The 288358-nt window shown below is 35.8% G+C and overlaps 6 protein-coding genes and 3 long non-coding RNA genes across 20 annotated transcripts in view; 3 read left to right on the forward strand and 6 right to left on the reverse strand.

Annotated features, from left to right (window-relative positions):
• Positions 1–10206: 10206 nt before the first annotated feature.
• On the reverse strand, positions 10207–24875 carry LOC121422526. The gene is made up of 6 exons (XM_041617660.1): positions 24712–24875; positions 17639–17709; positions 17043–17112; positions 15277–15499; positions 14418–14590; positions 10207–11942 (listed from the first exon to the last, which is right to left on the reverse strand). Exons 1-6 carry the CDS (start codon positions 24772–24774, stop codon positions 10806–10808), a joined length of 1737 nt encoding a protein of 578 aa, XP_041473594.1. The 5' UTR covers positions 24775–24875; the 3' UTR covers positions 10207–10805.
• An 8609-nt stretch (positions 24876–33484) lies between these two features.
• LOC121422198 (brain-specific angiogenesis inhibitor 1-associated protein 2-like protein 1) lies at positions 33485–81523 on the forward strand. 3 transcript variants are annotated; one of them, XM_041617094.1, is made up of 16 exons: positions 33485–33700; positions 35685–35760; positions 38290–38376; positions 43426–43487; positions 44085–44201; positions 44951–45106; positions 55928–56014; positions 59433–59528; positions 60643–60765; positions 67329–67686; positions 68870–69015; positions 69639–69778; positions 70330–70723; positions 71917–72005; positions 72464–72559; positions 76792–81523. In XM_041617094.1, the coding sequence occupies exons 1-16, from the start codon at positions 33653–33655 to the stop codon at positions 76796–76798; spliced, it is 2082 nt and encodes a 693-aa protein (XP_041473028.1). In that variant the 5' UTR covers positions 33485–33652; the 3' UTR covers positions 76799–81523. The 3 variants fall into 3 exon arrangements, with proteins under 3 accessions (XP_041473028.1, XP_041473030.1, XP_041473029.1); XM_041617095.1 differs by having other exon boundaries at positions 33487–33700; positions 70333–70723; XM_041617096.1 differs by lacking the exon at positions 76792–81523 and having other exon boundaries at positions 33486–33700; positions 70333–70723; positions 72464–72563.
• A 2371-nt stretch (positions 81524–83894) lies between these two features.
• LOC121423050 lies at positions 83895–104940 on the forward strand. Its single transcript, XM_041618326.1, has 12 exons — positions 83895–84191; positions 92027–92160; positions 92527–92704; positions 93166–93455; positions 95219–95364; positions 95964–96135; positions 96792–96908; positions 97864–98136; positions 98633–99010; positions 100420–100604; positions 102795–102963; positions 103719–104940. The coding sequence occupies exons 2-12, from the start codon at positions 92070–92072 to the stop codon at positions 103940–103942; spliced, it is 2223 nt and encodes a 740-aa protein (XP_041474260.1). The 5' UTR covers positions 83895–84191; positions 92027–92069; the 3' UTR covers positions 103943–104940.
• A 7180-nt stretch (positions 104941–112120) lies between these two features.
• On the reverse strand, positions 112121–161660 carry LOC121422786 (fibropellin-1-like). 10 transcript variants are annotated; one of them, XM_041617975.1, is made up of 38 exons: positions 161282–161658; positions 154366–154503; positions 153482–153802; positions 152870–152983; positions 151946–152059; positions 151051–151164; positions 150043–150156; positions 149061–149177; positions 148044–148157; positions 145769–145882; positions 145178–145291; positions 143716–143829; positions 142632–142745; positions 140537–140650; positions 140168–140281; positions 139495–139608; positions 139262–139375; positions 138717–138830; positions 137187–137300; positions 136563–136676; positions 135233–135346; positions 134608–134721; positions 131567–131680; positions 131179–131292; positions 130687–130800; positions 130173–130286; positions 129735–129848; positions 129134–129247; positions 127844–127957; positions 122723–122833; positions 119808–119921; positions 118821–118934; positions 118319–118432; positions 115493–115615; positions 114884–114997; positions 114138–114266; positions 113617–113812; positions 112121–112192 (listed from the first exon to the last, which is right to left on the reverse strand). In XM_041617975.1, exons 1-38 carry the CDS (start codon positions 161358–161360, stop codon positions 112132–112134), a joined length of 4581 nt encoding a protein of 1526 aa, XP_041473909.1. In that variant the 5' UTR covers positions 161361–161658; the 3' UTR covers positions 112121–112131. The 10 variants fall into 10 exon arrangements, with proteins under 10 accessions (XP_041473909.1, XP_041473915.1, XP_041473910.1 ...); XM_041617981.1 differs by lacking the exon at positions 118319–118432 and having other exon boundaries at positions 161282–161660; XM_041617976.1 differs by lacking the exon at positions 122723–122833 and having other exon boundaries at positions 161282–161659.
• A 15145-nt stretch (positions 161661–176805) lies between these two features.
• On the reverse strand, positions 176806–214487 carry LOC121422517 (fibropellin-1-like). The gene is given in 43 exon segments (XM_041617642.1): positions 176806–179051; positions 180160–180273; positions 181163–181276; positions 181734–181847; positions 182362–182475; positions 183358–183471; positions 183931–184044; positions 184159–184272; positions 184787–184900; positions 185781–185894; positions 186354–186467; positions 186587–186700; positions 187216–187329; positions 188212–188325; positions 189779–189892; positions 190338–190451; positions 190571–190684; positions 191465–191578; positions 192468–192581; positions 193052–193165; positions 193287–193400; positions 196139–196252; positions 196372–196485; positions 197147–197239; positions 197242–197259; positions 197874–197987; positions 198461–198574; positions 198694–198807; positions 199470–199583; positions 200407–200520; positions 200993–201106; positions 202576–202689; positions 203162–203275; positions 203395–203508; positions 204170–204283; positions 205130–205243; positions 205716–205829; positions 205951–206064; positions 208870–208983; positions 209851–209964; positions 210412–210525; positions 212209–212322; positions 214103–214487. Coding segments are annotated over 43 exon segments (4779 nt in total). The 5' UTR covers positions 214182–214487; the 3' UTR covers positions 176806–178908.
• A 4749-nt stretch (positions 214488–219236) lies between these two features.
• On the forward strand, positions 219237–220141 carry LOC121422968. The gene is made up of 2 exons (XR_005971216.1): positions 219237–219754; positions 219890–220141. It is a non-coding gene; the product is annotated as an uncharacterized LOC121422968 (long non-coding RNA).
• An 8519-nt stretch (positions 220142–228660) lies between these two features.
• On the reverse strand, positions 228661–252308 carry LOC121423089 (mitochondrial dicarboxylate carrier-like). The gene is made up of 10 exons (XM_041618373.1): positions 252000–252308; positions 243466–243767; positions 242487–242606; positions 241396–241513; positions 237302–237392; positions 235655–235698; positions 234673–234743; positions 233402–233494; positions 230672–230752; positions 228661–229364 (listed from the first exon to the last, which is right to left on the reverse strand). The coding sequence occupies exons 2-10, from the start codon at positions 243700–243702 to the stop codon at positions 229194–229196; spliced, it is 1026 nt and encodes a 341-aa protein (XP_041474307.1). The 5' UTR covers positions 243703–243767; positions 252000–252308; the 3' UTR covers positions 228661–229193.
• Positions 252309–270219: 17911 nt separating this feature from the next.
• On the reverse strand, positions 270220–274556 carry LOC121422370. Its single transcript, XR_005971155.1, has 2 exons — positions 274208–274556; positions 270220–270938 (listed from the first exon to the last, which is right to left on the reverse strand). It is a non-coding gene; the product is annotated as an uncharacterized LOC121422370 (long non-coding RNA).
• Positions 274557–287249: 12693 nt separating this feature from the next.
• Positions 287250–288358, reverse strand: part of LOC121423263 — a 10570-nt gene continuing 9461 nt past the window's right edge. The window contains exon 2 of the long non-coding RNA XR_005971252.1: positions 287250–287595. This is a non-coding gene — a long non-coding RNA (uncharacterized LOC121423263). The remainder of the gene's footprint in view (positions 287596–288358) is intronic.

A 288358-nucleotide genomic window follows, 5' to 3' on the forward strand; every position in this document is an offset into this window, starting at 1 on the left:
TAGAGATATTTCGGCCCTTTCGATATTTTCATTCACGCCTTGAATGATTTATTCATGTCTTTTTATTTATTTATTCCAAGAAGTTAATTTCGATTCCATCACTGCAATCGAGATTTACGACTTGTATACAAAAAATAGAAACATCCACGCCAACATGAATACAAAGAGGTTAACAGATGATAAAAATAGATGATGCCAGAATGTTCACTCATCGCGCTGCTTCTCTGAAATTTCATTTAGTTTTGATGATTTTACATTAATGTAAAATTTTCGCCGAACCTTGTAAAGAAAAATGAAAAAATGATAAATAGATCAAGGAGAGGAAACTCTATAAGTTTCATAACAAATGGTTTAATAAAGAATATCAATATGGAAATAATGAATGAATGAGTGAGTGATTGAGTGAGTGAATACATGATATTAAAACAAAATTGAATTGAATAAATGAATGAATTATTGTATGCATTAAAGAATGGATTAATAAATTAATTGAATTTCAATGAGTGAACGAATTAATTGATATTTTTTTGTAAAAATAGATATAGAGGTTGAAATAAAGAAAGGGAGAGAGAGGCGGAGAAATTGAGAATGGGAGAGAGGAATGGGGTGAAGGAGGGAGAGACAGAGAAGGGGAGATGAAATAATGGATGAGCATGTGCTAAGAAGAAAAAAAAGAAGAGATATTGAATTTCACATACCATTGAACTCGATACCCCGATATTAAAAGTCAAGCACATATCCAGGGACACCGCATGTGAAATCGTTATCGATCGTTGATTTCAGAGGCCCCCTTGGCATGCTTGGCGGGGCTGCACATGATCAACCAATGTCGAATTCCAGGTGCAAAAGAGTGAACCAGCGCTTTTGCTTCTCCTTTTCAGGAGCCCCCCCCCCCCCCCGCCTCCGTTGCTCTTATAATTTTTTTTACTGGGGTTTCAACAATTGTTCCTGCAATATATAAAAATACGGGATTTTTAAAGGAAATTCCTGTATTTTATGAAGAGAGTGTAGACTGATCGAATGTGTACACAACTCGCATTGTTCTTATGACATATATCTGATCATATTAATCATATACGCCCCGCCTGTCGCAGATATAGGCATATTAGTTTAAAAAAGAAAGTTCTGTTTATGATGCAGCAATTACAAGTTTTATGGCATTAACCCCCTGCAAACTGAATTTAAAATATGAATAACAATTATCTTATCATACCTATCGTAGGTATAATTTTTTCGTTATTTATAAAGAGTTTGTTTGCAAAAGGGATTAGGTCCACTTTGGACCATTTCGAGAAAATTATGATTTTTATTCTCACTTATTGCAATATTCTTATGAGAAACTAAATTCTCATGATATACTACCTTTTAATGTGAACATAAAATTGGGTATAAAAGAAATCTACATGTCTTCATATTTTCTTAAAAATTCTTTTCCCAAAAAAAATCTTTGTGAACCTAACCCCTTTTGAACAAAAAAATTTTTCTTTGCCATTTTTGTTCACTTTTTAATGGGAAGTTCAACGTTTCTTTGGGATCACGTTATGAGCTACTAAAAGTCTATACATTGAGATAAAAGAAAAATAAAATTGGATGAATAATGGATCTAACCTCTTTTGCATGATCTGAGCTCTTCATATTGTTCGAAATTGTCAAATATATTCATTTTAGGATATTTTTTGTTGAAGCACTGCAGTGAGATAAGTATGGAGAAGTAGCAGGTGATCAGAAAAAAGGATATGCCTATATAAGTTTATAACACGAACAACAATGAGTGCTTGATTATGATATCAATTAAGGAATTTAAATTATTATTGAGTAAGACTTCAAATACCGCCAAGAGTGATCACATAACTTGACTTCGTCATCAGACATGGGTAAGTATGGTTTTGGTTTCGGATTTATTTCCGCATTTCATGATAATAATATATATATATTATAATGATTCAATCATGTATGCCTATTCATAAAGAGCCCTGCAATTATGAATAAATTAAAGTACTAGTATTTACAATGAACCAGGAAATATCCAGTTTTTTTTATAGATATTGCTGTTATTTTATACAAGTTATACATCAACACAAGGAAAGACCGTTAAGATTATTTGCAAGAGTGGGTCCAGGGTTTCATAAAGTATCGGGGCACAGAACGGGGCAATTTATTGGAAATCGTCTTAAATAAGAAAGAAAGAAAGAGAGAGAGAGAGAGAAAGAAAGAGAGAGAGAGAAAGAAAGAAAAATAGGATTTCCACTACGAAAAACGGGCGAATTTGCCTTAAAAAAAGAAAGATTCGAAATATATTTTTGACAAAGGCATACACAAAAGGTCATGTTGTGACGTGGAAAAGGAGAGTGGTAATTCTCAGAAATGGGAAGACAAAATTCCAATTTTGCTCAATAACGGGGGAGGCAGCACCTGCCCATGCATTCATCCCCTTGTCCCACTGATAACCCTTTGCGCGCTGATGTTGCAATTTTGCACATTCGTACAATTAAATTCAACAATCGTAATAATTGGTATTCTCCCCAACCATCAAATTAGATAAGCTAATAAAAGGCAATAGTTATTGGATGACATCTATATAATAATAACAAGTAGCAATGGTGCAATATGGATATCTTGAATTAAAGAACAAGACATAGACACAATTGTCATTATCACCCAAAATTAATTCAGCGTTCAAATAACCCCTATATCCTGTATATTAAATATTTGGCATGATGGGGAGGAAAAGCCTGCGTAATCGTTGACTGAAAGTTCAAAAGTAAACATTAGCGCAAAAAAAAATAATTACCACGCATACACATAAAAAGAACCATTAATAATAAGGATATCTTATGGTAATTAATTATTTTCACGCCAATGTAGGATTTACCCATTGATTTCAAATAATGGTGATGATGGAAACGAGGAGATAGTTATTAGTAATATTATTTCCGCTTGAAGCATCTCTATCATTTGACAGCGCGCGTGGGGGGGGGTATAATTTATTTTATAGTTCATGGCAGCTTCTCATTTTTCCAACTCTCTCCATTTCCCTTTTTTTCCTCCCTTCCCGTTTCTTCGTATTTATCCCCCACATTTCTTTTTGTATCACTTGAAAAAAAAATGCCCCGTGAATTCATGTCAGCGTGCCCCTGTGGATATAAATTAAAGGATTTTGTTCCGTTATAATGTCAAGTCTATAATAATTACCATGGTGTAACATCCAAACCCCCTTGTAATATCCCCTTCAAATGAGTTCTGTCTTGAATAATTACACACATAACGATTAAACTTGATTGCGTTAAAGACTCACCTGTGAACATGTTGAATATAGTAACGAAAGAGGAAAAAGTATGATAATGGCTAACAAAATAAGCGAATAATAATTTCTTATACACTAACATGTGGATATCATTATGTTCATTTCAAAGATGCCCCAAAAAACTCTTTATTTTCTCGTTTTCGTCTTTTAAAAAGATGTTTCGTATACAACAGTGGATTTTATAAGTGCAGTACAGTTTTTCGTCAATTTGTTAGCGAGTAAAGAGAGTGATCCCAATGGGTTATTAGAATTCAAATTGGTTATTAGGCAAGCTTTGATATAGACGCTTTCGTCAGATATTCAAGGAAATCTAATTGAAATTTACGATAATCGATCCTTGTTAGGAGAAACGAGATTGTCATTCATTGTGCATGATTGTGTTCGGAGGCAGTGGCGTACCTAGCATTTTTCACAGGGGGGGGGGGCAAATTCGAAATTTGTCCGCCCGAAAATTGGACAAGCAAAAACGAAATAAATAAAAAAAGGTCATCAAGCTCGTCAGGGGGGGGGCAGTCTTTGGAGGGAGTCTCGTCCACAAAAGAAGAAGAAGAAAAAAAATCCACATTGTATCTGCAATACAACGACGGTCGATGAGAAAAAATGTGATCATATTATTCCAATCGATGAAGAATGCAAATATCAGAAGGTTGCATGCGCACATCTTTCACTTAAAATAGTTTGATTATGAAGTGCATACTGATTGTATTATGCAATACATAGTGATTAAACGAACAGTGGCTACAGGGAAATGGGAGACGGGAATGGGGATTCGGAAGGAGTGACAGAGGGGTGGGGATGAGAGACGAAAAGACAGAGACAGAGATAGAAAGAGACAGAAATAGAAAGAGGGGGGGACCACTATTTAGAAAATCAAAGCGACGCACAGAAAATATTCCCAAAGAAGATATAAAAGGAGCATTATTTGACTCATATAGGGCCTGCGCATATAGGACCGGAATTAGGCTTATTTTTATAATGAAATATGAAACTTCAAGGCGATAACTTAAAACTGAAGTATCATGGAAAATTAGATATCATATCGTATGCCGGCCAGAAGTTTATAGAGTTTAAGAAATTCGGTAAGAAATATACCAAAAATAAACATGCAAGCAAATGTTTCTTCGAAAAGGGAGTAAAAATATGAAATTAATACACGTTTTAGACCGGAATACCTTTTGAACGAATACTTTCAAAGTAAGAAAAAAAAGAGAAGTTCGAAGGAATAAATCGCCTGCCTCACTGCGTTTGTTTCAAAATTAATTGGGGATGGTGATCATAGTTTGAAAAGGGGTTCCCAGTTTGATTTGATTTGATGCGATTTGATTTCAGCATTTTTCCAATAGAAATTATTAACAAACATAATGTACAACATAAAAAAAGTTGTGATACATTTCTTTTTACAAAAATAAATACATATAATAAATCATTGTCAAAAATATTAGTTTGCAATATTATAAGTTGTACTTTGTTGAGTAGACAAAAAAATGCTGGAGACCGCTACCATAAGCAGTGCTTGACTAGGGTAGCGGCCTCAAACGTAATAGCGAAATAAAAAAGAAAACGAAGTCAAATATAAATCGGGCATTGACTTAAGTATAAAATCATAAACAGATATTATTAATACGATATTTACATGCAAGGACCTTGTATGTCTGACAACATTATTTGCACAGTTCACGTGTTTGCATTTCATGATGAACTTTGTTTTATAGAAAGATAATTATTAAGTCATCGCTCGTTAAATGCACATTCATTTTTCTTTAAAGTGGATCTATAAATGATCGTTATGCATGTCACATCTGGTGTCATTACTCGGTGGTTAAATTGCCCATAAACATTTGGCAATTTCTCTTTATTGATTTGAAGACAAGCGACGTTAATCGTGCGGAACAGTTTGTCGGCAAAACTCCTAATAATAATCAAAGGAGTCTGTGCCCAAGGGAGAGCTATTATATGGAAAAGCACAGACATACGGTCGTAACACCCAGACCATTTTCATGTTTCATGATATTATGATGAGGTATAAATCATTGTCATAAATAAGTCTGCAAAATCTGTATGTTGTTGCAATAATTATGTAGGTCAATGACTTTGAAATGATTGAGAAATAGGCTTCAGGAAACAGAGACAAACAACGTTTATCTTTTTTTTTTTTAAAGAATGATTCAGTAATTCAGGGGCAGTGCCAGAATTTTTCGATGGGGGGGGGAGACAGGGGGTGAAAGACTGCCTAAATGTGGCGACATGATATATGAATTGAATGATAGGAGTATAAAAATGTATGAAAGACGTATAAAAAAGTATGAAAAAGGGCACAGAACACGTTCGTGAGGGGCACTTTTCTTGGGTAAAAATGGCCACTGATTCAAGAAAGGGCATTAACAAGAAGGCAAGGGACACTTGTTCACACATAATACGGGTCCTTCTCAGGTGAAAGGGGGCACATTTCACGTTCGTGAGGGGGAAGGGGGGGGTGGCATTTTTCTTGCGTTAAAAGGCACTTTTTCAGTGCTTCAAAAAGTGAAGGGGCACTGTGCCCCCCCCCCAGTATCGCCGCCCCTGAGTGACGCCCCTTGAGTGATCTGGTTTGCAAAATGGAGATCATGTTAAACTTTCTTTTATTTTTATTTCAAAGCGGCACACAGCATGATCCCAATTAAAAAGAAATGGATGAATTATTGCTTGCTCTACTATACCAGAGTTTTATGAATAATTGTTTGTATTCTCTCTCTATTGGCAACATTAACGATTAGACACAATTACATAATTATATGGAAAGCTAGAATACTAATCCATATCTTGCAATGTACAGGGGCGGACCTGCATATGATTTCATTATGGAAGTTTTATGGGAGCACAGGAAGTTTGATTTCTACAGACCTTCCTGACAAGTCTGCACAAAAAAGGGGAAGAGATTCCTCACTCTTAAGTTTTTAAGTAGGCGGGTTCTCCGGATGGGGGGGGGGGGGACATGCCTAGTACGTGATGTATGGTGATCATGAAGCCAAACATGCAGTAAATCGTTCTATATCCCTCTGCTGAATTCAAAGGAATAATTATGGCAATCCGTGCACGCCAGTGAAGAAAAATGAACGTTCTCCCAGCAACTTATATTGATTTGGCTCCAATACTCGGGCTATCTATTATTCTAATTACTCCCCTGATGGGGATATTGGTGGATGTCATTCAATTATTCATGAACATGCATCGTGTCAGTAAGGTCAGGAGAATAGAGAGATATCATGTTTCATCTTGGATTATAATGAAAATAACAAGTGATTTTGTGATAGAAGGTGACAGAGAAAGAGAGAGAGAAGGGGGGGGAGTTGCTGGGAGGAAGAGAATGATAAAAGGGCGGGGGGTTCGACATGTTCAGTTAATGTTCAAGGGGACTCTATGGCCTGTATTCTGAAGTCAGGTTAAACTTAAGACCATGGTCTAACTCTGTGCTAAAATTATGGGAAGCCAAAAGTGTCAAAATTTTTTTCAAAAGTTGTATGAGTCTTATGTTTACTGTGCTCTTTCCTGATTCATCGATTGTGAAGATAATCATCTATTTATGCTTCCTAGACAATTATGAATGATTTGAGAGCCAAATGAGATGAAATATGATATCTTTTCTGTCGTGATTTATGTAACAATTGGCTATCCATACTTAAACCACAACTTTAAACCTGAGTTTAAGTTAAGCCCGACTTCAGAATACGGGCCTATATGACCATCTGATCTTATTTGTATAACCTTTCTCTCAAGGGCAGGGGCCACAGACCCGGGATATGGATGAATTTATTATCATCATTATATTATTGTTATTGTCATTAATCTTATGCAGCATTATAAATTGTAATTGATAATGGAATGGCATTTTCAGGCATTGATATCGCCAGTCACCAATTTTCATGTTGAACATTTATTGACTGGGCATTTAATTTCAAATTCGAGAGAATTGGTATTGACGATAATACATGTATGTCTCTTACCCTGTCCCTGAATCAAAATAAGCGATATTACATGGTTTCCTTCCACGCCTTTAAACCAAAGGCCTCGGAGATTTCGTGTACATTGGCGTAGATGGCGTACTTCCAGAATGACTGAAATATCACATTAATTTGTTTCTCCCAAATAAATTATAGACACGCGAGCTCCCCTATTTCTTTTTTGAACAATTTTGACCTCTCACCTTTTCCTTCCCACTCTGTCTGCCTGTCCACCTGTCTCTGATTCTTTCACTCCCTTCTTTCAACCCATCCCACAATTCTCCCACACTCTGACTGTCATGTAGTCTATCACTTTCATTCTGCCTGCCTCTCACCATCTCATCCCCACCTCTTCCTCTTTATCCCTCTCTCAAAGAATGCACCTTTAACCGGGCATGTTGGCTCATTGGTAGAGCGTCCGCCTCACGAATGGGAGGTCGTGGGTTCGATCCCCGGCCGAGTCATACCAAAGACTTATAAAAATGGGACCTTCTGCCTTCTTGCTTGGCGCTTAGCATGTAGACTGGAGAAGGGTAATAATAACGAATTATGTTAGGCAGGGCCCGCTGGAAGAGCAGTCTTACGATTGAAGTGGCTACCCTGGGTAAATAAAGCATTAATATCATTATCATTTATAGCAACGACTTAACTTCATAACTACACAGATTCTTCATGTATCTTTCTTCTCTTCATCATATAGATCATCTGTCTCAGTATATTTACCAGAAAATGCCTGGAGTATTTATAAAGAGCCAAGTGTGACTCCAAACTGCACTCCCCACTCCATGTGGAATATTAAACACTACCGCATTAGTCAAATAATGCATGGGTATGGAAAATTTTACCTATATATGTTCATCAGTGAGATGGCATGTTGAATATTATCTGAAGTGTGCATTGGTGCTAGAAATACAGCGTTTAGTCAAACTTACCACTGTTGAATATTATCTGAAGTGTGCATTGGTGCTAGAAATACAGCGTTTAGTCAAACTTACCACTCTTTGGAAAAAAAGGAATGCCATCACAATAACCACTTATTAAGAACATTATGAATAAAAAAATATTTATTACTTAGTATCTATGTACCATCTAGTCCATTATTCATGAAAACATACATTTATTGTCCTAAATTATATTTCACGAATGAATTCATCGAATATTTCTACAACTACATGTTCTTCATGTACCACCATAAGTAGTATAGTTACCCTTCCATCCTAAAAGGAAAAAAATAAAATCACACTAATGAGAAATATATATGGGGTATTGTTATTGCTCTTGTTTACTATGAAGGTATCTTTGGTGATAAACAAAAAATAAAACAAAAAAAATTACATAACAATCACAGTCTACAAGAACAAACAAAGAAACACCTAAAACTAAAAAAATAATAAGGGCAAATGTATAAATTCATCCCGATTAGTTTTGTGATCACATATCCCTCTGCAACTTTGTCAAAATAGGATTTTTTTTTAATTGAACGTGGGCCCACATTATTAGATGTTTACAATGTAATTCATTATCAATGAAAATCAACCAGCAATATCCATTTGTACATGTGAATAAAAGAAGATAAAATTATGTTGAACCAATGACGGGCGACTCCACAAATGCAAATCTTTCCATTATCAACATTTTTTAGAGTCTGTGTGACTGTTTTGTACATTTCCTTCCTTTTTACCTGTACCATAATGCAATGACCAGGTGGGTGTATCATAAAGCTGTTTGTGAGTTACAAGTGACTTTACGAAAGACTAGTAATTCATTCTCGAGGTAAATGGCATACACCAGATTTACATTGATATGGACTTAGTTCATCAGAAAGGGTTACCAGTCACATGTAAAAGTCACTTGTTAGTTTTATGATCACAAGCTTTGCGATTCTAAGCTTGTTAGAATTTGACTCTGGAGGAAGGAAACAAAATCATATCTGAAGCAAGAATCCTATACTTTTGACTCTTAGCAAATTTATTGCCCTTCCTCCTTAAAGGGATGCTCTGGGCTGAAGATATTTATATCTCAATAAGTAAAGTAAAATTCACAGAGCAAAGTGCTGAAATTTTGATCAAAATCGGATAACAAATAATGTTAATGAATTTTAAAGATTTGCATTATTCTGGTGAAACAGTTCTAGGCATGTCTTCATGAATATTCATTAGGTGGGCTGATGTCATATCCCTAAATGTTCTTTTGTATTTTATTATATGAAATTAATTTAATTCAAAAAATTACTATCAAAAACTAAAACGATTGAATTGACAACTGATTAGGTGCATTAGTTATTTCCTGCTGCAACTTATTTCATCACAATGAAAACACATCATTTACACATGCATGAACAAATGAAACAATTATGATTTCATGTAATAAAGAAAAAGGAAAGTGGGGATGTGACATCATCAGCCCACCTAAGGTATATTCATAAAGACATGCCTAGTCAGCCTAGAACTGTTTCACCGGAATAATGCAGATCTTTGAAATTCAGTAACTATATTATTTGTTATCCAATTTTGAAATTTTCAGCATTTTGCTCTGTGAATTTTACTCTATTTATTTAAATATAAATATCTTCAGCCCGAAGTATCCCTTTAAGAATCTTGGATATGACCCTGATACAAACTATTAAACATGACTACAAACAGAAATTATGTTGTAACACAAAATTAAGAGGGTGATATTGCAAATGACAATTAATACGATAAGGAATTTATTCCACACTTGGAAACTTTACTCTTGTAAAAGGGTTTCAATTGTAATGTTAATACTGAAAATAAGCTTTTACTCTTGCTTACGTAATGAAGCATACAAATATTAAAACAAGGTAATTAATTTTTCATACCTGACGGGTTCATAGGACCTGGGGCCCGTTGCAGAAAGAGTTGCGATCAATCGCAACTCTGAAAGTCATGCGCGACTTGATTTTCAACCAATCAACAGCATGCATTTGGGACTTGCGATTGATCTTTTTTTACTTGCGTTTAAATGCAACTCTTTCTGCACCAGACCCCAGAGCTGCCTGAAAGTATTTTGCAATGAATTGCATATTTCACATAACAATTATGACTGGATAAATGTCAGCCTTGTAAACAAAGTGTTTATTTAACAACAATCCTGATTGTCTATTCCCATTTGCAACTTAATACTGCATTTGTGTGTCTTCAGGAGACCACTGGGGGTGAGTCAATAAACAAAAATAAATTCGACATGTACATTGACCTACAGACCCTTTAAATTTTCATTCAACTGTTACTGGATACCTCCCAGGACATGTTTGACAAAACATCACTCAAGTCCAAAAGTTATTTCTTTCATGGACAAAAAATACATGCATAGTTGATCCTTGAATATATGAATATGCATCTGAATGATCAAACTCTCGAATAATTAAACTGCTTTATAGGAACTCAAGTACTCAACTCTAGCAAAGACCAGAAGAAAAGACCACCGGTTTCTAGATTAGAACCAAAACATCTTCTAGTTGATTACAAATAAACACCCGTCAAAGATTGATGTCAGGATACGGACTAATCATCAAAATGGTAGGGATCATCAGAGGGATCGACAGGGATTTTCTTCAGTTCTACAACTGCTCTCTTGTTATCTAGAGACAACCTTCTCATGGTTTCAGGTGAACCCCTAACCCTGCTTTCCAAAGGAGAAGAAGACTTGGTAGTCTCCAATATAGAAGGCTTGCTCCTCAATTCACTTGTAATGGTGGTCTTTGATTCTGTAAATGTCCTAGGGCTAGAGTCGGCTAACGTTTTAGGTTTTTCCTGTTCAGCACTAAGCCTGCTTTTCATTTCCAAGGGTACCTTGCTCTTCAAGTCGGAAGATAGTATACCCCATGAGCTGGAAGTATCACTTGATGGTCCAGTGACATCTAGGACTGGTTTGGACTTGGTGTAGTCTGTACTAGATCGCATCTTAATATCAAACATTGATTTATTCTGGAGAGCCGATGCAAGAACAGTCCTCTCCTCGCCTTTGCTCTTGAGTTCCATCATGGCTGGGTTTCTGAGCTCAAATGAACCAGGTCTTGCACCAACAAGCTCCTTGATGCTTAGGTCCATCGAAGGTCTCAAAGGAGCTTCTGGTAACATCTTAGGAGCTGCATGACTCAAGATGGTTGGCGAGGCAGATTTGCGACCCGTTGCGATCTCCAGAATGGCAGGTCCTTTGTAGCTTGGTTGAGGTGACCTAGAAAATGGTCTGACATCTGTTTTCATGAAGAGATCCCTGAGCTGTTGCTTGCCATCAGTTTCTGCTTTGCTCACATTGGGTACTTGTTCTTGAGAGTCCAAGCTGGGAAATCCAAACAATCTAGCTTTGTCAAAGAGCTTACTCTTGTCAATCTTCTCCAAGCAAATCTTAGGCTCCTCAGCCATGCCTTGAGGATCATTGAACTCAAACTCATCCTTCTCCACATCAATTGTTTGATCTTCACTGGTGTGGGATGTCTTCAAGGTTATCTTTTCCTCTCGGAAATCTTTCGGTTTCCAGTCTTTCTCCTGGCCCATCTTCACAACATCAATCATCTCGGAATCACCATCATGTCCGTTATCCCTCGATGCTTTCTTCTTATCATTTCCAGCTCCCTTAGCGTACTTCTTGACCGCCTTGTCATACCGATCTTTCTCCTTCTCATACATCAGATAGTAATGCTAAAAAGTAACGGACAAACAAAAAGCAATATTTGCAGATTACGAATTATACATGATAGTCTTGCAACAATTTTCTTGCTTCTCAAATCAAGTCTACCAACTGAAGCCTGTGACCGAATAATCAATATTGGCTCCTTCAGAGAGATGACCTCTTGAGACCAGATTCAATAGCACGTGATGATGATTTGGAAGGAAACAAATTACATCATCCTAACAAGAATGTCCACTATGTATCCATAGGGGACTACTCTGTATAAAAATGGGCCCACTTAGAAAGGCTGGACCGTCTTTTGTTTCTATCTACCTATCCATTTATCTTTTTTATCAATCTATACATCGACAGGTTTCACTTGTAGATCTATCTATCTCTCTATCTTTCTATAAAGCTTTCTATCTATCCATCTATTGTCCATCCGTCTATTTATCTATCCATCTATCTAATCTAATCTATCTATCTATCCATCCATCCATCCATCCATCCATCCATCTAATCTAATCTAATCTATCTATCTATCTTTCTATCTATAATAATATTAATATATACAGTGTATCAAACAATTATTTGTACACCTTTCAAATTGTTACTTCAAAGCAAATTAAATAAAAAGTACTGAAAATTAGACCCAAAAAAGTGACTGCATTGTAGAATATACATGTACCTTTTGAACCTAAGTGAATTTTCCCATAATTATTTCATAATTATACCTTTTTTCATAAAAATATTAATTTTCACCCCCAAACAATTATTTGTACACTTTCCATTTAGAGCCCATTTTCCCTGTTTACAGATCTTAAATTCTAATAAAAGAATGGTTTATCATACAAAGGGGATTAATCTGCCTATTGTTAGAGAGCAGGAATGTCTCCTGGGGTTCCTCGCACATCAAAAGGTCGAAAACTCTTGTATTTTACCATTCAACCCTGGTTAATCCTTATTGATACAGAAACATGCCTGAAATAGCAACATCTTTTGAAGTTATTGTGTACAACTGATTTTCTTTTCCATGGCAGTCCTTTCTATTCCCTCCTGTAGTATCTGTGACCATTTACTACAGTCATTATAAGGGTCAGTTGTAGTTTTTGAACATGGCTAAGACCTGTGAAGTACCAAGAGCCTTGAGGGAAAGGGTTGTGAAATTCCACAAAGATGGAGTTTCTGTACGTAAGATAGCAAGAAGACTTGATATGAAGCATACAACAGTGCAGTATATCATCCAAAAATTCAAGAAGACAGGTAGTGTTGAAAATAAGAAGGGAAGAGGAAGAAAGAGAGCGACATCTTCAAGGACGGACAGGTACATCAAAGAGGTTGTGATGAGAGACCGGAAGTTGTCTGCCAAGCAACTTGTCAAGCAGGTGGAAGCAAGTACAGGCACCAAGGTTTCCACCCAAACAATCAGGAACAGACTGACAGAACGTGGACTGCATGGTAGGATTCCTCGTAAGAAGCCATTCATCAGTCAGAAGAACAAGATGAAACGCCTGAACTTCGCCAGGGAGCATATTGACAAGCCTGCTAGATTCTGGAAAACGGTGCTTTGGTCTGACGAGTCCAAGTTTAATATGTTCGGTTCAGATGGTCGTCAGCGAGTTTGGCGTACTTCGAAGGAGGCATACAGCCCTAAGTGCTTGAAACCAACTGTCAAGCATGGAGGTGGAAACGTGTTGGTGTGGGGTTGTATGGCTTCTGCTGGCGTAGGCAACCTCTACTTCATTGAGGGAATCATGAATGCTGACCTGTATAAGAGCATCCTTTCACAACAGATGATGCCATCTGCTGCCAAACTGCTTGGACGCCATTTTATTTTCCAACATGATAATGATCCTAAGCACACGGCGAAAGTTGTGACAGCATTTCTGGCCAAGAAGAAGGTATCTGTGCTCAAATGGCCAGCGCAGAGTCCGGATTTGAATCCAATAGAGCATCTCTGGGATGAAATGGAGAGAAATCGCCCATCGACTCCCCCCAGCAACAAAGAAGACCTGAAAGCCACGCTTCAGCAAGCATGGAGCAGCCTGGATCCTGCGGTATGTGAGAAACTGGTTGATAGTATGCCCAGGAGACTGCGTGCCGTTATTGACGCCAAAGGAGGACCCACTAAGTACTAGAAAGAGACTTTAAGTAGAAAAGAACTCAAAGTGTACAAATAATTGTTTTTCCTTAAAAAATCACATTTTGGGGAAAAATTCTAAAAGTAATAAGAATTGTATGTTTTTACTTTGCTTTGAACAAAGAGGATACATCATTTGTCAAATGTTATCAGTTAATAAATTTATGTTTTCAGTGAAAACTATTTTATCCTTGTTTGAATCGTTGTTTTATGGGTGTACAAATAATTGTTTGATACACTGTATATCTATCTACATGTATCTATCTATCTACATGTATCTATCTATCTACATGTTTCTATCTATCTATCTATCTATCTATCTGATAATCTATCATTATTTTCATTCTTTTATGTATCATGTTACCTTCTTTTCCTCTTCACTCAGGAACTTCCATTGTTTAGCCAGCTGTCTGGTGAGGTCCTGGTGGCTAAGGTCAGCAGAGTAGATGCCATTGCCCTCGCCATCCTGTACCTTCTGTCTCTCCTGTTGGCAGTACATCAGGAAGGCATTGGCTGGCTTCTTGGGTGCATTTGGATCTGTCAGGAAAATCAGGAGAATGATCAAGACAAGTACAAGCACAAAACATTTATACAATAATGGCATCTCTCTCTCTATTGCTCTCTCTTTTCCTTTCACCCTCCCATCCTAGGACCTTACAATACATGTATTTCTCAACTTCTGAAAATTCTTTCTCTCTTCTTCTGCATCCTACATATCACTTCCTGAATAGCTCCATTCTCGGCACAATTTTTGTACAAATAACTACAACTTAACAGAGCCCAATCCATGAAAACTAACCTCTATCTCTTGGAATCAGAAAGAAAACAAATCACATCTTATGATCCCCTTGCATAGCACAGAAAATCACAAGCTGCATTGTGCTATTAAAGCAAGTGATTATTATTATGAGGTGGTATTAATTTGAATAAAAATTAGATACATAAATGGTATTTATTGTGATAAAAATTCAATTAGCAGCCAAAGGCTTAATTACATGAATTTGTACAGAGTAAAATTTCAGTAAACAAACAAGCAAAACAGCAACAACAAAAAAATTATACTATTGGAAAGGGGATACAAAAGGAAATGTATACAGAGGGAAAAGTAATGGCTAAAGGAGGAATGGGGAAAGATAAGCTCTTAAACTTTTTGTCATCATGGCTCCCATCATGATTAATGTCATTATGACCATAATCATTATGATCATCATTGTGAACAATACCTTTTTCTCTCTCCGGCTTGTTGACATCTCTTGATCGCTTCTTCCTGCCTGGCTTGCCCTGAACTGCAGGGGTCTGAGGTGTGTCCTTCAGGGAGAGTGTCTCCTCACCTTTGGTAGGTCCTCCTTGACTGAATGGGCTGAAGACTGCAGCATTCTCTGCCATAGCTGGCCCACTAGACGATGGGCTTTCTGCTGCCCCTATCATTGCACCAGGCAGCTCGTCCTGTAGAGTTAAATGTCAATGACGCGGTCAAGGTCAAACTTGACATATAAACAATACAGTCTTTTACAACTCAAGTTCCAACCAAAACAAGCTGATTTAGCACTTGTCACAGTCCAAATTGTCCTTTTAACAATTATGTCAGGGACAGCTAGGTCTTTGCTTCAAAGATTTCATAGTAAGAGCTGTATATTTAAATCATGGATACCTTTGCAGCAGTAGGCTAATGAAGAATGAGCAGGCTACCAAGGAATTAATGCACATACCTTGTGTTCAGACATTTATTTACAGCACAAATATCAATATCACATTGATTCGTATCAAGTCCAGATGAAATTCCAAATAAAAGTCATAATATAACCGGTGTGTTGGCTCAGTTGGTAGAGCCTCCGTCTCACAACCGGGAGGTCAGGGGTTCAAACCCCGGCCGCATCAGACCAAAAGACGTTAAAATATGGGAGTTGCTGCTACCCTGTTTAGCGTTCAACGATTAAAGGGATAGAGCCTCGTCGATCTGGCGCTGCACAGCGGCTGCCGGGTCCACAATCAATTGGGCAAAGCAAATTTTCGAAGTATTTCATTTCATGTCTATTTTGAACAAAAAAAATGGATAATGTACCCTATTTCTTATTCCTATTCCTAGTGGAATTTAATTGTTTTTAGGTTAAACTCCTACATTGAAATAATATCCCCCCACACAGATATACAAGGAAGCAGACAGACTATACAGTGCATCCCACAAAAAAGGAATTATTGATTATGTTTATACCATAAATTTGATACCTATAATCAGAGAGGAATCTCATCTTTACTTTGAGACCAACAGCTCAGCAAATTATTCACGCATGGCAGATTGCATACAATATATATTGAATCATATCAGAAATGATTTGCGCAGAAACTCACATGTGAATCTGAATCCACTCTCATTTAAGGGATCAGAGAGAGAAACTTGATAAAGAATACAAAAGAAATGCTTATGACCCAGTCGTCGAATAAGCACAGTCTTCTTATCATGAATCAATCTTGTTAAATTTTCCTGCGCAAATTGGTTTTGACACTAAAATTTCAAACTCGTCTTGCTCAGTAATGCGTGAAGTGTTTGTCTCATGATAGATATCAAAATAAAGAGGAACAATTGAATTATATGATGATGTAAGTGAAATATCAGAATTCATTTGCATTTGAAGAAAAAAGATATGTAATCCCGGTTTCCTTTTTTACTGGGACGCACTGTATAATAATCTACACGCCCCCCCCCATCGAAGTACATGTACATAAACCATCATTCACCACAATATATACTTTTTTCAAATCATTTTCTTTTGTTCATTGATTGCTTTGTTCAATGTTTTGTTGTTTTACTACAAACTCATAAGGGACATTGGGATGACTATCGGGCAAGGAAATACAATTTTTTCCTCACAAAATAGGCACATATGAGGGTGGATTGGTACTTTTTGCAAAGGTGAGTGGTGACAAGTAAGAAGAAATTAGGTCATGCTGTATTGTTCTCGTTAAGAACAACACAAAAGAAATGTTTTACCTCAAGAGGGACAGTCAGGTCACTCTTCTTGAATTCATCTCCAAGCTCTGTCAGCTTTTTGGCAAGGCCCCTGAAAATATAATTACAGAATAAGAGAACAATGCCTAATGAATTACATATTCAGGCTGCAAATTCAAACCAGTCCCACCTTCATCAAAGAAAAAAGGGAAGGCAAATGACTGAATCTACAAACAAGATACAGGGAACAAATGTCCTTTTTCTTCTAGATCTGCATCAATACATCTCTGAACTTTTTATGACAAGTGCCCCTTTTTTATACTTTTTTTCCATTTGGCAATTAAATATCTACCTTGAGAATGATTTTTTTTCCTTGTTCTTGTCTTTTTTGTGATGAAAATGCATCTTTTTTAGTATTTTACTACTGATCCTCTTGTGTGTGTGTGTGTTGGGGGGGGGGGCATTGAAAATATCTCCATCTACATTTAAGACTTTTAAGTTACATTCTTCCCCTCCTCATTTACGAAATAAAAAACACCCCTCCTCATGACTATGGTCACATACAAATACCACAATGCCAAGCATCCAACAATTTATCTAAAGACTTAATAGAAATAGATAATATCTTAGCAACTTACCTCCTTTCTCTTGAAAGCTTGTGAATGTATTTCTTAACATGGAAAAGTCTGTTCAGAACTCGCTCATTGCTCTGAAAAAACAACAACAAAAAACACAGCATTATTATTCCTGTAGGTGTAACAATAAATACTAGATCTAGAATTAAATATATTTATGATTTGTCTTTTATTATATAAGTGGTTAATATCTTATCAATTCAACAGTGTGCACAAAATCTGTTAACTTCAGCATAGTTTTGTAGGGTCCTCAATTGCTGTTGGAGAGTGACAAATGAAAGCTTAACTTGCAATCTTGTTTTTAGAACAAAATACCTTGAAAAACATTAGCCTTGGGCAAAGAAAAAAAAACCCTGACACGTCACAATATCCCCAATTTAAGGAAAAATTATGTCATGAACACACATGACCTAAAAGAGTATCTTCTCCCAATGGGGGTTTTAATGTCAACCCCCTATAATGTGTTGACCATTGCACATTATTTTGACAATGAGATTTCTAAATCACAGTAGGTGCAGCAATGTTCAGGGATGACTCAAACCTTGTTTCCAACAATAAAAAAATAAGCATAAACCCCCTTTAGTATTTAATTTTGATATTCTCTATTATAAAATACAGAAGAAAATTGTGAGTGATGCCATTGTTTTCCACACCTATAAAATCTTAAATGTCATAACTTTTGTACATTAAATTTTAATAAAATTTCGGCTTTTTAAAAAATATGCTTGACTGATTTTTAATTCTATTTTATTCAAATCAGCAATTTTTTTTTAGAAGATTTCTTACATAAATGAAAATTATATTATTTTAAAAATGAGTAGAAATTAAGTTGAAGAAGAACCCCCCCCCCCCGATCAGGGCCCCGAGAGAAAGGCAAATAAAATATTGTAAAAAACAAAAACAAAGAGAGCTAGAAATGGATTTAAATAGGTGGATGTGAAAATCAAAACGAGTTCGAAAAAAAAGAAGAAAAGCACAAAGGTACAATAAATGAGCCTAAAAAAGGGACAAGACAACTCTGATGCAAATACTTATAGCATTGAACAGCAACAATTCTTTGTATTAAGATCGTGGTGCAGTGAACCTGCGGTGCAGCAGTTCGGTGCTGTACTGGAAGCCAGCAAAGTGAAGAAACATGGCGCGCTAGTAGAAAATTTTACGTTGTAAGAGCGCGTTTGATTGGCTAATTCCGCTCAGTAGGGGAGTGGCCTAAAGGGAGTTAATTGAGCGCTAATAGAGTTTTCAGAATACGAATTTGGAGGTCCATTAGCACTCCATTAAATGGGTAACTAATGAGGATATTTAAGTGGAAACTTTACAAGACTTTTCAGAATACCCCCCCCCCCCCCCGACCTGGCAACAACATCTAATTTTAAGAAGTCATGAAAGTCAATCTTATTCTTAATTTTAATCACACAAAAGCATGGTTTAACCTTAGCACTTGGTGCAGTGAACAGATACACATGAGGTATAAATTTTATATTAATTGTTAATGTACATTGCCATTTTGTTAAAGGACATGTCCACTTGATTTGAATAAAAAGAGAAAAATTTAACAAGCATAGCACTGAAAATTTCATCAATATCGGATGTAAAATAAGAAAGTTATGACCCCGGTGGGGTCACTCAATATGACTTGGGACCGCATGACCGTTACCAAAATCGCGGGAAAAGGGGTCAATTTCACAGAACGTCCGCGGACAGAACATTCCTCGAAGTAGTGAAATTAGGGGTGCTCACCGTCCTCGATCTTATGGAAATAGGGGTCAGGAAAAAGGGGAGAACGATTACGGGAAGCAAAATCTGTCGCCAAGTCACCAGCCGCAGAGGGCACGCGCATCATCCTCTGTATCTTTATATGGACAACTCTACATTTATTTTTACAAAGAATTCTACTTTTCTTATTTTTCAAGAAAAATAAAGTTCTTTTGGATTATTGTATCAGTATGACATGGCTCTTGGTCATCTTTAAGGACTGAGCACTCTGACGCCTGTGTTGCAATTTCCTCTGAGGAAAGGGTGTAAATGCCCTGTCCTTGAAATACGGTAAATAGGGGTAAATTTGCGAAATGGGCAAAAGTGTCCTTACAATCTTATAATTAGGGGTGTTTCAAGGTACCATTTTACCGCAATTTTGTCCTTGTTTTGCGTGAAAATAGGGGGTAAATTTCACAAAATGTCCTTGAAATTGACTGCAATAGGGGGTCACTTGCATTTGTGGCAACGGTCATACGTGTCCCCCTCTGTGGCTCAGTGACCCCACCGGGGTTATGACATTTTAAAGTTTCGCTTCATTTCACAAAACAGTAAAATGTGCACATTTCGGTCGGCAGGTATGCAAATGAGGGAACTGATGACATCACTCACTATTTCTTTTGTATCTTATTACATGAAATATGAAATATTTTGATTTTCTTGTCATTGTCATGTGAAATGAAGTTTCATTCCTCCCTGAACACGTGGAATTCCTTTATTTTAACATTTTGTGCTTCAGGCATGTCAGGCAAGGAGGTCCTAATCATCAGATTCGTAAAAATTGAAATATTGTATAATTCAAACAATAGAAAACAAAAGAAATAGTGAGTCATCATTTTTCTGAGATGAACTTGACCTTTAACTATCTGACTGAACAGGCAACAGTAAGTTAATAACTAACATTACATACAACGTCACTGTACTATAGTATAGGCCCACTCCTAGTACCAATGAGGTCCAAACATTACATGTATGGACCTCATAGGCGACATCAGTGGAATTGCGGGGTTAGGAATCTTTGAGTACAGGATATTTCGATATTATTTCACAAGTACGCTCTCTATTTCTTTTTTTGGCCAATATTATAATTAAGGATCGTAAATTCATTGTAAGCAACAAAAATAAAATGAAAGATATTAAGGGAAACTTACATTTTGACGACTTTTTCCTGATTTTCTTGGCAGTTGCTCTTCACTTCTGACTCGCGATCGAAGCTGTTATGCAGATCACGTGATACGCTTTCTCGTCAGGTGATCGGTTGGTTATTCTTTTCGCCAGACGTTGATAATGATATATTTCATAACGCTAGCATTCATCGCAAATTCAGGTGAAAGCGATTGGAGTTAACAGCGCAAGCTTTAAATTTTTCAAAAAATAAAGTTTAATTTATTGCATAAGTTTTGCGCCGGACATGAAGGATCATTTGGTCCCATATTGGCGTAATGCATAACAATGGGGGGGGGGGGGGTGTCCCTACCACTTCAACGACTATAGCCAGAAATTATGATTTTTTTTTTCTCTCCTAGCTTTTTTAACCAAAATACCCCCCCCCCAAAAAAAAAGGGAACTAGTGTTAAAGAGAAAGAGAATTATGATAGAGGAACACAAAATACTTTATTTTTTCAGCTTTTATTTATTCGACTTATAATCCCATAATCAAATATTAAATGGGGCTTCCACAGTTTTTTAAGCCCGGGGGCCACTTACATGAGTGGATACCATATGCGCGACCAAAAAAAAATCTTTTTCACTATAGGGCACGTTACGTACGTAACGTGATAAGGGTGTCAAAAACACAAAAATAATGAAAAAGGGGTATATCTATTTCGCTAGGAAAATTACGTGTTTAGGGTCGAATTTGAGGGGATGATAAAACAAGATTAAAATGTTTTATAAAGGATGTCCTTGTTTTCCCCAACACCTCGTGTTTAGAGTCCAATTTGCGCAAGGTGTAGAAGCTAGGTGGGGTCGTACTAAGCCAATTAAAGGTAAAAAAGCCGAAGACCGAAGGACCCGTAACAATAAACATTCCTGTACTTGTGCATTTCAGGGAATATTTAAAGAGTATCGTTTTGTTTCCAATTCTTGTCAAGGGTACGGTACACGTCAATACTTGTTAAGGGGTGCATTTTCAGAATCAGGAAATTACGTGTTTAGGGTGCTTTTTGAGACCCCATGATCGCGCATGGTATCGATCCACTCGTGAATGGAAGTGGCCCCCGGCTTTTAAAGTCAATTCATAAAAATATTCCTCCTCGGGATTTGAGCTTTCTTTCATGAAATATCAATCTTTTCGTGATTACCAAAAATACTTAAAATGTCATTTTTTAAAATCTTTGTATAAAGCTTTAGCTCATGCGTTGCGCCTGCAATATTTTAATGTTGAGATACAACTTTATGCTTTTAATGAATTCCTAAAAACACTAAATTCTCAGATCATTTGTCGCAATCGAATGATTGGAAATGAATGATTAATAAGTTTCATGAATAATGTTTAAAATGCGTCTCTCTATATAAGTTTTGAATATTTAAAAAAAAATGTCAGCTCGTGCTTTTTGCTCGCAATATTTTGATTAGTAAGAAGTTCTTGTATATGCGAGTTTGATAGATAAATAAATAGAGAGAGAGGGGGAGGGTCCCTCAGCTACTTGTCCTCGCTTATTCCAGTTTTTTTTATTATGCTCGTACGTGTTGTGAGGTTTTCAAAGTCTTCTTTTTCTCACCCTTTTTATTGTCTCGGAGCTTCCCTCTATTTCTTTGCTACGATGTATAGCCCTTCTTACTTGTTTCAATTCTTTTATGTTCTCATTTCACTGAAAACATAATTATTAAACTGACGTAGAAGACTTTACAACAAAATTTTGATATTGTTTTTTCTTGTTTGTTTGGCTTTCTTTTTTCTTCTCCTCATTTCTTTTTTTTTTCTTCTTAGTTTCCTTTTCCTTATTTTCTCTTATTTCATTTCATGAGGCATCCGCCAACTTATATACAACAACAAACATATTTAGAGGCCGATATCCAGTGAGGGGGCGTGGTGGTATGCCCCTCTAAAAAAGGAGGAAAATAGAAAGGAAAAAAAGAAGGGAAGGGGAAAAAATAAGAAAAAAAGAAAGACGATGATGGCAATGATGATGATGATGAAAATTATCTTGGTGAAGATGATAGTGGTGGTGATGGTGGCGGTGATGATGATAATGATGGTGGTAGTGGTGATGAAGATGAGAATGAAGTTGGTGACGATGCTATGATGATGATGACGAGATGTAATTTTGTTAAGTTGTCTTAAAAAAAATAATAGTGCACAGGCGAAATCATTTAAAGTTTATTATGAAAATAGCAGAAAAAAATAATTTGAAAAATTGTACCGTTGCGTATCCAGTGGAAAATCCATCCCCCACCAAAAAAGAAAAAAAAGTGAGATTTTGTTTTGTTATTTGTGACGGCGTAGGTCTATGCGAGCAGCTATGGGATGGGAAAAAAGGTAAATGAAATGTCAAGAAATACATGATGACTTTTATTGTACATTCAGTATATCAGTAGATAACTTCATACTCTTTCCAAAAAAGAAAAAAGTCGGTATATTATGGACCATTAAACATGGGCAGTTGCTCTGTATATATTATGCAACTGCTCGTGTGTAGCGGTAAGTTATTCACTGATCTACATAATTCATGCGGCGCACGGCGCGTGCGCAATGTTTAATAATTATTGCTGTGAACACAATGAATGTCATCAAAAACATAATCTCACAGATCAAATAATGCCAGCTCGACGCGCAAAATCAGAAAAAATATATATTTTCTGCCCTGATAATTTGGTAACCTTATAACCTAACCCAATTTCTAAGTATTTTAAACATAAACAGGATAACTACAGACAATGATTTAAATTAACTTTATATTCTTTCGCGAAAATGAATATGAAGGACAGCTTTTTGATAAAGAACACAGTTTTAGAGTGTTAGAGCGCGATTTATACCTACAACCGCTAAATCCTGTCACTGTCGGTATGAAGCAGTGATTCCATCAGCTTACGGCAATAATTTTTGCAACACGGGCGCCAGTCCGAGAAACAGACAGGCATTTGCCCAAACGGACAACATCTCAACCTCTGCTCATTTCTTTTTGCACGGGCACATAAATCTCGACGTAACCCATCACATTTCTCCCTATTTTCTCCTCCCTTTTATTTTCCATTAATTTTTCTTTCGTTCACTTTTTTCTGTCTTCTTTCCCCAATTTTTTTTACCCATCACATTTCTCCCTATTTTCTCTTCCCTTTTATTTTCCATTAATTTTTCTTTCTTTCACTTTTTTCTGTCCTCTTTTCCGCTTCTATTTTTGTTCTCGTCTCACCGCTTTTCCTCATCCCCCAGCCTCCGACGCCCGTGCAGATTCGCAAACAATATCAAGAGTATGTCTACTTGCAAGGGCGGAAATCTCTCCCCAAAGGTAGGGGGACCAGGGGCTGGAAAATTTGACAAACAAACAAAAAAAAGAAGGTTTATCACCCCCTAAAGAAGGTCATCTTAACCAAAAGAAATTTGACAAGCAAACAAGCAAAAAAAGGGGGGCATCCCAAAAGTAAGATCGTCTCTTCCAAATGTTTTATTTCGATTTTGAATGAAATGACCAAAAATAGTAGGGGGATATTTCATAATGTGCCCCCTACTATTTTGGGTGAGGGGTACATGTCCCCCGGCCCTGGGATTTGCGCCCATGTGGGTGGGGGTGTTGCGCCTCCCTATCGGGATCATATCACAGCGAGTATACACTCTTCCATATGGAAGAGTGTTTACTCTCTGTGATTTCGATCTCACACATATGAAAAAAAATAGAACAGCTAAGCCTTGATCACAGGCCAAAATGCCTAACGATTTCTCCGCGGCATTAACAACTCTCGTAAGGGGCGCTCCATTTATAAATAGAGTTGCATGAACAGCTGTCTATGGCGACAGAATCGTAGGCAGAATTGTTGCCAGAAGCGTGGGAATTTGGCAGAAAATTCAAGAAAAGAACCGGTGAGTACCGATTTAAGAGTAATTATATATTCATTAACGTTTATTGAATCATAAGAATAAAGATTTTTTACGGAAAGAAAGCTTAGTTCTAAGCTAGGGCTGCCCAAATGCGCGTGAGTGGAGTCCCAGTTTCTTAACACGGGTAAGTATTGCGGTGTCGCCTAGACTGCTAGAGTGGTATAGGCCTAACACATTCGAATCGACACAAGGCTTGACCCGACTTCACTTCAGTCCCACATGCTCGCAAATAAGCAGGGACATTTCAACAGCTGCTAATTGTTCATAAATGTTTGTTTCTCACCATTTCCAATGAATCACACTTCCTTTTGAGCGATATATACCTCCTCTTGTACGTCTCCTGCATTATTTTGGCAATGTTTCTAGGGCACAAATGGCAGATCTTGACTTCAAAATTTAGCAAACCATGAAAACAGCAAACCTTATTTTGTCGAGACGTCGCGATTGTTTCGTTGTAAAGAAAATGGCATGCAAGATTGGTCACTTTGCAAAATTCCCCGGGTTAATTTCGTAGCCTAGAAATTAGTTCGGTACACACGTGTATGGAAATGTTATGATTTCATGGAGTCCTATAATAACATGTCGAAAAGGAAACTGTCATCATCAGTCCATCTTTTAAAAATATCGCTGTTTTCACAAAAAAAATGTTGCTAGAATTTCAAATTCAATAACTTTGTTATTTGTTACCCGGCCCCATTTCGATGAAAATTTTCAACATTCTACCTGCTATACAGTGCGTATCAAAAAAAGTTTACACTTTGAAAAATCCCTGGGAATTAAAAAATATACAACATGTGGGTAATTTGTTCACATGAAATCTTGGGTTTGGGTCTCATCTATCCAATGAAAGTCAAAAATTTGACAGAATGGTACATTTGAATGAGAACTGTCCGTTTTTGTAAAGCTCGCAGAAATCTGTTTGCGCATAAATGCTCGTTTTCACGCTGTGTCAAGGGAAAGGGCAAAATCAAACTTACCCTGCACAACATTTCTCATACATTTCCCTTGCACTTTTAGTCAACTGAAATAAAACGGATATATTCAAGCATTTTGTAGCTATTTTGCCACCTAAATTGAAATTTCAGCACTTAGTAAGCACAACCTTCACCCTTTTTGTGCCAGCTGCGGATCTGAGGACATAACTGAATCTGAACAAAAGTTTATATGAGACATCTTCAGCATTTTTTCACTATGTTTTTATCATTTAAAGTGGGTTTACAATTATTTTTTTTATTTAATATTGTTCTCCACACCTTTTCCATGCTTGAAAATGATTAACAAAATCAAGCATAAGCCATCAGTGTAAATCACAGCTTAGTGTAAAGCAAATATCGTCACGATGGCCTCGGTGCGTTGGGGAGTGGGATGGGGCGCAATGCACTCTTCGAAGAGTTCGGGCAAGTAAACAAGTTAAAAAAGGGTAAAAGCTAACTTCAAATCCATTTTACTAGCTGAATTCCATGTGTTCTTCATGATTATCGTCTAATTTTATTCGCTTAACTATTTCAAAGTTCTGCGCAAATATTTTTTCACTGACTTTTCAAAAGTGTTGCTCACTCAAGCGGAAATATTTTTCGACAGTTATATCGTCATTTGCTTAAATCGATCTGTACCAATGTTAAAACGTGGAAAAATTTGCGGGATATGATAAATGTATGATTTTACACGATTTTTTCTAAGTGTAAACTTTTTTTTCTTTTTTTTTGATACGCACTGTATAGTGAATTTTCTACACTTTTATCTCGATCTTATTCCCGGATATTATTTTCAGATGCTACCCATACCCCCCCCCCCCAGTTGTTCCAATGTCTGTTACATTAAAAATTACCTCCAGGAATTTGGAACTTTGGGTTTAGATTTGCTTTCTTTTTAGTTTCGCTATGAAAAGATGCACGATGAACAGTGAATTATCTGTAGATAGGCGGGGCCGGGGTCACAACAAAGGCAATTAACATGCGCGGTTCTATAGACTAAAAAACAAACAAACAAATAAAAACAGTGAGAGTGCTTCAGCTGGGGGCTTGAGAATTTTTCGACGTTGGTTTATTTAATAGTATAGAAATTGCCTTTTGAGGGCAGCATAGGTAGGGCTACCCCCCCCCCCCCCCTACCCGTCAAAAAAATCACCTGACATCACAATATCCCCAATTTAAGGAAAAATTGTGTCATGAACACACATGACGTAAAAGAGAATCTTCTCCCAATGGGGGTTTTAATGTCAACCCCTATGATGCGTTAACCATGGATAGAAATTTCGAATTGAAAAAATATAATGAACTTCTAATCTGCAACATATGAAATTTCCGAATGATACTCATCATGAAGATAATCTGCAAAGAACATGAATCGTGCCCATTATGGGGCGATCACTCCATGTATGTTGGACAATCCGGACAAACACAGTCGACAATGATCGATTTGCTCCCCAATAAGTTTAACGACTTGAAAAAAAATCATAGTAGGTCTATTCATTGCAAAAAATACACTGTTGGTCATAAAGGTGGAATAAAATATTTTTGAATAAAAGTCAACAGTTTTGTTGGTATTTGAAAGGCTACGCGTAGACAAAATGGTAATTGAGTGATTACATAATGTTTCCCCATTACACAGGTGACATTATAACATGAGAAATTTGGATTACGTAATAAATTCTTTTGTTGTAGACTATAAAAGCCTATGCATGTGATATTCTATCCCTTTCCCTAATTTGGCACTGTGTATAAGAAGGTTGCATTTTTTCGAGTTCCTTGTACCGTTTGAAATAAAAATCGGTAGAGACGTTCCCTGGACTATGCCTGGCAGGGTGACCAGACGTCCCGTATTTCCCGGGATTGTCCCGTATTTTGCTTCTTTGTCCCGGCGTCCCGACAAACCCTTCCCGGGACGCCTATTTGTCCCGTATTTCAGAATATTGAACAAAATGTATTTAAAAGTGACGAATTTTCATCAAAATAGCCAACAGATGACGAAGCTGAGACAACAATAAAATCGATAAACTTTTGCAAGTTTTGCGGTGATTTTCTTGCTAACCCATGCAATACTTCGCAAAAGAACTGGCCTCCTGCCATCGTGTGACATGCTACTATAGCTAGGCATGTAGGATCGGAGCAGATTCTCTCCACCAAACATACCAAAATAATCACAAAATCGGCGGGACTATGTATAATTATATTATAGGTTCTCAGATTACTAATTTGGAGATCGGAGATTGGTAATCGGAGGAACAAGTTATTGAGATTTCATAACTAGATCTAGTTGTTTCAGCTTTCGTTTTGAGTCTTTTTGTGTATGATGCCGCGATGTTTCATCTAATTTTCAAGTAAAAAAAAATCACTTTGAAATTTTTATTCGTTTCTAAAATATGTTTTTTTTGATATATTTGAAAAACACCAAATATCATCATGAGTTTTGTTAGATGATTGGATTTTTTTTTGCTTGAAGTTTAAACTTTTTCTCTTTCTTTCTTTTCTATCCTTCCTGCTTGCCACTATAGCGTAGCTACGGGGGGGGGGGCAGTCTGCCCCCCCCCCTGACGAGCCACAACCCATGCAAAGGACGTATCCCTGCCCCCCCCTGACGAGCTTGAAAGACCCTTTTTGCCCCCTGACGAGCTTGAAGACCTTTATTGCCCCCTGACGATCCCTGATCCTTTCTCTCTCTGCGTTCATTTTTCTTTCCTCCTTTTCCTTACCCGTCTTTATCAAATTTCCCTTTGTTTTATTTCATTCATTCTTTAAAAAAAACTTTTTTCTCGCCCTCACTTCCTTTCCTTTTAATTCTTTCTCTTCTTCCATTATGTTTTCATTCCCTCCTCATTTCACTCTTCCTCCCTCTCTTTCCTCATTTCTTTCATTCTTTATTTTATTTTCCCTTCTAATTATTTCCCTTATTCGTTCTCTCCCTCCCTCCCTTAATTCCTTCCTTCCCTCATCCCTTACTGTTTTCTTTCTTTCTTTGTTTCTTTCTTTCTTTCAAAGAATGGAGGAAACATTTTTCTTTCCTTCATTCTTTCTTTCCTCTTCCTTTTTCTTACTTTCTTTTTTTTTCTTTCTCTCCTTATTTTGTCTTTCACACATGTAATTTTCTTCCAATCCTTTCTTTTTCTTTCTTTCTGTAATCAATTCAAAGAATGACGGAAACTTTTTTCTCTATACTTTATTCTTTTTTCTTTTTTTTATTATGTTTTTCCTTCATTTTCCCCTTATTTTTTTCTTTATTTCTTCTCAATTCATCTCTTTTCTTTCGTCTCTTCTTTCTCTCCTTCATTCTTCCGTTCACCCTCCCTTCCAATTCTTTATAATTTTTCACAGGTGTAACACTGTAGGCTACTGTGTAGCCTTCTTTGTTTATCTTTTGTGTTGATTGTCCCGTATTTCATTTTGTGAAATCTGGTCACCCTGATGCCTGGTCCAACGGCAACAGCAACACGCGAGAGAGTGGTAGCATGCGACACGAGGGCTACAAGCAGACTGATATCGCAGAAGTCCTAGGGATATCACAGAGTAAGATCCTGAAACGACAACGTGAGGAGGGGAATGTGCGGCCACGGAAATCTCCAGGACGTCCGACCCCAATTAAGAAGAGATGATCGCCAACTGTTGAATTTCAGCCGCAGAAACCGGAAATTGGCCACGAGCCGTCTTCGTCGATTGTGGAGGAGGTATCATGGGATCAACGTTTCCCGGTCAACCGTTAATCGCAGATTGCTCCAACATGGTTACCGAGCACGACGGTTTACCAATTGTCCACGCCTGTCTGTTCGCCACAGAGTAGCTCGTCTTCTTTGGGCTAGGGAGCACAGAAGGCTTCATCCAGGACATTGGCAACATGTGGTCTTCACGGACGAGTGCCGGTTCATCCTTGACCGAAAGGATGGGAGACGAGTTCGTCGATTAGCCGGGGAAATCCTTCGCGATGAATGTATCCACGAGACGATCGACTCAAGGCGGAGGCGGCTCAGTGATGATATGGGCCGGCGTCCATTATGGAGGGAAAATGCCACTGGTGGTTCCGGACGGAAACGTCAACGCCGCCGCCTACAGGGATATCTTGGATTTCCACTGTCTTCCATATGCAAGACGAGCGTATGGGCACAATTTCCGACTGCAGGATGACAACGCTAGACCGCACAGGGCCGCTGCAGTAAGGGAATTCCTGGAGGCAGAGGGCGTCGTATGTTGCCATGGCCAGCTTGTTCGCCGGATATGAACCCCATAGAGCATGCATGGTATGCCCTAGGCCGAGCCATCATTGACAGAGAGGTCATTCCTCAAAATCTGCAGGAGTTGGCAGATGCTCTGAGGGAAGAATGGGACGCTATGCCTGTTGACGTCATCAACAATTAAGCTTGTGGACAGCATGCCACGACGTCTGCATTCGCTGGTTCGTGCCAGGGGTGGACATACCCGATACTAGCGACTGAGTAAGAACAATGACTCAAGTTTGATGCAAATTTGTCCATGAAATCACAAAAAAGAAATCATCTGGAAAACTGAGAGAGATTGAAAATAAATATTCATGATCCTTTAATTTACTGTATATTGTCGTCATTGTTGTTCTATGCTCATGACATCCATCGCTTAGGACATAAACTTGTAAAATATCACTGTCAAACGTGTGTAAAAGGCAGAATAATAAAGTAAAGTGGTTATCATGCACCATAAATGCCATATTCAATTCATGTTGTAATAATTACGCTGTGAAAATTTGGTGAAAAAAAATATTCCACCTTTATATATATATGACCAACAGTGTATTTGAAAAAAAAACCCTTGATACTTGAAATCAATCTATCACTAAACATAAATTTTGGACGCTCTTAAAATAATATGCAAAATTTCTATGTTAAAAGTTGGTATACGCAGACCTTGCCAAATCATTTTGAATATTTTTTTTCACCCCTTCCACCCTTCCCCCTCATCTGAAACATGTATTGACATCATGACTCTCGGCTATATACATATACATACATTTTTAAATAATTTTAGCCTTGGCCAAGGAAAATGAAGCTATACCGAACCGTTTTTGTGTAAAAAAAATCATAATCATAAAGGATGAGAATAAATCAATTAAATGGGTTTTTACGAAAAATAGACAAGCCTATGTAAAGTTGAAACTTGATTGTGTTGTTGTTGGGTGAAGTAGGAGTGTAAATTTTGGGCAGAAAAAATTGCCAGGCATTTAATATTGCATTGCAGCTGATTATTGACTTGCTGTACTCTCATTTTAAGAGAGCATTAACATGATTAATGTATTCAACATTTTGCGAGGGGGTGTGTAGCGACCGAGCGAGAAAATGTTCAAAGTTGAATAGTAAAAACTTTAATTGTAGAGCATTGACGACATTAATAGAATACTGCATTACTCGGCCCTCATTCCACAGAGGGGAGACCTTTGAAGGACCTATAAAAGACACACAAAAATGGCAAGGTCTTACAGCAGACTCCAAGATCACTTTTGTGTAATCTCTGTGGAATGGCTCACAAAGGAACAAGGACCATATTCCTGAAAGGCCACTGAAAGACTGTTTTGAACCTCTAAAAATTTAGGAGATCACAGATACCACGAAGACCACTAAAAGATCCACCAGGAATCATAAAAGACTTCAGAGATCTTTGACTGTTAATCATCATCAACATCGTCTTCACGGACATTTCAACTCGTTACAGTGACTCTTAGTATTCATCGTGCTTCAACATCAATTTCATCATCGCCATCATTGTGAACTTTAATTTAAGGAATCTTCGCCAACCAACTTGGGTTTTATCTGGATTTAATGCAGGACTACCATAACTTTGGATTGCATATCTAACTCTTCAACCCTCTTCAAGAGATGTAAGATCATTATTCATTTTTGTTTTGTTTAGTGTATATATAAAAAAATCAAATTTAAAACTAAATTTCATTGGCATTTTTTTCAGTATCGTAACAAATAATTTTTGGGGCTTGTCCGGGAAACCAAATCAAATTTGCTAGAAAAGCCAACTTAAAACCAAAACCAATTTTTCGGGATACGAAACCCAATTTGAGACGAAATCCAATTTGAATTGAAAACACTTGAAATTTTTGGAAAGTTCTAGGATATACTGTACTGTTTTATTACTTTATTGTATTTCTGTATATTCCATCATGGCAGCATTTGATGTTGAAGAATTTCTTGCAATGACATAATTGTCATATGAACTCACTGAAAAGGGATGATTTTGATAGCAGCTGTGATCACTTGGGTGTATCTCTAGTCCCAGGTTTGAAGAAGGCAGAGATAATTGACTTGTTAGCTAGTCACATGACAGGGGCGGATCCAGCTTTCGCCAATAGGGGGGGGGGGGGGGGCGAAATATATTTTTCTCGATTGGCCGCTACAATCTGGCTTTTTTGTTGTTGGTTTTTCAGGGGGTAGTCCTAACTAGAGACTGAAGTTTTAAGTATATGTTAGTTTTTATTGCTATAAAAAATATAAGGTATCTCATGTGGTCTTAACATATAATGCGAGCGCGAAGCGCGAGCTAAAAATCTTTGATATTTTATGTCCTTAGAACTGAAGATTCAGAGCAGTTTTTATAATCATGAACAAAGGTAAGTATCCAACTAAACAATGCGAGCGCGAAGCGCGAGCCGAAATTTTATCATATAGTAACGTGAAAAGTGACTCAATTAGGACCGTTTTTAGTGATTAATGGAGAGGATACAAGTATCACCAATTAAATAATGAGAGTGCGAAGCGCGAGTTCAAAATTTCTGATATTCCGACCTGAAAAAAATGAACAGTCTAAGCGCGTTTTTATTTAAATAAACAAGCTGTGTGTCTCAAACAATTAAATGAGAGCGCGAAGCATGAGCTTAATTTTTTTTATATACAGACATGATAAAGGAGCATTTTGACAAATTTTGGTAAGAATTTCCAAAGAGCATAGGTTTCTCACAAATCAAACGATGTGAGCGCGCAGCGCGAGCTGAACATTTTGATAATATACACATTAACAGTTTGTGTAAATCAAACAAAATAATGAAAGCTTGATGTGCGAACTAAAAAATGTGTGCAAATTGATATCAGAACTGGATATTGGTTATATATTGGTGTCATAATAACCTTCTTGAATGGGATTCATTTCACAGGCAATGCGAGCGCGAAGCGCGAGCGAGAATTTTTATATAAAGTCTATTTTCCAATTCTTCCCCTCACCTTTTTTTTGTTTCCTTTCGAGGTCGGGCCGGTCGTTACGAGGCTGTAAATTACACATCATGGGTAAAATACCTCTTTCTTACTTTTCTTTCTGTTTTTCGTAGTTTCTATCAACGTAAAGAGTACACTTTTTCTGCAGGTTGTCAAAAAATAGGGGGGGGGGGGCGGCTCGGCCCCCTCCTGGATCCGCGCCTGCATGAAGCTTACAGAGGAGTCTGAAACTTCTGTCATTATTTCAGATGATGCTCAGATTCAACTGGCAAAATTTGAAATGGAAATGAAAATGAAAGAGAGTGTTGAGAAAGAGAAAATCAAAGAAAACCTTGAAAAGGAAAGAATCGGAGAAAACATTAAAATGGAGAAAATGAGATTGGGGTACCAGTTAAAGTTGAAAGAAATGGAGTAAGCTCATGCATACTAACTCTATTAAAGATAAATCTCCCCAAGGTTTTTGTTGCATTATCGTAACAGTTAGGGTGAAAACTTTTTTTTTTTGCTTGTCAAAATTTACAGTCCTTAGTCCCCCTAACTTTGGAGACAGATTTCCGCCCATGAAAAAGTCATAGTGGTAGAAGTACTTATGGAGTAAAAAGTTCCCAAACGCGTATGTGTGTGTGTATTTTAGTTTTGTCAGACGAGTATCAATCAGATCACGTCTGGGACCGACCTTTAACGTCACCATCTGAAAGACGTGACCAGGACTCGAACCTCTGCATCAATATGTAACTTCCCCACATCTTGGATTACAGGCGCACGCCACTACGCCATTCTTGTCTCGCTTTAAATACCACCCTCCCTCCGGCCCCGACGTGTTACAACATCATGACAGCGGTGAACAGTCTTTGGGTGTTATGCTCTTTGCTTCCCGGAAATGCGTAGCAAGCTTGAGCACCCAATTCGACCGAAGATCTCCGCACGGGTACCGGTACCTCGTAAACAAAGGTACCAATGTAGCGGCATCCTTTGGTAGCTAGCGAGCGGCGCAAGCACGGATCGGAAGGAATAATCTTTATTTTGTTGCGGATAAATCACCTCTATCAATATGGCGACGGGAGATCAACTTCATAGAATGACGGAAAATGTCTACAGGGTAACAATTTATGATTTATTTGAGATGTATGTTTAAAAGTACCGGTAGATTGCATGGGTCTATTTTGAAGCCGCAGTCTTACTCTTTATAGCTCAGAGCGGGGCACAAGTGTTACCCCGCTGCGCTGGGCTGGACTCTGCAAGGTGTGGCAGAGCAGGTGGTGTCCGTGTGTCTCTGTTGTTGTTTGCAATCAATGAATGGCAGTCACGTTATTAGGCTCGCTTGAGCTTGATGGGGCATGAGTCTCCTCATACAGTCCCGTCCAAACTGTTTGTTTTCATATTTTGTTTCATGTTTTTTTCATGTTTTGTTTCAATATTTGATTTAGATTTTAATAATTTTCTCTGTAATTTGTAACTGTAAGTATCAGAGATGCCAAGTTCAAAGACCAGCTATGCGTGAGATTTTCTGTGGATCTGAGTGAGATCACAGACATTGTATAGCGTGAGACAGAGATTTGAGGGGATGAACAAGAGTCCAAAATGCTTGAGCCTCACGCATAATGCGTGAGACTTGGTAGCTCTGAAGTATCCACCTGACCTCGCCTCTGACTCTGTGCAAAATTATCCAGGGGCAGGTAGATATACTATTCATGCTATTACAGGTAGTCTACTACATCCTGAAAAAGGTTTTGGAGGGTTCAGTAGGGTTCAGTTTTTAATGCTATTTAAAAAAAAGCTTATTTACTCTTGATGTTCGGCATAGTGCATATCCAGTTATTGTTGTGAATTTCAGGTGTAGACCAGGGAGAAGATGATTTTGTGATTATCTTTTTAATTCTTTTTGTCACCTACAACCCTGGCCTGTTTTTTTACATCATGAACATACTTAGTGTATATGTAGATTGTATTTATTTTTTGTATAATAAGTTTTAAAATCTAAAGTATGCTTATGAAGTAAAAATAAAATAAAAATCAGGGTTTTCAGTCCATTAAACAAAAGCAATTTCAAGAGGGAGACATAGATCTGAGACATGTTGGACTTGGAATAAAAAATGGAAAGGCTGTTTTTACAGCGATGTTGAGAATGCTTCAAGTATTCTCACTATGAGTAAAAACTAAATCCAAAACATTGGCTCAGATGTTCATTTCTAGTTTAAATGGAATACTAAATGTACTGTACCTGTATGTAAGATAGTTCTACAGACCATGTATAAACTCATGAGTGCTTTCAACCATTGCATAGCATCCCTTATTTCATTTTATGTACAAGGAAATATAAATTAAATGCAACAACCAGCTTTAAAATATAGAGTTACTATTGTTCCAAATATAATATTTTTCTAGAAATGTCGAATTAACATCCATCAATAATAGACTTTTGGTTTGAAATATTTTATTAACTCATACCGTTAGAATTTTCTGGTATGAAAATGGGGTTTTCTTTTTAAATCTAGAAATGATACCCAGTTGCTTTTGTTGCTGGTACCCTCTGAAATTGAGATTTTTTTTCCCTTCGAAATTTTGAAGAGAGTACCTACACTAAATCAAATTCTATCTTGTAATAAATCTTGCCATTGACAAGATTTTGATTTGGCAACTCTTTCAGGGCTTTCCTTTACTGGAAATCTATTTATGAATGATATTCCTATCTTAATATGTGTACAGTACTCAGACCGAAATGAATGTGAATTGAATTATAAAAGAAAGGTTAAATGAGCAAATTGTAAATTGAAAGGAGGATCAAAAATGAAATGATGCTAGACTGGATCTCTATCTACATTCCACTTTCATTAATTTAGCTGTTGCCCTGTTTCTGATTTTATCACTTTATTTAATATGGAATCTATTACCTACAGTATATTCTTAGGAAAAGCAGCATGCAGTCATATCCAAGTACTGTACATGTACACTGCAGTCCTGTATAATTCACATTTTCTTTGCCAAAACTACAAGTTCATGTAGTTTTGGGATTTGTGTTAATTCACAAAGTACAATGCAAAGTTATTGTTGAGTTTTAAAAATGTGTTTCTTTGTATTTACAGCATACAATAGAGGGATTTAATCCCGAGTTGAGGAATCTAGTCACTCTTGGCAGAGCTTATGAGAAGGCATTGCAAAGTAAGTAAATATGCACCAAACAATGAGTTGTTGCTCAGCCCCCCTTTATACACTAAAATACAATTTCAACTATTAAAGAAGGGTTATTTGATGGTAGCAGTTCAATTATCAAAACTTTCAATAACAGATTTAGATTTGAGTCTTTTTTGGGTGGCTTTAATATGATGTTGTTAATTGACCATAGACCCTGTTTCAGTACACTTGTTATCTCTGATAAAGTCCCTATGGGAGGCTAAATATGTATGCCATTCAACATGATTTTATTTATTTATTTATTTATTTATTTATTCGCCCAGTATTTATTTCATTTATTTATTTATTTATTTATCTATTTATTTTTATCAATTCATTTATTTAGTACTTGTTTAATTATTTATTTTATTTGTTTTTTATTTATTTATTTGTTTATTTATTATTATTATTATTATTATTTTTTTTTTTTGGGGGGGGGTGTATCATCATCTCCCTTTTAATGTCTTAAAGTAGAGCTCTACATATGTAGCCAACCTCTTGTGAAAAGTGTCACTCTTTCTTTTTGGAGTTCTTTTTTTGTCAAGAATTCTAAGGAAGTTTACATACTTTCTGCACTCCCTCATAATGCATGATAGTTGACCTGGAACAGTCCTGATAAGGGGGCACTGTTTGTATGTAAATCTTGTTACTGAAATCATTCACTTTAGTTGGCTGATAGTAAACTTGCTATATATTTCAACAAGACTTTATGAATTTGGGACTTGGATTGTAATGTATTTCAGGAGTGATGTGCCATAGTTTTTTTTAGTAGCATTTTTTTTCAAGAGAAGATGGTTTGTAGCTAAACAATACTATGGGTACATGCTGGTATTGTGCAATGTTTGATCATACATCCCTTTAGATCCTATTGACCACCAATACATCTTGGCTATTAACCACAGCCCTTGTAATCAATGTGAAAAAAAAGTTTGGGTAACAGGAAACTTGGTAGGAAGTGGAAATTGGAAAAGCAGCTATGTTTTCCTCCTCCTCTGGTATCTCATTATTTCCTGCTCACTCTGTGTGTGTGTGTTTGTATTTGTGTGTGTGTGGATACAGGTCCATGTCCTATACTAAGGTTTAGGAATAAGAGAGCAGTGTTCACACAAGATTATAGTTTGGAACGTTTTACCATAACAGGAATTATAGCTGAAAAATACACTGAAAAGTTTATCGGGGGGGGGGGGGGGATAACATTAGGACTGAACCATATTTCCCCAATATTTTGTTGAGTGGCTATAAATTATAGAGTATGTTTAATAGCCAACTCTTACTTGTATGTTTTTGTACATTGTATAATTTTTTCTATTTAAGTCTCCTCAAACTCATTTATATACACTTTGTATCATATCGCCACAATATAAATTTGCGAAATAATTCATGAGGATTCTCGTTGACAACAAGAACATGTTGTTAAGTCTGCTTTTTCTCATTTTCCTTTTCTAATCCAACCAACTCAATTTCAGGGTGAACTGTGAAATATGTATGTTTTGTGGGCCACATGTTGGAACAATAAATCAATTTGAATTCAACCCCTTTTGCACTGTACAGTGGATATTTCCTTTGAAAAAAAATGAAATGAACATTTCAAAGTAATATTACTTTTGCCAAAGTTACAACCATTTTTAAGTGAGGTGTAATTTCCTGTTAAACTACTTAAAAGGAATCTTTCAAACTTTTATGTTTGTACATGTACAATGTTGTTTTATTACACACTCTTTTTATCTTCAAATCTGTTAAATATTTAATAAGTACATGTATAATCAGTATTAGAAATTGTACAACTCTTATAAACTCTAATTTGACTCCATCTACATTAGGTCGTATGAACCTCGCTTCAATCAAAACCACAGATAAGAGAAAACAAATAGAGGTTCAAGTGCCTGGATTGATGAAATGGTACTGAATTGATATGATGTGGGTAAACAACTGGAGTGCTGAATACTTGAACTGAAATCAAAGCAATACATTTTTTTTCAATGTAATATAATGTCAACATTTATCAAAGTACAAAATATCATACCAAGCTACTTGATATTCCAGAATGGGGTGTTTGATTGTTTATGAATAATACAGGAATTATTTTTTCGTGATGCAGTTTAGTCTCAACCTACATTTAAAAAAAAAATTATAATCAGATTATTTTCACAATAACTTCTTGTAAAAGTTCAGGGACCTGTTACATGCATACATTGCTTGTTATAATAACAAATGGAAATGTCTATAATAAGCTCACTATCAGCCAATCAAATTGATTTATTTCTGTAGCTTGTTATAACAAGTTTTACGAAACGGGCCCCAGATCATTGATTCATTATTTATCATAAACTGTTGAAGTCAATCTCAGGCTGATCGTCACGACTTATTTATTACATTACAAACTGTAATCTAGAAGATTCACTCACAAACTTATTAATACATGTATATCATGTTCATCATAAAGCTGCATTATAATGAATTGTTGTTTATTATAATAGGTCATGAAGTTTTGTTGTTCATATTTTTTTCATGTTTCAGGTGTATCACAAGCTGCAAAGGATTATTTCAATGCTATAGTTGCTGTTGGTGAACTCGCTAGTGAGACAAAAGACTCCAGACAACTGGGTAAGTTATGAATGGAGACTTGTTTTTGAGGTGGGTTCAAGCGAAAGTGGTTTTCAAAACCACTTTACGTAAATTGGTCTTGTTGCTATGTGACCACTCATGGTGGGGTCACATTGATTATTCACGCAAAATTTGAAACTGGAGTGTAGACATTCTACGCACAGTGTGTGGAGTACCGTGCCAAACAGGATCGCTCCTGGAATGAACGGTTGGGTTGTGTCCTCCTTCATGTAATCTTGAACTACATGTAGTTTAACGAGGCAAAGCAATCTTGAAAACCACATCGTGAGGTGGTTTTCCAAACTGGTTTGAAAAATCTCTTCTAAAGACTTTTTTTGAGTGATCCCATCATTACACACTAGAGTGTAGTTTCTACTTTTAACAGGTTTCCATGAAACTAGTTTTAGGACTGTCATTAGAACTTGATTCCAAGAGTGAATATCAATATTGCATGTGTTAAAAGAAATGTCAAAGCTCTGTATGTACTGTATACAAATTACAATGTTGTTTTCCAGATCTTGTTTATCCTATTCAAATATTTTTCAATGGAAACGTAATATTACAGTCTTACATTTTAATGTACAGGGCCCTGTTGCATAAAACATTTAGTTACCATATTGGTAACTTTCAATTTGCCACTTGTAACTTTGATTGGCTGTTGATCAGCATTCCCATGGTAGTTACCATTGGATGGCAAAGTTAACATTTAACTTTTATGCAACAGGGCACAGGACTGTGTTCTGGAAATTTGAGGGGTAGGCCTAGATGTAAATTATTATTTGTTAAGTGACCACAGCCCTGTTGATGGTTACTTTTTAAAAATGATGCAATGTGGCATTGGCACATTAGTGCTGGGGCCCGTTGCAGAAAGACTTGCGTTTAAACGCAAGCCAAAAATTCAATCTCAAGTTCCATATGCGCTGTGTTGATTGGTTGAAAATCAAGTTGCGCGTGATTTTTAGAGTTGCGCATGATTTTTAGAGTTGCGCATGATTTTTAGAGTTGCGAATGATTTTTAGAGTTGCGATTGATTGCGACTCTTTCTGCGACGGGCCCCAGAACTCATTGTATTCAAAATAAAGGTAAATGTAAGCCCCAGTAGTTCTTGGACCGTACAGTCTTGATTGATTGAGTTTAAATGTCTGATGAGATGAATGCCAGCGCAATATATGAATATATCATAATCCCATGCACAGGGCATGAACTCTTCTCTCACATATTTCTCTTTCAGAATTGATTGTTTAAACACATGATGGAATCATTCCCTGCATACATGTACATGTAAATGCAGGCATTGCCTTTGCTTTACAATACATTGTCTTGTTGAATGCGTACAATCTAGGGTTCAAAATATAGGCCTACATTATTTGTACAAGTACATTGATTGAGCACTGCATTCTTATGATTTTACTAAAGTTTAATTATTTCATATCAAGTGGTGAATGAGGACAGATCTATAAATGAGAATGTTGTCAGAAGTGAGCATACCCAAGGTTGTTTTGCCAGGCTGTTGGCTTTTTACCTATTGCATAAAAGCGGACAGTGTTGTTGAAACTAGATAAATTTCATGTCAGTGTATGGGAATTTTATTTGTAACATGACACATGGGGAAAAGAAAGGAATTCAAATGAGACGTAATGATAGTATGAATTTAATAGTGAGAATTGTGCACTGTTCAATTTAATACAAAGCAAGATTATGCCTCTTACTCTTTGATAGATTTTTATATAATCTGTCCACAATACTTGTGGTGAACTGTTTTATATTCTGAACATTCTTTAAAAACAATCTTTGTTTGTGATAGAAATGATTTTTTTTCCCTCAATAATTTTGAGGAAATGAATGAATGGATTTTTGTAGATTTATTGTAATCATCATGTCTTACGGAACTTATGTGCAGGGGTGTGGGAGTTCAGCTTCTTCGCTGATTTCAGCTATTTTTGCTTTTTAGTTTCAGTTTAATTTTATCTTTAAAAATAATTTTGATCTCTTTTTGCCACACTTTCCTTCTTTCCCCAAAGGTTTTTTTGTGATCACTTCATACACCCCTGTAGTTTGTACAAACTAAAATGATGAAATGAACATTCTTGAATTACAAATAAAATCATCAGGTGAGGTAAATGGGTACTGGCAGGAAGTAATTGCTCAAAAAGCTGTGAGCACTATAATATTGGTAGACTAAAATAGGCACGGTACGTGTATTAGGAGTGCCTTTATCACCTTTAAAAGGTGAACGTGCACTATACAAATCATATTATTATTTTAATTTTTTATTACATACAAAGACATTAACATGGGATATCATTAGGGCGACCTGTGAACTCAAATGCAATCTAATGAGCTGTAGGCCTATCTACTTTCAGGACTCGACATTAGCAGTGGTCCGGTGGCCCGATGAAACCAAAAATGAGAGTCGGGCCACCAAAATTGTGTAAATGCCAACAATTAGTGGCCCTGTTGGGCTACCAATTTTTTTTTTAATTTGTTTTCTATTGTCTTAGGGCCATTGAATTTGCTTTGCGGACTACCAGAAATATAAAATTGATGAAAAAAGTTAGTGTGGAGCCTTGAATGATGTTTTTTGACAAAGGTGGGAACTACTACTCAACTGTTCAAATGGCATGCTAGGCTTTTACCTGTGGCAATTGCTAGGTTGTGCTATTGTCATTTTGCCATACCTGTGTTTTCATGGCTTGATTGAAAGTGAAAGTCACAGGTCAAGTCAACACAATAAAGGTAGAAAGTTAACTTTTCTTTGATGTTCCTTTGAGGGATAGGGACATGGGGAGCTGGGGAGAATTATATTCCTTAAAGTACATGTACATTGAACATGTATGTGTGTACTTCTCTTTTAATTGTTGACTTGCCAGGCTCACCTTTAGGAGAGGAAATAAAAATGCTGGGGGTGAACTCTAGCAATCCCCCTATTTGCCCAAAACAGACCCCCCAAAATTTTTTTTGGTTTACCGACATTAGGCCTACATGTACAATAGGGCCAACATGAACTCGCTCCCATGAAAGGAAATATTTTCTTTTTATTCGGAGAGAACAGAAAGTGCTCCATTTCTTAAGGCAAGCCAAAGTTTAGCAGAAGAGGACACAACAGAATCTAGAATGGAAAAGAGTGGTTGCTGGAGGCAGGTGGGTGGGGGGGGGGGGGAGGGGACATCCCAACTAATGAATTTGTTTGTGATATTGACATATTTAGTATTCTACAGTACCTCCATGGGTTTTACTGCTTTTGTCATTCCATTGTCAGGAGCAAGGAGGGGGAAACATGTTGCCTAGTCTTCAGTCAGTTTTTGCTATTAGTGGAAGTGTTGACAACCCTTTGTACATTGTATGTAGCCAGACTTGTTATGGCGCCGTCACATTTCACCTACTGTGGAGTAAAATACAGCTGTTTTAACATTTTTTTTGTACCAGCTACCTATTGGTGGTTTGAATAAAAATGAGTGAAAACGGCTGTTTTCGACTCCTCGTGTGACCAACGTCGGATAAATATGACTGCAGCAATATGCTTGATTAAAATTGCTTATTAAAGGACTACGGAATTTCAACTTTAAAACTTTATACCATTTCCAATCAAAGATTTTAGTCAGCAAAAACCTACCCGACTATAAAAATTTCTTACCATTTAATGGTTATATTTTATAAATCTAATCTGTTTTGAATTATAAATGCTGTAAATCTCTTAGCCATAATATAATAAAAAAGAAAGAGTTTGAGATTTTAAAAATCAATGTGATCAAGATTTCGACGCAAGATTTACGGCACAGAATACAAAAGCATTGTACTGTTGATTACAATACTTTTTGTAGTTCAACATTATTTTTCAACACTCAATACTGGTTATTAAAAAACCTTGTTCAAATATAGTATAGTGGTGTATTAAGTTTACCAAAGCTACAAAGAAATCATTTCAAGTTTTATAGACTAGCGATGGGCCTACAAGTGCATGCTACTGTGTACATTGAAGATCCCAAAGAAAGAAACATTCTGGAGGATTGAGAAACGAGCTGTGCTAGCAAACAGGAAACTACCCTTTCCTCGAGCTCCTCGCATTGAGGGGAAACCTGGCCAGTCCCCCTTCTTCAAATATGTGCTGAGAGAGAACAAGGGGGTCCTGACTCATTAGCTTATCCAGACACAGGATATTTCCAAAGGGGTTCCAGAGTTTGACAGACAGACTTGCATATTCGTAATGGAACAACGGTACATGTATAATATACGTATGCATGTACACTGTTGAAGTAGTGCATCATGAAATTAATAAACAGAAAAAAAAATGCAGAGCTATTACATACTGCATAAAGAATCGATAATATCCAAGATAGTTCAAACCAAAAAAGAAGAAAATTTAAGGAGAGAGCTTACTGTGAGAAGGGTACCAAATAGGAAGAGAAAAAAAAATGATTAAAATACTGAAATAGAAAATGGGAGTTCACGCTGAGGGAAAGAAGTTTACCTTTAAATGGTTATCCCTGTCACTGCAAGATACATATTTCTGATTTTGCACATTTCCTTCTTGGAAATTACAAGTAAAAAAGGAAACACCATGCTATCTACGATGATGCAGAGGTTTTGAAAGTAAATGCATTTCTTTTAAAGAGGACCTAGAAAGGGAAACATGTACATGTATGTAAAAGCAATCATAAAGCTTGCAAGTTCTTTTCAGTTAAAGAAATGAAATATGATTAACAGATCAACTGCAAACGACTTTAATCAGTGCCCTATGAATAAAACTTGTATTCAAGTTATGAAAAACACCACCACCAACAACAACAAAATTGCTGAAAGGTTGTGGCCATACAAAAGTCCTATGTATGTGTTGCTGTGTAAGTACTACGAAAGAGACTCGCACCCCCAAAAATAAACACACTCACACTTCTGGTATTTTGGGTGATCCAAAAGTCAATACAGCCCATACTAATTTTTAGATGCATTTTATATTATAATCAACATTTTAGACTACAGTATTTCTTCCACAATCGGATCACACAGTTGGAACTTTAAGTTTATCTTACTTTTTCTTTTTAATCTCTGCAGGTCAGTCACTACTTCAGATAGCAGAAACCTACAGGCAAATAGAAACTGAAAGAGAAATCACAGTAAGTACACAAGAAGAATAACAACCAGGGTGTTTACATTTTTATTGATATGGAGAAGAATCATGTTGTGTGTATCTCAAAGCTGTGCTTTATCAATGCTGAACTTTAATAGGAATGGTAGTGTATACACGTTTATCTGCTCTACATTAGGTTAATCAGATTGATGTTGTCTAGCTAGTTATATGAAATGTATTTTTTTAAAGATATGTTTGCAATTTTAAAGCTAGGGTTCAGTGTTAGCAAGTATAACTAAATAAATTTACATATTATGTAATTTCAACTACTTGTATTAAAGAAATTGAATAATAAAAAGATAATTCATTTTCAAGTGCTTGTAAAAATTTGCCCAATAAAACTTATAAAAGAATTAATCTTAATTAATCTTCACTTCATAGAAATGAAGTGAAATTGGAGCTACATGTATGATATGGTCAAAACAGTATTTTATTATGCCTACCATGCATGGATCTAAGTAGGCCTTTGAGTTTGACCCATCTTTTTTATACATGCGAAAATAGTCCCTTTGAACAATTATGACCTTTCTTCCCTGCCCCTTGTGCCGACTAAAGTCTATATCTTCTGTTTCTAATTATCTAGGTGCATGCATTGAGGAAAGAGCTTCTGCATCCATTAGAAGGCAAACTAGAGCAGGAATGGAAGAATGTCCTTCAGGTTCAGAAAACATACCTATCAGAAAACAAAGCTAAATCAGAGGTGAGTACTTCATGTTGGTGAGATCACCATTATGGCTAGCCAATAAAGCTAGGTTGCTTTTGTCTCTGCCTTTATAAGTCTGATGAAATGTGAAACATCAGCAATGCATCTAATGTGGAAAAATATGCACTATGGTCTTACGCTAATTCTTGTTTTTTTTTATTGATGAATATGTGCAGGCATGTTTTCATGACACAAATAACGCAGGAATCCTAGTCGATTAAAATACAACAAGAACCATTAACGACAGACTAAAGTGTATAGACAGTGTCTACTTTGCATTCCCTCTTCTAAGTCTTCTGCATTAGGCGTATTGCAGAAGTTGTGCTTTTGTAGCAGCAGACTCATCAAGGCAAAGACAAAAGCTGCAGCCTCTTCGTAGATTATAGACTACATGTACATTATGACAAGATGACACAACTATCATTGGACAGTGTCTCTGTGTACATAGAAGTTCTGACTCTTCTCAAAATTCATTTGGTAAAATCTGTTGGAACTTGCCTAAATAAGTTGGTGATTGGTAATTGTAATATTTTGTTTGTATGTAATAAAGTAATTTTTTTTGTACAAGCTTTGCCTTCTTTAAATGTGTGTACATTATCAAAGGATGTTCCTGTGCTAGATGACCTTCTGTTTTTGTTGGTGTTCATAGGGATCCATAGATCTAGACATACATTCATCTCATATTGATAATTACGTATTGTCATCAATTTCATAGCACTTAATTGACCCCTTTTACTTTTTTCTAGGCTGTTGAAAAGTGTCGCTCTGAGGTGAAGAAACTTCAGAAGAAGACACAAAAGAACCACAGTGAAAAATACATAGAGAAAGAACAGAGGACGGCCGAAGAGCTTCAACTCCTGACCAAACAACTTCACAATTTCAGATCTAATGGACTGAGAGAGGTTAGAATATGTTATCATGCACTATACTGGGTTTAATATGTCCACAACAAATACACTAAATTATCATCTAAACATGTATAGAGTGTTTTAGCGATACATTAAAAGTGCACATTTTGGTCTGCATCAATAATTGCTCATGCGGTATCAGATTGTATCCCTGAACAGGACCGAAATCTGACGAATTTCCCATAGACTCCTGTACAAAATTTGCAGTTGAATGTGAGACTATTCAACAGTCTAGTGCGTATGCGCGAATGCGTGAAATATACAACATGTACAACAATGAAAGCAATGCGATGCACAGCATAGAGCACAATCACGCTTAATGCTGTCATTATGAACTACATGTAAGTCGCATGTCAACGACAAAATTTGATCCTGACTTGATGTTCCATAATAGTGATATTACTTGTTAAATCTAATTTCCCCCTCTTTTTTTTTGGGGGGGGGGGATTGGATAGGTGATATAATGATATTGGATTTTTTTCATGAAATACTTGTAATATTCTACTCATTAGGGCCAATATTCCACTCATCTGCAATTCATGGAATATTTGTCCAAACTCTTGGAATATTTCTGGTATTCCATTCTGAGCCATCCCATATAATATAATTATCCCGAATGCAGTTTGTGTCACTGCGATAATTTAGTATTTTTTAGGTCATATACTGAGTACCTGTTGTAGTACAGTGTTGGTGCATTTTAAGAGTGTGCTTTATCTAAATAGTATGGCGTTAGATCTAGCGCATGGTATTCTCTATTAAAAAAATTGTCTTCTTTCTTGAAAAATCAAGCCTATATTCACCCTTTATGCTCATACATATATATATTTACATGTATCAAAGACACAATTCTATTCAAATACATAAACTGTACACTTCGGTATGTGCCTTGCCATGTCAAATGAAAATCACACATTATAATATCTATTCCATTTTCCCAAGTCATTCCCCAAAGCATCTACATGTAGCAGTGACTCAAATAATGTCCCAAAAGCAGAATACTATTGTAGTATTACATGTACTTTTATTAATTTTAACTTGTACACTCTAAGTTGTGATTATTCAACAACAACAATAGGAAGAAATATAGAGGAGTAACTCGATACTGTGTAATGTAACCAGGAAAGTATAAAAGAGGAATGTGTACCAGCTTTATAGTGGAGAAAATATAAAAACATGTGAAGTGTTTCCTTTTTTCCCTAAAGATCCTTTCAGGACAAGGTTCAGGATTTATTTTTAAAGTTGAAGATTGGCAACCATGATATTTTCCTTTGTTCACATGTTTTTGGCAGAAAATAAGAATATTGTTGTTTGAAAAAAAGAGGAAAGATTACTAATGGAACAAAATGATTGAAAGATTGTTGATGGATAGAAAGTATGTGGAACAGACCTCTTTCCTCAGAGCAAGAACTTATTGACCAAAACTATAAGCTGGGCAAAGATGTGGTCCAATCAGGTCTAAGCCTAAATTTCAAGGACCCACATACATGTACATGCCTACGTGTTGGGTTCAACAGGTATTTCAATAGCCACATTAATTTTTTATTACTTTTTTAATACCACTGCATGTATGACACATTTGGACTGTTCAAAGCTTAATAATGCAAGTGACTTTGCATTGGGTAGATTTTTGCTGGACAAAAAAAAATTAGAGTAAAATGGGAAAGGGTCAAGTATTACTTGCTTGCAGAGCTTTTTTTACTCCTACATGTATAAGCCAGTTCGTAGTTCCTTTCTGCGCATGATCAAAAGATTCTACGTATGATCAGAGGAAGGTCATTTGTACAAAAGTGATATGGTGGTTTAAAATCTAATGAGATAAGCACCAACTTTGATGTCTTGATTATTCATATATTATTTTGAATTGTGGTTTTCATTTACATCCACAAAAACAATGTGTCCGCGACTGGTATTTCGCAGTTTGCCAAGTACATTGTGCAACATGCTATGATATGCATTCAAAAGTAGGAATGCAACAAATACCTTCATAAAGTGTTCATTGGTGTGCTATTCTAGTCACCTGGTCTATTTAATTTCTTCATCCTGCTATGTAAGGCAAGCTTACGTAATATCTTGCTTTGAAATCTGCCTAACATAATGAAAGAAATGAAAGGTCATTTGACCAAAATTGTCCATGAAGTAACTACGAACTGGTCTATTACCTCTTTCTATGTACAGCCTTATAGGCCTGGAAATCCCTCTGGCAAATTCAAACTATCTTGGGACAGGGGAGGGGGAAGTTGTATTAAAGGCTACTCTTGATTTGTAGGTTCATGACCTCGTTAATTGGTAGTTAATCTGGCTTCTACAGAAGCGTGAGACAGGATTAGCAAGATTACACTCAATTAAAAACAGGTAGCCCTGAAATACGTTATAAAACCCCCCATGATCATGACTAATTTCTGCAGAAACTGGGTACCTTGTTTGTACTATGCAATCCCTTGTGCATATGCTTTTATACTCGTGCTTGTTGAACTTATCATAGTTGACTGAAAGTGAAATATCTGTGGGAAGTTATTCTGCGGAGAAGCTACATGTATGATGTGTTAGAGGCTCTAACACATTTATAGCTTTATAGAGCACACTATGGAGAAGATATATTGCAACATCAAATAGTAAATTACTTTTCCCAGTTTTCATACATGCACCTGTCTCATTTTATTGTACTGTAATTAAGTTTTATACTCAGTTTCCGAAAGTGGTCTGTCATGAACACTTTTTTTTAAATGTTGTATTGTAACTATTAAACAACAAGTAGGGACCAAAAAATGCAACTAATCTTTGTACTGTACATGTATGTGGAATATGAAAGCATACATGTACATTTTAAGGCTATGTTTTGAAGAATTTCTTCAGATAATCTGACCCGGGACCCGTTGCATAAAACTTACCCAGTATGCCATAAAAAATGGCTAAAAATTACACATTATTATGGCAAAAGTTTTATGCAACGGGTCCCAGGACAGCCTCATTTTTGCGAGACATTACTGATCCCCCCAATTCGTTCTAAAAGATTTGGTACTGGTTTGACCGAAACATGTTTGTAATTGTGATACTGATATTTACACTCATGATTGTATTGAATATCCATGTTCAGATGAAAGAATGGTCGCACAAAATTTTGCAAAACTTTTTCATGAAACAAAGTGAACATTTTGCAGTTGGTGAAGAGCAAAAAAGCAGTGCACAGAGCAGAAAAGTGTGAATAATTATGCACATCCAATATATTGCATTCTTGGAAAGTCCTATGTTTTGGTATGTTTCCTCTTCACAAAATATTTAGCAACATTTTTTTTTGTTTTATATAGCTTCATTTTCCTTTTCCAAATACATGCTGCTGCTGACTTCACAATGTAGTTGTACAATTATGATAAATGCAGCACTGGTTTAATTGATCAGGGGCTATCAAAGGCCATGGCCATGAATGTCTTTTTTGGGGGGCCTCAACGGCCCTCTCATTGGCTTTGGTGTTTTTTGGGGGGTGTTTTTTGTTTTCATTTTTCTATTTGTGCTGCAATATAGGGCATACATCTGTGCATAGAAATGGCCCAATAGAAAAGTGCCCTTTTCTGCAAAAAAAAAATCAAAATTTGAGGCATAAACATGAACAGAAATACAAAGTTATTAGTTAATAATAATAATAATAATAATTAGACCATTTATATAGCGCAGTCACTATATAAATATACTCTACTGCGCTGTAGTGAGACAGAGCTCCCAACAATGCTACTGCTCAAACAAATTAAACAATTATGCATATAATACAATTAACCAAAAACTTCTGAAAAAAGATGGGTCTTCAATAAATGTTTGAAGATGGTAACAGTTGGTGCTTTTCGTATTTCCAGGGGTAATTTGTTCCAAAGCTTTGGAGCAGCACAACTGAAAGCACGATCCCCAAGAGTTACTTTTGTTCTCAAGTGAGGTAGCTTTAGAAGCAGCTTATCCTGTGTACTTCGTAAGTTATGTGCATATGAATGTGACCTAAATGATATTAATTCAGACAAGTAATTCGGAGCTTGACCATTCAGTGCTTTGTAAACAAGCAAAAGTATCTTAAATGTAATTCTCTGCCTTATTGGCAACCAATGTAATTGAATCAGAACAGGTGTAATATGGGAAAACTTTGAGGAACCGGATACAAGTCTTGCACATGCATTCTGAACATGCTGCAGCTTGTTGATTTGCGAGTCTGGTAAACCAAACAATAATCCATTACAATAATCAAGCCTACTGCTAATAAATGCCTGGATAAGGGTTTCTGCGCTTTTCTGGTCCAAGTATCTACGAATATGGCGTAAGTTGTATAACATATAAAAAGATGATCTACTAATGTGAATGCACAGGCAATGGGTTCAAATAATATTTCCCTGGTCTGAATGTACCATTAATGTATTGTCAACACGGACCATGGAGATATAGACCTTTGTTGGAGGAAGTTGGCTATCTCTGCTCTGCCCACAAGTGATAATGATAGACTTCCCTATGATAATTTCAAGGTACCCTTTCATCAGAAATCCCAATAGTTTTTGCCAATGCATGGACATGTATATAAAGTACATGTAGTTTGACCCATTTGATGGTTCCAGTTTTATATAGATCTGTAGTTAAATAAATGGGCAATTGTTTGAGCATCGTGTACATTATAAATGAGGGTGTACTCTTTTCAAGAGGATATTTTTTATGAGTATGTGGAAAGGGGATTGATTTTAAATTATTAGGATTTGTCATACTCATACATGATATGTGATTCATGGCCATACACAACAGGGTCACTGCAGATGGTACTTGTTTTCCTCTTCCCATCCCCCCACAAATTTTGTAATCTTAAATTTTTTAAATGGTGCAAATGATCACAAAATTCACCCAAAGTGTGCACAAAATCATTTGATTTATTTAAGAAAATGAAAAAGCACCCCGATGAGAAATTCATTCACTTGCAAATTTCTTCAAAAAAATCTTTACTCTTCTTGCTTCCACCCCACCCTTTGCCCGGAACAAAATTTCTGTGTAGGGCCATGATAGTCTTCTGAAGAGTCATCAAAGATGCAAAGTCAGCCATATGATCAGTCACAATGAGTAGGTTCTAATGATGTAGCCTCTAGATCTATATGCAGGGCACGATACTGGCACTGGTCCGACGGTCCCAGACCAGTAAAAATGGCTGTCGGGCCAGCAGTTTTTCAGAAATAGCCAGATTTACTGGCCCGACATGACTAGTAAAATATATATTAAACTGATACAAATTATATTTTCTCTTTTGTAAATTATAAAACTGGCTCTGGCATCTTCAAAAATGGCTCCCGAAAATTGAATTATGAATCATGTGGAGGGCAATAAAACCAATTAAAGATATTGTTTAACTTTGTGAGCAGCCGATTTAAAAAATTCTCAAACCAAGATGAAACATGTGTACAAGTGCATGTATTAGAACTAATAAACCCTGAAAACAACCATTATTGAGAAAGAAAAGCTAAAACTACAAGGCAAACACCGATTTTGTAAATAGGCGTCTTATAGACGCCTACATGTAAATAGTACACATAAGTGTATGGGATGAAATTAAGATGGTGTTTCTGGTCACTATATATTTCAATTTTTGAAGCGCTAAATAATTATTTTTGAACGCAATTTTTTCTGGGCTTCATTTTTGTAACATATCACAGACACACGTGACAAGTGTGACCTTCTAGCTCAGATATTTTTAAAAGTCAAACTATTAAATGTTAACCAATCACTTTAAAGCCTCTTTTTATATTTTTCTTTATTTTGCGGGACCAGTAAATTTTCGGTTTGGACCAGTAAAAAATGGAAATATTGGGGATCCAGTCCGACATGAACAGCTTGGACCAGTAAAAAAGAGGTTTAGTGTGGAGCCCTTCTATATGTCAATAGACAAAGAACATAGAATTTGATGATGACTGAGAGTATCTATAATAATGTAAGAGGAAAATCTTAATTATCTGGAACACTAAAATTGAATGTTAGACTATTATTCTTGCTGTCATTTAAACAAGAATGGTTTGCCTTTAAATAGCCTTGAGCTCTAGTTAGTGTGTAATCATTTATTTTGCCCTACATGTATATGAACTCATTATTTAGGTTGAATGATACCATCATCGGGACTGTTAAAAGCTCAACAATAGGAAGATTAAATCAATAAATGAGTATTTATTTGCACATCTCTTTTAGCTGGTGATAAGATTTGAATAGCATCGATCATAAAATGTTATTAAGTTCTGTGAACTTTACACTTGTCAAGGTGAAAAAGTGCATTCAGGTTATCTTTACATGATTTTTTGGACTTAAAGTAACACATTAATCATTAAGCATGCTCAGAAAACAGCTCAAAATTAGTTTAGCACTACTGGTACGTGACCATGTAAGTCCACGTATTTATAATTTTTACCAATCCTTTTTTAGCTATTAAAACATTTTTGGTCTTTTTAAAGTACCAAGTCAGGAATTAATATACAGAAATCAATCTGTATTTCAAATTTGTTTCTTGATTTGCCTATGTATTTATTTTTAGCAGACCTATATTTTTAGTAATATCCGGTGTGCTAAATCTCAATTTGTACATTTAAAAAAGAATATTATTTTTTTCATGACAAGCCTTGTTTTTCGGGATTCCAAATGATTGAGGGATCAAAAAAAAAATATTCTAAAAGCAGTTCATGTCTCAAATGGGAAAAAAATATATGCATTAATAACGAATCATTAATCCACCAAGAAAAATGGTAAAAAGATGATCTTTTTTTCCCTTTTCACTGACTGATGATTTTTGTTTTGTGTTATTGAGGCAGGCAATGCATAATACATAATACATAATGAACAGTAGATATTTTTTTAGACAGCAGTGCAGTATGTGATTATAGTTTATACCAGGTCTTTATATTTTCTCATTCAAGGAAATATGTAATAGTACCTGCATCAGTGATGTAGAATTATTTTTAGAATGTTATAAGATCTTTTTCTCAGTTCCTCTATGAACAGCCAAGAAAACAGAAGTATTTTACCTAAAACCATTATAGCAAAGGGAATTGTGTTTTTTGTTCATAAAATGTAGATTAGAAAGTTGGCATTAATTAATGATTATGATTTATGTCTGTAGATTACAAAATTTCTGATTTTATAATATCCAATCAAATTTGAAAGTGCTTATAGGGCCAAAAAGTTAGATGAAAACATGACAAAGAGATGGCGCTATAGAGAGGGAGATTAAAAAAAAAGCTGAATGAATAAATAATTCAAAATGAATGAATGAATAAATGAATGAATGAATGAATGAATAAATAAATGAATGTTTGATTGATTGATTGATTGAATGAATGAATGAATAAACAAATAAATAAATAAGTACATAGTGAATAGATAGATAGATAGATGAATAAATAGGTAAAAAAGATTCAGTGGCCACCACACTTCAGCAAGATCGGAATATATTAGATGATACTCATCACGTTATTACATGTAGTCCTTTACATGTACCTTTTAGGCAGGCTGGAAGGACAAAATAAAATGTGCCACTTTGCTGAATAAAATCCTTTCAGATTAGGCTTCCAAGTCTAGTTAAAAATCAGAAGAGTCAATGTCCATGGTGCCATTGATAGTTGACCAAATGTCAACAAACTCCAATCATGTTAAAATTTAATATGTATGTCTGATCAAGGATTTGGAATTAAACCATTGTGACTGGTTCAAGAATGATAGGAAGGATATTCCAGGTAGTTCAGTTTCACTGTTCTGCTTTGTAGAAGGATATACAGGTTACTTGACTATATGTTGTGACCTACCATAACCTTTAAAGGGGAAGTTCACCCTGACAAAAAGTTTAATATAAAAATAGCAGAAAAAATACTGAAAAATATTGCCGAAGTTTTGAGAAAAATTCATCAAATAATTTAAGAGTTATTAGAATTTCAACGATGTGATTTGTGACGTCATATGTGAGCAGCATTCCTACATAGTGAATGGTAAAAAATCAATGAAATGTCATTTTGTCAGAAAATTGAAAATGTTTTTCACTGTACCTTTTGTATATATAGACAAATCATTTCACACTCGATCATGAATAGAAAACAAAATTAAGTCATCAGGAACCATACAAAATTTGAAATCAAACTACGTTTGATCCATCGTGAGACAACTGGTTAATTCTACTACTCAATTCATGCATTTTATATTACATAACAAATGGGGCAGCTGCTCGTTTATGACGTCACAAATCCAAAACTTTGAACTTTAATAACTTTCTTACTCTTTAACGAATTTTTTTTAAACCTTCACCAATATTTTTTGCTATTTTTTCTGCTATTTTTACAACAAAGTTTTCTGCACCCCTGTACCCTCTGGTTTTAAGCTTTTAAATCAGAATAGAATTTGTTTCATTGTCATGATGATATTCATTTGTTTTTATCCAGGAATTCAGATTTGAAATGTAGGGATTTTTGTTTCTAAAGTTCATTTGATTTAATATGCATTGAATGAATTGTATTGTTCAATTACCATGTACAGTGTACATGTACATTTTATTACCACCCAGGTAAAATGCAAACAAAAAATATGAAAGAAGAAAGTAACAAACCAGGTCGGAGGGCATTTTAGCCCATGGTACCCCCCCCCCCCAGTATTACAGTAGGCCTAAGCTGCAAAATGTCTCAGTTTTGGTATAACATCCCCCCAAAGTGTTAGTCACTATAAATCTGCAGTTTAATCTTTGTTCCTACAGGCGTTGCTAGCTTACAATCACGAGTGTTCTAATTACCTCCTTTAATGAAAAGTAAAAACATTACAGAGAGAGGTAATGTTCACTATGTAGACACATACTTTATTGTTGAAAGTAAAGCTTTATATTCCCTATACATACTCTTTATATTGAGTTCATACTCCTATGAAATATTAATGCTGGTACCCGCTGTTTACATGATGTAATTGCCACTTGTGTTGCTTTATTTTACTCTAAGAAGTTACCGCATACATTCGTAATTCCGAAGCTTCGTTATTCCGAAGATTTGTTATTCCGAAGGTTCGTAATTCCGAGGGTTTGTTAGTTCAAAAACGAAATGAGGTTCGTGATTCCGAAGGTTCGTTAGTCCGAAAACAAAGTGAGGTTTGTAATTCCGAAGGTTTGTTAATCCAAAAACGAAATGAGGTTCGTAATTCCGAAGGTTTGTTAGTCCGAAAACGAAATGATTAAGGAACCTTATTTCGTTTTGGACTAATGAACCTTCGGAACAACGAACCTTATTTTTTTTCCGATTAATGAACCTTCGGAACAACGAACCTTATTTCGTTTTCAAATTAGCGAACCTCCGGAACATCGAAACTTATTTCTTTTTCGGATTATCGAACCTTCGGAATAACGCCACAAATGTTGGGATTAACGAACATAGAGGTTTAGGCAATTTACGTGTTTCGGAATTACGAAGTGTAACCAAAATTACGTAGAAAACACATGTACATAGATTGTTAGCAGTAGTACATCAACATGTACCTACATGATACCCCTTTCATAAACCCAATTATGCGGCTAATAGCAGCATAATTTGGTCGTAAAATTGGAGGAGGACCAGAGTTATCCGCATTATTTTGATGCTGCTATTATCCGCATAATAGCAGCATCGGGACAAGATTTTGAGTTTATGAACGCTTTTCCAAATAATGCAGATAATTGCCATGGTGCGGTCACAAGGTCACCCTTTTCAACACAACCGCATCGGAGGGGGCGTGTCCAGTTGTCATGACGATTATCCGCCTTTTTCAGGACGGGCGCTCGTAAAAATAATGCCGCTTATTTTCGGAGTTTGTGAACGCAATTTTTATTGAATTATCCGCATTACTCTTAGGCGGCTAATTGGAGGATGGGTTTATGAAAAGGGTATACATGTAAATGTATATTTTTTTTCTCAAGAAAAAAAAATCTATTAACGTAATTGTCGTACATTGGTAGTTGTTATACCTGTGACATTCCGAAAACTTGAGGACAGGAACAGTATGTACCTGCACAACCCAGTCTTCTCAAGGTCAATGCTCTATTACTGCTTCCAGACAGGCCACTAATAATGCTGGTAGATTTGTGTGGAGGTACATGCATGTCTTGATACCAATGACAAATTGTCTGTGTATTGTGTGCGGTATGAATTTTTTTTTTAAAGGACAAGTCCATCCAAACACAAAATTTATTTGAGTAAAAGAGGAAAAATCATAGATGTAAAAATACAAAATTACTACGTAATATTTCATAAAAATTTGATGAAATATAATAAAGTCATGACATTTTAACTTAATTAATTTCATATTACATGTTTGTATTCTCATCTTGGTTGGCATGCAAATGAGGGGACTGATGACCTCTGCCACTCACTGCTTATTTTGTATTTTACATGTGATATACATTTAGTCATGTTTTAATTTTCTCATTGTCATACATGTATGTGAAACATATGTTTAATTCCTCCCTGAATATTTGGAATTACCATTGTTTCAGCATTTGGTGGTTCAGTCAAGTTAAATCTGAAGAAATTGAAGTACTGGTATTAAAAAGAAGCAAACAATAAAAAAAGAAATTATGAGTTAGTGATATCATCGACTCTCACTGGAAAGAGTTGAAAACTGTTTTGGGAAAAGTAATAAAGCAGAACTTATCATAACTTTCTTATTTTACATTCGAATTTGATGAATTTTCAGCGTTATGCTGGTTTGCTTTTCCTCTATTGATTCAAATCAACATTTTCTTTGGATGAACCTTTAATAATGCTTACACTATAAAACATGAAGTATAATATCCATTTCTCCTTTCTTTATCTCCCCTTGCAGGCATGGACAGAGGAGAGAAGACGATACTGTTACCTTGTCGATAGGTATTGTTCACTCATCAAAAACAATGCTGCTTTCTTCAGCAAGGTGGGGTGGTGGTCTACTAAACATTTCTTCTTATCTTCTATTAAGCACCATTGGTTTCTGTGTTAATATATGCTTCAATCTTGTAATACATGTAGTTAGCACTCATTTGGTTCTGGAAAGATGCAGTGTACATCTATGAAAAATTTAGCCGAACAGGTGCCATTTTAAGACGTTTTTTTTTATTAAGTGCTATAAAACCACTAATATATCACAATGAGCACAGCACAATTACATGTAGCCATAACTATTTTATGAGCCCTTTTGAAAATGGTTCTAAAATGGCTGAAAGACAGCTTAAAGCTGATCTCTTTGGTTTTCTTCATGAAGAGCTTTCCAAAGCATCATGAAAAATGAGTTTCAAATCAGGAACCTGAATATTGCAGAAATACCACAAATTGTTTTCTTCTGATACATAGTAGTTGCATGGAGAAAATATAGTTGCCTTTGATTTCAGTAATTCTTCAATGGTCTGGCCCACTGCACCCTTCCTTGTAAGTTTTCTGCTCTGACGATATCATTGAAATACTTGGTTTGATTAGCTGAGAAGCACTGGTCAGTCTCTAATTATTATTAGATTAACTGCCAGAGAATAACTCTTCAGCACTTAAAAAACTTTCACCAAATGAACTACACGTATGCTTCGTTTCAGTCTTAAAAGCTAAAATTATTACATTTTGATAGTCCAGCACCATTTTGCTTCCATTGTTTACACCATTTGAAAACTGGCTCTTCATAAAAAAATTGAAAGACAAAACAATATAACTTTGTCCATATCTAAAATGCTATTTATTGCAGGCTTTCATTATTTCAATAGCAAATCCTTTCAGTAGAATAGTGGAATATTAGGGATTTCTTCCTCGTTTTTTGTATCATGATAAAAATTAACCTAGCTTCTAAAAGATAAACATTACATACCATCTAGTTCTACTTTCATTGTAGATTTGAATTCCATAGATTTTAAATTTTTTAACTCATTTCCTATGTAAATATTCATGGTAATACAGTAGTAACAGTACATGCAATCACACATTATAATGGTAATTGGTATACCGTTTTATATTTTTCTCTCTAACAACATCTAATATCTGATATATTTTTATCTTTTTTTCTAAATGTTTCCTTCTGTAGAACCCTTTAGATATTCTATTTCCATTTCATATTGCAATTTGTTTTATCGATTGAATGAATTTAGCCACATGAATTCCAATATAATCCAATTCTTACAACAATGGATTGTTGATATTGTTTATAATAATAATAATAATATAGGATATTTATATTGCGCACATTTCCACCTTGTTAGGTGCTCAAGGCGCATTTATGGCTGCATTTTGGGGGAGTAGATGCAAGTAGGCAATCAGAAATATGATGAATATGGAATTCTAATCCTACATAACACATTTGTATGAGGAAGTCGTATAAGGGCAAAAGTCGCTATCTTGGTAATTGAAACCACAGAGAGATCAAAGTTGCAAAAGATTCTTGCCAGATACTGTTGGTGATGTACAAAACAATTCAAACCAAAATACTTCAAACCCGATTTTTTGTATAAGATTGGATACACTCTCTTTCTCTATCTATACATCTAAGAAAGAATGGTGAAAATGATTTATGAACTCCTGCATCATTTTTATAAGATACCGATGCATACATGATATTCAACGTGCATATGCAAGTAGTAAGTGCCATTTTCTCATTTGCTGTGGCAAAAGTGCATGCGTGTGTTACAGACAGCAGGGTACAGTTGGATCGCAAGGTGTGCGGTGTCGAGGCTTATGACTTCTCTGCAATTCATCTCCCTAGCTCACTCAGTCGCAGACCAGTCGGGTCGTAAGGTGTGCGGTGGCCTTTAAACATGTGTATAACAATGTATATCAGCCATTGATTCACTTACATTCTTGTTTTTCTTAACACTTTAACTTTTAATACTTGAAGTGAATTATCATCACCTTCTCGGCAATACATTGATGAATGTTATTGTTTTGCTTTTATCTGTGGGGGGATGGTATTTTTTTCAAAACTAATTTAAGCAAGGGAGCGTATCTATCCCAACAGAAGCTAAATGCATTTAAAAGAATTGCAGGATCTCATGGTCTTAAAAGAAATGGGATTTTTTTTCTGGGGGGGGCATCTCCCGTATTTACCCCAACCACAACCGCCGGGTTTCAGTTTCATTCTACAGGTAACAGGTTCCAGAATGAAATCATTTATTTACTCTAATGAAAGCAGGTTGCTATGAATCTTAAAAGTACCTAGATCTAAATTGTCTTGTTCAATGATGAATGAGATAATAATGGTCTACACAGTTTGGATGTTTAATCTATAAGGGATGTTTAAAGAGGAAATATAGCACACAAAAATACTGGTAGGTGAAAACCCTTGGATAGGCTTTTGCCATTTAAAATGATATGTTATCCCTGAAATAATAAATTAAACAGTAGTTAAATACTCTATGTACTATTTTGTAGATGATAATATATCTTCCAAGATAAGCACTTCAGTTTTGAAGTCTGATACCAACTATGATTGAAGTGTTGAATCTGAATGTCAGTAAACAGATTTGATATTCTTTTTAGTTCCGTGTATGAAATGAACTCTCGGATACTCCAGGAAGAATTGTTCAGAGATTGTGTATTTCAACATTTTGGACATTAAATCTATGGCAATTTATCTACTAGAATCAATCTTCAAATATTTTCCCTCATTCATGTCCTATTTCTCTTTCTTTATTTTTCTGTCTGTTTATCTGGTATTGCCCTCCCCTTCTTCCTCTCTTCCTCTCACTATTTTTGTCTTCCAATATATTTGACTATGCTCACATAGCTGCCAAGTAGTACTGATTTTCCGTATTTAGTACTGAAAAATAAGAAGAATACTGATGGTTTCACGCAAAATACTGATTTCCTCGCCAAAATGCTGCTTTTCAGCTTTAAAAATACTGAAATGTTCTTGTTCAGGTTGGCAGCTCTGCTCATCTTACTCCTTGCTGAATTCCCTTCTCACCATTTTTGTTTATCTCTCTCTCTTTCTCCTTTTTTCTTCCATATCTTGTTCCCCTTTTCACTCCTCATGACTCCTTTCTCTTATCTTTGCACATGTATTTCGTGCCCCTACCTCCTATATTGCTCCTGCTCGTTCTCTTTATTAAAAAAAACCGAACACAACTTCTGTCTGTCTGCCAATCTTTAGCCATACATGTATCTTCCTCTTTCTCCTTCTCTCTTATTTTTTCTGTCTATCCATCTTTTTTGTTTATGTACCTCCTTTTGATATATATTTGATAAGTGATTTGTCTCATTTTTTCTGCCTGTGTCCCTGCTCGTCTTAAAAAAATATATTTCCCCCTCTCCCTCTCTACCTTTGTCTTTTTCCTCTGTCTTTTAAATGTCTTTTTATGTCTCTTCATGTCTGTCTTCAGGCTCAGAGTGTTCTTCATCATCGCCTTCCCAAGTGGAATGAGTCATGTGACAAGTCAGACAAGCTGCCTGAAGAATGTGAAGATATCCTCAGCTTTGTGAGTAACAGAATATACATATGTACCTTTTGTGTACCTCCATACATGTTCATGTATATATATCCCATTAACAAAAAAAACCTTAATAGCCTTGTTATGTTGTTGGTTGGTCATAAAGGTCTATAGTTCAGTTCAATCTACAGGGACAATAATATGTGCTAAACTGTGTGTACATACAATGGTTCAAAAGTTTTTGCAAATATATGCAGCACTAAAGTCATAACTATCTTTATGAAATTGTTTTCATATCATCCATATGTAAATATGTGTTTATCTGTTATTTCCTTGAAAGGGGGTAAACAAAAGTTAGAATGACTCCTCTGCCATTTTGTTGATTTTGTCTTTCTTTTGTGTTTGAATGTTCTTGGTCTGTCCTGTGGTATTGCTCCAGTCCTGTAGAGACACCCATTGAAATAGAACTATTATGTTGCAGGCACACCAACAAAACCAACTCCAAACTCAAAGGACAAGTCCACCCCAACAAAGAGTTTATTCAAATGAAAAGAGGAAAATCCAACAAATATAACACTGAAAATTTCATCAAAATTGGATGTAAAATAAGAAAGTTATGGCATTTTAAAATTTCGCTTAATTTCACAAAATTATATGCACATCCAGGCTGGTATGCAAATGAGGAGACTATGACGTCATCCACTCACTAATTTTATTTTATTATATAAAATGCGAAATATTCTAATTTTCCCCTCATTGTCAAGTGATACAACTATTAATTCCTCCCTGAACATGTGGAATTAGCATTGTTTAATATTATATGGTTCTGTCAATTTGGTTCTTATTGTCAAATCTATGAAAAAATGAAATTTTGTATAATTCAAACAATAAAAAATGAAACAGTGAGTGATGGACATCATCGACTGTCTCGCCTAGTTGTGCATATCACTTTTTTGGGAAAAATAAGCGAAACTTTAAAATGTTATAACTTTTTTATTTTACATCCGATTTTGATGAAATTTTCAGCATTATGCTAGTTTGACTTTTCTCTATTCAAGTCTGCATTTTTCTGGGGTGGACTTGACCTTTAACAATGGTGTGGCATTGAAAATAACATTGACAGGCCCATCTTTGTCATTGACTTCCTTCATCTACTTAATAGGATTTCTCAGGTCCTCTAGAGACGCCCCTTCAGGTAGAGCTGAGGAACTCCAGAAGACTCTATGAACGCAATATCATGCTTGCCCAGAACGAAGAGAGGACTAAGAAATCACCACAACATGAGGTATGATACATAAACTGAAACTCCAATATTTTCTTTAATTCTTTGTTTGAAATATCCTTGTACTTTATTCATTCGTTATCAACGAGGAGTTCTTGTAGAGCAGTGGTTGTAAAGGTTAATTTCCCAGAAGCCAGCCTTAATCTTAACTGGTTATTACCAGCTCTTCTGAGAATGTTTGCTTTACTTGTAGACATTTTTCTTTTTTTACTTTTTTCTATGAATGATTCTTTTTCAATTTTTTAATATTAAATAATAATCTTTGTAGGTTTTATTTGATTCTCTGCTTGGTAGGTTGACCCATGTTAGGTATTGTTTACGTTTACACAGTTGTAGATCAAACAAAAGAAGAGATTGTTTTAACTGCATGTACAATGTAAAGTCCTTGGTTTGAAATTTACATTTTAAACTGTCCTTAGAACAAGGCAAAAATGAGGACAAAACTCGGAGCTGTTTTGTTTCTTTTGTATTGTTTGTTGTTTGATTTTTTTTGGGGGGAGGGGGGGGGGGGTTGGCAGCACCTTATAGGGCTCTTAGTCCTGACTGGCCTCCACTCTGTGGGCCTACATTTTATAGCAAATGTTGCATTTTACAATGAAGATGGATAACTAGCAAGACAAGTTTAATAAGGAATCTCCCCATAAAATTGATAAATTATGCAGTATATTATATACTGTACTATCTGTCAATACAATCATACCGATGCTATATTTTACATGTTTTATTAACCTGTAGTTGTATATCAGGTCTAAAGACGATTTTAATGTCACAAACACAATCGAATGTGCGAGAACATGAAATATTAACGAAGATAACAACGGAGCAATGAAAATGAATTAAATCCACTCTCTAATCACTGAGCATTACTTACATGTACCTCTGCAGAAAGAGAAGGAAACATATGAATTTTTTTTTTTACTGTTCCTTTAAAGATGTAATGCTTCTTCACATTCCAAAACATCCTACATGTATATCATATTCATTGTGCATGGCTGATACCCTTGTATCCATCATTAATGTTAGTTTAAGCAATGACTACCATATATATATCAGAAATAGACTGCCCAGACTTTAACCTTGGCTACATCAGATAAGAACAGGTGTGTTGCCAAGGCCTACTCATGTAGTACTGCTTTAGAGACTCACAAGAACGGGACATTAGAGGGGCAATACATGTATGTGCAATGTCACCCAGTGGCGGACCGTGACCCGGAGGAGACAAAGCATTGGAGGGGCACAGCATTATTCACAAACAATACAGTGCCCCTCCAATCATTTGTCTCCTTCGGGTCACGGTCTGCCACTGATGTCACCCCATCTCCTACTCTTTATTTTCTTTACGTACAGCTAATGCACAGTTTTAGATTTAAATGTACTGTAGATTTTTTAAAACATGAATGCTGCAAAATTGTTGCGATATGAAGTATAATGTCAAATGTTTGTTGCTGAGAGTTCTGTTATAAATTATTCACACTACAACACTCCCCTCTCCCAATTGTCTTTAGATCATGGGAGAGGGGTGAACAAGGGGCGCAAGTGCCCTTCCCCACATTCTGCTAGTTATATTCTCTAATGGTCAATTTTATATGGGGAAAAAGCAAGGGGGATGCCATAAATTTCATTTAAAACATAACCCACTCTCTATGAAAAGGTCCTTTATTCATGTACATTTGATTGCCATACATTGTACTATTATTTACGCTTGGAATTACATTTCACCCAATTTATGACATAGAGAAGCGACTTTTTTAAAAAACTGTTATATGGTGATTTGAAATCTTTTCATCAGGTCAGGTTCATTTCATTATTAAACATGTGAAAAGCAATTTATTTTCTTTTTACCGAATTACGGTCATGCTTGAATGATTCTGAACAAAATACTGCAACAACAAAGAAAGTTCATTGAACAAAAATGAATGATTCTTGTAAATAACTTGTGAGGGTTTGCGAAACCCTGATCTCATCCATCATGTATTCTCCAACATCGAGTTGTGATTTTGTAATGGTCTCGCTAAAATCTTCATTTTAGATCTGATCCCTCCCTTGTGTGAAATTTTACATGTAGCATTGGATCATCCATAGTAACGCTTTGATGATCTCATTACTACTACCCCCTTTTGTTCAGGTTATAATACAGTGTCAAAAACAAATAATTGGCAAAAGATTTAATCTTAAAGGGGGAATCCAACCCAAATGAAAACATGTGTTTATAGGACAAAGGAAAATCAGACAAGTTGATAGGTGAAAGTTTGAACAGCATCGGCCAAAGAATAAGAAAGTTATGAATTTTTAAAAGTTGTAAAAATTGGTAATCACTTCACCCATGGAGACTTCAAATTGGGTCAGGGTGCATATTTGATAACATTTATGACAAAGGCTGGATTCTCCTTTAAATATGGTAAGAGTCAAACAATGTAGTAATAAATTAAAGTGAACGAAAAAATATAGATGTTTGATTATGAGTTGCTGGACTTTAGGCATATAATTCAAAATGTAAGAAAAAATAACCATTGGAGCAGCATTTGGTTGCTTTCAATACACACATGAAAAAGTATATCTTTCATTGAAGCTGAGCTGACTAATATATTTTTATCACCGAATTTGAAGATGTTGGTTTCATAAAGGGTTTCAGATCCACTAGAAATGACATCTGACTGATCCCTCATGTAAATTCTCAACACTTAATTATTTGTGATTCATTGTCTTTTGAAACTTACAATGAAATCACTACAATCCAAGGCTACACTCTCGAAGTACTTGTTAGACTAAGGATGCGTTCATGTGATTTCTTAAAACGTGTTACTCAAGCTTTGTATTAAAAGTTCAGTATGACTAACGTTGGAGTATCACCTAACATCCAAATTTTACAAAAGTGTACTTTACTGTAATTTCTTTAACCATTGATTTTGTGTGAAAATTAGAATTTTAGATTTTAAATCAAGCTTATAGTAGATTAGCCCCCTCATGTAGGAGCGTATAGTTCTCTTAAAAAAGGGTCTTTTGAATCCTTATCTTGCATGCTTTATTTTGCACCAGAAAGCTATAGACTTATTATTTATTGTTAGTTTCACCCAATCCCATGCTTGAGAATGGTAAAATACCATAAGGAAAAGAAATATGCAGTTATACTCATTCTGGATCCCGACCAAAGTGCCCCAAATTTTATTTTGGTCAGGATTGAAACCAAAATAAGATTTTGTGTAAAATTTAATTTCAAGGACATACCTATTCATATTGGGAAATGCGAATAGTGATGATTCTCAATGGGACTTTACCAAAATTTTAAGATAATTTCAAGCTCAAACACAAATCATGGTAATTGCTGGAGAGCATTCAGTTGATCTTTCACCAACGCTGATTTCTCAAGACATTCCAGTGAATGCTCTACTGTGCAGTTTAATACAGGAAGTAGGCCTATTGGTCAACTGGAAGCGTATGCACTGCATCTTCCAAAATGAAAAAAAGGTTAGGATGTCATAGAATCCTTGAGATTTCCATTGCATTCAAATGATATTCAACGTCTATATGCAACTTCGTCAGCATTTTGTGTTGTGAGTTTTGGAAGATGTCACGAATGATGAAAATCAGTTTGATCTATCCATGTTTTGAAGTTATCGTGATTAAACGATGAAAAATAGTCACCTGAACACAACCTCGGAATGACATTAGCGATAACTAGCTTTGATTATGTGGTTTCCACAGCGATGAGTCACTTATCAGAGGCATGTTAAGGCAAGGTCTTTTATTCTGACAACCAGCTCGTCAAGATTATTTACTTCTGACGTTGATTGCCGTTAAATATACATACACCACCTCCATTTCTCATTATACTTGCTTGATGAAATCAAGATTCGTCATGCATGGACTGTTTAACTGGTCTAGACAAACGGGAGTTGAGATAAGCGCACCCATGAAACATTGAGCCATAAACCTGCGAAGGACATAAAAACTTTATTTTGCCTCAAAGATCTTTCATCCTCAGAGAATTTACTGGGATAATTGATCTGTGAAAGACATTGCGCTCATTGAGACAGGAAGCCATCTTTGACCAGGTCACATGTGCCTTTAATCGAGGATGACCCTAAACTGTCACTGTAGGGATGTTACAGAATATCCAGAGAACTGCTGAGAAGATTTCATTTGTTATATTTTGAGAAACTTCCATGCACATACAGGCCTAAACTTTACTAGAAATTTGAAGCATTTCAAAACACTTGACATTTAACTTTCTTGGCATTACAGTGCCCTTTTGACTTTTAAACACTTAAAAAAAATCTATTAATTGATATATTCATTAAAATAACAAGCAACCTTTGAGAGTTTTTAGAATAATAATAATATAATACTAGCAAATTTTTATAAAGCGCTTTTCCCAGAATGGACCAAAGTGCTTTACAGCATATTATTACCCCGGTCATTGGATTCATTTCAATCAAGCACGAAAAGTGCACAATTTCCACTCCCTGGGGAGCATTCCTTGCATTCGTCGCAGCCACATTATGGAGCTGGCAAAATCAAACATACAATATCTTTTGCATCCTACCGACTAGAAGCAAGGGGTGTAGAGAGAGTTTCCCCCCTCTAATTAATTAGGAGATCCTTATTAAGCCTATTGCCACAGGTGTTTCTCATACGCAGGCCTACAATGGTCTGCATCCTCCTTGTTGAGAGTGGGTGGGAAATATGGATAGAGAAAGGAGGAGGGGAGAAGGAGGAGGGGTGGAGGAGGAGAAGGAGGGGAGGAGGGGGAGGGGAGGAGAAGGAGGAGGGGGAGGGGAGGATGGGGGAGGGGAGGAGGGGGAGGGGAGGATGGGGGAGGGGAGGAGGGGGAGGGGAGGAGGGGGAGGGGAGGAGGGAGAGGGGAGGAGGAGGGGGATAAGGAGGAGGGGGAGAAGGAAGGGGAGGAGGGGGGCAGGAGGGGTGGAGGGGAGGAGGGGGAGGGGGAGAAGCCGGAGGAGGGGGGGAGAAGGAGGAGGGGGAGGGGAGAATGGGGGAGGGGAGGAGGGGGAGGGGAGGAGGGAGAGGGGAGGAGGAGGGGGATAAGGAGGAGGGGGAGAAGGAAGGGGAGAAGGAGGGGGGCAGGAGGGGTGGAGGGGTGGAGGGGAGGAGGGGGAGGGGGAGAAGCCGGAGGAGGGGGGGAGAAGAAGGAGGAGGGGAGAAGGAGGAGGGGGGGGGGAGGGTGAGGGAAGAGCAGATGAGGGGAGGGAAAAGGGGTGTGGCTTGCTGTGGAGGGAGGGATTGAGAATAGTGACTGGGAGAGGAGTTGACAGAGAGGGAAGGAGTGGGGGGGGGGGGGGGAGAAAGAAATTTTAGGAATGGAGGAAGGAAAGTTGGACATTTGAGACAGGATGAAGGGAATCAAGGCAGCCAAAATGAGTTGGCCTTACTAGAAAACTTTTAGTTTTATCAGGACTTGGGAATATTACTGTATGAAAGACATGCATTCAATATAAAGGTGACACATAATTGATTCAGCTGTATGAAGAAAATGAAAACAAAAATTCTATTCCCCACCTAAGTGCCAACATAAGTTTTTACTTCCTTGATGGATAATGTAGCATTTTTTGAATGGTACCTTGTTGATGTTTCTAGGACCACTCATCTTTTAGCAGCATTGTTTTCAAGAAAAGAATTGTGCAAAATTGCACTTGGTTCACTTGCGTTTTTTACACAGTGGACGCAACGAACAATGAAAAATGGAAGGAATACAAGAACATAAATATAAAGAATATCCCCTTTTAATTGTCACATAATACAAGTTTTTGTTTTATCAAATCAGCTTCAACCCTTTGTACTTGTGTTTGATTAAATGTGTTTGATGCCCTTTAAAAAAGTAATGTTGACAAAGCAAACAAATTTATTGAATTGTTATTTGTTATACAATTATTGAAATTGGGGTACAACAAATTAAAAATCACATATTAGTTAGGAAATCTACAAAAGTCAAGACTGGCTTTATTGTGCAGTCACACCAATAGGATGACTCTGTACTGTTGGATGGTACAGTATGAAACTGGTGTGACCGGACAATCGATTAAGTACCCCGCCCCTTCATTTAATCAATTGAATGTTTCATCTCTTTTATCATGTTGTAATAAAAACAGGTTGAGACTCTCACTGGTGACAATTAAATCAGTATCAATTAACTTAATTTATCAAACAAATGAACCTGATTGCACCACACTCGGCAGTAGAAAGACAAGGGTTTTCATGGAGAGCTTTTTTTTATTGCTACAGTAGTCTACTTTCTTTAATTTATCTTGTGTCTAATTATTCAAGCAAAATGAGGGTAATTTGTCAGGATAATTGTCACTGCTCCATGACATTTACACATAAAGAAAATGTTAATGATTCCAGTGAGGCTGTTGTGTTGTAGTGGTTCTGAACCACACCTGTTAAATCATAGTTGTGGGTTTAGATGAAACCAATTAGATTAAATTGGATCAATCTATCAGTTCACATTCATATCTCACATTGAATTATATAATTCTACTACAGGTATATTCACATTATTATTGAATATTATTTGTGAAACTTGATTTATTAATTTGTTTTTCTTCTGACAGCCCACCTCTCCCAAAACCCCCAATGAATCTGACCGCCCCCTCTCGGTGGATGTCGAGCCGCCGCAGCAGCCACCCCCTCCCAGCAGCACGGGCGTGACCTCCAGCTACAGCGCCACCCTCCCCAACATCAAGAAACTAGGGAGCAGCACGCACCCCTCGGTCCATCAGCTACCCCCCTTCCAGACCAACCAGCAGCAGCAGATGATACCCCCTATGACCCAGCCAACAACACCGTCACCACCGCAGCAACCGCCTCAGCAACAACAACAACCGCTCCAGCAACCGCCTCAGACGCAAGTGCCGCCAAATCTCGCTGGGAGGCATTCCAAGTCGGTCAAGTCGCCTCATCATCTCCATGGTAACAGGCTTTTAGTAACTACAATTTGCTCTTACTGACAATGACAGGTTGAAACCCTTTATTCGTTTGATTGACTAACAAATGAAGTTAGACTCTTGAATGTGTACTGAAGGAATATTAACTGTCAAAGTGCCTACATGTATTTGTAATTTTCATGGGTGAATGAAGCAGTTTGATTAAGAAGGCTTGTGTGTTTACATTTAATACATGTACTGCTTGCAAATGTGTTACTAAACATGGACAAATAAATGAACAATCGGTGGTGAAATATTCACTCTTTAGTATGAAATTGCATTGTGTGTTTCTCTTTCTATCATTAGTAATGGAGAAAAAAGTTATTCAGGGAAAATATATGCAGAGGACAAATGGAAGGAGAGCATGAATATTGCTCAATAGAATCACCACTTTCTCATTGAGTTTCTGCTTGGCCGATCAAGCCTTCAAATTATTCATTACTTTTTTTTTAAACTCTGAAATAAATACAATGGAATGAAGGTTGACATTCCCTTTGATGGATGGATTGTTTGCTATGCCAGTGTGGATTGAAGTGTTTCATTGATTCATAAGATCTTCTTCAGTCCTCCATTTTTTTAGGCCCCCCTCCCTGATAAGGTATTGATTGAAATTGTAAACCAGTACACATAATGACAGAATTCAAAAGCCGAATCAGAGAAGAAAATTTAAGAAGCTCTGTATTTGATATAATGTATGTACAAGATGGTTTAATGTGTGATTTTGTGAATAGCATTTTGAACTATATATACTGATACATAAAATATACATGTACATGTACCACAAGCGTTATATCATTTTCAGGGACAACTACTTAAAAAACAATAATTTGTGTTAGATTTTACACTCACACTGCCCCTTCATTGTGAAATGAGAATTGTCAAAATATTCTTGCTTTTTTTGCAAATATTTAGTGCAAATTGGCTTGTCATTGACATGCAATTGTTTTATCAAAATAGTTAGTAAAAAGGGTTTATTGTAGAAATACATGTTCATGTGTTTATCACTGCTTTGCAGATTTGCTCATTTTTATTTCGTTTTAGGATAAATAAAACCTATTGCGGTATGCATGTGTTTAGTTTTGATTAATTTTACTTGAGACTGATGTACTTCATATTTCAAGTTATCATCGGGTATTCATATCACAATTTTTTCTCCAATTTTCCATCAGCCATTTCTCAGACAATGCCTCGTCAGACATTCATGCGTCGGGTATCGGAGGCTGGTGACATGATGGAGAATGAGCAGAAGATGCCTCGCGTTCAGGCCGTCTACACTCACTCCGCAACGGGAGAGAATCAACTTGCTTTCAGTGAGGTATGTATTATTCATCCATAGGGTTCCTTGCCGCCAGGTCTGTGGCATTCGGTGTATATCCATATTATACTACCATCACAACAACCAGCATGAAATCCAAACTATCATCACCATCTGGAGCACTATCATCATCACCATTGCCTTCATCATCATTGCTAGTATTAAGCAATTTTAAATTCCTTTCATTTTAAATGTGCATGAGAAAGAAAGAAAAAATATGGTTTCAAAATAAAAATAAGCATAAAGTACATAAAATTACACATGGCATGGAAAAAATAGATTTCATTGGCCTTTTAGTCTTTGTGAAATGCACAAAACTTTGTGGATTTCACAAGGAATAAAGGCCAATCAAATTCAAATCCCAGAAAATCACCATCATCTTCATTATTATCATTACCACCACCATCCAGTATCACCATTGTTGTCATGTCATCTCCGCTATTATTATCCACCTCCCTGCCACCACCGCTTTCCTCCTAATCAGCACCATCGCAAGCATCATGACCACCATCACCACTACCACAGCTCCCATCACCATCACCACCATCATCATATTTATCTTCAGCCATCCTCTTCCTGCTCTTCCTCTTCAATTAACCAGTCTTATTTTATCCATCTTTCAGGGGGATATCATTGGCTTGGTCGGTCCTAAGAACAATGGCTGGTTCTATGGACACAACTACAGGACTAGGAGGAATGGCTGGTTCCCAATCACCTACACACAACCTCTGGCTGATATTGTACCCAAGACTAATGGAACAAGGTGTGATAGGATTAATAGTACATTCCATGTTGTTAGTCCTGGAGACATTTATTATCGAAATTTGTCAGATCTGGAAACTTATCTTGGTTTTGATTGGCTCAGAAGCGCAGAAGTCTGACTATTACTTTGCTAACTCTCGGGTACAGTGAGCTTGTCAGATAAAATAACAGACAAAGGCTTTCATGAAATATTCAGCGAAACCTGAATGAGTTCATTGAACTGGTCTTTTGCATTCTTTTTATCATTTACTGAATTTAAACCTCAATTCATTGTCAAGCTGTTTTTGAAGCATTTTTAAAAGTAAAATCATAATTTTTTAGGCCTAAACATGACATATTTATAAATCTTGTTTTAGAAGGATTTTGATATTGCTAATTATTTCGAAAAAAAAATAGGACCGATCCTACAGGAACTACAAAATAGTCAGTACATGTACATGTAACCCATCGACAACTGTAATAGGTAGTCCCTGTACAAAGTCTATAGGAATTGCAAGAATCAGTAGTCAGTAGCATTAATCATTGAAATGTTTATTTATTTATCTTTTTTAGCAGTAACATTTTGAACACCAAGCCTGTAGCAGCCAGTATGGACAACTTGCAATCCGTGGGGAACGACTACCCCACCCCGGACTACTCCGGTCCTGGTAGCCCGGTCACGGCCGCATCAACCCTGTCCCTCCCACAGGTGGGCATCGCCATACCCTCCACCCTCTCTACTCCGCCCACCTACACCAACCCCTCTGCGTCCGCCTCCAACAACAACGGGGTGGAGAACGGCGGGGTGAAACCCTCGGGGTTGCTGATGACCGCGCCCGTCGGGGTGGTGGAGGGAGAGGAGAGGAACAACATCCAGAATCAGCAACAGCAGCAGCAGCAACAACAGACCGGGAACTCAACCTTCAACACCGCTGTGCCAACTACAAAGCAGTCTGCTTCCATCCAGGTACAAAGTCTTGTAACATACATACCTGCCGATCGTCCCTATTTAAAGGTCAAGTCCACCCCAGCAAAATGTTGATTTGAATAAATAGAGGAAAATCAAACTACATGTAGCATAGCACTGAAAATTTCATCAAAATTGGATGTAAAATAAGAAAGTTATGGCATTTTAAAGTTTTCGCTTATTTTTCGCAAAACAGTGATATGCACAACTCAGTGACATGCAAATGAGACAGTCGATGATGTCCATCACTCACCATTTCTTTTGTTTTTTTAATTTCTTTTATTTGAATTATACTGAAAATTGGAATATTTCATATATCATATAATAAAATACAAAAGAAATAGTGAGTGAGTGATGTTATCAGTCTCTTCATTTGCATACCGACAAGGATGTGAATTTAACTGTTTTGTGAAATTAAGCGAACCTTTGAAATGTCATAACTTTCTTTAAATATTTTACATCCGATTTTGATGAAATTTTCAGTGTTATGCTTGGTGGATTTTTCTGTTTTTATTCGAATCATCTTTTTGTTGGGGTGGACTTGTCCTTAGGGACAATCCCGTTGATGCAATTAAGAAAAAAAAATGAATGCATGAATGAATGTATAGGAGACTCTGCAATGTCCATACTTTTAGCCTCTGTCCTCCTATGTCCTACTAATGTCTGTTTCAGAGTTTGTATGAATGCTGTATACCTGTAGGCATGCCACTTGAGTACATGTACAGTATAATCATGCTGTTACAGGCTTGATACTTGGATCTCCAAATTTTCACAGTCTATCAGTATCAGTAAGCCTGCTACCAAAGCAGAGCTGCCAAGTAGTACGGATTTTCAGTATTTAGTACTGAAAAATAAGAAGAATACGGATGGTTTCATGCAAAATACTGATTTCTAAAGTTTTCCGTTTTATTTGTTGTCTTATGGTATTTCATTGAAAATACCGATGTCATCATCAAAATACTGATTTTCAACTTTGAAAATACTGAAATGTTCTTTTTCAGGTTGGCAGCTCTGCCAAAGGCTCAAATTCTTATGTCTCTAATCCAACATGTTTGCTGTTATCTCCTATATGTAAATGTTATGATTAGATAATAGTAAGCTTGTGCCTACATGTTGACATTTGAATTCTCAAAGCTTACAAATCCTTGCTTGTGTATTTTATATATATATATCTTTTCTTTTGTTGACAATAGCCTGATGTGCAGCTTTCTCAAATTCAACTCTCTGTGCCTGATGAAAACACCAATGTGCCCTCACCAAACAATGGAGATCAGGGAGAAAGGTAACGATTCAAATTTGACAACTTTTACTGATCCACTAAACAACAGCTTCTTCTATGTATGTCTGTAGCTGTGTTTATCATTTTGAAAAGCGTACTGTACCCATGCCAAGCCTACCAGCTGATGCATTAAACAGTACATGTAAGACTAGTCTTTCTCTAGTTTCTACCTTGAAAATTTGTATGAAACATTTGAACCTTGCAGTTATTGATTGGCATGGCTTCAGCAGTGACCCTTTTTCTTGGCATTTTCAGGGTGGTACAGGTATGAGTATGCAGAATTGGAAGACATTTTTGCCTCTTTTTCAGAAGTCAGTCTTTTGATTTCTTTCTTGCACGTGCAGTACATGGAAACAGTGTATTCTTAAGCCTTTTTCAAAAGGCAGGGATCAAGTATAACTCGTTCCACTTTTAATATTATTACTATGAAATTGATTTTTTTGTTAATTCCTCCTGTCCAGCAATCCTTTCACCAAGATTCAGCTCCGAAAGACGGTTACAAACGATAGATCAGCTCCTATCATTCCAAGAGATTATCAGCTGGGAGAATTCGCACGGTAGGTTGACAGTTACATCTTATTAAGGTCTTACTTTCAATCATCGTGACTTATTTCCTTCTTTTTTTTCCAAGATATTAGATGATATAAACATATGATATAAAATTCTGATACTTTTCACAGCAACACATACCAATGTTAAAAATGTATGCTCTCAATGATCATGACTTATTTCTTTTTTTTTTAGAGAGAGAGAGATGAGATGATATGATTTAATTTGATATGAAATTCTGATATGTTTCACAGTCACACAGTGATAAAGGTTAAAAATGATATAATTACAATGATCATGACTTGTTTTTATCTAAGAGATGAGGTGATATAATTTAATTTGACATAAAATTATACTTTTTAATGGCTTCATTCATTTTGAAAGAAAATGAAGTATGAAAATTGAATCTAATTATACCCCTGCACAAAAGTCAATAAGGAAAAGTGAGACATTTATTCCTTTATAAATGTTTTTCAAATTGAGAAATATCAAGTGGAATGCCAAGAATTGTATTTCAAATGACAGTATATCATCTCATCTCTTTGAAAAATTAGACATGTAACATGATCATTGCATCATTGCAAGTTACTCTTCAATGATTACAGAAAGGTCTGAAAATATGCAGTATTGCACTTATTCATAATCACTCATGCAGGACTGATCACAATGTACAAGTAGGGGAGAAACAGATACTCTACTTTTGTCTTATGATGTGCAATTTATGAAATTTTATGATAGCTAAATAGAATGTTTGTATTTCCATTCCAGCTTTGTTTACATTTACCTTCTCTTTGTACAATGTTGGTAATCCAGAGTGTTCAGTTGATTCCTATAGATATTGTATATGCCAATAAGGTATATCTTTAAGCCAATTTGACACAGCAGCTTTCGACAGCATCAGATCATGAACTTATTTGCTCGTGTAGTTCTTGCTTCTCTGATCTAAATCCATACCATAATGCCCCCCACAACAACAACAACAAATCATCTATATGGAATTTATGTATTGTGTGGTGCCTATTGTCAATTTCACCAAATTATGTGTATTTTCATATGACTTGCCCACCACCGTATATCGTAATATACTCATTCAAAAACAACATTTTAGTAAAAACTTTTTGTAGGCTGATATTGGAGAACCTCCTGTCTATAAACACCACACATTTGGTTTCCCGGTACAGTTCCCTCCTCCCTCCATTGAAACATGTATTGCAGGATCCTGTTAAAAGCATCCTGGTTGCCCATAAAGAAATTTGTTGGTCCTCGGATAATCTTCATACTCTGGTCTCACTATATTTGGATTTTCCCTTTCCATTCCATCTAACTTTGTACAACTATCACTCACATTCATTGTGTTACCATTCTGTTACATTTCTATTTCCATTTCCAAGCCCCATTTGGAACTCTTCCAGAATACTTTGATCCTCTTTCATATTTTTTTTTTCGAGCAAGCTTCCCACTTTATCCAAGTTGAGCTTAGATTATTTCCTCTTACTGGATATTGACAAGGCAACGATGAAAGACTTTGATCCATGTACTTTTTGTGTATCAAACCAAGGGAGAAATAGTCTGCATAAAGTGCAGCCCGGAGTCTTGATTTATTTCAGATTATGCGTTTGAATAGGGACTGGCTGGTATTGGGTTCTTTGCTGCTGTTCACACAATACCTAAATCTGAAAATATGGAATGGTACTAATATCAATCGCGAACAATAGGAACATGGATGATTAGTAACTTAAGAATTTAAAGAAAGAAGATCCACTTATTTTTCGTATCTAATCTTTATTGATTATATGAAATCAAGCTCCAAATCCACTCTGTAGAGTGCTCGAGCCCCATAAGTTATGAATTAAATTTGAAGATTTTAAGGAGAGTTTGAAGGACTCGGTGGAGATCACCGGGCAGGCTACTCCACATAAAAGGGGATGCTAGATGAAACAAATGTACGTGTATAGCGCTTAATTAAGTTCTGTGATTTCTGAATATTACCAGGGAACAGCAACAGAAATGTTTTCCAGTGATCACATAATAGCAATGATCAATTAAGTGCATCGTTCATATTTTGCTCAACAGATTGACTGTACTCTATATTCTGAACTATTCTTTTAATTTTACAATTGAACAGAAACTTTTGTAGTGGACCCAAAGGTGTTACAATGATGATGATGATGAATGTTTATTGAATAGTGCATATGGTCAGAATTACATTTATATATTAGCTGAATTCCTTGCTACAACTTTCATATTGTTTTTTTTTTCTTCAGAGTGGTAGTGCTCCAATGTTTATCTCTTGCAAGCAGACATGCAGAAAACTAATTATGAGTCCATGTGACAGAGTTGATTGAAATAATTTATCGTAACTGTTAAGTTTACTCAAACCGTACATTACTTTTATTCTGTTCAGCTTTTTAGTGCATTTAAAAACAGAAAACAGTCATAATAATTAGTATTTTTTTATAATGTTGACTGTATACATACTACAATGAATCAATGCACTTTCATTAAAAAAAATAAAGATTGAATTGTATTTAGACTTTAAAAACCCATTTGTTTCACATTTTGTTTCCTGTATAACACTTAAAAAATATATGTGTATTAATGTACATCACTCCTTTAACTCATGCACGCTTGCACACAAATTCTGGACCTTAGCCCAGCAGATGATAATTCAAAATGTGATGAAGATTCTCAGCCTAGCCTGGATCTAGGAGCAATAAATTCACATCAACAGAAAGCTTGTAAACTTGGAGAAGTAGATAGATCTCTGTCTTTTTATTCATAATAGCCAGGTCTGCCTTTCTGTTTTGTTGTGATATACATATAAATAGACATGTATACATGTTTGTAGCCTGAATGTGTTAACAACATGTATAAAGTCATATTTTGTTATTTGGAAATGGGGTTATTCGTAATCCACTCTATTCATTGTCTTAATAAAATATGCAAGCGTATGATTTAAGTGATGATTAAATTTTTTCTCTTGATTATAAAAAAGACAATTTGCCTATTTGAGCATACCATGAATTGTTTGATGCTTTGTTCTGTCCATGGTCATACCAATGCATATACATGTATGTAATTTTTTTTTTTTTACATTATTTCTCCTGTTGCGAATGTTTTAGTTTGATTATCCCCGCATAGGCAGCAGAAACGGGGGGGGGGGGGGGGGGGGGGACGTTTCCCCCCTAAATTTGAGGAGGGGGGGTCCCCCCTAAATTTGTTGTTGATGACCTTTTTTTTTTTTTTTTTTTTTTCTTGCTTGTCAAAAATTTTTTGGTTGTCCCCTCCTAAAATTTTGGGCTTCCGCCGCCAATGATCCCCGGAATAAAGTCAGGGACAAAATCCCCTATTACTATATGTTCATTTTGTAAGTTGTAATATTCTCTTCCAGTGTTTTAATGGTTATTCATATGATCACTAACATTGGCCATTTATGCCCAACCCCGGCTTATTATTTTGTTTAATAGTTATTAATCTGTGAGTTAAATACTAATTCTGTATGCTCAACACAGCTTTGTGACTTATGCATGTAATCATAGTTGTAATAACATGCTTGTGCTTGAAAAATTGTTTTTGTACAATGTGTGAAGTAGTTCTATATGCATTTTACACAAATATATAGATCAAACAAATCAAAGATTATCATGTTGTTTTATATGTATTCATAGGCTTGTACATGTATTTTTAAGTGCAGTGTGTTACATGAAACTGCAGTGTAAATCAAACTGCATGTTCATGTATGGCCTAAATCTTTGGTTGAACAATGAATTGCCAAGTCTCTTGCTTCACTTTTTATCAGTGAATTTGGCCCTAAATCATGTATTCAAAATCTGTAGGGAAATAATCAACCATGACTTTATTAAATAAAACTCCATGTACAGGTCCTTAAATTCACATTGCTAGCAATGTTATTTCTTATTTGTCTATTACCCTGTACATGTACGTGCCTTCCTGCACAAAGGCCGTTAGCGCGCACTGTATGTCACCTTCCCCTAGAAAGGCCCTTGGCACGCACTGTTCTCTGCACGCTAATGGCCTTTCTGTGGGAGGTGACGTGCAGTGCGCGCTAACGGCCTTTGTGCGGGAAGGCGACATGCAGTGCGTGCTAACGGCCTTTGTGCGAAAGGTGACGATGACATGTATATAAAGTATCTGACTTCCTGCTTGTAGTGTTATACTGTATTAAAGTAAGATGGTAAAGTGTAATTTTCTTTCCTTCTCTCTCATCTTTTTCCTGCAGACACTAAAGCTATTTGACCATAATCCAGGATGATCCAACTCATGTCAAGGACAACACTCATCAAAAACTGCAAATTGATTCCATTCTCATTAAGAATGATGCATGCACAGTACACCAAACTGTGGTTACTATGCATGCATGGAACATCATTCCAGACTACCTTGTTGCCATGACAGGCAGACCTCTCACACGGACTTCATGGAGGAAGGTCATAGTATGCTATTCCCATCGGGATTGCTGACAACCAGAGGAGCAGAATCTACACCTGGGGGTGTTTCCCAAAGATCTGAGTACAACTTTAAGTCATGCGTAGGGCTGACGTGCACATGATATGTAATGGGCAATCTCATGATTGATAAGTAGTAACACGCGTCCTCTTTAGCATCATGAGTTTTCCAATGCGGTTATGCCTTTCACATAGCACGCAACTTTAAATTTAGGTGCGAATCTTATGTCATACTTAACTCTTTGTAAAAACACCACCAGATCACTGAGAGTGAATGCTTTTAGAGCTGAAGAGGAGATTAAATTAGATTTGAAAAAAGCAGAATTGATTTATAGAGGCTGAGGACTGATTTTATGAAGGTGTTCTCAAGTTGAACAGTGCGTTTATAATTAATTAGTGGTGTTGCTTATTGCTGAAAGAGTTGCAATCATTTACAACTCTGAAGATCAAATGCAACTTGATTAATAACAAATCACAAGTGCGTATTTGAGACCTTTGATTGAATTCGATTTGTGTTCAAATCTACTCTTTTATAATTGGCTGCATGTCATGAAATGTATTGGAATAATTACAACTGGTTCACAAAAGTCTAAGGCCAGTTTTCACAAGCAAAGGAAAACTGAATCAGCTGTGATTCATTTGTAGCCAAATTTGACATGCATAACTACAGTGATGTTCCATTTGTCCAAAATTTTGGTAATCAAACTTTTACAACTCACTTTTCGTTGAAAATGGGCCTTTTTTTTCAACATGAAGTCCTGGATAGGAGCAAAATGAAAATTTGAAATGTACAAAATCAGCAAATTGATTTTAAGATGACGTGGATAAATTATACGCTTTACGGATGTTGATAAAACTTTGATAATTGAAGTACATGTAATCCTTAATTTGAACATGTGTATGACCAAGTTATTATGTCACTCCTCAGAAAAAAAATTTGTGCTATCATAAGACAATGAGTCTTTAATATATTATGCAACTCAACAAATTAATATATGTGCCTAGGTATTGCCTTTTGTCAAATTGCAATATTTTATGAACAAAAAAGAAAATATAGTATCCTTTGTAATCTTATAGAGTAAGTATTACATGTATTTTGCAGAACAAAAAAGTCTTTATGTAAAATAATGATAATGAAAACATGTATACATGTAGGCCTACATGTACATGTAGATTTTTTTCATGTTGCATGTGTAAATAGTGTAAAGCTACTTGCAATATAGCCGTAATTGTCAGATATTATGCATTTTGCTGTCATGTAAATAAGATATAATGGCACCATCACATAATATTTCTTTTCTGTTCTATGTACATTTTTGATGGTATGCTAGTAAGGATTTTCATATCATAGAAATAATGATGTTTATTTTATTACCATACATGTATTTAAGTTTATATGTTATCGTAACCCATTCGGGACAATTTACCACTTTTTGTGGCTTGGATACAAGTTTTGCTGCCGAATTACAAAAAAATCACTCTCTTTAACAGAAGAAACGATAATACCGAACACATATTTTGGGGCCATTACTTTTCTTCATGGGTAAAAAAAATGACTGAAAATTATGTCTAAATTCCTTCAACGGGCAATGTGGTGAATCCTTAAAATCACTGTTTTCAGAAATTTATTTGCTTTGTAACTTAGACAAAACTGATCTACCAATAACAAATTGCATTTGATTGCCCTTCAATTAGATTATGAAAAAGAAAATGAGGTTTTATATCTGATCATGGATGCTTCTTTGCCTCGTCTAAACGCCTTTAGTTTATTGCTCCATAACTTCAAACATGGCGTACTTAGAAAAGTGGGTGGGGGGTTATAGAGTTGTGGTGCTGATGTTATGTGCACATTATATAAAGGGAACTATCTATTCATAAGCCTTCCGGGTGCCTTCAGACAGCACGCACTCTATACTACGTGGAGCATACAAATTTTGATTTTGTAAATAAATACACCTGTGCTCAAAGCAGTAATAATAGTTAACAGTGGTGCCTGTTTCACAAAGAGTTACAACTATTGTAACTTTGCCACTATGGCAACTACCATGGAAACTTTGATTATGATTGGTTGCTGAGCTCTGTTACCATGGTGTATGTAGTTGTCATAATGGGAAAGTTACATCATTTGTAAGTGTTTTATGAAACAGGCCCCAGGGCCTGTATAACAATAGTTAGTGATTGATTTTACTGATTTTTATGATTGATTGCATTGATAATCATGTGCAAACCACTCGTACAACTTGGTTGTACAATCAATTTCTATGCTTTATGTTATGAGGCCCTTATGCAAGTTAGTACAGTGTGTAAGTAAGTGCATTATCCAGTGTCTTCCATTAAACAGATATACAAGGTAGCTTTATCAACTCAAGGATGAAAATTTTTGAAAGCCATTATTTGTTGACATGGTAGTTCTGAAACGCGACAGATTTGATCTTTTCTTCAGGAAGATATTACAATTCATGAAAAACAGGAGTTGACATTTCTTCTTTTTTTTTACTTCAACCAGGGAAGTGGGAGTCAGACTTCCATGCCTTAACACCAATTCACATTTTTCTAGGATATTTTAACAAGGCAATTAATTTAGCACCAATGTATGCAGTTGTAATAGCGGAGCTAAACGGCTGTAAGAGCTCTTATTTGTAATCTTCATGTATATTCAGGTTGAAGCATTATATTGCTGGTCACTGCAAAGCAATCTTACGTTTTGATAATGACCATTGAACCAGGTAAAATATCTAATGATCTGTCTTTTATATCTTAAGTAAACAATTCAATTATTGTTGGATCCTAGGTAGAGTTATATGAATAATAGATCTATATGACTAGACATCACAAATAATGCTGAAATCGATATTATTAAATGATGATTTGTGTAATAATGATTGCAATTATGATACGGATAATGGAAATTATGGTTGAAATAATAAGAAACAATGCTGGTGAAATCCATTTCAGTCATAATGGAAGTTATGTTGAAGATATGCACAGCAACTACATCTATTGATCTCAATACTTGCTTTTCACTGCACTGCACATCACAGGCCTGTGTATGTTTGTCTAGACTTTCGCAGGACGAAAGTAACAGAGCTCAAGTTGTGACTAAAAAGACTGATATAATACACTTGTTGTGTTTGATAAATAGTGTAGTCATTAATGGGAGGTGCTTCTAAATGACAGCTCTCTTTAAATACTCAGACATCATCGATCATTTCAATATATGATAGATAATTTCTTAAAAGGATGGGGTTATTATCAAAGTTAATGTTATATTTGTCGATGAAAGGCTACTGTCTTGAAAGTTTAATTAAAATTCTTTTCACTGAGCATCGCTGTAGAAAAGACTGCAACTTATTACAATATATATATACATGTACATGTATATACATTTATAGTGCTTTCATAACATGATGCAGTATGTACAATAATATTTTTCATAATTTTCGTGAAATTTTTTGATTTTTGTAAGTTGTGAAGTTATGAACAATATATAAGTAAATAAGTTGATATTGGCAGTAATTAAGAGTGCACAAAAAGTATTTTTACATGTTTCTTTAGTAAGCAGAGAGATAACTTATTTGAAATATGAGTTGCATGCAACTTTTAAATGAGGAATCAACTTGTTTTTATCTTTTGGCGGCGGGGGACTTTTTAAGCTGCAATATTTAGAGGAAAATGTTCAAAGTAAAATATTGAGTTATTTGCAAATGTTATTGCATGAGCAATTAACTTTTTTAACTTTTGGTTGCAGGGAAGATTTTTTTAAAGGGCAATGTTTAAATGTTATGACTGTTCTTTCAGGTCAGATACTGTTTTGACAACATTTATAACAATACTCAACTTCATGAAAGTTCATCTGTGTTGGTAAAAGATAACGGTTTTGTTGAACTTTGGTTCACAACAAAAGTTCAACAAAATCGCAATACTCAACTTGTTTTAGCTTAGAGTTTCAGGGGGATGGGGTTAACCTGTAATGTCATTTTATGTTTTAAAGTATGTGCTTTGAAAACCTCAACATTGTATGTTTTACTCAATAGTATGCCTAAAGACTGTAATATTTATAGACAATACCATTTCAAGTTTTCTAATAACGGTGCTTTGAAAACCTCAACGATATATGTTTTTACTCTATAGTATGCCTATTTCTCTGCATTTCTTTCTTTGATTTAAGTGTATATTTGATAGACCAATATTATGTGCACGTTGTAATGATTTGTAAATAGGTTTCATGCATCGAATATTGATTAATATTATACATGTATAATGAATATTGATGATGTTTGTATTTGTATCAGAGCGAATGAAGATCAAAGCAAATCGTATATTTTGAGAATATAAAAATAATGATCTATAGCCCCAAAATGCGAATTATGGTAGAAAACACTAAAAAAGCTGTTTATTATAAACTCATGTTGTGCATTATTAGTACATTGTATTTCACCAGTTAACTTGTATGGTTAACCATTGCAAAAAAGTAATACTGAATAAATACACTGTACCAAGTTCTCATATTGCAAGTCCCATGAGGCAGCTTATTGTTACTTGTGTCAATGTTCAGGTTGAAGGTGAAAAAGGAACAAGAATTAAATACTAGAATGTGATGTAATTTTTGGATTAGAATGGAGGGCGGGGGTTACCTCGTTGTTTTAAAAAACAAAACTGTATTTTTTTCCTGATACGAAATTCAAACAAGTTTGAACTATATAAGATACCATAACCCAGTTAGATAAAGCTTAGCCATTGATCATGGAATTGATTTTTATGATTGATCACACACAATAATCAATGAAATCAATCATAGTATTCTGTGTAAAGATCATTTTGCCAACTTATATGTTACATGGCCCGGTTCGCAATTCATTCTGTGCAATGGCAGTGAAAGGTCATTTGCATCAACCGTCAAGGTTGTGTGAACATTCACTGGCATAAGCATTTGAGATTTATTGACTATTCATATATTCCTTTTAAAAATATTTTTTCTCATCATATCCAATAATTGAGCTGAAGAGTAACGGCTTGTTCATTGTCACTGGTATTTGACAGTAGCCGAAAAAAGTCAATGTGCTATGAAAAAGCAAACAATACAACAATATCCAAATATGATTACTGACATACTATTCTAGTCACCTGGTACATGTACACAGTAAAAAAAAATTACACAACGCTGTTTACTATATGAACCTTACAGTAATTGTTCAAACAGTTTAAACAACTGTTTAAATCTTAAGCAACAAAGTTTAATTTTCAATATCTAATTGTCAATAAATTAAACATGATTGTTTAAACGGTTAAACAAATACCGTAAGGTTCATATAGTAAACAGCTTTGTATAAAATCTTAAACAGCGTTTTTACTGTGTATATGCCATGTATTTTTTCTCAGAATTCGAATACCTGAGGATGTTATGTTGGGAAACCGTTATTTGAAAGAGTTTTTGCTTAGCCTGATGAAAAATTGGAATGGTCGTTGAAGCAAAGTTGATCATGAACGAACTGTGAATCAGCATGTTTGGCGCAAGTGTTCCTTCCCTTCACTCGTTGACTATTGAAGATCTTTGTGAAAATCTCATTGATCTACAAAGTCATGTTTGATGTTGTTTGAAGGTTTGCATGGTGGCATGTACAATCGCTGATGTGGTTTACGGTACACCATGTGGAGTGTTATAGAAACAGTGGATAGAAGAAGAGAAGAAATTGATAGGCGAGAAAGTGGAGATTTCAGAGGAGAGTATTCTTTCTTATGCCAGCATCTCCTCATCAGCTCTACTACTCGAGCTGTTCTCAACACATCAATTCCTTCTGGTTTACAGTCCTTTTCAGGACTACTTTCAAGAAAGAATACTCTACTCTCAAATCTCCACTTTCCCGCTTATCCGTTTCTTATCTTCTATCCACTGTTTCTATAACACTCCACATCAGCGAAAGCCATGTTTGAGTGAGGGCAAACTACATGTATGTCACTTTTCAAAGTCACAGGAGCTATGTGTTATATATGTTATACTAACATCATAATTGATATTCTTTTATTACTTTGATTTGGAAGTATTCTCACCCATGCATTACTAGATCAATTAAATTTTCATACAGAAGTTAGTCTATGATTACTTTGAAAGGTCTAACTTGCATTCGATCTGGATAGAATTGATGGGGGGGGGGGGTAGAGATGATTAAATCATGTATTTATTTATTTAGTCATCCATTTATTTATTTCATTTATGTATTGATTTATTTGTATATTTATTTATTTATTCATTTTATTAATTGTTATTTTTTAATGTTATTTTATTTTGTGGGAGGAACCTTTTGCCGTTAACAAAAATAAGTTGAGGAGTCTCGTCTCTCTTTAACTCTATCTCTCTTTATGGGGGTATAGGGCTACTCTTTCCCCATAAAAAGTGCTGATACATCATATGAGTTAATTTTACATGTTATTATTCCCATTCTTTTCAAGCCCCCTTTCAACCTTTTTCTCTTCACTCTGAAAACTCGAATGTTAAATCAACATTTGGAAGGTTGGAGGAGTGACAACCTTTTTTAAATGTTACATCCAACCTTGTATAAAGCTAAATCCAACATTTTAAATGTTGGGTAGAATCATTTAAAGTGGTAAATGTAACATTTAGAAAATGTTGTCACTCCTCCAACCTTTCAAATGTTAAGTTAACATTTCTTGTTTTTAGAGTGTTCCCCCTATTATTTCGAGTCGGATCATCTTTTTCTCTTCCATACACCCTGTCTCCCATGCCTCTCTTGTCTTCCCATCCTTATCCTTAATTTCACCTCGGTACTGCGCCACAGTTTTCCCCTTTCTTCTTCTTTCAGGTTTCTCTCTTTCCCTTTTCTCACAGTTGATGTTGTGCGAAACAGCGAGGGTCAGAGAAGTCAAGTGATATATCGCACACTACCTCCTGCTGCACCATCACTGCCCTCCAAAATGAGACCCTGCCATGCGATTGCCAGACACCAATTATTAGTCCATTCTAGTCAAGCCGCCGGTGAAGACGCACCATTTCTCACCGCGTCAAGCCAAGTCGTCAACGAAATCCTCGTCGGTGGAGCACTTCTTGGTATCTGTTTCCCTCAGTCTGGAGCAGCTGTAGATATCACCGACGGAGTGCGGATGACCTGTCCGTTGTTTGCATGGTTTTCCTCCGAAAGAAGTAACATTGTATAGTGGGGTATGTATTCCGTTCCTTTAAATATTATATTAGATGTTGATATGATTGCGGATGTTGGATTGTTCATCATCACCCCCCCCCCCCCACTACCACCACCTCTTTCATTACGAGATGAAGATGAGATTTGGAAGGAGACAAAGGTAATTGTGGTAGTGTACAAAGGTAGTTGTGGTGGTAGTGTTGGTGGTGGCGGTGGTGGTGATGATGATGATGGTGATGATGATATTGTGGTGTCCGTGATGGTCGTGGGGTTAAATGAGAAAATGACGAAGGTGAAGATTGACATGACGATAATGGTGAAGATCTAGATGACGATGATGGTGAAGATCTAGACGATGATGATGGTGATGATTTAGATGACGATGATGGTGATGATTTAGATGACGATGATGATGAAGATCTAGATGACGATGATGGTGAAGATATTAAGCTGATGATGATGGTGAAGATTTAGATGACGATGATGAAGATTTAGATGACGATGATGATGAGGATTTAGATGACGATGATGGTGAAGATTTAGATGACGATGATGGTGAAGATTTAGATGACGATGATGGTGAAGATTTAGATGACGATGATGGTGAAGATTTAGATGACGATGATGGTGAAGATTTAGATGACGATAATGATAGTGATGACTTTGATGACGATGATGGTTAAGATTTAAATGACGATATTGATGGTGAAGATTTAGATGACGATGATGGTGAAGATAATAATAATAATAATATACGTGATTTGTAATGCGCTCTATCCACTCGGCAGAGTGTCCAAGGCGCAGCCGGCAGATGACGATGATGATGAAGATTAGATGACGATAATTTATTTGGAATATTCTTGTGATGTGATGTTATGTTAGGTGTCAGGTGTATTAGGTTAGCCTGGGATAAGTGATATCGGTGTTTCTTGAAAACATTCATGTTTATGATGTTGATGCTCCCTTTAGAAGAAATGTGCCTAGTTTTTTTTACTTTTCCTAGGTTCTCTTCTTATAATTGGGTCAGGTGAGAAATGTGCCGATCTGTCAATTTGAACATTCATATTGACTTTAAATTGTTCCTGTTGACACAAAACGAACATGACATGAGGCCGTGTCGTGATCCATAATGCGACTATAATCATGCCAATGATCGATTTGGGTGTATGAAGTACTCCGAATCACAATATATTAAGTTCATCTTGCTCCGCAGAGCTAGATAATCGAAGTATATCCGATGAATTTTAAGAGCGTGAAGTGTGGACAAATTCTCCTAATCAAATTAGCTTTGTAAAAACCTATTGTGTCCTTTAAGAGGGCGAGGAAAGCTTTATCCGATATGATAATCACAAACATTAAATTTATGCACCCAGATATTGTCGAAATCCGATCGATGAATTTGATCCTTCAATATCGCAAAATGAACAAGTCGTGTTAAAATCTTAAATTGTATAATGCATTAGTGCATTGGCGTGATTATACAATGCAAAAGTTCATAATTTTATTTTAGATTAATGGAATCTAACTTAATCTAGTATGTTAAAATTATTTTTATAGCTTGATTATGATTTTTTTTTGCAAAAAAAGATATTTGAATTCTTTTTACTTATTACTCTCCTATTTTTCAACTCGAGCGGCGCTTCATTGGAGACAGTCAGGGCGAGTGTCCTTATGATTTTCCAACTGGTGAAGGGGAGAAAGAGAGGTGGGACGTGTGATTTTATGATTTCCCCACTTATTCGATTGAGAAATACAACAACAACAACACCTAAAACGTCTTGCCAAGCATCCCCATCGTATCAGAGCACACTGGCACCGCCCATGAGTACTATAATGTATCGTACATGAAATGTTTTCTGATTTACAAAGTCACCTAGCGTTCAGCGTGAATAGCGAAATATGGACGAAATATGAAGAAACGGAATACCCACAATAATTTCAGTCACGACGTCTCAACTTTGACAATTTCGCCCACTTTTCAAATAGTAACTTGGTCACTGTCCTGAATACCAAAACGTTCGCCCCCGCCTCCTAAAATACCTCCATGTTCAGTATTGTTCACCAACAACTTCACGCCCCCTAAACGTAAGTCGCGAAGAAGGCGAAATGATAAAAGTTGAATATCCCAAGAACAAGAAGCAAAACATCAGATGCTTTCGTTTACCCATACTCATATTTCTAAGGGAATACATTGCTTGTGTATATATATTTTTTTCATACAGAGCTTTTTATTCCAACTTTCAAAGTGTCAAAGTTAAATATTAAAAACTTAACGTAAAGAAAATGTGTCAATTGATCACATTTTGGCTAGAATATTTTCGAATAGAAAACTGGTAATGTACCATTTTGACGTTTTGAGTATTGAATTATTATGTTCTTAAGTTTGATGTGCCCTGAAATTATTCACTTGTAAAGTGTACAATGGATAGAGTTTCAAAAGAAAAAAAAAACGGTTTGTGAACAACAATATAACAGCATAGAAAAATCTAACTTTGTCGGCGCATCCAACGGAACAAAATAACGTGTTTTTCTGAAAATTGGATCAAACCTTGATAAAAAGGTTCCTCATTGTAATACATGGATTTTTTTTTAGGTTGATGGGTTTAAAAAATACTCATCTTACTAGGAGGGTTTGGACCGTTTCTTAATAATGTTATATGCCTTGCTTCTTTCTTTAAAAAATCAAATGGATTGACTTTTAAGATTTCAAAATGTTCTTGATATATGCAAAAAGCTATATTATTGGATGAATGCACACAAACAGAAGGTTAAACAAACTAACCCAGTACTGACCTACAAATTCAAAGTAGGTCAAAATTTGATATTCTTCCAAAGAAAGTTTAAGGTTCTCCACACGCTAAAGCCCCCTGTTTTTTCGTTTGAAAAGTGACCCAATTTCATTATTTCTATTGCTGGGAAATCGTAAAAAAGACTCCAACTCTAATTTGGTTCCATTTGAATCTGACCTAAATTGAATTCACAGTCGATACCTTCCCCCGATTCTTCGAAGTTTGAGCATGTTGTAGGTCTATCGTTTCAGATACGCTCCCTAAATTTGTAGTACTAATGTCATCTCTCGCTAGCAATCTCATTCCTATTAGCAAGAATTGAAATAAAGATGGATTCGGGCAAGTGCTGAACTTCCCAAGCTCGTGATTCTCGCTCGCATCATTTACTTAATGAGATGAATATCCTACAAAGAGTCCTAAAATTGCAATTTTTATGTCAATACAGGCCTATATACATGCATAAAAATGTCAATTCGTACTTGCGTTCCGAATTGTTATTCATTAAAAGATACATGATTTAACCATAATCATAACCAATTCAATTCTTAAGAACAGTATTCAAAATGTCCCTTTACGGGTCATTGCATAATCTCTGCTTGCGCTTCGCGCTTGCACTAACTTTTAATAGTTAGATATGTCACGCACCATGATCATGATCATGAATAAATGCTTAGAGCGCTCCTTTTCCAGGTCTTTGTTATAAAAAAAAAATACCCCGAGCTTTGCACTTGCACTATTTGTTAAGGTGAGACAGATGCAGATCCTGATTATTATACAGAGGCTCAAGCGTCAGCTATCAAATTGTTTAAAAACCCTGATTTTACAGAAAAATAAAAGAAGAATTGCAGAAATCAATAACAGAATCATTCTGTAAATTCATAAAACATGAATTTTTCTGCAATTTAACAGAACAGATCTGTTTAAAAAGGGGAAACATTTTCAAGTTCCAAACACCAAATACCAATTTCCTGTAATTTCACATCATATAATGTAGGATTACGCAATCTGGTAAGATTGCAGGTGATCTCGAGACTCTGCAGTTGCAGGAACTTCTTTTATTTTAAGGATGAATTTTCTAACAGTGCTGACCCGTCTCCAGATCAGTATATTGTTTAGTCAGAAGGTCTAAGCACCTTGTATATGTTTTATCAAATGTGCTTATGGTGTCTCACAGCTCTTATGTCTAGTTTATAACGGTGCAATATAAGATCTAAATAGTCAGGACTTCAAATAGAATTGTCGGAAATTTCTTGTTATCTGGATATACGAATGTAGAATTCGAGAATGAAACTAATCTCGATAAGGAAATCTCACAGGTGGTTAGGGGTAAAATATGATCATGATACTTCGAAAACAAAACTTTCTTTGAAAAGATTTCTAACATCTGGGATATCATTCAACATGTTAAAGGAAGTTTTGTGTTATCACAAATGTACTATCGGACTTGAACATGGTAATTTCCTTTATTTTCTATAGGAACAAGTTCATTATCATTCTTGCATTCTTTTACCTCGTATCAAATAAGATGATGAAAATAACAATGATGACACATTAAGTGACTTTTATCGGACAGAGTTATGAAAATCCTAGCCGAAATACCATGATGTGTTCAGTAAATGTTCTTCTTGTCGATTTTGCTAAGCCCGTACATAACTCTTGATCGCAATTCACCGTCTGGAAAGAATGTTTTATAAGTACAACTTTGAGTGGATTTGGCATTGACCTTTCTTTCTTCGAACATCTTCTTTATGCCCTTCAGTTTGACTCGGGGTTAATCAAATCAGCTAACGACCTGGTAGGTTAGAACTTAACAAACGATGAAGTAAATGATGACTTCTACAGCGGGATTCCTTAAGTCACATGACAGCTGGTAACGAGAGAACTTGATAACACTTGCATCATACATCGCAGAAACATCATGGTTTAATAGAGACAAAGAACTTTTTATATAAACATGAGCATAAAAGCATTGTTAACAACGTATCACTTTATATTTTGACACATGAGAGGTGTTTTAGCCCCTTGGAGTAATTTAGCGCCTTTCACACGGTGAAAAAAAAAATCGTGTACAACCGATACAGAATCACGAACGCTAATCACAATCACAAATTCAGTTCTACTCAAGTGGTGAATTAAAGTTTCACTCGAATTACGGTACGAATTTTCGTGTGAAAGGTCCGATGATTATAAAGTCGAATTACATGTACAAACATCATTACAATGACGATTTAGGGTTCGGGATCCACGGGCCGATTGCACGAAAGGGTCTTTGCAAGGACCGTCTTTCGTGTCGCCCATTTTTTATGATGCGCCATGTAAAACGCATTTTAAATAAATCATCTGCAAACATATTTTATTCGTCCGTTAAAATGAACAAAATGTTTGTTTATAAAATTATGTGATATATCATGAAATTGTATAAAATTTGATTCGAAAGCAAGCTAACGAATCTTATTTTTTATCATAAATTTCAGAAAAACCCCGCTTATAGCGTATCATAAAAGATGGGCGACACGAAAGACGGTCCTTGGAAAGACCCTTTCGTGCAATCGGCCCCACGTGTGAAAAGGCCCTTAGGAGATCCGTTAACATGTTTTCATTTTTTTTAGATTAGTAAAAAAGAACAGAACTCACTTTCACATTTCAACAATTAGTTTGATCTTTGGGACAAACTATATAATGATTTTAAGAAAGTGCAATCTACAATGTATATGAAATAAACGCCTTTCATGCATAATTAAATGCAATGATCATACTATTTGGTAGTTATCCAACAGCCCCCTGAGAATCTTCGAGAAAGAATTTGATATCTTGAAATGCATGAAGCAAACAAATCCTCAATTTTAGATATGTGTTCTCTATAGTAAAATCTATGACATAGATATCATAATGTGTTAAATCAGTAGGCCTATATAAGACACAAGCATCAATGTTTTCATCATTTTCATATTTGACAAGAGCATCGTCCGTTGCGCAGTGTATAAGTGAGCAGTGTACGCGCAGCGGGGATTCACATGCATGTTGTGATTTGAATTTCTGCCCTAGAAATATAGTATTATGCATATTTCGGACATAGTATGTTTGTGAAATTAAATTCTGGAAACTTCGAAAAGACTTTTCACTTGTCTTCATTTTCCATCGTAGCAAGGGAGAGAGGAAGGGGATAGGAAGACTTCAATTTTAAAGAATTTCTAATCGTCGGTAATTCTTCCAGGTTCCAGGTGTTCACACCCCCTTATTTTTTTTTTATACCCAACCCCCCCCCCTTGAATTCAACCCCTAAAAAAAATCCTTACGAAACGATCTTCAATTTGTGTTGAATACCTTTTTTTGCTTGTCAACATTTTATTCAGCTTGAACCCCGCCCCTTCCAAAAAATAAATGAGTAGGCATGAAAGATGCATGAATGAAAATATAAAAGAAATTAGATTATTAAATACAAACACAACCCCACCAAATTATCAAATATGCATTCGTTAACATAAGCTTCATCTGAAGGGCAACACATGCATATTGATATATATTTTGCGTTACTCGCACTTTTTATTTACATGAGATCCCGATGATATCTTCAGTACCTTGTTTCTTTTATTTTCTCCATTTATTGAAGTAAACTCCACATTTTGGTGGAAATTTGTCGGGAGTATTCTTTTCATGAATTTGAAAAAAAATAAGAAGACATCGTTGCTAATATTTCCGACAATTTATAGAGAAGTGTAGATTGAGCATTCGAGTGTAGCAATTGTGGCAGAACATGCTAACATACCTTCACACCTATTTGGATTTTGGGATTAGTCTAGGTTATATTTTTATGATTTTTACCAAATAAAAAGATAAATTTTGGGGTTATTTGTGATATTTCTTTTGGTATTCCATAATGGTCAACATCATGGTCAAGGATCGCTTTGACGTAGTTCCTGGTAATTGTTATGATTTAGAATATTGAGATCATGAGAATGTCGGTTATAGTTTAGAATATATGAACTTAAAAAATCACAAATCTAATAATTTCTTCGGAAAACATTGATATTCCAGATATCAAGCAGAGTGATATGGTATTGGATGTCAAAGATTCACCTGATGTTTCTGTTTTGACCAAATCAAACAAAAATAAGAATGACAGATTTATATTACCCCACCCAATGATTTCAAATTCTTTAAGTAGTCATCATGTTATGGTCCTGTTTGTCTTATTTACAATCGCAGAAGGGAGGCTGGCTCCTGGATCACATACAAACCTAAAATTTTGACCTTACTTGGACGCAGCGGCATATACGAGTGTGTGTGGGAAGGATGGTGTGTTGAGTGTGTGTGTGTGTGTCTATCTGGTGGAGGAGAATGTGTGTTCGTGTGCGTACGCGCGTGTGGAGGAAGGGGGCGAGGGTTGGAGTGGGTCACACTTCGAAAGTAATCGACATAATTCTAGTAGATTACAATCATGAATACTCAATGAATGAATTAATATAACTATTATTATTTTTTATCATATTTTATCATTTAGCTAAGATCCAATGCAATAGTCATGCGGGTGATGGGTGATAAACAGTACGACTGAAACATATTAATCCTTTGCTTCATTGCATCCTGCCTGCTTTTTCAACCTTCCATGCTTTTCGAAATATCAGTGATTAATTCGAATTCAATTTATTAATATTATACAAGATCATATAAATGAAAATTTATTGCAATAAAAGTAAAACGTTGGGCCGGGTCTTGTATTCATGTATGACGATGAACCCGTTAAAATGAGATGAAGTCTGTATGTGGTCTTTATGCAACCACGCCAAAGGTTAGAAACATGGTGTGATTTCATGATTCTGACCTATTACTATATGGGTCACAGCGGTGTTACCATATCAACTTGGTTATTTTATCTGCCCCCCCCCACCCTGCAGCAAGAGTGCCGATCAAAATCAAAAACTCTAAAATGGCCAAGCCTCATTAGAAGCGCATATTTGGGACTCAGTATTCATATTTTATACTCCTTGCATTGCAAATATCTACCATCTAGATAAGATCATTAATACACAGATTGAACAACAACCGAATCATAAATTCTTTGGTAGATTCCAGTGAACACGACTCCATCTGGCTAAGGAAGGATTCGTCATGATGCTCTTTCAGGCAAGCCTTTCAGCGTTTGTCTTTCTGTTCATCTCCTTTCATGAGTCAAGGGCTGTACGACGAGGACCGTACCAAGGTAAGGGTCATCATGACGACAAAGGTACTGAAGATAATGTTGTTGGTGCTACTGGTGATAATGATAGTGAATTATGTTGATGATTATGAATATGATGAGGTTGATGATAATGATGTTGGCGCTAATGGTGATGATGATTGAGATGTTGATGGTGATTAAGAAGATGATGATGACGATGATGATGATGTTGATGATTATTACGACGACGATGAAGATTATGATGATGGCATTGTTGATGAGGATGATGGTTAAGCTTACCAAAGTTTCTTATCATAGTTATCTATCTAAACTGTGATCATAATGATAGATTGTAATGTTTCGGTATCAATTTCCCCATCACCATCTTTTTTATCTTCACCACCACAGAAACATCGGCATGCGGATACCAACGAGTAGAACTTGGCCCACGGTTGTCCATCACTGGAGGCGAAGAAGCCCAACCTGGAGAATGGCCGTGGCAAGTGGCTCTAATGTACGATGACTCTTTCCTATGTGGTGGACAGTTGATCAAAGAGGACTGGGTCTTGACTGCAGCCCATTGTGTGTAAGTTGCCTCCGAGGGATAATTCAAGAGTTACTTCCAACATGTCCAAGTAACTTTCGATTGTTCGTAATGAAGTTAACTATTTAGAAAGCCGACTAGATACTTGATCCAGGGCATCTATTCACTCGGAAAACTGATGACCCTCTGGTTGTCACCGTAATGGTGCAAGTTCGTACAAGAGTCAACAATCGTGGACCTACTATAGAGACTACTGGGAGATAAACCCTCATTGAGTATAGTCCTATAGCCATTCTTTGCCACATATATATATTTAGAAGTATATCTTAATCATATTTCAAAGTGAAATATTGAAGTCCTATGACTCCTATGAAATTACTGGAATGCTGAATGTCAATAGTTTTAAAATCATAAATCAGGCTAAAAGGTATGCCCTCTCCGATCGATAAACTTGTATAATATCATTTCTTAATCACTTACTTTTATCATCATTACTCCCGAAGCACCCATCTGAACCACCCAACAGGGCATACTATTATGATGGGTAGTATACATCTCAACAGCTTTGCCGAAGAGGAACACACCCAGATCAGGCGCGTCCGTGACATGTATCCACACCCTCGATACTCGACCCTGATCAGCGACTTCGATCTCCTACTCTTGCATCTGGAGGAGCCATTCGAGATGACGGACTACGTCACCACCATCTGCCTGGCCAGGGCAGGCATGGGACATCTCTACGAGACTGGAACACCCATGTGGGTCACCGGGTGGGGAGCTAAAGAAGATATGGGTAAGAACCAAATTCTTGTGCACCCCTTAATTCAGAGGGGCGCGTGTAGACGCAAGTTCGGAAGCAGTTTACGGAATGTTTTCGAACGCAATCTTTAAGAAACGTCGGGTTGCAATCATTATTAGTATATGTTTTCTTTAATATTTGTAATTTATTTGTGTTTGTTCTTGTTTGCAATAGGATCAAGATAGGATAATGGCATCAACGAAAATAAATTAATGATACGTCGAATTTGCGTCATTATCTAAGAATTACAGAAAAGGGTTCTCGATATGCCGTTAGATTGTGAACAAAAAATCATGAACAATGACGTAAACCTTGTCATAAACGCAGTGTGTGGTGAAATGATATTGGCATTGCCATCAACTTACTATAGAAGTGAACCCTGTTAAATCTTCAATCTCCAATGGAATATTTGGCGTTCACAGCAAGGACCACTTTTCTCCCTCTTTGAGACCTGCGTGGTCCTATTGGAATTGTCTTCCCACCAAGACCTTTTCCACGAAGCGACGATAGGCCTGCCGAGTTTAGGACATATTGAATCACGTGAGCCAATCAAATAATTTTAGGGGGGACACAGTCTGGCAATCACCCAGGAATGTGTCACCTGTTTTGTTTGGCTTAAAAGTAAACACATTGTCAAGTCATAGGTTGTAGAGTCACTGCCCTTTGACGGTAGATGATAGGTTCAAATCCCGCTGGTTCCCAAGATTTTCTTTCTGACTTGAGTGATAGTCAGAAATGTCTTTAGATTATTCGAACTTCCAGCGAGCCGTCACAATTCCAGTCAACAGAGTATATCATTTATATCAAGTGGCCATATTGAGCCTTAGAATAGATACACAAAAGGCAACCTTTCTTTATATTCGTATTTTGTCACTCAATTTAGCTGGAGAAAAGTAGGCATATTTGTGTGTTGGGGGGGGGGTGGGTGTAATTCAAAGGAATCTTGCATAGTTACAAGGCCGGAAGATGTCCCTTCTCTTTCTCACCATGTTCTTCTTTCATACTTTTTTCCTTCGTATCTTTCTTTATCTTCAATTTGGTTTATTTTACCCCCTTTTTCGTTTGAAACCCAAAAGAAAGGGAGCCGCAGTTCTCTCATGCAGCATGTTCTCTGGTTGGATGAGGATCGATTTTCTGAGACGATCTTCTAATTTTTTATCCATTTGCTTTCTGCAGTGTTCTGTTGCAACATAATTTATATCATACCCCACCCCCTCTTAAGAAAAACACGGATTACTCGATTCATGAAGCTCTCATGTCTGCCCGAGAATAATTTGAAAAAAAGTTCTCAAATCGTACATTCCTTACCCATTTTAAAATCCGACTAGACTCCGTGTTTTTCTTTGTTGTTCTGTTGTTGTTGCGTTGGTTCTTTGAGGAAAACAAGATTGTGGTGCTACCCATATGTATCTTGCTTGAAAAAAAAACGTTATATGTTGGGATCATCATACTAACTGCAGTGGCATTTCCATTATTCTCCTATCCACAGCTATCCCGTCCCTAAATCGTAAAGTCCTTTATATTGAGTTCATTTATGAATGTTCAGCTATTTCGTCAACTGTTTTACATCGGTAGACCTCAAAGGGAAAATGCACCATCCTAACTTTTCAAAAACATCTTGGCGCACCTACCCACTTCGCCACTATCATGCGAAGAAAGAGTTTTTTCGCGAAAATAATTTTGTATTTGCTGACGTAATCTTTGACAGTTCTTATCTAGTAAACTAAATATATCTTTCTTTTAAACTTATGAAACAGGTTCGCTTCCTCAGACCTTGCATGAAGTCCAGATACCCATGACAGACCACGAGCAATGCCGGGTCATGTACATAGGTGAGGACGAAATTACGGAAAATATGATCTGTGCAACACCTGAACAAGGCGGGGGTAAAGGCCCATGTGGGGTAAGTGTAAAGTTCCTGTACAAAATAACGCCTTGTAACTACAGCAAAGGTGTCAAATTTGAAATGACAATTATAAATGATAGTAATTAAGTATATACTGTTAGTATTTTCCTAAATTTTACCATTTTCTTCATCATCACAATATACATTTATGTACAGTATAACGTCATCATCATCATCATCATCATCATCATCATCATCGTCATCATCGTCATCAGCATCATCATCACCATTATCATCATCGTCGTCGTCATCATCATCATCGTCATCATCATCAACATCACCATCATCATCATACATCAACATCAATATCATCATCACTAGCATCATTACCGTCCACACTCCAACACCAGTCACCACTATTATGAAAATTGAGAATAAAGAAATTGTAGATACTGTTAATATACATCGTTGGACTGTTCGTTAGCTGTAATGATCTATGTTTTCTCCACAGGTCCAGTCAACAGTTCCAAAGCCTTAGTTCCGATTGGTTAAAGTCAATTTTGATAGGTTAAGAGTTTTCTTTGATCTTGATTATTTCTTCAACTAGGTCGTAACAATCATTCATAATATTGTCCTAATTCTTATGTAACTTTCAGGGAGACAGCGGAGGACCCCTGGTGACAAAGGTCGGTGACCAGTGGTGGTTGGCAGGAACAGTATTGGGAGGAAACGGATGCGGAAGTCCATTATTTCCGAATGTTTTTCAGAATGTCAGCCAGTTTCAGCAGTGGATCGAACCCATTTTCAGTAATCGCCTCCCTGAAAGCCGTGAGTTCCGTTTTGCACCTCGTCAGGAAATCGCAAGATAGCGGAAGATAAATGCCACCGCACATCTTACGATAGGTCGACGATCTGAGAGTTTTAAAAAATCGCGTTTTTAATATATACGCTTTAAAGAAATTTAAACACATAGATTTTTTTTTACATTTTGAAGTTCAGTAAAGAATGTAAAAGTTTGCTGTTAAAAGATTTTATTCTACTCACAACCTTCCCTAAGATTACCACGAGGTCGTTTTAAACCTTCAAAGAAAATTGCAATGGTCCTAAAGTTGATCTTCGATGTTAAACGACGATTTAGAAATTCATGACAATATGACGTTCATGTTAGATTGTTCGTATCAAATGTTGTAACGTTTTATTCCAAGTTGGGAAGCAATTAATCAACCACTGCACATGCGCCTTGTGCGGATTTATTCTTGCTGGATAAAAGTGTGTGCGTACTCTCCACTCCCTGTGGATTATTGCCTTGTCGTGTTTACCACATGCATGCCAGAGATATTCCAGTTAAACGTAATATTGTTTGGGCCTATGGGCAAACCTCTTCGTTTAAATTTCCATCCATTTGAACTATCAAGCGATTGATTGACTGATAGATTAATCATCATTCAGTTATTGCTCATTGTTTCTTCCATTGTCACATTCAGAAACAACGCGTTGTGGAGACGATGAGTTCAGTTGTAAGGAAGGATGGTGTATCGAATACTGGAGAAGATGTAACGTACGTGAAGACTGTTTGCTTTCCACTGATGAACTTTACTGTGGTATGTACCTACAACTCTATGTGTGCGTAATGCAGTCAGGGATTTAAAGATTTCAGGGTTTGTTGTACATAATTTCATAACATAATCACAATGAAGCAGAATCAGTAGCGTAGTATTAACAAAAATACAGTTAATTTCACAAATGATCAAATGATTTTGAAGAAAGTGAGTGTGAAGTCCTTAAGAAAATTGTCGTTTACATGAAGACCCCTGGGAATAAAATATCAGTTTGTATATCTTATCATTTTATTCCTGAGAATTCAAAAAGCCTTTATTTCATAACAAATGAAAAAAAAAGAAAATTAAATGAAAATCCATAATTTATTGTTCGAAATAGACATAAAATGAAATACTCCGAAAATTTGCGTTGCCCAATTGATCGTGGGCCCGGCAGCCAATGTGCAGCGCCAGATCGACGAGGTTCTATCCCTTTAATCGTTGAACGCCAAACAGGGTAGCAGCAACTCCCGCCTTTTAACGTCTTTTAGTCTGACGCAGCCGGGGTTTGAACCCCCGACATCCCGGTTGTGAGCCAACACACCGGTATGAAATGAAGAAGAAGAAAAAAAAAACGAATCCAATTCTTGAAATGGGCCTAAATGGAAAATATGTGCATAAATAGCAGTTCCCTATACGCAGTTGACATGGTGCATTTCATAGAATTCTATAGACAGCTTAGATAGTCCCCCACTAAGCTTGGGAGGAATGGGGATCAATTAACATATTAATTATTGGTGGCTTAGCTTGCTCCCATAACATGCCCCATCCCCATAGAGTTTTATTCTAGGTAGATAATTTTTTTTCATTTGTTTCACAAACTGAATCAATCCTTAAGCCAAAATGCGATAAACATCTTCATCTTGTTGACATCGTACAAATCTGTACCATTCGCCATTTTTTTAAACCAATTTCCCGTTATATTCCATCTCTGTAAACCTAATTTCTTTTGCATTAGATCATGAACTCAAGCTGTTTGATGTCCATTTTCACCGTCGGCTCAGCTACAAGAGCATCATCAGGAACTACACCGTTCCAAGTTCTGTCGAGTGTGGCAAGGAGTGCGTCAGGACACGTAGGCCGATGAAATGCGGCGCTTTCGACACCACTCGTGGGCCGAACAACACTCGGATCTGTTCGCTCGGTGTCGAAGCATACTCGATTCGGGAAATCACCAGGGAAGAAGCGGAAGAGAGCGGTGTTGCCCACTTCACCTACCGGTTTTATCCAGGTAATTCTGGTACCATGTTATACTGTTCCTCCTGGCGTTCAATCCTGAGCAGACCGGCAATATGAACTCTCAAATCCCAACACATCTACCAAGTACGACCCACATATAAATACGTGGTGATATCTTTGGAAACTTTTGACAATTTTGAAAACGCAATCCCATCTCATCGATTTAGATGTACTTCAAATAGCACACTAGACCTACATTGACTCAATTTAACTTTCCTATACTAAAAACACATGCGTAAACGACTCTGGCGTAAAAATGTAATCAAATTAATAACATTTGGTCTACTTGTTTTGTCTGCGCAACATAATTCTATCCCCGTATTCCATGAACACTCACAGATGTTTGTAAGTCACATTTAGGTCCAGTATTTAAAACACGGCTTGCAGTTTATTGCAGCGTAACAACTGATTGCTGGTCTGCTCCTTGTAACAGAAAGTCAACCAATTCTTGATTTGTGACCAACTGTTTTTGTTTTGGCCTGATACAGAGGTCGGAGGGGATACCATAACGAGCCACATCGGGCTTCTCATTTCTCCTACATCGACCCGCAATTCCGACCAACTAAAATTCGTTTGGAACCTCAACCTTGATGCGCCCAACTCCAATACCATCGTCTTCACAGTTCAAAGCGTGAAGTCGTGGACAGAGGACTGCTCCAAACTTGGAAAGAGGGGCATGCTGATCGTGAAACCCGGTGGAAAGAAGCGAAAGAAGAATCGACGAGGGGAAGAACCTGATAGCATCAACGCGTGTCTGTCAGAGATCTCAAAAGGAGACGTCTTGCGATTCCACAGTCTCAAGGCGAAAGTTGTCTTTTACACAACCCATCTTCGTAAATATGCAATTACTCTCGAGTATACAACAGGTAATAATGCCATTATGTTCTTGTTCATTAAATTTCATGCGTATATTTTGAGCATTTTATTCCATTTAAGACGAGATAGATCCTAGGTCTGACCGGTGATTGAAGATCTCTTAGAAACCCTCCAAATATTGGTTTCCTTTGAGACTAGCGAGAGCCGTTCTGCCTTGGGATCGAAGAAGGGAAATGGGTTAATAGCGCCTCCAATTGAAAAGGGAAACACGCTATTTTACATCACTTGCAGGTGCCGCGGGACGATTTTCAAAGTGGAGGGGGAGGGGAAGGGGCCGAGCAAAAAGTTGGGGGGGGGGGATGGGCTGACCATGCAAAAAATCACAATCATATGGGTTTTTTACGTTTTTGTACACGGTTTTGGAAAAAAAATAGGGGGGGGGGTTGAAGCCCCTCCAGCCCCCGCTTCCGCGACCCCTGACTCGGATAAACTATGCTCTATCCTGAACATGCTGATTGAAATATAATAGCTTATACTATGTGTTACTCATACAAGAATTCGACAAAAGCCATGGCAATATTTTCGACACGTTCCCGTCGAATATATTCATTTGTGTTATGGAAATTTACACAGCCAGAGCAAAAAACAAACGGAAGCTGTCACAATGGACTTTGCTGGGAGGGAAAACTCTAGCAAGAACCCGTTTCTAAAATTTCTCGTAAGTCTATGAAAACTTGCAAGTTGGTCATAATTATACATGCAGACGGGTTTAATTGGACTTTTGGTTAAGGTTTATGTTATAAATAAGATCTTTTCCATTTTTTATCACCATTGAAAATCTTGATAGGCCCACAATATACAAGATTTGAGATCAAGCGATACGTCCATTCTATTATCTTGAAAGGTCAAGTCCACCTCTAAAAAAGTTGATTTGAATGAAAAGATACAAATCAAACAAACATTAACCGGATGTGAAATAAGAAAGGTATGACATTTTAAAGTTTCGCTCATCTTTCAAAATACATTTATATTCGTTACGCATGACAATGAGGGGGGGGGGGGGGAATTAGAATATTTCATATTACACGTAATGAAATACAAAACAAACAGTGAGTGGATGATGTCATCAGTCTCCTCATTTGATGTACCGATCTCGATGTGAATATATTTATTTTTTTAATTAAGTGAAATTTTAAAATGTCATAACTTCATTTTACATCCGATGATGAGAATATGTTCTGCTTGTCGGTTTTTTCCCTTTTTATTTTTTTTTGTTGTGGTGGACTAGTCCTTTAATTCATAAGTATGTTACGATACTGTACTGTAAGCTTTAGCAGTTATAATTATTTCAAACTAATCTCTTTTTCTTGATGTTATGATTTCATTTCAACTGATGTTCAATACCTCTTAACAAAGAAGTATTGATATTTATCCGATGGTATCATACTTTGTTTCTCAGAATTCAACTGCACCAAGACTTTCACGTCCCCTGGGACCCTGAAATCACCGAAGTATCCCGAGAAATACCCGCCAAACCTGGAGTGCAAATGGCTCTACAGAGCAAGGCCTGGTAACGTCATCAATTTTGCTGTGCGCGATTTCATGGTCGAAAAGGTGCCTGACTGTGAGTTCGACTACCTGAAGGTAAGGGCAATATTTATCGACGGTTCATGATCTTATCAGGATTTATTTATTTATTTGTTTATGTATTTATTTATGTATTTATGTATTTATGTATTCATTTATTTATTCATTACCAGAGCATCTGTTACACGATTTGGACTTCAAGAAATAAATTCGTGCCAAGTTTGCATTTTCGGAATTTACCACACCTCCGGGTGTTTCATAAAGATGGTCGTAAAGTCATGTAGATGGTCTACCCAGGATATATCACTTAAGGTGGTGTCACACCTTGGCGTTTTAGAGAGCGTATGCCCGACGTATCAAAATTTCTCTAAAACGTCGGCATACGCCGAACTTTGATTTTTTTTCAACTCTGGGCGTATACTTAGCGTATTCATAACGAGTTGGACGTATACATAACGTATTAGTAACTTATATCGAACGCTTCGTTAACTTATAAGTAACGTATTCCAACGAATGCTTAGCGTATTGCTGGCGTACACAACTTATGCCCTACGATAGCCTAACTTACGCATAGCGCGCGGCAGCGTATCGCTGACGAACACGTGTCATAGCCTATAAAAAGGCTGCCCTCGACTATTCAAATCATAACCGCACGATACATCACCGTATCAACACCACCGCCATGCCGAAGAAAACTCCTGTGAACCCCACCTTTGTATACCCATTCCTATAAACGTTGTCAATACGCCATATACGGTAGCTGTAAGTTATAAACACGTTCAGTAAGTTTTGTGGTCGTCCGGAGCACGTCTTCATACGTCAATATACGTTGGAGTTAAGTTACACATACGTTCAAAGCACGTTACTCATAGGTTAGAAGTAAGTTTTAGGGTACGCTGGACATTATCTCGACGTACATCGACTTATGAGTAACTTACGAGTAACGTGTGTCAACATGTATCAACGATCGCGTAACTTGCCTACAACTTATGACCCGCGTATGCGGGACGTATGAGCCATACGCTGGCATACGTTGGAAAATTTTGTGCTTGCACAAAATTTTTCAACGACCTCGCCGTATGACGACGTATACCAGCGTGTTTTAGCGTACTCTTAACGTATGCAAAACTTACCCGTAACGTATTCGACGTACGCCAGTGTATTCGCCAAATTCCTCATACGTCGGGCATACGCTGTCTAAAACGCCAAGGTGTGACAGCGCCTTAAGTTAGGCTATCGTAGGGCATAAGTTGTGTACGCCAGCAATACGCTAAGCATTCGTTGGAATACGTTACTTATAAGTTAACGAAGCGTTCGATATAAGTTACTAATACGTTATGTGTACGTCCAACTCGTTATGAATACGCTAAGTATACGCCCAGAGTTGAAAAAAAACCCAACAAAGTTCAGCGTATGCCGACGTTTTAGAGAAATTTTGATAGGTCGGGCATACGCTGTCTAAAACGCCAAGGTGTGACAGCGCCTTTAGCACAAGAAAGGTCCCCAGTCGTGCATTAGGTCTAAGTCATTCGTAACTTACGAACATTTTTTTGGAAACACCAACCTGGTTTGAATGCAACACAACCACGTCGGGAAAAGATTTGAATCCATGGTTTTGGGCGAATTAAGAGATATGAGCTAAAATCACTCTACTCTGAATACAGGAAACAGTAGCGGACCGTGACCCGGAAGAGACAAAGCATTGGGGGCATGAGGGGGGCACTGCATTGTCTGTGAACAATGCTGTGCCCCCCAATGCTTTGTCTCCTCCGTGTCACGGTCCGCCACTGACAGGAAACACACGGAAAAGGAACAAAACTGGGGAGAAGGAGTCTTAAAGAGTGTTCTTGGTAATAAATATACCTTTTCCTCATTGATATAAAAATAAAGAAATGAAACGGTTTCAACTACGGTCCTATCAAAATGTACTTAGACTCCCCCTCTATTCACAGGTGAGTCACATTCAGTTCTTGTTTCCAACGGCAGGCACCCACAATCAAAATAATGACATTATATAAAATAGTATTATATGAGCAGACCTTCCTCCGGTGCCAATGTCAGAGAGCAATGAGGACAGAATACGAAATTCGTCCGGCTTCCTTTTGAAATGTACTGATGCCATCTACGTGACACTGACTGCCAGTAAAGGAATAGCCGTGCAGTTATCCACCACGGTCTCTCACTCTCGTGAGTCGTCTAAACCTTTGTTATACTGTATAACCTGTTCTTCGTTTTTTTTCTGTCTAGATATACGATGGGAATACGACAGCAGCTCGTAATTTAACCAGTCAACTATGTGGCTATACGTGGGGAGAGGATACAATAACCTCATCTAGCAATGAGATGCTCATTGTTTTCGTCGCTGATTCAGAGGTGGTGAAGACTGGTTTCCATGCAATAGTCACCTTCCAATCTAGTAAGGAGTTTAGGCCATATCTACTTCTATATTAAATTGGCAGTTTTCTTTTAATGAAAAGGATAAAGAGACTAAAAAAGGGTCCTTCAAAATTGGTTGGATGGGGTGTCGTGAGAGTTTAAAAGGGTCTCAATGTTCATGGTGTACTTTCCATTGTGATTTGGCAGTGTGGATTCCTGACACTTGCTATTTAGTTTGGCCTGGCATAAAATTGCATTGTGGCTTAGTTGAGGAGCGCCCGCCTATTTAACGAGAAGGTGCCGGTGGGATCAAAGAACTTGCTATAACATTTTATAATTTACCCCCCCCCCCGATTATGTTTTCTATCTTTAAATCAAGTTGAGATCATTTAAGGTTTTAAAATTGACTTAAAGACTTTCATTTATCGATATTTACGATGACTTTCTTTGTTTCAGCATTTAAGGAAAAGAAAAGAAAATCACTCCTAGCATTATTATATATAGCGAAACTCCATGAGAAGTGCAGTTGCTTTGCTAAAATATTTTTCCTTTAACTTACCGTTTCATGTCTTTGAAAATCTTTATCTTCGGCTCTTATAAAAACAGATGTTCGATTGTTAAGATTATTCAAGCATGTAAAGTATTATACTTTGATCTATGTCTTAAATGGTTATCAACTTGTCTTTCCGAAATGAATTATCTTTGATTGAATAGAATCGACCTGAATGAATGAGTTACCAATACCATAATTTTGAGTATAATTTGATCTGGAATCTAAATTCATATTTTCTTTAGGATCAAGACGGCGATCTCAAAGATTGACGGCGGCCGATACCATCGAGTCTTCAGCCAAGGATTCGGACTTCATGACTTATTTCCATTGGGGGACAGCTGGAGTTGCATTTGTTGCAATCACCATACTAAGCATTGCATGTTACATGCTGAAGAAGCGCCTGAATGCAGCAAACGCTCTCGTTCGTAACTTCAAAAGGAACAACGTCATCTTCGATTCTCACTGAGCCAGAGGCTAATAATTCATACAAATGGACTCACTTAAAATATGGTTCAAGTGCCTCTTATGCTTTACAACGGAGCTCTGAACACCACACCTATTTTAAAATAAGAGTACTTAAATAACCACAATTGTGAGAAAAGTCAACCAGGAAAGTAATGATTAATGTATTCCATAATTGCAAGACTTTCATTTTATTCATTATGTGATAAACCGGAGTATGAAGGAAAATTAAACAAGTTTTTAGTATAGATCATACAATAATACGCTTCCGATGTTGAGTAATTAAACCAAATGTCGAGTATTATATACTTGCCATTAGCCTCGTTTATCTTTCAAATATCTTTTAGGTTTTAGGTTTGGGCATGGATTTTCGTTCTTCTGAACGCACTATTGGTGATTTTATTCTTGAATGACCGAATCCAAAATATAAAATGTCTGCCCAAACAGCGAATATATTAACTCAAAGAGTTTAATTTGTTGTACATAACTTTTACACATTTTGTAAATTTTGTATATTATTCATAATACATATAATATCATTTATACGTTCATTTTGAATCTGACCTTCTTAGAGAACCAATGATGGTCTACAGTAGTTACGATTCGTCTTCTAACAAAGTCACTTTTCAAAAGTAGTTTGATTTTAAGAAATAGCGAAATCGTTTTAGATTCAAAATTGTCATTCTCCTGACGTCATAGTGCACAAGTTGTTTATTATCTTTTTGATCTTTATTTCATGACTGCGTTGTTTGCTAATAAAAAGCATAAAAAATAGCGATTGTTTTTTTAACAAGATACAAAATCTTTTTCAACCATCCAATGAACCGAGGAATATGGTCAAATATTAAGTTTAACATTGAATATTATTTCATAACATACAATTTATAGGATAGATTTTTAACAAGCACTTGATAATTAGTTCAGTTCTCAAATTGCTTTATAGAAATTAAGGTGTGCATGGTGTTTTGTAACTTTAGAAATATACATTTCCCAAATGGTTAACGATTGACCTGAGGAAGTCTTTTTGTTTTCATGACTAAAAAGGGTTAATAAACGTAAATACGAATTACCGAAGTACATAAATTAGGCAGTGGGCGGGATGGAGGGTAGAGATGGAAAAAAGCGGGGAAATTGGAGAAAGAACGGCAAGAGAGACAAGCGGCGGGGGAAATGGGAGACAGGCCGCACAGAAACGGTGTTAGCCTATACAGCACTAACAATAAGCCCAGTCACATCTTTCGGATTGTTGAATTAAAATATTTATTTCAAACTGTAAGTAATGCATTGTTGAACCATTAGGCATCGCTGTAACAGGGCCTCTGCTTGTGCGTTGTTAGCGCTAACAACGTTTCTGTGCGGTCAGTACCTGCATAGTGTTCAGGTGGTTGGTAGTGTGTGGAGATACAGGGGGATACAAGGCCGGGAAGATGTTAACGTTTGCAATTGAACATTGAAATGGGACGCAAGACAGCAGAGTAGGAGGAGGGGAGGGGGTGTGACGGCCAGGTGGACGGGGTGTGATTATATTAAACACCAATCCTAGAAAGAGGGACAGGGAGAAACTACTAACACAATCCGGTATTACTATACTGTCTGTTAGACATCTCTTTGAACTCCAGCAGGCGTCTCCCCGATCAATCACGCACGCTCTTTTAATTGGAACACCATATAGTCGATTTGACATTTTCCGAACCTAGAAATGTTCTTTCCGATGAAGTTTTTTTCTTGATTCGTGTTCCTATGGGGTCCTAGAACAAATTCAGCTTGGTTGCCAAAAGTTGCCGTTTGGGCAATTTTGCTAATTTGCATAAATCCAAAATGGCCGCCAGATGCCATCTTGAAAACCTAACTTTTGAACCCCTGTCCACAAAATGATGGGTAATGACTTGTTTTGGGGGTTTAGAGATGTGTAGAACCGATTTCTGTAATCATTTTTGCAATATAAGGTCATCTTCAGGTCAAATCCAAGATGGCCGCCAGATGCCATCTTGAAAAATTGACTTTTGTTCCCCTTGCCCCAAAATGACCAGTAATACCTCTATTTAGGGGTTTTGGGGGGTGTAGAATCCATTTCTGCTTTCTATTTTGCAATATAATGTCATCTTCAGGTCAAATCCAAGATGGCCGCCATCTTGAAATATCAATTGTTGAACCCTTTGCCCCAAAACATGAATAATAACTCTATTCATGAGTCATTTGGTATGTTGATTCAATTCATGCAGTTATTTTGCACAAAGGATAATCTTCAGATCAAATCCAAGATGGCCGCCGACCGCCATCTTGAAAAATTACTGTCCGAGGCTTATACGTGTTAGAACTAATGTAAAGGGATTTCAGTAAGAATACTGAATCTTTTTTTTAATAATTCTCAAGTTCAAGGTCAAGGTGAAGTTACATCATAGATGTCAGATTTCAACATTTATTGCTCAACTTAGAATGAATCCTCTTTAGGTTTGGGCTATGGTCCATTTCGAGTGTATTTTTATTTTTTTAAGGTCCATCCATACTAGTCTCTAGAGCAAATTTTTACAGATGAAGGAGGATGGCGCTGAGACACGTTTATATAGAGATGCTATCCTAGCCTTCCTCCTAGGCCTTTGGTCTGCCAATTTAGCATTCCGTTTATTTTCTGACGTCTTTACCCCTGTACTTAGTAGCTCTCCATAGAATGGCGACTATCATCTACACCTTCATAAGTGTTAGTGTCTATGCCGGCAAGTTTTATGTCACGTTTGCAGGGGTCTTTATAACGGAGGTGTGATCTACCGATGGGGTGAGATCAATCACACAGCTCACCTTACCTTGGCGAATCCAAGAAGGGATTCGCCAAGGTTTCATGCGGCAAACATGCCCCAACCACCTGAGGTGCCTTTGACTAAGGAGCGAGAATAAGCTTTTCAGCAGGTACGCTGAAGGGCCTCTGTATCTTTCACTTTGTCCTGCCATTTAACGTGCATGATACGTCCGAGGCAGCTGACATGGAAGGTGTTTAGCCACTTTTCTTGGTCGGCGTAAGTTTTCCAGGACTTACTTCCGTGCAGGAGCTTGGCCATGACTGTGACAGATTTTACAATCCTGATGCTTATATGCTGGTCCTCTGAAAGGGGGCAAGAGACATATAGTCGGTCCAAGGTAGGTGAGGAGTCCACCACAACCAGACAAGTGTGTGCTGTTGATATACACATCTGGAGGACAGTCGGTGTCTTGAGTTTATCAGGATTTCTGACTGTCTCACAGAATGATGGATGATCCAAACCCTTTACATGCACAGGACAGGCAGCTGTTATGTATATTCCTCTTGAGAGGCAGGGGCGACATCGTTTCTGTAAAACATTTCACGAATGAGAACAATCCTGACCGTGGAACAGTCTTGGGGGAGCCTATCTTCTGCAGGAGGCCAAAGAGTGCACTCCTGCTGACCAAGTCAATGGCTCTTGTCAGGAGGAAAATTCCAATAATAATGGATAAAGGAAGTTAATAAGTTAACTAATTTTTTGACAAAAAATTAAGGAGAAATCATTTTTCAATTCATATATTACTTTAAAGTCATTTCACTGGAAAAGTATGGTTGCACAGAAATAAAAAAAGGATCAAAACTCCCGAAATCATAGGCCAAACCTTGAATGGTTTCATTCTAAAGTAAGCGGTTGATGTCAAAACCTATCAACCATCTGACCATCTTGGACATGACTTGACCTCGAACTAAAAATTGAGTGATTAAAAGAAATGAATCATTCTCACTGAAATCCCCTTACATGAGCTCCAATACATAACAACAACCTTATTAGGGAGAGCACTTCTTCAAGGTTCAATAGTCTCGGAAGTAGTTTTTTTTTCTTAATATGGCGTTTAGTGATGGCGTTTAGTGGTCATGTTGGATTATTTTGACCTGGAGATGATCCTATATTGCAAAATTATTAACAGAAATGGAATCAACATACCAAATAACTCACGAAAAGAGGGATTATTCATGATTCTGGGACAAAAACTTGAGAATTAATAAAAGAAATGAGTATTCTTATTGATATCCCTTTACATTAGTTCTAACACGAATAAGCCTCCGAAAGTAATTTTTCAAGATGGCGGGTGGCGGCCATCTTGGATTTGATCTGAAGATTATCCATTATGCAAAATTACAGCATGAATTGAATCAACATACCAAATGACTTACGAATAGAGTTATTATTCATGATTATGGGGCAAAGAGTTCAAAAGTTGATATTTCAAGATGGCGTCATATGGCGGCCATCTTGGATTTGACCTGAAGATAACATTATATTGAAAAATAGAAAGCAGAAAGAGATTCTGCACACCCCAAAACCCCTAAAACGAGTTATTACTCATCATTTTGTGGACAGGGGTTCAAAAGTTAGGTTTTCAAGATGACATCTGGCGGCCATTTTGGATTTATGCAAATTAGCAAAATTGCCCAAACGGCAACTTTTGGCAACCAAGCTGAATTTGTTCTAGGACCCCATAGGAACACGAATCAGGAAAAAAACTTCATCGGAAAGAACATTTCTAGGTTGGTGTATTGAGCCTATGAGACTGTCAAATCGACTAACATAAGACGCATGCACACACACCTTTACGTACGTCATCATCCCTCTCTTATTCTGTTAATTCTTGTCTCATATGAAATTTTATTTCTGTTTGTATCTTCATTTAAACTGTCCGAAAGCATTCATCATAAACAATATCATGAATATAGTAATGATGTGAAAATAGAGATCTCGAATAGACAAATTGCAAAGAAATGATTATTAAATTATGATCTTTACTCATCGAGAATAAAAAAATGTTTTACATCTTCTCTTATGTCGAAGAATAGTTCTATTAATGATGGTATGATAAAGACATTTTGTATAACTTCCTATCTAAAAATCTATTTCTAGGGTCAATAGTAATTCCATCTACCCGAATACCTAGAACTGCACATGCTTATTTCTGTGATGTAGACTTTGACTCAGAATAGCGTCAGAAGGGAGTCAACACTGTTACGAATAAAAAAGACCCAATTTCGAGTAATCATCACTCAGTACCAAATAAGAATATGTTCTAGGTTCAGTTGCATTATTCATACTTTTTTAACAAAATGTATGAACTAAGTTAAACATGTTTCTGGGTATAAAAAGCTGTCACCAATGGCCAAAAATAAACTGGCTTATTGAAACAAAACATGCATTACAATAGAAAATTCACCATTAAAACCTTCATCACATGCAAAATGTACTTTATAATTACATGAAAAAAAATGTTTTACATGTTAACGTTTAAGAGTTATTCATGAATGGTATTCACATTCATAATGAGGTACCAAACATATATTGAATATTGCAATGTTTCATATATAGGCTTTTGGAAAAGATTTTGAATTAATCATTTTTCCATCGACCTTGAAACTTCAAAAAATCTACTGCCAATTCAATTTGTTCATTACTGGAAAGTAAAAAAATCCTACACCTCAGATATTACAATCCATTAATTGAATGTTTTTGTTCCTAACTAAATACATTATTATCTATTCATAAAATAATGATGATCAAAAAGTGCTCGATATGGAGTATCTACGAACCGTTAAGCCTGGCACACATACACGATCTGCTGCTATCCGAATGTCAGAGAAACTGTAATAGCATTTAAAATGAACATTCGAACTTATAAAATCTTATCGATCAAAGTTCCGAACATTGGTATGGTGTACAAATAATTAATGTTTATGAATGCAATGGACAGAATAGTTCATGAGGTGAAAATGAAGTGTTCCATTCAACGAGGCGCAACAGAGCTGAAGGGATCGTTCATTTCATGTTTCAATTCATGAAGTATTTTGTCCATTGCACGAATGAAAAGAGCATTCTTTGAGACCTAAATATAGATTATATGAATTTTTTACATTTCGATGAAAAAATATGGTCATGCAGTTCAAGCTCGGTCCGTTGATTATCGCGTACATACAACATGCTCGCTGCAAACACAACTTAGCCCGCATTCTGAAGTCGGGTTTATCTTAAACTCAGGTTAAAGTTGTCAGTGGTTTAAGTATGGGTAGCAAATTGTTTAAAGGACAAGTCCACCCCAACAAAAACTTGATTTGAATAAAAAGAGAAAAATTCAACAAGCATAACACTGAAAATTTCATCAAAATCGGATGTAAAATAAGAAAGTTATGGCATTTTAAAGTTTCGCTTATTTTCAACAAAATAGTTATATGAACGAGCCAGTTACATCCAAATGAGAGTTGATGACATCACTCACTCACTATTTCTTTTGTAATTTATTATATGAAATATTTTCATTTTCTCGTCATTGTCACGTGGAATGAAGTTTCATTCCTCCCTGAACACATGGAATTCCATTATTTTAACATTTTGTGCTTCAGGCAAGGAGGTCCTAATCGTCAAATTCGTAAAAATTGAAAATATTGTATAATTCAAACAATAAAAAACAAAAGAAATAGTGAGTGAGTGACATCATCAACTCTCTCATTTGGATGTAACTGGCTCGTTCATATAACTATTTTGTTGAAAATAAGCGAAACTTTGAAATGTCATGACCTTCTTATTTTACACCCGATTTTGATGAAATTTTCAGAATTGTGCTTGTCTGATTTTTCTATATTGATTCAAATCAACATTTTTTCTGGGGTGGACTTGACCTTTAATCACTAACAGTAGAGATATATTTCAGCTCATTTGGCTCTCTATTCATTCATTATTGTCTGGGAAGTATAAATAGATGATTGCCTTTAACATCATTGAATCGGAAAGAGCACAGGAAACATAAGAAACGTTCAAACAATAAAAAACAAAAGAAATAGTGAGTGAGTGACATCATCAACTCTCTCATTTGGATGTAACTGGCTCGTTCATATAAGTATTTTGATGAAAATAAGCGAAACTTTGAAATGTCATGACCTTCTTATTTTACACCCGATTTTGATGAAATTTTCAGAATTGTGCTTGTCTGATTTTTCTATATTGATTCAAATCAACATCAAACAATAAAAAACAAAAGAAATAGTGAGTGAGTGACATCATCAACTCTCTCATTTGGATGTAACTGGCTCGTTCATATAAGTATTTTGATGAAAATAAGCGAAACTTTGAAATGTCATGACCTTCTTATTTTACACCCGATTTTGATGAAATTTTCAGAATTGTGCTTGTCTGATTTTTCTATATTGATTCAAATCAACATTTTTTCTGGGGTGGACTTGACCTTTAATCACTAACAGTAGAGATATATTTCAGCTCATTTGGCTCTCTATTCATTCATTATTGTCTGGGAAGTATAAATAGATGATTGCCTTTAACATCATTGAATCGGAAAGAGCACAGGAAACATAAGAAACGTACAACTTAATACACAAAATTGACACTTTTTGCTTCCCATAATTTTAGCACACAGTTAGTTCATGGTCTGTATTAAGCCTGACTTCAGAATACAGGCCAGGTGGTTTTATTTGTGGTGCCTGCAGTCTCGGTGCGCGCGTGCAATGGACAAAATCGTATGGATCCAAAATTTCATGGTTGATGACGTCATTGTAAAACGGACTGAATGATCGATATCAAACAACAAATCAAATGACAAGGATTTATATAGGTGTCATATAAATACTTATATCGAATCTCCAGTCTATTTCTACCCTGCCTCCCTGTAGAAATAAAAACAATTTAAATTGCAAAATCGGCTGCGGCTCAAACTCGATTAGGATTGAACTCTGACAAGTCTTGCATCAAAGCAATGATATAATGTTTCTTCTTGGAACGTTCATGTTAACTGCAAATTGTCATTTGTTTAAAAAATGCATCTTAAGCTTTCTGTTGCACATTTGGTAATCTCTTGTTTTCAAACAAATAAGCACCTCATACATCGAAAACAAAATGAACACACTGGGATGTTGGGCGGAAGTTAACTACAGTAGAAAAAAACCTAAATTCATGAATTTCCTTTTAAATACCTTCTCTTAATAAAATATACAGTTAAAAAATCCCTTTATTTTCTTTTAAGTAGTGAAAAGGTGAGGTAATAAAAATGAGTTGAAAGAAAGGAAGGGGAAAGAAGAAGAAAGATGAGTATGGAAGAAATATTCCTACAACATTCTAAACTATCCTTAATTTTCTCATATAATATACATTTTAGCACGTAAAAGATTTTAGTACATCAAGCATGTTTTCCGGAGAGAATGGGTTAAGGTTGCCTCGCCGGTGCCAAACTCTGTTTATATCTCGTCCATCTATCAAGCCCAGTTCTGAAATTGAAGAGAAATATATTGGAAAATTGTTTTATGTTTAGTTCTCACGACGCAAGAGTAATATTCATAGCAGGAAGCTTATATCCCCCATATGACCAGGTATTCATCTTTTTATGCCAAAACCATGTAGAAAAAGTGATCAGGGGCCCGTAACAAAAAGCTTAGCAATGATCGTAGAACATTTTCTACCATTGATTGCATTGACTACAATGTACAATCAATCTTGAAAATCAAGCGCACGATCAATCACCAACCTTTGTGTTACGAGACCCAGATGACAAAATTCAATGGTCAGGAGAGCATTTTATCAACATGTCAGTCGGATCTGACAACCTTCTTTGATTTTAACTGGCTGTGAAGCACTGTTAATATGGTAAGATTTGGATAAAACGGGACCTGTAGGATGAAACGTCCGACAAGCCCTTTCTTGTTATTTCAATACATTGCAGAAAGCTGACCAGATGAGTTGATCTCAGATGTCAGCATGCCTACATCATTTATATAATCAAATGAAAAGATCTTCGATCTCATCTTATCGCCTCTTCTACAGCATGTAGACATGGTATACATGGCGAGATCCATGTCTAGTCATTTTGTTCACTCATCTTTCGTCAACAGAAATACAGACAACACTATTCAAGATATTACCTGGTGGGTGTTTCATAAAGCTGTTCGTTAGATAAGAACGACTGGCTATCCTTTCTTTTGGTAAATAGTATACACCATAGGCGATGGTTTAGCGCGTAAGGATCACCAGTCGTTCTTAAAGTCACTCTTAACTTACGAACAGCTTTATGAAACGGCCCCCCAGGCCCCTTAACATAATACTCAGCGATGCATTGTGGACCTAATTCTTAAGAATGATTACACCAATACAATCAATCGTATATACACACACAAACCCTCACACACAACTTCGCACATGCACCTACACACACATATATATTTATATCTATATCAGCCACATGATTTATCATAAAGCTTTATGTTACGCGACCCTGATCATATACTTTAACAGTAAAGACATGACGAGATACGGAATCTATACACGTGATCATCTCTTCTAGGAAATTGTGACGGGATCCAAGATTCTAGCCGTCTGGTCATCTCTGCACATGCAGGATCTTGAACGACACACACACACACACACACACACAATGAGAAGGAGAAGGTGCTTATAATTGTAGAAATTAAAACGTTATAAAAAAATACCCACGGATTATCATTATCATCATCATCATTACCATATCGTTATCATCAAAATCATCATTATCATCATCGACATCATGAACATTAAAATCATCATAATCATCGTCGACATCATCATTACCATCGTCATCATCATCATCATCATTAACACGTCACCAAACAAGTAATGGGGATAAAATCGGTTGTCTATACACGCCAACTGCAATACTTACTTGAATGATTTTTTAATCCCTCTGCAACTATCTGCTTTCTTAACCGAGGTCCAGGTCGTATAAAGTATCTCCTCCTCACACAGTCGACACTGGCCAGTCCAGGCCGTGGTCCTCTCACCTCCTGCATGGTCTACCGTAAAACCGAAGGAAGGCAGCTGACATTGGATAGATGAGTACCCTATGAGTATTCCATTGGCTGGAGGACAAAGGAACCGTGCAGAGAGGTCATGAAATAGAAGTTGAGTTATTATCACTGGAAATCATGAAATACATGTATGTGTTGAATCGAACATACTATCATGAGAGGGATACACACATATAGATGTTTTTTGTTGTCGTTAAAAACAAAACCAAACACATTTCGCGTTTCATAAGGCATTTGGTACATAGAAATGACGTCTCTTCGTTCTTTACAAATATGTTATTAACCCAGAGAGAGAGAGAGGGGGGGGGGGTAGAGATAGAGAGGTGGAAGATAGCATGGACCTATAGGTCCATGAAGAGAGCAAGGAGATACTCACGCCAACTGTTGATAGAACCCTCGATATCTGCAACGTATTCACCAAGGAGTAACCCGGATGTTGTCTGGGTTATGTTGACATAATCGTTACACTCATTGTACCAGATGCCTGAGATGTTACAATACCCAACTGAAATATAGCAAAAAGGGGTGCAAATCAGGCGCAAATCTTAATAAAGTCATGGGCTTTCATAACAAAAACCTTGCGATCACGGGCCTGATTGTCTCAGTGTTTTTTTCACAACATATGTATTATTATTTTTGTTCCTTTGCAACGGATACAAATATTTATGTCTATATATGGTATACAATTTGTTTTTGTTTGACGGAAGTGAAATAAATAAATTTGATATTTTTCTTGACTGAAAAGATTGATGTGTGCATTTATAGTATAACTCATCTTATGTTTACCTGAGGTGTCATAAGGTTTCATGATGTTGATGTTAAGAAAGTATTGGGGTTTTACGCGTGTTTTAAGTGAAATAAAGTCAAGTGTAAAGGGGATGATTTCGTATGGAAAAAAATTACTAAATCTATTTATGCTTAGAAACAATGAACATAATGAACTGCACACGATATAATCCAAATTCTGTGAAATTAAGTGAAATATCCTGTGGGTGATCAATAAATGCATTAAATATGGCGTCATCTAACACCAACAGCATAACCGCATTACTTCAACAACTTAATCTGTAACATGATGCGTATCAGTTCCGGCGAGATGTAGTGTAACATTGAAAGTTTTACCTATTCTGCAGTTGATACCGGTGTACCCCGGTCTGCAATCACAGTGGTATGAATTAACACCATCCACGCAAGTGCCTCCATTTTGACAGGGTAAACTACTACATTCGTTGATTTCTGCAAGAAAAAAAAACATTAAAAATACCTTTGTCGCACTATAAAGGCACGTAAAAGAATTAGATTTTCTTGTTAGTATACTAATATATAATCTAAATAATTTAATTATGTACTTGCATGAGTAGTACCGGGATGTTATTATACTAGAAGAGATGAGCCCCATCACATGTTTGACATGTTATGGGATAAAGTGTGTTTATGAAGCCAAGCTTTTCATGCGCACGATCGAGAGAGAAAAATATTGAGAAAATCTATGAAAAATAAGACAGTGACAACCCGGAATACCAATTTTGCCACATCTTTGAGGGAAGATAAAATGGCTAGATAAGAGAGCAATTATATTAGAGAAATTAAAATGGAAATAAAGAAAAAAAAGGAGAATAAATGAATAATAACAAAATGAATAGATGCATGAATAAATAAATCAATATAAAAAAGGAATGAATAAATTGATAAACAGACACTATATTCCATAAAAAATCCATATGCACTTACCAAATTCACATCGATTTCCAACATATCCCGCAGGGCAAGTGCAGATGTATTCCATAGATCCCGGTACCAGGCCCAGACAGGTTCCTCCATTCAAGCATGACCATGACGTACAGACATTAGAAACTACGCACAGTGACAAGAAAAAAAATGACATAAAGCAAGAGCGGTGTCAGGATGTTATTATCAGGGGTAGGACCACCTTAAAGCGACATCATTTTTTTAATGACTGGTGTAGATTAAGACGTAAATTTTTAAAAAAATTCTCTCCTTCCTCCCTTCTCTTTTCACTTTTCTCTTTCCTTATTGGAGACCTTAAATTACACATGGCCGCCACTAAATGGTTCTACAAAATGAATACCAATTCTTTTAGAAGTTTTACTGAATATCAAAGTATGTTAAATAAAACGGAGTGTCTTTCACTCATTTGGGACTGACCGAAATGAAGAAAAAAATCTTAGGTACCTCCCATGCTTAATGTAAAAACACACTTTTGCCTGAAATCACTATCAATTCAGAAAAAAAAATCATACAGTTCTGGCCTCCATGGTCTCTCTTTATGGAAGCAGGAGACCGTCAAAAACACGGATATACGTCGTGTCGTAATTCAATTTACTACACGACGTAAATAATTACGTAGTGTAGCAATTCGAATTACTACACGACGTAAATAATTACGTAGTGTAGTAATTCGAATTACTACACGACGTAATTCCGAATTACTGCCCAACGATTTAATGTCATGACGTTAAATGAATTAGTGTCGCTACATCAAATAATTAAGGTCGTGTAGTAATTCGAATTACTACACGACGTAAATAATTACGTAGTGTAGTAATTCCAATTACTACACTACCTAAATAATTACGTCGTGTAGTAAATAATTACTACACGACGTAATTCCGAATTACTGCTCAACGATTTAACGTCATGACGTTAAATGAATTAGTGTAGTGACGTTAAATCAACCAATGAGACCGTTCGTTATATGAGCGCAATGCGAAGAGCTGAGACTACAGAGTATTGTACAGGAACGTACCGGCAGGAAGTTAGTTGGATGTTCGACATTTGATATTCAAACTGTGAAGTTGGTTTGATATTCAGGTTCGATATTCAAACGCCTGTGAAGCTGGACCAACATTCGATATTCAAATATATTCAGGGGTTTTGAAAGCTAAGGGGTTTTACAGGTGCAGCACGTCTCGGGCAACCATAACAACACTGGCGTGCCCAAGAACGAGGACAATTAGGGGACAAACGTCAGTGAATAAAAGGGCAAGAATTTTTTTTTCGAGGGGCCCCCAGGGATACCCCGACGGCCTAGCCGGGGTAACACGTATCTTAACTTGTAGAAATCGACTCGGGCAACCATATAAACACTAGTTTGACCTGGTGCATGCACATTTAGGGGGCTCAAATTAACAAAATTAAAGGAATAAAGGGCTATTTATCGCATTTTGTTTATTTTTTTTCCAAGGGGCCCCCAGGAATATCCCGACGGTCTATCCGGGGTAACCACCTACCCTAACTTGTAGAACTTGACTCGGTTACCCGGTGCATGCACATTAACGGGGGGCTAAAATTAACAAAACGGAATATTTCAAGCATGGGGAACCACGTTCCTGACTAATCTCTTGGTGCCGCCAGTGGATAGAGTAAAACAAACAAGGAAAGAGAGAATACATAATAGGAGAGAGAGAAGCGAAAGGGGGAGATTGGAAAAAAGGAGGGGGAACGGGAGAGAAAGAGAAGGGAGAACGGAGGGGTCATCATTGTATGAACATGATGTTTTATGATTGTGCCCCGAGCATTAGGGCGAAGCTCAATGCGTGATAAGAACAAAAAGAGGGGGCACACAATGGCGCATGCAGCAAAAATTTGCTTCGTAATAAGTCTCGAGCCAGCGAGAAAAAAAAACACCTTTAACTTTGAGATTGATTTTGACATGGTATGCATAAAATAACGTATCTTTCATCTTTCTTTCCTTTCTTTCCTTTTATCATTTCCTATTGTTCTCGGTTGTAGAACATTTTTTTTTTGGGGGGGGCAGTACTATGCGGATCGGGTCCGTGGCAATATTGGTCCAGCTTCACAGGCGTTTGAATATCGAACCTGAATATCAAACCAACTTCACAGCGGAATATCAAATGTCGAACATCCAACTAACTTCCTGCCGGTACGTTCCTGTACAATACTCTGTAGTCTCAGCTCTTCGCATTGCGCTCATATAACGAACGGTCTCATTGGTTGATTTAACGTCACTACACTAATTCATTTAACGTCATGACGTTAAATCGTTGAGCAGTAATTCGGAATTACGTCGTGTAGTAATTATTTACTACACGACGTAATTATTTAGGTAGTGTAGTAATTGGAATTACTACACTACGTAATTATTTACGTCGTGTAGTAATTCGAATTACTACACGACCTTAATTATTTGATGTAGCGACACAAATTCATTTAACGTCATGACATTAAATCGTTGGGCAGTAATTCGGAATAACGTCGTGTAGTAATTCGAATTACTACACTACGTAATTATTTACGTCGTGTAGTAATTCGAATTGCTACACTACGTAATTATTTACGTCGTGTAGTAAATTGAATTACGACACGACGTATATCCGTGTTTTTGACGGTCTCCAGCTTGCATACATGGTCTCTCTTTATAGAATTTCACTTTCCCCTAGGTTTATCCCTTTTCCACTTTTTTTTGGTTTGTTTTATGACTTAATATCACAGGACGCTATACAGTAGACAAACACGTACCACGTCCTTTAATTTATCGCACGAATCAACCAAACTAGGAACTGCCATATTAATTACCTGAAGCACAATTGTTGCCGTAGTATCCCTGCAAGCATCTACACTGGAAGCCATTGACTCCGTCCTCGCATGTACCCCCATTAAGACACGGATTACTTTCGCATTCATTTAAATCTGCACATAAATCATTTTCCAAAACCGGTGATTATTCAGGTTTTTTTTCTCCAAATATATGGAACGTATCTTCATGTTACAAAATATTACCCTTTGCCTTGAAGAGTATATTATTTTTTTATTTTATCTCCTAAATAAAATAACGTTCAGGAGAAAGAAATATGAATAGCCAGGATCATGAGGATAATGAAAAAATGATACTACCATGAATGCATCTATGACTTACAAGTGCGATTAATGAAACAGATAAATGCAGTAACCTCTAATTAACATTTTATTCGAAGATTAATGTACTTCGGCACTGCCGGTAAGTTAAATACTCATGTAGGATACCGTTTTCTTTGCATTATGCATGTCCGTTTTCCAAAGTTATTGAGAGCATTCTCACCTGAATTGCATTCCATTCCAGTATAACCAGACGGACATTCACAGCTATATCTATTGATTTCATCAAAGCAGGTTCCGCCATTTTGACATGGGTTGGATGCACACTCATCGACATCTGTGATGGATTAATAACATTTCAAGCGTATACAAAGAGATATAAAAGAGGCTTGAAGTGTCGAAATCAACACAATCTATAGCCTATGGCCCGTATTCTGAAGTCAGGTTTAACTTAAACTCAGGTATAAAGTTGTTGTACAAGTATGGATAGCCAATTGCTACATAAATCACTAACAGTATCATATTTCAGCTCATTTGGCTCTCAAATCATCCATAATTATCTACGAAGTATGAATAGATGACTGTCTACAGCATCGATGAATCAGGAAAGAGCACAGCAAACATAAGAAACATACAACTAAAACTTTTTTGACTTCCCATAATTATTTTTTCAGAGAGTTAGACCATGGTCTGACTTCAGAATACGGGCCTTTGAGTTTATCTCAGCAATTTGTCATTAAAATAGTTGTATGATATTGACAGGCCTCAAGCATTGTTAAGAAATACTCAAAGATGAATGTAACTTATATTAAGCTTTTTAATGCGGTGTTATAAGATACGTAGCTTCCTAGGGTAATTAATAAAAATGGTAAGAGTGATATGATATTATTAAAAAAAAGTTCTTATTTGCCTGAAAGAATTCAGGCCATTGTTGTTCTAACTCGTAGTTTCCTATTACATTACTGTCATTTGTTTACTTTTCTATGTTTCTTTAAAGTGAAATTGCTAATAATAATAATGATAATAATGATAACATTTGTAGGGCGCTTAATACTAATGTTTCTAATCAGTCTATCAATTAAATTACCAGGGAAAATATATATTTTTTATTTTCCCTGGTAAATTTAAGAAACAAACGAAGTGCAACTAAGATGTGCACCTCCATTGACCAACACACAATTTGATCTATGAATGCTGTATCCCTGATTACCTTCTTCACACGTTGTTCCTGTAAATCCTAGTGCGCATGTGCAAGTAAATCCTCCAATCCCATCCGTACACGTAGCTCCATTCAAGCACGGGTTGTGAGAACATTCGTCTATATCTTGAAAAAATAAATTCGCTTCATTACAGTATCCGTCTTTGCCAATCATATTAAAACCTCTTCGGCTACATAGTACAATACTTGTATGTAATCGCCAGACATGTATGATGATATCAATATCTTAACCACTAACTTAAGTAGACTAGCTAAGTTACTGGTTGAGATATTGATATCATCATTCATAAGAATAAAATGATGACATGAAAAATGATCAGTAAGATAAAACGTTCTAATAACTGATTTTCATTTGCAGAAAATTCTTTGTACCACAGAAGACAAAGCCTGAAACAAACTTAGTAAAGGATTAAAACTTGATGATGATGATCCACATCATTTCTATTGCGCCATATTTCTGTTATAAACATTCATAGGCTCATCCAATTAGGTTAATTACAAATCTGCAGAAATAAGTGGGTTTTGAGAGACTATTTGAAGAGTTTAATGTTGTCAATTTCACGGAATGAAGAAGGAAGTTCCAGAGACGTAGAGCAATAGATGAAAAGGCACGGTCTCCATATCCCTAGTGTGTGAAGGGTACATGAAGAGTGACACCAGTACCAGAAGAGCGCAAGCCATGACGTAGACGGTGCTGTTCTATTAGGGAAGTCACAAAACCTGGAGCTAAACAATGGACAGATTTGAAAGTTAGGAGAAGAATGTTAAATTCGATCCTGTACTTAATTGGTAACCAGTGCAACTCCGCAAAAACAAAGGTGATGTGGTCGTAGCAGCAGCAGCATTTAGTACGCTCAGGAGTATGTTCAGCATAATGGAAGGAAGACCAGCCAGCAGACTGTTACAGAAGTCAATCTTACAGGTGATCAAGGAATGAATTAGGCATTCTGCTGCAGATATGTATATGTCTATATGGTAGTATGCCACTTGGCATATCTTGGGAATATGCTTGTCCATCTTAATACACTAGTCGAAGCAGGCACCCAGATTACGGACATTCTCTGAAGGAGGGACGGACACACTGCGAACTTGAAGGTTTTGTGGGGCAATCTTGTTTCGCATATGTGGTGAATAAAAGACTAGATATTCAGCCTTTTAATGATTCAGCTTCTCAAAATTAATTACCATCCATGACCGGATATCTGCCAGGCAGTTAGTTAGACGAGAAATATCAACATTACCAGTCAACATTGGATTATTGTTGCTGGACTATGTTGAACCGACGTTGGAAACGTTGTTGGTCTGACGATGCATTCGCGTGCACTTCTATCAATGCAACATTGCCTGCCAACGTTGAGACAACGTTGGTCCCACGCTGTATTGTTACCTGGGAACTTTAATCCTTGCAACTCCTTAGGTAAGATCAGTTTAAAGGAACTCAAAAGAGTTTGATTGGAAAGTGGTTTAGCAGACTTTCACACAAAGGCAAGTTTTCTAGAGAATGCCTACACCTCCACTCCCGCGATGCTTCTGGGGAAATGTAGCGGTCTGTAACCAGCAGGAGTTATCCTAGAAGCAGTAACAGGCTCATGTGATCTTTGATCAAATCTGAGTTATTACTTGCTGACCAGCAATTAATCAGTCCAAGTTTAAACCTAGCAAGCTCAGAATCAGAATTACATATAACTGATGGTTCAGTCAAAGCTATTTTCTTTCCGCCCCTGCATCCTCTGTGACCATGTCGGCGTCTATGTATTCCCAATTTCCTGATCATTCCATGAGAAGAACAAAACAATTTCCGCTGGAGGGATCCCATCTATTTCCATATTTACTCCAGTTCATTTGCACTATACCTAATACAAGGCATAACACAGAAGGGCAAATTTCATTCAGTCACAGTGCTTTTGTAGTGGAGGTGCTAACACAACAGACTACTTGTAGCAACACACAATAGCATTCTTAAAACATCCCATTGTATCCACTTCGAACTTGACTGTTCATGCATTGCAAACATCAGAAGGCACTGAACTCAATCAAATACATTACATGAACAAGGACATGTGGGACATGGGAGAAATGCTGGAATGACAGCAACTGAAATCTGAAGAATCTGGTTTCCAAACTTCCTGGCAGTAGAGTTTCCAAAACAAGTTGAAAAAGGTCCTCCACTGTCCATGTACCAGTCCAGATGAATCACTCAAAACTCACATATACAACATGATAGTGCAAATACAACAAATATGATAGAGCAAAAAACAGGGGTCGCCACATAAGGCGCATACAACTTCACAAATGAAATTAAGCCTACCAATGCAATCCTCAACCTATTCTTAAACCTTAGATATCACGATTACGTACAGTTCCGAATACATGTATAGCTACCTATTGGTGCCCCAGTAGTAATATCAGGAGCCCCTTATTTAATATATCTTATAACGTTTATTCACTATTGTCGTTTTTTCAATTCAATTCAATTTCAATTCAATTTTATTTATTTCACTTCCATCAAACAAAAAAATATTGTATACCATATATATAAAAATAAGTATTTGTATCCATTGCAAAGAAACAAAAATAATAATACACATGTTGTGAAAAAAACTTACACGATTTGGGCAACACATTGGAGGTTTTAAATAAGTATACTATTTTTCAATAGAAATTAAATTAAGATGGAAATGGAGGGACCCACTAAAAAGCAATGCTTGTACAATGTGGGCTCCTCAAAAATAGAGGTACCCCATATGTTAATTTTATCCATTCAATGTAATATGCAATGCAAAATGGTCCATTATGTAGTTTGTTAGGACGCATTTTAAGACAAAATATAATTTCCATCTTTTAGCAAAGGCTGTAGCTGCTGAATTCATGTTATATAAAGATGAACCATTGAGCTATTAGCTTACTTGATTCACAATTCGGCCCACCGAAGCCATTCAGGCAATCACATCGATATCCATTGATTTCATCAGTGCAAGCTCCATTCTCACAAGGATTACTGGCGCATTCGTCAATATCTGAAAAGGTGAAGCAATGTTGTAATATATGTCTTTTCTCGTACTTTGCATATTGCTGGACTTTTTTTCATAGTATTTTCATTCTTGATGTAACACAAATCATATTTTTCATAATTTATCTTTCTAAACTTGTAATTTATTTCAGGAGGATTTTGATCTTATTACGTAGTAGTCTATTTATTATTACTTACAAAACAATGATTATATTGATGTATGGAAACGGTTAATCATAGTGATAGAACCTTCAGAACATGTCTGTGTACCTTACAAACATGTAACAAATGTATATCTGACATACTTCCATTTCATGATATTTCTGATAATGAGTTTATTGATGTATTTTTTTCCTCTCAAGAACCAAGAAACAGTGAACAATTTAATGCATTAACTTCTTTAAGTAATAATGTACATGTACAGGTTGTAAATAGTGAAAGTGACTCAAATATTGCCAATTCTTGCCATACAAATGATAATGAATTTATTACTGATTCAGTTAACAAATGTGAATATTATTTAGAGGATGAATTTATTAACAAAATCGGAAAGTCAAATGTAAATAACTGCTTTAGCTTTATCCACTTTAATTCAAGGAGCCTTAGTAAAAACTTTGATTACATTAGTGCATATTTAGATAATCTTGATTTCACATTTACAATATATGGTTTTTCAGAAACATGGATTAATATTAATACCCCCATTCTATTTACTAAATGTAGTTATACATTCATTCATTCTGATCGTCAATCTGGAAGAGGTGGTGGTGTTGGCATGTTAATATTGAACTCTATTCATTATAAAGTCAGATATGACATCATGCCCAAATCGAATGATTATGAATCAATTTTCATTGAAATAAATCATAACAAACACAAACCAGTTATAGTTGGTGCAGTTTATAGAAAACCAACATCTAATATTAAATCGTTTACTGATATATTGGATGATTCACTCTCAAGGCTTTTAAACGAAAATAAATTGACTTATATCATGGGTGACTTCAATATTGATCATTTGAAAATACTCCAAAATAATGTTAGTGATTTCACAAACATGATATTTTCTCATTCTTTTTTACCCCTTATTGATCAACCTACAAGGGTTACCAAAATCTCTGCATCATTAATTGATAATATTTATACCAATAATATATGTGCATCTATAACTCCTGGGATTCTTTATTGTGATGCTACTGATCACTTTCCAATATTTCAAGTAACATATCACACAAATTTTCCAAAGCTTGATTCTTTTACTTATCGCAAAATAAATGATGACACATTACAAGCTTTAAAGGATGATCTAGTAAATACAAATTGGAATAATATCTTACAAAATGATCATGTTGATGATGCTTATAATATTTTCAGTGACACTCTTAAAACTATTTATGACAAAAATTTGATAAGGACAGTAAAAAAAACTCACAATAGGTGTAAAAAGCCTTGGTTAACGATGGAATTAGTCAAACTAATACGTAAAAAACATAGGTTATACAAAAAATATTGCAAAAATCCTATTATAGCAAACAAAAAATCACATAGAAATACACGCAATATAGTAAACAAATTATTGCGGAAGGCTCGAAAAGATTATTATTATAACAAATTTCTAGTTAACAAAAATAACCTTAAGAATACCTGGAACATTATAAAAGACTTGATAGGAAATAAGAATACAACTTTACCAACGTATATGATTGTAAATGGTGACAAAATTGAAGATAATAGAGCTATTGCAAATTCCTTTAATGATTTATTTGTGAACCTTGGTAAAAAATTACCGATTGAGGATAATTCTTTTGATTTTGAACAATACATGTTGCACAAAATACCTGAGAGATCACTCTTTTTAAAACCTGTTGATGAAAATGAAGTGTTAAACATTGTTAAATCTCTCAAATCCTCGAGTTCGTCTGGTATTGATGATTTAAATGGCAAAGTCATTAAAGCTATTATTTATACTATTGTAACTCCTATCACTTATATTTTAAATTTATCTATTACATCGGGAATAGTTCCATCTAAATTAAAAGTTGCTAAAGTTGTTCCGATTCATAAAAAAATGACAAACATGATATCTCAAACTACCGTCCTATTTCAATATTGCCCTTTTTCTCCAAGATATTAGAAAAAGTTGTTTATACCCGTATTTATGATTACTTGTGTATAAACGATATTATCAGTCCATGTCAATATGGTTTTCAAAAGAATATTTCAACTGAAATGGCTCTAATTGACTTACATGATACAATTATTTCTTCTTTAAATAAAAAATTACATACGATTGGAATCTTTGTAGACTTATCTAAAGCCTTTGACTCAATAGACCACGATATTTTAATAAAAAAGTTATATATGTATGGGATCCGTGGTGTTCCCTTACTATGGTTAAAAAATTATCTTTCAGATAGATTACAATATGTATCTTTCAATAAAACACTTTCTGACCCACTCCCCATTTGTTGCGGTATTCCTCAAGGCTCAATCCTTGGCCCGCTTCTCTATATTATCTATGTTAATGATTTCTGTTATTGTTCTAATGTTTTTAAGTTCATATTATTTGCTGACGATACTACTTTGTTAATATCTCATAAAAATATTGTTGAATTATCCAATATAATATCAACTGAACTCAATAATGTTAGTAAATGGTTTGACAACAACAGGTTAGTTATCAATGTTGAGAAGTCTAATCATATATATTTCCATAATAAACAAAAAGCTTTACCCAATGAATTGAATGAAAATTTTACAGTAAGATTAAAACAATCAGTTTTAAACAGACTTGACGTGGTCCAGTTTTTAGGTTGCACCATCGACCAACATGTTACTTGGATACATCATATACAATCTATCTCATGTAAAATTTCTAAAATCACTGGCATTCTTAGTAAATTACGTCATATTTTACCCCAAACTATTATGAAATTATTATATAATACTCTTATCCTCCCCCACTTAACTTATTGCAATAGTGTTTGGGGCAATACTTATAAATCACGTCTACAGGGCATCTATAAATTACAAAAGAGAGTCTTAAGAATATGTACCCATGCAGAATTTAGAGCCCCATCAAAACCCATTTTTATATCTCTAAACGTTTTGAACATATACCAACTCAATAAATATTGCACAATGATTTTGATGTTTAAATATCATAAACAAATCCTTCCACGTGCATTGAATAACATGTTTTCTCTTAATAGCAGTATTCACTCTTATAATACAAGAAGTTCTTCTAAATTCCATGTTGGTAAAGTCAATAAAGAGTTCATGTTACAATCCATACGGTACTCAGGCCCATCTTTCTGGAACTCCCTTCCCTCATCCATTCTTGTTTCCCCTTCTCCAAATGTATTCAAACGAAGACTCAAATTATATCTTTTATCTCATGATATGAATTATTGATAATTTGACCAAATTCCTTGCATTGTATTTTGTGTTGTATTTGTATTTGAATGTATTTATTTATGTCTCTTAATGTATTTCAATTTTCTTCTCATTTTCCTTTCTAAAACATGTTTTGATTCTTCAATTCTATGACTTTCTCTCGTTGGATTACTGCCTCGACAAAAACTTAATGTTTTTTTTTGCAGTATTCCTCAATTCCATCCTTTTCTTGATATCTCTGTATCACTTTATTTATGATGGTGGGCCCCAAGTCTGCGCACCTAACAATTTGAGTTAAGATTTAACATGAATTTCTTCTTATTTCACAAAATCTTTCAGTTGATAATGTTCCTTACATTATAATGAGTTAGTGTACCAAATATCTCATAAAAAATGTGAAAGAAATATATGATTTTCTTGGAAAAAACCTCGGGCAGTCATTTTCAAATTGAAAAAAAAATGGTACCCCATGTCTGCGCACTCATTCACTTTGCACACGATTCGGGGATTTTGATGAGAAAGGCTGCATTTTGAGGCTGTCACATGAAATGCCCTGAATTCATTATTTTTCCACCATTTTGAGTCGGATTTTTTAATGAATACCTGTCTATGTATTGCATGTGTAAAGTTCGTGTTCGTTGCGTATCTTCTTTTACTTGAATATCGCAGATACGCGGGTGCGCAGACTTGGGAGACCGCGCAGACATGGGGGAACTGACCATAACATAAGCATGTTTACATGTATATCTTTATAATGTTTTTTTGTTTGTTTTACAATCTGTTATGCTTACATGCATTTATCTGTATATATTTTTTATTGGAATTGAAAAAAAACGAATTGAATTGAAATTGAATTAAAAGAGAATAAAAACGGATTAATTGTGACAGTCTGAATGAACAAGAATCATCATCCGATACTTGAATACCTTATGGAATATATATTTTTTCAGGGTCTCAGGGGAAGAGAACACCACATGACATACTGTATATTATCAACCAAAAGACAAAGATTTTTTAAATTAAGCATTAGGATAATGGCCAAGGGGTACTACTTTACACTTTAGATATCTAAAACGAAAATAGAAAATGGGATCTTTGTATGGGATCTTCCACGACATTGTCACTTTTCAAGATTACAACCGGAAGCCCCGTTTCCTAAAGACCAGGGGGGTGTTTCACAAAGATTTAAGTATGACTTAGGTCGCACTTAAATCTCGACGCGTACATGATATGCAACGCGCAATCTTATTGATCAATACGCAGTAGTGCGCGTCATCTTGGCATGATCTGACCAATGGTGTCATGCCTTTTATACTGCGCGCAACTAGACATTTAAGTGCGACTCTAAGTCATACTTAAGTCTTTGTGAAACACGCCCCTGTTGCAATAACACACGTAACATCAGTCAATCAGATTGAAGAATTCACTTACCTTTATAACTGTTTTAGTTTTATATGATAACAAGTATATTATATGGAGTCCACACATATGGAAACAAATATGATATTCCTATTTAACTACAGTCCGTCTGGTTTGAGTTGGCTTTGTAAGTGTGACAACCAAATTAGGTAAATTCACAAGCAAATAAGGTGATATAATGAATGAAATTTGTTCTACTCACTTGAAGCGCATTGTGATCCGGTATATCCTGGTAAGCAATCACAGCTGTAACCGTTGATTTCATCCTGGCAGGTTGCTCCGTTATGACAGGGGTTACTCCCACACTCGTTTATATCTGAATAAAATTGATATACATTTTTAGTTTAAATCACTCTCAACATGTGAAATGAAAAATATAAAGCAAGTTGATATTTTCTCAAGACTGCAGCTTTTAATGGAGTAATAATTTGTTTAGCGTTAGTACATTGTTTAACTTCCTTTTCTTGCATTATGCTACACAGGTTTGGCAAATTCCCTATGCTACCGTGGTAATTACAGGTGGTTGCCATTCCAGTGCCCCCTTGCGTAAAAGTTATCATTATGGTAACTTTGCCATCCAAAGGTAACTTTCATGGAAACCTCGATTCTGAATGGCTGATGAGCATTGCTCCCAGTTATCACTGGATGGTTGAATACTATAGTAGTGACTTTTATGCGGCCCCAATTGGGAAAAGCCCAATAAAAGATATATGGGGTTAATCCTGAAATCTTTTCCCCCCTTCTTCAAGTTCCTCATAACAGCATTCAGACAAAATAACAAGAAGCGTTTCACTTTGGATATCTTCAACAATGTACTTTATATTCATCCGCAGAAGTAGCGTTGGTTATTGCACTGGCATTGTTTGAACATGCTCGTATTTTACCATCACAGAAGAATTCACTCATTTATATACTCTTTTTAGTCGCATTCTTTGCTCTCCTTGAAATCCACAGTTGCATCTCAAGATTGATAATAATAATAATGATAATAATAATAATAATAATAATGACAATAATAATAATGATAATAATAATAAAAATGATAATAATAAAATAATAATAATAATGATGATACTAATAATATAAACAATAACAATAAAATGACAATGATAATTATGATAATAATTACTTGGTTTAAAGAGGGCTTTTTGCCAAACTATTCGAAACGCAACTATCAACACCTTTAACTCGACATGCTTGAGTTCCAACTTCATCAGCATCGCTCAGTGCATTCAAGTATTTTATCCTAACGGGTATCCATGTACCCCATCCGGGTCAAATCATGCAATACAATGTGGATATGTTTTCTTGCTGAAGAAAATCAAGCCATGACCGAGATCTGAACCCGAAAACCTCTGTTTCAAAGTCCAAAGATCAATCGACTAACCACAGTCTTTCACAGAAATAAGGCAAAATTGCAAATTTAGTGATAAAAAACTAAAATCTGATATTCCAAATAATAGTAAATTGTTGCCACAAGTTTTATATATACCTTCTGCACATGTTATTCCTGTAAACCCTAATGCGCATGTGCAAGTAAATCCTCCTATTCCATCCGTACACGAAGCTCCATTAGAACAGGGGTCCTGAGCACATTCATCTATATCTGAAAGATATATATTTTTTATCAATGAGCTCCTTTGGTCAACCAGTAGTTCCTTTCTGTTGTACGAATATATTAATATTATCTTGTTTTTCAGTTGATAATTAGATTATCTATGAAGAATCAATGATTTATATAAACAACCAAAATAATTAATGAGTGTGATATCAATATAATATAAATTCCTAAGACATTACAGCTAATCCAACATAACCATTATCATTATTTACGACTTCAGGAATCGCAAGTGTAGATTGGAAATGGGGTTGTTAGGAATTCAAGGTATTCATGTTGAGGTTTCAACAGTGGACCCAACGGAAAGATGTAACTTCACAATTTTTATTTAGCGAGTTTTCATCTTTTTTAATGCGAAGATCCATTGCTTATATGAATTTGATTAAATACTGACTATATGCTGTTAATAAAAAAAAAGATTTGTGGCATTTTGTGTTCAATTCACTGACGATGTAGACCATTTTTTTTTACTTACTTGATTGACAATTAGATCCGTTGAAGCCAATGGGGCAGTCACATCGATATCCATTGATTAAGTCTGTGCAAATGCCTCCATTTTGACAAGGGTTACTGCCGCATTCATTGATGTCTGAAAAGTGTAGGAACAGAGAAAGGTGAATAAACCCCGATTTAAAAGGTCGAAAAAACCCAGCAAAGCCACCCAAAGCCACAACACAGTACACTACGCACACACATGCACTTCGCGCACGTGTATGACCAGATCAAACCGTTGGCCAGATCAAACCGTAGGTCATGACCGTGGACATGTTATACAATCTAAATTCACGTCTGTTTCATATGTCATGTCAAGAATAACACGTAACATAGCAGCATATTGATAACATCAGGCAGCACAAACAAAAACAATTACATATGCAATCTGCTGTAATCGTCGTATTTTCGAAGGTCTTACTTGATGCACAATGCGATCCAGTGTAACCAGCTACACAATCACAGCTGTAACCATTGACTTCATCCATACAGGTCGCTCCGTTTTGACAAGGAGTACTTGAACACTCGTCGATATCTGAAATAGATGGCGAACTGGAATTTAACACTGTTTTCCATGGAGCTATAATAGCTCTATGGACTTTCTAGCTCTTGATAGACAGACCAGTCACGCAAGGCATCACAACAATATAATGAACTCTAACCCCCCTTAAAAACTATGAGGTCATTTCAAGCCATCAGGTCTATAAAAGGTTTCGAAAGCGTGACTGAGACAAGGACATATTACGTAAAATTAAAATGTGAATTCGATATTACGTATGATCGCTTCAAAGCACGGTGTGGATGAGTTTTCTCATCTTCTTAATGGGCTTATTCCTCATTTCAATTACATTATTGATATATTCATGTTTTGGTAAATATTTCTGGTGTTTTCTTTAATTTACAGTCTATCCGATTATACCAAATTCATAACTTACTAAATTGGCAATTAGATCCGTTGAAGCCATTAAGGCAGTCACATCGATATTCATTGATTAAGTCTATGCAAATGCCACCATTTTGACAAGGGTTGCTGCCGCATTCATTGATATCTGAAAAAAGTGGGAACATAGAAAGGGGTATAGAAACCCGATTAAACATATTCTAATAAATGAGATTACACAATTAAAAAGTTTTCCAGTCAAGGTAAATAAAAACTACAAAATAAAATACAGGAAAAAAGGGTCAAACAAATCAGGCAAACCGACCCCACACACAACACAATCCTCTATACGAGCTATTCTTATGATAATATCAAGCACCGCAAAAGTAAAATATACTTGCAGTCTGCTGTAAATGTTGTCTTCATACCATCGGGCCTATAAAATGGTTCCTTGGTGTGACTGTGAATGTGGATAAATTATGTGAAATCATCAATAAAATATCTCTAATAGATATGACTTGATGACAAATCTGGTTAAATTACTTACTTGATGCGCAATGTGAACCAGTATAACCAGCTATACAATCACAGCTGTAACCATTGACTTCATCCATACAGGTCGCTCCGTTTTGACAGGGGGTACTTGCACATTCGTTGATATCTGAAATAGATGATGAATGGGATCTTAACATTACTTTTTATCTCTTGCTGGACAGACAGGTTGCACAAGGAATCACACCAATGAAATATACTCTAATACAAAAACGCTATTTCAAATTTCTTGCCATCGGGTCTATAAAAACGGTTTGGATAATTGACTGAGACAAGGGTTTTAATTAATGTAAATTTAATTTAATTTATGTAAAGTTAATTTATGTAAAATTAAAATGGGAATTCGATGTTTCGTATGATCTGCTGCAAAGTTTTGTTCTTACTTGATGCGCATTGTGATCCGGTATAGCCTGCTGCACAATCACAGGTGTATCCATTGATTCCATCCTGACAGGTAGCTCCGTTTTGACAGGGGGTACTCCCACACTCGTTTATATCTAAAGAAATTTAAATTAGATGATACATTGAGTTCTACACAGTCTCAGAGGGAAAAAAGTGAAGAAAAAAATGATATTCTTCAATAGTAATTTTGTAGAAATTGCTGGGGGGTGGTGCAATGTAAACCTTGTCCTTTGTATTACACAATGATAATATGATGCAACATTTATATATTCTTTACTCAATTTGTTGATTTAACCTGGCATGTACTACGACATACATACGACATTTTACCCCCAAACGCACCGTATTTCTTACTTAGCATTGGTGCACTTAGGGCAAAGTGCAATATTTGTAGAGTATCAAAATTTGGTGACGGAAATAAGCATCAGGGCATCTCTGGAAACGCGTCTACGTAGTCGTTGGCATAACAGAGTGTTTCAATTGTAGAACGATAATATGGCAGGGCCTAATAGATAATGGTAGTGCTGCAATCAACGCAAATCCGTACTCTCTCCCCATCAGGAAACTTTAATGGGATCCTTAAGTCTTCTTGACATAATTCAGACAAAATATCATGTAATCTTGAAGAAATACGAAACGATGCCGTACTCAAAATTGTTCGACCAGAGGTGTATCATTTGTTGTTGCACTGGCATTTGAGCATGCTCGCCAGAGGCGTCGATCCAGGGGGGGGGGGCAAGGGGGCGATCGTCCCACCAATTAGAATATTGGGGTGGAAAGCAAATCGTTTTGCCCCAAATGATTCTGTGCAAAAAAATTGTATTGTTACAAAAAATAATCAGCAAATTAACCAAACATGATATAAAATTTGTTTTTACGTCTATACAGCGCGTCCCAAAAAATATGTCCCTCTGATATGCGGCTTAATTACTTCCAAAAATAAAAATTATTCTCAATGAAATGTATGGATATAGGAAGCCCATCTCATGTCCTAACTTCTATAAAAATTTCATTGGTCTTGCTTCAGTGGTTTTGAATACACAGCCTATTATGTAACAGTGGTTCTTTTCAACCCATTCCAAGTTTATATGCATGCAACACTGCTTTGTGTTCTGCACTTTCTTGCATATCAACCACCTTTGACCATTCTGACCAAGGAGATTTCACCTCTATCTCCTTGTTCTGACCAAGGAATTCCCTCATCGGACCAGGAAATCTCCATGATCTAACCAGGCTCATCAAATCACAACCTTGAAGGGCAAAAACAGTATTGACAGTTCATTTCATGTTTGATAAACGGGAGATGCACAATGATTGAGACAACGGGTCATGTCTGTTTCATGCATAATTCCAACAATACTGCATTTTTGTTTTCATTACTTTTTTTTAGTTAATTAGCTACTGAGGTCAAGTTCAATAATGCAGTGTAACTTTTTAAAAGAAAAAAGTCAAAATTTTCTTTGGTATAGTTCCTTTTTGGAAAGGGTGATTAACTTGTTGATTCCCCCTTTTTCAGCTTATTGTACTCATCCATCATTCACATTTTCTTTCAAGTTGGTGCACTGATTCCCCTTATCAATCATCAAACAAACTTAATTCTTTTATGTTTCTTGTCCTTGTGAACATGCTCAAGTTTATGATTTGATGAGCCTAGATATGATTAGGGAATTATCCATGCTCAGATCCTGGATGTAAGAATGGGGGTTAACATGCCATAGACAATGAAGAAATGCATCAATGCTGCAAACTTGGAATGAGCTAAAATGCACCACTGTTACGTAACAGAGTGTGTATTCAAAACCGCTGAAGCGCGACCAATGAAATTTTCATAAAGGTTAGAACATGAAATGAGCTTTCTACTCATGAACATTTATTTGAGAATCCTACCACATTTTAGAATTAATTCAGTCCTATGTCAGAGGGACATTTTTTTGGGACGCGCTGTAGTAAAGTTCAAAATCAAGATTTCTCCGCGCGGGAAACGATTCAATCTATCATTGCAACTTTTGTTAAGATAGGCTCTACATTTGCGCAGGAATCTCAGAATATAGGCATGGAATTCATTTCTGCTAATGAGTAAAAAAAAAGTGAAAACCCATTTTTCCATAGGCGGATCAAGATGAGTTATAGATATCTCTAAATTAATTCTAACAAACTAATTTAAAAGATATTTGCGCTCGCATTGATTGTAAAACATATATTAATCCATGCATCCCATTCGTATTTACAAAAGTAAAGTGCTTAAAATGTCCACTTTTTAGACTTCAATATCAATAAATTTCGCGCTCTCAAAGGGCTTATAAGATTAATAAATAGGACAATAATATATCCACGAATTCCTTATAATCAAATTGTCCTTTTTCTTAGATTGAAATATCGACAAGTTTTATCTCCAGCTTAGGAAGAGGAATATAAAGATGGACATCATTTTCATATATGAGGACATTATGTCTTTAAAATATCCCGCTCCTAAATCTAAATAAAACTAATGATGTATCAGCTCGCGCTCGCACAATTTATTCATTGCGATCCATATCCACTTCACAATTCCCCAACACACTACTTAAAAAAATGCATGAATTTCCCTTCTTCAGATCCGAGTATATATTTTTTAAGTTCGCGCTTCGCGCTCAAATTATTGACTTTCATAATATATAAGAAATGAATTTAGAATGCCTAGAATCCAGATCGCATTATTAATATAAGAAGGGCCCCAATTACTCATCCTTTTCATGATGTGTAAAGTATTTATGGAGTTTCCAATTTTTAAGTCTGTCAATTTTTCCAGCTCGTGCTTCGTGCTCGCATCAGTTATTCAGATATCTACCTATCTTGTAAATGATTATAAAAAGTGCATAGAATTTCCAGGGATTTTTTTGCAGTCTTTAACATGTCCCTTTTCAGGCCCAGAACGTATATTTAAAAAAAATCATGCTCGCGCTTCACGTTCGCAGGAATACAGATCTCACATCCAATGCATCAAAATTCGAAAACTAAAACGAAGGTAAAAATATCTTATTACCTACTGCACATGTTATTCCCGTAAATCCTGGAGCGCACGAGCAGGTGAATCCTCCAATCCCATCCGTACACGTAGCTCCATTTAAACAAGGGCCCTGAGCACATTCGTCTATATCTGAACAAATGAAAAGAGATTACTTACATTTTACATGTACTTATCAAAAAACTTTCTTTTGCCTGATTTTTTCCCTTCTCTCTCTAGTATATACTGTGGTCATCTTCATCCTTTCAGTTGATAATTACATTCATTTGGTAATTATTGAAGAATTTATGAACTCCTCATATACTATTACAGCATGTCATGATGTAAAAATATAATAACATTACTTTCTACGAAATCATAGCAAATCCCACAAATATATACAAATACAACACTCGCAATAGTAAATTGCGGGAATTAACAGGAAACATAGAGTTGCAAGACGGTTTTTATTCAAGGTTAAAATATTAAACCCTAATGGTAAGATATAACTTCACATTTCTTATACAATGTGTTTTCATCTGTTTACACAACATTCATAGCTTAATGAGCTAGACCATGGTTCCATTCATTCATGTTTTAGAAAGGATTTGTGGAGGTTTCTTTTTTTAAATTCACTGTCTACTCGATTAGGTTTCTTACTTACTTGATTGACAATTAGATCCGTTGAAGCCAATGGGGCAGTCACATTGATATCCATTGACTTCATCTGTGCATAAGCCGCCATTTTGACAAGGGTTGCTGCCACACTCATTAATGTCTGGAAAAGGTTTGGACATACATGAAAGAAAAAAAAAACACGCCATAAAACCTGTTTTAAGATATTGCAAAACCTGGCTTAAGATATTTATTTAAAAAAATAGGATATTACAAAATAATAATCTTATTTGATAACGTTCTACGATGAGGTAAAATGAATAAAATCTCCAAAAACGTTTGAAAAATAATAATCTATAATTGCAATATCGTAGAATTGGGGAGTGCTGCAATGTTTTCTTCGTATTTTTATTACGCAATGGTATAATATAATACTACATTAATTTATTCTTAGTAATTTGGTTGATTAAACCTGGCGTGTACTATGACATGCATACAATATCTAATGCAAAATTTACCACCCCCCAAAAAAGGCTATATTTCCTTCTTAGCGTTGGTTCGCTTTTGGGAAAATTGCAATATGTTCACAGTGCCAAAATTTAGTGTCGGAAATAAACATCAGTACATCTTTGGCAACCCATCCATGTAGTCGTTGGCATAACGGAGTGTTTGAATTGTAGGACGATAATAAGGCAGGGCCTATAACTGACAATGGTAGAGCTGCAATCAACGCGAATCCATACTCTCTCCGCATCAGGAACTTCGACGGGCTCCTTAAAATTCTTTATATTGAAATTTAGACAAAATATATCCTAAACTTGCTATACAAAACGATGTGCTACCAAAATATCATTTGAGCATGCTCGCATAACTTTTCATTTTTTCTCAATTAACCATCTTCCAAGAATACAAACATATATAGCTCCCTGTTATCCGACATATCACCCTTTACTTGTCGCTTCCTAAACTTTCTTGAATGCAAAGGTTGAATCTATGAAGTGTCACAGAACCAATGCGAATATAGAAAAGGCATTTTTGAAAGATGGAATATAATATCTAACACTCAATACTTCAACATTCGAGATTTGAAACAATAGTAAAGAAATGTCTCAATGTCTATGCACTCTTGAAAATATTGGTTAAAATTGCTCCATAAGGGTGATTATGTGCCCAACCGACATTGGGCATTGGAGGGGGGCATTTTTATTTATCCAACGTGATGAAAATTATAAAGTGATTGCTGCTTATTATTTTTTTTTACCTTATCGGACAATATGCTCCCGCATTGGGTAAAATATTGCTCCAAATTGGTTGGACACACATTCAATTACTCTCATGGGGGTAAAAATTTTACCCAATATTCTTTACAGTGTACTTACCTGTTGAACATGTTGTTCCTGTAAACCCTGGTGCGCATGTGCAAGTAAATTCTCCAATCCCATCCGTACACGTAGCTCCATTAAAACAAGGGTCCTGAGCACATTCGTCTATATCTGAACAAATGTAAAGAGATTACTTACATTTTACATGTACTTATCAAAAAACTTTCTTTTGTCTGATTTTTTTTCCTTTCTCTCTCTAGTATATACTGTGGTCATCTTTTCAGTTGATAATTACATTCATTTGGTAATTATTGAAGAATTTATGAACTCCTCAGATACTATTACAGAATGGCACGATGTAAAAACTAACATAACATTATTTTCTACGAAATCATAGCAAATCCAACAAATATATACAAATACAAAACTCGCAATAGTAAATTGCGGAAATTAACAGGAAACATATAGAGTTGCAAGACGGTTTTTCTTCAAGGTTAAAATATTGAACCCTAATGGTAAGATGTAACTTCACATTTCTTATACAATGTGTTTTCATCTTTTTACACAACATTCATAGTTTAATGAGCTAGACCATGGTTCCATTCATTCATGTTTTAGAAAGGATTTGTGGAAGTTTCTTTTTTTTAATTCACTGTCTACTCGATTAGGTTTCTTACTTACTTGATTGACAATTAGATCCGTTGAAGCCAATGGGGCAGTCACATTGATATCCATTGACTTCATCTGTGCATAAGCCGCCATTTTGACAAGGGTTGTTGCCACACTCATTAATGTCTGGAAAAGGTTTGGACATAAATAAAAGAATTTAAAAAAAAATACGTTATAAAACCTGTTTTAAGATATTGCAAAACCTGGCTTAAGATATTTATGAAATAAATAGGATATTACAAAATAATAATAATAATAATTAGACTTATATTGCGCCAAATCCTCTCTGTAGAGTGCTCAAGGCGCTTTATAGAAAATTATAAAAGAAATTTTAGAAGAAATTAAGAAGAATTGAACAGAAATGTTTTGAGGTAATTTTTGAAAGTTTCAGAAGTCAAGCACTGTTTGATGTTGTGAGAGAGACTATTCCATAGCTTAGAGGATGAGTAAACAAATGATCTTATTCGGTAACATTCTACGATGAGGTAAAATGAATAAAATCTCCAAAAACATTTGAAAGATAATAATCTATAATTGCAATATCGTAGAATTGGGGGAGTGCTGCAATGTTTTCTTCGTATTTTTATTACGCAATGGTAATATGATACTACATTAATTTATTCTTAGTAATTTGGTTAATTAAACCTTGTGTGTACTATGACATGCATACAATATCTAATGCAAAATTTACCCCCCCCCCCCGAAAAAAGTGCTATATTTCCTTCTTAGCGTTGGTTCGCTTTTGGGAAAATTGCAATATGTTCACAGTGCCAAAATTTAGTGTCGGAAATAAACATCAGTACATCTTTGGCAACCCATCCATGTAGTCGTGGGCATAACAGAGTGTTTCAATGGTAGGACGATAATAAGGCCAATGGTAGAGCTGCAATCAACGCGGATCCATACTCTCTCCGCATCAGAAATTTCGATGGGCTCCTTAAAGTTCTTCATAATGAAATTCAGACAAATTATCTCCTAAACTTGCAAGAATACGATACGATGTGCTGCTAAAAATATAATTTGAGCATGCTCGCATAACTTTTCATTTTTTCTCAATTAACCATCTTCCAAGAATACAAACATATATAGCTCCCTGTTATCCGACATATCACCCTTTACTTGTCGCTTCCTAAACTTTCTTGAATGCAAAGGTTGAATCTATGTAGTGTCACAGAACCAATGCGAATATAGAAAAGGCATTGTTGAAAGATGGAATATAATATCTAACACTCAATACTTCAAAATTCGAGATCTGAAACGATAGTAAAGAAATGTCTCAATGTCTATGCACTCTTGAAAATATTGGATAAAAATGCTCCATAAGGGTGATTATGTGCCCAACCGACATTGGGCATGGGGGGGGGGGTCATTTTTTATTTAACCAACGTGATGAAAATTCTAAAGTAATTGCAGCTTTTTTTTAAACCTCATTGGACAATATGCTTCCCGCATTGGGTAAAATATTGCTCCTGATTGATTGGACACATAATTACTTTCATGGTGGTAAAAATATTGTCCAATATTATTTTACAGTGTACTTACCTATTGAACATGTTGCTCCTGTAAACCCTGATAAACAAATACAAGTGAATCCTCCAATCCCGTCCGTACACGTAGCTCCATTGAAACACGGGTCTTGGGCACATTCGTCTATATCTGAAAAAACCCAGCTTACTTATCAATGATTCTTCATTGTTTTGTTTCTTCCCCTCTCTTGAATATATTGTGGTTATTTTTTCTTTTAGCTGATGATTACATTTACTTGGCAATTATTAAAGATTTTAAGAACTCTTTAAATAATTAAAGGAATTCATGATTGAGAAGCTGACATAACATTACTAAGAAATTAAAACCAATCCCACAAATATATACCAATTCAAGAACAACAATAGTACATTGGTAACTGAAATGTTGGAGTTGTACAAATGCCGCCATTTTGACAAGGGTTACTGCCGCATTCATTGATGTCTGAAAAGAGTGGGAACATAGAAAGGGGTATAAAAATGAATATATTTATGTGTAGGAAAGGATTTTCGAAGTTTTCTTCAATTCACTGTCTACCCGATTATACCGAATCTATAACTTACTTGATTGACAATTAGTTCCGTTGAATCCATTGAGGCAGTCACATCGATATCCATTGATTTCATCTATGCAAATGCCACCATTTTGACAAGGGTTACTGCCGCATTCATTGATGTCTGAAAAGAGTGGGAACATAGAAAGGGGTATAAAAATGAATATAGTTATGTGTAGGAAATGATTTTCGAAGTTTTCTTCAATTCACTGTCTACCCGATTATACCGAATCTATAACTTACTTGATTGACAATTAGTTCCGTTGAATCCATTGAGGCAGTCACATCGATATCCATTGATTTCATCTATGCAAATGCCACCATTTTGACAAGGGTTACTGCCGCATTCATTGATGTCTGAAAAGAGTGGGAACATAGAAAGGGGTATAAAAACCCGATTAAACTTATTGTAATAAATGCGGAAATTATTTTTAAAAAGTCAAAGTTGATTAATAAAAGTAGAATACAAGAAATACAGGTCAAATAAACAAGAAAACCGACCCACACCCACAACACACACAAATCAAACTTTACGAACTGTTCTACCATATGTCAAGATCATGGCAATATTACACAAACTAAATTCATGTCTGCTAGATATGTAATGTCACAGTGAACATTAAACTTAGTACAAAAATATCAAGCATCGCAAAAGTAAAACATAGTTGCAATCTGCTGTAATTGTTTAATGTAAAAACGCTGTTTAAAATTTTAAGCACGTTGTTTAAGCCCTTCACTCAAACAACTATTGTTTAAAAACTTTTTAACAACTTTATTTTTTTTAAAGACTGTTTTAACTTTTTAAATAAGTTATTTAAACCGTTTTCATAATTAAAAAAATGTTTGAATAACTTGTCATAGTGACAGGCTTAAACAACATCTTTTTTTTACTGTGTTGTCTTTGCAAAGCTCTTACTTGATGCGCAATGTGATCCAGTGTAACCAGCTACACAATTACAGATGTAACCATTGACTTCATCCATACAGGTCGCACCATTTTGACAGGGGTTACTCCCACACTCGTCGATATCTGGAATAGATGACGAATTCTAACTTAACATTGTCTTTCTAGCTCTTGACAGACAGACAGGACTGTAAGTCACGCAAGGAATTAAAACGATGTAAATGACTCAGATGAAAACTATTTGATTATTTCGAATTTCATACCATCGGGCCTATAAAATGGTTCCTTGGTGTGACTGTGAATGTGGATAAATTATGTGAAATCATCAATAAAATATCTCTAATAGATATGACTTGATGACAAATTTGGTTAAATTCTTACTTGATAGGCATTGTAATCCGGTATAACCAGCTACACAAACACAGGTGAAACCATCGACTCCATCCACACAGGTCGCTCCGTTTTGACAGGGGGTACTTGCACATTCGTTGATATCTGGGGAAATCAAAATTTGTTTTTTTCCCAAGTAGTCTCGGAAACTACTTTTTCTTCAAAAATAATGTTTGTAGAGTTTATTTGAGGAGTGGTGGAAAATTATATAACTTCTTCTTTTGTATAACACAATGATGATATCTTGCTTCATTTATTGTGTGCAGTCTTGACTCGTTCCGGGGATTAACATCCAACACAAAAGTTCAATACAAAAATCTAATCTTGCTATAGATTTTGACATGTTATTCAAAAGCATATATTATATTTCATTGCCTTTTTATTTTCTTTCATTTCTTCTTAAAACTTCTTAGATCCAAGATCCCAAGCCCGACATCTGTACGCTAACAGGGAACAAGGGAGTAGTCCTTAAGACAGAAGTTTTGATTATATATCAGCTCTATTTCTGCGAAAATACTAGGTACTACGTTCACATACTAGAATAATAATGCAAGCGCGAAGCGCAAGTTTATTTTGTTGTTATTTCCTAAAAATAAGACAATTTGATGACTCTTGTTTTTTTTGTATTATTTCGAATTTTTCCACTATCTTAGATTTCAGTTCTCATTTCAATTGTACAATGGTCACTTATTTTACATAATGAACCGGGATAAAGAATACTAACTAATCCGTTATCATGTGTCCCTACAATATTACCATCATGATAATGATAATAATGCACTCCCTCCTTATCAACGTGATCGTATTATACTTGTCACATGATTTGTATGGTTCATCATAAATATTACGATATTCGACCGCAAATAATAACAAAATGGGGGATAACACAGGCCATACTAAAACATAAATCTTTAGGGGGCATATTCTCAATATCCCCGTGATCTTCATAAAATTCTTTATAACACCATTCCTACAAAATGGTAGCTAATTTTGCAAGATCACGAGATAATACGCTATTGAAAACCTTAACAAAATGCACTTAAAGGGGAATCCAACCCAAATAAAAACTTGTTTTTATAAGGAAAAGAAAAATCAGACAAGTTGATAGCTAAAAGTTAGAACAATATTGGACAAACAACAAGAAAGCTAAAATTTTTTAAAAGTTGTAAATATTGGTAATCACTATACCCATGGAGACTTCAAATTGGCCACATATGGGATGTCATAGTGATGTAAGGCAAGGACTACTCTTCCATGTACTCCAATGCATATTATGGCTAAATTATCATTTTTCCCAAAAGTTTTATTTCAAATTATATTTTTCTGTCATGAGGACATAAAACAATATACTACCTGGGTTATATTTAGATTACAGCCCCAGGGTAATGGGCACTTGGGAGAAAACCACAAATCCCTGATAATAAAGTACATGGCCTATGGGAAAGTTGTCCTTGCCCCTTGTCATAATTTACTTACCCAGTTGCCAATTTGAAATCTACATAGTATTAGTGATCTCAATTTTAAAACAGCAATAACTTTCTTATTGCTTGTCCGATTTCTTTCAAACTTTCACCATCCTGTTTAATTTATTTTTCTCCTTCCCAACACACCATTTTATGGCCAAGGCTGGATTCCCCTTTAATGCTCGTCCACAGACGCATCGTAAGCTTGCAACAACTTTCATCATCTTATTTACCGTCTTCTAAGAATGTAAATATAAAAACCTCCCTCATTCCACCCTTCACTTGTCGCATCTTTAACGCTCTTTAAAGCATTAGTTGCATTTAAGTAGTATCAATGGGTAAATCTACCAACTGCACATGTTATTCCTGTAAACCCTGGTGCGCATGTGCATGAAAATCCTCCAATCCCATCCGCACACGTAGCTCCATTAAAACATTAAGATGGTGAATGGGAACTTAACATTGTCTTTCCAGCTCTTCATAGACAGACAATTCACGCAAAAAAAGACCTAAAAGCGGTTTTCTTGGGGTGACTGCAAATGTGGATACATTATGTGAAATCAAGCATGAATTACATATCTATAGTAGATGTGACTTGATGCCAAATTTGGTTAAATTCTTACTTGATAGACATTGTAATCCGGTATAACCAGCTACACAAACACAGGTGAAACCATTAACTCCATCCACACAGGTCGCTCCGTTTCGACAGGGGGTACTCGCACATTCGTTGATATCTGGGGAAATCAAAATTTGATTTTTTTTTTGCCTAGTAGTCTCGGAAACTACTTTTTCTTTAAAAGTAATATTTGTAGAATTTGTTTGTGGAGTGGTGGAAAATTATATAACTTCTTCTTTTGTATAACACAATGTCGATATTTTGCTTCATTTATTGTGTGCAGTCTTGACTCGTTCCGGGGATTAACATCAAATGTCTATGTCCTGTTTAGTGTCGGTACGGTTTCGTGAAAAGGGCAATGTTTTGACTGCACAAAAGCATGGGCGTCGATCAGTTATCATGGTTGGGGGTGACTGACACAATTTTTTCTCTCTGTGAAGGTTTTTTCTTTTTCAGTTTACTTTAGAGGAAGGGGGTGTAATTAAATTTTTAGGGGACAGACACTTCGTAAATGTCGAAATAACAAAATAAATGAGCGTGAGCGAGGTGAGCAAAGAAATGTTTAGACATTTTTAATACACAAATCTAATTTTGTTATAGACTTTGACATGCTATTCAAAAGCATATATTATATTTCACCGATTTTTTATTTCCTTTCTTTTCTCCTTCTTAAGACTTCTTAGATCCATGGCCTAAAGGGGAAGAAGGGAGTAGTACTTAAAATATTTATAATCATATAATAGCTCTATTTCTACGACAAGGACAGGCACTACGAAAATATACTAGATCAATATTGCAAGCGCGAAGCGCAATTTGATCTTTATCAATTTCGTAAAAATAACACAATTTGAGGACTCTTGTCGGTTTCGTTGTTATTTCGAAATTTCCACTCGTTTTAAATTTCAGTTCTCGTTTGAGTTGTACAATCGCCATGGACATGTTATAAAAACTAGAATCACGTCTGCTAGATATGTAATATCAATAGCAACATATAACATAAATGAATTTATATAATAACAATATCAGGCATCCCCAAAATAGAACATAGATTCAAGCTGCTGTAATCGTTGTATTTGTGAAGGTCTTACTTGATGTGCAATGTGATCCAGTGTAACCAGCTACACAATCACAGGTGTAACCATTGACTCCATCCCTACAGGTCCCTCCATTTTGACAGGGGGTACTTGCACATTCGTTAATATCTGAAATAGATTATAAATGTGAAATTAGCATTGATTTTTTAGCTCTTGTTAGATAGAATATTAATGATAGCAGACACATCAACGAACTTGTTAAAATTACATTCAGTTGGGTATCTAAAACTGTTTTCGATGGCGTGACTGCGACAATGGATACATTATCTAAATACAATGTGAATTAGATATATCTGATGTATATGATCCCCTGCAAAGTTTTGTTCTTATGTGAAGCGCATTGTGATCCGGTATAGCCTGCTGCACAATCACAGGTGTATCCATTGATTCCATCCTGACAGGTAGCTCCGTTTTGACAGTGGTTACTCCCACACTGTTTATATCTTAAGAAATTGAAAGTAGATGAGACAATCAGTTCTGCAAAGTCTCTGAGAAAAATAAGTTCAAAAATATTTTCTTTAATTGCATTTTTTAAAGATTTTTGTTGAGTATGGTGCAGTGGTTAATTTTTTGTTTTGTATTGCAAAATGGTAATACGGTGTTATACTTATGTATTCGTGATTAATTTGTTTAATTAAAGCTGGCATGAACATTACTGTGACATGAATACGACACTAAATGCAAATATTTTTACCCCACAATGGATTAAGTACCGTATTTCCTCCTTCGCATTGGTGCGCTTTGTGGGTAAATGCAATATTTTAACAGTGCAAACATTTTGAGACGGACATGAACATCAGGGCCTCGTCTTGCAAAGAGTTACGATTGATCCGATCAATCGTAACTATGGAAAGACAGCAATATCAACATATAAAATGCATATTTGTTCAAAATATTTTATAGAATTAATGTATATTCATACATTCACTGTTTCACTTTATAATTTAGCATGCTTCTTTTTGTTTTCAATGGACACTGAGCAAATTTCAAAAAGAAAAAGTAATGACGTTGATGGATTTCTATATACTTGATTGGATCAATCAAAACTCTTTTTAAGACGGGACGCAGGACATCTTTGAAGACCCATCTATGTTGTCGTGGACACAACAAGTTGTTTTCATTGTAGGACTATAAAAAAGGCAGGGCCTTTTAGATGATTGTAGAGCTGCGATCAACGCCAATCCAATCTCATCCAGTCTTGAAAGAATAAAAAAAGACAACGATGCGCTACTAAAAATGTTCGGCCAAAGACGCATTTTTGGTTGTTGAAGTCGTATTTGAGCATGTTCGCGTCACTTTTTATGATTCGTCCCAATTTACTATTTTCCAAGAATATAGCTATAAGAACTCCTTCACTTATCGCATCCTAAAATGTCAAAGTTGTAATTACGAAATATCTCACACCAAAAAATCGAAATCTAATACGAGAGTAAAATGTCTCAATGTCTATACTTACCTACTGAACATGTTGTTCCTGTAAATCCTGGTGCACACGAGCAAGTGAATCCTCCAATCCCATCCGTACACGTAGCTCCATTAAAACAAGGGTCCTGAGCACATTCGTCTATATCTGAAAAAATGAAATGACTTACTTATCAATGATTCTTCTTTGCTTGGGTTTTTCTTCCTCTCTCTTGTATATACTGTGGTAATCTTCCTTCTTTCAGCAAATAATTGCATTTATTTAGCAATTATTAAATAACCTACATGAACTCTAAAAATAATCAACATAGTTCATGATTGAGAAACAATAATTCCATACAAATCTTAAAACTGCAGTGATTTAGTAACAGAAGTTTTGGAGTTGCATCAAATTAATCGCAATACTTACTTCGAGGTTATGATATTGAACCAAATTGGTAAGATACGACTTCACAGTTGTTTTTCAAACTTCGTTCAAATCCCCCCCCCCCCCCACGTCGCTCAATGGTCTACTCCATGGTTTCCATTACAAGCTCAATATATCCCTCCACTGGTTTTGGAAAAAGTTTGAGGCATTTTTTTTGTAATTCAATGTCTATCCAGTTATAAAAATGTTTCCGCTTACTTGATTGACAATCAGATCCGTTGAAGCCATTGAGGCAGTCACATCGATATCCATTGATTTCATCTATGCAAGTGCCACCATTTTGACAAGGGTTACTGCTACACTCGTTAATGTCTGAAAAGAGTTTGGACATACAAAAATATAAAAAAAAACGGTGCAAAATATTAATACTATTAAGGATATTACAAACTGATAAACTTATTTGACAACATTCTAATTTGGAAAATAGAATCTTCAAAGTAGAACAAGGGAAATTAAAGTAAAAAAAAAGAAAAGAAACCTACACACCTCGTTACCACACACACACACAAACACATTAAATTAGGATAGATTAAACTGAACCAATTTTGCCCTTTATTATAATCATTGACGTGCTTTAAATGTCAAAATTAATATTACTTTATGAAATATCAGACATTGCCAAAAAAGTAACGAACGAAATATATATGCAATCTGCTGCAATCGTTTTATTTTCGGAGGTCTCACTTAATGTGCAATGTGAACCATTGTAACCAGCTACACAATCACAGATGTAACCATTGACTTCATCGAGACAGGTCGCACCATTTTGACAGGGGGTACTCGCACATTCGTCGATGTCTAAGATAGATGACAAGTGAGATTTCCATAATTACCAGTTACAACGTTTCATGAAAGGACGTGTTGAACGTTTTCTCTAACAAGTCTTTTTTGATCCGACAGTTGCTATACAGGTAGTAACAGTGCCTCTCAGCCAATCAGAATCAGGGAAAATTTTCAGTTCTGACAACTTGTCAGACAAAAATGTTGATGAAACGCTCCCCGGGTGTCACACTGACCAATAAACTAGACAAATCAGAGCTATTTTGGTTATTTAAAATCATTCTGGGAGGTCCGTTTTAAGAGCTGTTTCGTAGTTCTGACGGCCACATTGTTATGACTACGTGAAAAAGCAAAGAGATGAAATATCTTTTGATTGTATGAATTGCTTTACGATAAAGTTAATAGGGAGATCCGCACTGAGACGCAGAACGCTTTCTAGCACATAGAAATTGTATTACCATTAGCATCCAAGGCGTTATGTCGAAAATTTGTGAATTTAAAGCAACAGAGCCGCCCTGGACCTTGGACAAACGACAAATTTGTAATATTTTGTCATCTCCAAAACTTACGACGAAACTACTTTTCCGGTTCGCAAATTGTTCGACAAAGTCATCCCAACTGTCCATTAGGATTTGATTTGCATTCCAAATACTTTATTCTCTTCTTGAATTTGTACAGTGTCGCGGTGCAGAACTCTTCTACTGCGTTCTTACTGGGTCTGCATTGTGACCCAGTGTAATCTACTGCGTAATCACAACTGTAAGCGTTGATTTGATCCACACATGTGGCGCCATTGTCATAGAGGCTACTGTCACATTTATTAACATATAGAACTAAGAGAAGATCGTTTTATGTCTGGTCTTTGGCTTTTCATTTAGTCAAGATTCTCAATATATCGATTACATCATTAAATTAACTGCTCTTACTACAAATGCTTCGTATTCAAAAACAGAACGGGGTAGTCATGTTCTTGGTCACCATATAACAACTTGGCAGCTCCACGAAAAAGTTAAAATACATAGCAAATCCCCTAAAGGATAACATTAATGATAACCTTACCATACCATACGGATCAGAACAAGCTTATATTTTCTCATGATCGCAACCACCATTGATCCCTAAGAAAATTGAACCAGTATTGAAATAGTATCAGTAATTTTGATAACTAATCTATGGTGGCTTATGGGGCGATACCCTTGGTGAAAAATTAAAGGGACAAAATAGAGCAAACGTATCTTTTCTTTAAGTTTGAAATTACCAATATCTTCTTTTGGAATGGTACACGTTAATGGTACTAGATTACACGTAATGGAATATTTTGTTAGGAAAAATTTATTCTTATTTGTTAAAGTTGTTATCGCATTTTCTCAGTTCCGAGGTTGCCTGAAGCAGCCGAAGGAATTTCTATGGTTCAAATTGACGGGACAATGCAATTTGATAGCCCAAAAGATTAAGCTATAAGGCAATTAAGCTATATGGCAATTACTTATTAATTTCTTTCGACTATTTTTGAGCCTGGATTTCAACAAATTACTACATATTCCCCATGAAATAATTGACAGACTGGCTTGAATAATAAGCAATTATTGGTAAGACGTATCGAGTGTCGAATCTTTTAATGTAGCGCAATTTCATCCCTTGCTAGCCCGTGTTACTTTTCTTCGATTCTTTATTACGACTTTGAAACTCTTACTTGATTGACAAGTTGTTCCGTTGAAACCCGATGGGCAATCACATGTAAATCTGTTGATCTCATTCGAACATGCTCCTCCGTTTCGACAAGGGTTGCTTGCGCATTCATTGATATCTGAAATTAAGATTTTAATAATTTAGACATTCATCGCTTCCTGATAATTCAGATATCACATTTAGAGTTTGCACATATCACAAGAGAAAAAAATCATAGCTGTGATGGATTTTACAATTCTCATCACAGCTCATTATGATTAAAAAAAAGAACATCCATGACCATTCTTACCTCTGTGCCGCTGCCATCACAAGTATCATTACACTGCCATGATCACCCATCCCATAGGAACGGTTACCTCTATATATAACTTCAGATTGGGTTATGAGGCTCAATCCACTTCTTGATAAAAAAAAGAAGTAACCCTTATTCCGTAAAAAAAATCGAATAAAATCTTTATCAATCAATTTATAAATCAATTGAGTAAACAGTGGAAACCAAGAGGAATATTGAAAAGTTTGGTTATGATACTCTCTGCACCTGTTTTTCTGAGTACCTATCCCAGTTCGGACTTACTAGTGTACAGGCACTAACTGCTTCGAAACAGTAAAAGAACAACTGGGGTCTGTTACAAAATCAGGTGACAATCAACCACGACGTCGGAAATATGTATAAATCCATCTTAACTTGATTTTTATCATACATGAGGGCATAGGGACTTTGGTTGTTGTATCGAAAACAACTGATTATGAATTGTGAGAACAGTGGAAATATTTCCAGTATGTACACCAAAACAAATGATCGCAATAGAGTTTAACATACAAACATTTCCTGCTCACAGCTTAAACCTAGGTTCCTTTGCCATAATGTTGTCTTAATAAAGCCATGATAAATCACTAAGACAAAGTGCGCAATAGCATTCCCGAATATTGACTCGATTGGCTGATTATGCAGTTGGTTTGTGCTGCATTTAGGATGTTCCATTCAGTTTTGAATGATTTCCCGCCTGATAATCGTACGTACCTTCCCGACAGGTTGGTCCGGTAAAACCAGGAGCACAGGTACACATGTAGGTGTTCAGATTGCCTTCCGTGCACGTTCCTCCATTTCTACAAGGTTCGCTCGCACATTCTGGGATATCTGATAGATCAAACAGATTAAACACACTCTTCAATTTCTTAGCAATCACAAAGTGATTTCGATCAATAATCAACTAAACCGTCCAAGTGTCAGCAGGAACAAATGATTGCGATAGAAGATGACAATCTATACAGCCGTTAGCACAGCTTTCTGTCAGTAGCCGGGTATTTTCTTTTCAATCAATAATAATACACGCCCCTCTTGTACTTTCCTGTGTTGCTCATATTCAGCACAATCGGCTTTGAACCTAGTTTCCACCATTTGACAACATTGGGCTTATCGCAACACAAGGCCAAAATATATTTGGTATAACAAAATACTCGCTGTAGAGAAGTTCGATTCGAAATCTTTGACTGCTGCAACAACTCAATTTTCGTTTTAAATTTGCAAAGCTGGCATCCTCATTGCCCAATTAACACCAGGTCGTAAGTTTCGGACCAGATTTTCATAGTGTGTTCATTACTAATTTGAATCATTTTAATTCTGCAGTAAAGGGTGTTAACCAATGAAATGAAATGAGAAGAAAATTTTAAAAGGAGTCGGCCAATTAAGCTATTATCTTTGTCACGAAATTTTAACCAGAAAAAAATCACCTGTCATTCTAAAATATATCGGTGAATTTGGAAAAAAAAACATGGTTAAAAATAACATGTACTAAACTTCTCTTTTTTCCTGATTAGTTTTCTCTTTTCGTCCCCACGTCTTACTGAGCCAAATGTTTCACACCCAAAGGGAGGCGCCACTGTAATGCAGCTGGGACGACCTCTCCCCTTTGAGGGTTGAAAAAATGAATAATACGGTGATATATTATAAAGGGAAAATTGAGGGACGAAAATGAAAGAAATTATAATAATAAGATACTTACCAGTGTCACATCTGGTTCCCGTCAAACCAAGATCACATATGCATTTAAATTGGTTAACCAAATCTCTGCATCGACCACCGGGCGTACACGGATTGGACGCGCATTCATCGATATCTGCGACGAATAGGGAATAAATGGGAAATCGATTAACACAATGGAACCCAAAGCCTTATCAGAACAACAACCACTTTGACAAACTTCTTTATCAATTACCAGTATCCTTGCTTAATCGAAAACTCATCACCAGCATGAGTAAAAGCATTTTCATAGGCCTATTTTCACCATGAATACCTTCTTGTATCATAATACTACCATAATGCAACCAATATCAAATATTTTAGTATCATTTTGATTCAACCATGATGCCTTCCTCTGAGTGAGCATACGGACAGAATCCTGTTTATATAATTTTATGATGTATGATATTAATTTCTATACTATTTAAATCGAACAGAATTGTCTTATTGTAACTAAATCTAAAATACGAGGCTCGCTTACTTTTTTTCAATGTACACTATATATAAGAAATACAAATTAAGAGATTCATAATCCTGATAATGTGAAACACGTACAATGATATCTCTTATTTGATTATAGTCCAAGTTATAGTAAACAATTGATAAGACGCAGTGATCTGATTGATTCATCAAGGAGGTAAATAAGAACAGTGTGTGGACATTTAGAATTATTATCGCCTATTCCTTTTACATCAAAGTCATTTTCATTTTCATGCACTTGGTGTGCACCAGATACTAGAGTTTCTGATTAATATTTTGAAGCGCCCTTGAAAGAAACTTAATGATTATTCGAACGGTTTGCACTAGAAATAGTTAGCTTTTTTTCCTGAACAGTTATTGTGTATATTTTCGACAATATTATTTTATGTACTCTAGAAAATATATTTGTAACTATTATTTTTCATTATTTTCATTTTTTGTGTCACTATCTCAATCCCCATCATTTTAATTGCCATCATCGTCGTCATCATCGCCATCATCTTGGTCTTACCTACTTCGCACTCCGTCCCGGTGTAGCCTGGTGCGCATGAGCAAGAATATCCACCAATCCCGTCATGACACGTAGAACCATGTTGACAGGGGTTCGGTGTACATTCATCTATATCTGAATATCACGAATATACAATAACCATAACCTTTCCATAATAACGTACAGTCGAGTTACACTAACAACATAATATCAGGTAATTTTAGGTTTTTATACATGTATTCATATACTTCAATGCACCATAGATAAGTTATTGAAAAAAAAAACGATTTGCATTATTTCATCTTAGCATCAACTCATTACGTCAGACGTCTAGGTTATATATATCATAATATCAATGATTTTTCCCCACACGTTGGGTTTAGTTAGACCAGTGTATTTTTAGTGTAAATTACTTATGATACATGGATAACATCCAAGAAAACTTAAACATGTTAAAAGCCTTTAATATTAAATTTATCTACAGGTTATTCTTGTAAAACTCTTTCGGACAAGATGGTCTATTTGCAAATAAAGTCTTAACTAATGATGTAAATCAACAAACTGTCTATAGATCTAAAAATGTTGAATATCATTATATGATGTTATGATGATAGACATAAAAAGGCTTTGTTTGAGAGAAAAAAATCACTAATAAAAGGGGAATGTTTTATTTTATTTGTTCTATTTTATCATTTTTGGTTCTTCAACGTTAGCATTTGTGAGAAAAAAGAAACAATCGAGAGTATTGTATTATACGAATAAGATACACGGATATCGGGAAAGTGGGGTTTGTATTAAGCTCGTCGAAAATTAAATGTCAAAGTGACATACAGTACTTCACATTTATTAATGCATGTAGAAACACATGAGCGGCAAGATGAAGATCATGAATTTTGAAGATGATGTTTCGTCTTACTTGTTTCGCAGAAGGTGCCAGTGAATCCAGTTGTACAATTACAGATAAATCCATTGACCATGTCCTGACAGATCCCAACAAGGTTACAAGATACTCCTGCACAATCGTCGATATCTATCATTATAGGTTAATAAACAGAAGTAATCAGAGTCATATGCATATGTAGTTAAAAAAAAAAAATTGGCACACAATGGTAGAGAGAAATCATTTTTTTTAATGTAGGTAAATATGTGTGTCTTATTTCTGTGATAGAATCGGATATATAAATTTTCATTGAATGATCGCTTTTATCATTAGACTATTAAAGGGTTATGCTAACCACTTGTAGAGGGGAGGTTAAAAGTCAAGGTTACCAGCTTGTCTAGCTTGGCTCCTAGCTGACCAGGCCTTTGGGGATGACAACCCTAGCTTGCAACCGTACGGGATGGGAATGGAGAAACCCCATTTCAGTCCAAGGTATAAGTGGCTTCGGCCCCTGGCTATATTTGGTTGGGGTTTACTGTCCATTTCATCTCATTACTATTGTCATATTTATTTAGTTTTTGTTTGTTATGTGGCAGTCATGGGCCACTTTTCATCATTTTATTATGGCAACATCAGGCCCAAAGTGCAATCTAAAAGAAAAACAAACAAACAAACAAATAGATCTGTGATGCAGCAAAAATGGCTTCAACGGACATAGACCTTCCCTATTCTACAACACGCCATTCAATCTTCTCATGTACACTCTTCTGTTTCATGATCATTCGTGGAAGGGAGTGATTATTGATAGTGTAATTATAATATTGATTCAATTTTAAATACATTTTATGGGCATTCTAAACCCCGACAGGTGATTCGGAATTCTGTCTTGCCTTTGAAACGAACCTTCATTATTTATAAAAAAAAAATCATATATTTATAACCACACCCTAAATATATTACCTGTAGTACAGTTTCTGTCGGTCCAACCATCTGCACATGAACATTCATAGTCATAAACTAAATCGGTGCACGTTCCATTATTGTTACATGGGTCGTCTTGACAATCGTCTGTATCTAGATATATTAAAAAGAAGACAGAGCAATAGAAAAATTGGCTATTAAAATAGCATTGACTTTACTAATACATCTTTAAAAGGTTAAGGTTGTCATGGACGTTCAACATTTGGGTTCGATTATACTGTGTTATCATAAGCTGTCAATTTTAGCAAAGGCCTGGAAATACATAATAATAATTATTCTTATTATTGTGATGATTATGATGAAGACGATGACGACGATGATGATGAGGGCGATGGGGGTGATAATGATACTGATAAAGATGATGATAATCACCATGACGGTGTTAATGAAGATGGTGACAATTACAACGGTGGCAAAGAGGATTGTGGTTGTTGTGGTGATTATGATGGTGACGATGAATTAAGATGTTAATGAAGATGAAAGGGATGATGGTATTCAATGATGAGATCTATGATGATGATAGAAAAAGCGAATAATAAAATTATCAACAACCATGATAACAGTCATCATGACCATGTTAATGGTACGAACCTGCTTCATATGTGATGTTGAATCCCCTGAACGTTGTATCTCGATCCGATATAAATGAGATCCATGCTTGATCAGAGTTTACGGTGACAAATTCTCCAGACGAATTTAAACGAGTTCCTTCTAAAAGAACACTTGGCCCTTTTCCAATGGTGACCGTGTCTGTATTTTCAGTGGCAATGTCATTTACGTAGAACGTGATGCCAAGAGCACCAAGGATCCTGATTAGATAATAGCACTCTTGATTCGGTGGGTAGTCAGCGGGATACGACGGGCTCAAGATTTCGCCGGTAGCCGAGGAAAACGTTTGACCACAAGACGATTCTGGAAGATCAAAAGGAGAAACACGAACATCTTATACAAAGTCATTACTGACGGGTGGCCAGTCAGTCACTGGCTGATTATAGTCGTGGCAGTAATTTAACAGCAGTTCTCCCACTGATAGCCAGAATTAAACTGATATTGTCGGTAAAACAATATATTCCACAATACCCTACGGAAACTAATTTTCGAAGTAGTCCCCCACCCCCCTCACCTTCCCTCTCTCACCCAAATCCTTACTCCATCTCCTTCTTTCTTTCTTTCTTTCTTTCTCTCACATTTATTCAAACAGGGGTATTGTTGGTATAAATTTCCTTCTCAAACAACCTACATCCCATCTATCTATCTATCTATCTGTGTTTTCCTAATCTCTCTGTACACAGGTAAATCGCCATGTAGTATATGAAGTTTACACTAGTTGTTCAACAGCTTAAACAAGTGTTTAGAATCTAAAGTAATATCGGGTTATTTTTCTTTACATTAAATCTTCAATAGTTAGGCATGTAAATCAATAATACAGCGTTTTACTATGTATATTGATGACAAATTACAGATAGGCAACTCACGATATGTCTCGTTGCATGTAGTTCCGTGATAGAAGGTAGTAGTGTCTCCTCTGGTAACGAAGGTACATAGACAAAGGAACCGACCCCCTCCAGACACGCATGTAGAAGGAGAAACACAAGGACCGCTATCACAAGGATCTAAATATTGATAGGATAAAAGATAAAAGTACATTTTTATTAGGCATACCCGTGCTTGTGAATGCAGGTAATAGTACTAGGGAGCATGTCATAAAAGTACTTGTCGGAAGTTTTATCAAACAAGATTTCTTCATCCGATATTTACCCTTATAACTTTGTTTCTCTGCCAATCAAATCCAAGGAAAGTTGTCAGATTCGCCGAAATTCGCCGAACTCTTTCGCCAGGATCAAGAGAATTCAAGTCGAGAGCTTACACAGATCTGGTTCCAACCAAGCTTGAATACGCCTCAGAGGCATGGAATCCCTACACCTTGACTGCTATCAGAAACCTTGAGCAAGTGCAAAGAACAGCAGCTCGGTTTGTTGCCAATAACTATGGGTGGTCTACGTCATCTTCACACCTGTTGTCTGCTCACGGATGGGACACACTACATTATCGGCAACTCCTGGACCAATGCTCTCAGCTTTTCAACATTCACCACAGACTGATCAACATGCCAATGCCAGCTATAGTTACTCCGGGTACATATCTTTCAAGGAAAGACCATTTATTGAAATTTGCTAGGCCAAAATTGTCAGTTGATTCCTACAAATACTCCTTCTACCCAAGAAAAATCCGAATATGGAACCATCTGCCTGGCAAAGTTGTATACAAAACAGGTCTACCAGCATTCAAAGAGGCTGCGCTTCCCATTATTAGAAACCTGCAGCCTCCAACCGGATCTCTCGTTCTTTAAGATGTATCCAGGTTTTTACTTGCACAACGCATGCACTTTCCTTTTATTGTAAAATAGAGATCTTCACTATGGCACGAATCTTTCACGACATATTGCATATTTCATTCCAGTTTAGCTCTTGAAGCAGCAAGAGGAATTATCTCATCAAGTATCAAGGTCAGGGGTGTGTTTTCATGTAAAGGATTGTCGGACGTTTTATCCGCCAAGTCCAGTGTTTTCCGACAAATGTCTTCATAAAGATGCTTCTTAGACAATCAAAAGCAAGGATGATTGTCAGATTTGACGACTTGTCGGGTGACATGTTGATAAAACGCGTCCCTGGTCAGCAAAGGTGAGAACTGCAGGTATGATGATAAGGAATCATAAAACTCTGCTGATGGCGGCCCAATCAAAGCAAATGTCGGGGTGTGGTTGTCGGGTTGTTGAAGGTGCTGATGGTGACGTATTGCTCGTGAAGGTGCATGGAGTTGATCAATATTGATGATGATTGTGATGATGGTGATGATGATGATGACAGTGATGATGATTGTGATGATGATGATGACGATGATGATTGTGAATGTGGTGGTTGTGGTGATGATAATGATGATGAAGATGATCAGAAGCAGGAGTGAAGTTACAAAGATCACGGCTAGGATGACTAAGAAGATAGTTTGGGCATCATATCTGCTTACTTGCTGCTTGTGGCTCGAATGTAATGATATATTACCACCGCGACGCAAAACAAATACTAGAACATAGCAATGTGTTGAAAATGCTAACCAAATCACAGTGAAAAGATGGAAGGTCTTTGTCGAAAATGGGTGAACTGGATCTGCAGTTTCATCAAACGTTTCACCCAAACCTGAAAATGATGCTGGTGCTGGGATTGACGTACCTAGGTGTTGAACTAGTGATCATGTAATCGTGGTATTGGTATGTATTCATAAACCCATATATTCTTTGTTGGAGTTTGGTTTAGATATCCTGATCAATGCTCCAATACCTAGGAGCCAGTGGGCGTGTCGTGGTCCAGTGGTTCTGACTCTCGCCTTTCAAACATTGGGGCGTGGGTTCGAATCCTAGCAAAGGCTTGTTTTCCTTCAGCAAGAAATTTATCCACACTATGCAGCACTCGACCCAGGTGAGGTAAATTGGTACCGGTAGGAAGTAATTCCTCAAAAAGCTGTGCGCACCAGAATCGCTTGAGCACCTAGCAAGAGGGATACGTGCGCTATACAAATCATATATTATTTTATTTATTATTTACACAAAAATACAACTCCAACAGTCATATATTCCTGGGAATTAGCGCTGCTGACGCACTCCCCAAGATTTTTTTTCGGGAGGGGTGGTGCCAAGCTATAATGTAGAAATCTGGACCGAATCGGATTCATGTGGGAGCTAAAAACCTTCTCATTTGGAAAAGAAAAGCTTTTTTTGCTTGCTTGCTACTTTTTAAAAAACAAAACCATCCTCAGTTTGAAATAAATTGTGCAGTAAACAAATGAGGGAGACGGTGATGACATACTCGTTCAATTTATTTTATATTTCACTACATAAAAACTAATTCATTCAATAGACCTTTTTCCATCGATACCCGCCTTCTTTCACCAGTTAAAAAAACAATGAAAATTTCACCTCGTTTCATCCACAAAATCCACAAAATGTTCGAAATGCCAAGCCGTGGAGTTTGTATTAGTGTTACAAGTGTAGGTCTAGTGGTGACCTTAAAGATGAACACAAAGGGGTGAGGGCAAGGGCATTTAAGAAAGGGCTTTTATGTTCCTGCTATCATAAAATCCCCAAAGTTTTTTGTTATTGGCAGTTTCACAGAACAAAAGGGTTTGTTTGAGTCAGTGGCGGTACAAGGTGAGCTCGGCAAGAAGGGGAGGGCCCTAGTTAGAACCTTACTTGAACCAACCTAGTTCTTAAATACGATTTTCACGATATCCATGGATTTTATTTTTTCTTGCCACCCCATATTCATTTGCCTCCACTCATCCCCTATGGCTGTTCGCATAAATTTGTTGCAGGGGGGGGGGCTGCTGACACGTAAACTTTTTCGAAAAAATGGAAAAGGGAAGGAGCGAAACGACCATGCTTGTCATTGGGTGGCTTTGACATTTCGTGAAGTGAAATTAAGGAATTCGTGCATATCTCTGGTGAATTTGTGAAAAATTTCAGTAATAAAATGTACATTTCCAAAATTTCTGGGGGACAACTGCCCCCTGTTGCGTACGGTCAATGCCCCCCCCCCCCTTCCTGGTCACCAAAGTCCTGGTGTTACGAGTGATTAGAGTCCGAGAGAGGAATGAGTAAGCTAAAAAGCTGAATTTTGGCATGGGGGTCGTTGGGAGATATAGCATTAATGATACCCCTGATCATTTGAAGGATCTGTAAGTTCCGCGGGAGTATTATGAAAGTCCAGTCAGAAGGATTTCGAAACTTGTACGGTATTATTTGAAATTTATTAACATGATAGATATCTCACCAAATGAATAATACGAGGCCGAAGTGAAAGTTTTGATATATTGAGCTGCAAATGTGTATTTGACACAATTCTCCTAAAACACATCTCAATGAATAAAAAAGGCAAGCGCAAAACGCGAGCTGAAGCAATAGTTAGGTTTAATGACCTGAAAGCATTGCAAGATATCAAGATGTTGTAGCCGAGAGTGCATGGAAGGCTGTCATTTCAGCTTCCCTAAAATACCTGTTACCTATATTCCAATGATATGATTGTTGTTATATGGTCTTAAAGTGTGGGTGCATACCTTCAACTCATTACGTTTACTCGTTTACTTCCGGTGTGTATGAAATCTAGCAAACCCTTTTTTTAATCACTTGTACATACCTCATGCTGTCAAAATATACAAAGTTAAACTTTATCACCAGAAATCAAAGATCGTTGTTACACGACCGTGAACACCGCAAGTATCGTTTTCTTTCAAGCTCGGGTGATATTGAATCAATTCCGCCCACTTCAATCCCATGACGAAAGCACTGCATATCCATTTTTTTTCAATTATAGCCCTGAATTGTTTGTCGATGTATGATGCACCACTCTAAATAACTCTAGAAGAAAATTTGTTAACACACCTGTTGTTTAATATGTTTACAAATCACTAACATGAATGACACTTTTGTTTTTATTCAGGATGATATTAGATGATCGATTCATGTCCATTTAACAAAGACGTCTAGATGTCTATAGTGGAAACTAATTAACAAGCGATCGCATTTTTAGATTTTGAAATTTACAGGTCAAATTTAGATCAGCAGAATTATAATTATTTGCAAAAATTGTGATTCATTCTTGGGAACTAATATAAAAATGCAAATGACTGCAAGCGTTCTGTGCTGCAAAGACTCATAAAGGGGTATAAGCACAACGTAATGGATGAACAGTGATAGCAATTAAAAACTATAATTCAAGTCAAACAATTATTCATTTACTCTAAGTGAAAGTTCATAAAAATCTTTTTACCAATAATTTTCTCGTCTTAGAAGACTATTTGCATTTGTGTATTTTTTAACGAAATCTATACTGGAGGAAGATTTATTCTGTTTTATAAAATATCTACCCCGCGATTTATATGATGATATACTTTATACTACATTGTAGGTTAGACTTATTTCTTTTTCAAATCACAACAAGTGGAATGCTTCTGGCTGTCTCACCTGCATCACGCGATTCAACATAGCAGCAGTGCTAACTTTGAAAACTACTATAACTCGCAAAAGTTGTTCAGTGATAATTGGTTACTCTTATTTCCACGTTTAATGAACTAGACCAATACACTTTACAGAGATAGGATGGTAATTCAACAAATACCCCCCATGTGGCCAAAGCTCATTGACCTCACATGACCTTTGACCTTGATCATGTGACCTGAAACTTGCACAGGATATTCAGTGATACTTGATTACTCTTATGTCCAAGTTTCAAAAGTCAGATCAATAAACTTGCAAAGTTATGATGGTAATTCAAAAGATGCCCCCATTATGGCCAAAGTTCATTGACCTTTGACCTTGGTCATGTGACTTAAAATGCGCACAGGATGTTCAGTGATACTTGATTACTCTTATGTCCAAGTTTTATGAACTAGACCAACATACTTTTAAAGTTATGATGGTAATTCAACAAATACCCCCAATTCGGCCAAAGTTCATTGACCCTAAATGACCTTTGACCTTAATCACGTGACCTGAAACTTGCACAGGATGTTCAGCGATACTTGATTACTATTATGTCCAAGTTTCATGAATCAGATCTAAAAACCTTTAAAGTTTTGATTGTAATTCAACCGATACCCCCAAATCGGCCAAAGTTCATTGACCCTAAATGACCTTTGACCTCAATCATGTGACGTGAAACTCATGCAGGATGTTTGGCGATACTTGATTAACCTTATGTCTAAGTTTAATGAACTAGGTCCATATATTTCCTAGGTTATGATGACATTTCAAAAACTTAACCTCAGGTTAAGATTTTGATGTTGATTCCCCCAACATGGTCTAAGTTCATTGACCCTAAATGACCTTTGACCTTAATCATGTGACATGAAACTCTAATAAGATGTTCAGTAATACTCGATTAACCTTATGGCCAAGTTTCATGAGCTAGGTCCATATACTTTCTAAGTTATGACGTCATTTCAAAAACTTTGATGTTGACGCCGCCGTCGCCGTCGGAAAAGCGGCGCCTATAGTCTCACTCTGCTATGCAGGTGAGACAAAAACACATCAAGATAACTTCCTCTTTTGAGTATTCAGTGTCTCATGTCACTAAATTTGTGTTGGTTTTCTGGAGAGAAAAATCACTCTGTATATTCAGGGCATCCCAAATATATCAATTTTCTGTCCAATCGTAATGTTAACGTCCAAATTCCACTTTTTGGAAACCTTCACACCCCTTCACAACAAATGGCATTTTTAGGTTCTTATTTTCCAATTTATATTCAATCTTTATCGTGAAATTCATGGATATTCGTTTTGCCTGCATGTCCACAAAATATACATGATTATATTGCACACATGAATTAAATTGAAGCTTGATTGAAAATGAGGAAGAATTGATTGTTATTGGCATATATAAAAATGTTAAAACAAATACATAAATGCAATTAGAATTCAGTTCACAGTTAAAATTGAATTTCATTGACTATTTACATGAATTATTATTTTTGTAAAATGTATTTTTATTTAACTTCATATTATATTTGAGGTATTATTAAATCAATGGTTAATGTTTCAGGTCAGATACTAGATCTTATTATTGTTTGGAGTAATAATAATAGTTCCCATTAATTCAATTGCACCAAGGACATGGTTTTGAATACCCTACTGATTGGATAAAATCCTCTCTTACTGGCTATTGATACTTTGTGCCCTTCTGGATTTTCTCCATAGAATTGGCTTATATTTGGAATAATAATACTGTCAACATTTGCTCTGAATTTTTTCGAATATGAGTAATCTATGTTTGAGGCCAGTGGGATATTTGAGTCTGCACTTTCAAAAAAAAGTTCTAGAGTAAAGGGGTTTCCTAAAAATGAAAAGGGAAGGGATACTTCTGTCATCTAATTTATTTTCGATGCCACCCCTCATACCAATCAATCAATATCATACTAAGAAAATTATTTAGTGGGTGTACATACTGATCAGTCATTTTACAAAACCAAATAGGCAAGAGGATGACCCCCCCCAAAAAAAAAATAATAATGAACAAAAAATAAACAAATAAATAAAAAATGAATGAATAAAATAAATAAAAATAAATAAATATATAAAATGAAATAAAGTAAGATAAAACAAATAAACAAAATGAAAAAGAAAAAAGAAATACATGTAAATAAAATAAAATAAGGCATATAAAATAGATTTTGAAAGATATTGAAAAATGAAATAAAACAGAATGAATGAGAAAAAAACAATGCAACTTCGATTGCTCTCAGGTACTTTTCATGATTTGTTTACGTCCAAACAGTTATTCAACTAGATAATGTCTTGAGTAAGTGTTATGGCTATCTACAGGTAAATACCAAAATACTACTCACCTTGTGCTGTTACGGCAGAAAACAGGAACAGAAATATACATAATCCACAAGCAGTATTCAAAACATTGTCAGAGGCCATCGCAATCGGAAACAGTCAAAGGGGCTTCTTTCAGACTACTTTATTCCTTTCTATATCTCCATGCTGGTCTTAATCTCATTTTCGAACTGGCTTTGGCAATCTATTAAGAAAAGACAAAACTAGATCAAGGAACGATAATTCTACTCGCACTCTCAAAATCAATCCATAGTTCACGATCAGATACACAGACAGACACACCAAACCCCAATATTAAAAGGCTCCATTCATGCGAGTAATGCATTGTGCCGTTGTGGTGGGGCTTTGAATGGGCTGGGGCGAGATGTGCAAACGTAAAAGGGATGAAAAAATGTTGACATTTGATATATAATACAGAAAATATTCGGCCATTTACAATGGGAGATAGGAGAAAATGCGATCAAATCTATTTGTATTACGAGCTGTGGTTTGAAATTAGGTACAACTACATGTACAACTGAAACTGATTGTCAGTATTTTACCGCCCTGATCAAGCTTTAGCATTAGTATCCTAACGCTTCCATTAGATCCTGTCATTCTTCAACATTAAAAAAAAGAAGAAAAGGCTTGTTTATCTCCATTGCATATTAAAGAACAATCGCCAAGTGAAAGCATGCATTGCCACTTAAGATCGTCTTACCGGCATGTCCAGTTGCGCACTTATTGGTTGGGCTTTTATTATATATATGTGTGTGTGTGTGTGTGCGTATATAAATTAACGAATCTTCCCTGAAGAAGGTAGATATCTACCGAAAATTTGGAGAGTGAATAAAAGAACTTAATTGTTGGCATTGCAAAAACTGCATTACTCGTGAATTTGTTTCGCATTTCTGAGATGTATATATATATATATATATATATATATATATATATATACATATATACAAAAATTAATAAGATAAAAGAAAATGAAAAATAAACGAAATTGACGTCCAGGAAAAATATAGAAGACGAAAGAAAGAATAAAAAGAGAAGGGTGAAATGTAATATTATTTTCTGTCGAAATGTCAAAATTTTTGTTCGCTCGCAACTTCTTATAAATTTTGCCCAATACAATATCTGGCATCCTCATTTGATTCTATCACAAGCAGATCTATTCTAACATTGTCAAAAAATTTGTTTTTGGTATAATTGCTACACAATGAACATTCTTTAGCATTTGTTTTCTATGTCGGAATAGTTTCTTTCAGTTATTATATTGATCTGATCTGGAAAAACAAGTTGTTACATGATAAGAAAATAAATCCATGTTGGCCTACCCCCTCTCCTATTTTCATGTTGAAAAAAAAAATAGTTTGCTGTATTTATTTCTGATATTCAAGTATTCCCACTCATTCGCTTGCTTACAATCGGAAAAAATATCAATAAGTGAAAAAAAAGGAAGAAGTAATCACCAACGCGAAACGCGAAAAGTGCCGAAATTTTCAATTGTTGAAAATTGAAAAGCCGATATATGACGTTTGTTTTGCCATTCAGAAAAGAGAAATGAAGTGGAAAACGAATTTTGGGAGATAGAGAGAGAGAGAGAGAGAGAGGGGGGGGGGAGATTCGCAGGGGATTGTTCGACTGATATGAGAGGACATACTATTCGATTGTTATTGGCCATGACTCGTATGAGGGCATTCGAGGGTACCAAAAGTGCAGCAAAGATAATGGTTTATTTGATAAGTGTATGCGAATGCATGCGCTACATTTCCTTTTCTAGTTTGGCTTATACCCCGACTACATTATAAAACTATTATCATGTGGGCATATTATAAACGTCACATTTAAACATTGATTTTACCCATTGACTTCATGTTACTATAATAACCCTTCAATCGCCACCTAAGAGAAACGGAATAAATTTGGCTAGTGGAGAAATGTGGCCTTTGAATACATTTGCTACTCGAGTGATTGATTAATATCACATATAAAAAATATTGGAATAATGGGCCATGCAATACGACAATATTTTATATCACGTATATCACGGTTTCTTTTTTATTAATCAAGAAAAAGCATAGTTTAGATACATTTGGCAACAAAAATCAAATAAAAATTGAAGGTCATCGATTGTGCTTCATATCTGAATGTAAACTTCGCACGCAAGAGTGTAATCATAATTGAATTGTTGGCATTAGTGGGAATAACAATCGTTGTGCAGTCGGTTTTTTTTTTCTTTGGAGTAACTACGGAACGAAGATTTAAGATTCGATTGAACGAGTTAAGGAGTTAAGTGGGTATGACAATAAATATGGAGACTCTTGGGCTGTGAAGCATGTTAAAGAGCAAACATAATCAATTTTCAAAGTTTTCTTGACTGGCATAACATTATTCAGTAATTTAAATGATCATGGTGGATGCATTTTTGATTATGTTTAGCCGATACTATTAATTATACTACACCTACCATCCCCTTGTCAGATGATACATGATTTTATACAACTCCAAAGAATGTTCTGTACATAATCTGATTGGTCCAAATCGGATCACATGATATTCAGCAAATTGCACTATGGCATCCCAAATGTACTATCCTGCACTCTGAGGTCAGAGTGCAGGGTAGTACTAGGTCTGGAATTATCTAGAATTTAGATCAAGTACCATGAATACATACATTATTTGTATAATTATCCATTCCCTGTCTTTCATTTCTGTTATTTCCTTTCTTTTGTTTCTTTTTCACTTTCTTTCCCATTTTCTTACTATTCTTCTTTCATTCTATCTTTCATTTTCCCTTTCCTTCACTCTATTGTATTTCCCACCCCCTCTCTTTCTTTCTCCAGTGATGTCCCCCCACCCCCTGTCAGTCTAAAAGACTGCTTGGGAACTGCAATAAACATATCACAGACACAATAAATACATGTACGTACTTAACCATTAATGTACTTTTATTGTTTATACAATAAAAACTCTTTATGACACAATACATTGAATTGAACATAAGTTCATAATCATACTTCATAAAATGTATGCGTATATGATATTTACATCACTCATGTTACAATAATAAACAGCACCAAAATTGAATTATTTGTTAATAATATTCATGATTGTACAACGCCTACTTAGCTAGTTGTACGCGATCAAATGGGAGGCTGAACGTCACACATTCGTACCGTTGCACACACAAGACGTACCATCCAAAATGTACCATTGCACGGCTTTAGGAGGTGACGTCACAATGCGATTTCATTGAATAAGGTGACAATGCGCGTACAGCCCGCTGGCTAAATGGGCAATGCTGTCCAAGATCATGTGCGCTTGTGGGCCCGGCTTGTGGGATTTTGCTTTTTGCTTTCAATATTTTTGCTCCCTTTTCATAGATTACTGGAGGGAAAAACTCTTGTTTTTTTTCATATTTTCGGTAGATTCCGAGGCGTTGTACAACACTAATAGCGAATATTCTTATTCGTGCAATGGTGCGAGATTTCGCATTCGGTGAAAGAAAGAAACGCTCTATTCAACTCGGCTAACGCCTCGTTGAATAGAGCAACTTTCTTTCACCTCATGCGAAATCTCGCACCATCGCACTCATGCCTATTCGCTATTTGTATACTAATAAACAATGATTTCAAAAGATAACAAGATGATAAGTCATCCATTTCAAGGTACAATCATATAGTTTCCATGATGTTTAGAGTAAAAGGATTAAAAAATCTCAAAGATCTTTGTCCTTTGCACAAAAGTAATAATAGAACAATTTGATTTCTAGAAATATACAATAAAAAGGTATTTCGCCTAACAATAGGAGAAACATGCTAAATTTCGAAGAAAACCAAACCTAAATCCCCAGTACCATTGAGTTTGGAGCTAACAATGGTAGTATTAAGTAGATTTAGATTTATTTATTTCCGTTCAATATTTATTTCAAAATACAATCAAAGTAACAATACATATTCAATATAATATATAATTCATACAAATCAATGACATTTCGTAACAAATGTTGAATATAAATTAAACAAAACTACAATTTGTTGCAGTAATTTTATCAATGAAAAGAAACAAGAAATGACTTGCCAAGAAAAGCAAAAGCTGTAAAGAAGGCAAGCCCCTAAACTTAGTTTCAATACTAATAGTATCCCTAAATCAGACCCCAAAGTAGCCAATCTGGAATAAAATTATTGGAAATGTTTTTTTGACTGATTTGAGTAGGTATGGGTGTCAACATTTACCAAAAAAAGTTAGGATGAATACGGGTTGGGGAAAGTGCTTTTTTTCAAGGTCAAAGGTCAATGACCTTTTCATATATACTGCATAATGGTATCTCTGAGATGGAAAGGTGCAGGTTGGTGATAATGGTGTCAAAATGCACAAATTCTTACCAGAATATCAAATAAAATGAAATTAAGTACCCAGAATGCACATTCACCGATAAAATTCAAGGTCAAAGCCTTTCAAAGGTCAATGACCTTTTTTACATTATATACCATACTGCATAATGGTATCTCTGAGATGATAAGGTACAGGCTGGCGATCATGGTGTCAAAATGTACAGATTCTTACAAGAAGATAAAATAGAATGAATTCAAGTACTTAGAATTGACATTCACCAATGAAATTTAAGGTCAACGGTTTTAAAAGGTCAATGACCTTTTTACATTATATATACCATACTGTATAATGGTATCTCTGGGATGAACAGGCCCAGGTTGGTGATCATGGTGTCAAAATGCACAGATTCTGACCAGAAGACCAAATGAAATAAAATTAAGTACCCAGAATGCACATTCACCCATAAAATTTAAGGCCAAAGGTCAATGACCTTTTATACATTATATACCATATTATATAATGGTATCTCTAAGATAAAACGGCGAAGGTTGGTGTTCTTGGTGTCAAAATACACAGATTCTTCCAGGAAGATTAAATAAAATAAAATTAAGCATCAAGAATTTACACATTCACCTTTAAAATTCAAGGACAAAGGTCAATGTCCTTTTTAACATGAGATAATGATAATGGTATCTCTGAGATAAAACATCACAGGTTCGTAATCTTGGTGCCACAATGCAAAGATTTGCACCAGTAGATTAAACAACAACAAAATCAGTATGCAGAATATTGTTTCACACTTGAATTCCAAGTTCAGATGAAATAATATATATATATGTATATATATATTATATATATATATAAATGTCTGTGTGAAGCTATACATGTACAACAGCTTTGGCAACTCTTTTATTTTAAATATTGTGTAAAGAAATGGATGAAGAGAACAATGGTACATATAATATTTGTGTGTATAATCTGTATGAAATATAAAATAACAAAACATTTATCCTATGTGTTCATATTTGTGATAATGTAAATAAAGATGGCTAATTTGTAATGAAAACATGGAGGTTTCATAATTTCAGTCTGAAGTAAGGTCATGGAGAATGTATTTAGCGGTCAGAGGTCAATGAACTCTTTCCAAAATATCAGTGGAAATTGTTTTAAAAAGGTGATAACCAAATAACACTTCTTCATATACTGCGATGCATTTCCAAAAGCAATGAAAAAAAAATGAAATGGATTATACAATTTGAAATTTGATGCATCATAATATCTAAATTAAGGTTGTCGTGTCTTTTTCTCTCCAAGCGATAGTCCATTCATCTTATTAGCTTAATCTTCTGAAAATGGATAGGATAGGTCTAAATCTCATGTCACATCTTGCATCATCTGAGAGCATTTCCAAACAGCAGAGGGATGACGATGAAGATGAAATGAAGGCCATCATTAGAGCTGCAGCTTTTGTCATAGTAAATGGCATGTATCTCAACTTTAACAAAGATGAATTCCCGTATTATTATTAATTACCTCTCATTGCGAGCTGCCAGAATCTCTTGAGATGCTAATTCTGCATGGCAATCTGCTATCTAGCTGCCGTAGATCACCCATGATGCTATTTCTACTAGGTATCAGTTTGTACAAGGATCATGTATTTGGTCCAGAACAACTGATTGTTATCATGCATAGTAATGAAATTCAAAAGGAGATAATAGCTTACAAGTACACATCCATTGACCTAACAACACTCCTACAGCACCACTTCCAGTTCTTGAGGATCAAGCTGTGCAACATATCAGTAATAATATAGATCCTGGTATGTTATTTTCCCTTGACAGAACATTAGGCTTTCATTGAATGGGCCAGATCAAAGTCCTGAAAATGTCAGAAGGTTTCCAAGAGTTTGATTACTCTTTGCTGAAGTTGAGACACTTAACTTCATTTACTATGACAAAACCTGCCGCTCTAATGATTGCCTTATTTCAATTCTTCATCATTGTCCCTGGCTATATGAAAATGTTCTTGGATGATGCCTATCTTTTCCATTTACAGATTAAGTTATAGTATATAGTATTGATTGTAGCATTTGAGGTTAGTGAAATATTGCTACAGAGAAATTAGTACCTTGATTTAGATTTATAAAATGCATATCTAAATGCTGCTACTTTAGACAACTTCACCATTTCAAATTATATCATACATGATTTTTTTTTACACTTTTGGCAATGCATTAGTACAGTTTATAAAACGGGTTCAAGGATGTAGCCAATGGTGAGTGCGTATTCAAGTCACGTGTTCATGCTTTAATTATGCGCAACCTTCCAGTCGTGCATTTTTCGTGCAGCACTGTGCATTTTTTGTGCAGCACTGTGCATATTTTGTGCAGCATTAGTTCCAATAGCACGTAAAAACTGATACGCGTTCAGTAAGGCTGGCTAGGATTTTGATGCGCTTACTTGCTTACAGTCTTGTGATCTCTTTGTCTGTGCGATCGTACACAAGTTGGAGGGATTTGAACAAGATTTCCATGAAAAATTCATTTTGCCGACCCGTTTTATAAAACAATTAATGCACATTTTAAGATTCGTGATGTTAGTGACGATGCGAGCAACTCTCGGGCATTCACAATATTATGCAAAAGCACTCGGCGCAAGCGCCTCTTGCTTTCGCATAATTGTAAATACCCTCGAGTGTGCTGCATCGTCATAACACACTCATAAATGTGCATTAATTGTATAATATATTAAAGAGTGATATTTGATTTCAATTTCACCTCGAACTTGTATTTTGACATCATCATTGATCCAGGAATCAACTATTAAACTTCTGTTCATTTTCCACGCAGGTGAGTCTTTTTCCCATCAAAATCACTATATACCTACATGCCACAATCAAGTTATTGATCTATTTACTTAAATTTCCAGCAGTTTTTGACATAGTTCATTGGCCTCTAACCCCTAAATATATTTTTCATGGCCATTATTTATCCTTATTTCAAAGTGAAATTATTAAACATCCAAGTTTTCATTGCAAATAGCTATCTTTCATTCTATTATTCACAAAAATGTGAATATAATGGATTAATTTCTTTTTTGGGGGGAATTATAAATGGATATATCAATATTTATTAACTTTTGACCTTTGACATTGGATATCAAAGGTGAAGGATAATTCTTTAATATTATTTTGTGCCTTTTTATCTTCTAGCAAAAATTGCTTTTTGACACCAAAATCACCAACATGCAGCGTTTTATCTCAGAGATACCATTATACGATATATAACCTATGTAAAAAGGTCATTGACCTTTGACCTTGAACTTTATGGATTAATATGCATTCTGGGTACTTAACTTTCTGTAAGAAACTCTGCATTTTGACACCAAGATCACTAACCTGCGCCTTTTCATCTCAGAGATACCATTATACCGTATTTGGTATATAATTTAAAAAAGGTCATTGACCTTTGAAAGGTTTGACCTTGAATTTCATTGGTGAATGAGCATTGTATGTACTTGATTTGATTTTATTTGATCTTCTTGTAAGAATCCGTGCATTTTGACACCAAGATCATCAACCTGCGCCTTTTCATCTCAGAGATACCATTATATCGTATATGGTATATAATGTAAAAAAGGTCAATGACCTTTGAAAGGCTTTGACCTTGAATTTCATTGGTGAATGAGCATTCTGGGTACTTAATTTCATTTTATTAGATATTGTGGTAAGAATTTGTGCATTTTGACACCCTTATCACCAACCTGCGCCTTTCCAGAGATACCATTATACAGTATATATGAAAACGTCATTGACCTTTGACCTTGAAAAAAAGCACTTTCCCCAACCCGTATTCCTCCTAACTTTTTGGGGTAAATGTTGACACCCATACATACTCAAAACAGTCAAAAACCCATTTCCAATAATTTTATGCCAGATGGTTACTAATTACGGGATACTATAATTATAAACAAACTATATATACAACTATATACAAAAATCGAGACGGACGCAGAAGACAAACTTAAAACAAGTAATCCACAAATATCAAAATAAAACGAATAAGCGACACAAAATAAGAGAAAGTAGTTCAAATAATAATAATTACAGTGGAACACACACAAAAAAGTACTTACAAAAGTAAACGCATTAGCCCGTATTTTGAAGTCAGGTTTAACTCACACCATGGTCTAACTCGGTGCTAAAATTATGGGGATAAGGAAAATCCAAGATGGCGCCCAAAATGGCTGCCGTAGGCTAAAAACCTACAACTCATCTATTACTTAGTTAAGTGGCATTAATTCTATTTTATTATTAATTAATTAATTATTATTAATTATATTTTTTATTCTAATTCTATTCAGTGATTTTAGGGTGTCTAGACCATGGTTCCAATGGTCAAATAATACATTGAGACAAGTTTCAAGGACAGTCAGTGGTCCAGTATGTTAACAAATCCAGGATGGCTTCAAAATGTAGTAAAAATGCGGTTGCTACTTAAAACAAGTGGAATGCCTCTGGCCGTCTCACCTGCATCACGCAGTTCAATATAGCAGCAGTGCTGACTTTGAAAACTTCTCTAACTCGCACAAGATGTTCAGTGATACATGGTTACTCTTATGTCCACTTTTTATGAACTAGACCAATAAACTTCCAGAGATATGATGGTTATTCAACAAAAAAACCCAACATGGCCAAAGTTCATTGACCTTACATAACCTTTGACCTTGACCATGTGACCTGAAACTCGCACAGGATGTTCAGTGGTACTTGATTACTCTTATGTACAAGTTTCATGAATCAGATCCATAAACTTTCAAAGTTATGATGGTAATTCAACAGATACACCCAATTCGGCCAAAGTTCATTGACCTTTGACCTTGGTCATGTGACCTGAAATGCGCACAGGATGTTCAGTGATACTTGATTACTCTAATGTCCAAGTTTAACAGACTAGACCAATAAACTTTCAAAGTTATGATGGTAATTCAACAGATACCCCCGATTCGGCCAAAGTTCATTGACCCTAAAATGACCTTTGACCTTAATCATGAGACCTGAAACTTGCACAAAATGTTCAGTGATGCTTGATTACTATTATGTTTAAGTTTCATGAATCAGATCCATAAGCTTTCAAAGTTATGATGGGAATTCAACAGATACCCCCAATTCGGCCAAAGTTCATTGACCCTATGACCTTTGACCTTGGTCATGTGAAGGTCTTGGTCATGTGACGTGAAACTCATGCACGATGTTTAGTGATACTTGATTAACCGTATGTCCAATTTTCATGAACTAGGTCCATATATTTTCTAAGTTATGATGACATTTCAAAAACTTAACCTCAGGTTAAGATTTTGATGTTGATTCCTCCAACATGGTCTAAGTTCATTGACCCTAAATGACCTTTAACCTTGGTCATGTGACATGAAACTCTAATAGAATGTTTAGTAATACCTGATTAACCTTATGGCTAAGTTTCATGAACTAGGTCCATATACTTTCCAAGTTATGATGTCATTTCAAAAACTTAAACTCAGGTTAAGATTTGATGTTGACGCCGCCGCCGCCGTCGCCGCCACCGGAAAAGCGGCGCCTTTAGTCTCACTCTGCTATGCAGGTGAGAAAAAAAACCAACATTGTTTTTTCAGGTGCAATTTGTTCCGCGTAAGGGTACATTTTGTCGTATTTTGACCCATCTAATAAGAGAATAATAAATTTAACATGTACTAATAGAGATTTGTGCCACAACTACCCCTCTATAGTTAAACTACCACTCAAACCAGGGTTTAGTTCAAACCCAAGTTCAGAATACGGGCCATTGTAAGTGTTTTCTCACTTTTTAATTTCTAAATGTACTTAGAAAAAAAAATGAAGAAAACAAAATTAAATGGAACTTTCTAAGTACATTTGGAATTAAAAAGTGAGAAAACGTACTACGAACTCAATGGGAGTTAGAAAAAATACAAACTTAGTTTAAAGAGTGCCATCTGTAACCTTTGCCTTGAGGAAAAAATACTTCATTTTTACGAACAAACATACACTCAACAAAAGATCAGGGGCCCCTTGCAGAAAGAGTTGCCATCAATCGCAACTCTAAAAAAAAATCATGCGCAACTTGATTTTCAACCAATCAGCATCGCGCATTTGGGACTTGGGATTGATTTTTTGGTTTGCGTTTAAACGCAACTCTTTCTGCAACGGGCCCCTGAGCTCATTACGAAATGCAGGCACTCAGGACCATTTCCAATTAACTCCGAAAAACGAACCGCAGCACGCCATATAAGAAGAAAGTCATCACTTGGACAACAGACCCTCTGAAGATCGCTTATATCTACTTGGTATGGGATAGGTTGATGTGTTCAAAAGTGCTCAATGCCGGGACAGAGCAATATAAAAACCCCTAAAAAAGTTTATATGATTCCATGCTTAATGTTATGATCACGAAGGTATTTATATATATTTTTAGATTTAGATTTATTTATTTCTGTTCAACATTTTTTTCAAAATACAATCAAAGTAACAATACATATTCAATATAATAGATAATACAGACAAATCAATGACATTTCGTAACAAATGTTTAATATAAATTAATCAAAACTACAATTTGTTGCAGTAATTTTATCAATGAAAAGAAACAAGAAATGAACGGTATTTAACTCTATTCAACTGAATAATATCAAAACCTTATTTTCATTTTATAATGAGCCTTTGGAATAACAAACCTCATTTTGCTTTTGGGATAGACCAACTTTTGGAACATTGAACCTACCGAGTATTTAAAACAAGCAACAGAACTGTTGCCGGAAGAGAATAAGGAATTGGGTGTATTGATATGTGATCATTACAATCAGTTGCTCAAATCGCAATGTATTTTGAAGGTTAATGTTTGCAGCTACTCACACGACAGTGAACACATGTTTGATCAGCCTGTCTGCATGACTGCATGCATTCAACAGGAATACTTCAACTCATTTTCTCTCTGCACATCGAATGCATTGCCGAGATCCACATGTATTTGATCCCTTTGAAATGAGCTAAACTGACAATATTCTAGTTAATATTTTACATGAAAATATGATCACGAAATATTGCTAGTTGATTGCAACCACTCTGATTACAATACAAATAACTGTTACAAACATAAATTTTCTCTAACTATTGAACAACAGCAAATATCATATGATCAAAAGATATATGAAATCTATGTTTTACAACTACTCACATACTAAATGTGACACGGTAGTAGTTGGATTAATTGAAAATAAAAATGAATTGGATTACAGGGAAACTATGGCTATGTTCGAAAATTGGTGTAAAGGAAAACTCAAAGACAAAAGAATTGCCTTCGACTTCAGACTAATTTTAGACCTACTGATAGACATGTAATTATCAATCATGATATTGTTGATAACGTTGAATGTCATATATACCTAGCAACGTGAAACCGACAGGAAACTGTCATGGGATGCGAAGTCAAAATGCACTTTGACCAAATGCAACCAACGGTTATATTTCGTCCGAAAGTTAAAGTACTTCCAAGATATAATTCTGTTTCTTCTATTTTTACAGTCGATCTTCTAGAGATTATCACTTCTGACCAAATAATCTGGTTTATTAATGCAAAACAGAGATAAACAGAAGGTTAGAAGACTTGCTAAATAAAGCAAGCCAGCCAGCAAAATAATAAATAACGCTGTTGACCTAGATGGAACGTGTAAAGAAAGTGACTTTCGAAGGCTCTCCGTTATGTCTGATCAAACACATTCCCTGAGTAGTCGGAAAATTCAACGGAGAAGCAGACGAAAACTGAAATCTGTGAAAGCAAGAACCACTTTCCGCGTTAATTCGTTCCTCCCATTTTCCATAAGTCTAGAAGAGCATGCCTAAGCAGTAAAATAATATATAGAGATATTGTTCATTATGTGTTCTAGGCAGAACAAAAGAAAACTTAAGTAGTAAATAACTTTACATTTCACATAACTAGCTCCTCTTTTTTATAACAGAATAAATGTATAATTGAGAAAATAACAGCCACGTGAATGCGACTTCATATGAAATTACAAAATATATATTGTTCGTATATACAACAGTTCAATGTTGTTTATTAAATGTCAGAATAAATCAGTAAATGAGGAAAGTAATGCATAATATACTGCACACAGTTGTCATACAATAAATAAATGAATAGATTACTGAATGAATAAATAAATAAATGTATATATCAATGAATAAATAAATGAATATAATTATAAATATTATACAGATATTGACTAATGGGGTGTGTAATATAAACATTCTTTGGACCGCCGAATTTATATTTTCCCGAGGGGTTATATTTTCCCGAAGCGCAGCGCAGAGGGAAAATATGATCACGAGGGAAAATAGTAATCCTTTAGGTGGTCCAAAGATTGTTATTTTTACACATCCCATCAGTCAATATCTGTTATATTAGATAGCCTCTAATGATGAAGATAAAGTTAGGCCTAACGATGCGTGCAGCATGTTTATGATATTCACAGTGATTGATTGAACTGGTATAGATCTAACGTTAGATCTTGATCTAAGTAACGTTAGTCTAACGCAGTGAATGACCCTTTTCTATTCAAATCAACTTTGTTTAGGCCTAGCCCTAGATCTAAATCCAAGTTCGAGCCCAAACCAGGTCCAGGACCCAAGGCAGGCCGATAATGCACGGTAACATCTAATCCACAAGAGGGCGCCATACACGTAGAAAAATATATTCATGGACCGGTTGGTCAATAAATTCATCGAAGGTGGACCGGCTGGGAAAATACATTGATTTTGATTATATCACGTGACACGTTATGGACTAATCGCGCTTGGCTACCTGTCTTGGCTATCTAATATAACAATGTATAACTATGCAAGCAGTGTCGGTGACTATTTCATAAATATACATGTATTCTTTTATTCTGTATAAAGATCCATGATGTGTAATGTTTGCTTGAATTTTACTATGATTATATTTTTTTCGTGAATTTGTTTGCACAGCGAGAATTGACAAGTGCATACATTTATCAGTTTTAACGGACATTAAAAAATTAAATGAAATATTACTGTTTGCTGGGGTCTGTTACATGTATTTTCTTTGTTGACTCACATTGCACTAGCCTGGTTTGCCATTCATTAACCTTGTTGTTTTCAAGACATCAGCTGGTTGTGTTTATACTGTGGAACAGGTGGGAAAAAAGAATAATTTTAGGTAATACCAAAGGGTGGGTTTGTAAAAAAATCAATTACATTTCCTAAAAAATATCATGTCAATATTACTTAAATTGCATGTTTTTTTTCAATAAAAAATATATGTGAACTTCTCTAAGCTTCAATGAAATTGCCAGAATCACATGCTCATGAAATCAGGTGATCTGCACAGGCCTTGTCAGGTGACCTGTAACATACCAATGGGAACATCTCAATTACATTGCGTACACTTGTATATCAAGTACAGAGAATTATGTGTTTTCTTTTGAGAAACCTGAATAAGAATACATTGTAAACAGTTTCAGAGAAAGATGTGTATTGGACAGAGATTGTGTATGAAACAAAATACATGAGCCACTATATGCATACTATAGAATTTGTGAAAGAAATGATGACTTGATGAAATGACCACTTTCTATTTCCACATATTTTCTTCACTTAACGTTCTGAACACAACCCCTCTTATTAAAATGGACTTACTGCCATGGTGCTTGCAGTAAATGGGATGCTTTATTGTCATTGAAGTACCCAGTCTGCAGCAAAAACTGTCTGCACTGATCATAAAGCGCCACCTGGAAAAGAAATTTTATAATATGCTACACGATTTTACTCTCGCAAGAAGGTGATGTTACACTGTTTAAGAAATCATTTTAATCCCCCCAAAAAGGGTTCGTGTATGACATTGATCTAATAAACAAGTTGTTTATTTTAACACTACATGTATGCAACTTACACCCGAATGGTTACACCCTTGAGGTCGGCTATCCGTATATGGTCTGCTCGACATTTGGTTTATAGTCACTTGCTTTAGTACTTGGTCAATTTTTTTCTGACAATAAAAAAAATATTTGAAAAAGTCAAACCATCGAACCATTGCCTTACTACTAGAGAGAAGAAGGGAGTGTTGTGATCAAATTGCTATTGGTTAAAAGTCGAATTTTATTCCCCAACGTGACTGGTTTGTTAAAACAATAACAGGTACATGAACCTGGAACCTGACGCATAACGTTTATTATTCCAACTTTGAAATTCGATGGTAACCGTAAATACCTTGGCAACAACTAATCGAAATAAAAGAGTCCATGAAAGATTCAACTGGATTGGCAAAATTTTCACCCAAATCATCCAAAATTCACCATTTCAAAATTTCAATTCCAAATACCTCTGCAAACTCCAGTTTACCATTTTACAAAAAAAAACATTCTAAATTAATACATACTTCTATACCATTTTCTTCCCTATCATTTACATGTACTTTTACCATCATTTACGTCATATAAAAACCTAACATCAAGTAAGGATCCTGTACTGATCCATCATCCATACACACACATACACACACCAGCACACACAGAAAATCGACTGTCAATATCCGACATCAGTCAAGGACTAAAAAATGCAATATCAATCTGAAGTTCTCCCTATTTACAAACAAATCAGTATTCAAATCGCTGAACTATTTGTCCATCATAAATATATCACATTGAGCGTTCATTCTTTCATCAGACATTTGTGCATGACCTCAACATCAAACTAAAGCTGTTATTATGAGTATAAGTCACCAGAGTCGACCGTATCCACTGTCGACTTGAATTCGGTATACTCTTGGCGACAATTGGTCAATCGTGGGGTCCTCCGGTCATGTCGGTAACTTTTAGCTACATGGACACAAAAAGGGGAATCGCGTCCCACCTCGGTATCATCTGAAAATTAAAAATAAAGCAATAATATTTTTACAATGTATTCTAAAACAATCTATATGTTCAATTGTAAAAAGCAATAGTTCAATTATATAAATCCCGTAATATCAAACTTCTCTGACTTTCTATCATTATTACAAACTATTAGGTTTGGCTCCCAACTGCAACTTTTCCAAATTTAAATAAATCCAGGAAATTGTATGTAGATTTTCCACAAACTATTAAAATATATCTTACATCACATTATCTTTATCATGCAATATTTGTTTTTTTTGCTAAGTAGGGTGAAAAGTCATTTTTACACTTACCGGCGACGTCAGCAAACAGGCTCTGAAATGTTATACAAACTGTTTTCTGACTTCATGCAGGCAGGTAGTAATGTTTAGCAACGCAATCAGGAAAGCAGCTCTGAAGAAAAAAACTCTACTTGGCTCGAGTACAGGGTTAAATTATTTGGCTAATAAAGGAAAATAAACTGGGATAAAATGCATTTTCAATGTCACATTTTACTCCCCCTTTTGGGGAAATGCATATTACACTTCTTTTATTCATTTACGATTAACTTACAATCTACCTAAAATCTACTTAAAAGATCTGCTCCTACATTATCGCTACACAAGTTCGAAACACTTGCTGGGCCTAGAGGCTAGCTTTGCAGCTCGTAGTCTACTGGGTAGCTCATTGTGTGTCGCAATGTGTCAGGGTCCTGAGAACGATTCTTTTGTTACTGGGGGCGCAAAAGAAAATAAAAATATAGAAAACAAGGGGTTTCACTACAAATTGGACTAGTTGTTGGATAATTTGTAATGAGAAATTTGAAAAGCAAAAAGAAATAACCTTGAACCTTGAAGAATAACCCCTTCCGCAGCTACAAAACAATCCCTGGATAGAAAGAAAGAAAAAATAAGGTTTCACTGAAAATGAAGGTCGTTTTGGTTACATTTTCTCAATTTTTACACATCTTCCAGGATACCTGGGGATATTTCCTGTGGAGAAAAATAAACGCAGCATCCCCATGACAATTTATTGCTGGTTGTTTCGGCATCTCCAGCACCCCCGCTTCCCAGGGACATGCAATGTGTTATTCCCAAGTGATTGAGTAGGTCAAGATGTCGTCTTTATAGTTCACAGCTCCATAAAGTCCGTTTACAAGTTTCCTCGTCATTCGACTGAAGGAGGTAGAGCGTTTACTAATCCAAACGGCATGACTGTAAACTGAAAGAAACCATCGGTTGTGAGAAAGGCAGTTAGTGGTTTTGATTCTGGTGACATAGGTATTGATTTGTCAGTCTCCTTTAATATATAATATATTTTTCTGAAGTGTTTTGCATGGGCAACTTTAGTGAACAACCTATCCTGATTTGGGGCATAGGCTCTGCGTCAAACGATGTGAGTTTGTTGAGTTTCCTGAAATCGACAAAAAACAACAACAACAACAAACGATTAGTTCCATCAAGTCCGTTTCATCATTCGACTAAAGGAGGTAGGTGTGTTTACTTATCCAAACGGCATGACTGTAAACTGAAAGAAACCATCGGTTGTGAGAAAAGCAGTTAGTGGTTTTGATTCTGGTGACATAGGTATTGATTTGTCAGTCTCCTTTAATATATAATATATTTTTCTGAAGTGTTTTGCATGGGCAATTTTAGTGAACAACCTATCCTGATTTGGGGCATTGGCTCTGCGTCAAACGATGTGAGTTTGTTGAGTTTCCTAAAATCGACAAAACAACAACAACAATCGATTAGTTCCATCGGACGTTTTGACAAGTACAAAAAGCAAACTGACTCCCTACCGGTTCAATAATTTCCATAGACAACATTGTCTTTACTTCCTCTCTGACCGTGTCCCTATTAGAATATGGAATGTGGTTAGGTTTACTTTTTAGTTTAGTCATTATCTTTCAGCAAGATGCTGTACTTTTAGCCTAATGCGGTGCATCCAGGTAGATCTGATAAGACATCTTGGTAGTAGTTAAGGAATTCATCGATTTGTTCTTTCTGCGGAAAAGAAAGGTCTGAGCTAATTGTGACATCATCAAGTGATTCCCTAGCCTGAAACGGAAATAGCTGTAAGAGAGGTGTGTTTGTTAATTGTGGTTTTGTGTCATCTTCGGTGTCGTCATCCTAGTATTCGATGAGAGTACAAGCCGTCTGACTCTCAGTATCTGAAAGAGAAGATGTGTAAATTCTATCATGATAATTTTTGAGAAGGTTGATATGGAATACCTTTGATTTACCATTTGTTCATATTTCTTCTTCAATGTGTATTTATCTTCTTGTACAAACATTCATTGGTTAATGGGCTACTTAATGATGGAGTTCAATTGTGTCCTAGATATGTTCATGTTTTGGAAAGGATTTGTGGTGTTTTCTTTAATTCACTTTCTATCTAATTATATCGAATTGTAACTCACTTGATTGACAATTAGATCCATTGAAGGCTAGGGGGCACTCACATCGATATCCATTAATTTCATCTATGCAAATGCTGCCATTTTGACAAGGGTTGCTGTCACATTCATTGATGTCTGAAAAGAGTTTAAAAAACTGCTTTGAAGCATGTTTAAGATATTGTAAAAAATGGCTTAAGGTATTCATAAAAAATGATATTACAAACTAATAATTTTATTTGAAAACATTCTTTGTTAAGTTAATTAAATCTATAAAGTGTAGAATAAAGGAAAGAAAAGTCAAATAATGCAAAGAGTGGGAACATAGAAAGGGGTATAACATTCAATACGTTCATGTTAAGGAAAGGATGATTGACAATTAGATTCACTGAAACCTATGAGGCAGTCACATCGATATCAATTGATTTCATCTGTGCACAAGCCACCATTCTGACAAGGGTAACTCTCACATTCATTGATGTCTGAAAAAAGTGGGAACATAGTCATAGAACAACAACAATATCAGCAACAAAACGCTAAAAACATGTTGTACGATAATGTAAAACTTGGCTTCAGATATTCATACAAATGAGGATATTCAAACAATCTATGTTAAGGTAAATAAATCTACAAAGTAGACTAAAGAAAAAAAAAAGTCAATCAAAACAATTATTCATCACTAACGCACAAACATAAAACAATATTGATGAATCAAACTGCTAGATTTGTCCTAGATCATGGTGATGGACGATATTTTATAACTATAATACCTATGTTAGATGAGTGATTTAAAAAAAAAAATCAACATCACTGTTATGACATAAATGCATGATATCAGACATTGAAACAAATAGAAATAAATAGTTGAATGAAATATGGATGCAATCGTTATGTATTGAAGGTCTTACCGTGATTCGCGATTTGATTTATTTATTTTGATTGTTTTACAATCAGGATGTCAAATTATTACACATTCCCGATCTTTTGATAGACTGGCTACATATTTGAATTCAAATTCCAGTAGCATAACATGAAGTTGGCTTATTCCATAACTTTGATTCAAATAAGATATTTGAAACTATTTTTACAAAACCCATTTTGTCATAATGTTTTCTTCACGGAGTTTTCACACTGTTTAAACATATTCGTACTTAATGAAGAATCCACTTTTGAATCAAGTTCGGAACTTTCTCTAAAACTGACGATATCTCTTTAAGTATGATATTCTTCAAAGTTTTCCTCTTACTTATTATGCACTGTGATCCGCTATATCCTGGTAAGCAATCACAGGTGTATCCATTAATTCCATCCTGACAAGTAGCTCCGTTTTGACAGGGGTTAGTCACACACTCATTCATATCTAAAAAAAAAATAAAAAAAACCTAGAATTTCTTTTTTGACATTTCGTTTGAAATAGTGTAGGATAAAAACAAATAGAAAAAAATAATATGTTCTTTAATTGGAATTTCTTAGAATCTCACATTGGAGTGCTGCAATGAATTCTTCGTATTTTTAAATTACATAATAGTAATGATATTACATTCAATTTAGTCCTACTAATTTGGTTTATCAAACCAGGCGTGTACTATGACATGCATGCAATATCTAATGCACAATTTTACCCTAAAAACGTGTAATATTATCTTCTTAGCGTTGGTTTACTTTGGAAAAATTGCAATATATTCACAGTGTCAAAATTGGTGACGGTAATAAGCATCAATACATATTTGGCAACCCATCTCAATGTATGTAGTCGTCTGCACAACATGGTGTTGTATAATAGTAAGAATATAATAGGTCAGGACCTAATAAATAATGGTAGAACTGCAACCAACGCAAATCCATACTTTCTTCCTGGGTTCCTTAAAAGTCCTCTTGACATAAGTCAGACAAAATGTCACCTAACCTTGCAATAGTACAAAAAAGATGCCGTACCCAAAATTGATCGACCAGAGGTGTATCATTGGTTGTTGCACTGGTATTTTAGCGTGCTCGTATCATTGCTCATCTTTGCCTCGTTTATCATTTTCCAAGAATATATAAAATCAAATGCTCCCTAATGTCGATACATCATAATATTTTCTTTCTTTAGGCTTCTTAAGCGCTCTTGAAAGCAAAATTTTCATATCACAGAAACAATGTGAATCTACCCAAGGCAGTGGTGTAAGACGGAATACAGATCTCAGACCCAATACATCAAACTTCGAAAACTAGAACGAAAGTAAAAATATCATGATGTCTATACTTACCTACTGCACATTTTATTCCTGTAAATCCTGGTGCGCACAAGCAGGTGAATCCTCCAATCCCATCCGTACACGTAGCTCCATTCAAACAAGGGTCCTCAGCACATTCGTCTATATCTGAAAAATAAAAACATTACTTACTTCTCAATGCTTTTCTTTGGTCTGCATAATTTTGTTCTTCTCTCTAGTACATATTGTGGTTATCTTCCTCTTTTCAGTTGGTGATTACATTCATTTGGTAATTACTGAGGAATTAATGAACTCCTCATATACAATTAATGTAATTCATAATGGAAAAATGACATTACATTCTAAGAAATCATAGCCAATCCCACAAATATTACATACAAATTTAACAACCTTAACAGGAAATTTTGGGTTGTAAAATGGAATCTAGTCAAGGTTAGAATATTGAACCATTTGCACATTTCTTATACAATGTGTTTTCATCTGAAAAAAAATCGTTTAAACCATAACGGGCTAGTCCATGATTCCAATTAAATTGTTTTTGAAAAACTTTGTGGTATTTTCTTTAATTCAAAGTCTATTCGATTATACCGAAGTTAAGGCTTACTTGATTGACAATTAGATCCATTGAAACCTATGGGGCAGTCACATCGATACCCATTGATTTCATCTATGCAAATGCCACCATTTTTACAAGGGTTGGTGCCACATTCATTGATATCTGAAAAGAATGGGAACATAATAATAGAACAACAACAATATCAACAACAAAACGCTATAAAACATGTTGTACGATAATGTAAAACCTGGCTTCAGATATTCATACAAATGAGGATATTACAAAATAATACTTTTATTCAAACAATCTATGTTCAGGTGAATAAATCTACAAAGTAGAATAAAGAAAAAAAAGTCAATCAAAACAATTATTCATCACTAACGCACAAACATAAAACAATATTGATGAATCAAACTGCTAGATTTGTCCTAGATCATGGTCATGGACGTGATTTTAAAACTATAATACCTATGTTAGATGAGTGATTTAAAAAAATCAACATCACTGTTATGACATAAATGCATGATATCAGACGTTGAAACAAATAGAAATGAATAGTTGAATGAAATATGGATGCAATCGTTATGTATTGAAGGTCTTACGTGATTCACGATGGTACATTATGGTATTTTCTTCAATTCAATGTCTATTAGATTATATCGAATTTAAGGCTTACTTGATGGACAATTAGTTCCGTTGAAGCCATTGAGGCAGTCACATCGATATCCATTAATTTCATCTGTGCAAATGCCACCATTTTGACAAGGGTTACTCTCACATTCATTGATATCTGAAAAGAGTGGGAACATAGAAAGGGGTATAATAATGAATATATTCATGTTTAGGAAAGGATTTTCGATTTTTTTGTTCGATTCACTGTCTAGAATTTCTTAGAATCTCACATTGGAGTGCTGCAATGAATTCTTCGTATTTTTAAATTACATAATGGTAATGATATTACATTCAATTTAGTCCTACTAATTTGGTTTATCAAACCAGGCGTGTACTATGACATGCATGCAATTTCTAATGCACAATTTTACCCTAAAAACGTGTGATATTTCCTTCTGAGTGTTGGTTTATTTTGGGGGAAATTGCAATATATTCACAGTGCCAAAAATTGGTGACAGTAATAAGCATCAATACATATTTGGCAACCAATCTCAATGTATGTAGTCGTCGGCACAACATGCTGTTGAATAATAGTAAGAATATAATAGGTCAGGACCTAATAAATAATGGTAGAACTGCAACCAACGCAAATCCATACTTTCTTCCTGGGTTCCTTAAAAGTCTTCTTGACATAAGTCAGACAAAATGTCACCTAACCTTGCAATAGTACAAAAAAGATGCCGTACCCAAAATTGATCGACCAGAGATGTATCATTGGTTGTTGCACTGGTATTTTAGCGTGCTCGTATCATCGTTCATCTTTGCCTCGTTTATCATTTTCCAAGAATATATAAAATCAAATGCTCCCTAATGTCGATACATCATAATATTTTCTTTCTTTAGGTTTCTTAAGCGTTCTTGAAAGCCAAATTTTCATATCACAGAAACAATGTGAATCTACCCAAGGCAGTGGTGTAAGACGGAATACAGATCTCAGACCCAATACATCAAACTTCGAAAACTAGAACGAAAGTAAAAATATCATGATGTCTATACTTACCTACTGCACATTTTATTCCTGTAAATCCTGGTGCGCACAAGCAGGTGAATCCTCCAATCCCATCCGTACACGTAGCTCCATTCAAACAAGGGTCCTCAGCACATTCGTCTATATCTGAAAAATAAAAACATTACTTACTTCTCAATGCTTTTCTTTGGTCTGCATAATTTTGTTCTTCTCTCTAGTACATATTGTGGTTATCTTCCTCTTTTCAGTTGGTGATTACATTCATTTGGTAATTACTGAGGAATTAATGAGCTCCTCATATACAATTAAAGTAATTCATAATGGAAACAATGACATTACATTCTAAGAAATCATAGCCAATCCCACAAATATTACATACAAATTTAACAACCTTAACAGGAAATTTTGGGTTGTAAAATGGAATCTAGTCAAGGTTAGAATATTGAACCATTTGCACATTTCTTATACAATGTGTTTTCATCTGAAAAAAAAATCGTTTAAACCATAACGGGCTAGTCCATGATTCCAATTAAATTGTTTTTGAAAAACTTTGTGGTATTTTCTTTAATTCAAAGTCTATTCGATTATACCGAAGTTAAGGCTTACTTGATTGACAATTAGATCCATTGAAACCTATGGGGCAGTCACATCGATACCCATTGATTTCATCTATGCAAATGCCACCATTTTTACAAGGGTTGGTGCCACATTCATTGATATCTGAAAAGAATGGGAACATAGAAAGGGGTATAACATTCAATGTTTAGGAAAGGATTTTCGATATTTTTAAAAAAAAATCACTGTCTACCCGATTATACCTAATCTATAACTTACTTGATTCACAATTAGATCCATTGAAACCTATGGGGCAGTCACATCGATATCCATTGATTTCATCTGTGCACAAGCCGCCATTCTGACAAGGGTTACTCTCACATTCATTGATGTCTGAAAAGAGTGGGAACATAATAATAGTACAACAACAATATCAACAACAAAACGCTATAAAACATGTTGTACGATAATGTAAAACCTGGCTTCAGATATTCATACAAATGAGGATATTACAAAATAATACTTTTATTCAAACAATCTATGTTCAGGTAAATAAATCTACAAAGTAGAATAAAGAAAAAAAGTCAATCAAAACAATTATTCATCACTTACGCACAAACATAAAACAATATTGATGAATCAAACTGCTAGATTTGTCCTAGATTATGGTCATGGACGTGATTTTAAAACTATAATACCTATGTTAGATGGGTGATTTAAAAAAAATCAACATCACTGTTATGACATAAATGCATGATATCAGACGTTGAAACAAATAGAAATAAATAGTTGAATGAAATATGGATGCAATCGTTATGTATTGAAGGTCTTACGTGATTCACGATGGTACTTTATGGTATTTTCTTCAATTCAATGTCTATTAGATTATACCGACTTTAAGGCTTACTTGATGGACAATTAGTTCCCTTGAAGCCATTGAGGCAGTCACATCGATATCCATTAATTTCATCTGTGCAAATGCCACCATTTTGACAAGGGTTACTCTCACATTCATTGATATCTGAAAAGAGTGGGAACATAGAAAGGGGTATAATAATGAATATATTCATGTTTAGGAAAGGATTTTCGATTTTTTTGTTCGATTCACTGTCTAGAATTTCTTAGAATCTCACATTGGAGTGCTGCAATGAATTCTTCGTATTTTTAAATTACATAATGGAAATGATATTACATTCAATTTAGTCCTACTAATTTGGTTTATCAAACCAGGCGTGTACTATGACATGCATGCAATATCTAATGCACAATTTTACCCTAAAAACGTGTAATATTATCTTCTTAGCGTTGGTTTACTTTGGAAAAATTGCAATATATTCACAGTGTCAAAATTGGTGACGGTAATAAGCATCAATACATATTTGGCAACCCATCTCAATGTATGTAGTCGTCGGCACAACATGGTGTTGTATAATAGTAAGAAGATAATAGGTCAGGACCTAATAAATAAGGGTAGAACTGCAACGAACGCAAATCCATACTTTCTTCCTGGGTTCCTTAAAAGTCCTCTTGACATAAGTCAGACAAAATGTCACCTAACCTTGCAATAGTACAAAAAAGATGCCGTACCCAAAATTGATCGACCAGAGGTGTATCATTGGTTGTTGCACTGGTATTTTAGCGTGCTCGTATCATCGTTCATCTTTGCCTCGTTTATCATTTTCCAAGAATATATAAAATCAAATGCTCCCTAATGTCGATACATCATAATATTTTCTTTCTTTAGGTTTCTTAAGCGTTCTTGAAAGCCAAATTTTCATATCACAGAAACAATGTGAATCTACCCAAGGCAGTGGTGTAAGACGGAATACAGATCTCAGACCCTATACATCAAACTTTGAAAACTAGAACGAAAGTAAAAATATCATGATGTCTATACTCACCTACTGCACATTTTATTCCTGTAAATCCTGGTGCGCACAAGCAGGTGAATCCTCCAATCCCATCCGTACACGTAGCTCCATTCAAACAAGGGTCCTCAGCACATTCGTCTATATCTGAAAAATAAAAACATTACTTACTTCTCAATGCTTTTCTTTGGTCTGCATAATTTTGTTCTTCTCTCTAGTACATATTGTGGTTATCTTCCTCTTTTCAGTTGGTGATTACATTCATTTGGTAATTACTGAGGAATTAATGAGCTCCTCATATACAATTAAAGTAATTCATAATGGAAAAAATGACATTACATTCTAAGAAATCATAGCCAATCCCACAAATATTACATACAAATTTAACAACCTTAACAGGAAATTTTGGGTTGTAAAATGGAATCTAGTCAAGGTTAGAATATTGAACCATTTGCACATTTCTTATACAATGTGTTTTCATCTGAAAAAAAAATCGTTTAAACCATAACGGGCTAGTCCATGATTCCAATTAAATTGTTTTTGAAAAACTTTGTGGTATTTTCTTTAATTCAAAGTCTATTCGATTATACCGAAGTTAAGGCTTACTTGATTGACAATTAGATCCATTGAAACCTATGGGGCAGTCACATCGATACCCATTGATTTCATCTATGCAAATGCCACCATTTTTACAAGGGTTGGTGCCACATTCATTGATATCTGAAAAGAATGGGAACATAGAAAGGGGTATAACATTCAATACGTTCATGTTTAGGAAAGGATTTTCGATATTTTTAAAAATTCACTGTCTGCCCGATTATACCTAATCTATAACTTACTTGATTCACAATTAGATCCATTAAAACCTATGGGGCAGTCACATCGATATCCATTGATTTCATCAATGCACAAGCCGCCATTCTGACAAGGGTTACTCTCACATTCATTGATGTCTGAAAAGAGTGGGAACATAATAATAGTACAACAACAATATCAACAACAAAACGCTATAAAACATGTTGTACGATAATGTAAAACCTGGCTTCAGATATTCATACAAATGAGGATATTACAAAATAATACTTTTATTCAAACAATCTATGTTCAGGTAAATAAATCTACAAAGTAGAATAAAGAAAAAAAGTCAATCAAAACAATTATTCATCACTTACGCACAAACATAAAACAATATTGATGAATCAAACTGCTAGATTTGTCCTAGATTATGGTCATGGACGTGATTTTAAAACTATAATACCTATGTTAGATGGGTGATTTAAAAAAAAATCAACATCACTGTTATGACATAAATGCATGATATCAGACGTTGAAACAAATAGAAATAAATAGTTGAATGAAATATGGATGCAATCGTTATGTATTGAAGGTCTTACGTGATTCACGATGGTACTTTATGGTATTTTCTTCAATTCAATGTCTATTAGATTATACCGACTTTAAGGCTTACTTGATGGACAATTAGTTCCGTTGAAGCCATTGAGGCAGTCACATCGATATCCATTAATTTCATCTGTGCAAATGCCACCATTTTGACAAGGGTTACTCTCACATTCATTGATATCTGAAAAGAGTGGGAACATAGAAAGGGGTATAAAAAGGAATATATTCATGTTTAGGAAAGGATTTTCGATTTTTTGTTCAATTCACTGTCTAGAATTTCTTAGAACTCTCACATTGGAGTGCTGCAATGAATTCTTCGTATTTTTGAATTACATAATGGTAATGATATTACATTCAATTTAGTCCTACTAATTTGGTTTATCAAACCAGGCGTGTACTATGACATGCATGCAATTTCTAATGCACAATTTTACCCTAAAAACGTGTGATATTTCCTTCTGAGTGTTGGTTTATTTTGGGGGAAATTGCAATATATTCACAGTGCCAAAAATTGGTGACAGTAATAAGCATCAATACATATTTGGCAACCCATCTCAATGTATGTAGTCGTCGGCACAACATGGTGTTGTATAATAGTAAGAAGATAATAGGTCAGGACCTAATAAATGAGGGTAGAACTGCAACGAACGCAAATCCATACTTTCTTCCTGGGTTCCTTAAAAGTCCTCTTGACATAAGTCAGACAAAATGTCCCCTAACCTTGCAATAATACAAAAAAGATGCCGTACCCAAAATTGATCGACCAGAGGTGTATCATTGGTTGTTGCACTGGTATTTTAGCGTGCTCGTATCATCGTTCATCTTTGCCTCGTTTATCATTTTCCAAGAATATATAAAATCAAATGCTCCCTAATGTCGATACATCATAATATTTTCTTTCTTTAGGTTTCTTAAGCGTTCTTGAAAGCCAAATTTTCATATCACAGAAACAATGTGAATCTACCCAAGGCAGTGGTGTAAGACGGAATACAGATCTCAGACCCTATACATCAAACTTCAAAAACTAGAACGAAAGTAAAAATATCATGATGTCTATACTTACCTACTGCACATTTTATTCCTGTAAATCCTGGTGCGCACAAGCAGGTGAATCCTCCAATCCCATCCGTACACGTAGCTCCATTCAAACAAGGGTCCTCAGCACATTCGTCTATATCTGAAAAATAAAAACATTACTTACTTCTCAATGCTTTTCTTTGGTCTGCATAATTTTGTTCTTCTCTCTAGTACATATTGTGGTTATCTTCCTCTTTTCAGTTGGTGATTACATTCATTTGGTAATTACTGAGGAATTAATGAACTCCTCATATACAATTAAAGTAATTCATAATGGAAAAAATGACATTACATTCTAAGAAATCATAGCCAATCCCACAAATATTACATACAAATTTAACAACCTTAACAGGAAATTTTGGGTTGTAAAATGGAATCTAGTCAAGGTTAGAATATTGAACCATTTGCACATTTCTTATACAATGTGTTTTCATCTGAAAAAATCGTTTAAACCATGACGGGCTAGTCCATGATTCCAATTAAATTGTTTTTGAATAACTTTGTGGTATTTTCTTCAATTCAATGTCTATTAGATTATACCGAATTTAAGGCTTATTTGATGGACAATTAGTTCCGTTGAAGCCATTGAGGCAGTCACATCGATATCCATTAATTTCATCTGTGCAAATGCCACCATTTTGACAAGGGTTACTCTCACATTCATTGATATCTGAAAAGAGTGGGAACATAGAAAGGGGTATAAAAAGGAATATATTCATGTTTAGGAAAGGATTTTCGATTTTTTGTTCAATTCACTGTCTAGAATTTCTTAGAACCCTCACATTGGAGTGCTGCAATGAATTCTTCGTATTTTTGAATTACATAATGGTAATGATATTACATTCAATTTAGTCCTACTAATTTGGTTTATCAAACCAGGCGTGTACTATGACATGCATGCAATTTCTAATGCACAATTTTACCCTAAAAACGTGTGATATTTCCTTCTGAGTGTTGGTTTATTTTGGGGGGAAATTGCAATATATTCACAGTGCCAAAAATTGGTGACAGTAATAAGCATCAATACATATTTGGCAACCCATCTCAATGTATGTAGTCGTCGGCACAACATGGTGTTGTATAATAGTAAGAAGATAATAGGTCAGGACCTAATAAATAAGGGTAGAACTGCAACGAACGCAAATCCATACTTTCTTCCTGGGTTCCTTAAAAGTCCTCTTGACATAAGTCAGACAAAATGTCACCTAACCTTGCAATAGTACAAAAAAGATGCCGTACCCAAAATTGATCGACCAGAGGTGTATCATTGGTTGTTGCACTGGTATTTTAGCGTGCTCGTATCATCGTTCATCTTTGCCTCGTTTATCATTTTCCAAGAATATATAAAATCAAATGCTCCCTAATGTCGATACATCATAATATTTTCTTTCTTTAGGTTTCTTAAGCGTTCTTGAAAGCCAAATTTTCATATCACAGAAACAATGTGAATCTACCCAAGGCAGTGGTGTAAGACGGAATACAGATCTCAGACCCAATACATCAAACTTCGAAAACTAGAACGAAAGTAAAAATATCATGATGTCTATACTTACCTACTGCACATTTTATTCCTGTAAATCCTGGTGCGCACAAGCAGGTGAATCCTCCAATCCCATCCGTACACGTAGCTCCATTCAAACAAGGGTCCTCAGCACATTCGTCTATATCTGAAAAATAAAAACATTACTTACTTCTCAATGCTTTTCTTTGGTCTGCATAATTTTGTTCTTCTCTCTAGTACATATTGTGGTTATCTTCCTCTTTTCAGTTGGTGATTACATTCATTTGGTAATTACTGAGGAATTAATGAGCTCCTCATATACAATTAAAGTAATTCATAATGGAAAAAATGACATTACATTCTAAGAAATCATAGCCAATCCCACAAATATTACATACAAATTTAACAACCTTAACAGGAAATTTTGGGTTGTAAAATGGAATCTAGTCAAGGTTAGAATATTGAACCATTTGCAATGTGTTTTCATCTGAAAAAAAATCGTTTAAACCATAACGGGCTAGTCCATGATTCCAATTAAATTGTTTTTGAAAAACTTTGTGGTATTTTCTTTAATTCAAAGTCTATTCGATTATACCGAAGTTAAGGCTTACTTGATTGACAATTAGATCCATTGAAACCTATGGGGCAGTCACATCGATACCCATTGATTTCATCTATGCAAATGCCACCATTTTTACAAGGGTTGGTGCCACATTCATTGATATCTGAAAAGAATGGGAACATAGAAAGGGGTATAACATTCAATACGTTCATGTTTAGGAAAGGATTTTCGATATTTTTAAAAATTCACTGTCTGCCCGATTATACCTAATCTATAACTTACTTGATTGACAATTAGATCCATTGAAACCTATGGGGCAGTCATATCGATATCCATTGATTTCATCTGTGCACAAGCCGCCATTCTGACAAGGGTTACTCTGACATTCATTGATGTCTGGAAAGAGTGGGAACATAATAATAGAACAACAACAATATCAACAAAACGCTATAAAACATGTTGTACGATAATGTAAAACCTGGCTTCAGATATTCATACAAATGAGGATATTACAAAATAATACTTTTATTCAAACAATCTGTGTTCAGCTAAATAAATCTACAAAGTAGAATAAAGAAAAAAAAAGTCAATCAAAACAATTATTCATCACTAACGCAAAAACATAAAACAATATTGATGAATCAAACTGCTAGATTTGTCCTAGATCATGGTCATGGACGGGATTTTAAAACTATAATACCTATGTTTGATGAGTGATTTAAAAAAAAAACAACATCACTGTTATGACATAAATGCATGATATCAGACGTTGAAACAAATAGAAATAAATAGTTGAATAAAATATGGATGCAATCGTTATGTATTTGAAGGTCTTACGTGATTCGCGATTTGATTTATTTATTTTGATTGTTTTACAATCAGGATGTCAAATTATTACACATTCCCGATCTTTTGATAGACTGGCTACATATTTGAATTCAAATTCCAGTGGCATAAAATGAAGTTGGCTTATTCCATAACTTTGATTCAAATAACATATTTGAAACTATTTTTACAAAACCCATTTTGTCATAATGCTTTCTTCACGGAGTTTTCACACTGTTTAAACATATTCGTACTTGATGAAGAATCCACTTTTGAATCAAGTTCGGAACTTTCTCTAAAACTGACGATATCTCTTTAAGTATATGATATTCTTCAAAGTTTTCCTCTCACTTATTATGCATCGTGATCCGTTATATCCTGGTAAGCAATCACAGGTGTATCCATTGATTCCATCCTGACAAGTAGCTCCGTTTTGACAGGGGATACTCACACACTCATTCATGTCTAAAAAAAAGAACAAAAATAGAAAAGAACAAAGAAAAGGAATAGATTAGACATTTTTTTAAATAGTCTAGGATAAAAACAAATAGAAAAAAATATGTTCTTTAATTGGGATTTCGTAGAAACTCTCGTTGGAGTGCTGCAACGTATTCTTCGTAATTTTTTAATTACATAATGGTAATGATATTAATTGATTCCTACTAATTTGGTTTATCAAACCTGGTGTGTACTATTACATGCCTACACTATCTAATGCACAATTTTACCCTCAAAACGTGTAATATTATCTTCTTAGCGTTGGTTCGCTTTGGAAAAATTGCAATATATTCACAGTGCCACAAATTGGTGATGGTAATAAGCATCAATACATATTTGGCAACCCATCTACATGTATGTAGTTGTCGGAAAAGCATGGTGTTGCAATATTGTAAAGATAATAGGTCAGGGCCTAACAAATAATGGTAGAGCTGCAACCAACGCAAATCCATACTTTCTCACCGGGTTCCTTAATAGTCTTCTTGACATAAGTCAGACAAAATGTCACCCAACCTTGCAATAGTACAAAAAAGATCCCGTACTCAAAATTGATCGACCAGAGATGCATCATTGGTTGTTGCACTGGCATTTGAGCATGCTGGTATCATTGCTCATCTTTGCCTCGTTTATCATTTTCCAAGAATATATAAAATCAAATGCTCCCTAATGTCGATACATCATAATATTTTCTTTCTTTAGGTTTCTTAAGCGTTCTTGAAAGCCAAATTTTCATATCACAGAAACAATGTGAATCTACCCAAGGCAGTGGTGTAAGACGGAATACAGATCTCAGACCCAATACATCAAACTTCGAAAACTAGAACGAAAGTAAAAATATCATGATGTCTATACTTACCTACTGCACATTTTATTCCTGTAAATCCTGGTGCGCACAAGCAGGTGAATCCTCCAATCCCATCCGTACACGTAGCTCCATTCAAACAAGGGTCCTCAGCACATTCGTCTATATCTGAAAAATAAAAACATTACTTACTTCTCAATGCTTTTCTTTGGTCTGCATAATTTTGTTCTTCTCTCTAGTACATATTGTGGTTATCTTCCTCTTTTCAGTTGGTGATTACATTCATTTGGTAATTACTGAGGAATTAATGAGCTCCTCATATACAATTAATGTAATTCATAATGGAAAAAATGACATTACATTCTAAGAAATCATAGCCAATCCCACAAATAGTACATACAAATTTAACAACCTTAACAGGGAATTGGTATCAGGAAACTTTGGGCCGTAACAAGGAATTTAGTCAAGGTTCAAATATTTAACCATTTTCACATTTCTTATACAATTTGTTTTCAACTGAAAAAATCGTTCAAAGGAAAATGGGCTAGTCCATGATTCCAATTATCACGTTTTTGAAAAACTCGGTGGTATTTTCTTTAATTCAATGTCTATTCGATAATGCCCAATTCATAACTTACTTGATTCGCAATTAGATCCGTTGAAGCCATGGAGACAGTCACATCGATATCCATTGATTAGGTCTATGCAAATACCACCATTTCGACAGGGGTTGCTGCCGCATTCATTGATATCTAAAAAAAGTGGGAACATAGAAAGGCGTATAAAATTCAATACGTTCATGTTAAGGAAAGCATTTTCGATATTTTTTTCAAAATTCACGGTCTACCCGATTATACCGAATCTATAACTTACTTGATTGACAATTAGATTCACTGAAACCTATGGGGCAGTCACATCGATATCCATTGATTTCATCTGTGCACAAGCCACCATTCTGACAAGGGTTACTGCCACATTCATTGATGTCTGAAAAGAGTGGGAACATAGTCATAGAACAACAATGATATCAACAACAAAACGTTATAAAACATATTGTACGATAATGGAAAACCTGGCTTCAGATATTCATACAAATGAGGATATTACAAAATAATAGTTTAATTTAATAACAATCTATGTTGATTTAAATACATCTACAAAGTAGAATAAAGGAAAGAAAAGTCAAACAAAACAATTATTCATCACTTACGCACAAACAAAAAACAATATTGATGAATCAAACTGCTTTATTTGTCCTAGATCATGGTCATGGACGTGATCTTAAAACTAAATAATACCTATGTTAAATGAGTAATTAAAAAAATTAACATCACTGTAATGACATAAAATAATGCATGATATCAGACATTGCAAGAAAAAAATAAATGAAAAAAAGGTGCAATCCGATGTAACTGTTTTGAATGTGAAAGTCTAACGTGATTCGCGATTCAATTTATTTATTTTAATTATTTTAGAATTAGGATCAAACTATTACATATTACCAAACTTTTGACAGACTGGCTCGAATACTAAGAAATTGGCAAGACATTAATATGGGGATCAAATATTTGAATGTGGCGTAATTCGTGCACTTGCCACCCAATGCTACTTTTCTTCGACTTTCCATCACCACTTTGTACCCGATGGACAATGACACGTAAATCTGTTAACCATATCTATACAAAATCCTCCATTTTGACAAGGGCTGCTTGCACATTAGTTTATATCTGAAATTAAGATTGTAACAAGTTAAAAATTGTTGTTGTCTGATATTTTAGATGCCAGATTGAGACTTCGCACATACCACAGATGACAAAACTCATTATTATGGACCCCTACGAAAAAAGTGTTTGCTGATAGGGTCAGCAAGAGTGCTAAATAAATATCTTTAAAAAAATACCACTGCGCTGCCGCCACCACCACCACTGTCATCATTACCAGAATCCACATGTGAAAGGAAAACCACATATTTAAATTCAAATTTTGATATTACAAAATGAAGAAGGCTTATTCCATAACTTTTATTCAAGTAAGATATTTGAAACCATTTATACTAAAAACTTTCTGTCATAATGTTTTCTTCACGTAGTTTTCAAACTGTTTATACCTGTTCGTATTTAATTAAGTATGCACTTTTGTATCAGGTTTGGAGCTTTCTTATAACGGACGATATCTCTTTATTTATATGATATTCTTCAAAGATTTCCTCTTACTTATTACGCATTGTGATCCGGTATATCCTGGTAAGCAGTCACAGGTGTATTCATTGATTCCATCCTGACAGGTAGCTCCGTTTTGACAGGGGTTACTTCCACACTCATTCGTATCTAAAAAAAAATGTATATATTAGACATTTCGTTTTACATAGTCTATATAGCACAAAACATTATAAGAAAAATATATTTTCTTTAATTCCAATTTCGTTGAAACTCTCGTTAGAACGATGCAATGTTTTCTTCGTACTTTTTTTTTATTACACAATGGTAATATGATATTACATTTAAATTGTTCTTACAAATTTGGTTGATTAAACCTGGCGTAATAATTTTTAATTTTGGACAATTGCAATATATTCTCAGTGCCAAAATCTGGTGACAAAATAAACATCAAGACATCTTTGTGAACCCATCTATGTAGTCGTCGGCACAGCATGGTGTCGCAATTTAGAAAGATAATAGGTCAGGGCCTAATAAATAATGGTAGAGCTGAAACCAATGCAAATATTGAACACTTTTTCTGCATCAGGAAAACTTAAATGGGTACCTTTAAAGTCTTCTTGACGTAAGTCATAAAAAATGTCACCCAACCTTGCAATAGTACAAAAAAGATGCCGTACCCAAAATTGATCGACCAGAGGTGTATCATTGGTTGTTGCACTTGCATTTGAGCATGCTCTTATCATTGCTCATCTTTGCCTCGTTTATCATATTCCAAGAATATAAAATATCAAATGTTGTTAAATTCTAATCTTCTCTCTACGTATCTTAAAAGTTCTTAAAAGCCAAACTTGTATATCACAGAATCAATTTATGTGAATCTACTAACGACAGTGGTGTAAAACGAAATACAGATCTCAAACCACATGCATCAAAATTTGAAAACTAAAACGAAAGTAAACAAATATTCTAATGTCTATACTTACCTACTGCACATGTTATTCCTGTAAATCCTGGTGCACACGAGCAGGTGAATCCTCCAATCCCATCCGTACACGTAGCTCCATTAAAACAAGGGTCCTGAGCACATTCGTCTATATCTGAAAAATAAAAAAGATTACATACCCAATTGCTTTCTTTGGTCTGTATAAGTTTGTTCCTCTCTCTAGTACATATTGTGGTTATTTTCCTCTTTCTCAGTTGCTAATTACATTCATTTGGTAATTACTGAGGAATTAATGAACTCCTCATATACAATTAAAGTAATTCATAATGGAAAAATGACATTACATTCTAAGAAATCATAGCCAATCCCACAAATATTACATACAAATTCAACAACCTTAACAGGGAATTGGTATCAGGAAACTTTGGGCTGTAACAAGGAATTTAGTCAAGGTTCAAATATTTAACCATTTTCACATTTCTTATACAATGTATTTTCATCTGAAAAAAATCGTTCAAAGGAAAATGGGCTAGTCCATGATTCCAATTATCACGTTTTTGAAAAACTTAGTGATATTTTCTTTAATTCAATGTCTATTCGATTATACCGAATTTAAAGCTTACTTGATTGACAATTAGTTCCGTTGAAGCCATTGAGGCAGTCACATCGATATCCATTGATTTCATCTGTGCAAATGCCACCATTTTGACAAGGGTTACTCTCACATTCATTGATATCTGAAAAGAGTGGGAACATAGGAAGGGGTATAAAAATGAATATATTTATGTTTAGGAAAGGATTTTCGATTTTTTCTTCAATTCACTGTCTACCCCATTATACCGAATCTATAACTTACTTGATTGACAATAAGATTCACTGAAACCTATGGGGCAGTCACATCGATATCCATTGATTAAGTCTGTGCAAATGCCGCCATTCTGACAAGGGTTACTGCCACATTCATTGATGTCTGAAAAGAGTTTAAAAAAAAGCGATGTGATGCATGTCCTGGTTTAAGATATTTATAGAAAAAATGATATTACAAATAATAATTTCATTTTATAACATTATTTGTTAAGGTAACTAAAGTCTATAAAGTAGAATAAAGGGAAAAAAGTCAAATATAAAACAATTATTAATCACACGCGCAAGAACACACCCTATATTGATAAATCAAACTTTACCGGTTTTGTCCTTGATCATGGTCAGGGACGTTATTTTAAAACTAAATCTGGGCTAGGTTAGGTGTGATGTCAAAAATTAACATCACATTTATGACCTAAATGCATGATATCAGACATGTCAAAATATTAACAATTAACGAACTCTGCACTGCCGCCACCACCACCATCATCATCAGAATCACCATGTGAAAGGATAACCACATATTCAAATTCATATTTTGATATCACAACATGAAGATGGCTATTCCATAACTTTTATTCAAGTAAGATATTTGAAACCGTTTATACGAAAAACTTTCTGTCATAATGCTTTCTTCACGTACTTTTCAAACTGTTTATACATGTTCGTATTTAATTAAGTATGCACTTTTGTATCAGGTTCGGAGTTTTCTTAAAACGGACGATATCTCTTTATGTATATGATATTCTTCAAAGTTTTCCTCTTACTTATTACGCATCGTGATCCGGTATATCCTGGTAAGCAGTCACAGGTGTATTCATTGATTCCATCCTGACAGGTAGCTCCGTTTTCACAGGGGTACTTGCACACTCATTCATATCTAAAAAAATATATAAATATTAGACATTTTGTTTTACATAGTCTATATAGGACAAAATATTATAAGATAAATGTATATTCTTTAATTGCAATTTCGTTGAAACTCTCGTTGGAACGATGCAATGTTTTCTTCGTCCTTTTTTTTTATTACACAATGGTAATATGATATTACATTTAAATTGTTCTTACTAATTTTGTTGATTAAACACCTTATCTGCATCAGAAAACTTAAAAAATTTCCGCATCAGAAAACGTAAATGGGTACCTTTAAAGTCTTCTTGACGTAAGTTTGACAAAATATTTCCTTCTCTTGAAATAGTTCAAAAAGATGTCGTACTCAAAATTGATCGACCAGAGATGTATCATTGGTTGTTGTTCTGGCAATTGATCATGATCTTCTTCCAAGAAGATACAAAAATCAAATGTTGTCAAATTCTAATCTTCTCTCTACGCATCTTAAGAATTCTTAAGATGCCAAACTTGCATATCGCAGAAACAATTTATGTGAATCTACCAACGACAGTGGAGTAAGACGAAATACAGATCTCACACCAAATACATCAAAATTTGAAAATTAAAACGAAAGTAAACAAATATCCTATTGTCTAAACTTACCTACTGCACATGTTATTCCTGTAAATCCTGGAGCACACGAGCAAGTGAATCCTCCAATCCCATCCGTACACGTAGCTCCATTAAAACAAGGGTCCTTAGCACATTCGTCTATATCTGAAAAATAAAAAAGATTACATACCCAATTGCTTTCTTTGGTCTGCATAAGTTTGTACCTCTCTCTAGTACATATTGTGGTTATCTTCCTCCTTTCAGCTGATAATTACATTCATTTGGTAATTATTGAAGAATTAAATAACTTCTCATATACAATTGAAGTAATTTATAATGAAAAAATGACATTACATTCTAAGAAATCATAGCCAATTCCATAAATACTACATACAAATTCAACAACCTTAATAGTGAATTGGTAACAGGAAATTTTGAGCTGTAAAATGATGTTGAATTGAGGTTATAACATTGAACAATTTTCACGTTTCTTATACAATGTGTTTTCATTTTTAAAAAACAAACATTCAAAGCATAATGGGCTAGTCCATGATTCCAATTTTCCCGTTTTTTGAAAAAACTTTGTGGTATTTTCTTTAATTCAATGTCTATTCGATTATACCGAATTTAAAGCTTACTTGATTGACAATTAGTTCCGTTGAAGCCATTGAGGCAGTCACATCGATATCCATTGATTTCATCTGTGCAAATGCCACCATTTTGACAAGGGTTACTCTCACATTCATTGATATCTGAAAAGAGTGGGAACATAGGAAGGGGTATAAAAATGAATATATTTATGTTTAGGAAAGGATTTTCGATTTTTTCTTCAATTCACTGTCTACCCCATTATACCGAATCTATAACTTACTTGATTGACAATAAGATTCACTGAAACCTATGGGGCAGTCACATCGATATCCATTGATTAAGTCTGTGCAAATGCCGCCATTCTGACAAGGGTTACTGCCACATTCATTGATGTCTGAAAAGAGTTTAAAAAAAGCGATTTGATGCATGTCCTGGTTTAATATATTTATAGAAAAAATGATATTACAAATAATAATTTCATTTTATAACATTATTTGTTAAGGTAACTAAAGTCTATGAAGTAGAATAAAGGGAAAAAAGTCAAATATAAAACAATTATTAATCACACGCGCAAGAACACACCCTATATTGATAAATCAAACTTTACCGGTTTTGTCCTTGATCATGGTCAGGGACGTTATTCTAAAACTAATTCTGGGCTAGGTTAGGTGTGTGATGTCAAAAATTAACATCACATTTATGACCTAAATGCATGATATCAGACATGTCAAAATATTAACAATTAACGAACTCTGCACTGCCGCCACCACCACCATCATCATCAGAATCACCATGTGAAAGGATAACCACATATTCAAATTCATATTTTGATATCACAACATGAAGATGGCTATTCCATAACTTTTATTCTAGTAAGATATTTGAAACCGTTTATACGAAAAACTTTCTGTCATAATGCTTTCTTCACGTACTTTTCAAACTGTTTATACATGTTCGTATTTAATTAAGTATGCACTTTTGTATCAGGTTCGGAGTTTTCTTAAAACGGACGATATCTCTTTATGTATATGATATTCTTCAAAGTTTTCCTCTTACTTATTACGCATTGTGATCCGGTATATCCTGGTAAGCAGTCACATGTGTATTCATTGATTCCATCCTGACAGGTAGCTCCGTTTTGACAGGGGTTACTTGCACACTCATTCATATCTAAAAAATATATAAATATTAGACATTTCGTTTTACATAGTCTATATAGGACAAAATATTATAAGAAAAATGTATTTTCTTTAATTGCAATTTCGTTGAAACTCTCGTTGGAACGATGCAATGTTTTCTTCGTACTTTTTTTTTATTACACAATGGTAATATGATATTACATTTAAATTGTTCTTACAAATTTGGTTGATTAAACCTGGCGTGTACCATGACATGAATAGAATATCTTATGCAAAATTTTACTCCCAAAGTGCCATATAATATTTAGCGTTGGTTTGCTTTTGGAAAATTGCAATATATTCACAGTGCCAAAATTTGGTTACGAATATAAACATCAAGACATCTTTGGGAACCCATCTATGTAGTCGTCGGCACAGCATGGTGTTGCAATTGTAGGAAGATAATAGGGCAGGGCCTAATGAATAATGGTAGAGCTGCAATCAACGCAAATAAACACCTTATCTGCATCAGAAAACTTAAATGGGTACCTTTAAAGTCTTCTTGACGTAAGTTTGACAAAATATTTCCTTCTCTTGAAATAGTTCAAAAAGATGTGATCATGCTCGTATCATCATTCATCTTTGCATCGTTTATCATTTTCCAAGAATATACAAAAATCAAATGTTGTCAAATTCTAATCTTCTCTCTACGCATCTTAAGAATTCTTAAGATGCCAAACTTGCATATCGCAGAAACAATTTATGTGAATCTACCAACGACAGTGGAGTAAGACGAAATACAGATCTCACACCAAATACATCAAAATTTGAAAATTAAAACGAAAGTAAACAAATATCCTAATGTCTAAACTTACCTACTGCACATGTTATTCCTGTAAATCCTGGAGCACACGAGCAAGTGAATCCTCCAATCCCATCCGTACACGTAGCTCCATTAAAACAAGGGTCCTTAGCACATTCGTCTATATCTGAAAAATAAAAAAGATTACATACCCAATTGCTTTCTTTGGTCTGCATAAGTTTGTACCTCTCTCTAGTACATATTGTGGTTATCTTCCTCCTTTCAGCTGATAATTACATTCATTTGGTAATTATTGAAGAATTAAATAACTTCTCATATACAATTAAAGTAATTCATAATGAAAAAATGACATTACATTCTAAGAAATCATAGCCAATTCCATAAATACTACATACAAATTCAACAACCTTAATAGTGAATTGGTAACCGGAAATTTTGAGCTGTAAAATGATGTTGAATTGAGGTTATAACATTGAACAATTTTCACGTTTCTTATACAATGTGTTTTCATTTTTAAAAAACAAACAGTCAAAGCATAATGGGCTAGTCCATGATTCCAATTTCCCGTTTTTTGAAAAAACTTTGTGGTATTTTCTTTAATTCAATGTCTATTCGATTATACCGAATTTAAAGCTTACTTGATTGACAATTAGTTCCGTTGAAGCCATTGAGGCAGTCACATCGATATCCATTGATTTCATCTGTGCAAATGCCACCATTTTGACAAGGGTTACTCTCACATTCATTGATATCTGAAAAGAGTGGGAACATAGGAAGGGGTATAAAAATGAATATATTTATGTTTAGGAAAGGATTTTCGATTTTTTCTTCAATTCACTGTCTACCCCATTATACCGAATCTATAACTTACTTGATTGACAATAAGATTCACTGAAACCTATGGGGCAGTCACATCGATATCCATTGATTAAGTCTGTGCAAATGCCGCCATTCTGACAAGGGTTACTGCCACATTCATTGATGTCTGAAAAGAGTTTAAAAAAAGCGATTTGATGCATGTCCTGGTTTAAGATATTTATAGAAAAAATGATATTACAAATAATAATTTCATTTTATAACATTATTTGTTAAGGTAACTAAAGTCTATGAAGTAGAATAAAGGGAAAAAAAGTCAAATATAAAACAATTATTAATCACACGCGCAAGAACACACCCTATATTGATAAATCAAACTTTACCGGTTTTGTCCTTGATCATGGTCAGGGACGTTATTCTAAAACTAATTCTGGGCTAGGTTAGGTGTGTGATGTCAAAAATTAACATCACTTTTATGACCTAAATGCATGATATCAGACATGACAAAATATTAACAATTAACGAACTCTGCACTGCCGCCACCACCACCATCATCATCAGAATCACCATGTGAAAGGATAACCACATATTCAAATTCATATTTTGATATCACAACATGAAGATGGCTATTCCATAACTTTTATTCAAGTAAGATATTTGAAACCGTTTATACGAAAAACTTTCTGTCATAATGCTTTCTTCACGTACTTTTCAAACTGTTTATACATGTTCGTATTTAATTAAGTATGCACTTTTGTATCAGGTTTGGAGCTTTCTTAAAACGGACGATATCTCTTGATGTATATGATATTCTTCAAAGTTTTCCTCTTACTTATTACGCATTGTGATCCGGTATACCCAGGTAAGCAGTCACAGGTGTATCCATTGATTCCATCCTGACAGGTACCTCCGTTTTTTTTTACTAATTTGGTTAATTAAACCTGGCGTGTACCATGACATGAAGAGAATATCTTATGCAAAATTTACCCCCAAAGTGCCATATAATATTCAGCGTTGGTTTGATTTTGGAAAATTGCAATATATTCACAGTGCCAAAATATGGTGACGAATAGAAATATCAAGACATCTTTGGGAACCCATCTATGTAGTCGTCGGCACAGCATGGTGTTGCAATTGTAGGAAGATAATAGGGCAGGGCCTGATAAATAATGGTAGAGCTGAAATCAACGCAAATAAACACCTTATCTGCATCAGAAAACTTAAAAAATTTCCGCATCAGAAAACGTAAATGGGTACCTTTAAAGTCTTCTTGACGTAAGTTTGACAAAATATTTCCTTCTCTTGAAATAGTTCAAAAAGATGTCGTACTCAAAATTGATCGACCAGAGATGTATCATTGGTTATTAAAACCAAAGTAAACAAATATCCTAATGTCTATACTTACCTACTGCACATGTTATTCCTGTAAATCCTGGAGCACACGAGCAAGTGAATCCTCCAATCCCATCCGTACACGTAGCTCCATTAAAACAAGGGTCATGAGCACATTCGTCTATATCTGAAAAATAAAAAGATTACATACCCAATTGCTTTCTTTGGTCTGCATAAGTTTGTACCTCTCTCTAGTACATATTGTGGTTATCTTCCTCCTTTCAGCTGATAATTACATTCATTTGGTAATTATTGAAGAATTAAATAACTTCTCATATACAATTAAAGTAATTCATAATGAAAAAATGACATTACATTCTAAGAAATCATAGCCAATTCCATAAATACTACATACAAATTCAACAACCTTAATAGTGAATTGGTAACAGGAAATTTTGAGCTGTAAAATGATGTTGAATTGAGGTTATAACATTGAACAATTTTCACGTTTCTTATACAATGTGTTTTCATTTTTAAAAAACAAACATTCAAAGCATAATGGGCTAGTCCATGATTCCAATTTTCCCGTTTTTTGAAAAAACTTTGTGGTATTTTCTTTAATTCAATGTCTATTCGATTATACCGAATTTAAAGCTTACTTGATTGACAATTAGTTCCGTTGAAGCCATTGAGGCAGTCACATCGATATCCATTGATTTCATCTGTGCAAATGCCACCATTTTGACAAGGGTTACTCTCACATTCATTGATGTCTGAAAAGAGTGGGAACATAGAAAGGGGTATAAAAATGAATATATTTATGTTTAGGAAAGGATTTTCGATTTTTTCTTCAATTCACTGTCTACCCCATTATACCGAATCTATAACTTACTTGATTGACAATAAGATTCACTGAAACCTATGGGGCAGTCACATCGATATCCATTGATTAAGTCTGTGCAAATGCCGCCATTCTGACAAGGGTTACTGCCACATTCATTGATGTCTGAAAAGAGTTTTTAAAAAAGCGATTTGATGCATGTCCTGGTTTAAGATATTTATAGAAAAAATGATATTACAAATAATAATTTCATTTTATAACATTATTTGTTAAGGTAACTAAAGTCTATGAAGTAGAATAAAGGGAAAAAAGTCAAATATAAAACAATTATTAATCACACGCGCAAGAACACACCCTATATTGATAAATCAAACTTTACCGGTTTTGTCCTTGATCATGGTCAGGGACGTTATTTTAAAACTAAATCTGGGCTAGGTTAGGTGTGATGTCAAAAATTAACATCACATTTATGACCTAAATGCATGATATCAGACATGTCAAAATATTAACAATTAACGAACTCTGCACTGCCGCCACCACCACCATCATCATCAGAATCACCATGTGAAAGGATAACCACATATTTAAATTCATATTTTGATATCACAACATGAAGATGGCTATTCCATAACTTTTATTCAAGTAAGATATTTGAAACCGTTTATACGAAAAACTTTCTGTCATAATGCTTTCTTCACGTAGTTTTCAAACTGTTTATACATGTTCGTATTTAATTAAGTATGCACTTTTGTATCAGGTTCGGAGTTTTCTTAAAACGGACGATATCTCTTTATGTATATGATATTCTTCAAAGTTTTCCTCTTACTTATTACGCATTGTGATCCGGTATATCCTGGTAAGCAGTCACAGGTGTATTCATTGATTCCATCCTGACAGGTAGCTCCGTTTTGACAGGGGTTACTTGCACACTCATTCATATCTAAAAAATATATAAATATTAGACATTTCGTTTTACATAGTCTATATAGGACAAAATATTATAAGAAAAATGTATTTTCTTTAATTGCAATTTCGTTGAAACTCTCGTTGGAACGATGCAATGTTTTCTTCGTACTTTTTTTTATTACACAATGGTAATATGATATTACATTTAAATTGTTCTTACAAATTTGGTTGATTAAACCTGGCGTGTACCATGACATGAATAGAATATCTTATGCAAAATTTTACTCCCAAAGTGCCATATAATATTTAGCGTTGGTTTGCTTTTGGAAAATTGCAATATATTCACAGTGCCAAAATTTGGTTACGAATATAAACATCAAGACATCTTTGGGAACCCATCTATGTAGTCGTCGGGACAGAGCTGCAATCAACGCAAATAAACACCTTATCTGCATCAGAAAACTTAAAAAATTTCTGCATCAGAAAACTTAAATGGGTACCTTTAAAGTCTTCTTGACGTAAGTTTGACAAAATATTTCCTTCTCTTGAAATAGTTCAAAAAGATGTCGTACTCAAGATTGATCGACCAGAGATGTATCATTGGTTGTTGTTCTGGCAATTGATCATGCTCGTATCATCATTCATCTTTGCATCGTTTATCATTTTCCAAGAATATACAAAAATCAAATGTTGTCAAATTCTAATCTTCTCTCTACGCATCTTAAGAATTCTTAAGATGCCAAACTTGCATATCGCAGAAACAATTTATGTGAATCTACCAACGACAGTGGAGTAAGACGAAATACAGATCTCACACCAAATACATCAAAATTTGAAAATTAAAACGAAAGTAAACAAATATCCTAATGTCTATACTTACCTACTGCACATGTTATTCCTGTAAATCCTGGAGCACACGAGCAAGTGAATCCTCCAATCCCATCCGTACACGTAGCTCCATTAAAACAAGGGTCCTTAGCACATTCGTCTATATCTGAAAAATAAAAAAGATTACATACCCAATTGCTTTCTTTGGTCTGCATAAGTTTGTACCTCTCTCTAGTACATATTGTGGTTATCTTCCTCCTTTCAGCTGATAATTACATTCATTTGGTAATTATTGAAGAATTAAATAACTTCTCATATACAATTAAAGTAATTCATAATGAAAAAATGACATTACATTCTAAGAAATCATAGCCAATTCCATTAATACTACATACAAATTCAACGACCTTAATAGTGAATTGGTAACAGGAAATTTTGAGCTGTAAAATGATATTGAGTCGAGGTTATAACATTGAACAATTTTCACGTTTCTTATACAATCTGTTTTCAACTTAAAAAAAACAAACATTCAAAGCATAATGGGCTAGTCCATGATTCCAATTTTCCCGTTTTTGAAAAACTTTGTGGTATTTTCTTTCATTCAATGTCTATTCGATTATACCGAATTTAAGGCTTACTTGATTGACAATTAGTTCCGTTGAAGCCATTGAGGCAGTCACATCGATATCCATTGATTTCATCTGTGCAAATGCCACCATTTTGACAAGGGTTACTCTCACATTCATTGATATCTGAAAAGAGTGGGAACAGAGAAAGGGGTATGAAAATTAATATATTTATTTTTTTAGCAAAGGATTTTCGATGTTTTCTTCAATTAACTGTCTACCCGATTATACCGAATCTATAACTTACTTGATTGACAATAAGATCCACTGAAACCTATGGGGCAGTCACATCGATATCCATTTATTTCATCTGTGCACAAGCCGCCATTCTGACAAGGGTTACTCTCACATTCATTGATGTCTGAAAAGAGTGGGAACATAGTCATAGAACAACAACAATATCAACAACAAAACGTTATAAAACATGTTGTACGATAATGGAAAACCTGGCTTCAGATATTCATACAAATGAGGATATTACAAAATAATAGTTTTATTTAATTTGATGTCTGAAAAGAGTTTGAAAAAAGCACAACAAAATCAAACGCTATAAAATATGTTGTAAGATATTGTAAAACCTGGCTTAGATATTTCAACAAATGAGGATATTAAAAAAAACTAAAAATTTTATTTGATAACATTCCATGTTAAGGTAAATGAAATGGGGGGCTAAATATTATTATTATTATTTATTTCGGCAATGAAAATTGAAAGAAATTGGTACAGTGTATACACATAATAAACATAACAGAGTATAGATTGAGCACCCACTGGACTGCCAGGGTCAAATAAAGTTAACTGAATTACTGTAGTCAATAAAGACCATTTGACCCTATCCAGTGGGTGCTTACATAAAACAGAAGCGGATAAAAGAGTGGGTATGAACAAAAATGTTTAAGATCAATTATAATAGAATAAAATAACATAGGTCTACTTAATAACACTTCATCTTAACTTAGAATATCAAAATTAGCTGTTTAAATAAAGAAATAATGAACTCGTGCAAGGGAACTTATGGTCATTCATTAGGCAAGAATTTTTTCCTGAGTTCATTTGTCCATGAAATAAGTGAGTTTACAACCACCCCAGAGCGCAAACTTGCCGGCAATTCATCCCAGTAACGGGGAAAAGAATTGATGGCTGAAAGGTGAAGTCGATTTGTTCGCGCTCGGAGGTGGTTGAACTTCACGACCTCCAAGTGCCTACTGTTAATGACAATGGAACATCTAACTGCATCACCACGTACATACCATACAAAGCCTTGACAACATAAATTAGTAATGAAAATTTCCTCCTTGATTCCAATGTTTGCCAGTTGAGTTTTAGTAATCTGTCATGATAGGACATTTCTTGCCTTCTTTGTTTAAGTAGTTATGCGGGTGGCTCGTCTCTGAACATTTTCGACCTTTTGGGATAGATATTTCGTATGCAAGTGCCAAGCTGGTTGACCGTACTCAAGAATCGGAAGAACAATTGTTTTGAACAATGAGAATATGGAAGATGCGGTCAAGGGCTTAGAGACTGACAATACAAAACCGAGCATACGATTTGCTTTCTTAACAATGTGTTCAACGTGGGTATTCCATTGTAACTTATTATTAAGCATTATTCCTAGATACTTGTATTGCTGAACTGATTCTAGAACAATATTGTCATAAGTATAGTAAGGTACTCCAGGGTTCTTTGCCCATGTTATATGGCGGCATCGGGTAAAATTCATTTTTAAACAATCTGCATTTTTATTACAAAAATCAAATTTTGTGTTTGATTTTGACATAATATTCAGAAAATAAAATCATATTTCACCATTCACTCTTTTCATTTATTTCCCTTTCTCTTTGCCAGTGGCTTGCACATTCGTTTATATCTGAAATCAAGATTTTTAATTTAGGCGTTTGTTTCTGTGATATTTTAGATGTCAGATTGGGACTTTGTACATACCACAGAAGACAAAACTCATCACCTCTGCGGTGCCGCCACCATCATCATCATCACATGCAATGTGAAAGGGTGACCACATATCTAACTTCAAATTTCGATATCACAAAACGAAGATGGCTTTTCTATAAAATTATTTCATTCAAGTAAAATATTTGAAACCATTTATACCATATCTATCTCTAATGAATAAATTGAGAAAATCTAAACTAGCATAATGCTGAGAATTTCATCAAAATCGGATGGAAAATAAGAAAGTTATGACATTTTAAGGTTTCGCCTCTTTTTCAGAAGACAGTGATATGCACAACTCAGTGACATGCAAATGAGACAGACGATGATGTCTCTCACTATTTTTTTTTTCATTTCATTTTTCACAGATTTGACAATTCAGGACCCAAACTGACCGAACCATATAGAATAAAATAATGCTAATTCCACATGTTCAGGGAGGAATTAATGGTTGTTTCACTCGAATATGAAGAGAAAGTTAGAATATTTCGTATGTCATATAATAAAATACAAAAGGAATAGGGATTGGATGATGTCACCAGTCTCCTTATTTGCACACCGACCAGGATGTGCCTGTAACTGTTTTGTGAAATTAAGCAAAACCTTAAAAATGTCCTAAATTTCTTATTTTACATTCGATTTTAAAGAATTTTTTTGTGTTATGCTTGTTGGATTTTTTTTCTATTTTGGTTCAAATCAACTTTGTGTTGGATCACTGATTGCAGCAACTACTCAATATAAGTATAAATTACAGTGTCGGTTAAAAGTTGGCACCCTAATTGCCCATTAGCACCACAAGTTGTAAGCTTTGGACTAGATGTTTATATTGTGTCTATTACTTTTTTTTCAATCCTGCTGTAAAGAGTGTTAACCAATGAAATGGGAATAAAATTGTAAAAGGAGTAGGCCAATAAATGTATCATCGTCTTGAAAATTGAATGAGAAAGATTTTACCTATCATTCATTTCATCGTGTTCATAGGCGGGTGATCCGAAATTTAAGGTGACTTTGGACAAAATCAATGGGTAAAAGTTAAAACTTGAATGTACTGAATTATTCTTTGTCTGATATTTTGTTCCCCTTTCGTCCATACGTCTGACCAAATGTCTGAACCAAATGTTTCACAGCCAAAAGGATGCGCCACGGTGATGGAGCTGGGACAATCCATCCCGTTGAAGCGATAAAATGGAAGAAATAGTGAAAAAGAGAGACTTACCTATTTCACACATGGTTCCCGTCAAACCAAGATCACAGATGCACTCAAATTTGTTAACCAAATCTACGCATTGGCCACCGGATGGACATGGATTAGACGCGCATTCATCGATATCTGTGGTGAATAGAGAAGAAACGGGAATTTAATAAACATCTTTATGATGGAGCTGTCCCAAGGCTTTATTACAACAACAACCATTATAATCAACCTCATTATCAAACATTAGTTTTCTTATTTGACAAAAGCATGGGAAGAAGTATTTCCATTATATATTTACCAGTGACCAGTGGAAAGAGAATTGCGCCCTTTTGAATCGTCATGTCAACGACTTCAAATGTTTAACTTTCATTTCGTTTCGTTTCGGCCATGGTGGCTTCCTATATTGATATACCATCAGATTCCTGTTTATAAAAATTCATTTTGTATAACATTGAGTTTTCCTTATTAGTCAAGGATATGATTGAATTGGTTTAATCTAACCACGCATTAAACACGGAGCTCGCTGACAATCTGTTTCAAAATAAATAGCAATAAATAATTTATAATTATAGTAATGTAGCATGCGTACAATATCTATCAAATCATAGTACAGGTTATAGTAATTCATGGATAAGATGCAGTGATCTGATTGATCCGTTAATAAGAACAGTATACGGATTTAAGAATTATTTCCACCTAAACCTTTTATATCATTTTCTTTTGTGTGTACCAGATACTTCACTTTCTAATTAGGATGCTCAAAGCACCCTCGTGGCCAGCTTGAATATTTGTAGAACGGTTCGCGCGCAAAAAAAAGTTAGATTATTTTTTTTTTTTGGGGGGGGGTGTATTTTGCACCAATATTCTTATTTGTTATGCTCAAGACAATATATTCATAACCATAATTTTTCATTATTTTCATTATTTGTGTGACTATCTTCATCGCCATCATTATAATTGCCATCATCGTCGTCATCATCGTCAGCTTCATCATGGTCTTACCTTCTTCGCACTCCTTTCCGGTGTAGCCTGGTGCGCATGAGCAAGAATATCCACCAATCCCGTGATGACACGTAGAACCATGTTGACAGGGGTTCGGTGTACATTCATCTAGATCTGAATATTACGAATATGCAAATGCCATAACCTTTCCATATGTACAGTCGAGTTACACTACCAAAATACTATCAAATGATTTTAGATTATCGTAAATGTATTCATATACTTCGATGCACCATAATTAATTGAATTTAAAAAAAAATACATGTGCCACAGAACGACGGTTTTCATTTTGAAATTAACTCAATTTCAAGACAGACATTTGAAAGGCTTTGTTTGAAAAAAAAAAGATTTCTAATAAAACATTTAATTCTCTTTCTTCTCTTCTTCCCTTTTCATATTTGCTTCTTGAACAACAGAATTTGTGATAAAAACATACATCAAGGACATTTTATTATACGAACAAGGCATTCGGATACCGGAAAGTGGAACGTGTATTGAACTCGTCGAAAAATGAATGTATTTTGAAGATGATGTGAGTTTTGAAGATGATTTTCTTCTTACTTGTTTCGCAGAAGGTACCGGTGAATCCGGTTATACAAACACAGATAAATCCATTGACCATGTCCTGGCAGATTCCAAGAAAGTTACAAGATACTCCTGCACAATCGTCGATATCTATCAATATAGGTTTATAAACAGAAGTAATCAGTAATTAAAAGAGAAGTGCATGGGGCTCACAGAGGAATAGCCCTGGGTATGCCCAAAGAAAATTGACTAAACCTTGTTTTTTCATGTATACAATAATTTTGAAGGTTTCTTGTCAATTCGAGTGTGCTGATTACGAATCTTAATGATGCCACTCGTGTAACCGTGAGTATTTTCCGCAAATTGGCAAAATCTAATATGGCCGCCAAAATATGCAATTACCCATGAAAATCTTGAAAATTGCCCGCGCATTGGCTGTAAAATGTATGTTATTGTGTCGCAGGAGTGAAATACTCCCTTGAAAAGTGATTTATAACAGTATGAACAGTATTATAAACAATATTAATGGGGACCAACAAGAAAATCACAAGAATGAGTACTAAAATGCATATCATTAAGATAAACGAGTGGAATACTGAATAAAAATTTAGTTTTTTTAACAAAATATATTATCTACTATGCCATGTATGTGATAAATGCTGTATTTTGGAATTCAAAATGGCCGCCATAGGCATCTATATTTATGTACAATGCGAATGGAGAAACTAGTTTTCACAAGAGTAAGAACCATAAAATGCATGTGGGGCCTAAGTATGATCTACGAGTAAAATATTGTCTGAAAACATGTTTTGTAGCAAAACATATCATTTTTCATGCAAGAGACAAATGCTGTATTGTACAATTCAAAATGGGCCCTACAGACTCTACCAGTAGGGGAGAGCAAGGCGAGTCTGCTCCATTCTTCACGTTCTTCTTTTCGGCGATGACATGTATGAAATGGGCCGTAAACAATATAATGACAAATGCCATATTTATAAATTTTCGATAGCCGCCTATGCCCATTTGTGAAAATTATCTGTCACCATTCAAATTGTACGTAATAAGAAATTACATAAGATACATGTATGCCACGGGTCCTAAAAGTATTATGTACTTTGTAACTGGGGGTATAACATTTTGATAGAATTTTGCTTTGCTTGACTATAAATACTGCATATGGAAAGTGTAATATTGGTTTCTAATTTGTGTAATTAAGGTGATAAATGATACATTTCAAAATCTTAAATAGCTGCCTATGCCCTTTTGTAAAAATTATTTGTCATCATTTAAATTGTACGTAATTAGAAATTACATACGATAAATAATGTCATCTGACACTATTATTGTTCCATTAATTATTGTAAAAATCGTATTTTTTGTTTGATAGTATGATTGCATTCATTATTCGATTCTACCCAGTTTATTGGTATACTTGGCTTTCGAAAGTTAATCATCAATTGAACATTGATCTCTTGCCTCTGAGATGTGAGTTGGAATTCATCCGAACATTCTGATATGGGTCCCGTAACACAAACTTTAGCGATTGATCATACGCTTAATTTCTACGATTGATTGTACATTGTAGTCAATGCAAAATCAATCGTAGAAAATGTTCTACGATCATTGCTAAGCTTTGGGTTACGGGCCCCAGTTCTTGCATGCCTTCCTTTCATTAAACAAACCTTCATTATATATATGTATATGTATATATATATATATATATATATATATATATATATATATATATAAATGAAGGTTTGTTTAATGAAAGGAAGGCAAGATGTGTGTGTGTGTGTGTGTGTGTGTGTGTGCGTGTGTACGTGTGTGTATTACCTGTAGTACAGTTTTTGTCGGTCCAACCATCTGCACATGAACATTCATAGTCATAAACTAAATCGATGCACGTTCCATCATTCTTACATGGGTCGTCTTGACAATTGTCAGTATCTAGATATTTTTGTTTTTAAGACGAAACAATGAGACAAGCGTCATGTTATAATAATAGTAGTAATAACAATAATGATGATAATAACAATATGCAACATATAGCGCCTTGTACAAATGTTTTTTAAGCGCTACATACTAATACCCTGGCTTAAGCACGGGATCCTGATCGGACGCTCGAACATTCATTCCTACCGGGTGTACCCATTTACTCCACCTGGGTGGAGAGTGGCAAATGTAGATAAACGCCTTGCCAAAGGGCACGAGTGCTGCGGTGGGGTTTGAATCCCAGACCTTGTGGTTCAAAGTCCGGAGAGTGGTCCACTGAGCCTCAACACCTCTAATAGCAATGATTTTTCCTGAAATACATTGATACTGAAAAGTTAAAGGTTGTCATGAACGTTAAGGGGGAAGTTCACCCTGACAAAAAGTTTGTTCTAAAAATAGCTAGCAGAAAAAAGAAAACTATTGCCGGAGGTTCGAGAAAAGAACAATCAAAGAATTAAAAAAAAGTTATTAGAATTTTATTTTTTTTAAGTGTGACGTCATATGCGAGTACCTTTCCTACATACATGTATCGTATAGTATATAAAAAATCATTTTCTCAAAGAATTGAAAGGTTTTCTTTTTGGCTGTATATTCAGTATATCAATAGACAAATCATTTTACACCTGTTACTAAAATGAAAACATAAATAAGTCATCACGAACTATTGAAAACGGGAGCGTGAAATTTGTTGATATGAAGGCCTGAAAACTTGAAATTTTAATGACTTTTGTAATTGTGAATAGGATGCATTAAACGATTAATGCGAGCACAAATCATTCAGACAATAAAAATGCCTTTTTTACAGAGCACTTTTTAAAGTTAATTTGTAAAAAAAAATCAATATCAATATCCAAGCTGAAATATGTTTTGTGTATTGACTTCAAAACTTGACACTTTAATCACCATATCAGCCTAGTGAGAAAGACATGTATCGCATCGAACAGGCAATGCGATAGCTAAAATTTTATATAGTGACATGGAAGATATTTTTACAAGTATTCCCCTCACCTTATTTTATTCACTTGTCTTCTTCCTCTTATTTTTCCCCTCTTCTTTTTTCTCCTCCCTCTTCCCTTCTTTCTTTTTTCTCTTTCCCCCTTTTTTGTGTTTTTTGCTCCACCAAAGGGGGGGGCATGCATCCTGGACCTGCCTGGTTAAGTAATCACTTTATCCTTTTCTGTAAGTCCAATCATATCTTTTATAAACGTCCAAGTTCCACCTTTTAGAACCCTTCATACCCCTTTACCACTAATGGCATTTTCATGTTTCCATTTTCCAACTTATATTCAATTTTATTCAATATTTACCTTTAAATTCATGGATTTTCGTTCCGTCTGAATGTCAACACAAAATACATATTGCAAACATGAAATAAATTGAAAATTGATTGAAAATAAAGAAGCATTATTCATCTTGATTTGTAAAAAAAAACCCATTGGATTAGAATACAGAATAAAATCGAATTCAGTTCACAGTTAAGATTGAATTTCATTTTCATTCACCATTCACATGATTTTTTAAAATATGTAACACAAAATTTAAATTGATTAAGTTGAGGTATCACGCAGTGAGCAGTCATGATACAGAACCAAATAGGCAAGAGGATGTCCCACAAATAAATAAAATAAAATAGATAAAACAATTAAAAGAATAGAATTAAATAAATAAACAAATATGTTTCTCGCAAGTTTTCTAACTGTAGCGATTGACTAGTAAAAACCACAATATAACCCACCTTGCGCTGTTACGGCAGAAAACAGCAACAGATATATACATAATCCGCAGGCAATATTCAAAACATCGTCAGAGGCCATCGCAATCGGAAACAGTCAAAGGGGCTTCTTTCAAACTACTTCAATCCTTTCTATATCTCCATGTTGGTGTCAATCTCATTTTCCAACTGGCTTCCGCGCATTGTATTAAGAAATGACAAGACTGGATCAAGGAACGAAATCAATTCATAGTGCACTATCAGGTACACAGACAGACACACCAAACCCCAATATTAAAAGGCTCCATTCATGCGAGTAATGCATTGTGCCGTTGTGGTGGGGCTTTGAATGGGCTGGGGCGAGATGTGCAGACGTAAAAGGGATGAAAAAATGTTGACATTTGATATATAATACAGAAAATATTCGACCATTCACAATGGGAGATAGGAGAGAATGCGATCAACTTAATTTGCGCGATAATAATATTGACTAAAAAGCGAGTTTCACAACTTCAGATTTGACATTCTTTTTCCAAACCGCTCGCTAGCGAGCGTACATTTTATAAAAAAAAACACTTCAAAAAGGTTTTTCCTCAACTTGATTACTGCAAAACACAACTACCTAACGTAGATGATAATCTCATGGCGAACTATCCCAGATAGCCAAGTATCTGGGCCCATATGGGAATCATGTGGGCCTACTGGGGCCAATATGTACCATGTAAAACCCATATGTGGCCCACATGGTTGTCCCACCTAGAACCCAGATAATAAAAACCATATGGGCCCCATGTGGTATCTACATGGGCGATGTGGTCTTATTTTAGGGTCGACCGAGCCCAGATAGAAACACATAAAACCCATATGGGGCCCATATGGCATAATTATGGATCGCCTGAGCCCATATAGGAACATATAAAACCCATATGGGGCCCATATGGGGTTTCCAACCTAGAACCCACATAATAAAACCATATGGGCCCCATGTGGTATCTATATGGGTGAAGTGGCATAATAATGGATCGACTGAGCCCAGATAGAAACATATAAAACCCATATGGGGCCTGTATGGGTTTTCCCACCTAGAACCCACATAATAAAATCATATGGGCCCCATGTGGTATCTATATGGGCGAAGTGGCATAATTATGGATCGACCGAGCCCAGATAGAAACATATAAAACCCACATGGGGCCTATATGTGTTTTCCCACCTAGAACCCACATAATAAAACCATATGGTCCCCATGTGGTATCTATATGGGCGAAGTGGCATAATTACCCATATAGCAAAATATCTGGGCCCCATATGGGTCCAATGTGGGTTATCTGGGACCCATATGGCCCATATGGATACCATATGGGCTAGAAGTGGGTAGGTCCACATGAGGCCCATATATACGGGGCCCATCTTGGTTATATCTGGGCCCCTATGTACCAGATGAATATCATCTGGGCTGGAGATGGACGTTTCCAAGTGGGACCCAGATGGGCTAAATTATGTGGGACCCATCTGGGATATATCTGGGCCCATATGTACCAGATGAACATCTTCTTGGCTGGAGATGGGCATTTCCAAGTGGGACCCAGATGGGCTAAAATATGTGGGACCCATCTGGGTTAAATCTGGGCCCATATGTACCAGATGAATATCATCTGGGCTAGAGATGGGCGTTTCCAAGTGGGACCCAGATGGGCTAAAATATGTGGGACCCATCTGGGATATATCTGGGCCCATAATTGCCAGATGAATATCATCTGGGCTGGAGATGGGCATTTCCAAGTGGGACCCAGATGGGCTAAAATATGTGGGACCCATCTGGGTTATATCTGGGCCCATATGTACTAGATGAATATCATCTGGGCTGGAGATGGGCATTTCTAAGTGGGACCCAGATGGGCTAAAATATGTGGAACCCATCTGGGTTAAATCTGGACCCATATGTACCAGATGAATATCATCTGGGCTGGAGATGGGCATTTTCAAGTGGGACCCAGATGGGCAAACATATATGGGACCCATCTGGGATGTATCTGGGCCCATATGTACCAGATGAATATCATCTGGGCTGGAGATGGGCATTTCCAAGTGGGACCCAGGTGGGCTAAAATATGTGGGGCCCATCTGGGTTATATCTGGGTCCATATGTACCAGATGAATATCATCTGGGCTGGAGATGGGCATTTCCAAGTGGGACCCAGATGGGCTAAATTATGTGGGACCCATCTGGGATATATCTGGGTCCATATGTACCAGATGAATATCATCTGGGCTGGAGATGGGCATTTCCAAGTGGGACCCAGATGGGCTAAATTATGTGGGACCCATCTGGGATATATCTGGGCCCATATGTACCAGATGAATATCAGCTGGGCTGGAGATGGGCATATCACTGGATCGATTGATCTAGACTGCAGTCACGAATATTCATTACAACAGTAAATGACCAAAATTTTAGCTAAAACAGCTACAACAATTGAAATGTTTATGTTTATGCAAGGATTCCACCGTAAAAAGTTTTAGAAAAGTATGTAATTTATTACTATAAAATTAAAAATCGAAACATTTAATTTCAGGACAAAATGTTCAAGGTTAAATATTGAAAATAGTTATTAACCATTGCCTGTCAAGTATAGCAAACTCGTTGTATATATAGAAGTCAATAACAAGATTCAGTGGTTAAGTGTAGGATAGGATTAGGATTTAGGGTTAGAATGTAGTATTATAGGATATGATAAGGATTCGAGTATTGGGTTGTAAAGTCACCTTAATGACACAAATTAATGTAATTTTTTTAATTGATTAAACACAGTATTGTTTTCATATGGGGCAACCCATATGGGAGCAATGTGGGCCTGCCCAAATTCAACCCACACTAAACCAACTTGGCCCAAATGGGCCCCCACATAGGGTGTACATATGGGTCCCAGATTGGCCCATATGGGCCCATACATAGCCCAAATGGGCCCCATATGGTTTACATGGGTACGATGTGGGCCTGCCCATATTTACCCCACGCGAAACCCTGGCCCATATGGGCCCCAGACGGGGTGTACAGTGCAAAAAACACATGGGTCCCAGATGAGCCCATACATAGCCCACATTGGCAACCCATATGGGAGCAATGTGGGCCTGCCCATATTCAACCCACACTAAACCCACTTGGCCCAAATGGGCCCCACATAGGGTGTACATATGGGTCCCAGATTGGCCAGGTGGGGCCCATATGGGCCCATACATAGCCAAAATGGGCCCCATATGGTTTACATGGGGGCCTGCCCATATTTACCCCACGCGAAACCCTGGCCCATATGGGCCCCGGACGGGGTGTACAGTGCAAAAAACACAAGGGGCCCAGATGAGCCCATACATAGCCCACATAAGGCAACCCATATGGGGCCCACATTTTTGCCCAGATAAGCCCACAAGTAACCCATATGGGCCCCATATATTTTGCTCATATCCATTTGCTTCAAAATGACCATTTTGATACATACATAAGTTCCTTTTTTGCCTTTGCCTCCCCCCCCCGAAAATTCGTTCCACCGCCCCTGCGAGGGAGGGAGAGAAAGAGATGGGGGGGGGAGAGTGAGGGAGATAATAATAATAATAACGGTATGTTTACCCAGGGTAGCTTCTTCATTTCCGAAATCTGTTCTCCCAGCGCGACTTGCTATTATTATTGCCCGGCTATTAAAGCTAGGCTACCTTTTAAGGTGCACACAGCTTTTTGAGGAATTGCTTCCTGCCGGTACCCATTTACCTCACCTGGGTTGAGTGCAGCACACTGTGGATGAATCTCTTGCTGAAGGAAATTACGCCATGGCTGAGGTTTGAATTCACGACCCTCTGTTTCAAAGTCCGGAGACTAATCCACTGGACCACGACGCTCCGTTATTCGCAATTCAGAGTTCAATTTATATTAAAAGACATGGACATACAATGCGATAGTTGATTTCTATGAGCGCATTTGATGGTATTTTTGGGGAAGTGCAGCAAAAAGAATTATGGATTATCTGATTAATGTATGTAAAGGCATGTGAAACATTTCTTATTCTAATACGGCTTATACCCCCCCCCCCCGACATGCAGGCATATTGTAATGGTAACATCGACTATTCGTTTTAAACAGTCATCTTACCCTTTGACTTCATTTTGCTATCATGATCATACAGGTAACCATTACAGGAGGGAAACAGAAAAAGTGGACGTTGTATACGTTACTACTCGTGGAATTGTTTCATATCAACAGCCAATAGGACAATATTTCATAAAACGTTATGGTTGCATTTTTATGAATCGAGATAAGCTACGAAGACATTATTTGGCACACAATTAAATCGAGGGACACCAAATGTGCTTCATTGAATATGAACTGTGTATACAAGAGTGTAATTATTATAAACTAAATTCAAAATTGAATTGTTGGCAACTTGGCATAATTGGGAATAACGATCGTTGTGCAGGCTTTTTTTTCTTTGAGTTAATATTACGGAACGGAAAATTTTAAATTTAACAAGTTAAGGAGTGGGTATGAAAACAAATATCGAATACCTTTGGCAATGAAGCAGGTTAAAGTGCAAACATAATACATTTTCAAAGTTTTCTTGTCTGGAATAACTTTATTCAGCAATTTGATGATCATGGTGGACGTATTTTTGATTATGTTAAGCCGATACTATTAATACGTACCATCCCCTTGTCAGATGATACATGATTTTATACAACTCCCAAGAATTTTCTGTAATCTGATTGGTCCAAATCGGATCACATGATATTCAGGGAATTGCACTATGGCATCCAAACTGCACTATCCTGAACTCTGACGTCATACAAAATGCACTAACCTGCACTCTGACGTAGGAGTACAGGATAGTGCGAGGTATGGAATTACCTAGAATTTAAATCAAATACATGCATTATTTGTATAATAATCCATTCCTTGTCTGTCTTTCATTTCTGTTATTTCCTTCCTTTTGTGTCTATTCCATTTTCTTACTATTCTTTCATTCTATCATTTTCTCTTTCCTTCACATTGTATTCCCCCTCTCTCCCTTTCTTTCTCCAGTGATCCTCTCCCCCACCTCCAGCCAGTCTAAAAGACTGCTTGGGAACTGCAATAAACGTATCACAGACAAAATTAATACCTGTACGTAATTAAAGATTAATGTATTATATTTTATTGTTTATACAATAAAAACTCTTTCTGATGGTACAATACATTGAATTGAACATCAGTCATTCTGTTCAATATTCTTAATCATACCTCATAAAATGTATGCGTATATGTCATTTACATCACTTATGTAACAATAATGAACAGCACCAAAAATGGAACCATTTCTTAATAAAATTCATCAATAATAAACAATGATTTAAAAGATAAACTGTTGAGATGGTAAGTCATCCATTTCAAGGTACAATCCAATAGTTTCCATGATATTTGGAGTAAAAAATGAGAAAGGGGAAAAATCACAACGAACATTGTCCTTGGCTCAAAATTAATATCAAACTGATCTTAAAAAAACATATAATAAAAGGTATTTCGCCTATACAATAGGCATGACTAACCAAACAGTATACCAAGTAATAATTATGACAGCAGAAGAGCCACATATAACAAGCATGGGGGAGGGGGGGGGTGTCCAAAAGTACTCAAGACCAGAGCGAATAAAAGTAATGACATCAGTAGAAAATAAATGAGTGACTGCACTGAATCAAATGTGACATTGGTGTGTACTGTACTGAAAATAAGATCCTGTAAAGGATCAGATGCAGCATTGCACACAGGGAACTTATCAAGTCCTGCAGAAAAAACATAAATTTCAAAGAAAACCAAACTTAAAACTCCCAGTATCATTGATCTTGGAGCTAACAATGGCAGTATTGTTAAAGTAAACGCTTTGTGAACTGAGCATTATAATTTCTTTGGACTCCTCAGCTGTGGCCGATTGTATCGCAGATTGGTCTTCAATCATTATGAGGATCAACCTTGACAAATGACTTGTCTGCCTACTCATCTGTTGTATTGACAGGAGATTCAATGCATTATATTCTTTTTAATGTAACAAGTTAAAAAGAATTACAATGATAACATTTAAGTGTTTTCATGGCACTGGAAGACTCAAATTGAAAAAGAATAGTACTTAAAGGTCAAGTCCAACACAGAAAAACGTTGATTTGAATCAAGAGAGAAAAATAAAACAAGCATAACGCTGACAATTTCATCAAAATCGGATGTAAAATAAGAAAGTTATGGCATTTTAAAGTTTTGCTTATTTTTCACAAAACAGTTATATGAACAACTTTAAAGTGATATGCAATGAAAGAGAGTCGATGATGTCCCTCACTATTTCTTTGGTTTTTTTTATTGTTTGAATTACACAATATTTCATTTTCTACAGATGTGACCATAATTATGAACTTGACTAAACGATAAAGTGATAAAAAAGTGGTATTTCCACATGTTCAGAGAGTAAGAAAAATTTGTTTCACAGGAGAATGAGGAAAAAAATCAGAATATTTCATATTTGATATAATTAAATACAAAACAAATAGTGGGTGAGCGACATCATCACTCCTCTCATTTGCATACTGATGTGCAAATAACTGTTTCCTAAAATTAAGCACAATTTTAAAATGCCATAACTTTCTTATTTTACATCCTATTTCGATCAAATTTTCAATGTTATGCTTGTTGGATTTTTCTCTTGTTATTAAAATCAACTTTTTGTTTGGGTGGAGTTAATACAAGATTAATACAGAATTAAAAATAATAAAAAAAAACATAGAAAACATAATATTCAATTTTGGCTACTGCATTGGAAAACAGCATAGAGTGTACAGGACATGTAGCTCAAGTGTATCAAATTAGTTTCCAAGCAGAATTGGCCAGTTTGTAGTTAATTTATGGAGAATTTTGGTCAAATGACCTTTCATTGTAATGGGCAGATTTCACAGCAAGATTTTATGTAAGCATGCCTTACATAGCAGGATATAGAAATTGAATAAACCAGGTGACTAGAATAGCACATCAATAAACACCTAATGAAAGTATTTGATGCATTTCTACTTTGAATGCATATTATAGGATGCTGTACAATGTACTTGGCTAACTATGAAATACCAGTTGTCCATGGACGCATTTTTTTTTGTGCATGTAAATAAAAACACAATTTAAAATCAAGACATCAAAGTTGGTGCTTATCTCATTAAATTTCAAACCACCAGGTCACTTTCGTACAAATGACCTTGCTCTGATCATGCGCAGAATCTTCTGATCATGTGCAGAGTGGAACTGCGATCTGGCTTATTCCTGATGCATTGACATTATCAAAGTTCATCGCTCTGCAACTAATAGTCAATAATTGGTAACATGGTTCAACAGCCAATCCCATTTAAGGATTTTATCATCACTGGGATCAAGTTATAATCCACGTCAGTTTGCTGGAACTGGGTCCAGAATGTGACAAAGCCATCATAGAAAAAGTGTGTCCCTTATGCATCATCCTTATTTTGCATTTTCACTACTGTGTACTTACTTGAGGATAAGTCAGATGAATTCCGAAGAGTATATATGATCTGCCTAAAAATGAATTGTAGTTTCCTGATATTTCTCAATGGACTGCATGAAGAAAGGATTTCAGTGCATTTGCTGATGCACTAACATGAGTGAACAATATTTAGAACACAACTGGAATAATCATTGAAATAAAACTTGTCTACATAGACCTCGTGAAGGTTCCCTGTAAATATGATTTATTGTGCGCTTTGGGACATTTGGTCTTAAACCACAAGTAGAACTCTTAATAATATTTCTGATATCGGTTCAAGGTTTTCATCCGATGATTTTGATTGGTTGAGCACTGTTACTATGGTAACTGTAAACTGTCGGATAAAAAGTCTTAAAGGTCCTTTCATGAAATGCTCCCCTAGAAGCAAATGATGATGTGTATGTAACATGGAGACACACAAAAGCTTGATATTTTCAATTCTACCAAACTAAAAATTTACTATGATTTTCTTCAAGAAAACTACAAATTTCTATTTTGAGCTTTCAGCCCTTTCCACAGCATCAGATGGTTGATGCAGAATTGACAAATAATTTTTTGACATGAGGTATTTTCCTAACATGACAGATACACACCATAATGATAAAGCTTGCAAAATGGATGGAGGGTGGTTATTTTTTCGGTTACACTTCGTAATTCTGAAGGTTCTTTATTCCGAAACACGTAAATTGCCTATACCTCGATGTTCGTTAATCTGAAAACAAAAAAGGTTCATTAATCCGAGCAGTTGTGGCGTTATTCTAAAGATGTTCCGAAGGTTCGTTAATCCGAAAACAAAATAAGGTTTGTTGTTTTGAAGGTTCGTTTATCCGAAAAACGAAGGTTCGTTAGTCCGAAATAAGGTTTGTTAATCATTTCATTTTCGGAATAACGAACCTCCAAAATTACAAACCTCATTTCCTTTTCGTATTAACAAACCTTTGGAATTACGAACCTCACTTCATTTTCGGACTAACAAACCTTCAGAATTACGAACCTCATTTCCTTTTCGCACTAACGGACCGTCAGAATTATGAACCTTCAGAAATACGAACCTTCGGAATAACGAACCTTAGGAATAACGAAGCTTCGGAATTACGAATGTATGCACTTTTTTCACCACCTTCAACTGTAAACAGAACTTGTCCAACCCAATTAATATCATTATTATTAATAGAATCAATGCGACAATTCACTTTACACAATGGACAGAGCAAAATAGCTAATCAGAAAAAAAAACTGGTGCCAGTAACAAAATAAGGAAGTGAGTGTATTGATATCTGATCATGACGATCAGCTTCTCCAATCGCAATGTGTTTTGAGGACTAATGATTGCAGCTATTCACACAACGATGAATACATGTACTTGTTTGATCAGCCTGTCTGCATGACTGCATGCATTCAGCAGGAATACATGTAGCTCCAATTCATTTTCTACCTGTACATGGAATGCATTGCCCAGAGCCACATAGCTATTTGATCCCTTTGAAATGAGCTAAACTGGCAACATTCTATTTCATATTTTGCATGAAAGAATAATCACAAATTATTGCTGCTTGATTGCAACCACTCTGATTACATGTACATAACAATAACTGTTAATACACACATGCATTTTCTCTTACTATTGAACAGCAAAGAAAAGATATATGTTTCTTAATTTTGGGTAGGAACCAAGAGATTTTAGCCCTTTAAAATAACTGCCAATTTGAAAATTCAATTAACAGTTTCATTCATGCAATATCACGGTCAAGCAAAGTGCGTCTATCAAACAGCAGCAAATACAAAATGTTCATGTGCAGGAAATTCAACCTTCAATTTCTTGAATGTGTTTTTAAAGGAATTTGATGATTTGATCAAACGTTCAGTTAGCACTAAAGTACAGTACAAAGCCACAAGCTCAAACTGGAATGAGTGTCCAGAAAAAAAAACAAGTTGCAAATGAGAGCATCTACACTGCTCTTGCACTTGATACACATTAAAAATATTCATTTTCATCACAAAAACAACCCAGACATGGATGTATTCCTTCTTTCTCACTGAGTATACAAGTATCATATTTACTACATACATAAAGCAAACGTAAGTGTACAGTACAGCGCAAGTCTAATTAAAAATGATAGTACATGATAAAATATCCAATAAATTTCATGGGTTATCAGCTTTTTGAAAAACACCTTTTTTGTCATGTACATGTATTATGGCAAGTTCCCCCAAGTCTGCGCAGTCCCCCTTGTCTGCGCACAAGCGTATCTACATGTATGCGATGCTAATAAAAGATGAACACAAACTTTACACGTGCAACACATAGGCAGATATTCATTAAAATATCAGACTCAAAATGGTGGAAAAATAATGAATTTGGGGCATTTCATGTGATGGCCTCAAAATGCAGCCTCTCTCATCAAAATACCTGAATCTGAAAATGACTGCCCAATGTTTTTTCCAAGAAAATCCTATATTTCTTTCCAATTTTTACGAGATACTGTATTTGGTACAGTTACTCATAATAATATTAGGAAAATCTTAAACTGAAAGATTTTGTGAAATAAAAGGAAATTCATGTAAAATCTTAATTCAAATCGTTAGGTGCACAGACTTGGGGACCACCACCATACATCTTCCATGAATGCCAATATTCTTCTCAACAGAAAATTAATTCAACATAGTAAACAAATTAAAACAATCACATCTATTACATGTAGAAAATAAGATTTCAGAAATATTTTGTTCATACAGGCGATTCAACCTCATGGTCAATTTCTAAAGTCAAACTGGTATAAGCATTTGAATGTAGATGTACACCAACATGTTTGTCTAGGAAACTACAAATATTTAGACCTACACTACATCTACAATCTTCAATTACATGTACATTAATCTAAGTATAATGTACAACTGTATACCTACGATTGATTCTGAATTGTGATCCGAATGATACCTTTCCCCTACAATTTCATATAATGTAATGCATTAATCAGCAGAACAGTCCAAAATCATACAGGAAAAAAATCCCACGATTTTAAAAATAAAAATAATGAAATAAAATTCTAAAACAAAAAAATTATTGCACAATTTTTAGCTTTCTACTAGAAATGATGCACTTGTACATGTACAACGAGCCTAAAGGATTAAGGTGGAAAGTAATGTACCCACCCAAGTGATTTGTCATCTCTGGGGAAAATAATGAAATTGCATTCTTTGCTTTCTCCAAAATTAGTGAGGAATTATATGGCATACATATGGAGTTGGCACTTGGCATTTACAGGTACACATGCAGCTATACAATGTACGTGGTAATATGTATATTAATGTAATTAATCATTTGTACGAACATGTACACTAGATGTACATGTTTCTGAGGAACGTATAGGAACTTACAAGTAGGTAGACCTTTTTGAAGAGTCTGATTTCATCTTTATAGCTGCAGCATATGGAAGAAATCCAACTTAGCATCTTTTCTTCCTCCACCAAATCATGCATAAACAGAAGCCATTGGATTTATATAAATTCTTCCTTTCCAGTTGACAACAAGAGTTGCTAGGGCAAGCAAATTCAACTCAGCATCTTTTCTTCCTCCACCAAATCATGCATAAACAGAAGCCGTTGGATTTATATAAACTCTTCCTTTCCAGTTGACAAAAAATGATAATAGAAAAAAAAAACTCTTTTGTAGCTGGAAACATGAAAAAAAATGCATGTAAATTGAAATGTACATGAACTGAGTAAATCTGATTAATAATATGCAGTAATCATGAATTCTGGGAGTACTAATAAAAGGCTGAGATGTGTACAAAATATGTAAAGAGTAAACACACATACAGAGATGATCATTGTTAACTTCACATCCCTGCAGCATGGTCACAAGTGTGTATATGTATACACAGTAATAAGGGGAGGAAGGGGGGGGGGGGGTGGCCACATGCCACCTCCCTACATTTTCTTTTTACTCTAGCATTGTACTTCAGGATTTGAGGTAATGTATCCTTCAATATTATATTCTTTGCTTCCTAAATAAATTTGAGCCATATACAATGCATGAATATTACGATTCATCCAGTAAACTTGAAATAGATCAAGTGCTAGAAACTATAAAAAAAATCTTAACTCTAGAAAAGTTACAAGTCACAACAAAAGTTGGAGTACATGTTCCTCATTAATAGCAAAGAAACACTGAATTGTGTTTAACTCACAAACAGGTTTATGGACTGGGGGCCGCGGAACGGTTTCAAAAGTGGGTGGGGGAAGGGGTTGACCATGCAAAAAGATCAGTCGGATGGCAATTTTTACGTTTTTGTGCACACTTTTTGTACATGGTTTTCCGTGGCCCCTGTGGACAACTCGCCAGCGCAGTTTATGTACATAAAACACATGGACTCTTCACAGAGAGCATGTACGATGTGGTGGTAAGCTAAATTGGTAACCTGGTGGATGTTTCATAAAGCTGATCGTAAGTTATGAATGACTTTATAAATGACTGGTGATCCTTACTTGCCATAAATGATCATAGGTATTGATTAGGTTCCTAAGAAAGGATCATGCGTACGTAAATTCGCTAGTAACTGACAAACGTAACACAAAGGTTATCATTTGATCGTATGTCTGACTTGTAGGACTGATTTCACATAAAGATCAGTGCAATCAGTCGTACATGTAAATACGCTCGTTACTATTAGCTCTTAGCTCTGTGGTACAGGGCCCAGAGTGGTTTCAATACAACTGTTTCTGTGATTGATTTGCGTACTGTTTGAGAGTCAGTAAACTTAGGCCTCGAACACTAAGCTGAGCAATCCAATCATCGTAGAAGAATTTCTTAACGATTGATTTCATTTACTACAATACACAATCAATCATAAAAATCAAGCGAAGGATCAATTGCTAAACTTTGTGTTACAGGACCCTGGACTGGCTGCAGTGTGACCTGGGTCCCATCTTACAAAGAGCTACAATTCATTCATTAATCATTTTCCGACATTTTGGTTTGTTCTCTTTGTTTACAAAGGAAATTGTGCACAAAAAATTATGACATTGTTGGATTTCCTTGTAGGTGAGGTTAATCCACGACGGGGCATAGACCTTTTAAAGTGATGAAGAAAAATATTGTACAAAGCATGGCTCTTGGGGCGACAGAAGTTTATGTCTTTCAAAATTTTAACATTTAGCATTGGAGGGTGCAGAGACTCTGATACCATTTGTAATAGATATATTGTTCATGAACAAATAATGCAGCATTTACGATGAACATCTTTTGACGTCTTTCTGGAGAAATGACATGTAGATCGTTTTATTAGAAATATCACCCTATCCTGTACTCTTAATACCGATTGCTAAATTATCTTGATCAATCATAACCCTGGATTGTCAAAAGTAATTTCCCGAATCATGATTCATATAAAAATGATTAACATCGTGTTATATCAACACACCTCTGATGTGAGCTTTATACACCTTTCAAGATTCAATGGTGTAACATAAACATGTTACACAGAATGTGTTACATCATGTACATACCCATGTAACAAACATTACATGTATGTACACATGAACTGTCTCTTACACTTATGTTAGATGTACATGTATGTGCACATGTAGCGGTGACCGCACACCTTACGATTGGTCTGCGACCCGATTTCAGAATAAAATGTAGTAGCATGTGATGTTAATATTGAGACTTGGAATATCCTACTGCACAATGATCTAAATCATCGTACGATTACCTATGTTCAAATCTGTGACTATACAATCATCCTTCTTAGAATATCTAGTCGTAATGACGTCATAGCAGTCGTAAGATTGGCTACGATTTGAAACTAATTTGGCCTTTACTCCAAAATAAAGGCTTGCAATCTTTAACAAGTGGAATGCCTCTGGCCGTCTCACCTGCATCACGCGGTTCAATATAGCAGCAGTGCTCACTTTGAATACTACTCTAACTCGCACAAGATGTTCAGTGATACATGGTTACTCTTATTTCCCTTTTTTATGAACTAGACCAATAAACTTACAGAAATATGATGGTTATTCAACAAAAAACCCCAACATGGCCAAAGTTCATTAACCTTACATGACCTTTGACCTTGATCATGTGACCTGAAACTCGAACAGGATGTTCAGTGATACTTGATTACTCTAATGTCCAAGTTTAATGAACTAGACCAACAAACTTTCAAAGTTATGATGGTAATTCAACAGATACCCCCGATTCGGCCAAAGTTCATTGACCTTTGACCTTAATCATGAGACCTGAAACGCGCACAGGATGTTCTGTGATACTTGATTACTATTATGTCCAAGTTTCATGAATCAGATCCATAAACTTTCAAAGTTATGATGGGAATTCAACAGATATCCCCAATTCGGCCAAAGTTCATTGACCCTAAATGACCTTTGACCTTGGTCATGTGACGTGAAACTCATGCAGGATGTTCAGTGATACTTGATTAACCTTATGTCCAAGTTTCATGAACTAGGTCCATATATTTTCAAAGTTATGATGGGAATTCAACAGATATCCCCAATTCGGCCAAAGTTCATTGACCCTAAATGACCTTTGACCTTGGTCATGTGACGTGAAACTCATGCAGGATGTTCAGTGATACTTGATTAACCTTATGTCCAAGTTTCATGAACTAGGTCCATATATTTTCTAAGTTATGATGACATTTCAAAAACTTAACCTCAGGTTAAGATTTCGATGTTGATTCCTCCAACATGGTCTAAGTTCATTGACCCTAAATGACCTTTGACCTTGGTCATGTGACATGAAACTCTGATAGGATGTTCAGTAATACTTGATTAACCTTATGGCCAAGTTTTATTAACTAGGTCCATATACTTTATAAGTTATGACATCATTTCAAAAACTTAACCTCAGGTTAAGATTTGATGTTGACGCCGCCGCCGCCGCCGCCGCCGCCGTCGGAAAAGCGGCGCCTATAGTCTCACTTTGCTTCGCAGGTGAGACAAAAATGGTTATATTAGTATTCTTTCAATTAATTTTAACCTCAAATAAAATGATATGTTCCATTCACATTTTCAGAAAATGAGCAAAATGCGATTTGTTCCAAAATCGGATCGCGAACAGTCGTAAGGTGTGCAGTGGCCTTAACAGATGTTACAAATGCTTGCATGTGTCACATGCATGTTCATTGCACCTGTGTAACAATACATACATAACAGATTACATGCATACACTGTACCTGTAACAAATGCAAACTGCTTCTGGCAAACATTCCAGGATATCCAACACAGTTCATCGAAACCATCAACCCACAAAACATTTCAAAATTTCATCAACTTACTATTAAGTTTAAGCATACTGTATCTATCCCCTTTACAATTTCTTTCATCTTGGCTTGGATTACATGATTAAATCAATGGTTGCCTGTCATAGCAACATTGGGCATTCACAGATGAGGGATATCGCACCAAACGGCATGAAAGATACAGCTAGTACGAGGCACTCGGTAATCACCATATGTAGGCTGAGCTCAAACCAAAACCTGATTATTATTTGAATTGATTGTAAGTTCATTACCATCGCCTACAAGCTTTGACCGTCAGGCTCATGACCCAACTTTGACTTGGATATCACGACCGAGTCGTATTCTGAGTTGCTCGAAGATGAGGAAGGTTAGAATGGTGTGAGGACCGAGTCTTACGAAGGCAGGAATAAAACCTTTGAAGAACCCCATAGGTCCCAACTTGGCAACATTAAGAAAACAGTCGAGAGCATTCTGCACAAGGGAGAAAATGAAGTTTAAAACAAATGTTATTACTATTACATATTGTAATACAATAAGGTACAATCAATTTCAATTCATTTATTTTGTTTCATTACATTTACAAATTCAACCATTTTAAAAACAGACAAAATTAAAATACAATAAAACATTTAACAAAGTCGAAATGGTTTGGAAGCCCTCAGTCAGACTGCAGGTCCCTATGCTAATGAGCAAATGGGCCAGATTCATCCAAATCATCTCGTGGCTGAACCATCCTCCTCACAAAATTTTATGGTTCATGAGATTTTCTTTCTCTAACCTCAAGTCAAATAAAATATCTTTGCACTATCAGATAGAGTAAATGTTAGTCTTCCATATTGCTCATTTATTTTTTATATGGCATTTTAATAAGTGAGTTTCTGGCCTGTAAATGTGCCTCAAAACTGAATTTTCTTCCTCTGTTTTCTTTTTCAAATTGTGCATGATATCTATATCACAATAAAGCTAAATTTTTTTCCAACAAAGGTACAAGACAAGATTTCAGAAATTTAGGAATAGCATGAAATCTAGAATTCTGATTGGCCGGAAAAAGTTTCAAACCAACAGGTGCGGGTGATTTGATGAGATTACCACATGGGGAGTGTGATCTTGGAGGGGACCTGAGTGTGGGAATGGTTGGAATTTAGGAGGTGTGTAGTCTCTTTGACCAATCAGAGTGTAGTATTCTTGTTTTCAAGCTGCTCAATGTACTTGGTCAATGAAAAGTGTGGTCTTGACCCAATCAAACTCATTCTTATTTTGAAACCTATATCATAAAGCATGCACATTCAGCCTCATCGTGATCTAAAATTCATTTGGGCTCAAAAAAATAAATAAAGTGTACAAACAACATTTGTCAGATGGAAATCATTATTTTGTAGCATGTTTTAGATCAAAAGTTTTGCCTACATTACAATTTTTTTGAATAAATTCGAAGAGATGACCAGAAAGAATGATTCTTCTTCTTTACAATGATACCAGAATCATGAAATTTGATAGAAATTTAGAGTAGCAATGGCTGAATTAAAAGAGGTGTGTGGAGTCGCACCCAGCTCGTTAAATAATGCAAAACCTCTCTAGTCATGAATATCCCTTGGATGAAAGAAGCTACTTCTTGAGAACCTGCCTACTGACTGCCCTGGGGATTAAAAGACAGGGCATTGATCATCTGCAATCACCAATAATTCTCACATCACTTGGACAGGTCTTTCTACATGAACACACGCAACCAACAGCAAAATTTTTCTCAAAGTCCTTTACAGGTGTTTTTGTTGACTCACCTTGTACTGGCCTGGTTTGGCATTCATTAACCTTGTCTTCAAGACATCAGCTGGCTGAGTTAATACTGTGGCACAGGTACCCTGGGGAAAAAAACACAGTTTAATAGGTACACATGTAGTTGGTCTGTTGAAATTAATTATATTTCATGAGAATACAAAAAAAAATATAGTTTCAATATTCCTTAAAATTGCATAAACTATTTTTCAATAAAGATATCTGTGCACTTCTCTAAGCTTCAATGAAACTGCCAAAGTCACATGCTCATGAATCAGGTGATCTGCACAGGCCTTGTCAGGTGACCTGTGACAAACCAATGGGAACATCTCAGTTACTATTGAGTGCACTATCCAGTATAGGGAATTTTGTGTTTTCATCTGACAAACTTCAATAGGAGTACATTTCTCAAGAAAATGTGGAAGTGTGTTGCTGAGTGCAGCAAACGGACCAATGATGCTATCAGTGTCTAGAGAGATGGCATGAAATGACACCTAGATAGATCCATGTCATTTGATTGGTTGTTTCATAGCAATCATTCAGGCCATTGTATGACGTCATTGTCTGATCCATTATTGATCCATATGATTTTGTTCATTGTCATTTATTCATCATTTATTCACTGGTATATAATGCACAAAAAATTGACCAGCAGCAAAAAGGTACTGAAAGGGTAAATTCAAAAAATTATTAAGTACAATACAACAAGGCAAATGAATGAAAACTTAATTACAGTATTCTATCTCAAAACTAAAGTCTACTTCAAAGATTATCTCACGCTCACAAAGACCACAGGCGCTACACATAACACTTGTGTTTGCAGCAGGCATGTTGTATGTATGCGAAAATTATCAGACCACGCTCGCAATGAATGCACTATTCCATTCAAATTTACGTCAAATGACAAGGATCTATTTAATAGTCATATACATGTGAAACATGTTCTTTTCATCCCTACACATGCAATGGACAGAATACTTCATTTGATGAAATGAATGATCCATTCAACTCTGCTGCGCCTGTTATATTGATCATTAACATTTCATCTTTCACCTCATGAGGTGGGGAGGAGAGGCTAGAAGGAATGATCCATTCAACTCGGCTGCACCTCGTTATAAAGTGGATCATTTCATCTTTCACCTCATGAAGTGGGGGAGGGGACGCTAGAAGTCAAGGTTGCTAGCTTGTCTAGCTTGGCTCCTAGCTGACCAGGCTCCCTTTGGGATGACAACCTTACGTGTAGCTTGCATCCATATGTGCTGTGAAGGGGGAAACCCTGTTTCAGTCCAAGGAGCAGGCTAAATTTGGTTTGCGTTGACTGCCCATTCCATCCAATTCATACTTTTGTCACATTAAAGTAGTTTATTATGTGGCAGTCATGGGCCACTTTTCATCAGTTCATGATGGAAACATCAGGCCCAAAGAACAATGTAAAAAAAGGTGTTCTGTCCATTGCAACCATAAACATCCATTGTGTATACTATATAAAAATGTCAATGGCTATACCAACTTTATGTCTGAATGTTAAACTAAGCCTGGCAATTCAAGATTGAACTAAAGCATTCAGAGAGGATCAAGCCAACAGTGAACTATAAAGTCCTATTGAAACTGACCCAGGGTACTTCTGAATAGACTTCCTTTCTAATCCTAAACACCCATGGTACTTCTGAATAGACTTTCATTCTATTCAAAGGATCCCAGGTAGGCTCCTGAATAGACTTCCCATCTATTCATATTTTGATGCTTTTATCATTGTATTCAAGGACCAATTTCTATCATTCTGTTATTACATGCAAAGCTGTGCAAGGTATTACAATTGAATAGAAGATTTTCTCCACTAAAAGGCGAGTCATATATAATGTACGCATGTAAATTTACTATGGTAGAAAACTATTTAAAACAAAACAAATACACAACACATTCACCTACATAAACCATACTGCAGCCTTTCAATATCAGAGGCCATCCTACATATACATGTAGATCACCTGAAGATTTCTGAAAGCAGTTTAAAAAACAAATTTTCTCCCGAAAAATCTCATTGCAAACAGTGTTGGAAATAGATGTGTATTCGACACGGAATGTGTATGAAACACATTGCATCGTTGGCCACAATGTGCGTATGATAGAATTAAAGGTTTTGCTTGAGCATTTGGAAAGAAATGCAACTTGAAGTTGGCAGCCCACTGTATGTTCCATACCTGTTTACTCCAATAAAGCAGGCAAAGGTTTACCAACAAAATAATACAATTAACAAAATCAATATTACTGTACATGTACACCATACTCAGGATGAACAAGACTTTATTTATATTGGTTCATTTTTAGTTTAATAGTATGTTTCACTTTTCAATTATTTCTATTTACTTCCTACACTAAATGTTGTAAACACAATGGCCCGCATTCTGAAGTCAGGTTTAACTTTATAGACCATGGTCTAACTCTGTGCTAAAATTATGGGAAGCCAAAAGTGTCAATATATTTATTGCATTGTGTGTTTCTTATATTTACTCTGCTCTTTCCTGATTCTTTGATTGTGAAGACAATTATCTATTCATAGTTCCTAGACAATCGAGAATGATTTGAGAGTCAAATAAGCTGAAATATTATATCTCTACTGTTAGAGATTTATGTCACAATTGGCTTTCCATACTTAAACCACAACTTTAAACCTGAGATTAAGTTGAACCTGAAGAATACGGGTCAATAAGGATTGGGAATTAAAATGTACTTACTGCCATTGTACTTGCAGTGAAATGGGTTGCTATATTGTCATTGAAGTACCCAGTCTGCAACAAGAACTGTTTGTACTGATCATAAAGAGCCACCTAGAAAAGAAAAACAAAATGTTATAATGTGCTCCATGGTTTAATAAATTATTCTACTCTATCAAAAGGGTTTATTTTTAAGACTACATGTATGCAACTCCATCCAAATGGTCACACCCTTCAGGTCAACTGTTCATACAGTCTGCTTGGTAATTGGTTTTACAGTCATTTGCTATAATCATCGCAGTACTTGGTCCAATTTTTTTTCTTCCTATAATAAAAAAGTCAAAAGACCTATTCATCCACCAACTTGTCTTACTAGCAGAGAGGATAAGGGAGTGTTGAGATGAATTTAAAATTTGTTTCACAAAAGTCATCATTCCCCAAATTAATTAGCAACTCAGGGAGATGCATGCAACATGATCCTCTTGCATAAATGTTATCATCATTCTAACTTTTCCATCCCATGGTAACTACATGTACCATGGCAACTATGCTTAACAACCAATCAATATCAAAGATTCCATGAGAGTTTCCACTGGATAGCAAAGTTAACTTTTATTCAATAGGGCCCAGGAAGTCTTCACTGGGTCAATACCAGTACTGGTCAATACTAATGTCCCACTTCATAAAAGCTTGGTCACAACAATGAATGCATAATTTCAATGACAAATCTAAGGCCTTTGTTTTTAGAGCATAAAATATGTAAATAATCATGGTAATGCTTATTTATCAGACCTGCCAACCTCTGGGAATGAAAAACTGTATTCTGTGATAAAAAAAGCATATTTCATAATAAAATGTGTGGCGCACTCGCTCATCGCAGTGCTCAAGCTGCATGCAAGCTAAAATATGCACTGCTCTAGCAGATAAAAAAAAAATTTAAACATGTGTATATCTCACCCTGGTTTTAACAAAATAATTGAAAAAAAAAAAACCAAGTTACCTGAAATTACATTGATCTAATCACCATAATTGTGTAAGCTTTATGAAATAAAGACATAGAGATGAAATATGGTTTTGTAAAAAAAAAAAGAAATACGCCAAAAACGTACTGGGTGGCAGGTCCGATTTAAAGACCACAATCAAATGACTGGCTGTCCTTTCTAAAAAGTGGATTCATGCCTCACCCACTGTAGGTAAGCTGAGACTTCACCTCCGGTAGGCGAGGCAAACATGAAGCTGCCATAAAGATATGAAAAGGCCAGTCAGAAAAAGGTATCACTCATCATACTAACCTGTCCAAATGTCATTAGGAAGCCTCTTAACACTGCCATAGACCAGCCATTCCATAAGCTAACTACACCCTCTGAAATAGGATCAAATATTTAATTCAATTAGAAAGGTTTCCAAATACAAATAATAATCAATGACGGAAGAGTGAATGACAGATTATAATGAACTATTCTAAGCATCCAATTGCTCAATATTATATGGAAAGAAGCTGCATTAGTGCTTCCCAGGTAATTGAATACCTAGTACACAGTATATCCTCGTTATTGGGGGAAAAATAAATACATGTACATAATCAATTTGTTATACAAATATTAGTGATAGCAAGTATACACAAGCAGGTGTGTAGATAACAATCTATTAGTCGTACCTCCAATTCAACAATATCATATGGCGAACGTTCATTTGCTCATGCAGCCCCTGTTTCATGGAACAAACTCCCAAATTCCCTGAAAACAATTGATTCAGTTAACAAATTCCAAACAGCTCTTAAAACAAACTTATTTAAATTGTACCTAGCCTCAACAAAATGAACTCGCCAACACTTCTCTTTCTCTCCTTTGTTTTCTCAAGCGCATAGAGACTTTATATTTGTTATGTGTTATGCACTATACAAAAACTGACCATTACTATCATTATAAGTTTCATCTTGTAGCTTTATGCATTGACCGATTAACCTTCCTATTTAATTTTGGATAGAGCTCTATGAAAATAAGGGCCACTAGCAACAGATTATCTTGACAGTAAAATGAGAAAGCCATTTTTTCCAGGGCCCTGTTGCCTAAGAAGTTACCATCAGAGTAAGTTTTCCAGTTACTCGTACATGTAACTACCCTGAAAACAATGCTCATCAATACAAAAAAAAAAAAATTCCAGGGAGGTACATTCATATAAATATTCTTATGCAACATGGTCTTAACTTTAGATACAGATCCTTGTCATCACAGTAGTAATAAAACCTGAATGTAAGATTTATTGTGGGCCTACCTTTTCTAAAGACCTGCCATAGTCCATCAATTGCATGTTTATAACTGTTTGAGAAGGAAAAAAATAAACAAGAATGAAATAAATCATTAAAATGCAATAAAAACACAGAATAACTGACAACAACAATTAACAATAACAAACCACTACTGCCACCACCATCATCATTGTCATCGCCATCATCGTCACCATCATCATCACTCATCATCATCATGTTATTATTTAATACATGTAGTAACAATGCTAACAATGATACCATTTAGGCCTGTGTAAAAGTTTTGGTAAAGGGTCAGTAAAATTAGTCTTAAGTATCATTTAACATTCCTATATTACAAAAGTGTAGGGTTCATATTTTTTTACCATTAGAATTTAAATTTGCCATTTTTCTTCCGTTTAATCTGTTAGTGTTCGAATGTCGCATCAAGCGCCGTCTCGTAGGAATGTTTCAATTTTCAGCACCTTTAACACTGACTTACAGATTTTTGTAGCAATTACGTATTTAAAAGCTACTGACAAAGAAAATATCTTGAAATTCTCAGCCCATTTCCGGATTGAGAAGGGGCTTTATATTTTATAAACAAGATATAAATACATTTCATTTTGATTGTGCACCCATCAAATTTGTAAATTTATCCGGTTAAACACAGTTTTAGTTTATATTCTGTACACCATAACTGTTTGCGGCACATGCATTAATCAAGTAATGAATCTGAATAGCAATATGCACTTTTTGGAGTGTTTACCAAATGTCAAGATAGGCTTTTATAAAAAAGGGATCTAAAAGAATACCATGATCATAATAATACCAACAAAGCACTGGAAATACAATTTGTAGGAGAGTACCCTCAAATCCAAACATGTCAATGTATCTTTTATCCTCTGAAAATAGCTGCATACCAGCATATTATTTTTTTATTACATCCTCTCAATGCTCAAATAATGTAACCAAAGTCTGCATTTCACTTTTGAGATTAATACATCCCAATGCAATCAAGGCGAGACGACCGGATGAGGAAGTACTGTACATTCTCTTGAGTTTATACCAGGACATTTTTGCTTGACTGCAAACACTTTTATTTCGGGATTATTTTCCAAGTATTAAAGGGGACTTTTAATAGTACGAAATACATGTAGGAAAGGTGAAAACAATCATTGACAGTTTTTAAAGTTTTTCATGAACAAAAGGAGAATTTAATATAATGAAATAACCCATTCTGCTCAAAAGGGCAAAGCTCTACTGCATAATCAATGAAATTATACATTATGCTAAATTATCCTGTGTAAATAGGTACTCAAGGTTGTGAACCCCCCCCCCCCCCATGGTCATGAGATTAAATTGTGGAAGAGCTGTCTCAAAGTGAGTACGAAGAGTTGATTATAATGCATTTCAGATACGTATTTCAAAGATTTTGGAATAACTTAATGATTTTAAAAAGGGTAACTGTTGTGGATCACACAGGAATGCATCTATGGGACTGCACGAGAATTTCACTTTTTTTTTGGGGGGGGGGGCACAGAGATTGTAAGGAAATCTCAGATTCTTAAGTCAGACAAGTGCTCACGCAATAGACATTTGTGATATCCAAGGGACTTCAGTTTCTTTGTCAAACATCCCATAGACGTAATTTTTAGCTTGACAATCAAACTTACTTTCTTCTCTCTGCTGGTGGTAGTTTAATATCATTCTGCATCCTGACATTGATCATATCTGCTGGTGTACCCACAAAACCCCCAACAGCTCCTATAGCAATAGAGGATAAAAATTTGAAATTTACAATACATTAAGATTGCTAGAAGATTTCACATTCAAGTAATAATAATAAAAATAATTGGCATTTATATAGCGCTTTATCAATCTAAGACTGCTCATAGCGCTTCACAATTATTATTATCCGGTCACTGGATTCATAAGCATTTCAAGTGCTCAGTCTGTTAGGCGCACACATAAAACAAACCATAATGACGGTTGTTTCCTCCCGGTACCAAATTAACACCTGGGTGGGAGTGGCAAAGTGTGGATTGAAGCCTTGCCAAAGGATGCTAGGGCATGGTGGGATTCGAACACACGACACTCTGATTACAAGGCGAGAGTCCAAACCGCTACACCATGATGGTTCAGTGTATAATCCTTTAGTTCAATGACCAAGTTCATGAAGTGACCAAAATGCATGATCTTTATGGGTTCGGTTGCAGAAAAATGATTTTTATGTCGAATTTGTCATTGAGAATTTACTACATTGTTATTAATCAAAAACAAGAATGTACATGTACTAGTGTAAAGTGTAATAGTGCTTATTTTTTTATTCGAACATATAAAAATGTGAACAAAAAACAATACAATACCAATATACATATTGTAACTTGTACATGTATAACCAACAAAGCATACAAACATGGATTATTTACTTCATTAAATTTTGATTAGTATTAAACTGTACATGTAGGAGTGGGCTATGCATGGGTCAACAATACTTTTTTGTCTGTTTGATATGGCAACAATTTTTCTTTATTTCTTATAATGTACATGTACATGCATCTCAACATGAAATGACAATATTTTTTGTCTCGGATCCAAGAAAAAAGTGTCCTGGGCTAAAATCCAGAGTGGCCACCAGAACTCCCCCAATCACATTTTCGTCCACAACTTCTTTATTTTGTGATCTTTTTCTCTGGTTCTGGTGTCTTTTCATTTGTTTTGGGGGCAGGCATTTGTTTTTCCTCAAATTAGTACTGTTTAACATTATTTGTGGAATTAAAGAGTGATTTAACCTAAATTTACAAATTTTTAGAGCTTTTTTTCAGCCAAAAGTATTTTTCATCATATTGTAGTTCTTGGATATTAGACGATAGGATTTCAACAATTGCAAGCAGCTTCATTGATCTATATTGCTTGTATTCCTCTACTTTGGGTTTTACGGATATTTGCAAAATGAGTAAAAAACAAGATTTATCCATAGGGGCTATACAATGTACTGTACATACTGCACTACATAATATTTGTCCATGCATTGACCACTACGACACAAGGTCTGTATATAAACGGTAGTGTCATAGAAATTAGCTCTTCATTGGTTTAGGATTAGATGCCTCAGATATTGTAGACATATCACCAAATAAGCTAATTTCAGGGGACGGAGTGAGGTAAATATCAATAAGTCAACCCCACACCATGGCATTTACACTGTACTGTAGCTTTTCAGGGCCCGTTGCATAAAAGTTACCATAAATGGTAACTTGCCATCCAATGGTAACTTGCAGGGAATCCTTGATTTTGATTTGCTGTTGATCAGCGCGTTGCCATGGCAGTTACCTGACCCCTATAAAAATAGGGTTAGACACCACAACCAGGTAAAAAAAACCTTCCAAATGAAGATACCTGTAAATTGTGATGTGCATTGTAATGTGATGTTTAAGTGCAATTAATCTTACATCGGGTTACATCATATTACATCAGTTGACGAGCAATCAAAAAATCACAATTCACAATCTAATGCTTAACCTCAGTAGCTCATTTCTATGACACTCTAATTCATATACAGGCAATATTATATGTCATGGTACTCAATGCATGGATATGCAGTGAAGTATGTACAGCACATTGTATACTGTATAGCCCCTATGGATAAATGACATTTTCTTATAATTTGATAAGATATATTTTGCAAATATGATCCATAAAGCCCCATTTAGAGGAATAAAAGCAATATAGCTATATAAGCTGCCTGCTACTGTTCAAGTGGTATCGTCTAATATCCAAGAACCACAAGGCGGCAAAACCTACTTTTTGGCAGAAAAAACCCTAAAAATTGTTAAATTGAAGTAAAATCATCTGATAACTCTACAAATAGATGGTCTAAAAGTACTATTTTAGGAAAATCTAATTGTTGGCTGCCCCCAAAAGCACATGAAAAGACACCAAAAACAGAGAAAAAAAATCACCAAATAAAGAAGTTGTGGCAAAAGTGTGAATTTTTTTTTTGGGGGGGGGGTTGGCAGCAATTTGGATGTTGGCCCAGCACACTTTTTTCTCTGACCTGCGACAAAAAATGTTGTCATTTCATGACCATAGTAAATAAAACATAAACTGTAGCAAACCGATCAAGAACCATTCTCAATTAAAAATGAACCCGACGTCAGAGGAATAAAACTGACAAGAAATATCAGCAATACATTTCAAACTTCAAGCAAAATGATAATTAACTTTTTAGTATCATAAATAAAATCTTGGGATGCATAAAATGGGGGAAAACTAGGAACATGCCCAGACTTATGAGAGTCAAATTTCAAGGACAGGGCCTCTTATAACACAGCTTATCTCTGATAGCCCTGATTTAATTGCTTGATTACATTACACATTGTGTGCAATCAAGCATACAATAAGCTTTCTGTTACAGATGTATGTACAGGTGTACGTGTAATCCAAGAACCTAAACAATTATAATGTACAGTAGTAAAATTATGGAAGTTTTAACCAATATGACTATCCAGGCCAATAGCTTCACCATGTGTTTGCCTTTGGATTGTTTGAAGAGGCAGATTGCAAACAGTGAATCAATATAAATACAGATTGGATGAATATCCAGATTAAACAAACAATGAAGCATGAGGGCTCGAAGTACATGTAAATTAACTAAAAACACTATTTGTTCTTTGGCATTAAATAGTTGATAAAAGTATCGGTATACAACATTTAGATTAATACATGTAGGCCGCTGCCTTCTGACAATAACTTTGAAGAGAAAATGAATTCATCGTTCGGCTGGTTGTAGGCCAACAGACGTACGGTATTTAGACTTTAACAGAATATTGATTCAATTGGATGAGGGTCAGAGTGAACCCAGTGAAAATGGAAGCTAAAAAAAATAAAAATAAGAGAGGGGGAGGGCACACTTTGATAGTGGTAACCTTGTATTAAAGACACCAATACGTGACAGGGCTGTAAAAAACATGTTATCACTCAGCAAGTTCTAGATGCTGACCTAGCAAATTTGTATAGCTAATAAAATATTCTTCAAGGTCACGGGGCACCTTGTTTGAGAAGGCTAACATGCACTGTGCCCCTTTTTAGTGAATGCATGATCCAGCGTAAAAGAGTCCTAGGCCCCACAACACAAAGGTTAGTGATTAACTGCCAAATGAAATGGCCTATCAAGATCATTGTTGCATGGCATTTTGCTCAGTAGCCTGATTAGGAACCAATCAAAAATGTTATTTCAAATTCAATATCTCTAACCTTTGTTAGACCGGAGGGGCAAGAAGGGGGGGGGGGGTCATAAACTGTTCATACATTTAGGCATAAACTTACAACTAACTGGAATAATATATTGCAAGTGAAATGCGCATCTCAATTGCTTTGTTATGTGTATTGTGCCCTCATCTGATTTTTTCCTCACATTATCAAAAAAATGTGATTAATATTTTATTTTGCAAAGAATGCATACCCCTACAATTACAACTCCTGAGATACATGGAATTCAATGAAGGCTATAGATTACTGATGTGATGATGTCACCGTTTTTTTTTCCTTTTTCAAAAACATACTTAAGTGCTGCCACCCTAAATTGTGAGAATGAATCATATTATTTATTTCATTTATTCTATTTTTAAGCACAAAATCCTATTTTTCTTTAAAATTTTGAAAAACCCTGGTTTTATGGGAAAATCCTGATATTTAGTGTCCCTTTCCCCTTAAAAATCCTACTTAATGGGAATCCAACTAACTGGCATCTCTGTTATTAACCTACCTGCAAAACCAGAGACGAGCATCTTCTGATAGAATGGAAGAGGTTTGCTGGGATTGTCTGCCGTTAATCTCTGCTTCATTGCCTCATATATACCAAACCTTGCCATTGAGTAACTGAGCTGGAATTAAAACACAGAAGATGCATTGGAACAGTAAAGCGAAGGCGGGGGAGGTGTTGGTGAAAGAGTATGTAGTATACGACAGTATAGATTGAGAGCAAAAGTGAGAGAAAAAGAGTGTACGAGGAATGAAAGGAGACTGGGACAGGTTAATGAGTGGATGGGAGGGGGTGGGGGTGTCGGCACAAAAAGATTGAGTAAAATCATAAATACAGAGGGAAGAAGAGGGAAATTATCGAGAGCAGAGTATGTAAGGTAATACCCCCCCCCCCTTTAAAAAAAAGAGAGATCAAATACGCGTTATAATTATACTGCGGCCATCCCATTAGTCTCAAAGCGCAAATTAATTGAATGTAATTATATATTCTTAAAATCTTGTGCTTTGATTACATTACAAAAGAAATGTATTTATAGCCTACAGCCAATATCCTTACTGCCTGAATGTATTTTATGGCCTGTACATAGGAAAATTAAAGAAAAAATATCATTATCGAATTGAAGTATGGTGCAGTGTACAACGGACAGTGTAATCTCTGATAAAATTTGACCAATGTCCATATAAGACTGTTGTATCATTGATGGTATTTTAAAATTCATTCTTCAAATGTTTGAGGACTGGAATCAACATTCAATGGGAAGCCAAGCAGTGCAGTCCTTGAATAGAACAATGGGGATAAATTCAAACAACCTTTATACCTTCCAGACTACAAGTAATGCTGATTCAACATTTATTTTTCAATCTGCTTGTGGTTTAATTGAGCAACACCATATAACATGTGCAGTAAACACTATGGAAAATAGTACTAGTTTCACAATTGAAATCAGTGAGCTTGGCAAAACATCTTGTCCATCTGCATATTCTGGTAAATCAAGCTGTATCACTGTGGAGCATGAATGTAGTATACAAAATAAAAAGCATAGATCAGAAGATATGACCTCTCTCACATACAACATGCATGAAAATCTCATTTACCTGTCTACACAAGGAAGCACTGAGTCCATTGTAGAGAGCTAACACTCCCTCATTTTTTACTATATGAACCGCCATCCCTGAAGCATTCATCTTCACAGCTTGCTGTGTCTGCAGATGGACCTGGGACATAATATGAGACAATGAACAGGATAAGGATAGAGGGAAAAAAATTAAAAGGAAGAACATATGAATTCTAAAGCCTAGAACAATCTAACTTGTCAATTTTGAATCACGGTAAATGTTGACATCAATTTCTACTATCCCCCCCAAAAAAAAAATAATAATAAACAAATAAATTAAGCAACAATATAGGTCAAAACATGACAAGTAGAGGAAAGTGAAATTTCAAAGTATCTTCAAATCCCCTCCAATATCAACCCATTTTTCAATTGTTATAAAAAAAAGTTTGAGTTAAAATAAAGTCACAAGCTTGTATCTTTGTATTAACACATTCCCACACATATCGTTCCTGTGAATTCATGTTTTTTCCAGGTGCCCCCCCCCCCACCTCATAACTGCATGGCCCTGGAAAGTGGGGGGGGGGTGCTGGAGCATGCCCCAATATTTTCCTGGGGATGCTGTATGTGTTATTCTCTATAGCAGTACCCCCTTGAATTCTGTTAGGTGTGGCAAAATAGAGAATTTGTAAGGAAAATGATAGATCTACTTTTTGTGTTGAAACCCTCTTTTTTGCTTGCCAAATTTCTCAGAACCTAACTGACCTTCATTTTGTAGTGAAACATCCCCCCTTTTTTGCTTGTAAAGTTCCTGGGACAAAAATGACTTTTATTTTGTAGTGAGCCTGCCCCCCTTTTATTTTTGCTTTTCATATTTTCTTCAGCAACCACTTTAAAAAAAATTGTTCCCAGGGCCTTAGTAAATGTAGTGACTCTTCAAAGATTGCATGTACATGTATTGTGGTAATGGGATGAAGAAATTACAGTAAAATCTCCAAAGCTTACAGGCCAAAAACACTTACCTTCACAAGGTCCAATGGATGAGTAAAACACGCTGCTCCTGCCCCAGCTAAACCACCAAAGTAAAACCTTGCCACCTTCTTGGTGGTAAACCGTTCTTTCTCCATTACCACGGGGGGCGACGCCGCTCCACCATCGCCCTCAGGCGGGCTTGAGGTAGGGACCTTCATCGAGGAGGAGCCCGAAGGGATGGGTACGGCTGCTCCTGAACCAGGGCTGACAATAACTTGTCCCGTCATGGTGAACTGTAGCTCAGTGACTGTGAGTGTGATCACTGCTGTCTGTGATTCAACTCACTGCGTACCTGCAAAGAGAATGAACATACAGTGCAAAGTACATAGTATGTAATCTCATCTGATAAGAGATGATTTACGATTGAATCTGCAGAGAAGGTCTCTAAAGCAATACAATAGTCAATAAGAATTGATATGAAATTATTTTGTCTTTGCTCATCGCAGTTCACATGGGAAAAAAAGGGTATTTAGTGAAATGTACATGTACCTCTTCTAGAGTGTATTACAATTACTTTGTAGAAAGGGGGAGTATGTCTCTGTGCAAGAACTCAATCAAGATATGATTTCCCTAATCAGCATTCACAGCGCAAAGAAGGGAAGTTCATTCTGACGAAAACTTTATTGTAAATTTGTAATCATAGCAGAAATAATAAAAATATATTGGTGAAGTTTGGAAAAATCCATAAAAGACTAAACAAGATATCAGATGCTTTATTTCTTGATTTGCGATGTCATATGTGAGCAGCTTCCCAACGGATTGTATCTACATCAAGAAAATTGAAATGTCTTTTTCTCAACAAATTCAAAATGACTTTTATTGTACCTTCAGTATGTCAACATACTGACAAATCATTTGCTGCCTCCTCCTGAAAGAAAATATTTTTTAGTCACCATAGGCAGTTTCAAACCGCCTCGATCACAAGAATCCCCGTTAAATTACGAGAACTTTTAAAGGCTAAAAAATACCCGTTAATTATTCCTGCATTCACACCGCCCCGAAACACATCCTTCGGGATAAGTTCCCGAAGTTACGAGCATGCGCAGTGTGGTCTGATAAACAGGCAAGGCGGGAAATTCAAAATCACTAGCCCAGCAGCCACCCACGCCGCCGCGCCCAACGACACGCTGGGATAAAAGTTCCCGTAATTTGCTTTCACATCGCCAAAATACCTGCGACCTTGGAAAAATCCCCACGAAAGTTCTCGTAATTTCGCCAAGTACCTACTATTTAGCGGGTATTTTCTTTCGGGAAGATTACGCGTAGTTTGCTTTCACATTACCAAAATACCTGGTATTTTCTGATCGGGGTAAATTTCCCGATCAGAGAATACCTGGAACTGGCGAACTTCGAGGCGGTCTGAAACCACCTCATGAGCCCCCCCCCAAAAAAAATGAAATTCATGCATTTTACATAGACTGGGTAGCTGCTCGTATGTCAAAAATAAAAAAATATGAAATTCAAATAACTTTCTCTATATACATGTAATCTTTGATGAATATTCCCTAGTTGCAGCAAACAATGATGCATACTTTCAGGAGAAATTCTTATAAATTAAGGTTGATTTTCACCATTATCATACACTATAGATAGATCTAGTACATTTGCTCTGCAAAGGCACACACCCTGGCTCCATGGAGAGTAAGCATGTGATAGCTTACGATAAAGAATGATATTTAGGGGAGATCGGGGTTACGAGAACGCGGGGTATGTTGAAACATTGTAATTTTCTTTAACGCATGTAAAATCAATTTATGCAATACTGCCCTCAATTTATTGCTATTAATAATACAAGTGTTGTATTAAAAGCAGACATTTTTAATGTGGGGTTCCAGCTTGATCAAAAAGACGTTAACGACGTTTTGCAGTTAGCCATTATTAAGACGATGCCTATTTCAACTATTAAATAATGCAAGCGCGAAGAGCGAGCTGAAATTTTTTGTAATCATTAATTGTATAATATACATTAGGTAAATAACCAAACAATTGATGCAAGCGGGGAGCGTGAGCGGAAAAAAAGAGATTTCAGACCTAAAAATGGGACACCCTATTCATGTTTTGTAAATCATGAAAAAGGATGGGTAATTTGGTATCTTCCTACATTAATAATGCGAGTGCAAAACGCGAGCAGAAAATTTTTGATGTTCTGATCTGAAACTGGATAATTTTAGCACGCTTTTAATAAAGATCAAGCGGCGTATTCAATTAAACATGTGTGCGCGTGTTTTAGAGGGCATTCTGAATACATTTCATTTTTTATCATGACAATCAATAACGCGAACGCGAAGCGCAAGCAGAAAATATTTGATCCGATCGTGCACTAACATCCCTGAATATAGTGCCCTACATACATATATACATACGTTAGCATTAAATGCGCCTGAAATGAGGTCCATATCAAAGACGGCGCTATCAGTTCCATTATTCTTAACTACCGGTATATGTAGATAAATGCCATCTACGATATGAATCAGAATTCAGGGTTGGGCGGTAAATACCGGTAGCGGTAATTACCGGTGGTAAATACCGGTAAATACCGTCCGGTAAATAAGATGGGCGTCCGGTAAATATGTAAAAAACGGGAAATATGATTTATAATTATTTTTTTCAATAATTTTAGTTGTTTTTAACCTCAACAAGTGAAAATAAGTGTTCTGAAATAATTAGAATCACAAAACTCAAAGTAGAAACACACAAACAGATAAAATCCATACTGCATACATGTACATACATGTACCCAAACACACATAGGATCTAAGTCCACACATACGTACACAAACTCAAATTATGTTCCTGGAAATTGAATAATCATATTAAAACATATTTCTCCCAGGGTTTAACTTTTTCCTTTAACCCTAAATCTCCCAGGGTATTTTGATTCTTGTCATTCCGGGGGGGGGGGGGATAAGATCTCAGCCGCGAATTGTGCCATCACAAAAATTTGCATGATGGTAGAGAATGACGTAATCTACGCAGTTGCATTGGTAAATTTCACTGAATTCATATACATATATTCTTATTTTAATTTATTCATGAAATCATACTTTTTGCTCTGATTTACTAAACTAGTCTAGAATGCAATTTTTTGCTGAAAATATTCTTTATAGCATTCCTAACAATTGTGAATGAAGAAAATTCTGGTACCAAGACTGATTTCTTATGTATTTTATTGTTTTTAAAATTTCTCTTGTATTTCTTTGTTTTTTAATGTTTTTCAATGGAAATCGTTCCAGACTTAATTCTGATCATAAACAAGCAAAGTTAATTAAGTTTAATCAGTAAAAAAGAAATAATGATACATTTATGAATTTTGGCTAAATACACAATTTTCATTGGATTTGTACATGAAATCACGTTTATGAGCAATTTTGGGTCTGACATGCACTTACATAATTTTGCGTAATGTCGTCACCGTGTACCCGGGCGTCACAAATTTGGTATCAAAATATGCGTGAGACTTGAAAGTAAAAAGTCAGTGAGCAGCGAGGTCAAAAAATTTTGCGCAGCAGATATAAAGCGAAAATTGTCGAGGGGGGGCATTATGCCCCCCCCCCCCCGAAGGAATTAGGGTTAAGAAATATAAAATGAATTCAATAACAACATAATTGGCATACTTTTAGCTACAGCATGTTTCATGGGAAATGTAAAATAAATAACTTGTACAGTTTGTCATATTCATATTGATTGAAAGCTATTGTAAACAAATCAAGCTTGGAGCATGCTCCATTGTTTCCCTTTACAATAGCTTCTTCTCTTTTTAATCAGTCACAGTGAGATCAACAAAATTTCAAAAGAACGTTTGGTGCACATTGAGACAAGGATATCCTCGATATACATGTACATGTATGACCAAGGAGATGGTATGATGAAGAAAGATATAGCAGAGATACAATGTAGTGACATCAATGAGGATGACAGAGAAATTAAAGAATCTAAATTAGATGTATATTTGGGATCTTTTTAGTATTTTATTATTTCCAGCATTTCATGATAACAGACATAGATAACACCCAAACACAAACATAAACACACACACAAACACACACACTCACACAAATGGTACACACCAGAGCAACCATACTGGCCACCTTTCTTTTTATATTCAAAATTTGACAATCCCTATAGAAAACTGAGTGGAAAATTATATTTCCCAGTATTTCCCGGTGAAAAGTGGTAAATACCGGAAAAAAGCGGTAAATACCGCTTATTTCCCGGCGTCCGGGAAATAAGCCTCCGAAGCGGGAAATATGCCAACCCTGTCAGAATTCCCTGTTAGAGTACTAATGATGACCAAAAAAAAGGGTTCCGCCTACGATAAAAAAAAATGTGTATCTGCCTACGATAACCAAAAAAAAAAAAAGAATCTGTCATACCAGGCGCAGATCCATCTCAACATCATTATGGAAAGGATACAATAATTACATAAAAAATGAAACAATACATCCATGAAAGAAGCAAAATATAATAATGGCAAGATGAATTACATATGGGAATAAAGTTTTTCCTAGTCTATTCACTACTAACAGTGGCGTTACAGGCATGGCAGGGGACAGCCCCCCCCCCCCCCCCCCCGTGACTGATTTCGCCAAGAAAATTATAAAAAAACAATGGAAAAGGAGAAGAGAGAAAGGGAAAGAATGAGAAGAAAGGGGGGCAAGAAAGGAAAATGGAAAGGGTAAAACCTCGAAGTTCGCCAGTTCCAGGTATTCTCTGATCGGGAAATTTACCCCAATCAGAATATACCAGGTATTTTGGTAATGTGAAAGCAAACTACGTGTAATTTCCCCAAAAGAAAATACCCGCTAAATAGTAGGTACTTGGCGAAATTACGAGAACTTTTGTGGGGATTTTTCCAAGGTCGCAGGTATTTTGGCGATGTGAACGCAAATTACGGGAACTTTTAGCCCAGCGTGTCGTTGGGCGCGGCGGCGTGGGTGGCTGCTGGGCTAGTGATTTTGAATCTCACGCCTTGCCTGCTTATCAGACCACACTGCGCATGCTCGTAACTTCGGGAAATTATCCCGAAGGATGTGTTTCGGGGCGGTGTGAATGCAGGAATAATTAATGGGTATTGTTTAGCCTTAAAAAGTTCTCGTAATTTAACGGGGATTCTTGTGATCGAGGCGGTTTGAAACCACCTATTCAGGAGGAAAGAGTGAAAAGAAAGGAAAGGAGAACATAATGTGAGAAAATTAAAATCATTCCGCAATACTAATAAATGAGTAAGAAAGGGGAAAGAATTAAGAGATGGCAAAATGGAATCTATAATTGAAAAAAAAGAGGGATGGGGGGAATTGTAGCGAACTAGTTCGCTATTTTTTGGATCTCCTCTATGTACACGAGGGGGAATTGTAGCTAACTAGTTCGCTATTTTTTGGATCTCCTCTATATATACACAAGGGGGAATTAAGAAGTGAACTAGTTCGCAATTTTCCTGATCTCCTCTACATATATACGACGGGGCATTGTAGCGAACTAGTTCGCTATTTCTCATCTCCTCTATATATTATACAATCTGTCAATCTGTAGCGAACTAGTTCGCAATTTTATAATCTCCTCTACATATACGAGGGGGAATTGTTGCCAACTACTTTGCTATTTACGGAGGGGAGGGGAAAGAGAAAAAAAGGGATTTAGAGGAGGGGAAATAGGAAAAAAAGGAAAAGAAGAGAGTAGTAAGAATATTATGGGGAAACTTCTTCCCCCTCCCCTCTTTCCTCTTTTACATTTTTCCCCGTCCTCCCCCTTCATTTCCCTCACGATCCCCTCCCCTCCTCTTTCCCCTGGTCTTTCCCCTTCCTCTCCCTACTTTACCTCTTTCCCCTCCCTCCTTCCTCTTCTTTCTTCCCTCCTCTCTCTTCTTTTCCTCTTTCCCCTTCCCCTCTCCTCTTTTCCTCTTCCCCTCTCCTCTTTCCTTCCCCTTTCCTCTTCTTCCCCAGTACTCTATTGTTTTCCTTTCCTCTTTTTCCTATTTCCCCTCCTCTAAATTTGTTCTTTTCTCTTTCCCCTCCCCTCTGTAAATAGCAAACTTATTGGCAACAATTCCCCCTCATATGTAGAGATCCAAAAGATTGCGAACTAGTTTGCTAGTTTGACGCATTGTATAATATATAGAGAGGAGAGGAGAAATAGCGAATATAGAAGAGATCCGAAAAAAAGCGAACTAGTTCGCTACAATTTAACACGCTCTAAAGAGGAGATGACACATTGCGAACTAGTTCACTCGTTTGACACATTGTATCATATAATGAGATGAGAAATTGTGAAATAGTTTGCAACAATTTCCCATCGTGTGTAAGTAGAGGGGATCAGAAAAATTGCCAACGAGTTCGCTATAGTTTCACACGTTGTATAGAGAGATGAGAAATGGCGAACTAGTTAGCAACAATTCCCCCTCGTGTATATATATATATATAGGAGATCCAAAAAATAGCAACTAGTTTGCTAGTTTTCCCTTGTGTATATATAAGCGATCCGAAAAATAGCAAACTAGTTCGCTACAGTTTGACACGTCGTATAATATAGACTATTACAAGGAGATGGCTACAAATTTTGATGCTTATATATAAGCGTTGAAGATCGCTATATTTGCCATCTACATGTATAAAACACCAATTTTTTTTTCTGACCAAAATCGCTTCCTTCCTTTCCTCCATTCATTTTCTTTCTTTCTTCCTCATTCTTTTTTCTTTTTTAAGGGGAAACTGTCCCCTCAGCCTGTCCCCTCTACCTAAAATTTAGGGGGACGTGCCCCCTCACACCCAACCCCCCCCCACTTCCGCCACCTGTGACAAAAATATAATTCTGATGTACAAAAATAGTGAAAAAAATATTGTCCGGTGATATACATGTAAAGACTACTATCACAGGAACTGGGCGATGTGGCGTGCGCCTGTAATCCAAGCTGTGGGGAAGTTACAAATTGACGCAGAGGTACGAAGTTTGAGCCCTGGTCACGTCTTTCGGATGGTGACGTTAAAGGTCGGTCCCAGACGTAAATATCATTTCTGATTGATACACGTCTGACAAAACTTAAAACACACACACGGCTTCAACGGAAACGGGCATTGGTCAGATGCATGAATAATCCAGCTCTGTGGTCGCACTCCCATTATATTAGCTTTCTTTTGTTTTAAGTCAGCACATTAATTTAGGCGGGCATTAGGGCACTATACTATAGGATTCTAATTTCTATGGACAGACGAGGATAACGAAGAATTTCCTGATATACGATTTCAAAACAATCATAGTTTTTTTTCATACAAGAAAGGATAATATTTCTTGGATGTGTAGTTATAACAGAGCTACATGCTACAGTGGAACCAAAATCTTTGTTTTGGGTGTTTTTTTTACTTCACAGTTCACTTTGGTTTTTGACAATCGTCATGATCATTGTTGGCAAGTCCAACTCTTTTTACTATTTTTCAGTTAAAAATTTGCCTGGAAGCAGAGCTTCAGTCTCTGTTTTGTTGGTTGTTCAGCTGAACTCCGTTGGCTTCACTCACCAAATACATAGACCGAAGTTCTAGCGCGATCTGTACAAGGGACTCAATGGCCATATGTACTTCAGATCGGATCAAACGGGGAAGTGAATTTGCACGACAGCCGAGGTAAGTCACTGTTTTTGTTTCTTTCAAGTTCATTTTTCTCTGTTTTTTGGCAATTAATGCCAAGAGGGAATATAAATTTGCATTTTGGTCGCATTAATTTTCAAAATTTTTATTCATTAAAGACAAAAATTGAAGAGCCCCGACGGGGGGATTTTGCATTGCAAGTACCCTAATGGTGGCTGCACGATAGCGAGCCGTCTGTGTACGAGGAGAAATTTTAAAAAAAATGTTTAAAAACTCCTCGAAACAGACAGCTGCCAGCTGTCTAGCCTATATATACTGTACAGTCTCATTCCCTACCTTTCGCTGTATAGCAAATGGTCGGGGATAAGAAGTGGATTCCCTATAATCTAAATGCCTAATTTTATGTTATGTTAGGGGGTCCTAAAGCTGTGCGGGTCCTAAAGCTACGCACCACTCATCGTGCATGCAGTTTTTATGGCAAATGCGCACTCTGTGTGTGGAACTGTGACTGCAGAATGACGAACGATTCCTATTCAATTTTTTCTACAGAGTCAGAGGATGCCATAAATCTTTAAATGCAGAGAAAACCAACAACTGTTTGGAATTTTGGAGTTATATTCGCTTTGATTTCATTTTATCCTATGATAATTTGAATTTATTTTAGAAACTGAGGCACAGGAAATACTATTTTTTGCATGATAAATCGAGTGCGTAGCTTTATGACTCCTACATCAGTACATCGGGCGGCAAAATCAAGAGGTGTTCGGAAAACACGGCGGGATTTTCGTTTTAGTGAGTTTTGGCTTTTGCGATATTCTCCTCTTGGTTAATGATGTTTACAATGTTTGCCACAAATAAGTGGGCAGTTGAAATATGAAAATTGGGACAGTTTTTCTGGTTTGAAAACAAAGTGCGTAGCTTTAGGTCCCCCCATCATAAACCTCACTCACCACAATAACAAACATGATCGAAGACCACAATAGGCTATGGCAAGGGGGCGAGGTCCGCGTGCGTGGGGAATGCCGACGACGACGTGAATTGGCTCAACTGGAGCACAGCTCAGCTGCAGAGTACTGGGAGTTTTGAGGTGAAATCCAAAATTCGTTTTTCAAAAAATGAATACCATATATTAATAAAGAATGTAGTCAATAATCTCGAACAATCGGCAATATTCCCGGGCATCTATTCCAGTGTCAATGTCGTATTTTCTTCATCAAATCATCGGTACGTTTGTTTTTAAATTGCGCACGTAGTCAAATATTAATCTTATTGTGTCTTGAAAGGAAAAACAAAGTGGAAAAATAATGCCCTGGAAATACTTGTAATCAGCGTATAGAGGACAGTCCCGGGGACATGGGGGGGGGGGCAGTAAAATATATTGCTGTGGATTGCGTGACCCTTTTTTCAGTTTTGGACACGGGCTGCACTCGTTAAAGGGGAAGTTCACCCTGAAGAAAACTTTTTTGCAAAAATAGCAGAAAAAATAGTAAAAAATATTGGTGAAGGTTTGAGGAAAATCCGTTAAAGAGTAAGAAAGTTAATATTCAAAGTTTTAGATTTGTGACGTCATAAACGAGCAGCTGCCCCATGTGTTATGTAATATAAAATGCATGAATTTCAAATTTTGCATGGTTCCTGATGACTTAATTTTGTTTTCTATTCATAATCGGGTGTGAAATAATTTGTCCATTGATATACAAAAGGTACAGTGAAAACCATTTTCAATTTTCTGAGAAAATGACATTTTATTGATTTTTTTACCATTCGCTATGTAGGAATGCTGCTCGCATATGACGTCACAAGTCAAATAATTGAAATTCTAATAATTTTTAATTATTTGATGAATTTTTTCTCAAACATTCGGCAACATTTTTTATTATTTTTTCTGCTATTTTTACAATAAAGTTTTTGTCAGGGTGAACTTCCCCTTTAAGAGGGGTATAAAAAAAACAAATTTCGGGCAGGATATGTCATCCGCGGGGTCAACCCCCGGGGGGGCACTTACATTGTCGAGTGGATACCATGCGCGACCAAAAAAAACACGTAAAAAGGATGTCTTTTTCACGATAGGGCACGTTACGTACGTAACGTGATAGGGGTGTCAAAAACACAAAAATAATGAAAAAAGGGTATCTATTTCGTTAGGAAAATTACGTGTTTAGGGTCGAATTTGCGGGGATGATAAAAGAAAATTAAAATGTTTTATAAAGGATGTCCTTTTTGCCCCAACACTTCGTGTTTAGAGTCCCGGATTTGCGCGAGGTGTAGAAGTTGGGGTCGTACTAAACCAAATAAGTTAAAGCAGACGACCGAAGGACCCGTAACAATAAAACATTCCTGTATTTGTTTAGGGGTTCATTTCAGGGAATATTTGCTAAGAGTATCGTTTTGTCTTCAATACTTGTTAAGGGTAGGGTTTCACACTCCAATACTTGTTAAGGGGTGCATTTTCAGAATATGGAAATTACGTGTTTAGGGTACTTTTCGAGACCCCGTGGTCGCGCATGGTATCCACTCGTGAATGGAAGTGGCCCCCCGGTCAACCGTATAAGGGTAATGTATGTTCTTTTTCCAAAGCTTTTTTTTAGACTAGCCAAACGTGTTTCAGGTATGTTTTTTTTTCTTTCATTTCATTTATTTGACCATGAACCTACTAGCAAATTTGATCATTCGAAATCAACATAGTACATGAACATCGTAAAATAAGTATCATACAAGTCAACCATTGACAAACAAAGTACAATTTAAAAATGGCCAGGTCTACCCAAAAGAAGCAAAAACTGCTTGTATACTGGGCCCTACATAAAAAATACATGTAAAATATTAAGAATAGTCTTTATACACACATCCACCCACACACTCACGTACATACACATCCTAATACATATACATCGACACATTAATCCATACACAGCAAACACATACATGTAGCTCGGGATCATAGAGAAAATAGAAAAGGAAAGAGAGTGATACAAGTAAAAAGAAAACTTTAGAAGATGAAAGAGATAAGAATCCTACTCGGCCATGGACAACATTTTACTAAATATAAGTTTCTTATACATACACTTAATCGATTTTATATCGAAATTTAGATTATTCAATTCAGACACGTACCCCAACAGAAGATAAAGAATTTATATAGAGTAATGTTGAATGACAAAGTCTTCGGGTTCTGGTAATTATAACCCTAACTGCACTGGAGGGGGCATGCAATACCCATGAATTTTGTCTATTTAAAGCTTGTTGTTAGCAAGTAGACAAAACTTTGTTTAGGGGTCATATTCTAGCGACAACTTTTTGAGGGGCCGAAAATAAATAATGTGTAGCCACGAAAAACTTGTTTAGGAGGTTATTTTGCACACAGAGAAAAACTCGTTTAGGGGTGTTTGGAAATAGTTTGGTCACGCACATGTGTACAGGTCTTATGTTCAACTCCGATTTCTAAAAAAAAAAAAAAAAAATCAAGGTCTAAGATCGCTGTACCTCATATTATACCAGCGTGTTATTTCATTTGATTGCTTAGCTGCAAACTCACTTTATGTTATTTTATGTATTTTCTTAGACTATGCAAATTTACCCAGTTTTAATCTCTTTGAATGTTATATTCTGTAACCTTTGTGATTCATAGTATCACCATTTTCTCCAATTTCAATTTTTATTTTATGTCATTATCTTTGGAATATTTTATCAGCTTATCTATGGCTGGTGCAATATAAACTAATAAGACAAGCGAAATGACAAGGGAAAATAAGAGTAATTTTTTTTCTTTCAATCAGAATGCGCGTAACTTGTTTTCTGGGCGACGCGATGGGCCGATATCTACCACAAGAAAATCACTTACATTTGCGATCTTTAATGCATTATGTAACAAAATTGGTTGCTCTTTCAGTATACAATAAATGCGTTCAGTTGCGTGATAGCTGCAATCATCGACGGCTCACCATCGCCATATATCTTTTTTTATGTCAACTTAAGGGCAGTCAAAACCATATCAATATAGTTTGCCTTCATCTGCACTTTTGTATCTTATACAATAAGGCAATTCAACGACGTAAGGATGGAAGCTAGTGAACGCTTATGTGGTCTAACACTGACTGTGTGTTATACATACGTAGTCTTAAAATATACATTGTTCAGACATCTACTTACTACAGAGAATACATTTACCCATTTGTATATTATAGAGAAACTAAAATGTTTTAAGAGGAAAAGTAATTGTTTTAATTGCAACTCATATTGCAGTATAAATGTATTGAGTAGTTAATTAGCATGATATCATTCAATACTAGCATTATGGGTAAGGAAACTGGCCAGTATGAGTATATAGTTGAGGACTCGAGGTGGCGCTATTGGTTCGTATCTACTTTAAATCGAGACTGGGCTGCTTATAAAATTGGCTCTGTAATGATTTAATTCATCCCATAACATCCGGGGATTCGTATAGACTACTTTCCATCGGTAATGGTTTGGCACCTAAGAAAGGTTCATCAGCAGTCGTTCTTAAAGGGATGGTCCGGGCTGAAAGTATGTATAGCTTAATAAATAGAGTAGAATTCACTAAGCAAAATGCCGAAAATTTCATCAAAATCGGATAACACATGATAAAGTTATTGAAGTATAAAGTTCAGCAATATTTTGTGAAAACAGCAGTCATGAATATTCATTAGGTGGACTGATGATATCACATCTCCACTTGGTCTTTTGTATTTTATTATATGAAATGAGGTTTATTCACATTTTTTCCTCCAAGAACTAGAAAAATTGGGTTGACAACTGATTTAGTGCATTAATTATTGATGCTACTTATCTCATTATAAGGGAGATATATTATTCACACAAGTATGAAATAATGAAAAAAAATATGATTTTATGTAATAACATAAGAAAACAGATAGTGGAGAAGTGACATCATCGGCCCACCTAAGACGATATCTATAACTTTTTTGAAGAAAATCACTGTAGTATAACATGCATAATGCTGTCCCTGGTTGTAACTACTGCACAGAAAAACAGCTTTTTGAATTAGTTTGTTATACCAGAATGAGCACTGACCTAACTCTCCTTCACATGAATATTCGCAGCTTGTGTAAGAACTTTGATAATGTATTAGCATTCAGTAGTAATATCAACCCAGGGGCCAGGACTTGTCCCTATTGGCGTCTCTGAGACTTGGTTTTCTAGTGAAAATGATATGAATCTCTTTTCATTCCAGGTTATGATATAATTTGTAATAATAGGACAACTTAAGAGGTGGTGGTGTTGCAATATATGTCCCTTCTCAGTTAGATTATCAGGTTTGTCATGATCTTAATTTAATGACCGATCATTTGGAAGCTGTATTTATAGAAATTCTGCTTCCTGGTAAAAGAAATTTTGTTCTTGGAGCAAATCTACAGACCTCCCCATGGTAACTTCACAAGTTTTTTAGATGACATGCAAAAGATATTGGAAAAAGCTTTGCTTTCTCATAAATCATTATTTTTGATGGGGGATTTTAACTTCAATCTCTGACACTGCAATGATAATGTTCACGTTGATGACTTCTTGAATCTGTTAATGTCTTTTTCATTGTTACCCTCAATCACAAAGCCTACCAGAGTGACTGATACATCTTCCACACTTATTGATAATATTTTTAGTAATTTGCAACCAGATCCGTCTTCTGGAGTAGTAATTTCTGACTTATCTCACCACTTTCCTGTTTTTACTATATTAGCTTTAGGACAATATAAGGATCCAAATATTTACAACACCCATACTCGCCAAAGCAATTCTGAAAATATTGCTCGGCTCAGAGAAGCGTTAACTTCGGCTGACTGGAGTGACATACTCTTAGATCAGAGTGTTGAGAGTGCCTTTGATAATTTCATGAAAAAAATTAATGGTTCTATATGACGAGAACGTACCTGTGATTAATTGAACAAATAAGAGTCGATTTAGAGTTCCACGCGTATGCCATGGATTACCAAATCCTTGTTAAACTCAATTAATGAGAAAAATAAGATGTATTACCAATATGAAAAAAACAAAGTCAGCATTTTTGTAAAGAAAATATTCAGCTTATAGAAATACTTTAACTGCTACATTGCGCAATGCAAAAAAGCGATATTACTGTGCTCAATTCCAAGCGACTTTAAATAATATTAAGGATACCTGGAGGTGATCACAAATGTTTTTAAAGCTCCACTTACGGTTTCAAAGATAAAACAGGTAATCATAAATGATCAAGTTGTGGATGATAACAGTGTTATTGTAGAAGAGTTCAACAATTATTTTTTTAATATTGGTCCAAATTTACAGGCGGCTATTCCACCCTGTCAAAAAACCTGTGTTGATTTCTTGTCTGAGCCTACTTTGGAATTTTTTTTTTTGCCTACAAGTGAGGAAGAGTTGACTGTTGTGGTTAGATCTCTAAAAAGTAAAACGAGCCCAGGCTGTGATGATATTAAAAATGAACTTATTAAACATGTTATTGTAGGAATCTTGACACCTCTTACATCTTTAATCTTTCAATGTCAAATGGTTGTGCCTAGAAGCATGAAAATTGCAAAAGTTGTGCCAATTTTTAAGAAAGGCAACCCCGAATTGTTGACCAATTATCGTCCAAATTTCTTTGTTGACATCTTTTTAAAAAATCCTTGAAAAGCTCATACATGCAAGGGTCATAGATTTCTTTAAAAAGTCGAATATCTTTTCGAATTTTCAATTTAGGTTTCGCGAGAAGCATACAACTACACATGCCATTTTACACTTTGTTGATAAGATTGCCACTGCCCTGGATAATTACTTGAGCACAATTGGTATATTCTTAGATTTTTCCAAGGCTTTTGATACAGTTGATCATAAAATTTTGCTACATAAGTTATCCCATTATGGAGTGAGAGGTGTTGCCCTTGAGTGGTTTAAGAGTTATCTCACTGACAGGAAACAATTCGTATCTTTGAATAGAATTAATTCCAGCTTCCAAACTGTTACATGTGGTGTACCTCAGGGGTCTCTTCTAGGACCTCTCTTATTCATACTGTATGTAAATGATTTTCAAAATTCATCAAACAAATTATCCTTTATATTCTTTGCTGATGATTCTAGTGTATTTTTTCACATAGGAATCCTCTAACCCTGATAGAAACAGTGAATTGTGAATTGAAGAATGTTATCTTGGTTTATTGGTTCAAGCCAATAAATTATCACTTATTTTCAAAAGACGAATTATATGCTTTTTAGCAATTCCTTAAGAATGTTGCCTGGCAATGTAATGTTTAATGATGTCTGTCTTGAAACAGTAACCTCGACTAAATTTCTTGGGTTAATAATTGATGAGAAATTGAACTGGAAACTTCATGTAAATCATCTCTGCAAACTGTTGTAAAAAAATACTGGTGTTATATACAAGTTGAGGTCAGTTTTCCCTAAAGAAATTTTATTTATATTATATTTCTCATCAATTGTTCCTTACTTAAACTACGGTGTGCTTGCCTGGGACAACTCACTTAAAACGCAATTGCAAAAATTATTCATTGTTCAGAAGAGAGCTATTAGAAGTATATGTAACGTCAGTTATCGTGCCCATACAAATGTTTTATTTCATGAGAATCACTTATTGAAAGTGGAAGATGTTTACTTTATGAAGCTAGGATCTCTTATGTATGATTTTGATTCAGGAAGTCTCCCTTCAGCCCTGGCACTGATATTTAACCCTATCTAGGCCGGGGTATTTTGGGAGTTCCTATGGCCGGGGGGGGGGCCTCCCAGGCCCCCCCCCTAAGATCTCGACTGTCGACCGCGCGATCGCGCCGAAAATTGGCACGCGGGTTGCCTGGGACATAAAATACAAGATTGTATAGTTATTTATTTCATGCGAATTGTTATTAAGTAATTAAGCTAATTTATGTGTAACTAGTATGCGAAATCATACTTTTTCCTCTAACTCCCTAAATAAAGCTCCAAATGTACTAATTTTTGGTATACAAACTCTTTGTGGTGTCCTTAGCAAGTGTACATGAAAAAAATTGTGATATCAAATCGTTTTCTTATGTATTATATTGTTTTTTGCAATTTCTTATGTATTTCCTTGTTTTTTGACCTTTTGTTTTTCATTGTTTTTTCAATGAAATTTGTTGGGGACTCTTCTGTGATCATAAAAAGCATAAAATGAATACATTTACACTAGCAAAACTAAAAATAATCATACATTTATGAATGTTGGTTGAAAACACAATTTGCAGTGACTTTGTACACGAAATCACGTTTTTGAGCAATTTTCGGTCTGACATGCACTTACATAATGTTGCGTAATTTCGAAACCACATACCCGGGTGACACAAAATTGGTCTCAAAAGTTGCGCAAGACTTGAAAGTAAAAAGTCGGTGAGCGGCGCGGTCAAAAAATTTCGCACGGCGAAAATATCGCGCGATTTGTTGAGGAGGGGGAGCCTCCGAGGCCCCCCCCCCGGCCTAGATAGGGTTAAGAAAAATAGTCAAGTACACAACTACAATACTAGACAATCTTCCACTCTCCATATATCTCGTGCAAGAACAAAGTTCACTTTGGGCACTCTAGTTTTCACTGGACTCAGGTTTTGGAATGCACTTGACCCTGACATTACACATGCTGTCAGTTCTACGTGTTTAAACGAAAATTGAAATCTTATTTACTGAGTAACTATGGAAGTGATTCGTAAAGCCTATTTTTGTGTGTGTTATTTATTAGTTAATGCTAATTTATCAATACGTTTCATCCCCCTTTCCCGGGCCTGGCTGGTCCCTGTCCCCATGTTCCCTTGTTTTGTCCCTTTTGTACATAAAATAATGTGTCCCTTCTCTCCCCGCATCTCTCTTTAGTTATCATATTATATTATATTGCCATTTCTGAGTTGTTTACCTAATGTTCTTTTAATTCGTAATGAGGAACCTTAATTTACAAGCATTGCTTCACTTAGGTCTCCTCGTCTTCCTTAAAATTATTTCTTTTCTGTCTTAAGCTGTATAATGTATTAAAAAAACAATGTTTTGCATACTCTGTTTGTATGTATACCTGTATGTTTTATCATGGACTCTGCTTATTTCAAACATGTACACAATTGTATGTTTGTCATGTATTCAAACTCAAGGTTGGAAGAAAAATAAAATGAACTTAATATTCATGACGACTTTTTTATTTTGCTAACCTTTAAACTTCATTAACTGTATTATTTGTCATCCGATTTTTCATGAAAGTTTCGGCATTTTGCTCTTTGTATTAAGATATGAATATTTTCAGCCCGGACCATCCCTTTAAAATCGCATATGATCAACTTAAGAACGGCTTTATAAAACGGCCAACTGCTGGTGTAATCGAGACTGGCCAGGACCATCCGGGGGTAACTCTCATAAGTGTCGCGCCGGCCGGCGCGTGCGATATACTCAAATATGCACCCCTAAATGGTGTGAAGATAGAGAAATGGCTAACTTGATAGGCGATTTACCAGTAAATGGTGCTGAAATGCAACCCTTTTTGGCAAAGACGTCGACGACGCCTGCGTGCCTGAAACGGGACCCTTTTCGACGCCTTTTCTGGACGCGGGTGCGTAGCGAGTGACCCCGCGCCCCCCCCCCCTCCCCCGGGCGTTAATCCGCTCTAATAATCTTTGATTCACCAGATAGTGATAATGATGAGAATTCGAATGGAAGCGTTGTGGTAGATTACAAGGGAAAATGATGGCATGGTACCTTGGCCATGAAATTGGTTCAATGATAATCCACGCATGTGGAGGGGTTCGGGTCAATCACAAAATATATGATTTTTCCAAAATGGAAATTAGCGATATGATTTAAATGAAGCGAGCTAAGAGATTACAAAAATATCTAGACCCTTTTCTTGGCCCCATTTTAAACTTTTGAGCCCCAATTACTAGTGGGCTGTCTTACAGATTAATGAAACCTAAAAGAGTCTTGGGGCCTTCACACGTGAATCTTGAATTATCATAATGATTGCAATTCGTCTTTCATGACTGTGATTCAGCGTTTGTGATTCTAAATGTTCTACTTTGGGTTCACACGTGCCGAGTATTCGTCATTAGCCGTATTTTTCACTGGAATCATCATTCAAAACAATTTTTTGCCGTGTGAAAGGGCGGATAGTTATCTCGGGTTTTTTTTACTTTGTTGTATATAAATCCGACATAGACACAAAACTAGCTGATTTTTTTTCCTATAGAAAGGCTTTTATAAGACACTTTTTGTGATTTCAAAATGGGTTCCTTTACAGAATCCAATCAAAATGACCAGCCTTGTTTGCAGGAATAAATAATATGTCAAATGATTCTGGAAGAAAATGTGTAATTGCTGATAAATAACAATACAGCATTATACATGTTATACACACTGCCCATATTTGCTTATTTGTATTGGTAATCTTCATTGCGCAGGGGTCGTTGAGATCGTTTAGTACGACAAAAAATTACAAGGAAAATAAAAAAAAATATGAAAAAAATTGAAGGCGGCGGGGGTGGGGGATGAATCCCTGTAACCCTGTAACCCCCCCCCTCGCCCCCTGTGTATAAGTTACTGTTACTTATTATCTTCAACCTCTTCCATACACCTGAGCATAGTCTTTAAAGGTCAAGTCTACCTCAGGAAAATGCTGACTTGAATAAAAAGAAAAAAAAATTAAAGTAGCATAGTGCTGAAAATTTCATCAAAATCGGATGTAAAATAAGAAAGTTATGACATTTTAAAGTTTCGCTTATTTTTCACAAAACAGAGATATGCACAACTAGGTGAGCCAGTCGATGATGTCCATCACTCACTATTCCTTTTGTTTTTCATTGTTTGAATTGTTCATTTTTACAGATTTGAAAATAAGGACCAACTTGAATGAACCATATACTATTAAATAATTATAATTCCACATGTCCATGGAGGAACTCACTTGACAATGAGGAGAAAATTAAAGTATTTCATATTTCATGAAATAAAATACAAAAGAAATAGTGAGTGGATGACGCCATCAATCTCCTATTTTGCATACCGACTATAATTATGTGCATATAACTGTTTTGTGAATTAAGCGAAACTTTAAAATGTCATAACTTTCTTACTTTACACCCGATTTTAATGAAATTTTCAGTGTTATGCTTGTTGATTTTTTCTCCTTTTTTCAAATCAACTATTTTGTTTGGGTGGACTTGTCCTTTAACTATCCGAGAAACCCTTTAATGAGGGGTCTGCTTCATTAAGGACTTGGTATGGTAACAGTGCTCCGCAGCCAATCAAATTCAGTGTTTTGTGATAGTCATAATGATGTTAAATTTACCATGATCGTAAGTCGTTATGCAGCAGGTTGCAGATATATATCATATCAACTCTGACTGTTGGTCTTCATTATTGTTTTCTCATTTTTTCGATTTTGCTCTTCTTTCCATTCTCTTTTCATTCTCTTCGCCCTCCTTTCTCTTTAGTTCTTTCTCCCCTTTTCAGTTTTATCAATCTAAATTCCATTCACCCTCTCCATTTAAAAAATATATCTTTACAACAATTTGTTATTATACCTATTGTTTTAAAGAGAGAGAGAAAGAGAGAGAGAGAAAGGTAGAGGGGATATAGAGAATATTTACTTCTTCAGCTTTTGATATCTCTGAACTCACAAGAGATATCAAAGGGTCTCCATTTAAAATCTAAATAAATCTATTGGCAACTATTTAGGTACATATTTAAGTTATCTAAGGCCGGGGGGGGGGTGGATCACCAAATAGTTGTTTCAAGTTTTCACATAATCTGTAGAGCATAAAGTCTACATAATTTTGTTGTGATGTCTTGGGGAATTAGTTCTGTTGAAACACAACATAAAATACCATATTTATGCAGACGACATAGTTCTGTTGAAACGCAACATAAAATGCCATGTTTATGCAGACCACACCCAATTCACTCATGATTTCTTTTAATTTGGATCAACTATAGCTGCAGAAAGTTCCATCCATCGTCTTGAATGTTGCATGGTTGATGTTCACAATTGGCTGACTTCTCACTCCCTTAAAGGTCAAGTCCACCTCAGAAAAATGTTGATTTGAATCAATAGAGAAAAATCAGACAAGCACAAGGCTGAAAATTTCATCAAAATCCGATGTAAAATAAGAAAGTTATGACATTTCAAAGTTTCGCTTATTTTTAACAAAATGGTTATATGAACGAGCCAGTAACATCCAAATGAGAGAGTCGATGATGTCACTCACTCACTCACTATTTATTTTGCTTCTTATCGTTGAATTATACAATATTTCAATTTTTACCATAAGGACCTCCTTGCCTGAAGCACAAAAAGTTATAATAATGGAATTCCACATGTTCAGGGAGGAAAGAAACTTCATTTCACATGACAATGATGAGAAAATAAAAATATTTCATATTTCAAACAATAAAAAACAAAAGAAATGGTGAGTGAGTGAGTGACATCATCGACTCTCTCATTTGGATGTAACTGGCTCATCATATGACTGTTTTGTGAAATGAAGCGAAACTTTAACTTGTTAAAATATCATAACTTTCTTATTTTACATCCGATTTTGATGAAATTTTCAGTGTTATGCTCGTTGGATTTTTCTCTTCTTATTCAAACCAACTTTTTGTTGGGGTGGACTTGTCCTTTAACATGACACAATAGAACACTATTCTTAAAACAAATATCACCATTATCATAATTTTTTGCTCTAGATATCTGATTTGGATGATAATAAAAAAAATATTGACTGGCTCTTCTTTCGGGAAACATTAAATATATTGTCCTCGTCTAGAGACTCGGGCCAATATGATTCTTTTGCTGGCAATATATTTGATGTTCCCTTCGAGGCCAGTCAACATACACTACCGTTGTTTATACATGAGTCTATTGTGTTTAGTTTACAGCATACCGAAATTCCATCTTAAAGTGCCAAAAATGAATCGAAAACTTTTCAAACCCGTCATTTGCTTTTCTAAGTTGATTTATTCCAAACGAATCCGTCATAATTATGTTTATTTGTAGTGTACAACCATATATAATACAGACTTAAGGGGCACTTTAGGCTGAATGTGATTTGATCAGACAGATGAGTGATGTAGATTCCTCAATGACATTTAACGAGCAAAGAAAAAGAGGATCACCTTAACTTTGCATTAGATCACAATGTGCTTATAAGCACAATCCTGCTTGTTGTAAGCATATTGTAATTCAAAGAGTATACGTATAAGAAAACATGGTACCATACAATATAAATCATGTCAAACCTACGTTAAAATGAAGCGATTTGAACAGAGTAAAATCAGACAAAACACTGAAAATGATAGTTGCCACAATGGCAACGTTACAATCATTGAAACTCATTATAAAGCGGGTCCCTGAATTCTGGTCTCCAAATAAAGTGAAAAATAGGTCTCATTGTTGATTTGCTGTGTAAGATAATCATTGTTGAAGCTGGATCAAAATTTGACGGTTAAATATAATAAAAAGGATTGTGAGACCTGGCATCATGCATGTAACTAGTTTCACAAATTATTCCTAAAATTTGAATATCATTGTAACTTCCTTATTTGTTAATGAGTTTTCAGCATTTTTTTGTTCGTTGATTTTAAAGTCATTGGTTAACATTGGTTTGACTTTTAAAAAAACTGAGCTAGAAGGTCACACTTGTCACCTGTGTCTGTGATATGTTACAAAAATGAAGCCCAGAAAAAATTGCGTTCGAGAATAATTATTTAGTGCTTCAAAAATTGAAATATAAAGTGACCGGAAACACCATCGTAATTTCATCCCATACACTTATGTGTATTATTTACGCGTCTATAAGACACCTATGTACAAAATCAGGGTTTGCCTTGTAGTTTTAGCTTTTCACTCTCAATAATGGTTGTTTTCAGGGTTTATTAGTTCTAATACATGCACTTGTACACATGTTTCATCTTGGTTTGAGATTTTTTTTAAATCGGCTGCTCACAAAGTTAAACAATACCTTTAACTATATATCTAAATGTACTAAGCTGTTATACGATCCCTTTACAGGGGAAAAACACTAATTGTAGTTTTAAAAATGCCTTTCACCATAAAACATCAAACACGTCGAAATAAACACATACGTCACTAAGTTACTTTGACATAATTATAATATGGTACAATATGATACATTATCACCCGTATCAGACATCTGAGCTGGTAATTTCCAAACCGTATTGCCCCCCCGGGGGGGGGGCACTCACATTGACGAGTGGATACCATGCGCGACCAAAAAAAACACGTAAAAAGGATGTCTTTTTCACGATAGCGCACGTTACGTACGTAACGTGATAAGGGTGTCAAAAACACAAAAATAATGAAAAAGGTTATCTATTTCGCTAAGAAAATTACGTGTTTAGGGTCGAATTTGAGAAGATGATAAAACAAAATTAAAATGTTTTATAAAGGATGTCCTTTTTGCCCCAACACTACGTGTTTATAGTCCGATTTGCGCGAGGTGTAGAAGGTAGGGTCGTACTAAACCAAATAAGGTAAAGCCGACGACCGAAGGACCCGTAACAATAAAACATTCCTGTACTTGTTTAGGGGTTCATTTCAGGGAATATTTGCCAAGAGTATCGTTCTGTTTCCAATACTTGTTAAGGGTAGGGTTTCACACGCCAATACTTGTTAAGGGGTGCATTTTCAGAATATGGAAATTACGTGTTTAGGGTTTTTGACCCAAAAGCCCGGATGTGAGACTGGTCTTTTTAGTTTTGAGGATGCAAACACTAGAACCGGGCGCTGCCTGGATATGCGTCCCTATATAGGAATGCGGCCTTATGAATTAGATAAGTGCAGAGCTTGATATACCAGTAAACAAAAAATACAACCATATCCTTGAAAAAAATAGATCAATTTTCATTTTTTTTTTTTGCTCTAGATGACTGATTTGATGACATTAGAAATATTGGCTGGTTCTTCTTTCGGGGAACTTAGTCAAATAAATTGCCCTCGCCTAAAGACTTGGGCCAATGTGATTATTTTGTATGCAATATGATGTTCCCCTCAAGGCCAGTCAATATTATATAAATATAGAATAAAATGTGAAAATATCAAAATTAGAATTAGAATTTTAGCAAAATGAAATGTACAATAAAGATAATATTCAATTCGAAATAAAAAAAAAATCAGCACAAATCGAATACGTACTGGACTTAAGATCACAATTATCTTATGATTTCTTCAATGGTAAAATCAGTAAGATGGTAAAATCATACTATAATATCTCGGAAGTAATGTTAGCAATATAATTGGAAAAAAGCAGTAATAAATTGTTATATCAAGCCTATGTACAATGGTAGTAAAATGATTTATATTAAAACATTATCAAGAACATGAAAATCGTATATGTATCAAAGTTAGTGCATATCTATTGACCATATCGTTGTCTAAACCACGCACTATTTTTTATTTGATTACTGTACAAACCAGTAGAATGTTTTATGAACACAAGGCGAATTGAACGAGATTTTACTGAACCCAAATCTCATTTTCCCCCCAATGAAATAAATTCAGAAATCCCAATACACTTCTTAAATGATAAGCTATTCAAACGACGTGGAGCTAATTGAGAGTCGACTTCATATAATAAGGGCGCTCTCCATTTCATCAGGGGATGATGATCCTTTAAGTTATTCAAACGACATGGAGCTAATTGAGAGTCGACTTCATATATAGAGGGCGCTCTCCATTTCATCATGGGATGATGATTCTTTAAGTTATTCAAACGACATGGAGCTAATTGAGAGTCGACTTCATATATAGAGGGCGCTCTCCATTTCATCATGGGATGATGATGCTTTAAGTTATTCAAACGACATGGAGCTAATTGAGAGTCGACTTCATATATATAGAGAGCGCTCTCCATTTCATCAGGGGATGATGATCCTTTAAGTTATTCAAACGACATGGAGCTAATTGAGAGTCGACTTCATATATATAGAGGGCGCTCTCCATTTCATCAGCCTGGGATGATTATTCTTTAAGTTATTCAAATGACATGGAGCTAATTGAGAGTCGACTTCACATATAGAAGGCGCTCTCCCTTTCATCAGGGGATGATGATTCTTTCAAGCTAACTTCGTCATGTTCGTCATTCATCGTCGGGGAATAAACTACACCCGTTTCCTGTCCTCCTTTTTTCAACACCTTGATGATTTTAACCAGCAGTGTAACGAGTTTTTGCAGTAGCTTCAGGCCCGAATATATGAGTTTCATAAAAATGATCCAATTATCCGACTGTAACAGGACTTTAAGATCCTTGACATACGTGTATGTGACATACGTATTAATGATCGTTTGTGGGGCAGCTTCAAAAAGGGATTCCCATGTGCTTATGAATTTGGCTATGTCCGTTATCGACATTCTCCTGTATTCAAGGAATGAGGTACGTTGCTCAATAGTCACCATCTCTTTCGGGTTATCACCGTGACAGAATAAGTAATTTATCCAACGCACCCAGCAGTAACACGCCAACACGAGCACCAATATGGGCCCGAAAAAGATAAAAATAGAAAAAACACAATCAATCAGGACCAAAGTCAAGACTAACGTGGGTTTGACGCCATCTGAGGGAGAGAAGGATTGATTCATGAAGATGTGTGAAAGAGTGAAACCTATCAGTGGAATATACGACACAAGAATTTGCTGAACGGTGACTTTACCGTAAAGTCCTTCATCTGAAGTACACCGGTCAAAAGAAAGCACCGTTATCCACAATGCCTGGAATCGGAACGATAGAACCAGAAAAGCTATCAGTATCCACGCAAAGTAATTCGGAATTGTGTCATCTCTGAAATATCGATCGATCAGTAGAATGTCAGTAATGATATCAATGACGACATTCCATTGCGTAATAATCCTCATGAAATCAGTTATTGCCGTTATTATTGGTGAGATGTAATTGTAACAAGACTTGCAACACGATGTGAAAGGCGAACAACATTTTTTGCACGAGTTGCAACATTTCTGGCAACATCCGCAACATTCGCAACATCCTGCTTTTTTCCCATCTTTACCTTCCGGAACCTTGGTAGATTCACCCTGGGCCATGGCGGTCATACAATCACCTACAACGGATTCCCTTCAAAACTTGACAAAGTTTTTAGGTATGGAAGTCGCTGAAGTACATGTACACAAGATGATTATAATGAATTCACCCTCTCCGCGGCTCTATTTCTGAATCTCTTCAGGCAAGTTTATAAGCGAAATGAAATACAGATCAGATCTTTATTGCAAGTCTATTGCAGGAGCACGTATTGATCACTCGTCTGGACAGCGTTGTCTTTTCATTCAGCTTTTGGTTAGACCATGCAACTTTCCTGTAACTTGGTTTTTATACCACGTGGAACGTACTGGATATACCAATCCGCATCCGCGAATTTATCAACCAATCGCGAAGAGCGTGCAAACTATCTAGTCAGTGATGCAGATCAGTGACTATAAAAAAAAAACAACGAAGGGAGTTGTCCTCACACGTATGAGGCGCCGAATGTACCAATATTATATAGCACAATTATTTGTTATATAATCATTATTTATTAAATAATAACAATTATTTACATGTAATTTACATTTTATTTGTAAATAATTAATATTGTATAAAATGACATTTCTAATTATTTATATGTAATTCCAAGTCATACTTTATTATTTGTAAATAATAATAGTTTGACACTCCATTATTTATGAATGATTATTTGTTTTTCGTTATCTATGAATAATGATTATTGGTTTTTCGTTATTTATAAATAATGATTATTGTTTTTTCATTATTTATAAATAATGATTATTGGTTTTTCATTATTTATAAATAATGATTATTTGTTTTCCATTATTTATAAATAATGATTATTTGTTTTCCATTATCTATAAATAATGATTATTTGTTTTTCATTATTAATAAATAATGATTTTTGTTTTCCATTATTCATAAATAAGTTTGTCAAGATTTCTATTATTTGTAAATAATAATTATTTATGAAAAATGCCAGTGCACATTTCTTTATTTATAAATGATTTGTTGAGTTTCCCATTATTTATAAATAATGATTATTTGATAAATAATGAAATATCTATCTCATTATTTATGAATAATGACAATTCATCGTGTTTTATTATTTATAAATTACAATTTTATTTCAATATTCCATTATTTATAAATAATCATTATTCATAAACAATTTTAACAGTTTGCCATTATATATAAATAATCATTATTTATAATAACCATTATTTATAAATAATGAAAAACTCGACTATAACATGCAAATGTGGGATCGCCCATAATATGAATATTCATATGAGAGCGATCTCTTTTTTCGTGATTTTTATTCACAAATGTTTGTCCATTTCCTCTTCATAATGACATTTTTTGAAGCAATTTTCAAGGGATATGGTCTGATGATAATATTCTTCATTTTCTATGTAACTTCGTCTTCGTAGAAATATTAAAAAGTGTAATTTTATACGACTTTTCGTACAGTTCACAGCGGGAGTTCACAGACTGTTCACTCGTGTAGGAACAACCGGTGAATCGACGGATTGCTCTTCATCGGAATACTACGTTGGTTGGTCCACGGAACTGGCGGGCGGAATTTAGCCCGAATCCTCGATGGAAGTGGATATAGGCATATGAGCTGAGAGAGTGAATTATCAGTGGACGTGCATCAATAATCATTATTTATAAATAATGAAAAACAAATAATCGTTATTTATAAACAATGAAAAACAAATAATCATTATTTATAAATAATGAAAAACAAATAATCATTATTTACAAATAACGAAAAACAAAAAATCATTATTTATTAATAATGGAATGTCAAACTATTATCATTTACAAATAATGAAGTATGACTTGGAATTGTATATAATTAATTAGAAATGTTATTTTATATAATAGTAATTATTTACAAATAAAATATAAATTATATAAAAATAATTTTTATCATTTAATAAATAATGATTATATAACAAATAATTGTGCTATATAATATTGGTACATTCGGCGCCTCATACACACGCGCGATACAATCCGACGCAAGAATGAATGAGCTCTCACTTTTGTCAAACTTACAATAGATATTTCAAAGTGATTACGTAATCGTATTGAACTCGCGATTTCCCGCCAAATTGGCCTACGCAGTGTTTTTGTCCTGTTGTTTTGGACTGGACATGGTGACAGCCCGAAAGTTTGGAAAGCACTCGTCTCGACTGATCACAACTTTTATTCGTGATTTTCGAGGGAATACAATGGGGAGGAGAAATTTACGCAGTTAATAGGGTGTATTCGTCCCGCAACGCAGAACGCTTTGGAGAACATAATAGAAAGTGTATTGGAAAATTACCTAATTCATTACACCGTGAAACTAAAAAGTCTTTGTCGAAAATTGGTGAATCAAACCATCAGTTTCGTCCTGCATGAATTCTGGAAAAAAAACGACATATTTGCATTTTTTTTCATCAGCTCCGAAACGAAACTGCTGTTGCGGTTCAATAATTATTATTGACATAGACATCCCAGCAAGTGGCTTGCATTTTGAATTGTTGCTCAATCTCAGTCGGGTCTGATATTTTGATGAATTCATTCAATTGAGAAAGCTAATATGTATGCCATACTTGAAATATTAGGTGTCTCTCGCACACATTCTCTTCTTATCTCTCATTCTTTCTACCTTGCTTGCTTATCCCTCTGTTCTATAATTATGCATGCCATGAAATATTTACTGAAAGTAGACTTTAGGAGTAATAATTACTGTTATTCTTGTTTATTTGCTTATGTTCCACAAATTGTATATTCCTTGTATACTACTTTCTATTTAAGTTTCAAACAAGAATATTGGCAAATGCCAATGCTGTTTTGATAAATTCATTCATTCACCTATTTTTTCAAACATTCACTTCAGTGAGGGCGATATATGTCCTTTCGCCCCCAGGCCAGTCAATATTGCTATTATTAACCAAATCAGACATCTAGAGCAAAAATCGTTAAAATTAAGATATTTTAATATCTTATAATGAGAATCTAGTTTCTCATGTTGAACAGACTGGGCCTCTGAACTTTACCATTGTGACGTAATTGAAATGACGCGTCCCTGGCCTAGGGACGCAGTATCCAGCTTGATTGCCATTATGACGTATATCACTGCGCGATTCAAGGACGCGTACAAAAACGCGTAGAATACCCGGATGTTAGCGCTGCCTTTTATTGCCCGCTACATTTCCACGCATTTTCTCATTGACTTTCCTGAGCGGGCAATAAATTGGGCCCGTGGATAAACAATTGGAATTTTATTGACCGGCCACTTGATCCCAGTCTTAAGCAGGCAACAATGTTTCAAAGTTGCCCTGCTCAGATGTCTGATACGGTTAATAATAACAAATAATAATAATAATTAAATCCTGGCAACCAAAATGCCTGTAGCAGTGGCGTAACTACCCCCCCCCCCCATGGCCGGCCCGCCCCCCCCCCCAAAAAAAAATGTAAAAGACAGAGAAAGAAAGCGAAACGTAGTGAGGGGATGGGAATAAATTATTGTACATGATTATTATATTAAGAAATATTTTTTCACAACTTTATGACACATTATTTGTTTAGGGCCTTTGCGTTCATCATTCCTGATGCTCGCATTGTCTGTTGACTGATGTATATAATCACGTTGTACCAAAATATCCCGTTTTCAGGTCAATGGGTGATTTCAATATTGGTCATGGTGTTGGTGCTGAAATTAGGATGCTTCCCCTTGCTCCAATTCCGGAGTATGTAAAACTGATCCAGATCACATTATTGGCATCTCAACAACTAGGAGTAACTTTTCGGGACCATCTTCATTTTATGTTTGGTGTTATAATCGTGTAAAATTTGACTTGACACCAACATCAAAAGGTCAGCACTTCGAGTGATTATTGTTTTTTGTAGTGATATATGTTTTTTTATGACCACTTAAAGTGAATGTCCCCTTTAAAGTCTTAATATAAAACATTTCCAGTCCGTGCTTACGCTCGCATTAGTGCATATCTATAGGCTGATCCATGCAAGGGGCAGATGGGCCCAGGCTCTCTGTCGGTGGAGCAAAAAAAAGGGGGGGGGAGAAAAAAGAAAAAGGAGGGAAGAGAGGGCGAAATAAGAGGAAGACAACTGAGATGGAGAACGCTTTGGAGAACAGAATAGGAAGTGTATTGGAAAATTACCTTATTCATTACACCGTGAAACTAAAAAGTCTTTGTCGAAAATTGGTGAATCAAGCCAGCAGTTTCGTCCTGCATGAATTCTGGAAAAAACCGACATATTTGCATTTTTTTCATCAGCTCCGAAACGAAACTGCTTTTGCGGTTCAATTATTATCATAATATTTATTATTGACATAGACATCCCAGCAAGTGGCTTGCATTTTGAATTGTTGCTCAATCTCAGTCGGGTCTGATATTTTGATGAATTCATTCAATTAAGAAAGCTAATATGTATGTTGTTGAAATATTAGGTGTCTCTCGCACACATTCTCTTCTTATCTCTCATTCTTTCTACCTTGCTTGCTTATCCCTCTGTTTTATAATTATGCATGCCATGAAATATTTACTGAAAGTAGACTTTAGGTGTAATAAATACTGTTATTCTTGTTTATTTGCTTATTTTCCACAAATTGTATATTCCTTTTACACTACTTTCTATTTAAGTTTCAAACAAGAATATTGGCAAATGCCAATGCTGTTTTGATAAATTCATTCATTCACCTATTTTTTCAAACATTCACTTCAATTCTTCATTCGCTCTGCATCGCGTTGCGAACGCTCCTTATTGTCCTCTATCTCAAAAATACTGAAAAGAATCTCTCTTCAAAGAAACTGTTACAATAAAAAAGATTACGTAATCGCTTTGAGCTGGAGGTTGTGGATCGACACAACAACATATACGTCCTAGCTGTGAGCTTGACGTAAAACACTGAACAGGGCCAGAGCATATGGGACTTGTTACAAAACGCTTTTGTCATGAAAACACTAACAAATAATAATAATAAAAAAATCCTGGCAACCTAAATGCCTTTAGCAGTGGCGTAACTACCCCCCCCCCCAAAAAAAAATGTAAAGGACAGAGAAAGAAAGAGAAACGTAGTGAGGGATGGGAAGAAATTATTGTATATGATTATTATAGTCCCAAAACTTATCCGGAGTTTGTAAAACTGATCCAGATCACATTATTGGCATCTCAACAACTAGGAGTAACTTTTCGGGACCATCTTCATTTTATGTTTGGTGTTATAATCGTGTAAAATTTGACTTGACACCAACATCAAAAGGTCAACTCTTCGAGTGATTATTGTTTTTTGTAGTGACACATGTTTTTTTATGACCACTTAAAGTGAATGTCCCCTTTAAAGTCTTAATATAAAACATTTCCAGTCCGTGCTTACGCTCGCATTAGTGCATATCTATAGGCTGATCCATGCAAGGGGCAGATGGGCCCAGGCTCTCTGTCGGTCAGTGGAGCAAAAAAAAAGGGGGGGGGGGAGAAAAAAGAAAAAGGAGGGAAGAGAGGGCGAAATAAGAGGAAGACAACTGAGATGGAGAACGCTTTCGAGAACATAATAGAAAGTGTATTGGAAAATTACCTAATTCATTACACCGTGAAACTAAAAAGTCTTTGTCCAAAATTGGAGAAGCAAACCAGCACTTTCGTCCTGCATGGATTCTGGAAAAAAAACGACATATTTGCATTTTTTCAGCTCCGAAACGAAAATGCTGTTGCGGTTCAATTATTATCATAATATTTATTATTGACATAGACATCCCAGCAAGTGGCTTGCATTTTGAATTGTTGCTCAATCTCAGTCGGGTCTGATATTTTGATGAATTCATTCAATTGAGAAAGCTAATAAAAATGTATGCCATACTTGAAATATTAGGTGTCTCTCGCACACATTCTCTTCTTATCTCTCATTCTTTCTACCTTGCTTGCTTATCCCTCTGTTCTATAATTATGCATGCCATGAAATATTTACTGAAAGTAGACTTTAGGAGTAATAATTACTGTTATTCTTGTTTATTTGCTTATGTTCCACAAATTGTATATTCCTTGTATACTACTTTCTATTTAAGTTTCAAACAAGAATATTGGCAAATGCCAATGCTGTTTTGATAAATTCATTCATTCACCTATTTTTTCAAACATTCACTTCAATTCTTCATTCGCTCTGCATCGCGTTGCGAACGCTCCTTATTGTCCTCTTTCTCAAAATACTGAAAAGAATCTCTCTTCAAAGAAACTGTTACAATAAAAAGATTACGTAATCGCTTTGAGCTGGAGGTTGTGGATCGACACACCAACATACGTCCTAGCTGTGAGCTTGACGTAAAACACTGAACAGGGCCAGAGCATATGGGACTTGTTACAAAACGCTTTTGTCATGAAAACACTAACAAATAATAATAATAATAAAATCCTGGCAACCAAAATGCCTGTAGCAGTGGCGTAACTACCCCCCCCCCATGGCCGGCCCGCCCCCCCCCCCCCAAAAAAAAAAATGTAAAAGACAGAGAAAGAAAGCGAAACGTAGTGAGGGGATGGGAATAAATTATTGTACATGATTATTATATTAAGAAATATTTTTTCACAACTTTATGACACATTATTTGTTTAGGGCCTTTGCGTTCATCATTCCTGATGCTCGCATTGTCTGTTGACTGATGTACATAATCACGTTGTACCAAAATATCCCGTTTTCAAGTCAATGGGTGATTTCAATATTGGTCTTGGTGTTGGCCCTTGCTCCAAAACTTATCCGGAGTATGTAAAACTGATTCAGATCACATTATTGGTATCTCAACAATAGAAGTGACTTTTCGGGACCATCTTCATTTTATGTTTGGTGTTATAATCGTGTAAAATTTGACTTGACACCAACACCAAAAGGTCAACACTTCGAGTGATTATTGTTTTTTTGTAGTGACATATGTTTTTTATGACCACTTAAAGTGAATGCCCCCTTTAAAGTCTTAATATAAAACATTTCCAGTCCGTGCTTACGCTCGCATATAGGCTGATCCATGCAAGGGGCAGATGGGCCCAGGCTCTCTGTCGGTCAGTGGAGCAAAAAAAAAAGGGGGGGGGTAGAAAAAGGAGGGAAGAGAGGTCGAAATAAGAGGAAGACGACTGCGATGGAGAACGCTTTGGAGAACATAATAGAAAATGTGTTGGAAAATTACCTAATTCATTACACCGTGAAACTAAAAAGTTTTTTGTCGAAAATTGGTAAATCAAACCAGCAGTTTCGTCCTGCATGGATTCTGGAAAAAAAACGACATATTTGCATTTTTTTTCATCAGCTCCGAAACGAAACTGCTGTTGCGGTTCAATTATTATCATAATATCTATTATTGACATAGACATCCCAGCAAGTGGCTTGCATTTTGAATTGTTGCTCAATCTCAGTCGGGTCTGATATTTTGATGAATTCATTCAATTGAGAAAGCGAATATGTATGCCATACTTGAAATATTAGGTGTCTCTCGACTCAGGATTATCCCAGGTGGTATATTTTTTTCATACTCTTGAATTTCTGGCAGCGCATCAATAATTTGAGGGCGTTAATTGCTGTTCACATTATATTCATATTTTTTTCCAGTGTATGTTTTCAATCGACAAGTGTCTTTTACAACCATTACATTGCACATTGAATAGTATAGATGGAGTGTTTGAAGTTGCCGAGTTCAGTGATATTTCTATGCAATGTTGAATCATGATTGACGATATTTTGTTTTCGTGAATATTCTTCATATCACTCTCTTCATCCTCCTTCGCAATTCCCCCCCCCTCTCTCTCTCTCCCTCGCTTGAACACATTCTCTTTTTATCTCTCATTTTTTCTACCTTGCATGCATATCCCTCTGTTCCATTATATTCATGCCGTGAAATATTTACTGAAAGTGAGACTTAAGGCAAGGCTCGACATTAGCGTGGCCCGGTGCCCGGGCCACCAAAAATTCACCTCGGGCAACCATTATTGAAAAAATGTTAAGTTTTGGTGGCCCGAATCGGGCAACCAATAATTTTCAAAGTAGCGCAATTTTTCTCCCGATTTTGCACGCATTTATCAACTTTCTACAGTTGAAATTGCAAGCCAATTCGTCATGCGCCATTTTTGTCAATCTACACACAAATACACACACACAAACATTGCATAGTCATGACAGTATGGAGGCCTACCACTGCACTACTGCAGCATACAGTATATATTCAGCCGGCTGCGCCGGCCGTCTGGCGTACGTGAGCTTGCATGCATGAAACCACTGCAGCTAGCTAGTTACATGTAGCTAGCTGTGCGCCAGCAGACTATTCAGAGCTCTGCGATACAAAATGTTACTGCTAAGAAATCTTCCACAGAACTTTGAAAATCTACGTCAAAGTCACATTTTACACCAATGAAATGCCCTTCTACAGTCCATATTACTAAATCCTGATTATTAGCAAGCATTAAAAAGAGGAATTATGACCTCTCTTTTGACTCAAAAAGTCCGATTTCCAAATGCATTAATACACATAAAACTCATAGGTGAGTACATCACAGTCCCACGTGTGCATTTGTATGTATGTTGATATTTTGTTTCTTTCGAAGCTGTGTCGTTTCTAGCCAAAAATAAACAGACAGCTTCTTTCTTTTTTGTTTATAAATGACTTCTTAAACCACTCTTAAAGGAAGTAAATATTTTGGGAAGGCATTTCATTGATATGAAATGTGAGTTTTCCATCATTTTGTCAAATATAGGAAGGACTTTTCTCACTGTTTTTCCAGATATAACTTTTGCCGTTTTCTTATTTTTTTTCTTTCATTTTGTTTTATAGTGACTAAACCATTTATACCCCTTCCCATTGAATATGCTTGATTAAATAATATGTTTCTATTGAATAATAATAAAAACAATTTTCCCCATTTTTTTTACTAATTTTGTCTTATTCATTTTTCTTTTATTTTCTTTTTTTTCCTGTTCTTTCCATTGTATTTCACTTATTTATTTTATAATTTTTGTTTTCTTTTTTTCAATATACAATTCTAAAAATTATATTTGTTTCCCCCTTTTATGCATTGTTCTAATTTTTCAGCATATTTTTCTGTGATTTTCTCCTGCTATAATAATACCTGGGAACAATACAATTCTTTTGTTCTCTTTCAATCATTTCATATTTACAATGATAGAACAATTTATATATTACCACAAATCAATAAGCAAAGTAAAATAACTGCAAGCACGATTTACATACAAGATGCAAAGTGGAAGTAACTTAGTGGTAGTGGCTGCAGAATTAATATTTCAGAAATTTGTTTTATTCATTTTTAATTATTGTTTTTCTTTATATTTTTCGGGCCACCAAACTTTACTAACGGGCCACCAAAAAAAAATATTTGAAGGTTTTGGTGGCCCGAACGGGCCACCACCAAAAAAAGTTAATGTGGAGCCTTGCTTAAGGTGTAATGAAAAATCTGTTATTTTTGTTTATTTGCTTTTGTTTCACAAAATTGTATATTTGTTTTGTACTACTTTGTATTTTTGTTTCAAACAAGAATATTTGCAAATGCCAATGATGTTTTAATAAACTCATTCATTTAGTCAGGTAATGGATTTGTTTTCATTGCATTCACTTCAATTCTTCAATTCGCTCTGCATCGCGTTGCGAACACTCTTTATTATGTTATTGCCCTCAATCTCAAAACGCTGAAAAGAATGAGTCCCCTCCAAAGAAACTGATGACCTGTTACAATAAAATGATTACGTAATCGCTTTGAGCTGGAGGTTGTTTCGTATAGACTATACGCTTATCGTCACGCGTCCTATAGCTGTGAACTTGACGTAAAACACTGAAAAGCGTCATGTGAAGCGTTGTGGCCCAGTGGATTAGTTTTCTGACTTTGAAACAGAGGGTCGTGGGTTCGCGAATCTCAGCCATTGCGTAATTTCCTTCAGCAAGAAATTTATCCACACTGCGCTGCACTTGACCCAGGTGGGGTGAATGGGTACCCGGTAGGAAGAAATTCCTTGAATGATTTGAGCGCCTAGCAAGGCCCGCTGGGAGAACCGTTTTCGAAACTGAAGTGGCTAATTCCCTGGGTAAATAAACCTATATTATTATTATCATTATTATAGAGGGAACCTGGGACTTGTTACATAAAGCTTTTGTCATAAAACACTAACAGATAAACAAGAAATATTCTGGCAACCAAATAATGCCTTGAGGAGTGGCGTAACCCCCCCCCCCCCCCATCGGCTGGCCAAACAATCGGAAAGGGGAAAAGGAGGGAGAAAGAAAGAGAAACGTAGCGGGGGATTGAGAAGAAATGATTGTATATCATATTATGTTATATTATATTAAGAAATATACTTTCATAACTTTGGTAGAATAATACACAGCATTTATTATGCGCCATCAATCTAGTAAACTATTCCGAGGCACGTGAAACTTTACTTGCTTAGGGCTTGTGTTCATAGTCCGGCAGCCCAGGAGGTTTATTCAACCGAAAGCCGGATAAGCAAATGGCCCCATAGCTGGATGCATGGACCCTGAAGATTACAAAAATGCATTGCTGCTGGGTTCTATGCGTGGTCTTCCCTCCGAAATGACGTAATATATGACGTCACTACAAAATTGCCCCATTTCACCATTTTTCAGACATTCTACACATAGCATGAAGTCAAGGGAGAATATCTGAAATCATGCTTGTTTTGTATGAATCTTTCAAAATATATTGTTCAAGTAGTGCACAAGAGATTTGCAAAATTTAACGAACAGAAATGATTGTTTACATCATTATCATCATTATCATCAACATCATCACGTAATGAAATTTGCATATCATTAGTTTTGGAAATTTCTTGCATAAAAATTGTCGAAAATCGATTCAGACTTTTTTTTAGTGTACTTTAATTATTTGATATATTTCCTCTCAAGCATAATATCATTCTCTTCATCACCCAACAAACTTTAAGTAAGTCCCCCCTAAATCAAATTGCTGTAACTTTTAAACGGAATTATTTTGAGATATGATATTCCGTAGGTGGTTTTTACACTCGTTAAGCAACTCCTTGGGAAAAATGAGATTAATCGGTTGAGTCATGCATGGGTAATTAAAGATTGAATAAAAAATGACAATGTTTGAAAGTCAGAAGAGTCGTTTTCCAGATTGTGCAAATACCAATTTGGGCAAAAGTTGTTTTTAGGTGAATTTTATGGTGTTAATGGTGTTTTACTATCCATCATTTAGCCACTCCACACACAATTTTGATATCGTATGTTCATGGTTGAGTGAGCACAATATTGCAGGGGCCGCAGAAGCGGGGGGGGGGGGGACTTAGCCCCCATTTTTTTCCAAAGCATGCACAAAAATGTAAAAATTACCCTACGATTGTGATTTTTTGCATGGTCAGCCCCCCCCCCCCCCACTTTTGGCTCAGCCCCTCCCCCACACTTTCAAAATCGTTCCGCGGCCCCTGTATTGTGACTTATCATCATAGGGGTTTGTGGTAGTATCCTCTACAACTTGTTAGGTCATATCAAAATTTGAAAATGTTGGTGGGTCACCCGATTATAGGCCCCTCCCCCATTTCCAAATTCTGAATCCACCACTGATTTGTCCATGAATTTAGCTGATCATGGGAAATTGTTAGGAAAAGAATACATTTATGCAGTATAAAGAGTATTATTCATTCCTAAGATTTCGAATGTGCTCGCTCAATCATGAAAATGTTAAAAGTTCGGAAAGTGTGTGGTGATAGAAATGATGGATGATAAAAATAACAGCAATTTAAGTCCCATTTAAAACCGAATTTGCGCCCAATATTCACCTTACTACCATTCAAAATGAGTCTGTGACATTGAAAATACCAATTTTCCCACTTTGATGCGTGCTCACTCATCCATAAGTAAACAAATCGATTTCATTTTGCACAGAATTCTGCCCATAGGTTGATAAACATTACTGCCAAATGACATTGCTAAAGACAGCCATGAAAAAAAGTTCCACCATATTGAATAAGGGGTTACTTACTCTTAAACATATGCACCCATAATGTACACAAGTCTATGAGAGAGGAAGTCAAAATTTTAACAAATATGAAAGGAGGGTTTGTTTCATGGACGGTTTTTGCTACTTCTGCCAACAGTTATTTCATGAAACTTTTCACATGGCTTTAGAGTAACACTATCAAATAGGCGCGCACACCAAAATAACATTCGATACGGCAAAGAGTGGGGCCAAGAACTTTCTTCTCATTTGCATAATTTTCGAATATTGTGTGCTCACTGATGCATTAGACATCGGGATTTCATAAAAATCAAATCAAATGGACCATGCAAGGAGGTTTGTGACAGATATCCATAGTTACAAATTGCATTTTTTTCCAATAGCGTAAAAAAGAGCCAATCACATTCCACGTGTTCATTCAAGCGTGAATGTTTAATTAATCGCCTTTGAATCATTGAAATATGTTCATTGGTCATGAACATAGCGAAAAAGATGATAATATTCAGTTTCAGTCACCAAAATGAAACAATACTTGCCTATGATATTTTAAAATCGTATTTTTTTAAATAGATGTTCATTGAACCGTGAAACGATGAATATTGTTGAAGATACTCTTCCCAAAAATAACTGTCATCATATTCCATCATTTTTATTGATAAAATGTGTAAAAAATCCAATTATAGCAAATTTGGACTTGTGTTCATTCAACCGTGAAATCTAGCCAAAAAGTTGTATCGTCTTTTCGAAAGTACCTTTTACAAGCCTTCTGACTATTTTTTATGATGAGAATGTGGAATTGGTTCCAATAAAATGGAATCAAAGTCGTGATATTTGGCTTGTGACTTTTGAAAAGCGACATCTTTGCCTTCTGACGGTGCTCACTGTAGCATGACGTAAAATACGTCCATAACATTTACCCAGAGGGTAGCTTATAAAATTCCCTACACGCTCATGTAAAAATATATTGAAAACTCGCATTGGTTCGGAAATTATTGATGTTTGTTTTGGGGGGACTTACTTTTTTGTTGTGTATATATCTCTACTTTACGAAAATATATGTCAGTAATTGGAAATGACATTATAGACTGTGATTTCAGCCCCCTTTTCAATATGGTGCGCACATAGAAATCGTGCGTTTTTTGTCTATTTTTACCATATAGCTGAGGTGGGCAACCGATATATGCCTACTTTATTAGTGCTTCTTGCATTTTGGAGGATATTAAATCTTCCAAACAACATATTTTCATCTTCATTTTGACTCTGCTGATAAATCAGTGATTTCAGCAAAGATCGATTGCCCATTGGGCAGTCTATATGCTACGTCGTTTTCAGCAAAGTTATCAACAACGAACCTATACCATGTATGACTGCATCGTTGTAGTCGAGTCGGATAAGGGGTTCATGTGTACCATCAATCTTGAATCTTGATGTTACCTTCCCAAAATCGTGTCCAACGGGGTTCAAAATTGATATCTTTGGCGGCCCTCTTGGACTTTTTTAAAATGAAAATCAATTATTTTCATATTTTATTGCACAGAGTCTGACAATGGGACAATCTTAATCAATACGCATTTCACTATGATTGGGATAGTAGAAATCGATTGAATTTGTTTTCTGATAATATATTTTGAAATAAAATTCATCCCGAAATGGGCATGATTTTGGTCAAAAATTTGCATGTGCATTGATATCTATCTGTTCAATCATTAACATCAACAACTATTTCAAAAAATCAGCATTCGACACGAAAGAGGATATAATGTATACCGTTAATACTGAAACGCTTCATGACAGTATCTATGTCTTAATTTGCTTAGTTAAAGGGCAAATACCATTATTACTCGAAATTGCGATAAAATAACACCAAAAAGCAACCTCTGTAACAGTATATGTTTCTCTATTAGCTACATTATAAAGAAATGAGGGCGCAGCGCAGAAAATCCTACCCCCCCCCATTATGGGACCGCTGGAGTCCCCCATCCTTTTTTCGTATTTTGCCCTATTTCATGGAAAATTCGACATTCTTGGAGCCTCATCGAAGGGAAAAGACGTTTCTGCTTTGCAGTAAAGTCACTTTTATTGTTGTTTATCTTGGATAAAAGAGAAGCCGGGTTTTCTTTATCTGATACATATAAAGAAGTGCTGGTACAGCAAAGCCTATCCCCACTAGGGACTACCGAAGTTATTCACCCATTTTACGTATTTTACCCATTTATTGGAAAATATGCCACTTTGGAGCCCAAACTGAGGCAAAAAACGTTTCTGATATGGAATAAAGCCACTTTCATTCTTTTTTAAGTACATGAAGATACAAAGGGTAGAGTTTCCTCTATCTGCTACATATAAAACATGCTAGCATATTGAAGCATACCGTCGAAATCACCCACCCCTTTTTTTCAAGCCCCCATTGAGGCAAAAAGTGTTGCTGCTATGTAGTAAGGCCACTTTTATTGTTTTTAAATTATATGTAGACAAAAGAGTATAGAGTTTCCTCTATCTGCTTCAAAAAAGGAGTGCTGGTACAGCAAAGCCTTCCCCCTCTGAGGACTGCTGAAGTTACCCGATACTTATACGTATTTTGCCCATTAATGGGAAAATGTGCTATTTTCGAGCCCCCATTGGGCCAAAAAGTGCTTCTGCTATGTAGTAAAACCACTCCTTATTGCTTTTAAACTATATGGAGACGAAAGAGTAGAGTTTCTTCTATCTGCTACATATAAAGAGGTATTGGCATATTGGAACATACCCCCCTTAGGGGGTCGCCGAAATCACCTACCTTTTTTCCATATTTTATTTTTTATGGGAAAATATGCTATTTTCGAGCCCCCATTGGGGCAAAAGGTGTTTCTTCTATGGAGTAAAACCACTTTTGTTGCTCTTAAACTATATCGAGACGAAAGAGTAGAGTTTCCTCTATCTGCTACAGTACATATAAAGAGGTGTTGGCATACTAGAACATACCCCCCTTAGGGGGTCACCGAAATTACCTACCCTTTTTCAATACTTTACCTGTTTATGGGAAAATGTGCTATTTCCGAGCCCCCATTGAGGCAAAAAGTGTTTCTGCTATATAGTGAAGCCAGGTTCATTCTTGTGAAACTACGTGGAATTAAAGGAGTAGACTTTCTTCAATCTGCTGCTAATAAGTGGTTGCACAGCAAAGTTTATCTCCTCTGGGGGTTCCAAAAGTCACCCACACCATTTCCAAGTTTTTTCCAGTATGGGGAAAATCTGCCAATCTTGGAGCCTCTGAAGAAGGTAGCAGTCGATGTGCCAGCACTTTTTTTACATGTAGCTGATAGAAAAAAACCTATTCTTTTATTTCCAAGTGGTTTCCAAAATCAAAGCTAGCTTTCCTATATAGCAGAAATGCCCTTTTGTCTGAATGGGGGCTTAAACACTGCATTTTTTTAAATAAAGAGTGAAAATAGACATAAAAGTTGGAAGAGTTCGGCAGCCCCTGAAGGGGGAAGGCTTCAGTGTGCTACCACATCTTTATATGTAACTGATAAAGAAGATCATCTTTATGTGGTTTACAAAACAAAAACAAGGGCTTTACCGCAAGGCAGAAACACTGTTTTCCTCATGGTCTTCATTATTGTTTTCTCCCTTTTTTTCGCTTTTGTTCTCCTTTTCATTTAGTACGGGAGCCAGGAGGGGTCAGCATAGCTGAAAAGGTAGACAATTTTCATGTTAATGAAGCTATTCTCCATATCACACAATGCAATGAATGGGGCGTCTGCCGTGTCCTAAGTAAGATATGGTCTGATGATAATATTCTTCATTTTGACGTAACTTCGTCTTCGTAGAAATATTAAAAAGTGTAATTTATACGACTTTTCGTACAGTTCACACCGGGATTTCACTCGTGTAGGAACAACCGGTGAATCGACGGATTGCCCCGGGGGGGGGGGGGCACTTCCATTCACGAGTGGATACCATGTGCGACCAAGGGGTCTCGAAAAGCACCCTAAACACGTAATTTCCATATTCTGAAAATGAACCCCTTAACAAGTATTGGCGTGTGAAACCCTACCATTAACAAGTATTGGAAACAAAAACGATACTCTTGGCAAATATTCCCTGAAATGAACCCCTAAACAAGTACAGGAATGTTTTATCGTTACGGTTCCTTCGGTCGTCGGCTTTACCTTATATATTATTTGGTTTAGTACGACCCCACTTCTATACCTCGCGCAAATTGGACTCTAAACACGAAGTGTTGGTGCAAAAATTACATCCTTTATAAAACATTGTAATTTTGTTTTATCATCCCTGCAAATTAGACCCTAAACACGTAATTTTCCTAGCGAAATAGATACCCTTTTTTCATTATTTTTGTGTTTTTGGCACCCTTATCACGTTACGTACGTAACGTGCCCTATCGTGAAAAAGACATCCTTTTTACGTGTTTTTTTGGTCGCGCACGGTATCCACTCGTCAATGTAAGTGGCCCCTCCGGGCGGCCTGCTCTTCATCGAAATACTACGTTGGTTGGTCCACGGAACTGGCGGGCGGAATTTAGCCCGAATCCTCGATGGAAGTGGATATAGGCATATGAGCTGAGAGAGTGAATTATCAGTGGACGTGCATCAATAATCAATATTTATAATGAAAAACAAATAATCGTTATTTATAAACAATGAAAAACAAATAATCATTATTTATAAATAATGAAAAACAAATAATCATTATTTACAAATAACGAAAAACAAATAATCATTATTTATTAATAATGGAATGTCAAACTATTATCATTTACAAATAATGAAGTATGACTTGGAATTGTATATAAATAATTAGAAATGTTATTTTATATAATAGTAATTATTTACAAATAAAATATAAGTTATACATAAATAATTGTTATTATTTAATAAATAATGATTATATAACAAATAATTGTGCTATATAATATTGGTACATTCGGCGTCTCATACACTGGTGCGATACATTCCGACGCAAGAATTAATGAGCTCTCACTTTTGTCAAACTTACAATAGATACTTCAAAGTGATTACGTAATCGTATTGAACTCGTGATTTCCCGCGAAATTGGCCTCCTCAGTGTTTTTGTCCTGTTGTTTTGGACTGGACATGGTGACAGCCCGAAAGTTTGGAAAGCACTCGTCTCGACTGATCACAACTTTTATTCGTGATTTTCGAGGGAATACAATGGGGAGGAGAAATTTACGCAGTTAATAGGGTGTATTCGTCCCGCAACGCAGAACGCTTCGGAGAACATAATAGAAAGAGTATTGGAAAATTACCTAATTCATTACACCGTGAAACTAAAAAGTCTTTGTCGAAAATTGGTGAATCAAGCCAGCAGTTTCGTCCTGCTTGGATTCTGGAAAAAAAACCACATATTTGCATTTTTTTCATCAGCTCCGAAACGAAACTGCTGTTGCGGTTCAATTATTATCATAATATTTATTATTGACATCCCAGCAAGTGGCTTGCATTTTGAATTGTTGCTCAATCTCAGTCGGGTCTGATATTTTGATGAATTCATTCAATTAAGAAAGCTAATATGTATGTACTTGAAATATTAGGTGTCTCTCGCACAAATTCTCTTCTTATCTCTCATTCTTTCTACCTTGCTTTCTTATCCCTCTGTTCTATAATTATGCATGCCATGAAATATTTACTGAAAGTAGACTTTAGGAGTAATAATTACTGTTATTCTTGTTTATTTGCTTATGTTCCACAAATTGTATATTCCTTGTATACTACTTTCTATTTAAGTTTCAAACAAGAATATTGGCAAATGCCAATGCTGTTTTGATAAATTCATTCATTCACCTATTTTTTCAAACATTCACTTCAATTCTTCATTCGCTCTGCATCGCGTTGCGAACGCTCCTTATTGTCCTCTTTCTCAAAATACTGAAAAGAATCTCTCTTCAAAGAAACTGTTACAATAAAAAGATTACGTAATCGCTTTGAGCTGGAGGTTGTGGATCGACACACCAACATACGTCCTAGCTGTGAGCTTGACGTAAAACACTGAACAGGGCCAGAGCATATGGGACTTGTTACAAAACGCTTTTGTCATGAAAACACTAACAAATAATAATAATAATAAAATCCTGGCAACCAAAATGCCTGTAGCAGTGGCGTAACTACCCCCCCCCCCATGGCCGGCCCGCCCCCCCCCCCAAAAAAAAATGTAAAAGACAGAGAAAGAAAGCGAAACGTAGTGAGGGGATGGGAATAAATTATTGTACATGATTATTATATTAAGAAATATTTTTTCACAACTTTATGACACATTATTTGTTTAGGGCCTTTGCGTTCATCATTCCTGATGCTCGCATTGTCTGTTGACTGATGTATATAATCACGTTGTACCAAAATATCCCGTTTTCAAGTCAATGGGTGATTTCAATATTGGTCTTGGTGTTGGCCCTTGCTCCAAAACTTATCCGGAGTTTGTAAAACTGATTCAGATCACATTATTGGTATCTCAACAATAGAAGTGACTTTTCGGGACCATCTTCATTTTATGTTTGGTGTTATAATCGTGTAAAATTTGACTTGACACCAACACCAAAAGGTCAACACTTCGAGTGATTATTGTTTTTTGTAGTGACATATGTTTTTTTATGACCACTTAAAGTGAATGCCCCCTTTAAAGTCTTAATATAAAACATTTCCAGTCCGTGCTTACGCTCGCATATAGGCTGATCCATGCAAGGGGCAGATGGGCCCAGGCTCTCTGTCGGTCAGTGGAGCAAAAAAAGGGGGGGGGGGTAGAAAAAGAAAAAGGAGGGAAGAGAGGGCGAAATAAGAGGAAGACGACTGCGATGGAGAACGCTTTGGAGAACATAATAGAAAGTGTGTTGGAAAATTACCTAATTCATTACACCGTGAAACTAAAAAGTTTTTTGTCGAAAATTGGTAAATCAAACCAGCAGTTTCGTCCTGCATGGATTCTGGAAAAAAACGACATATTTGCATTTTTTTTTCATCAGCTCCGAAACGAAACTGCTGTTGCGGTTCAATTATTATCATAATATTTATTATTGACATAGACATCCCAGCAAGTGGCTTGCATTTTGAATTGTTGCTCAATCTCAGTCGGGTCTGATATTTTGATGAATTCATTCAATTGAGAAAGCGAATATGTATGCCATACTTGAAATATTAGGTGTCTCTCGACTCAGGATTATCCCAGGTGGTATATTTTTTTCATACTCTTGAATTTCTGGCAGCGCATCAATAATTTGAGGGCGTTAATTGCTGTTCACATTATATTCATATTTTTTTCCAGTGTATGTTTTCAATCGACAAGTGTCTTTTACAACCATTACATTGCACATTGAATAGTATAGATGGAGTGTTTGAAGTTGCCGAGTTCAGTGATATTTCTATGTAATGTTGAATCATGATTGACGATATTTTGTTTTCGTGAATATTCTTCATATCACTCTCTTCATCCTCCTTCGCAATTCCCCCCCTCCCCCCCCCCCTCTCTCTCTCTCTCCCTCGCTTGAACACATTCTCTTTTTATCTCTCATTTTTTCTACCTTGCATGCATTTCCCTCTGTTCCATTATATTCATGCCGTGAAATATTTACTGAAAGTGAGACTTAAGGTGTAATGAAAAATCTGTTATTTTTGTTTATTTGCTTTTGTTTCACAAAATTGTATATTTGTTTTGTACTACTTTGTATTTTTGTTTCAAACAAGAATATTTGCAAATGCCAATGATGTTTTAATAAACTCATTCATTTAGTCAGGTAATGGATTTGTTTTCATTGCATTCACTTCAATTCTTCAATTCGCTCTGCATCGCGTTGCGAACACTCCTTATTATGTTATTGCCCTCAATCTCAAAACGCTGAAAAGAATGAGTCCCCTCCAAAGAAACTGATGACCTGTTACAATAAAATGATTACGTAATCGCTTTGAGCTGGAGGTTGTTTCGTATAGACTATACGCTTATCGTCACGCGTCCTATAGCTGTGAACTTGACGTAAAACACTGAAAAGCGTCATGTGAAGCGTTGTGGCCCAGTGGATTAGTTTTCTGACTTTGAAACAGAGGGTCGTGGGTTCGCGAATCTCAGCCATTGCGTAATTTCCTTCAGCAAGAAATTTATCCACACTGCGCTGCACTCGACCCAGGTGGGGTGAATGGGTACCCGGTAGGAAGAAATTCCTTGAATGATTTGAGCGCCTAGCAAGGCCCGCTGGGAGAACCGTTTTCGAAACTGAAGTGGCTTCCCTGGGTAAATAAACCTATATTATTATTATCATTATTATAGAGGGAACCTGGGACTTGTTACAT

The sequence above is a fragment of the Lytechinus variegatus genome, chromosome 10 (assembly GCF_018143015.1).
Source record: "Lytechinus variegatus isolate NC3 chromosome 10, Lvar_3.0, whole genome shotgun sequence".
NCBI lineage: Eukaryota > Metazoa > Echinodermata > Echinoidea > Temnopleuroida > Toxopneustidae > Lytechinus > Lytechinus variegatus.

What these genes read in the sequence shown, in the direction of transcription:
- LOC121423050 (XM_041618326.1), top strand. Translation starts at nt 92,070, where the DNA reads ATGATGCTCTTTCAGGCAAGCCTTTCAGCGTTTGTCTTTCTGTTCATC. An exon ending in CACCTACCGGTTTTATCCAG is followed by an intron (nt 98,137 to 98,632) that starts GTAATTCTGGTA and finishes GGCCTGATACAG; the next exon opens with AGGTCGGAGGGGATACCATA. An exon ending in TACTCTCGAGTATACAACAG is followed by an intron (nt 99,011 to 100,419) that starts GTAATAATGCCA and finishes TTTGTTTCTCAG; the next exon opens with AATTCAACTGCACCAAGACT.
- LOC121423089 (XM_041618373.1), bottom strand. Translation starts at nt 243,702, where the DNA reads ATGACGGGACAAGTTATTGTCAGCCCTGGTTCAGGAGCAGCCGTACCC. An exon ending in CCACCAGCAGAGAGAAGAAA is followed by an intron (nt 235,699 to 237,301) that starts GTAAGTTTGATT and finishes CTTCTCAAACAG; the next exon opens with TTATAAACATGCAATTGATG. An exon ending in CCAAACCAGGCCAGTACAAG is followed by an intron (nt 229,365 to 230,671) that starts GTGAGTCAACAA and finishes TCCCTTGTGCAG; the next exon opens with AATGCTCTCGACTGTTTTCT.
- LOC121422786 (XM_041617975.1), bottom strand. Translation starts at nt 161,360, where the DNA reads ATGGCCTCTGACAATGTTTTGAATACTGCTTGTGGATTATGTATATTT. An exon ending in CGGAACAACTTGTCAATCAA is followed by an intron (nt 145,883 to 148,043) that starts GTAAGAGTTTCA and finishes AACTCTTTTCAG; the next exon opens with ACATTAACGAGTGTAGCAGT. An exon ending in TGGTTCACATTGCGCATCAA is followed by an intron (nt 130,801 to 131,178) that starts GTAAGTAATTTA and finishes CACTTTTTTCAG; the next exon opens with ATATCAATGAATGCGGCAGC.
- LOC121422198 (XM_041617094.1), top strand. Translation starts at nt 33,653, where the DNA reads ATGGCGACGGGAGATCAACTTCATAGAATGACGGAAAATGTCTACAGG. An exon ending in CCCAAGACTAATGGAACAAG is followed by an intron (nt 69,779 to 70,329) that starts GTGTGATAGGAT and finishes TATCTTTTTTAG; the next exon opens with CAGTAACATTTTGAACACCA. An exon ending in AATGGAGATCAGGGAGAAAG is followed by an intron (nt 72,006 to 72,463) that starts GTAACGATTCAA and finishes CCTCCTGTCCAG; the next exon opens with CAATCCTTTCACCAAGATTC.
- LOC121422526 (XM_041617660.1), bottom strand. Translation starts at nt 24,774, where the DNA reads ATGCAGGAGACGTACAAGAGGAGGTATATATCGCTCAAAAGGAAGTGT. An exon ending in AGTGTGATTCATTGGAAATG is followed by an intron (nt 17,710 to 24,711) that starts GTGAGAAACAAA and finishes TTGTTTTTTCAG; the next exon opens with AGCAATGAGCGAGTTCTGAA. An exon ending in TGAGTGAAGAGGAAAAGAAG is followed by an intron (nt 11,943 to 14,417) that starts GTAACATGATAC and finishes GTTACTTTTTAG; the next exon opens with CATTACTATCTGATGTATGA.